Consider the following 239,438-nt stretch of genomic DNA (forward strand, 5'->3'; position numbering starts at 1 on the left):
CACCCAGAAGTATTCCAAAAATCAATGGAAAATGATTTTCCATTTCCATTTTCCACAAATGGAAAATGACCTTCCAACCCAAACAATAGGTGTTGCTCAGCTTTCCATTTTACTTTATTTTTTAAAGATTTTATTTATTTATTAATGAGAGACACAGAGAGAGAGGCAGGCACGTTGAGGGAAGCCTGATGTGGGACTCTATCCCAGGACCCTGGAATCAGGACCTGAGCTAAAGGTAGACGCTCAACCACTGAGCCACTCAGGTGCCCCTCAGCTTTCCTTTTTTTTTTTTTTTTTTTTTTTTTAAGATTTTATTTATTTATTCATGAGAGACAGAGAGAGAGAGAGAGAGAGAGAGAGAGACAGGCAGAGGTAGAAGCAGGCTCCCTACGGGGAGCCCTATGTGGGACTCAATCCTGGGTCTCCAGGATCAGGCCCTGGGCTGAAGGCAGCACTAAACCACTGAGCCACCCAGGCTGCCCATCCGCTTTCCATTTTAAAAGCCAGAGACATACTAAGGAGGTGCTAGCAGGGAGATCTGTTCTTCCTCTTCTCATTCCTGGATGCCACCAATGTTGATACCACTTAATTGCTCCCCCAACCATGGCAACTCTTCTTTGTCTTCTTCATAATACCTTCTCCCATCTCCTTGCGGGTTGAATCTCTTTCATCTCAGAGAAATGCCACCAATATATTGGTCAGGGGTCCAGCAGGAAGGATATGGCTCATTCAAATAGCATAATTGCAAAGAGTTTAATAAAGAGACTGTTTTAAAAAGTGTGGACAGGGTTAAAGGAAGCCAACAAAGGATAGTGGGACAGCTCAGATCTAGCAACAACAGGTATTTACGATTTCCCTTAAGTCTAGGTGGCAATTTAGGGAACAGTTACAGAAGCCAGACAAGAGCTGTAGCTGTAGAAGCATTGTCTGATTAAGAGTTATCGGCTTTAATAGAAAACCGAGGAACTACTGCAAACTGGAAAAAAAATTAAAAAATAAAAAAATAATGAATTTCTCTTTAGGATTTATAAAAGACCACCATTTAGGCCCATCCTATTAAGAATAAGCCAGATACACTACAAATTCATAGTTAAAAAAATCAACAACAACAACATGGGGAATCTAGGGGGCTTAATCAGTTAAGCAACTGCTTTCAGCTCATGTAAGTCATGATCCCAGGGTCCTGGGATTGTGCCGCACATTGGGATCCCTGCTCAGCAGTCTTCCTCTCCCTCTGCCCCTCCTCCCAGCTTGTGTTCACACACTTTCTCTCTCTCTCTCAAATAAATAAAATCTTAAAAAAAAAAAAAATCAGAGAACTGAAGACCCAAAAATACCTAAAAGAACAAAAATCCAGGAAGAAATAAGACATTCTTAGGAAGAAAAGTTCACAATTGCTTTTATCTCACATGGATTGGCTGTAGAAAGAAGACTGTGTGGAGTGAGAGACAAAGAGAAAATAGTTGACCATTTAACCATCTTTTAATGCCCACGTGTGAACTAGTGTGACAGTTTCAGGTTGCCTCAGCCCTAGAGAGAGTCTACAACTATTTGCCAGCTTTAACCCATGAGGGTGTTCCACATTTTAAAGTCTGTCTGGGCAGCCTGGGTGGCTCAACGATTTAGCACTGCCTTCAGCCCAGGACATGATCCTGGAGACCCGGGTTTGAGTCCCACATCGGGCTCCCTGCATAGAGCCTGCTTCTCCCTCTGCCTGTGTCTCTGCCTCTCTGTATCTCTCATGAATAAATAAATAAAATCTTTTAAAAAAATAAAGTCTGTGTCAGAGAAGAGTGCTCTTTCCACACCTCTCTCAAGGTTCACAGATCTTACCCAAATAAATAAATGTCGTTAACAGCTGAGGTCAGGACAAGAAAGATGAGAAAGACCCCTACAGCATAACCTGAGTTTTTAATGCAGGGCATTGGCTGCTGAAGACTAAGGGAGTAGCAGAAGAAAAAATTTCCTCTATGATATACTGTAACAGCCCTCCAAATCTAAGAGCATCACGATAAGGAGAGATCTCACAAGGACATGACTGAAGAACAAAGACCACTCCTCAGCAAACAAAATGGTAACAGCTAGATTGTAAACCACAGGATACCTTCCAAGGCTCAGAAAACTGGTGATGGGGCATAAAGTACAAAGGCCTCCTTCCTATAGAAAAAATAGTCCCCAACATGCCCTCAAAAATATTTGAAGCCAATGCTGATTGAATCTAATTAAACCTGTAACAAATTCTGACCCAGCTCAACTATAGTTTAGACTGCGTTAGGCACGAGAGTAGCAGCCTGATAGATTAAGGCATGTACCATTTTCTGGGGGTAAATACTATTTAATTCACTCTCAGCAGTTCTTTTATATATACTATGACACAAAATAAAAAAATTATGAAGGGGGGATGCCTCGGTGGCTCAGCAGTTGAACATCTGCCTTTGGTTCAAGGTGTGATCCCAGAGTCCCAGGATCGAGCCCCACAACGGGCTCCCTGCATGGAAACTGCTTCTCCCTCTGCCTCTCTCTCTCTCTCTCTCTCTCTCTCTGTTTCTCATGAATAAATAAATAAAATATTTTTAAAATTATGAAGGGTGTGGATGATCAAAAAATTTTGGCTTAAAAGAAGAAATGGTCAATAGAATCAGACCCAGAGATGATCCTGATGTTGGGATGATCAGACAGCTCCTGAAAACTCAAAGATAAACTAATGAATTTTACGTGTAATTTCTAGGTCCTTGAATAAGTCTTTATTTAAGATTTTTACTTATTTATTTATTTGAGAGAGAGAATGAGAGAGAGAGCATGAGAAGGAGGAGGATCAGAGGGAGAAGCAGACTCCTCAGTGAGCAGAGAGCCTCCTGGGACCCTGGGATCATGACCTGAGCTAAAGGCAGACACTTAACTGACAGCCACCCAGGCAACCCCTTGAATAATTCTTTAATATGAAAAGAATTTTTAACAATTCAGGAGATTGGTGCACTCCATTCTCCTTCTCCTATGTTGTTGTTGTTTTAAATCAAGGAAACAGCATTCTTATGCATTAATCCAGATACTCCGAGAAGACACCAAGACTGGAAAGATGTACAAGAGATTTATTGGAAGAGACATACGTGAGCTTTCCTAGGAGCTACAGGAAGTTGTGAGTGCTAAAAGAACATAATGGAGGTCTGACTTCCATGAAGTAGAAAAGGAAGGAAAGAAGGGACAAAAGGAGGGAGAGAGGGAGCCAAAGGGGAAGAAGAAAAAAGAAGGAGAGATAGAAGAAGACGTTGTTAGACTTCAGGGTAGTTATAAGATTTGGCAAGGCCAGAAGAGGGTCTTTGAGCCAAGGTCAGATGTCCAAAAAATTTAGCATGCTTCCCTGTAATGCAGCTGCCTCAGTATCCCTGCCTCAGTCAATCAGTGGATGAAAACACCAGCACAAATGCAATGATGAATATCAGAGTATAACATTGGGACTAGCTTCAATTATGTTCTCCACAATTGACATGAGAGGTGGATTTTCTTAAAAAATAACTCTAACTACATTTTCCCCTTATGTCCTAAAAATATTTCTGTAATCACATTTCAAATCATCTTTCAATTTTTCAGTCCTCATCATTTTATCAGGGAAGAAAATTCTTTAACTTCATCTGGGTAATCGATTTCAAGTTTTAACAAACATTTAAAAACACTTCATGGGGTGCACTGTCAGTAGAGCATGTGACTCTTGATCTTGGGGTCATGAGTTCAAGCCCCATGTTGGGTGTAAAGTTTACTTAAGGAGAAAAAATAAGAGTCTGTTTTTAAAAAATGTTTTAATAAAAAATTAAAACACCTTCGTGGTTTAGATTTAGCTTGACATGTCTTAATTTTTTATTATTTTTTTTTGCCATTCAAGTTTAAGGTCAACTTTTTTTTTTTTTAATAATTCAATACAAGGACTTCATTGTGTTCCATAAATCTTTTTTTTTTTTTTTTTAAGATTTTATTTACTTACTCATGAGAGACACAAAGAGAGAGAGGCAGAGACAGAGGCAGAGGGAAGAGCAGGCTCCACGCAAAGAGCCTGATGCAGGACTCAATCCCAGATCCTAGGATCACACCCAGGGCCGAAGGCAAGCACTAAACTGCTGAGCCACCCAGACGTCCCTGTGTTCCATAAATCTTAAGCAAAATGACTCCCAAATTTTTGTACAGCATTAACTGCTCTACCAAAAGACTTCCTGGACTTCTCAGAAATATGAACATGAAATTAGATAAACATGAAATTGTTCACATGCATCTTATAGTCACATGAAATATCAGTGATATAGCAAATTTTAAATCACTTCAACTAAGTTGCTATAGCTAAACCCCAGTATATTTCCTGAAATATTATTAAATAAACCAAATGCCAATTCTTAAAATGTCTGTCAAGGATTTTAATGAAAATTGATCCAGGTAAATGATTTCTAGTGACAACTAGATTTTTTTAAACACATTTTTTTGGCCCATTATTCCTCTGATATTCTGTCTCCAGGACAAATAAAGGAAAGAACTGTAGAATCTTTCCTTTGAAATGATTTGTAATCTTTTGAATTCAGTGAAGCATAAGAAGGGAGTTTCTTGGCCAAGAATAAGACAAAAGAAGCTGATCAATAGCTGCTTCGCTCCTTCCAGGTCTATCTCTCCCGCTATTTTCCCTGGTATCCTTTTTGATGTTTTGCCAGACTTTAGCAAATGAATGCGACATATTCTTCTGTCCTACAACAATATTGTCTCCCTTTTGCTATGTAGGATGTTTGACTACTTTTTTTATAAATTTTATTTTTTATTCATAGAGACAGAGAGAGAGGCAGAGACACAGGCAGAGGGAGAAGCAGGCATCATACAGAGAGCCTGACGTGGGATTCGATCCAGGGTCACCAGGATCACACCCTAGGCTGCGGGCGGTGCTAAACCGCTGCGCCACAGGGGCTGCCCTGGGATGTTTCACTATTAATGCCAAAGGATTTCAAATAATAATTCATTTTCAGAAAATTTCTTCCAACTACAAATTAAACTTGAAGTTTTTTTTATTTTTTCTTCTTTTTTAAAAAAATATTTTATTTATTTATTCATCAGAGACAGAGACAGACACAGGCAGATAGAGAAGCAGGCTCCCCACGGGAAGCCCAATCCGGGACTGGATCCCAGGACCTCAGGATCGCCACTGAGCCAAAGGCAGATGCCCAACCACTGAGCCACCCAGGTGCCCGTTTTTGTTTGTTTGTTTGTTTGTTTGTTTGTTTTTTACAAACCTTTTTTTCTTTCCACATAATGTCAATGGGACTAAAATGTATGCATATATAGGACTATCTTGTCATATACTATGGCACTAAAATCTCAATTCTGAACTTCTGCGACTATTTTTAGTGGCATATTCAGCTATTTTACAATTCTGGGGTCTAATGGGCAAAACCAGCTTGATAGCCAGACAAATCCAACCAGACCACTGATCAGCTGGCTATAATGAGGGGGGACAATCAGTTTTAAGGATGGGATAATCTGCTTACTCTTTGCCTCTGTTTTCTCCACATCCTCCCTTCCAGTTTTTTTTTTTTCATGTGATATCTTAATGATGTACCAAAGAGAGTACAATTTGAAATGAATTGACATTTTCAAGATTCCATCATACCTAAAAGAACTTTCTAGAAATCTACCCTATTGATTTGAAGGCCTGAATCTGTTTCCATTTTGAGTCTTGTAAAGCAGCATGTATTATATTTATTTAGTCTGATGGCTATGTCAGTAAATAATTTTTTATATCTGAAAACTAATAATAGTGCCTTAGCTAATACACGTATATCAGAGAAAAACAGGTAAAAATGAATAAGAAAAGGTGCAATTAAAGGGGTCAACTGAATTTATTTAAATAAACTGTCATTATGTTTGAGAAAATGGAAGGAAACCTGACATTTATAAGGGTGATCAAATGTATTTAATTCTTTTTAAAATTATCTTTCTGCCTCTTACCTATAAACAGTTTATGAATTCTAAAAGGAAGATTGATGTAGTATAATGTAGTTCCTGGCACACTAGAAATCATTCAGACTGGAAACAACTCAGATCCATCTATACTGGAAATGGATAATGAAATCATGCTACAATCACATAATGGAAACCTATCTCCAAACTGAAAGAGAACAGGATGCAGCTACCTCAACAATATGGATATGTCTTGCAAATACTGAGTTAAAAGAAAACAGAAGTACAAGAATGTATATTGTATGATTCCATTCATATAAAATTCAAGAATGTCTATTTTAATGCAGTATTTAGAGATGAATGCTGAAGAGCAAGACTGGAAATAAAAGCAGGGGATTGATAACAATAAGGTCAGGTGAGTCATGCATTTGAGGAAGTATGTGTGGAAACAGTGAGTGGAAAAAGGTAATGGGGGACTCCTGGGGTGTCAATCATGGTCCTAGAGTATCTCTTTGTGATTATACTGTGAAGAGTGGCGGAGTGGAGAAAAACTTACAGCATGAAGTAATCTCAGATTTTATATTATATAAATAATGTTATTGTTCTTCTAGAACAAAATAGTAAAACCACCTATGTATTTTCAAAATTGGTTTCTTGCACAAATTTTCCATTTGAACGGTAACTTTTTTAGGGAATGGAGCTAATAAGTTGATCTTTGTCACTTCACATCAGAGGGTTTTGTATATTAGCCGTTACTGCCATAAAGTGCCAATTGTGTCTTCATGATATTTTTGGCAAAGCCTACCAGGTACAATTTAGGGCAAAGAGACCTAGTTTTTGGAATTAAAAATGTGCCGAGTTAAGTCATATCCTGTTTACACAAGTTTAAATATACTGGCACAAGTTGTTAAAACTTTCCTGAAATAGGGAGCATGGTAAATTTTTTGAGACCATAAGAGTGGTCAGAAAATGTTTTCATTCTTTGTCATTTTATTAATGGATCCTAGTATATTGAATTCCAGGTTGAAATTTGTTTCTTCTTATAAGTTGAAAGGTCTTTCTATAATAAATTTTATATTATGGTGCTCTTGAAAATTCCACAGTCTTTCTAATTCCTGATACTTTGAAGATTTTTATTTATTTAAGAGAGAAGGAGAGAGAGTACAAGCATATGGAGGAACAGAGAGAGAGAATCTCAAGCAGGCTCTTCACTGAGCATGGAGCCTGAGCAAAGCTTGATCCTATGACCCTGAGATCATGAACTAAGCCAAAATCAATCAATAATTGGACACTCAGCTGATTGAGCCACAGAGGTGTCCCACCTGATACTTTGCTTATGACAATTTGTATTTTTTATGCTCTTTGGAAGCTTGTAAAATCTTCCCTTTGACCTCAGTTTTCTGAAAAGTTGGAGGAGCTCTTGAAGAAAAAGGATACCAAGGTACAAAATAGAATGAACCTAGGTACAAAACACAATTGTCTAAAATGGAAAAAAAAAAAAAACACAACAAATTTTTAGATTTTAGATTTTTAAAATAAGTACTACAAAATGCCCCCCAAAATCATATTGTTTGTATTAATTAACCATCTTATACAATTCTATAATACATTTCCCCTGCATTTTGTCTTCTTACTTTCTGATCTCTCCTTTATATTATAGTCATTTTGTAGTATTTTCCACAAAAAGGATAGAAACCTAATTCAGTCTTTCTGCTAGCATGGTTGATCGAAATCTATTTATTATCAATAAGTTAGATTAACATTTTCTACTTTACAACTTACAGTCACAATTTATTATTGGTAATGCTATATATATTTGGGGAAAACCCCTAATCATTATCTATTTCTATATAACACATTACCCTTGAATTTAATAGCTTAAAACAATAACCATTTTATTATATCTCACAATTGTATAGGTCAAGTATTTGAGCGGGGCTTGGCTGGCCAGTTCTTTTGCTCTATACAGTATTAACAGGGCCATTTGGTGATATTCATGTAGCAGCCACACTGGTCTGGAGGGTCCATCTTCACATGCTGGGGTTCACCTGGAACATTCTCCATGTCATCTCAAGAGCTTTCCATGCAATCTTTGTGAATTTACAACCTAAGAGCAAGGGGGACACTAACAATCCTCTTAAAGATGGGACTCAGAATTGGCCCAGTATCACCTCCACTGTACTTATCAAGCAGAGCAGTCATGGGCCAGGCCAAATTCAAGGGGAGAGAAAAATAGACTCAAACTCTTGATAGGAGTGTGGCAAGGATTTTTGTGGCTGTCTTTTTTTTTTTTTTTTAAGATTTTATTTATTTATTCATGAAAGACACAGAGGAGAGAGAGAGGCAGAGACGACAGGCAGAGAGAGAAGCAGGCTCCATGCAGGGAGCCTGGAGTGGGGCTCAATCCCAGGACTCCAGGATCATGGCCCTGGGCCAAAGGCAGGCACTAATCCATTGAGCCATCCAGGGATTCCCTGTGGCTGTCTTTAATCATAACACAGTGATTCTTGTTATTTATAAGCTACCTAACAAACCACCCCTAAAGCACAGAATCTTAAAACAATAATTTATTATCAGTTCTCATGGTTCTGTGTGTTTTGTATACTCAGCTTGGCATTTTCTCACTTGAGATTCCTCATTCTGTTGCTGTCATTAGGAGGCTAAAGTTAGAGTGATCTGGAGGCTCCAATTAGCCAAACATATATGATGGCTTCCTCACCACAGCCTCAGCTGGGATGGCTGAAGCAGGTGGGAATGCGGGGGGGGAGGGGGGAGGGGGGAATGCAGGCTCTTCAAGTGACTAGCATGAGGTTCGTCACACAATCTCAAAGTAACTGGACTTCTTACACAATATATAGCTGCTCCTGGAGTACATGTTCCAAGAGATCCAGGCAGAAGCTGCAAGAATTCTTAGAACTTAGCTTCAAAGGTCACCTAATCACCTCTATTCATACTTTATTGGTCAAACCCCTGATACGGGGGAGGAGACTCAGCCCTTATATAAGGGCAACCCCCCAGGAGGCCCTGGTGGCTATCTTTGATGCTAGTTGTCATTCCTTAACAAATTTATTTCATTTCAAGGCATTTCATAATTGTTTAATACTCTTGAATTGACAATACTCCATGAATTTGCATTGATGTCTGTGTGTAGTGAAATATGATGAATTCCATGTAATTCTATCTGATATGAGAAAACTTCCATTTTGATGAGGTGTGGTTGAGACAGTAGCTTCCATTTACAATTTTACATATCTGATAACTGAAAAAAATTTTCTACAGATTTCTAACCCTATAAATCACAAACCTTCTTTCTTTTCCATGTCTTTTTGTGCTGGGTTCCATAGGAAAAATCCATAACACATTATGACTTCTGGCACTGCACCTTCATGTTTCATGGGGTGAGTTGACATAGTGTCAGTATGAATTCTCCTAGAAGCCATCCCTACATGGGAATAGCTAAACTATATGTGAAATATATATGGACTAACTAACTACATATGGAAATGGCTGCAGGCTACAAAACTATTCACACTAAGCCCAAACTAAATATATCCCCAACTCAGCTTCCCCTAACTGAATCCAAATATGCTGACAGCCTCTACAAAGCCATTCAACAGGAAGAAGATTAGCAGAGGGGAAGTTGGAGTAGAGAGTCAGCTGATTAGGGTTAAAATATCTTATGTTTGTAAATTTTACAAAAACATTAATCTATTTGAACACATTGCTAGAATCCCTCCCAAAGCCTGTGAAAAAGATTTATTTCTATTTTTCTCCTCCCCACTCCCACCCTTCATCCCTAGTCTCCCCATAAATCCAGTATAGCTTTCCTGGAGCCTTGCTTTGCCAGCCTCTATAACTAGCTCCCTCACCTCAAATTTTGACCTGCTTCAGTCTATTCTCTGTCCTGCAACAAGAGTAATCATCCTAAAACATAAATGTGACCTGATTATCATGTCAGCTTGAAATTTTCAATGGCTCTTTGTCATTTGTCCAATTCCTTAACACGGTTTACAAGGCTTTGGACCTTACCTACCTAGCTCTGGACCATACCTACCTCTCATCCTAGTATTTCTCACTGCCCTTCAAGCACTTTTTAATCCAATCACACTGAATTATTTTAATTCCCTGATATTTTTTTACTCTGGGTCTTCCTAACTCCTAGGTCTAGGTTGGGTATCCCAGTAGTCAAGTACAGTATACCAAGCTGCAATAAAAGTTTGACCATTGAATTTCATAATCCTAACAATACAGACATTTATTCTTCATACATGCAAAATTCAAAGTCAGAACAAATGTCCTCCATGCAGAGACCCAAGAGCCTGGAGAACACACACCTGCTATTAAAGCCTCCACTCAAAAGGGATTCATGAAACTTCTGCTCACTGTCCCTTGACTAGAATGAATTGAATAACTGAATAATTGGTGAACACCACTAACCTGGTCACATTATTCATCTAAGCAACCCCCATCACAGCCTCTACCAGCCCATCACCATCTTTATCACAACACTCCCAGGTCTTTTCACTTATCTCTCTACCCTTTATTAAGGGTATCATATGTTTATTATTAACATATGATGAATTCTGTGAGTGAAGGAAGCATGTTAGTATAGTTTAACATTTTGTTCTCTCCTAGTCTCAGCAAATTCTAGGCATTCAGTTTGTGCTTACTGAATGAATAAATAAATGCACAAAATATCGACACGATCACATTTATTACAAGGTTTCTAGCCCCTACTCTCCATAATCACCTGAATAAAGTATAAATTATAAAACTTATTTATATCTATTCTTTCACTTGTTTTTTATTATACTTCATGAGATCATGAAGTATGCTTTTTTATGCTATTTATTCCATTTTAAAGATCACAAAGTTGAGTTTTTAGGGATCATGAGGGATCCATTATTGGTCATAGGGCAGAGTTGCTTTGTCCTAATCCCAGGTCCCATTCTATATCTAGGGACCAAAGCATTCACTATTTTGTGCAGGCCTGAGTCACTCAACCTGCATTTCAAAGAAAAGCCAGTCTTGAGGACTGCCCTAGACCAGTTCCTGGGAGATGGCCTGAGCCCTTGGAGTAGTTTACCTATGTGTGTTTGTATGCCTGAAGCCTCGGGCTATGTGTTTTTATAGTAAATGTCTGTTTTGTTCTGGCAGGGGATGGGAGCCGGGGGGAACTGGAGTCTGAGTTGTGGTTAGTCACTCTGTGCTGCACATTTATACGATTGATTCCCAATAAAAAATCCAGGTCATTGAAGCTTATGTGAGCTTCCATGGTTTGTAACACTTTGCATGTGTCATCACACATCATTGCTGGGAGAATTAAGTGTGTCCCTGTGAGACCCCACCTGGGAGGGAGCTCCTGAAAACTTGTACCTGGTTATTCCTGGGCCTCTCCCTACGTACCTTTTTCCTTTGCTGATTTCAATCCATATCCTTTCACTGTAATAAACCACAAGCATGCATATATTAACCTTTCTGGATCCTTCCAGTGACTCATGGAACTTGAGGGTGGACTCAGGGACCCCCAGCACAATATCTAATACACTATGCAGCTACCTTGCCGGTTCTAAAGTATGTTCATCATAAACTTAGGTCTTCAGTTGCAAAATAAGTACTTTTTATAACAAACATTTTATAATAAAATGTTACAATGCTAATTTTTAGAAATAAATAGTTTTAGATTTGAAGTTTACTTACTAAATGGCACAAATAAGAGAGTTCTTCAATCATTCTTGTTGCAAGCATAAACTTCCCCTTCTAACCAATTAGCTTAAGGCAAAATGCAGTAAATTAGTTTATGTTGCTAAAAGTAAGACTAATTATTGCCTCATCTTTTTAGAAAATCTTAGGAATGTGACTATTATATTTGTTTAGAGAAGTGGTTTTGACATGTGGCATGATATAAATACCATTGATTTAGGGTCTAATCTTGGATTAGACCTTGGTTAAGTCTGACCTTCAGTTTACTCATCTATAACCTGCAATTACACTCTTCTTGTAATACCTTATTAATCACAGTGAAAAGAAAAGAGGATAAAAGATACAGAAAATTGTGTATATTCTCAACTTAGTGGCAACAAAATATTTTCAGTGTAGCAGATCTGTGCTCTTAAGTGTACTTTCTTATAGTGGTAACTTTAATCCTTAAGCATGAAACTTAAAAGCTTAAGAATTTTAGTAATAAAAATAACATATACTTTCGTAGTTAAACTATAGACCCATTGGCAAGGCTGGGTAGAGAAAGGCATATTTTATATACTAATTTATAGCCCTAAAAGAGACAAAGATTGAACCATAAGAGAAAATATTTCAATGAACCAGCAGTTGACTCCCAGCAATATAAATATTATTTTATAAATATGAGATAAAAACACTTGAAAGTTATAATAATGCTCAGATAATCACATATACAATATAATAATAATGTAATATCTAATCAAGATAAGCAGGTTGTGATGTGGTAATATTAACCTGGAAATCTCATGGATTAACAAAACTGAAGTTTCTGTTTTTCTTTTTTTTTAAGATTTTATTTATTTATTTATTCATGAAAGACACAGAGAGAGAGGCAGAGACACAAGCAGAGGGAGAAGCAGGCTCCATGCAGGGAGCCTGACAGTGGGACTCTATCCCAGGACCCCAGGATCACGCCCTGGGCTGAAGGTGGTGCTAAACCGCTGAGCCACTGGGCTGCCCTGAAGTTTATTTCTTGTTTATGCAGTCCCATCAGAGACTGCAGAGCCTTCTGCTCTGTATTGTCACCCGATTTGGGTTCATGGAGGCTCTATCACCTAGCAATGTGAGTATCCCAACATGAGGTTTCTAAGGTTCTCATGACACAGGAAGAGGAAGCGCGGCAAATTTATACCAGTTCTTAAATGCCCCAGCCACTCTGTATAGCTCATTTTCTTAAGTAACTACTACAAGAGACTATGAAGTTGCCCAGAAAACCAAATGTAGTCAGTACTATTCCTATCATGCACATGCATGTCACATCATTATGACTCATTGCTAGTATGATAATACTGGTATGGGAATATACACAAAGCAGACATACCCTGAGTCTTCTCAAGAACATAGTAGAACACACTTATGGATTCCTTAGTAGATGTAGATTGTACAGACATATGTTGACCTATACTATGCATTATGGGCTGAGTACCTCCCCAGTGTCCATTTACTTCAGCTACCTTCTCCCTTGATAAAAGTATACACTAATTTCCCAAGCAGTACATGTAACACAGAGGAAGGTCATCTCACTCTATCTACAAGGATGGGTCTTCAGTGGTTTATTAGGCTTCTCTTGGCCAGGAGCTCTGATTCAGAGGTAGACATGTGAAAAACGGTGGTCTGATTAAGGAGAATCTCAGTAATCTTACATGAAACAGTTGGGCAAAAGTTTCCTGTCATAGTAGGAAGTTGTAAAGCATAGAAAATGCCATGAGAAGCCTGAGGATGATAACACAAAGAAGTTACAACCAATAGACTAAAGACAAAATGGAGTCTGAGTCACTGGATTCAGTCAGTCATGAAGCCCTGTCCTACCTCTAAACTGGCAGATAGAGGAGCTAACATAAGTCTTCATAAGGCCATTGAGTCACATATTCTCTGTGCAACCAAAGATGTTTTAACTGATTAAACACCTAAATTCTGAAAATACCTGTAGGCCTACAACATAAGTTGTATAAGTAGTATAGTAGTATACTTATATAGTAGTATAAGTTCCAATATATGCAGTGAGATGACCAATGAAACTTCATTCAAAGGCCTGGATAAAACTAAGTTTACATAGGAGCACATGTGTTTGTGATCTTAATTGAGTTAAAATTGGTAATTCTATAGGAACGTTGTAATGAGTCTCATTGTATTAGTCCAAGTTATCCAGAAAAAACAAACAAACAACAATAGGACAGAGAGGGAGAGAGAAGGAGATTCATTTATAGGAATTGGCTTATACAATTATGGAGGCCAAAAAATCCCATGATTTGCCATCTGAAATCTGGAAAAACCCTTGTGTAATTCAGATTGAGTCTCAAGGCCTGAGAACCAAGGAGTCCAATGGTATGTCTGAGTCTAAAACCCCCAAAATTAGAGAGGGGCCAATGGTTTAAATCCAGATCTGAGTCTGAAAACTGGAGAACCAGAAGCACTGATGTTCAAGGGCTGGATGTCCAACCTCCAACAAAAGGAGTGAATTTGAACTTCCTCTGCCATTTGGTTCTGTTCTGACCCTCAAACAATTGGATGACCCTCACCTGTATTGGTGAGGAAGATATTCTTTACTCATTCTACCAATTTATATACTAATTTCCTGTGAAAACACACTTAGGGAACCACCAGGATATAAGATTTTACCAGCTCTCTGGGTATCCCATAGTCCAGTCAGGTTGACACATAAAATTAATCATCACGCCCATTAAATACTCTCTCAGACTAGCTCAGCCCTGATCCTTTTCTTTTCTCTCTTCACCTTTTGTTATTGACTTTTATTTTTTCTTTCTTTTTACTCAAATATCATCCCTTACCCACTCCATCCTAGCAGTCTCCGACTTATGCAGCAATATTTAAGAGGTACACATATTGCTTTTACAAGTGGCATCTACCAATTACCCATACTTTATGAAAGAAGTTAATTTACCATTAACTGAAATTTATCTTTATTTTATTTTATTTTTTATTTTTATTTTTTGAAATTTATCTTTAGCAAGCAAAACTTTTGGTAGAAAGGAGTTAAAACTGGCTGAACATTCTCTTTATTTATTTATTTATTTATTTTAGAGTAGGTTTCACATCCAGTATGGAGCCCAATGTACGGCTTGAACTCACAACTCTGAGACCAAGACTGGAGCTGGTACCAAGATCAGAGCGTGATCCTGGAGTCCCAGGCTAGAGTCCCACATCAGGCTCCCTGCAGGGAGCCTGCTTCTCCCTCTGCCTGTGTTTCTCTGTGTCTCTAGTGAATAAATAAATAAAATCTTTAAGAAAAAAAAAAAGAATTAGATGCTTAACCAATTGAGCCATTCAGGCACCCCTGACATTATCTTTAAAATGTGGCTACTGTTTCATGGTATAAATTGTTGGGGAAATAGAATTAAAAATAAAATCTTCTTTCAACCCAGAAATACTCTCCACAAAGGAAGTAGAGAAACACTTATCTTTTTAACCAGATTAGCATTAAACCAGGATGATATGAAACTTGTCATAGGCAAACCCTCTAAGTGACTGCAAGGTCAGAAAGGACTCACATTCCTTTATGTAACTAAGCAGATACAACCCATCACATACATGTTTGCAAGAAAAGTAATAACTAGTCTTCAACTAAGAAGATGTGACAACACCATTTGCCACACATAGTTCATTCTTACTTGGTGATTGGTGACTGTCTATGTTAGCTAATTGGCTTTAACAAGAAGAAAAATAGGGTCCTAGGTGGCTCAGTCAGGGTCTGCCTTTGGCTGGGGTCATGATCTTGGGATCCTGGGATGAAGCTCCACATTGGGCTCCCTGCTCAGCCAGGAGTGTGTTTCACCCTCTGCCCTTCCCCTCACTCATTCTCATGCTTTCTCTCTCTCTCTCTCTCTCTCAGATAAATAAATACATTTTTAAAATCTTTTTTAAAAGAAAAAGAAAAACACTTATGACAGAAAGTAGCTTTGCAACTTGGAACAAAGTACCCACTTAAGTTAGGCTACCATCATCCCGGGGAACCTGGAAGTGAGGGATCCTACCTCCATTGATGTTCACATTTCAAAGATGACTCCCAGGTCCTTGAAAAACACATTAACACATTCTCTGTCATACCACCGACCAAGTGCCAATCTAGTCTTCAAAAGGATTCATGTACACTTCAAAGAAAGGAGAGAGTACTTCCAATTATAACTTTCCTGGAAAAAGAAAGGGAGGAAAATCTCTTATTTTCAACAGATAGAATCAAGCCTCTTATTTTTAATTTATATTTATCCTTACATGATACTAAATATTAAAATGCTAAAATATTTTATTTTAGTGTTAAAGAAAATAAAGCAGATGAAATTCCATTCAACACATATTTCTAAGAATGCCGACTATGGGCAGGCATGTGCTGGGGAAATCTAAAGACTTTTATCCTTATTCTAAAATTTAAAAGGCTCTGAAAGTTATAAAATCTTTCTAAGTCCGGTGCAGAGATTCTTTGTGCAGCAAAACTTGACCTAAAAGGACATAAGACTAAGTATAGTATTTTTTTTATTCTACTTGATGTGAATAATTTTAACATTTTCCTGAGAATTATTAATGTGCTTGAATACCAGATGATATCCCAGACTCTACTCAGTTAGCCTCAGTGATTGTTTTATTTTAATTTTTGAAGGAAAAAAAAAGCATTAAAACATGGCACAGTGAAAGGGAGATTAGATTCAATACACATAAATTGCATTTCTAAAGAATTTAATTCCACATTACAGCCAGTTAATGGAGATGTAAGAAGTTAAACAACAGAAGTTCAACTGAGCATATTTTAAAGATCTAATTGGCTTTATTAATTGATTCATGAATCAGGCAGCATCCGAGCTAGTAAGCAGAGGGCAGCTTCCAAGGACTACAGAAAAGGAAAGGTTTTTGAAGGTAGAGAGGGTGTGAGAAAAAGGAAATTATTAGCAAAGAATCCATTGTTGTTTGATTTTATTTATTTATTCAGGAGAAACACAGAGGGCAGAGACATAGGCAGGGAGCCCAATGGGGGACTCGATCCCCACACCTCAGGATCATGCCCTAAGCCAAAGGCAGAGGTTCAACCACTGAGCCACCCAGGCATCTGGCAAAGAATCCATTGTTTCAGGCAAGGTGGCCTTCCTAAGGGAGACAGAAGGAAACTATCAGTACATTTCCTAGTGCTGGCCAGGAAATTCCCATATTTGCTGGTTAAAGGTTACATTTCTAGGGGGTTGAAATTACAGCTAAGTTATGTGTGAAATCTTGGTTTACTGACTTGAGGCCTCGACCTTAAGGTCTCCATTCCAGGCCTATGGTTTTCTTTTTAACAGAATAGAAAGAAAAGGTAGACAGACCGAAGGAAAGGGAAAATGCAAACATTATATATTATTATATATATATAATATATCATGGGTAAGGCTCATGTTTCTTTTCTTTTTTGTAAAATATCCAGAATTTAGCACAGAACAATTTAGCCTAAAACAAGGTAGAAACTCAATAAATATGTGTATCATGAAAGGTACAGGAAGAGGACAGCTGGACAAGAACAGAAAATAGAAAAAGACATTCATAGAAAAACCACAGAGGGAAAAGGAATGAATAAGCAAGCACATTTCTTACACTGGCAGGGGGGTGCCACCCTGTAAGCCACAGGACAACTATGAAGAGGGAGGAAGGAAGGAAGGAGACAGCAGTGTCTCAACTATTAGCCTGGTGACAGCTCTATAGAGCTGAGAGAGACTTCAAGGTCTATTATCTTTGATCTTTGAAATGCTAATTCACTGATTAAAGACTTTCTGACACTTGTTATTTATACTTGAATTTTCAAGCCACAGCAGCTCACCAGGCAGGAAATTAATCTTTTAGGAGCACTGACAGTGACTCAAGAGCCGAGTGATGGGGTGAAGTCCTGCCAGGGTCTGAGGCTGTCCACCTTTTCTTTAGAATGAGTAACCGATACCCCAGTATCTGAGACATTTGCATTTGAAAAGAGATGTTACACAGCCTGGCAATAGCATTGTTCCTTTCCCCCGTGATTCTTTGTGTTTGGTACTGTCATCCACAGGCATTCATTCTCTGAAGAGACCTCTGAATAGTCATTATTCAGAAGATCCTTAAAAAAAAAAAAAAAGAAGATCCTTAAACCTTCAAATTGTTCAATGGATGGTGCCCCTGATTTTGATTTTTTCCATTGTATGTGGTTGTTCTTGTTAGACCCCAGGAGATTTAGTCCAGGCAATAGGGACTAACAGAGATAACAGAGACAAAAGAAACCGTCTGTGAGGAAATGAAGTTATCATCAGTTAGGTGATGTTAGCACTAAGATGCACAAGAATATGAGAAAATTTGAACATAAGGTGAAAACCAACTTAATTTTAGCTTTTCCCTCATCTCAGCCAGTAATTCTTAATTTGGGTGGCTTACTAGGATCACCTAAGGAAGCTTTTATTTTTTATTTTTTTAAAGATTTTACTTATTTATTTGAGAGAGGTAGAGAGAGCACAAGCAGGAGGAGGGGTACAAGAGGAGGAAGAAGCAGGCACCCCCCAGGGCGGGACACTGAGATCATGACTTGAGCCAAGGGCAGATGCTTAACTGATGAGCCACCAGGTGCCCCAAAGCTTTTAAACATACTTGTTTCTTGGCTTCACTTCAACATATTTTGGGCCAATTGCTTCAGACTACATCTTGAACATCCATATTAAACACACACACACATACACACACACACACATTCCTCCAGGTGATTTTAATGAAAATTGAGAATTGAATACCTCTGCCCTAGGCAATCAGCTAATCTCCTGTTATACTGAGTACTATCTACACCACCACAGTTCTCTTCTAATTTACACACTTGTAACTACATGTGTTGTTTTACTAAAACTTAATTCTCGATTTTTACACCTTCTCCCAAAATTCAACTTCATTCTTCTTATGTCTGCCCTCTCCAAGGTATCTTTCTCCCTGCAAAAAACATCATCACCACTGACTCATGGGATAAAGCTCCTGACATCTTACTGTACCTCACACTACCCCCATATAAGTCATCAAGTCCTGCTGATTTTACTTTTGGGAAATCGGTCTTCCCTGGGTCTCTTTTGTATTCATAGAACTCCAGTGCCCCCTCATACGCACCTGGGTTAGTAGGATGGTCTCTGGACTACTTCTCTTCTTCTACTCTTGGTTTCCTACAATTCATCCTCCACATAAATTTGGTTAGGACTCACTCTTGCTCAGGAGCTTTCAAGATCTTTCTTAGACTTGATGGTTACCAGGGTTGGGACGGAGGAATTGGAGAAGTATTAGCCAAAGGGCACCAACTTACAGTTATAATATTAACAAGTTTGGGGATCTTTGGGCAGCATGGTGATTATAGCTAATAAAACTGTATTATATACTTAAAAGTTGCTACAAGAGTAGACCTTAGATATTCTTACAACAAAAATGGAATGGTAATAATGTGATAGGAAGGAGGTGTTCACTAATGCTATGGTGGTAATCATTTTGCAATATAAAAATGTATCATGTCAACATGTTATACATTTTAAGCCTACACAATGTTATATGCCAATTATATCTCAATAAAACTGGAAAAAAGATATTTGCTTTTGCTCTAAGAATAAAATCCAAATTGTTTAACTTTACCTTCTAGGCCCAGTTCATTTTTACAGGCTCATTTCCCAACCTCCTCCCCTAACTCTCCCTGCTCTGTGTCTTCACAGACCTTTATTCTTTTTGTATTATTAAGCCACATCAAATCTGGTCTCCTGTGTGGCCTCCATGCAGGATCATTGTTCATTCGGCCTGAATCAAGCATCCTCCCATCTTTTCTCTCCCAACCCCATACTCCTGTTTCCTGTACCAATTCCCTATCATGTTAGCCTGACTAAATTCGGTGTACCCTTTGCTTTTCAAGTTAAATGTTACCTTCATTCTAAATTAGGTCCATTTAATAAATGCTCGAATACCCTCTATTCTTCCTTCAAAGCATTTTCAATAATTGCAATTAAGTAATTATTTTTGTATTTACATATTTTTCTTTCCCAGTAAAACCTGAGTTCCACGAAGTCGCAGACTAGGTCTATCTCATTAGTGCTGAGTCCCCACCATGGATCACAGTTCTGGTCCTTGAACACTAGATATTTGTTAAACAAATGATTAAAATTGGAACTTCCTCTTTTCATGGTATCAGTATCCATGAGATTCTCTTGACTGGAAGATTGATAAGTACTTATGATTCCCAGTTTGGCTCTCATGGGGAGATGCTGAGGATGAGCTCAAGATTTTAAGAAACTTTATTATTATTATTTTTTTAAGATTTTAAGAAACTTTAGACATGATCCTCACTGGATAGGTATAGCAGTGAGGTTTCCTAGTAATCTGGGCCCTTTTAACCAGCCTATTTTTGATAGATAATCTTCCTCCATAAAAGCATGTGCTTGTTTGCCTAAAGGGTCCTAGTGGATTACTGTTGAGTATTATTCTAAAGCAGAAATCTGTCATGCGAGATGGGATGTAGCTCATGGAACATGAGCTGAGGGGGAGGAATGATAGCTAAGAATACCACTTGAGTCACCTGCTGACACCAGGGGAACAAGAGATTTCCCATCACTAACATACTTCGATGACTCCCTTCACTGGTCCAGCAACATCAATACATCTCTTCTTGAGGAGCTATACAATCTAGAATTATCCTTACCTTCCACCACATGGACATTACTAAAGTTCCTCCAGTATAATATTAGCTATTTAACTACAGTTTCTACTCAATGAGAATAGTTGAATCATTTCTGCTTCACAGGCTACTTACAGAAATATAAAATGCTTCTGCCAGTTTTATTCTGACCCAAAGATATTAAAACAATCAAAAAGAAATCCATTCTTTTTGGCAATCATCTAATAATCTAATCATTGATTAAAAAAGAAAAAAAAACAAGCTACTTTTTTTTTTTTTTCATGGCAAATAGTAAGTGTAAAAAAAAAGGTAAGATCGTGGTACCTAGAACTATGTAGGAAGACAGTGTAGGCATGATTTCTAACCTATCCAGCTTCAGCAACTTGGCACTGACCAGTTAACTAGGCTCTAGAACTCACCAAGGAAACTGCTGGGGAAAGCATAACCCAGCAGAAGAAAGGATAACCTTCATCCTTCCAGGCATCTGAAATCATGAACTCATTCATCTGCATGAGGAGCTGCACATTTCAATATATTGACCACCTCCAGACAGCAAATAATGCACAGGAAGCAATCTTGGGGCAGTCAACCAAGAGAGTCATCCACAACTTGGAGACCTATTTTCTGGTCTCAGGGGAGCCCTGGAAAATGAGACACATCATGAAACACCTGTAGACACCAAGCACAACAGCAGTCTAAGCTCCCATGAGCAAGCTGGGTCTCTGCTTAACTTTCTGGGTTATCCCTATTGATAAAGAGGTAAAAGTACAAAGGTGTACAGGTATAAAGAAAAAAAATATATATTTTTAAAAATATTGAGCATAGGCCAAAGATTTATTTCCCTTTTTTTACCATTATTTTATTAACTATTATCAGTGTGTACATAATGACCCACTATTATAAGACAAATGTCTCTATCCATTATTAAAAGAATCTTGTTGCTATTATTAACAACTAATATGCAGTCAGTGCTGTGTGCCTGACAGTGTACTAAGCATATTATATGCATTTACTCATCTAATTGTGACTACAAGTTTGTAACAGGTTAAGTAATTTGCATAACTTTATATGAGTTATTGTACTATGAAATAATTTTCATCTCATTCAGTTGTGACCCTGTGAGAAGCTAATAAACTTTTGTAATAGGGACTATAATAACATTAATAAGGGGAAGCTTGGGAGACATTTGTGAGAAAGCGAAGTCAAGTCAAAGAAAGTAAAGTCAGATTTCCATGATTTGTTTTCTGTAAGAATTTAGATGAGTAACTTAGCTTTGCTTAGTTCATCAGCAGCAAAGTCAGATTAATAATAGCTCTACCCTACAGTGTTGCTTTGAAATTAAAAGATAACAATTATTTGGCCTTAGGAAGTGAAGCCTCATTACCAAAACGAAAATTCTATTTGCTTAGACACATTTATAGAAACCTTATTATAGGTTTTAATTTAGCAAATATTTAAATTAGCTCTGCATGACAAAATTCCCAATTTTAAAGAGTTTTAGAAAATGGTCTTTGCTGCATATTTAATAGTATTTGTTATATTCATCTGTTTCCAGAAGAAATTTCTGATCAATTTTAGGATGCTTGAAAATTGGACATTTAATCATAATCATACCCAGTACCTTAAAAGAAATTTTTATTTAAACTTGGTTTCAGACAGCCAGCAGAGCTGTTGGTGCTTCATCCAGAATTCCACCTGGATTACCTAATATATTAGTTGGTGTCTTAGCTCAGGCTGCTGTAACAAACTCCCATAGACTGGGTGGCTTACATAACAAGCCTTGATTTCTTACAGATTTGAGGTTGAGAAGTCCAAGATCAGGGTGCCAGCATGGTTGGATTGTGGCAAGAGCTCTCTCACCTTGTCACTGTCTTCACAGCGTAGAGAGACAGACACTGCAAGCTTTCTGATGTCTTTTTATAAGACCACTAATCCAGTTATGGGGGCCTCACCATCAAGATCTCATCTAAACTTAATTACCACCCAAAGGCCTCAATTCTAAATACCATCACATTGGGAGATAGGACTTCAACATATGAATTTTGAGGGACACAAACATTCAGTCCGTAACCTTTGGCTAGGGCTGCCATGACACAGTACCACAAACTGGGCAGCATCGACTGTAGAAATTTATTGTCTTCCAGGTATAGACTCTGGGAGTCTGAAATTGATATATCATTAGGGTTGGTTCCTGCTCAGAGCTATGCAGAAGAACCTGTTCCGTGCCACTCTCTCAGCTGTTGGTGGTTTGCTGGCAATCTTTATCATTGGTTGGCTTCTGCTGGATCACTCTGATCTCTGCCCTCATCTTCACACTGTGTTCTCTGGGTCTGTGTTCAATTTTCCCTATGCAAGAATGATCTCATCTTAACTAATTACATCTGCAGTTATCCTACTTCTGGATAAGGTCACATTCTAAGATAGTAGGGTTTAGGACACCAATATTTGAGTGGGGGCACAGTGCAATTCATAACACCTAGTTACCTTTAATATCTATAGCACTTAAAGTATGAACCAGTATCTAGTTCAAGTACTTATAGGCTATATTATTTTTTCACATTAATATAAAATATTATTTAACATATTTTGAAGTCTAGGTTTTCTCCCTTGATATCTTCTCTTCTGTAACAAGTACAGGCAATTGAAATAAAATTCTGACCTTTGTGAAAGAAAGGCAACACTCATTTACAGAAAGAAATTGAATCCTAATGTCATCCGAGAACACTTTACCAAATCAAATTAGTAATTTGTTGAGTTTCCTGGTATGATACCTCCAGTGTTTAAAAGTGATTTCTAAGTTAGCTATTAAAAAACATTTAATTTTGCATAAAGCAGCTTTCACTACAGAGTCTTAATTAAAAGTCACTATTCAATTATTTATGTACCACTCAGGGTATTCAAATGATTTAGAAGGAACTAGTAAGTCACATCTTAGAGATTTGGGCCCGCTGACACATGACAACCCATGGCAAATTCAAAATACTGTTATGGCTTTCCTTCTTTGTGTGTGTATTCATTAGCCTTTAGACAAAGCTGCCAGAGAGTGCAATCTCTAGCAAGATCAAAGCCAAAAAATGCTGGAAGTATTCTGAATACTCAAAAGTGTAGAACAATTTGGATCTCCAAAGTTTTACCAGCTTGCAGGAGGACAGTAACATTGATAATACAAACTTTTTTTTTTTTTTTTGAGTAGGGCTCCATGCCCATGATGGAGCTTGAACTGGAGACCTCGAGATCAAGTTGCATACTCCATCAACTGAGCCAGCCAGGTGCTCCAATACAAACACAATTTTAAGAGCTAAGTAATAATCACACCGACACAAAGAAGACTCTCTTATTTAATGCAACAGGGCATCTTCAGCTTCTCGGTAACCAGGCAGGCTCTGGGGCTGGCAGAGGCCCCAGTCCAGTAGAGCCTCCAGCCTGGGTCAGTCACCTTAGGGGGTCCTGAAGAGAGAAGAGTTTAAGGGCATCCAAGGTCTCCCAAAACAAGAAGCAAAATGAATGACATGGGTATTCACCACCTGCCTTGATATCTTGATGGCTGTCCGAGAGGTGTTCTGCTACCTGGACACCTACTGCAGTGGAAAGCTACAGAGGGTATGCTGCCCACCACGGAAAAGTAGCTGGGGCAGGAGCTGTAGGTATTATATTCCAGGTGGAAGCAAGTCAAGTAGTTCCAGGTGTGGCTGTTGGGGCGTGTGAAGCCCAGAGGTGCAGTGGGGGCTCTCACCAGGTACAGCTTCAAAGGGCAAACCTGAATATCTCTTTTTATATACACTGTATCCCAAAAGTCTTAGTTCAGTTTTAAGTTTTAGTATCTTCAGTAGTATGGATATACAAACTTACAGAATTAGTATCACTTGGGAGACTGAATAACTCTATAATTAGTTTTGAAATATTTGAAAAATCAATGGTTAAATATGTTTTAGTCCCTCTAAAAATGGTAGACATGGAATAAAACCAATGATTACATTAAAATATATTCTTTGGCCAAGAAGCATATGAAAATCTGCTCAACATAATTAATCATTAGGAAGAGGCAAATCAGAACCACAAAGACATATATTACCTCACACCCATTAGAATGGCTACTATAAAAACCAGCACAAAAAAGAAAAACAAAAAATAACAAGTGTGGACAAGGACATGGAGAAATTACAACTCTTAAGTTTAGTTTATTTTTTAAAAATATTTTTATTGATTTATTTGACACACACAGAGAGGGAGAGAGAGAGAGACAGCAAGCTGGAGGAGCAGCAGGTAGAGGTAGGGGAGAAGCAGACTTTCTGGTGAGCAAGGAGCCTGACTTAGGTCTGGATCCCAGGACTCTGGGATGAAGACTTGAGCTGAAGGCAGATGTTTAACTGAGCCACCAAGGCGCCCTCCCCCCCGCCGCCCCGCTTTTTCTTAAGTATTGAGAAAATAGAACTCTTGTTCACAGCTGGTGGGAATGCAAAATGATCCCACGCTATGGAAAGCAGAATGGCAGTTCTTCAAAAAAATTGAATATGAAATCTCACTTCTGGATATGTATCTAAAAGAATTGAAAGAATTGAAAGCTGGGTCTTGACGAGATACTTGCATACCCATATTCCTGGCAGCATGATTCACGATAGCCAGGAGGTGGAAGCAACGCAAATGCTCAACCCAATAAATGAAGGAACAAAATGTGAAACATATACAGTGGATTTTGTTCCACCTTAAAAAGGAAGGAAGTTTTGACACATGCTACAATGTGGATGAACTTCAAAGACACTATGCTAAGTGAAATAAGCCAGTCACAATATGGTTCCACTACTTTGAGGTATCTACAGGATCAAATTCATAGAAATAGAAAGTAGAAGGGTGATTGCCAGGGGTTGGGGAAAGGGAAAAATGGGGAGTTGTTTATTAGGTATGGCATTTTAGTTTTGCAAGATGAAAATGTGCCAGTGATTGGTTGCACAATGTGAGTATATTTAATGCTACTTAACTACACATTAAGAAACAGTGAAGATGGTAAACTTTTTGAGTTTTTTACAACAAAAAAAATTTATCTTTCAAACTTTCTCAACTGTGTGAAAGTATAATAAATGTAAATGAGTTCCTTTTTCAAATGGTTGGGTTTTTTTTTTTTTTTTAGATTTTGAGACATTTATACTTTTCAGATTATCAAAACTTAAAATGTCACTGACTTTTGAGCTATCCTATGTTTTGGAGCTTCCCTCTATTTGTGGTTGATGGTGTGCAGTATTAGGTTCAGGCTAGCTGATGTGCTGCTGCTTTAAAATCCATGTGGTAAATAAAAGCTTTAATGTTATTTTGAAATACTTGATATTTTAGAAGTTTATGTGGATTTGAAATCCACTTGCATTATCACAGAACTTTCAAAATTACATTTGTAATTACTTCCCAATAGATTCTAAAATAAAATTTTAAGTGTATATTTTAGAATAGTTGTAAGAATAATTTAATTTTTTTCACTTTGAATTATGAAAAACTTCAAATGCCTAAAAAAGGAAGAGAGATACTGGGACAACCGGATATCCATATTTAAGATTCACTTACACGCTACTGAGAGTTGATGGATCAAAAGACTCATAAAAATACTGTGCTACTGAGGAATAAAGGATTTTGTTATGTTTTGAAAACAATTGTTCTTAAAATCAACAAAGTGTTTACTTGCAAAATTAAATTTTACCAATAAGAAGGCTATAATAGGACTCATTTAATGATTAAACTTTTATTTTTTCTATTGGCTGAGTTACTTCCAACAGGATAGGTTAAATTACAGTAATTATGAGTGCTGGTGAATAAATTCAACCTCCTACGACAAACATTGTTTATGCTTTAAGTGAACAAACACAATTCTCCAAAACAAATATTTTCACAAACACTGCTTTTCATAAAAGAAAATAGTTCTAAGGTCAACAGTGCTTAGAGCATATTTAATTTAAAAAAAAATTAAATATAGGGACAACTGGGTGGCTCACAGTTGAGCATCTGCCTTAGGCTTAGGGCGTGATCCTGCTCCGGGAATCAAGTCCCACATTGGCCTCCCTGCATGGAGCCTGCTTCTCCCTCTGCCTATGTCTTTGCCTCTCTCTGTGTGTCTCATAAATAAATAAATAAAATCTTTAAGAAAATCAAATATAAATACATAAAAACAAATAAAAAATTTAAATATTAGGGGAAGGTTTCCTTCTTTCAGTAAACAGACTAAGATACTCACTTTAGGATGATAAGGAATAGACTAAATGTTGATTTAACTTACTTTTTATGGCTAATAAGGGCTAAATATTCTCTGTTCTTTATCTTCCTTATCTCTCTAAACATATAATAATGACCTGGTGCTTTGAGTTCTTGGAGTTAATTTGTTTCAGTACTAGTTTATTATTCCTCTCATGTTTCACTTCAGGAATCATTATCTACAGTGGCTTTTTCCCTTTAACTTAATCAAGGCTGAATTAAAGTACCTTGGGCTAATCATTTCTTTTTCCTCTTAAAATGGTTCATTGTGAATGAGCATATAACCAAGCTTCTTTATATTCTATTGGCATTTTGACAGTTGTATATTGAATAATACTCCACATACTATACCCCCTACCCTCCCCCAAAGATACCCATGTCCTAATCTCCAGAGCCTGTGAATATGTTTCTTTATAGGGCAAAGGAGCTTTGCAGATGTGATTAAGGATTTTGAGATGGGAGATTGTCCTGGATTATTCAGGTGTCATGGAATCACCATGGAATCACGAGTGTCCTGCAAGAGGGAGAGTAGGATGCACAGAAGGAGAGGCTATGCTGCTAACTTTGAAGAGGGAGGAAGAGACCACAGGCCAAGAAAGCAGGCAGCTTCTAGAAGCTGTTAAAGGCAGGGCCCTGGACTCTTTTCTAGAGCCCACACAAGGAACACAGTTCTGGTGACCCATTTTATACTACTTTTATACTTCTCACACAGAAGGGTGAGATAGGAAATCTGTATGGTTGTAAACCATGACATTTGTGGTGATTTGTTACAGTGCCAGTAGGAAATTAATATCAGAATGGTCTGGAAGAAGCTTTCACTCATCTCCTTTGTGGGATCCAAATATGTTGCCTATGCTGTTGCTTTTAGGTGTGTGAGGCCAGTGCTGCTCACACAAGTGCCTCCAGTTAGTGGCCTAAAAGGTGGTTGAAACATGAGGGCAATGGTGCCACCTAAGCTGCTTTCTAAAAATAGCTGGGTTTCTAAAAACATCCCACGTGTGACGGCTTCAGATATAGACTAGAAAGCTGTTCACTATAATGAAAAACACTAACAAATTAACTTTAAATAAGACAGACATCATAGAGGACAATTGAAGGAAATGACAATACCTAAATGCAATTAGTGACGCTAATCAGTAAGTTTCATGTGTTCTTCATCACTGCTTAATGTCATTTGAGTTTCCCGTAAATTTGAGTAGAATATACTCATCTTGAACCTTTATTATCTCAAGATAAGTATGGAACAATCAGTCCAAAATGATATGAAAAATGTTACCCGACTGCAATACTTTTATTCTCCTTAATTAAATATCGATCTTTGAGGTTTTCTCTGATTATCCTCTTTCCCATTTGGTTCAGAGCCCAGATTGTCTATGGCTTACTTGGGCTTCCATGTAGAATTAGGAATATTATTCTGTTTCCTGTTATTCTTCTGAGCTGGATTCTCTGATTGCTTTTTCATTTCATCTCTCATCTGCCTTCCAAGATAACAAACTCAGGACTGATTGTGTATGTGTGTACATGTGTGTCCATGTCCTCCAGTATTTTCTGCTGAAATTCTGCTGAGAGATGGCCTGTAGGAGAAGAGATTTTAACAAGGCAAGAAGTTATATTTAGTTCACTCTGGGTTTTACTATTCTAGATGTTAGCACCACCTCCAAACATCCCAATCAAGTTTCAAAAATTAGATCTTTCGCACTGTGTTTTAATTTTAAAATTTTATTCAGTGTTAATAAGGCAAAGAGAAAAAATCACCTCAATTTATCCCAAACAGACACTAGTCTATACAGCCTTGGTTAATGGTGAGCAGAGCTGCTTTAAAAGAGGAGACTCATAAGCCATATTCCTTAGTTTGTTACTGTTTTGAACAATTCAAGTTTATTACGAGTTTTAATATTTATTTTTTATTTACTTATTTATTTATTTATTTATTTATTTATTTATTTCAGATTTTATTTATTTATTCATGGCAGACAGACAGAGAGAGAGAGAGAGAGAGAGGAAGAGACACAGGCAGAGGGAGAAGCATGCCCGGAGCCCTATGTGGGACTCGATCCCAGGTCTCCAGGATCACACCCTGGGCTGAAGGCAGCGCTAAACCACTGGGCCACCAGGGCTGCCCTACCTGAGTTTTTAAAGTAAAAAATGTACAGTGAGTTACATAAACTACTTCATATTTCTTAGAAAATGGCCCACGACTTTTTCTGAAACAGTACCTTGTCATGTTCTCAGGCCATCTCCTAACAGAGATGGACAAAGAGTAAGTGAGTCACTAGAGCAGGTGCTTCGTTCCATCAGGTCTGGGCCTTCCTTTGCTTGTCCCTTCACTTCTCCATACCTTGAGATCCCTTTGCTCTTCATTTTTTCCCTTATGAGAATACATCAGAAAGACAAATAGCACCAGGACAAAAATGTGAGGAGAGTGGGGGAGTCGATGATGCAAACATATTTCATCTGGGAGTTAGGCTGTCCAGCTGTAACTCTGCCAGGAGTTAACTTGATACCACTATTGGGCAAACCCTAGCCAGCTGGCTGCTATTTTTTTTATTTTTGAATCCACATATTCTTGCATGAGTTCTATGTACTTTTCCTGAATGCACACATTTCTAACATATTTTGCAGTTCAATCTTCAGAGGCATCTACTGTATTCATTTAGTTATTTGCAAATTTCTCACTATTAGAATTGTTCTTTATTTTCAGCATGAGTTGAAGGACCAGAATATTTTCCCCACATCTAAAACAATGCACCAATCATACAAACCTCTGGGGAATTAGTTTGTTTGAAACGTAGATGGTCATTGTATATGGAAACTGTTTTTTCTTTTATACACAAGGGGAGGAAACAAACCTTTGGACGTTATCTAAAACAACTTCAGGAATTAACATTTGACTCAAATATTTTTAACCACAAGATAGTGGAGGAACTGGCCAGTGGCTTTGATGAATTTTATGGAGCATTTTTAAAAATTGTGATTTGCGGCCTTAGTAAGTCTTTAAATCTTTTTATTCTAATATTCTTTTATGGTATCCTGAGAGCATAGGGATAGGGTTCAAAGACGTCAGAGTTCTGGAATATCTCCAAATTTCAGGTCTTACTTACGCTTGAAATTATGGAATCACGCACTTAGAAAGATATGTACTCTTAGAGTTCATCATAATTAACTACCTGATTTTGCAAGAGAAGTAACTCAAGTCAAGAGAAGGTAAGAATGAACAACAGGGAGGATATGGCCTCTTTTTTTAATTAAAAAAATTTGGGAGGAGATTGTAGTCTCTTGAATCCCATGTGATGCACTTGTCCCAAAAATGACGTTACTTCAGACTCTGAACCTAAACAAACATAGTCTTCCAAAGCTATTATAAGAGTAAATCAGTGATTATCTATCTATCTATCTATCTATCTATCTATCTATCTATCTATCTATCATCTATCTATCTATCATCTATCTATCTATCTATCTATCATCTATCATCTATCTATCTATCTATCTATCATCTATCTATCTATCTATCTATCTATCTATCTATCATCTTCTAGTGGTTTTATTTCTCTGGTAGAATTCTGACCAACACAGATTTTGGTATCCTTTATTTTAATATAATTTTAGAATAAAAACAATCATTGAATAAGTTCTGTAATATAATGACCTCATGGTCTATTTTTAAAGTTATCAGTTTTCCGGGTAAAACTATGAGGAAATCTGGTTTTATTTATAATTTTGTGTTTTTCCTATCAACTAGAGCATAACAAGATATAATAGCTTTTAAAGGTGCCTATCAGGATATAAAAAACAATCAGAGGCCTGACAACTACCCCCATATCCTATGGTGTGATATTGATGCTCATTCACTGTTTGTTATTAATTTTATTATATGAATTATAACCTAAAGGCATTCTCTCTTTTCCACAGTAGCCTAAATTCCCAGTTCCTGATTTTTTTTTTTAAATAGTGGTAAGCATAGCTGCCTTCCTGTTTAAGTTTTAATAGAGATTTTTGTCCTATGGAACTTAAAAATGATATAAAAAGAGGATTTCTAGAACCAGAGCCTTCTCCTTGGATCTGTGAACAATCAAGCTGAACATAAGGGACTTTCATAATTATTTCTGAGTAGGATATAGGCTTGGAATAGAATGTGAATTATTGTTTGAGTTTAGGAAAGTCAGGTGCCAAGTTCACAGCAGACATAGGTTCTTGTTATCTCTTAGGTCTTTCTTGACTTTTGCGATGAGCTGAACCCCACTTTAATCCCTTAACAAGAACCTGATAAATTGTTTCTAACATTAGTTCTCCAGATGTGGAAATTATAGTTTTTTTCCCCCCGGGTTTTTTAATGAGACAAATGTAACAAAGTTGAAAAAAGCTTACATGTAATAAATATATACATGAACGAGGATAGGTGTGGGTGTTGTATGTATATAGCTGTAAGTTGGAATGATGAGCTGGTCAATAAGATTCCCAAAATAATTCATTGTTAAAGTTCCTGCTTCTGGTAAGTGCCAAGTAGTGTCTATACGACCAAACTCCTCATAGGAACCAACTCCAAACTCCAAACAAAGTAAGAAAAACAGGGACACTTGAGTGACTCAGTGGTCGAGTGTCTGCCTTCAGCTCAGGTTGTGATCCTGGAGTTCCGGGATTGAGACCCGAATCCGGCTTTCCGTGGAAATCCTGCTTCTCCCTCTGCCTGTGTCTCTGCCCCTCTCTCTCTGTCTCTCTCATGAATAAATAAATAAAATCTTAAAAGAAAAAAACAAAGTAAGAAAAATAATTATTTGGAGGTACTGGAGAATGACAAAACAATAAGGCAGATACTGGTGGGCGGCACACATTGTGGGGGAGTTGATACTTAGAGGAAGAGAAGAACACTGGATGAGTGTGTCTCTTCCAAACTTTTAAACATGTACATGCCTCTGTGTGTGTGTGTGTATGTGTGTGTGTGTGTGTGTGCGTGCACATGTGTATGCGTATGTAAAAGCTTTGAGTGTGGGGGCAGTTCCAGCACATTGATCTGAATCTCCCCCTACCTCTGATCAGAAAAAATGGAGGCCAGAATACAGTGAAACAAGCTCTTTAAAGTGCTGAAGGATAAAAATTGCAGTCCCAGAACACCAGATCCGGTGAAAATATTCTTTAATAATCCAAGCAAAATAAAGACTTATCAAGTAAAAGATAACTAAGATAATTTGTCAGCGGGTCTATACTTGTAGAAATTCTCAAAATAGGGCTTTTGGGTTTTAGTTTTGCTTTCTCATTAAGAGAAATGATACAAGGTTTAAAAACTCAGATCTTTGGGAAAGAAGAGAAGCCAGCAAAATGGTACATAAATGGATAGGTATACAAGTTTTTTTTTTTAATTAAAAAAATACATAGAACTGTTTTTTTAAATTTTATTTATTTATTCATGACAGACACATAGAGAGAGACAGAGGGAGAAAGAGAGAGAGAGAGAGGCAGAGACACAAGCAGAGGGAGAAGCAGGCTCCATGCAGGGAGCCTAACGTGGGACTCGATCCCCGGTCTCCAGGATCACGCCCTGGGCCAATGGCAGGCACTAAACCGCTGAGCCACTCAGGGATCCCCCAAAATACATAGAACTGTTAAAACAAAAGGTAATGGTATTGTCTTCTGGAGTGTTTACTGTTTATAGATGCAGTATATATGACAACTGTTACAAGAAAGGATGGGAGAGAGGGTAAATAGACCTGTATAGTTATATTTTATGTAAAGTATTACAATATTAACTCTAACTAGACTGAAAATTTGTGTGTGTTCATTGTAATCCCTAGGCAATCTCTAAAAAGATAACAAAAAGGCATAGCTAGAAGGCAACAAATTAAAATGGAATTCTAAGAAAGTTCAATTAATTATAGAAGTAGGTAGGAAAGAAGGACAAGACTAAAAACTAGAGGGTAGAAGTAGGAAAAAAAATCGTAAAATTGTATACTTAAATCTAACTGTATTAGTAATGGACCAAACATGCCATTTAGGAAGGCAGAGGTTATCAAGATGAATTTTTTTTTTTAAACAAGATTCAGGGGGCACCTGGATCACTCAGTCTATGAAGCATCTGCCTTCAGTTCAAGTCATGATCCCAGAGTCCTGGGATTGAGCCCCACATCTGGCTTTTTGCTCAGCGGGAAGCCTGCTTCTCCCTCTCCCTCTGCCTGGTTGTTCCCCCTGCTTGTACTCTCTCTTACGCTCTCTCTGTCAAATAAATAAATAAAATCTTAAAAAAAGAAAAAAAGAAAGAAAGCAAGACTCAGTTGTATATTGTGTACAAGAGTCAACCTTTAAATACAAAGACATAAAGAGCATGGATGAAAAAAGATATGCCATACAAATTGTATGCCTAAAAAGGGTGGAGTATCTGCTATACTAACAGATAAAGTGGACTTCAAGGTAAAGATTGTTGCAAGAGGTAAAGAAGGACATTTCATAATGAAAAGCTGTCCAATTCATGAGAAAGACATAACAATCATAAATGTATATGCATCTAATAACAGAGCTTCCAGGTATATGAAGCAAAATTGGTCACTTTAAACAGAGCATGGACAGTGTACAATTAAGGTTGATTTTAGTGCCCCTTTATCAGCAATTAATATAATTACTGGACAAATAAATCATTGAAGAAAGAATCTCTGAACCACTCCATCAACCACCTTGATCTCATATATATTTATAGAACATCTCATCCAACAACTGCAGATTAAACATTATTTTTGAGTGAACATAGGACATTCACCAAGACAGACCACATGCTGGGCTGTAAAACAAACCTTCTTAATACACACAAAAGCTCTGAAATCGTAATGTGTATGTTCTCTGACCATAATGAAATTATGGCAGAAAGCAATAACATGTTATTTATTTATTTTTAAAGATTTTATTTTTAAGCAATCTCTGTACCCAAAGTGGGGCTCGAACTCATAACCCTGAGCCACACACTCCGAGTCAGCTAGGCACTCCAACATCTGGAAATGTTAAAATGCACTTGCAAACAGTCACTGGGCCATTGCCATTGTTCATGATATTTCAGAAGCCACTGAGTAGTCTCATGCTATGACGTGAAACATGTTTTGATGTGAACAAAAGACTAGAGACCATATGGGCAAAGTAAACAGCTTTTCTAAGCTCCATGGCAAAGCTTTAAGGTTTGGCCAAAAGAAGATCAGTGATCAGATAGTCCATCTGTTATTTATCCCCAGCATTAATGAGGTATCAGAACTTAACAATCCTTTTTTTTTTTTTTAAGGTTTATTTATTTTAGAGAGAGAAGGGAAAGAGTGAGCAAGCAAACAGGGGGATGGGCAGAGGATGAAAGAGAGGGATAATCCTCCAGCAGACTGCCCACTGAACATGGAGCCCAATTTGGGAATCAGTTCCAGGACTCTGAAACCATGACCTGAGCCAAAACACTCAACCAACTCAGCAACCCAGTCGCCCCTTAACAATCTTTTGTTACAAGCTACTTAGCCTAAATGTAATTCTCCTATGTATGCATGTACATGCAGAATTCCTCTTTCACTACTCCATTGCCCCTATGTTCCACTTTATTACTCAGAAGTCTATTTTGAGATATATTTGGGAATACTTATCTTCTAGATTCCATTGCATTTGAAAAAGCTGCTGCTTGTTACTACAGAACCTGCTGTTGTGCTTGTTGATGAGCATATTGGAAAGGAGAAAAAAATGAAATATATTTTCATTTCATTGCTCAATAAGAAGATAAAAAGAAAAAAAATCAGTTTTCAGAAGAACTATTTCTTTTCAGAAGGCATTCCCACACACTTGGGAATAAGTTCTTATTAGCTGCCAGCTCCTCCATGGCTTGATCAATGCCATATAGCTACAGGGCAGGGACATCTTCTATCCCCTTCCCTTATATCACTGAAGCATGCCAGGTCATCTTCCCTCCAGGGATAGCTTTCAGTCTCCGATCAGCCTTCAAAAAAAAAAAAAAAAAAAAAAAAATGATATCACCTGACCACCTCTTACCTTGTACCAAAGCCTGTCCTGCTTCAGTTTTAATTGTCTTCCTACCCTGTGTCTTTAGGGATGTGTGCCACGGTGGTCTGCCACTTGAAGTTCAGGTCCAGCTAGTCGATCTTAAAACTAAGCCTGCATCAGAAACACCAGAGTGCTTGTTAAGATAGATTGGAGGGTCTATCCTCCAAATTCCTGATTTAGTAGATCTGGAGTGGATTCTGACAACAGCCATTTCTAACTCCCAGATGATGCTGATGCTGTTGGTTCTGGGGGTTCCACACATAGAAAACCACAGGATTTTCCTGTTCAAAGGGAAAGAGAATGCTAAGAAATGGTCCAGTATTTACTCAACTGATTTTCTCTGGTAAGAAGTCAAAGCTATCTGGATTGAGATGTGTCAAATCCTTTCACACCTCTTAGGATATTTTAGAATTTCAGAGGAGATAGGAGTTTGAGAGAGCTAGGGAAGAAATTATAGAAATTCAAAAACTTTCCAGCTCGTCTAATTTAAGGTTCCATTCGATGGGATTGGGTTGCTTCAACATCCCAGTTACTAAGGGATCAGAAGCCATCTATCCCAGTGGTTCTTAATGTATGGTCACTGGACCAGCAGCAGGAGCAGCAGGACCTGGGGCTTGATAGAAATGCAAATCCTCAGGCCTCACCCCAGGTGTATGAGTCAGAAGCTTTGGGGCTGTTGTCCACAATCAGTAATTAACATGCCCTCCATGTTTGGATGCACACAAAAGTCTGAAAGCTAATGATCCTACCTTTTGCCTTTCTTAGATCTGTTCTAGGATGGGAACATAGACTAAGGAGCTCACAGTTGTTCAATACGGTGTTGTCAACACTCAGAATGCACTCTCACAGAGTCTGGCTAGAAAATGCAAGACTATATTTTTGCTTCTTTTGGAAACAGATAAGGGATAGTGTTTTTTTTTTTAATTTAATTTTTTAAAATTTCTTTTTTTAATTTTTAAAATTTTTTTTATTTTTAAAATTTCTTTTTATTGGAATTCAATTTGCCAACATATAGCATAACACCCAGTGCTCATCTCATCAAGTGCCCCCCCTCAGTGCCCATCACCCAGTCACCCCAACCCCCCACCCACCTCCCCTTTCACCACCCCTTGTTCATTTCCCAGAGTTAGGAGTCTCTCATGTTCTGTCTCCCTCTCTGATATTTCCTACTCATTTTCTCTCCTTTCGATAAGGGATAGTGTTAGGATCATTTTGTAAGTTATGGGCCTATATTTTATTGGATCTGTTTTAGAAAATGACACAATCAATAATGATGCATTTCTGTAAAGTGCAATAATCCAAATTCTTACTGAGTAGCAGTCAGGCTGCGGTCCCAATGCTGAACTTTTAAAAGAAGATATAGGAAAACACTAGATGGAATTTATGATCAACCCTTTCAAAAGGAATTCTTAAGGCACATTTGCGGGTTTATTTATTCAAACATTTACTGACACCAACTTCTTGCCAAGCTATGCGTTGTGCTGTATGGCAATCAAAGATACACAGTTGAGCAAAATACAACCCATCCCCACCGTTGAAGACAGCATAGACTGCAGGAATCAGCACGGAAATGGACCTTAGTAACCATCGACCCTGGTGGTTCTCAGTAATATCCTGATACCGGGATGATCAGTTATCACCCCAAACTTGTGTGCAGACCTCGCCCAGGTGACCTACTGAGTCAGAAACTCCCTGTACTGGGGTTCAGGGAGTTGCGGCCAGCAATCCAGGTGATCCCTTTGAGTGATCTGGATGCATACTGAGCTTTGAGAACCATCAACCTACCCTAATTATAGTTTACCTTTCTTAGGTCACAGACCACTCAGAATCTGCTGCCAGCAGAGTCTTGCATATAACTTTGGGTAGTGTGAGCTGTGAAGTCCTAGTTTAAGGAATGATCTTATCCAGACCCTTATTTTACAATTAAGCAAAGTAAATACCAAGAATTAAGTGACTCGCTAATTAGTTAAACAGCTAATTAATGGCAGAATGCTGCCTCCAAGCTCAAGCCAGACAATCCCAAATTCATCTCTGTACTCCTCTGCCTACACACCAGCAAAAGCAAAATGTGGGAGGCAGAACATGTAATTGAAGCCACAGTAATCTCTGATTTAATTTTTGAAGAATTGATCTTGCCCACATAAAATGCGACTACTGCTTCAGAGAAGGCAGGCATGATTTTCTTTTTGTAATAGCTACCATGAGGAAATGTGTGCGTTCCAAAACTATCTCTGAAAAACAGATATTCTCTGTACCAAAATAACAGATATTCTCTGTACCAAAATAAAATAGTGCAACATTTTGGCTCATTAGAAAAAGAATGTTCTTGGGGCACCTGGGTGGCTCAGTTGGTTAAGGGTCTGACTCTTGATTTTGGCTCAGGTCATGATCTCAGGGTCATGAGTTTGAGCCCTGCATCAGGTTCTAAGGTGGACATGGAGTCTGCTTGAGATTCTCTCTCTCCCTTTGCCCCTCCCCACTCCCTCTCAAAAAAAAAAAAAAAAAGTTCTCGTGTTTCACATGTTCTTGCTGAAAGAGCTGGGTATTATTGTTGGTAGAAAGATTGTATTTACTTAATTACATATCAGAAAGGAACTAAACAAAGGACAACAACAAAATTGGTAAAGCAAAGTTGAATGAAAGAAGGTTATAAACAAAATAACACTGTCTGCAACCACTTCGAAGACAGGCAAAATGCCTCTATGCTGTCAGAATGCAAGGTAATGATTTATGTTGAGGAAGTGAAGGTGGAGATTGGGAAAGGCACGGGGCTGGGAGGGGGGGAGGTGCTTCTGAGACTCTGCTAATGTTCTCTGTCTCATTTGATGGCTGATTACATTCAAGATGTGCTGTTTCTATTCAAGACATAGACTATGCATTTTTATTTATTGATCGATAAATAATTGAAAGACACAAAACCAAGATGTAGAGATTTTAGATGTGCAAAGACTAGTTCTTAAAAGGTGTTTTTCTTTTCTTTTTTTTTTTTTTTTTAAAGGTGTTTTTCATGCAAGAATTGTTTTACTCACATTCATTTTACAAGAAGAGGGCCACGGCAGTGTAGAAAGCATCTATTCGGAAGGCCTTTGAAGCCCATCATCTTTCAAAAATAGAGTGGAGAGAGGTAATTGCCATTCGCTGGGAGAAAGTGAGGTCAGAGATGTTGAATCACCTCAGGTGAGGACACCACGTTGGCTCAAATCAGATGATTCTATAGCCAGACAAGACCTGAGGTGTTTCCAGACTGCTGGTTTCCTTGGTTTGTAAATGAAATATTTTACTTTTTCCTACTCCTACAGTTTTATAAATCAGATCTGCTGAATTTCAGAAGTTTAAACTTTTTTTTTTTTTAGAAGTTTAAACTTTCATATCTTTAAAGGCTAACAGAGAGTTTTAAAATGTTAAAATTTTTAACTAAAATGATACTGCCTTGAACTATGCCCAATATGGGAGTAAATGCATTCAGATGTATAAATGCAAATTCAGAAAGTAAGACCACATTGTGTTAAGAATACTCAAATTATTTAATCCTAAATTCCATTTCTATTTTTCTTAATAATCATAAACAGATTTAAGTAAAAATATTTTGAATGGTTACGCTTTTAAATATTTTTCAAATATTTTTGAATGCTTTTTAAAAGCAGAGTTATAAAATGTCTCATATTGAACCATGGCTATAAATACGGCCCATCCATAATAAGAACAATTACATATATTGTAAAATCACGTTTTTGAAGAGTTATTGATGTGGTAAAAATGTTACAGAATAGTATTTAATGAAGGGTGAGACATAAAATTGATGTAGAATGGACCCATTATTTAAAGAATTAAGCAAAACTAGTATTTGTAAGAATATAAAAACATTGGAAGTATTCATCTCTGTAGCAGAAAACTATGTCATCGTTTCTTTTTAAAAGATTTTATTTATTCATGAGAGACACACAAAGAGGGAGGCAGAGACACAGGCAGAGGGAGAAGCAGGCTCCTTGCAAGGAGGCTGATGCTGGACTCGATTCTGGATCCCAGGATTACACCCTGAGCCAAAGGCAGATGCTCAACGGCTGAGCCACCCAGGCATCCCTTCCATGTTCTTTCTAAAGAAATTCAAGTATACAGAATAAAAAGGGAAAAATTCTTTTTCTTCCAGCTCTGCCCAAGACTAATACAGAAATAATTAGAAAATATCATTCCCTTTCTATGTATTTATAAAGGTATATTATATAGACACAGCTCTTCTTAATGGTGAAAATATTCTTAACCTACATTTTCTTTTAATCATATATTATGAGCAACTTTTTGAGTCTACCTCATTCCCTCATATGGCTTTATCATAATTTATTCCACTAGACAATTTAAAAATCTGTCCATTCCAGTTTCATTATTAACAGAATGATCACTGCACATGTCTGTGGGCACACCTATAGAGTGGGTTCCAGAATGGAAGTGCTGAGTCAAAGAATATGAGATTTTTAAAGTGTTAATATTTATTGTAAGTTTTAGCTCTAAAGGTCGTGATTTATTTGCACATGCTTTGATTGAGCATCTTTCCATATTGTCTGCCCATTTTAATGGACTTTTCAGTCATTTTGGATTTTTTTTCACTTTTTCATTATTTATAGATGCTCTTTATGTTGATTATTTTTATCAAAAATATTTTCATCTAATCTGTTGAAACTCTGATCCCACATATATTTGGTATTTATTACTCATGTATGAATGCTTCAATATGAAAAAACGTGTTGACATTTTATAATCAGATTTTGGGTTTTTTTTTTTTTGTTACGCTTTTCCCATGCCTGTTATGTAGGTATTTCCTACATTTTCTTTCAGTGTTTTCATTATTTTAACATTAAATCAAGACTTGTGACTATCCAGAAACTTTTATTTATTTTGTTAGTTTTAAAAATACTTAAGATGCTTTTTTCTTTTTATTTGAATATAGTTGACAAACAATATTACATTAGTTTCAGGTATACAGCATAGTGATTCAACTCAATACATTATGCCAAGCTTACAAGCGTAGCTACCATCTATCACCATACGCTATTACAATACAATTGACTGTATTCCCTATGTTGTACCTTTTATTCCGATGACTTACTCATTCCATAATTGGAAGCCTTTATCTCCCACTCCTCTCACCCATTTTGCCCATCTCCCACCCCTTGGCAACCATTTATTCTTTGTATTTATAGGTCTGTTTCTTGTTTTTGTTCATTTGTTTTGTTTTTTAGATTGCACGTATTAGTGAAATCATATGGTATTTGCCTTTGTCTGACTTATTTTATTTAGCATAATACCCTTCAACTCCATCCATGTTGTCACAAATGGCAAATATCTATATCTATGCCATATTGTCTTTATCTATTGATACAGTCCTTGCTATTTGAACATTTTCCCCCTCCATGCTTGCTTACCTTAAAATCACTATCTTAAATTGTTTGGAAAAAAATATTCTGTGCTAGAAAATGTTAAGTATTGAGTATCTTATCAGTGCTACTTTTTATAATTTAGAAAAGTGATTTTCTGGAGTCTCTAGATGTTTATTCATCTAGAAAAAGTGCTATTTAAAAAAAACACTTGCTTGAATTGTAGAGACATATTTTCATTATAATTTGACAGAAGAACATAGAGGAGAAAGAGTATTAGGTGTGGGACTCAGAAGATGGGACTTTTAGTTCTATCTTGGTCACTAACTTTAAGGCTTTGGACAACTCTGTGCCTTTCTAGCTCTGTGTGCTCACCTTTGATATAGTGAAAACAAAGTCAGGTATCCTCCAACACACTTTTTGTTGTTTCCCCAAGTTGAAGGGGAAAGTCTTTTACACATTGACATATAAAATTAAACATGATATATATGAAATAAGACATAAAAATTGACATAAAATTTTTATTACAAATTGCATGTCATTTTCAAAATTTTTACCTTTAATAAATCTATTTTTGTCAAAATATCAGATACAGATTTAACTTATTCCACTTCTGAAATATGCCATGTATCTTAATTGGCAGTCAGCACTTATCAAGTTAGATGGCCAAATTTATGTTCCAACTAAAATTTTCCATTTTTCTCAATTTAAACAAACACACTTGCATGTATTCTAGGATGTAACTACCATTTCATACTACTAATTTTTAGGTAGGGGGAAGAGGGGTAGCTAGATAATGGAGGCTTGTCATGAATTGATAGCCTGGAAGGTATCAGACCCCTCTCCCTTCAGGTTTTTGCATTTCTTTCAAACGTCTATCCTAGAAGAATAACACATTCTAGAATTGTCCCAGTACCAGCTGGTGTTCATCTCCAGGGCAGTGTACCATAATTAGATGAGGCATTAATACTTTCTTTTATAATACAGGGAAATTGTGAACAAGCAGACTACAAAAGAAATCTAGTTCGGAAGAGGGGCATCGCTCAGCAGAATTTCAAGGATAGACATACGTACAACCAGGGGTATTCTAATCACTTCAAGGTGCTGTAAAGCTCTTTCTTCCTGGCTTAGTTATTCAGTCATTATTCCTGTGTAATGAAAATGACATTCTCACATACAGAGGATTTTTTTCAAAAGGATCTATTCAAATTAATATTTCCCTATCCATTGTTGGGACAGAGAACTTGACAGTGCTCTAATGGGGAGAAAGGAATCAATCAAAGGCTGAGTGTTTAAAATACAGGAGGAAACCATCATGTTCAGATTTAGGTGTGTAGTTGTCATATGGAAAAGATTTCCTTTTCTTCCTGAGGACAAATAGATTGACTAGAAACCTGTCTTTTGATACAGGATGGTGACATGACAATGATAAAGTTCTTTATACACTTAATTTGCTGAATGTTGTTTGGCATGTATCCTCCTTGTTTCAACTCTTATACTTAGATAAAATGTCTTGGAGATAACCATTGATTGCCCCAATAGCAACAGGTGCATTCCTTAAGTTTTTCAAGAGTTAAGAAAGAACCCTGTAACAAAACTATGAGCTTTCCCAAACAGTAAGATGTTTCCACATTGTTACTATTGAGGACAAGATAATTTAAAGACAAAACTCACCTAGTTATAAATATAAACAAAGATCTGTTTACATATGTATATCAATTACCCCTCCAAACAGGGAGGAAATAGTACTGAGAAAACATGAGAAGTGTGGAACTATATATTTACATACCTAATAATTATAAAATACTATCGCTTCATGGTATTAGTGCTAATGTGCATGTATTTTGGGTTGATTTCGCCCATCTAAGTACTAATCTGGCCCGACCTTGCTTAGCTTTTGAGATCAGACAAAATTGAGTGTGTTCAGGATGGTGTATGGCTGTGGACTTTTGGGTCAATTTCTATTGCAGTATGAAGAAGAATGAAATGTACTACTTATGATGGTGAAAGAAACAGAGTTGTTTCTATAGATGACAAATGTAACCATTCACAATTTTGGTTGGAGGGAAAAAGCATAATGATGAAAGGTCATCTGTGTAAAAAGTCATGTGCACTAAAGAAAGCTCTGAGAATAGAAGCCCAGATTTTTAAAAAGCCATTTATTTTAAAAAACTGGTTTGTCAAATCACATATACGAGCAGATACACAACTACCAAAGTGGCCCTGTAATAGACACCAGTGGGGCGTTCACCACACAGTACCTGAAAAATACAGCTAAAAAAGAGGAGTCTGTTGAGTATTTAATTTCAGATACCTACTTGACTCCTTGTTGAATGGCTTTAAGTTAGCATATAGTGAGTGAGAGGTAGAGTCCCAAGTATAATAGCTGATGCCTCAGGGCTCCATTTAAAAACAAAACAAAAACAAAAACCATTTCCCCCTCGGCATGAGGGAAACCTATCCTATTTTTTTTTTTTCCTTTGTGAAAACAGAAGCCAAGTTTCTCTTCTCAAATGGTTCAGCATTCCCAGTAAAAGTGTTGTGTGGTAGCCTAGGTATTGTGCTTCTTGAGCCATCTAATTTTCTTCACCTTCCGATTCAGATTCTGGGGAGAGAAGAGAGAGAAAAGTCAGGTTTTTTATTAAGAGATTCCTTAAAAAAATAAGATAAAGATTTACTTATTTATTTTTAGAGAGAGAGAGAGCAAGCACGGGGGTGGGGGAGAGAGACTCATCAAGTCGACTCCCTGCTGGGCGCAGATCCTGACCAGGGCTCCATCTCACAACCCATGAGATCATGCCCCAAGCCAAAACTAAGAGCCAGAAGCCTAACTGATTGAGCCACCCAGGCACCTGTCCTTTTAAAAAAATTTTTATTAAGTAGTGCTCGCTTAGGCATCATATATACTAAAAAAAAAAAAAAAAAATTAAATAAATTGTAGGCCAAACACGGGACTCCAACTCATGACCCTGAGTCAAATGCTCTGCCAAGTAAACCACCCAGATGCCCCCAGAGATTCCTTTAAATAAAGTCATGGAAGAGTTTCTAATCTGTCTCACACCCCAACCCCAACCTCCCAAAGAAATTTTCTTGCTACAGGCATGCATTTACTAGGGAAGAGAGTCACACGAGGGCAGTAGCAAACTGTTTTTTGCTTTTCAATGAACTTTGCCTTTCTAAAAATGTACCATACTCATACATATTATTCTTTCACTGAGTACTCCCATTGTAAGTACTAGTGAACTGGTTAAGGGGTTATAAAAACCTACATAATCCCATAATCAGTAAGGTAGCCAATTTTTCCCCCTTTCACAAAAGCCTGATGATTTATTCCATTGTCCCCCATTAGGATGGACAATTTAACAGGTTATCTTTTTTTTTAAACCATGTAGGACATTTCATTGCTTTCATTTCAGAAAGGAAGGCTAAGTTTGTAGGCAAGATGTTCGATATGGAAAATACCCTAAGGACTTTAGTTTTAGGAGAGCCAGAAAAACCTGTGGGAGAGGTAGATACCTTTAATTATAATGAGAAAGTGTCTGCTAAAATGGTTGTTAAATGGCATCATACCTTCTTCTGCGTTTTGTAGCCACTCAACGAATTTCTTCATCTGGTCAAGAAAGACACTTTTGCCTTTGGCAACGTGAGCCTCCTTGTACCATTTCAGTATTGCTTCTTCACTCAGTACATCAGCTGCAATTTCAAACCAAAGATTTCAAAGTTACTACATAAATGTCATTTTTTTAAAAATGTCATGTTTTAAAGCAATTTTTGTCTTATAATTTAATAGAAACCAATCACTTTAAAATACTAAAAGCTCTCTTATAAAACAAACCCATATCTGAAATGTATCAAGATGAAAAGGAATCAAGCTCATTTCCATATAGCAAGCACAGTGCTGTATTTTGGGAGTTAGTTTAGCAAATACTTAAGTGATGATGATGATGATGATGATGATGATATATCCCATCAGGCATGATATATTGCAGGCTCATCTGTGAGTCACTACTGGGACTTGGAAATCTTTCCCAGTGCTAATTTGCTGGTAGGAAAGTGGGTTATTTTGTAATTTTGCAAATGAATCAGCAATTCCAGCAATTCAGAACACTCTGTGTTCTGCCAACTTCAAACACGTCTTGATTAAGCAGTAACCTCAAATGACTGGTCTTTTAAGAGGATTTACTCTCTTAGGAGAGAAAAAAAAAAGGCAAATAAAAACACATAAGTAGAATATAATAGTGCTATTAACAAACAAGTATGAAGATGAGCTATCTGGGTGTATCATAGGACCAATATACATGTTACTCAAAATTCTACATTTATTCTATCACAAAGTCATGAATTTCTTATAATATCCTAAATCACAAGAGCAATGTTTTCTTTGTACTCCATTAAGAGAAAAACAGGGACATTAGGTAGACTCTTATAGGTTTCTAGCAAAAAGCATTATCTATTAACTACTCTACCTTAAATTCTAAATCCCACAGATGTGCCATGAAACCCTCAAGTTACCACTAATTTAGACTACTTAATGTTAAGAACAGGAAGGAGAATATGAAAATAATGGTCTATGTATTTTGCCAACATTCCAATGGGTTGTCTTTTGGGATTTCAGGGTAAGAAATGAGATGGGAAGCAGATAAAAAGAATTTATTATTGTCCCCAACACCCACCCAATCCATTAGAAATGCTGATAAATCACACTAATGAGGTTTTGCAGTTAAAATATAATTTTAACTTAAAAAAACAAGCAAAATAATTTGATATTGTTTTCTTTGAAAACATCACTAATGTTTTCATAACCCAAACTGGAAGTCCTTTTCAAAATTAATTGGTTTGAATTCAGTGGAAGAGAGTGAATGGACTAAAAATGCACACAACTGATTGTAGAAAATATCAAGTTTGTTTTCCTTATTTTCATCATTAAATACACTACATTTTGCAAGGGAAGAAGAAAGTCTGGATTTACTCATTCATAAAAGCTGGGTGTAAAAATCATAATCAAGAGTCCTATAGAATTACTCTTAGCATCTCATCTTTTCGCTCCCATTCCCAGCTCCTACTCTTCTCTCACAATGATAAAAAGACTTTGGCCATTTGCCATCAAAGCCCAGTGTTTGCAGAGGTGAGGAGCAGACAGTTCATACATAGCCCAAGGACATGACTTGTTCTTGTGCAAGGCTGCTTTGCAGATTTTTCAAGAACACTTATTGACTCAAACATGGATTTTTTAGTCCTTTTTAGAGAATTTGTTTTTATGACATTTTTTAAGAGGCTTATGATTTAGATCACTCAATTTCCAAACTGTTTTGGTCATGCTTTCCTATCAGATCACTTAGCATGTAAATCTAACATATGTATTTTTTTTTTTTACAGGCAAGCACTACAGAACTATTATTATAAAATAAACAGATTTTAAAATGTAACAAACACATAGAGAAATGCTATTTTATCTCCTTACTTTAATGAACTATGTGTGATGCAATGCTCATGTTGGAAAGCTGATGGAGACTGCACTTTTTCCCTCAGGTTTTCCTTCTGAAGATTAAGAGCTCCTCCGTGCATTTTATTGCCCCACAGAGGCTGCAAGAGGCCATGTCACTATTAAAATGCTGGTCAAACAGACACTGAATCACTAGGTAAAACTTATCAGAAGCACTGTCCACAGAAAGTGAGACAAACTGCAAAGTTGAGTTCCTAGAAGAGCCTAATTTAGTAATGAATACTTGCTGCAAGACCAAATTTCTAGTACCAGGGAAGAAATAATAAAGAGGGGGCAAAAACAACTACACAGGACAGCTTAGGAAGCAAAAGCACAGACATCAAAAAGTTGAAGAAACTCAACGTTTGTTTAGTGAAAGGCCTAATCTAAAGAGGAAAGAACTTCCTGAGGTACAAAGAGATAACTTCCTCCCCTACTAAGGAAAAGTGGGGAGAGGAGTTCATTAACGCTGAAGAACAACAGTGTTTGTCGGGATCTCCCAGAAATGCCTGCTAGGAATAGAATATCAGTAAAAGTACAGTAAGAAAAACATTCTACAAGTGCATGTAGAATTCTCTCAGATTACAAAATATCTTCTTCCATTCTATCTGGCTTAATACTATGTGCCTCTAACATCCTATCTCACTTCTCATCCTCCTCTGTGTGAGTCTTATTTTAGAAATGAAATGGTGACTTTAATTCTTGGTTTTCTTCTACACTCTAAAATTTAGCATCTATTCTGTTCATCGTCTCATTCCCAGCATTTAATGGAAGATCTGCCATCTACTACGCATTCAATAAATGTATGATGCACAAATCCAACTTGATGAGAAAAACTACATATTTCTCAATTTGCAGAGTTATAATTTAAATGCTGGGTTTTCACTAGGATCAAAGAGAGAAGACTGTACAAGTGGTCTGAGAATGGCAAAGCTGTAAGAAAGATTACTTAGATATTTACGTTAAATCTCATGTCACTTGCGGGGGTGCCTGGGTGGCTCAGTGGGTTAAGTGTCCCACTCTTGGTTTTGGCTCAGGTCAGGATTTCAGGGTTGTGGGATTGAGCCCTTTGTCAGGCTCCCTGCTCAGCATGGAGTCGGCTTAAGATTCTTTCTCCCTCTCTCTCTGCCCCTCCTCCCCACTTGTGAACTCTTGTATGTGCTCTCTCCCTAAAATAAATAAATAAAATCTGGGGATCCCTGGGTGGCTCAGCGGTTTCGCGCCTGCCTTTGGCCCAGGGCGCGATCCTGGAGTCCCGGGATCGAGTCCCGCGTCGGGCTCCCGGAAGGAGCCTGTTTCTCCCTCTGCCTGTGTCTCTGCCTCTCTCTCTCTCTCTCTCATAAATAAATAAAAATAAATCTTAAAAAAAATAATAAAATAAATAAATAAATAAATAAAATCTTAAAAAATATATATTAAAAACAGAAACCCAAAACGATGTCACTTAAAACTTATGAAGTTCATTATTTTAGGGATGTCACATAGACATACAAGTCAAAAATAATTTACCTTAAGAATGCTATGGTGAGAAGGCCACTCACCTTTTTTTAGGATGAGAAAAGAAAGTTTCTTTCACAAAAATGTGCATGAGGGACAGAACTTAACCTCAGAAATATCTGCAAACCACACAATCCATGATAGAGGTACTAACAGGGTTTGAGAAGGGAGTTTTATATTTTTCAGATCTACATGCTGAGAATATGGGTACGTAGCTTTGGGACAAAAGGAAGAGAAATTATTTTAAGAGGTGACTAATGTCTGAAAATTAGTGATGGGCTTACTATCTTACTATTTTTCTTACTGCATAGAAATGTAAAAATCTAGATTTTAATACTGAAAGTGAATCTTAACTTAATGACCAATCCCTACTTTTTCTTTCATTCCAGAAGAGCACTATTATTTATAGTTTATTCACTTTCACTCCCTTGTTATTTACATGTTTGAAAAAAAAATCTTTCAATTTGGCATTCATTTAAAAATAATTAAGTTTGTCAAGGAGACAGGGCAAATCATACCCCCAAGTGTCTGTTATCCTCACATTCTAGAAACATTCTAGAAATAAAGGGAAGGTATGTGTGTATATTAACAGAGAGAGATTAAAAGTGACAGGAGAAATTATTTATTTCTATTACATTTTTAAAAACCTGCTTTAAAGCAAAATATTCCTTACAATAAATAAAGGGAATCCACATTACTACATAAAAGAAGCAAAAGAGATACTATTTGGTATTTGTTGAATGTGTGTGTGTACATGGAATTAAACAGAAGTATAATCTTGGAGCATGCATGTTCTTATAGTTCATAGAATTTGTCAGTTCTGGCATTTTGTAACTCTTTAGACCACTGGTCCTGACCAACAGTCACAGCATCACCTGGAAATGTGTTAAAATGCAAATTTGTTGGGCCTGAACTTGGACCTTCTGAACCAGAATCTCTGGGGAATCTGTTTTAATAAGCTCTCTAGGTGATTCATATGCACAGTAGCACTGGGGAAGAGAGTGCTTTAATACATACACACTATTCCTGAAGCATTTCGAGGCATATGAAATACAGAATAAGAATATCCAAGTCCTCGTAAAACAAAAAATGTACATTTCCTGGTGCACAGATGTTTGTTGGATAAAATTAGGTCGAATAAAAAACCACTATCCAAAAAAAGGTAAGAAGGTAAACACTAACTCTTAATAGTAGGGTGGAAAGATCATTCCTCGGGGATTCCATGTTTCCAAGAGGAAAAAAAAAAATCTAATTATTTCATCCAGTATAATAGCCTATCTGTATAATTTTGTGGGAAATTATGAAACTACCTAGGAAATAACACTTAGTTTTCATTCCTCAGTGATGTATTTTCGGTTTCCATTTTATGGTTTCCTGATTTCATTCACGAAAATAACTAAGCCATAATAAAACTGACGTTGACACCTTCCTGTGTTCCCTTGGGTTCGCTCATACTTTCCACAGACCTGACTTTTAACTACTTAAAACCTGACCACCTAGTTAATTAATGGCCTTAGGAAGAGCTATTGCTTTTTTTTTTTTTCTTCTTGGTATCCACTTCTCTGTTAATTTTGTAATTCCAGGTCTCTGTTTTTTTGCATGTGGAGATGAAGAATAAGAAATCACTCAAAGCATCCAGTTTTGTTGTCAATAGATGTTATAAGGAGTACAGTGGGAAAGAATGTTGACATTAATGGTTAAAATGAGAAATCTGAAAAAGAATTTTAATAGATGCCATTACTGACAGAGTAGTACGTGTATATGTGTGTGTGTGTGTGTGTGTGTGTGTGTGTGTGTGAAAATCAAGTTCATTAATAAAATGAAGTGCTCCTGCAGATAAGGCTCAAACAGTATGTCTCTGTTACAAAAAGATTTGGTTAGTTGGGTTAGCTTTTTTTTTAAATATAAATTCATTTTTTATTGGTGTTCAATTTGCCAACACCCAGAATAACACCCAGTGCTCATCCCGTCAAGTGCCCACCTCAGTGCCCATCACCCAGTCACCCCCACCACCCCCCGCCCACCTCCCCTTCCACCACCCCCAGTTCGCTTCAGTTGGGTTAGCTCTTAAGTGACAAGAAAGTAAACTGTGTGCTTAGGCTAGTAGTTTACAAACAGTTTGCTTTTCTGTAGGGGATAATCCTGGCCACTCACAAAGCAAATGTGAAACCTGTCTCAGAGGTCTCTCTCTACCAGCTTACAGTGAAGTGAGCAATGGTTAGTGTGGACAGAGTGGCCACGGGCTGGGTGTGCACGGTTTCTCTTTCTTGGCTACTGGGTACCGCAGGTGGGTAGCCATATGACCCTCAGGTTGGGTTCTGATGGGTCACCTTGGGCATCCTCTAAGCCCTAGTTTTAGGACGTCAATATCTCCTGACACCATGTCCAAGAGGACCTAATTCAGATCTGGCCAGAGAAACACACCAAGTACTGAACTTCAAATGGGACGTGTAAGCACATACTCCTACTGATATAAAAATTGTGCTGAATACCCTCATGCTGAGAAAGTAAAATATTACCCAAACACTTGTAGCCAAGATATGTGCATCGAAGAATCTGGATAATTAGAACTCTGTGAAATGCTATTTTAAAAATAGCTATTAATCAATAATATAAAATTCTTACACTCCACATGTCCAAATTATCATTCAAAATAGACAAATTTAAAAACGCATAGAAAGGAAAAGAAACATTTAGGTGATGTTAATCATTTTATAATGTTCAAAATGTATCATTTCTTAAGTGCTCCTTCTTCCCCCCATAAAACTATGTGAACTCAGACCAAAGAATAGCCCAGGATCATTTTTTGTATACTACAGGTATAGAAAATGAGATCAGTTAACATTCTAATAGTGTTCACTTATTAAAGGCAGTGCTAGTTGTCATGACAACCTAATCCTTCCAAATACAATGAAAAGACAGTAAAGTGTAAATTCTAAAAATAATCATTTCCATGAAGAACAGGAGAATGGCTGGACCAGATAATTAAAATACAAAGTAAAAAGCTAATTATTTCAGTAATTTTAGTCAGCTTTTTAGCATCTGAGCAGGTCTGAATATACTACAGGCAGCCCTCAGTAGTCACTGTTATTAGAGCTAATCCTTAAAATTCAAAAGCAGACCTCATTACTTTTTGTTAGTACAGTCTTTTTCACCATCCCTCCCCACCCAAAATAATAACCAGTTTATCATCAGCCTTCTGGCAATGGGCCCAGGGGCCTAATCATGCCTATATGGCATTTGCACTTTCTCTTTTCACATAATATGGTTGCCTCACTAAAACTTGCAAAAATTAGCATGAACCCCATTTCCCCCTTTGCCTCCCCCAACCCTGTGCTGGGCCTCAAAGAGCTTCAACAAAACATGGAAACGTTGTAGAGTAACATGGACAGATACCTTTATAAAAGAGAACCACGATCTTCTGAAAAGCTTTCATGAAATGGATGTTGTCGTAACAGTATTCTTGAACCTTCTGGAGGAGGATCAGTTCTGACTGGCCCTGGGAACTAAACACAGCCAGCAGTGGAGCATATTGCTGGAACAGAAGTGGGGAATAAGACCAACCATTAATTTTCATGGGAAGTACAGGGCCAACAATACTTGAATCACAGCTGGAATCTGGGGGATTTGCTTAGAAAGCATTTATTTTTAGGATTATAACAGTGTCCAATCAGAATTTATCTTTTATCTTAGCGTCATATCAGATTTCTTCACAGCACCCACTAAAAGAAGAAGAGATCAAATATGAAATTCTGACTTTATTAAAGGCCATGTACTACATCATCTACTGGGCACTATAAAAAGAAAATAGAGTGAGGTCTTGGAGTGGCCACATTCGGTATTGGTGGAGTGTGGAGTTTTCTTTTCCATACATCCCGGACCCCCCTCACAGGTCATCTTTGTGGTTTTGTTCATTTTGTTCATATTGCTCCCTTTGTCCCAATTGTCCCTGGTTTCCGGTCCCTGATGTATAGCCACCGTTTTTTCTTAAGACCTAACTAACCCCATTCACAAATTTCCTTCAAGGAGCCCTCCCGGATCAAGTTAACCTGCAGATTTTACTCACTGCTCTGTTCTAAACCCTGAGAGTTCTTTAATTTACATTCTACCTAATTTCTACTAGGTAGTTTTTGACTTACTAGTTCAAATGTAAACTCTGAAGGAAGGATCTAAGTCTTTCACTCATCTTAATATAGCTTTATAGGGAGTAAACAAGCAAAAACATGTATCCATGAAAAAAACATGCAATTTACACAATGAATTGACTTCCGACCAATCAGACACTTCTCAAATTCTAATGCCAATCAGTAGTCTACTTAAAATTACCAAGAATTTTTGTCATGTAGAAAGAAAAAAAACAAAAACAAAAACAAAACAATAGGCCATATTTTTCTTTAAATACTGAATATGATTTTTCTGTGAATTTTCTGACATTGTGTTTATTTTTTTTAAGGTTATTTATTTATTTATTTGAGAGCAAGAGAGCATAAGCAGGAGGAGGGGCAGAGGGAGAGGAAGAAGGAAACTCCCCACTAAACAGGAAGCCCGACACGGAGCTTGATCCCAGGACTCTGGGATCATGACCTGAGCCAAAGGCAGACGCTTAACTAACGGAGCCACCAAGGTGCCCCCGACATGGTGTTTAGTAAGAATTTACTCTTTGATATTTCATAGGCCCTTACCTCTGAGACATTTTAGATAATGGCAAATTTGAAATCAAAACAAAACAAAATAAACCCACAACAACAACAAAATCAAAGAAAAAAAATGGACATCTATCTTTGGCCTAAACCTGGGTGAAGTGCAGTTAGAACCCATGTGTCAAATGTAGAGTTGACAGCTGCCATAGGTCTGCAGCCACGACTGTGCCCTCTTGAGTCTGTACCTTCAGGTGCTTAAGGGCCTGCTCCGCAACCAGTTCTTCCTTCTTGTTCCATTCAACAGCATTCATTATACAGGTCCACAGAAGTCCAATCACTGCTGTCTCTGGAAGATCATTCCTCTTCATTTCTTCTTTGACGTAGAGCACCACCTACATTTCAGGGAGGAAGGGGTCAAAGAGGAACAGGCAGATAGGAGGCTCCCTCTCACTGTGCCTGGTCAGTAAAAGGTTTTGGGAGGATAAATATTCTGCTCAGTCCCTCTTTTCCTGGGACATATTCTCAGAGGACAAGAGGGAGGAAAAACACAATGATGTGTTCTCGAAGCAGATTTATTTTTAGTCCAAAAATTAATAGGCTCAGCTCTGGCCAGGAGTTGCTGGGTAGTAAGAAATAAGAGGGAATCTTTGTTCCTTAGGAGTTAATTCTTTTACATGCAGCAACCCCCCTTGGGTCCGGCAGAGCAGATTACATGGGCCAATTTGATTCTCTCATGGGGTTTCAAACAAGGGGATGGAGCCGGGACTCTTTTCCTCCGATCCTCAACTCTCAACTTTAAACCCGTTGATGAATGATGTCTTGGGTTTGTGCAAGTCCATTCACTATAATTTATTCCTTAATGATTATTTCTGATGACCCTGATTCCCCATGTGAATAAACTGTAAAGTGCAGAGGCAATTTTTTTAATATGATACATATTAATCCAACAACAACAGACAGGTTATTTTCTCCCTTAGAATCATGTTTAAATATGCAAATTTATCCTCCAATCAGATGGCCTGGAATAAAAGGTCTGCCTAGCTTAATCAAACTTGTTTAGAAAAGTCTTTTCCCTTTTGAAATATAATCATAAAGACAGTGATGAAACACCATAATCTCTATCAAGTATACTACTGCTTTGTGAATAGCACAACTCTCGCCTGGTCCCCACTTATCAGTGAATATCATAGTTTTCTTTCCTCCTGGCTGGTGTCATAAACGGGTTAAGTGGCCTTAGAGAAGAGAGGGGACTGGGAGGTCCCAGTGCCTGAGCTGGCTGGAGGAAGCTGCCAAGATAGGTGACATCCTTGCATCCAGAAGCATCACAGTGTTATGATGTTGGTTTTGCTTTTTTTTCCTCCATCGAAAAGTCATGTTCAAGTTCTTACTTGGAGAAATGTTCCTGAATACATTACTGACCTTACTGCCGTGAGACTTAGAAATATTTTTGTCACAACACCTCCATCTGCTGGATAGCATTGGTCCAGAATTCTCCAGCCACATAAGGTACCGGGTGGGGCTTAGAGCACAGAGCGCTAAGCATTTGGGACTTGGAAGTGAATGGCAAAAGGAAAGGACTTGATTTAATTTTGGATTATCATGTAAAAACTGTTAAAGTTCAAATAGGAGGTTTTCTGCAGATGGGAGTTTTTTTTTTTTTTTTTTTTTTAAGATTTTATTTATTTATTCACGAGAGACACACACACAGAGAGGCAGAGACACAGGCAAAGGGAGAAGCAGGCTCCATGCAGGGACTCGATCTCGGGATCATGCCCTGAGTCAAAGGTAGAGGCTCAACCGTTGAGCCACCCAGGTGTCCCAGATGGTAAATTTTTTAAAAATTAAAAATATATAGTCACAGTTATACAAACTACCATTATAAAAAAAGGTAGTATTTACATTTACAGGGATACACAGCTATTGCGAGTATGATCAAATAAGCCACTGGCCCAACTGCTCTTTTCCCAAGATATAAATTAAAAAACCATCAAAATTTTTTGTCTTAAAATAAAAAAAAACCCTACATATTCATACCCAGTGATCCCTGAAATACCCAGTGTTGATTTCAATTTTTTTAAAAATTTTTTAAAAATTTATTTATGATAGTCACACAGAGAGAGAGAGAGAGAGAGAGAGAGAGGCAGAGACACAGGCAGAGGGAGAAGCAGGCTCCATGCACCGGGAGCCCGATGTGGGATTCGATCCCGGGTCTCCAGGATCGCGCCCTGGGCCAAAGGCAGGCGCCAAACCACTGCGCCACCCAGGGATCCCCCAGTGTTGATTTCAAATACTAACCATATACTTAGCCATATTATAATATCTGCGATAAAATGGAAAACCCACTCTATAATGGTGTATATGGAGTGGATGGCAACTCTATTTAACAGATGAACTATTCGGCTAATCACAGTAGCCTGATAAAATAAATCACTTGCGTGGAAATGACCATCAATTTCTGGAACATGCTAGAGGATTCTGAATCAAAACTTTGCAATTATGCTAGTTTAAATGGTATAAACAAATACATAAAATTCACAGAAGTAAAAAAGGAAGTCTCCTTCAGGAAGGTCAAGTCTGTGCCACATGATGTTACTGCTCCCATTCATGTGTTTTGCAGTGATACAAGCCGATGGTTTCCTACCTCCTTGATTGGGCATTCCTGAGAAAGACGCTCCTGGAGCTCCTTCTGCAGCTCCTTCCTGGTGCCCAGGGACTGCTGGACTCGGAGGAAGTCGGAAAGCTCCTTTAGGCCTGCGTCAGTGAAGTATTTAGCAAAATGATCCACGCTCTGCCTATTAACTGGAAAGAGTTCCTGAAAGACAAAAGGACAAAGACTATTAAACAAAAAACTATTCATATTTCAGTAAGCATAAAGGACAACATTTTCATATTAAAATAGCACTCAGGCCATCTCATATTTGGAAGACCAGAACAAAGGATGATTGTCAAAAGAACAAATCTTGGGTATATTTCTTGAGCATTCACTAAGCACCTTTTAAAATTAGGCAGTTTTATAGAAAAAGAGAAAAAAATGCTAACCAACTTATATAAACTGGCTTCACTCATTGTGAACCAATATTTACTATCTCTTTCACTTTAATCAAAGTGTAGCATGTATGAATACAGAAGTAAACTTGCTAAATTAAATGCAAATAATATGATAACTTAGGAGTCAAAAGGCAAAAGCCAGTTTTAATACTGCTGAGATGTCTTGAGATAACATTAGAAAAACAACATTGACTATTATCTCAAGAACCTCTATTCACATTCTGAGAAAATGCTGCTATTATTCTAATACTAGCTTGGAGCGAAAGAAAATTTTTGTCTATTAATGATGGTGGCTCTAAATTAAGTCACAGCAAGATCTAATCTAAACCAACCCTATCAACTCTTCAGTTCATTACATAATTCTGTTGGAAATTTTTAAAGAGAGCAGTATACCATGGCTGCTTGCATATTTTTACCTCATTTCCATTTTACCTTACACAGCTTGGCAGAGTCTCAGTAACACTTAGTCATGTTCTAATCCTGTGTGACTTTAACACCCAACTAAGATATTAAGACAGTTTTTAAAACTCTCACATTTTTCAGACTGCTGCAGTCTAAAAAAATAGATCCAAACTTTCATGGTGGTTAGATTTGCATATGTATGGTCAACGGGCTATATTGCTCCAGTAAAAATCTCGGTGGAAAAATCTGTAACAGGTTTGCCACCAGGTAGAGGGACAGAGCCAAAGCCTTCTATGACATGACTCAAATTTCAATATTCTCTATATCATCATCCCCAAACTTGTCTTGTTGAGTTCCGAGTTTCAAAATGTCAGAAGAGTTGATGGGAGCAGCTATTAAACACATATTCAGAGCAGCCCCGGTGGCTCAGTGGTTTAGCGCCTGCCTTCAGCCCAGGGTGTGATCCTGAAGACCGGGGATCAAGTCCCACATCAGGTTCCCCACAGGGAGCCTGCTTCTCCCTCTGCCTGTGTCTCTGCCTCTCTCTCTGTCTCTCATGAATAAATAAATAAAATCTTTAAAATAAATAAACAAACAAACAAACACACACATATTCATGTTAAAGCAAACATTTCATATCAGACTGAAATTCTGGCACATTTGTTCTGTCATTCAAGAGGTCTTCCAAATCTGAGATGCTGGGAACTAATCTGAGCTTCTTCTATGAATCAAAATGTGATGGGCATATTCCTCATAATTATGTAAAGTAAAAATTTTTATAGAGGATGACTGAAGTCTCAACAAGGCTAAGGAGCTTGACTGAAATTATGTGGCCAGCTATATTTAAGGTCACAGCTGAGGACACCCAATTATTCTGTTACTCCACACAAGTATTCAATATTCAATTTAGTAAGAATGGGACTGCAAATTATGTTCAGAGCAATATATCATCAAACATATTACTGGTGGCTTATTTATGAACTATATCCATAGCCCTTATAAATGACACATAATACACTGAAGATTATTATTCAAATTAAACCGAAGTAAAGTTGGTCTAAATCCTATCACGACATTTATTGGCTTGGAATATGGTTTGTATTTGTTAGAAAAACCCTATCTAGGTACAAATGTCCATCAGATTAAAGTCTCCCCGCTTCTGCGTCTATTCCCAAAAGCAAAGCCAGAGTGATCCCGTTTAGACCCTAAACACAATTATACACAATCCTGCTGAGAATTTCCCAAAAGTTTTCCATCAGAATAAAAAACAAAGTTACTAGATGTTATCGACCTGCTACATCTCTGAGCTGATCTTTCACTCTTACCAACCACTCTCCCCCTTACTGCCCCCAACATGCTATGCCCCAAAACCTTTGTATTCTGTTCCTTTGCCTGAGAACTCTTCCTAGAGATACCTAGATTGCTCACTCCTTACCTCCTTCAAGTCTACACAAATGTTACCTTGTCAGAGACCTTCTCTTACCACTGAAAATCGCATCCTACTCTGACACTCCTTAGAGCTTCCCTAGCTCATTTTTTCCTCATAGCACTTTTAATTTCTTATTGAACTACATTCTTTTTTAAAGAGTTTATTTATTCATGAGAGACACACAGAGAGAGGCAGAGACATAGGGAGAGGGAGAAGCACGCTCCGTGCAGGGATCCTGATGTAGGACTTGATCCCAGGACCCCAGGATTCACAACCTGAGCAGTCGCTCAACCACTTAGCTACCCACGTGCTCCTGAACTACATATTTTAATGGTTGATTTAGTCTGTTGCCTTCCATCCCCTCTTTTCAGAGTTGCTATAATTTTTTTTTGTGCTTCCATATTACAGAAGTGGGTAACTATTGAACTTTGAGATATGCTTTTTTTCCTAAAATGTACTAGTACAGTCAGAGAGAATTTTGTTGTGTTAAGGAAACAAAAAATTTCCTCTTTGATGGTGAAACTGACCCTTTAGTTTCCCCTTCATTTACTGAGTTAGCAAATAGCAAGCGGCACGGTCCACAGAGAAATACTCTGTTCTTGTCAAGCTTACAGTGATTCTTGTAGAAATGTCTACCTGTGCTTTTCATATCCAAAACATATGCGGACATGGAAACCTCATAGGAACAGTTAAATAATATACTTTTCAAAAAGGAAAGACATTAAAAAAAATTAAGTGACTTAATAAAGTTAACCAAGCTCTGCCTATTGGCATCTTTAAGGAATCATGGCTTAAGAAATAACTGAGTCTTTTGTGGCAAGTTATAATAGACTGTATATTTGTTCCCAATCATTTGCCCTCTCTCCTTTAAATAAGTATTAAGAAAGCCCCTCCTTGCTGTGTCTGTGTGCAGAGGTGGAACAGTAGGTTACGACAGAATGAACTTTCCCACACACCCCACTTCTAGGCTTCACGAGGACTTCTTTCGGCCAGTAAGAGCTGAGCTTTTACTACACTGGAGTGATTCACTTCTATCTCCTGTGCTCCTGGTCCTTTGCCATGAGGACAGAATGGCCCACCTGGGAGGTGCAGCTGCAGGCTAGGTCTCAGAATGAAAAGGTATATGGATCACAGTGGGACGTGGCCCAGATATAGCCTATCCACAGACCTAGGAACAAGAATATATTGTCTTCCCATGAACTTCCATTCAGCTTTGACACCTATCACTTATGTTTTCTCCTTCTGTTTATAGGATCTACTTGAAGTCCTTGAGAAAGTAGGTTCTTAAAGGCAAGGAACTTTTCTATCCTGTTCTCTCCTGGCTCCTCAGCTTCTAGGACCATGCCTGGCACAGAACAGGCACTCAAATATAGGCTGAATAAAACTTATTATTAGGGACACCTGGGTGGCTCAGCAATCTGCCTTTGGCTTAGGGCGTGATCCCAGAGTTCTAGGATAGAGTCCCTGTCAGGAGCCTGCTTCTTTCTCCCTCTGCCTCTCTCTGTGTCTCTCATGAATTAATAATAAATAAAACCTTTAAAACACACACACACACACACACACACACACACACACACACAACTTATTATTAGCTCCAGAAATTAGCTAGATTCTGTATCTTTAAAATTTTCTTCTTAATCATATTAAGACTTTAAAGACCCAAAAGGGCTATTTTAAGGGAAGCTTTAAGAGATAAGAAATTTTAAGTGATTGAAAATAAAAGCATTGGGGGACCCAGGTGGTTCAGTGGTTGAGTGCCTGCCTTCAACTCCAGTCGTGATCCCGGGGTCCTGCTGGGAGCCTGCTTCTCCCTCTATGTTTTTGCCTCTCTGTGTGTCTCTCATGAACAAATAAATAAAATCTTAAAAAAAAAAAAAAAGGACAGTGAAAGCATTTATAGTTAAAATTATCCTTGGGTTTTCTGAGGGGAAGAGCTCACTTTTAGAATTACCCTACAGACAGGCAGATACCCTTGCGCACTGGAACACTTCAGAAGTGAAAAACAGGAAAGACCAGGTGAAGAGAAGATGATAAAGGTGTCTTTCAATTTTAGACTTTGTCCTAGATTTCAAAAGCAATGTCACTTGGAGAAATTTCTGTCATTTGCACATCTGTTGCTTCTAGCAGAAAGAAATTATAGTGAGCAGATAGAAATATAAGAACAAAATTTTTCTCTTGATTCTTTTTTAAATACAAAGAGAAATAAAAATATAATCAAGTAATTGTGATCACAGAAACTTAGAATCAACCACAATAAACTTATTTGCAGTTTATTGCAAATACCCAAGTATTTCCAAGGTATCTTGGTATAAACAAGGAATCCTGTTTAAACTGTTATTTTGTTAAATTAACAATCATGTGAGATCAGTGTCATCCATCTCTAACCTAACACATAAATGTTTAATTAGGTGGGACTGATGGGACTTTATAATATTACAACTTAAAATTGGACTCCTTAATTTTATCATTCCATTTATTTATAAAGATTAAGTTGGAATTAGTTTTGATCTGCCAAATATACAGAAATAAAAGGAACCACGCTCCAATTTAACAAAGACCCAAGCATTTCAGTCATGGATTGACAAACCCACAACTGACACATCAAGCATACAATCCCTTGTCTAGACAACACTTACAAGCAGCCTCTTGTCTAAGTTGGCTTTTCTCAAAGAAGAGGTAACAGAGTTGGCATCTTTTTCTGCCATCCATGCTTTAAAAAGCTTGACAGCAAATGAGGCTGCAATACCTGTTTAAAAAAAAAAAAAAAGAAAAAGAAAAAGAAAAAAAGTGAGAGTTTCATTCCTTTCATAAGCAAAACCACTTGTGATGATGGACAAGGCCACCCGGCCCTAGGTTTCCTGAAATGAGTAAACTGCTCAAATACTTGAATTGGTTGAGTAAAGCATAGCTCTCTAGGTGCAGTTCTCTTCATTAGGCACAGTTCTATTTTCATTACTCAAGAGAGTATTTTTTATAAGAGGGAAAAAGTTAAAATAGTTTTCAAAGTGGGACTCCCTAATTCCAACCTGGTATAATTGTAAATTTATTTATTTATTTTTACCTTGGTTTCAAACAGATTAAAAACCCAGTACTTTCTAGTGCTTTTGCCTCCATTTCACTATGTGGCTCACCAATATTTTATGTGTGTAATAGTAATCCTGAGGTATAGCAAACAAAAAAATGAAATGGCAACATGTCAACTATTTTGCTGATAAATAATACCAGTCAAAAACCATTGTTGGTGATGGCTATAAATACAGCTATGCAAGACAGTACATTATTTACTTTACAATTTTACTTTTTATAAAAAGCATTTGAAATACTCATGAGCTAAACTATAAAAGCATTGAGGCTGTTTCAAATTGAACTTTTTTCGGGATATTTTTAAAGAGATGACTAAAAGAGCCACAGTAATCAGAAAACCACTCGATTACATATCCATACTAACATTAAGATTTATTTCCAAATATAAGTAATTAGATAACGAGTAGACAGTTCTCCTGTGAACACTTCAAATTTCCAAGTTAATGTTACATTTACTTAAGAGTTAAAATGTAGTTGAAATATTAAATTGATTTTTCTCAATTGAAGCTTCACTATTATTGGTCTAAGCAGCTCTATTCCCCTTTTCTTTTCCTAACAGTATTTTAACTTTGCTTAGGCCAGGTGACTTCTAGTCTAAGTCCTGGTACCACCTCCTTCTGCAATGATTAGAGACCTCATGGGTAGCTAATCTGCCCAGGGCATCTCCCTGGCAACTGCTACTGAGCCAAAACAAATCATGTGGCCTATGACAGCCAATTAGGTGAAAGCAAGATGAATTAATTATCCTATGTTGAGAATTACTCTTTCACTGAATCTGAACAAGAAAGCATGTGCCAGCAGACATCTTACAATGACAAGGGAAATCATACTTGGAATGATGCTATTAAATGGTAGTGAGAAATAATGGGAGAAAATATCTGAGACCTGGATGACATTATTGTTCACCCTGAAGTCGAGGCGACTTCTATACTTTTTGTTACATACAAAATGTTCTTATATGTCAACAAATGTTCTTATATAGCAATTTGAGTCTTGTATTCGAAGTTAGTTGCATGTAAAAGCATCCAATTGATATATAAATTAGGCAAACGCCAACTTTATCCAGTTTTCTTCACTTGAATAAGCAGAGGAACTAGTCAAAAAAGAAAAAAAATTGAAAACTATGGCTAGGACAATAGAACAGGTGCTATATACTAGGGAATTTTATATTTGTTGACATGAATTTTTAATACTCTCAGTTCACCAAGTCAATGTAAAATTTAGTATATATTTATGTCATTAAATCAAAAATTAAGATGCAGTATAATCTGTATTTCATTAAAAATAATGTTTTAAACCAGGAATGTAAATCTTGGCTTAAACCTATCACTTTGCATTAACAGTGGTTCCTATTGGAAAATCTGGGAAATTTCTCTATACTCAAGATTCTTCTGAGTGGAATAATCCTTTCTCCTTAGCTATTGTGTGCAGTTGGGAAAAAGGTGTAATTTATCAATATACTCCTATCGAAGAAGGGAAAGTTTAAGCCTTTAGCTTCTAAAGATGGTGGAGTGTCAGAAAAAATTATATGACACAAACACTGTCATTCCGTAGCAAATGTATTTTTCTTTCCCCCCTCTTTCTTAAATTTCAATATAAAATTTTCAAATATAAAGAAAAACTGAATAAATTGACTATAAACACTCATATACCCACTACCTAAATTTTATACCTGTTAGAATTTTATTTGCTCCATCACTGTCCATCAGGCTAATAATTTTTGATACATTTCAAAGGAAGTTGTAGGTATCACTTAGAATTTTACTACAACTAGAAAGAAAAGTATTTTTTTATGAAGCCTAGGATAATCTAATATAATTGGCATTTACTGTTTACATTTTACCTTGTTTTATTTAAGTGTAAAATGGCTCACAACATAAATAAGATGTGAAGTATCACAAATTCTCTTTAGGAAAACACTTTAAAATGTCATATTAACAACACACTAATAATCACAGAATCTGAACTGTCACAAATCTAAGCTATGTTAAGTCAAAAACTATAGAAAATCTCTAAGATCACTTGATTCTAAATTTACTAATCTTCTTTCAGCTACAAGGAAACTAGAATCCATTTTACTGTAAGCATGAACGAGGCTGGGACTTCAAAATTTGTAGGAGAAAAACTACGTTCTAAGAAGCAGATGTTTTCACAAAAGCTCTTTTATTTTTAAGAAAAAAATAACTCTTTGTTTTGTGTTGCATTATAACTCGAATATCATTATCCTCCTCTAAGAGCCCACTTTTGTTTTATTCTATAACCAAGTGATTGTATATATGCTTATCAAACTCTTAATGCCTTAAAATTAAAGCAAGACTTTGAGGCAACCATCTGGACGTTCTTTCTAAAACTGAGATAATGAATATCTTAAAATGTGATAAAATGAACATCTGAGCACAAGGTTTTGGGAAGTAATGGTTTAGAAGAATGGTCCTAACCAGGGAAATAACATCCTGGTGGGGCGTGGGGAGGAGTGAGCATTTGGGAAAATGAAGGGGCCTTTTTTTCATTATACTAGAGGTGGGTGCTACATGCTGGTATTTTGTGCCTAAGGTCAAAAAGGTTAAATTCCCACAAAGCACAATGAAGCATTTTCCCAGCAAAATATGCCGGTAGCAACTAAATGGAGAGAAGTGGCTTAGAGTACATCAACTTCAGGGTTATCTGACCTAGACATTAAAGTCCTACAGCCCAAATTTCAGGTTATTATTAGTTTTTATTTGTCTTTGTAGGAGTGGGCATCTTCTGTCTTCCAGTTCCCTACAATAAGCACATACAATTCTTATTGTTTAAAGATAAACAGAAATTCTCTTACATGAAGGATGGCTGGGTAGCAGAACACAATAAGAAGAGGTACTGGTATTTTTCTAACCATCCGTGGCATTACTTTTTATATCTGCCAGGTAAGAAAGCACGAGAGTAATTACCTTCTTTGACTAAGCTGTCGGTGAACAGACTGGTGAGGATGGTGGCAGGAAGGGTGCCATTGCCCAGCAGGATCCCCGACAGCATTGCCAACTTTGTCTGCTCTGTTTCGGAAAAGGCTTTAAGGAAGAGGAGAAGCTGTGGGTCAAACAAAAGAAATTATGTCTATAAAGCCAAGGACTAAAGTAGGAAAATAACAAATGGAATGTGCACGCATGGCTAGATGGCAAACAGCTAGCTGGTCATATGCAGAGCATAGTTATTATTCATTAGAAACACACACATATGCTCACTCGTAAACTGGAGGCTAAGGAAAGTGATTTTCTCAGGCATGGTTCCTTTCTTCCAAGTTTACTTACTTACACATAGCTATAGATAACATTCACGGAAACAAAAAGAGACATTTGAACAGTGTAAATAGGCTACATAAAAAATTTACATTTGACTTTGTAGAGGACAGATGGTACATTTTACATAATGAGCACAGCATTTACTGACGTATATTATTGTCCTTCACATTTTTCATTTTTGTGGGTATCCTGTGCCCCCACTAGATCTACCCATTTTATTTCGGTTTGTTAAGGCACAATGAACAAAAAACAGGAAAAAGTCAATAAGCTCTGACATCATCACAGACTTTTCTGAATTCAGAGCATATAATGTTCTTCAAAGCAAGAATGTTGAGTGAGAAAGGGGTTTCTTAAGTTCTTGATGCTCTTGTAAAAATAACAAGACTCAAACTTGGTATTTCTCGGATCATGCAGTTTTACCAGCCCTGGTGATGAGGTAACGGAGGATCTGACACAAGTTCTTAATGGAGAAAAGACCTCTGATGTGTTAGAAAGAACAGTTTTGGAGGGGTAATTGAAAAAGTAGCAACCCCAGAACGGCTAATGGAAAACCTAAGCAAAAGCGATTATACCTCACTTCCCATTTTTAATTCTAAGAGTATATTCAGTCATGTGCAACATCCCCCTCTTTCCCCACCTAGTGCTTTGACTCTATTCCATGACTATCATAGTCCTTGGGCATGTTACCAAGATCCCCAGGGCTCAACATCACAACTGGGGCATTGCTGACTTTTTCATTACTTTGTACCAATGAAATTCCATTAACTCTGTGCAGCACGTAGAGCAATATTAATTTACCATCCCTGACAGTTATAGGATTATTACATTACAGAGAAGTTATGTGATTCTAAATGTTTATATTATGAGTAAGTGGCAGAACTGGAATCAAACTTGTCCATTTCACTCCCAGGTTATGCCTATTAAAGTTGCAAAGAATTGAAAAAAAAGTCACCTTCAAAGTTTGTAAGAAAACAATGAGGGAATGAGAGCATCAATGGATACAGCTCCAGGGAGCACCAGGAATGAGGCAGAGTAAAAAGGCTGACAAAATCATACACACCTCACATTAATCTGGCCTTTTCCTCTGATTGTAAAGATGATTAAGGTTCAAGTGGATAATGAAAGATAGTTTCCAAAATAAACTTTTAAACAGTACTTTTTAAGCACATCAATACACTCGCACTCATTAAAAATACTCATTTTAACAAAATAGTACAAAAGTTAGATCTTTTATAAAAGTAATATTCACATCGATCAATTATATTAATCAATGTTAAAATCAGATGCTGTGTGTATTCCAGAATGTTCCTTAAAAAATGGATATACCATGAAAAATGAATCATTTTTGAAAGTATATTCATTATATGAATGAAATAACTAAGAGAGCTTTCAAGATGCCAATGAGCTAATAGAAGTAAAAACATGACAGGTAATACATTAGACAAAAGTAGTAAAGTGCTTATTTAAATGCTTTACATCATTTCCCTCCATTATTTCCATTCTTTTATTTATTTTTTTAAAAAGATTTTTATTTACTTATTCATGAAAGAGAGAGAGAGGCAGACACAGGCAGAGGGAGAAGCAGGCTCCATGCAAGGAGCCTGATGTGGGACTCAAACCCAAGAATCCGGGATCACTCCCTGAGCCAAAAGCAGGCACTCAACCGCTGAGCCACTCAGGCGTCCCCCATTTTTTAAATTTAATCAAGCATTGTTATTTTTCTAGGCACCTAGCAATGTAATGGACTTTTTTTTTTTTCCATTTAAGTTTTTTCCTATTTAATAAAGCAAGCAAGCAAGCTTTAATACATGCAAGTAAGAATAAAATCTATCACCTCAGAATAATATAGAAATGTGATCTCTCTAGTCCGGCTTCCTTAGAATTAACATTATTAATTGTTTGATAGGTATCCTTCCAGATTTTTAAATGCACTTATATAGGTCTAATATATTATAAATAATTATATATATAAAAATGTAGTGTTTCTACTGAATTATACGTTTGTAACAGCTAAAACTTGCCAAGGGTACCAGCTACTTTTCTGAGTACTTTGTGTGTTACTACTTATAAAAGCCTGGATCCTCATTTCACAGAAAAGTAAACTGAGGCACATAGAAACTGAGTGATTTGCTGAGGTTAAGCTACCAAAAGGTTGCTCTGCACCCTGTAGAATTTATCATGGATATTCTCCTTAATCAATTCAAGTGGCTACCCTTCATTGTCTGAAGAAAGATTTTACTGTCAAAATCTTCCATCATGTATGGATCCACTTTTTTTTTTTTTTTGGTATGGATCCACTTTGAATAGGGGGAAGTAAGTAAGTAGCAAAATAGATGTTATGGTTCCTTTATTCTCTTGGTTTATAATTCTGCAGTTATCTAAAACTGGAAACAATGAGAAAGCAACATGCACATCTGTAACAGGTTAATGTAGTGAGTGCTAGATATAAATACACAAGATTTAGAAATTGGAAGAGGGAACATGTTGCAATTACTGAACAGAGCTCTTCCTTAATGAGGTACTATTTATTTCCATATGTACTAGAGGCTACTTACTCTATTAAACTACCTTATGTGTTATCTCATTTCTTACAGCAACCATGAGGTATGTCATCTTATTGCAGCTATTTTACAGTTGAGAAACCTCAGTGAGATTGCCACTCATATATTATCTCCAAAGACATGCTTTTATCCCTTTGCTAAACTGTACTTTTGGAAATTAAAAGAATTTTTCTGGGTATTAGCTGTCCATATATTCTCTCATACGCTGTAATGATTAAATCACCGTATCTAGACTCTTCCCTTGATATAATCATTTTTCTCGCATATTTGGAATCTCCAGTTTTTATTTTAAGCCCATATAGGTCAGGGATCAGATGCTATAAAATCATTTCTTGGAGCAAAGCATGCTATCTGACAGTAAACATGAATGAACAAAGTCTAAGTTAATCATGTATTTTTTCCTATAGTTATTAGCTAGTGATCTGTCATACTCATTCATTCAACGTTTATTAAAAACTTTACTATGTCCCTGGTACTTCTGCACTGTTGCTGTAGATGCAAAATTTCCATCCCCTCCATTTAGTTACTTTAAGCAGATAAGGCATTACATTTTAATTTTACCTTTTTCATTTCATCCTCAAATGCTTTTTCCAAATACTTATATCTCCTGATGAGTTTATTGAAGACCTAAACATAAAAGAGAACCATTTAATATTAGGTAAATAATTTAAAAAGGCAATAGGTATAGAAACTCACAATAACCACAACATGGACCTCTAATAATAAGAAAAATTGTAGTTAAATTCAACCGTGTAGAATAAAAGAAATTCAGTCAAGAGTAAAATAGGTAAGAAATCAAACACGACTTTGATGAAAATACAATAATGTTAAAACTGTGGGATGCAGAGATTGAAAACAACTGAAATGAATGGGGTTGCAGACAGAATCATATAAATCAAGGATATGATGGAGAGGAGAGCAGACCTCAGAGAAATTTGACTCTTGGCTGACACAAACATGTTTTTTGGCAGACAAGTGAAAATTGGTATAACTTAATAGTTATAAAAGATTACTGGCCCCCACAGTCTTGAGAACACTCATGCAGGGTTTGCAACTGTGTCAGTGGATTTCTGGGCTACTTTTTAAAGTGGAATGACGTTTGCTACGGACTGAATGTTTGTGTTCCTACTAAATAAACATGTTGAAGCCCTAGCCTCCAATGTGACTGTATTTGTAAGTAGGGACGTTAGGAGGTAGTTAAATGAGACCATAAGGGTGGGGCCCTAATCTCATAGGGCTGATGGCCTTGTAAGAACAAGAGAGACTGTACCAGGAACTAAATTGGGTGGCACCTTGATCATGCCTCCCCAGCCTTTTGAACTGGAAATAATAAAATTCTACTGTTTAAGCCCTCCAGTTTTTTGTTATGGTAGCTTGAAGAAAATAATATAATGTTCTTATTTAAATAGAGATTTTATCAATATAATATTTTTCTAACTGAAAATGATTTCTGATTCTAATTCCTTTCTCTTACATCCATATAATATACTCCCATCTAAAACAGTATATTTATTCCTTAATGTGATCAAGATGGAGTCCAAGAGTAAAAATGGCAGTGCGGTGTTGCCCTTTATGAAGAAAGGACAATGACCCAGGCAGGAAACTAATATGCAATAAAGAAAAACAAATGGCATTAAAATCCAACAAATCGGATTGGATTGGCACTGAGAGTAACAATGACTGTTAAAGAGTCAGTACAGAACAGGAACACACCAATCCTAGATTGGCTGTGTTCGATGCATGTATGTTCAGCTTTACAAGATCACATTTATCAGGCTGTTCGATTTTATAATCCCACCACTTCCTGACATTATTATTATTATTATTATTTTTCTACCAATGTAACAAATGCAAAAAAGATAGTGCATGATTTTATTTGAAGTTTCACTAATTACTAATAAGTTTGAACATGTCTTCATCTGTTTTGGGGGAGACCTGTGTTTCTTCTCCTCTGAAATGCCCATACATCTTTTCCTAATAAGGATGCTTATCCTTTTCTTACTGACTTGCAATTCTTTAGTTTAATATGGATATGAATCCTTTACAGACTCTCTATATATCACAAATACCTTCCTTCTCTTTCTTTTTAATAGCTACATAATAATCTATTAATATGAATTAGAAAGTTTTAACGAGTACTCTACTGGTAAGACTTCCATGCTGTTTCCACCCCATGATGCTAGTACAAGCATCACTGATTACTCCCACTGTCTGTGTCATTCTACACACATGCAAACATATCTGTAGGATGCAGTCCTAGAAATGGAACTGCTGGGTCAAAGACAGTGTGTGATTTTAGTTTTAAAAGATAGTACACCAAATTGCTCTCCCTAAAGGTTGTGCCAATTTATAATCCCATGAGAATTTATGCAAGCATCTAATTCTCTGTCTGTATACGTGAGAGGTAAGAAAACAAGTCTACCTTTGCGAAGTTATAATGCCCACTGCCTTATTATGAATGCAGTTATCTTTTCATATGTTTAAGAGCTAACATTCCTATTTAAAAAGTAGCCTATAGAATTTCTGAACCTAATGTTTCCCTAATTCCTGCTCAAATGTGTCCCTTCTTATACAACAATCTCTCAATGATGGACTCTACCTGAGCATAATTTCGGATGGTTTCATGATCTTCATTTGCTGAAAACACACAGTGGTTGGTCATCTTGGTCTTGTCACCATCATCTATGCGTGTTCCTCCGGGGGCTGAAAAGGGAAAGGTGATTACTATGACAACTGTGAAATGACAGGAGCATATGCATCCTGCATACCAAGAATAATAAAAGTAGGGATCCCTGGGTGGCGCAGCGGTTTAGCGCCTGCCTTTGGCCCAGGGCGCAATCCTGGAGACCCGGGATCGAATCCCACGTCGGGCTCCCGGTGCATGGAGCCTGCTTCTCCCTCTGCCTATGTCTCTGCCCCCCCACCCCTCTGTGACTATCATAAAAAAAAAAAACAAAAAAAAAAAACCACAATAAAAGTAGATGTACAAATCTAGAAGCACAGAAAAATTCATAGGATGGGGTGTCTGTGTAGATGCATATGTTGTTACATATTTGTGTATGTTTCTAATACAATGTAAACTGGTTGTTCCATTTTCTACTACTGCCATAGTGTGTGAGATTATTATTCTACCAGGATACTATCACTAGAAGTCCGGACTCAGTTATTTTCAATGTAGTTCCTGATGTGTCTGACATCAGGATATGGTTCACTTTTTCAGGCTTGATAACATTTTGCTGGACTCCAGGTCACCAACAGCGAGGTTGGCCAGACTTGGCTCTTGTAGCAGACCTTATGACTTCCTACTTGAATAGACTTGGAACGGTTCCCTTCTTTAACAAGGCAGTTATCCACACAGGGTTGAACAGTATACACTTTGACTCCTTGTTATTTGTATTTGATCACTGGGTAGCTATGCTGGCTAGGAAAGGGTATATTTTATTCTCTCTCATCTTTCTTCCTTATTGCCTACACAATGTCATGGAATAAGCAGACTAGAACAAAATAATGTCTTTTTCTATGACTCAACTTTGCACATTCAAAGGCTTCTCCTGTAAATTTCAATGATGGCCATTACAAACACTGGTCAACGCTAGATATTTTCATTTTCTGATTTTTTTTAAAAAAAGATTTTTATTTGACAGAAAACGAGAGAGCAGAAGCAGGGGGAACAGTAGAGGGAAGGAGAAAGAGAAGCAGGTTCCCCATGAGCAGGGAGCCCTACACCAGGCTCAATCCCTGGACTCCGGGACCATGCCCCCAGCCGAAGGCAGCTGCCCAACCAACTAAGCCACCCAGGTGCTCCTTGTTTTCTGATTCTACATTGTAATTAGGGCAGGAAGTTTGAATAAGCCAAGTTAGACTAATGCCTTTTATACACTCAACAAATATTTGAAGAATATATATCAGCTACTTCTTTTATTTATTTATATAACTGCCTTGATTTAACTTGTGATTTTAGATCTTTGGATGAGAAGTGCTATACCTAGCCAACCTTTTTCATACTCCTGCATACAGTTTTTTTTTTAATTTTTATTTTTTTAAAGATTTTATTTATTTATTCATGACACACACACACACACACACACACGCACAGAGGCAGAGACACAGGCAGAGGGAGAAGCGGGCTCCATGCAGGGAGCCCGATGTGAGACTTGATCCTGCACCCAGGCTGCCCTTGCATACAGTTTTATAAGCAAATTACTTTTTAGAAAAGTCAGCTTGTTCAGAAATCTATTTTCATGCAATTAATTTATGCATGATTTAATTAGCCCTATGTAATGAATACAACCACCTGGAACAAAATTTTATTAAGATGATAATCTAAAAACTCTGGGCTAATGACTCCTGTCTGACAGAAGTTACATAACTGAAAAGTCTGATTTTGAAACTAGTCTTTTTCCTTAAGAGGAAGTTTTGCTTTCTAAAAAAAATTTTAAAAAGATTTTATCTACTTATCTATTTGACAGAGAGAGCACAAGCAGGGGGAGTGGTAGGCAGGGGGAGAAGGAGAAGCAGGCTCCCCACCGAGCAGAGTACCTGATGTGGGGCTCAATCCCACGACCCTAGGATCATGACCTGAGCAGAAGGCAGATGCTTACCAACTGAGCCATCCAGGTCCCGTAAAAGACAAGTTTTAAAAACTGCATTATTTTACAAAACATGTTACACATTAATAATACTGCTATAGCTTGCATTAAGTTTTTCACTCTGATGCTAGAACCAAATATTATTTGCTTTTTCTAAAATTTTGGTGGGCCTGCTGTTTTTCTCAAAATAGAAGTGAAAGAAAAAATATTTCTTGTATCTACTCTTCAAAGAATACAACTGAAAAACCATGAGGACTATTGTTTTAAGAACAATGCACGAAGGTAAATTTTTTGTGTAGGTGTGAGGACAATTCCCATACTCAATAAGTAAACAAAGTGTTTATATAAAAAGACTATTCCTGGCTGGCTTTCTCCATTACATCATAGGCCTCAACCTGGTAGGTGTCCAGGGGTTGGACCTGCTGTGCTTTTAAGTCTTACCACATAGTTTACCCTACCTTCTTGGATATATGCATGTAGAGTGAAGAAGCAAAATTGAGGCCACAGTTATCAATTTGCTGACCATCATTATACAGATGGTTAATGAAGCTTTGAGATTATCAATGTGAAGTATACAGGTCATGTAAGGGAAAAAAGTAAACTTTTCCAGCACGACAGAAGGTCAGCACTAAGAACTGAAAATGGTCTACAGGATTGACTAATAGTCATGAGTGACTTTGGCAAATCAAAACTTGCCAAAGACCATTATTTTTTTAAAGCATTTTTTATTATTTTTTTAAAGATTTTATTTATTTATTCACGAGAGACACACAGAGAGAGAGAGAGAGGGGCAGAGACACAGGCAGAGGGAGAAGCAGACTCCATGCAGGGAGCTGGACATGGGACTCGATCCAAGGTCTCCAGGATCACGCCCTGGGCTGAAGGTGGCGCTAAACCGCTGAGCCACCGGGGCTGCAGAAGACCATTCTTGTAGAGAATTTACCAGTACATCAACCAAAGTATATCATAATTAATGAAATACAAAGCGAACCATCTCATCAGAAAATGTTCAGCTTCACCATTGATTTAAAATTTTTGAATGAAAATATCACTTACTTAATTGGCAAAAATTTTAAAACTGACAAGCTTGAGAGTACCTAATATTGCTAAAGGTATAGGTAAATTGTAGGAACACGATTTTTGATAAAATGTTAATTAGAATATTGCTTTTGAGGGCTGGTCTTCTCTCTCAGATAGGTAGACAAAGACAGAGATATCCTTCAATTCATTAATCCTTGCTAAATATATAAAGATATAATAAGAAAATATAAAGCTACGTGTATACAGATACTGATTATATTGTTGTTTACAATAAAGACAACTAGGAACAAATTAAATATGTTTCAAAATTAGTATGGTTTTGGTTCTTCTTGGAATCATCTAAAGTAACACGCATGGACATGAAAGGCAATAATATATTGTTGAATAAACAAAAAACAGCCATGCAGAGTATCACTTCTATAATACCATCCCATTCTCAAAAATTAGCATAGGTAAAGAGATTTCAAGAAGGGAATTAATCAAGATATTAACAACTGTTATCTCTGGGTCATGGGATTTGAACACATTACATATAGATCTTATACTTGGACTTGAATTATCCAGTGGAAAGGTGAGATCTTTACTATGAATCACAGCAACAAAACTAACGTGGTATGTAGTGAAAACCAGCTATACAGATCAAAAGGGGACCTGGGAGTAGTGGAGGCATGTACCAAAATGGAGAGATTTTTCAGAGGGAAGAGTTAAGGTATGGCTCTACTTCAAAATGGATGAAAGTATATATCTTGTCCTAAAGTAGGCTGGCTTAAACAGTGTTTCTCAGTGAAAGGTGCTGATATCGCATAGGACAGGGCAATTTTTCATTATATTGAATATCCCTTGCATGGGAAAGTAAGTGGCATACCTACTTCCACCATCAAGTCTTTTCAGCAACCAAAACATTTCTACGCATTTGCAAATATCCTCTAGGCAGTTGAAAAATCACTGGCCTAGCAGATTTGACCACTTCTCGTGATTTATGATTACCACAGAAACTACTTATAAAAACTAAGTTCTAAGGAATAAATATGAGATGAATGGGTCATTATGATATCTAATCAACATTTAGGTCAACATACCAGGTCACTCAAATAGTATTCTAAAGCCTTCTTCTCTAATGCCTCTGCTTTATAAGATTATTTTGCTTTTAATCCATCTCTAATAATTTTTAAAACTTTTATCTTTATTCCTTTTAACTATATATTCACAACTGTACATTTTTTAAAAACCAGATTTAAACCATATTTCCAATATTTTATTATTTATGGATTAAATGGCATTTAATGAAAAACAGAGGATTACTTGTAAATTTGTTGACACAGTTACATTTCACTACAAGAAAAAAGGATGGCTTCAAAAAAAAGGTACTAGGTATTCGGGGGTTAAATAAATATATTGGAAGGAACTAGCAGACATACACCAAGTTATACTCTACTACAGCAATTACTCTTCCTATATCTGCTCCAGATCATTTAAGAATTAGAGATGCATGGGAACCTGGCCTTTCACTATACAACAAAGTGGCCGTGTTGTGACATCAACAAAAATAGTCATTTCTATGCCTTTCTTAACCAATAACAATTTCTACAGACAAACTACTATCACCCCAAACTGTAAATTAGGTAAAAATTGTAGAGACTCCCATTTCTATTTTTTATTAACTCTCACTAATGTAAATTTATAAAGATTCTATCTTGTAAGGAAACATTTCAATGGAATTTAAAGTACTACAAGAAGAATCTATAACGCCCGGCTTACCAAGCATACTGCCAGCCACCAGGATATCGAAGAGTGTGTCTGCATAGCGACGATAATCTAATCTTGAGCCTGTGGAATCCAGAAACTTGGCTACAGCTTCAAGGTCATCACCAGCTTCATTAAGCCCCTGGACAAGTGTATCCCTGAAGACTGTGGGTTCGAATTTCTCTTTTTCATCTAAAATAAATAAGTTACAAAATTATTCTTTTTATTTACAATCCTATTCCCAAATGCAACCATACATTTCCTTTGTTCACTGGATAGTTTGATATTATATTTGACGGTTTGATTATTTAAAACTTGGAAGACAACTAAGCTTTTCTGCTAGATTTACAGGTTTTGAAACCCCTTGATTAAATATTTATTTGATCAAATAATTTATTTTTCTATTTAAAAGGACCAGAAGAGTATATTAACTCTAATATACAATAAAATTGATAATTGATCATTTCTTTCATACATAGGATTGGCCAATGTAATCTATTAACCCTAACTATCTGAGAAAAAATAAGGTGTAACGATCAAAACTTAAAATTTTGTTTCATTTAGGATAGAAGAAAATGACTCAGGAAGAAGTGCCTCAGAATAAAGGAGAATAAACAAATGAACAAAATAAAGATTAGGAGAGGAAATAAAGAGGGACATCTCTTTTTTATTTTATTATTTGTTATTATTATTATTATTACGGACATACATTAGTTTCAATTATCAGTATATCAATTATAATCAACATATCAGTTTCAGATGTGCAGCATGATTCAGTATTTGTCTATTTTGCAAAATGATTACCACAGTAAGTCTAGTTAACATCCACCACCATACATAGTTAGAATTATTTTTTCTTGTGATGAGCACTTTTAAGATCTTCCCTCTCAACAACTTTCTATTGTACCATACAGTATCATTAACTTTAGTCATCATGCTGTACATCACATCCCTGGAACTTATTTATTTCACAACTGGAAATTTGTTCCTTTTGACTACCTTCACCCATTTTGCCTGCCCCTCACTCCCTGCCTCTGGCAACCACCTGTCAGTTCTATGAGTTTAGGTTTTTTGTTTTGAAAGATTCCACACATAAGTAAGATTATATGGTATTTGTCTCTGACTTATTTCATTTATCATAATGCCCTCAAGGACTGTTCAGGTTGTCCCAAGACTTCCTTATCTTTATGGCTCAATAATATTCTATTATATATATGTATATATCGTATTTTCTTTATCAATTCAACCATTGATGGATAGAAGGTATGGCTGTTTCCATACCTTGGCTACTGTAAATAATGCTGCAATGAACATGGGGGTGACTATATCTTTTCAAAATTACTGTTTTCATTTTCTTCAGATAAATACCCAGGAGTGGAATTACTGGATTATATGGTAGTTCTATTTTATTTTTTTAAAGATTTATTTATTATGAGAGAGAGTGTGTGTGTACATGAGAGGGGAGGGAAGGGGAAGAAAGAGGAAGAGAAAATCCTCTAGCAGATTCTCTGCAGAGCAGAGTCCAATGCGGGGCTGGATCCCAGGACCCTGAGATCATGACCTGAGCTGAAATCAAGAGTTGGGCACTTAACCAACTCAGCCACCCAGGAGCCCCTTTAAATTTTTTTGAGGAACTTTAATTCTGTTTTCCATACTGGCTATGCCACTCTACACTCTCATCAACATTTCATGAAGATTTCCTTTTCTCCACATGTAATGAACACTTATTTCTTTTTATAAGATAAGTTATTCCAGGACACTTAAATATTTAATATATACCATGAGCTATATATAGCTATATATATATAGCTATATATATATATATATATATATATATATATATATATATATTTATTGCTTCAGAGCAGATGTTCTCAATCTTTTTGTTCTCATGACCCCTTGCCACCGTTAAAAAAATACTGAGGATTCCAAAGAGCTTTTTTCTGTAAGGAGGTTATTTTTATGGATACTTACTCTATAGAAATTAAAACAAAATTTTAAAATATTTATCAAATTAAAATAGTGTGAAGACAGGCTTTGTTTAATCTCTTTAATGCTTGGCTTAATAGCAGACAGATGGATTCCCATATCCACGGAGTGCAATCTGTTGTGATATCACACATCATGTAGCCTCTGGGAAACCACCATAAACCATGAGTGAATATGTGAAAGAGGCAAAAGGTATCTCACTATTATAATGAAAATAATTCTGAATTTGTAGAATCCCAGAAAAGGCTTCAGAGGATTTAGGGATATAGATACATGGAGCTTCCTACCCTCAGCAGACTCAAAGACTTCTTGTGGAAGGTTAATTTGGAGTCAGATCTTATTTTTTATTTATATTTTCATTAATTCTTGTGCCCAATGTGGGGTTCTATCTCTTGACCCTGAGATCAAGAGTCCCATGCACTACCAACTGAACCAAGCAGGGGCTCCTGGAGCCAGATCCTAAACAAAGCAAGGATCACATACTGTTGAAAACAAGTGAACATGACAAATCAGAGGTCAGAAGAGGCAGAAAAAAAATTACTAAATTAAAGGTAAAGGTAGGATTCAATTCAAAGGACTTCACTTTCACTCCCCTTTCAGAAAATGATTTTAGATGTGGAAAGGAGGGGCAAATGATGAACCAGAAACTTCACAAAAATCCTATCATAAATACCTTTAGAGAGATAAGTGGACACTGCAACTGTTAAGAAGGAGGAAGAGGAAAGGAAGAATAAAATGTCAAAGAACGAAGAATCCTTTCATGAATAAAGAAGTTCTGGGAAATGGAAAGTATGATAGAAAAAGTTAAAAACTAAATACAAGAGCTGAAAGAGAAAGCTGAGAATATCTTTTAGAAACTAGAATAAAAGTCAAGAAAAAAAGACCTATTAAATAGGAGCAAAAAAGATAAGAAAAAGGGCAGACCAGTCAAATGTTCAAATAATAATGACATTATTTTTAAGATTTTTTTTTTTTTTTTTTAGTAATCTCTACACCCAATGTGGGGTTTGAACTCACAGCCCCCAAGATCAAGAGTCGCATGCTCTGCCAACTGAACCAATTAGGAACTCTGAGAATTTTTTTTTTTAAAGGAAAGAAATGATTTAAAAATTCCAAGAAGGTTTAAACAGTTGAAGGACATGAGTTTCTCAGTAAACAGCTGTAGGACACCCAGCACAAAGATTCAAAGAGGACACTCGATAAGACTCCTATCTTATCATGTAATCTCAATGCTGGGAACAAAGCAGCTATTGGAAGTTTAAGGGGCAAAACCCCAAAGCAAATACAAACTATCAAAAAACAGAATGACATTAAATTGCTCAATAGAAATACCAGAAACCAGAAGAAATTTCTTCAAATTTCTATGGGAAAATGATTTCCAAACTCTTAAGTCTGAGATTCAGTCAAGCTATCAACCAAATGTAAAGGCAGAATAAATGGATTTTGAGACATTCATGGCCTTGAAAATGATGTTTCTCATACACTCCTTTCTAAAAAGCTATTGAAGCAGACACTCTACCAAAATGAGAATCATTCATGATCTCATGATCTTACTAAGTCATGAGATCCCAGGAAAAAGAAAAAAAAATATGAGCCAGGCAACAGGACTCTCTTGGAGAGTGGTAAAAAGACATTTCCAACATTTCATACTGCCAGCTGTACTGCTGACCTGGAAGGCAAACCGCCCGGGAGGGTATTTCCCTCTGATAGTATAATGATATATGATGAGAATTCCTAAAGTTTTTGTATTCAAAGATTTTTACGCAATGAAGGGAAATGTCAGTACTGAGTGTTAAGATACGGCCAATGACGACTGACAAAAAAGGATAAATTAGGAAATGTTAACTCCAAAGACAAAATGAAGTTCAGAAAAAGAGGAATAATCAAGGAATAGCTGAACTGTGACTAGCATGCACAAAGTCACAGTAATACAAACCGGAAACAGTGGTCTGACTAAAACCAACCCATAGTAAAGAGAAACAAAGAGACATCTGCAGGTGGGTAGGGCTGTGTAGAGAGCTAAATCCTTATCTTCCATAGTATCAAGTGCAGATATAATACCCTCCCCCCCCACAGCAAAGTCAGGAAATAACCATGTAAGAATGTTACATGGTCACATGAATGTAAAAATTTTAAAAAGCATATAAAGAGTGGAAGGCATTCCTCTGGGGAGACGATCTGCTGTTGCTGTAACATGCTTTGCAGGATGGTTTGAACATTTAAACCAGGTGACTCTGATACATTTCAAAACTCCTTGAAAACCAGACAGTGCCTGTCTGGTCTGTACAGACTGACTCCTTAGACCGGTCAAGTAGAAAGGGTGAGTTGTAAGGGGTTAAACACCACAGCATCAGAGAAGCCAGAGAAGAATGGCATTCCCAGTACCAGAGTCACACTGTGTAAGATGCCATAAAGACAGATGTAACTTGAACATTATTTTTCATGAACAAGAGATAAAAGTCCTTTTGATGCCCTAAGCAAAACATTATGCAGCCAAGAACATGCAAATGTTGACGGTGGAAAAAAAATATAATTAAGGGCTTGTTTTGTAGAAGGGGAGGAAAAGAATGGGAACTCCAGAGGAACAGATGACGAGAAGCCAGAGGAGGAAATGGTGACTGCACAGAAGGAACTCACTGGCAAGCATGGGACACTACCCCCTAACACTTGGGGTCCAGCCAAAAGATAATTCTCCTTCCCCCTTGACAGAAAAAGTTTTCTTTCTGTTGATGAGAACAGGAGAAGCCAAAATGCCACAAGTTGTTTAGTGTCCCGTAACTGGCTTTCAAAACCAACTGAGGCCATTCCCGGGATGGCTCTACAACGTCCTTGAATGCTGCCCCGGTGGAGAAGCAGACTTTGATGGTTTGAAAATGATGAATGTGAGGCATTGGAAAATGAAAGTTAGTAACCAGGTAAAAATCTAGGCTATGCTAAGAATTCATGCAGAGCATTCGGTTTTGAATCGGAGAGACAACATAAAAAAACTTGTGTTTGTACAAAGCCCTTCGTTTCAGTTCTGTTTTCCCAAGAGATTTGCCAAGGAAGAGGAAAGTAAGAGAAGGAAGACAGTATGTCATGGCCGAAGATACTTCAACAGTGAGCAATCATGCATCAGATCAAGATAATCCTGTGCAGTTTGGGAATCTTACAAAGTAGTGATGGCATGCGAGGATTAATCATTCTTTTGTAGGTTGAAAAGGACCTGATAAAATGTCCATCCAGAGGAATACAAAATTCCCCAACAAGAAAATGGCAAGAACACTGATTAAAGTTTGGGGAAACAGGACATTTTACTCCCAAGTTCCTTTTTTATCTGAAACATTATACGTACTTTGTATTTCACTTGAGGACAGTCTAGCAAAAAATACTAATAAAATCCTAGTGAAAATATGCTATAACTTCCTTGAGTTTCCGTTTGGCAGGTCAAACCTCCCTTGAAGCGGGAACTATATAATTAGGGTCTAAAATTTACACTGTGTTGGTGAATCACAAGCGTGACACTACAGAGTTAGTCATGCTGGCCCTTATACTGACAGAGAAACAGGCTTACTTCTGATGCTCAAATATGCCTGCAAGTTACCTAACCATATTTCTTTCTCTGGAAACCTCCGTAACTGGTTAATAGAACATTTTCCCTACTGTTAATTAAGTGATGAAAACAAAATCTACATCCTTTTTTGTTTTGTTTTACATCCTTTTTTGAATGTCACTTAAGTGTAGTAAATGAAGAACAATCATGGGTTTTCTAACTATTCACATACCTGTATAATTTACATATTTATATTTACATACAAACATATATATTTCAACATTTGAAGGTATACTAGATTAGTTGCTAACACTTATTATAAATCCAAGAGTGACTCAAAACTGCCAAGACAGATGAAAAATCTCAGGGAGAACCCAGGGTATATGCTCACTCTGGATGCCTGCAGTTGTTCATTTTTTTCTCTCCTATTTTCACTAATTTTAATCCAATTTCTCTACAAAATTTATAGGGAGGCTAGTTCTGTTATTAAATATTTCATTTAGCTAAACATAATAATGGCTCAGGGGAGAAATTTCCATTGTTTCAAATTCCCACAAGCCACACTAGAAAACATAATTTCTTTGAAGTCGTATCATAAACAAGATGTGTATATTTCATAAAGAAAGAGTCTGAATGGATTTCTAAATGTGTCCTATCATAATGTTTAATTTTGATGTTAAGCAATAGAAAATACATTTTTTTTTACTAGCTTGGCACGGAAGAGCATTAGCAGCTTTGCTAGCAAACAGATTTAAACTGAAGACAGAACCTCAGAAGACAGCCTATGAAAATGACCTTGAAATATCCTCACTAGATTTTTTTTTTTTGCCTCAGCTCTACAAAATTGCCAACCATTTATCTGAAGTCAGATTTATCATAATAGCAAAAGAAAAGCCAAAACATGATAAATCATCAGGAGGCAATTCACCATTGTGAAGTGTAGAAAATGAGGTTGACTCCATTTTTTTTTTTTCCAGCCAGCAGTTTGGCACAAAATAGCTCAAGTGCCACTTAAATCCCCAACAGACTTGAGTTATATAAATCCAGATCAACTGACAAATAATATATATTTCTGGGTAGCTCTCTCAGAGTATTCCAGCACAGCAAGACACAGGCACAATCTTGCCCACCAAATGACAAACCATCTCAGAATCAGAGAAAACCTTTCCAGTTCAAAACTAAAGACTGACTCTAAGGCCAGTTTACTTGTTGAATCAAGTCTGCTGTTGTGCAATCCTTGGGCCCTCTCTTGGCTTTTAAGCTCAGTTACCGTGAATCAGCGTCGCACGAATAAAGCTGCTCTAAAGCTGTTCGAGCTGGAGATCCAGGTCTGAGATTAACACGTTCCCCCAGTGGGCAGGCAAAGGCGAACCTTTCTGCACCTCACAGTTGGGCATATGTTAGATATTATCACATTACCAGGCTCAACAATACCCTAACTATAATTAGCTTTCTGAACTACATCATTCCTTGCTGATGAAGTCCTTTTGAAATATCCATATCATTTTTTTCCCCATGACAGCTTTAAACAGTGAGATAATAAAGGCGCGTTGACTGTAATGCCTTGTATTGATACCAGCATCTGGATTTCAACCGGGAAATGTGGTGGGGACACAGTTTGTAAGACCAAGATGAGGAATTAGCAGAGGGAGATGGTTCAGACCATCATGTGTATTACCTTATAGGGATGAGACAGGAATGAAAAAAAAAGGAAAAGGGGAAATCACAAGACATACTGTGCCAAATGACCACCTTTTGGCTACTTCACGGTTTTTTAATGTTCATTTTTTAGTAGGAATGTGAATTCCCAGCAAGCAGCACTTAAGAGTTAAATGTAGCCTCCACTGCTATCCAGTGACTCTCTGGTGAACTCCTCTACTCCAAATGACTGATTGCATTGAGACTTCCTTACCTTTTGCCAGGTTAGACTTGCTACTTATGCAGACATAGTATTTACGCAAGAGAGCATAAGCTGCAGGGGCTACCTCAATGTTGGAAATGCCAAAGTCATATAACATGGGTTATCGATTCAACAATTTAGCACTTGCTGTCCATTATATGCGGTTATGCTTCATAATCAGCAATGAGGCCTACAGAGGGATATCCAATCATCATTCATCTTTCTATATGATACTTTCTTAAATGTTTCAGTTATTGTCCTCAGTGTTAGTCAACATAATAATTTCATATTACGTTTCCCTTTAAAAAAAAGTTTCCTTATTAAGTTATGGCTCAACTATTTTTTTCTAAGCCCAAAAGGACTTCTATATAATTATGCAAAACTGATGAAAAATGTAAAACTATTCTTTACACAGAGAGGATGGTAAGATGAACATAACAGAAAAAGAAACCACTCATACAAATAGAAATGTTACTGGTCACCAAACGGGGCCTCTTACTACTTTTCCCACAATAAAAGACACTTGAAAATATCCTGAGTTTTAAAGATATTTAGGTAGTCAATTTAATTTGACTTCTTAAGTCCTTAAGAGTAAAAACTCATCAATATCTCCTTCCTGCATTTACTTTTCTCCTAAGCTTTACCATCTTTGTTCTCAACATTTTCTTAAGAGCAACAGAGACAGCAAAACTCAGATACAAATGCTGAGATCAAAAATGAGTAGATTTTATTATCTATTATCTTCATAGCTTCATAGGAGAGTGAGGAAACCTGACCAGATAGAATCATCCTCCTTTAGTAGATAGACACCAAGTTCAGACAAGTTAAATGACCTGTCCAAAATCAAACACAAATAACTGGCTGTTCAGAGGCTTGAACACAGAATTTCAGATTCTACATCCAGAGCTCAAAAGAAGGTAAGTAGGGAGGTTCAGTGGAAACAAGGATAATTCTAATCCTTCCCCAATCTCATAACTTGGTCAGAACTTAACTCACTCTCAAAAAGCCCCATACACACGCAAATACACAGCACAACCTACCCCTTTTCCGAGTTTTGAACCGCTGGCCTGTTAGCACTGGCTTCTGATGCTTATTCATAAAATTTCTAAAAAAAAAAAAAAAAAACAACAAAGAAAATAAAGATTATGTATTTCAAATAAGCAGTTCACATAAAAATTGTATGGATAATAAGCATACATTCAACCTCAGCTATCCTGAATACACTTTTTTAAAGCAAGGTGTGATTGTTAACTGTTGAACTAGCCAAACTTTTAAAATTGAATAACATCTAGTGTTGACAAGAGTCAGAGGGAAAGCAACCACAGACATAAAATTTGGCATAGGGAATAAACTCCATGCTGTACTTGGGGGAAAGCATTTGGCAAATGTAAACATTTACATGTACATAACCTGAGTTCAGCAATTCTTTTACAAGAAGTTTACTATTTCACCCACACAGATATGCGTATTTATGCCCATTTGCACTCGTGTGTAAAGGGATTTAGTTGCAGGATTATTGAATAAAAATGTGCAAAGCTAAATGCCCATAAACAGTGGTTTGGTTAAATAAGTTGTAAGAAGCCATCAAATGGAAAGTTATGAAGCTTTACAGAGGAATGAGTTAGGGTCTAAATGCAATGCTACATTTCTTGCCCTGGTTGTCTCTCTGATCATGTTTCAGACATCTGTGTCTCTCCTACCACTCACTGTGCTCCAGCCATCCTGCTGTCTTCTTCAGTTTGCCAGACAAGGCTGCCTCTCCTCTGGGCCTTCCCCAGCCATTCCCATGGCTCACTATCTGCCCTCATTTGAGTGCTTCCTTTTTCAGAGGTCTTCCCTGGTCCCTCCACTACTGGTGCCCCTTGTCAAACACTCTCTCTCTCCTTATCTAGCTTTATTTATCTTCACAGCCCTTAGTAGCATTTCACTGTGCTACTGCCATTCACTATGAGCTGTTTGCCTATGGTCCATTTCTCCCACTAGAGTGTAACCTCCATCTGAGCAGGGACTTTGTAGGTTTTACTCAAAACAGTATGTTTGGCACCTAAAACAACACCAAGTGAAGAGTTCACATTTGGCAAATAATTGTCAAATAAGCTGTTGCACAGACATAGAAAGATGTTCAAGGCATACTGTCAATGGAAAAAAGCAAGCTGAATAAAAGTGTGGAGTGTAATTTTTTGGTTAAAGAGGGAATATACATAATATTTGCTTTTCTCTACAAGGAAAATTCAAGGATGACTAACTTATCTTCAAAAAAAAGTTTAAACAAACAAACAAAAATCCTGCCCCATAAGACCTCTTACAAATTAAGAATAACCTTGTGACCTTAATATTATAATTTGAAAATATATCCAGATTGCCAAAATTATGAAGACGATGTAATTAAGAAAATGTCAAGCAAATTATTTAATTGCCTTTCAAAGTTCTTTTTAAATTGTGATTTGAAAATGTCTAGATTTTTTAATTAAGTCACTATTAAACAATCAAGAAAATGTACTGTGTTTAAGCAAACTAATTATGTCTCAAAGTTTAAAAAGATCCTTAAGAACATGTAAAAATTATTCAATTTATATGCCAAAACTTTTCTACACCATGAAAGAAAATCTATCCTCATACAGAAAGTAATCTGTTTATCACTTGAACTTTAATCATAATTTTAAAAGCGAAATTGTTTAAAAAATAAAGTAACAAACACAAAAAGTAATTTCTTTTATGGTTTAAGGAAAGAGAAGTTTTATTAATCCTATAGTGAACTTAATATATCATGCTATGAGACATAAAGATGCTGACTAAGCCCAAATCCATGCCCTCAATGTGCACAGGGTCTGGCAGAGACAAAATCCACAAACATTTACAATAGAATAGCATTACAGATCTAGAACAAAGAGTAGAGAAAGTGATCCTCTGGGGGGGAGGCAGCACAGCGGGGTGGGGTGGTGTAGCAGCTACATACTGAAATAGTTATAAACGCAATAAATGTCATCAATGAAATCTCATTTTATTTGCTGGAGGTTGGAAATACAGCTGCATTATTTACATTCACTACAATACACAGAAATTTCCTTGTTGGCATTTTTAGTAGATTCATTTTAGATTAGCAAAGATTTCATTGGGGTACTTATAATGAATGTGTGTGTTTCTTGTTTCTACACCTCCCAAACACTACAAATATCATAAAATATTTTCTTGGGCTAGCAAAGAAAAAATATCTATTAAAGAGTTTAGATCTCATACTGCGATATAACAAAAATATACTCCAAGTAGCCTGAAGCTTTTCTAGCAAGTGAACATGCTGCAAAGTTACTGTTTGCTAAAGATGTCTCTACTTTGGAACAAAAAAAAAAAAAAAAAAGAACTGCGAGCCTTTTCTAAAAGTTTTATTTACAGTCCAGAATATAAACTCACAGAATTCTCTAACTCTACCTTGGCATTTTGTTGCTGTTTTTCTGATGAAGAATTACCACAAAACAGCCTATGACAGAATTACTCTGTTTCAAAAATCTTTAGCTCCATTTACACTTTCTTCAGTTCTAAATACAAGTTTGTTTCTTCATGGTTTAGTTTTGTGACCTTATTTCTCACAGCCTCCTATACTACATGTGGAAAACAAAATAATAACGTGTAAACAAAAAAGCATACAAAGATTTTGACGTGTACAGCAGTACAATTTAAAACAAACACAAACAGAAACTCACCTACTGGTATTGAAAGATTAAATGAAGATATTCTGTTCACCAAAAGTCTGTATTGCTCAGCTGTTACTATTTAGAGCAGAAGCTTGGCTTGTCTCTAAATTTAGCAGTTCGTGCTACATTATAATCTGCTTCAGTGAGGGTCAGGCTTTATAAGGCACTCACTGAAGCTCTGGTGGAAGAGAAGCAGGGGCACTCTGAATAAGAAACTGTGCTAGCTTAAACCTGGGAAAGTAACGAAGAATAACAAAGACAGTTCTATGAGGCCAAAAGCTTATTTTTATTAGGTCACATTATAATTTACAACTTGAAAACAACTAACTAAAAATACATATACACATACGTATATATGCACTATTTTATTCATTTATTATTTATTTATTAATAAAGATTTTATTTATTCATGAGAGGCACAGAGAGAGAGGGAGAGACAGAGACACAGGCAGAGGGAGAAGCAGGCTCCATGCAGGGAGCCTGATGTGGGACTCGATCCCGGGTCTCCAGGATTAGGCCCTGAGCCAAAGGCGGCGCTAAACTGCTGAGCCACCCGGGCTGCCCTACCAATATGCACTTTTTAAATCAGAGTTTAACAGAATCCTCAGAGGCAAAATTTATTTGGCGTACAACATATGTGTATATATACACACACATTCAAAAACTATAAGCCAAACATACAAACAAAAGTTCATGTCCTCCCCAAATGGAAAAGCTCCATTTGGGGGGGACATGGTTTAAAATAGTATTACAAGAAAACTGTATGTAAAATGGTTAAAAGATGAATGGATTTAAATATTTCATGTTACCTAAGAGACTAAATTTCTTGGATACTCCACAAAAGATGATAAAATATTAAAAAGATTCAATCCTTCAAAAATTCAAAATTAAGTACCTTATTAATAAGCATTTTTTTAATAAACTCCTAAATTGAAAGGCCCAATTGAAAGATTTTTTAAAGTTTAACATATTAGAAAATAAATTTTCACCCATCTCCCCTCTGTTAATATCCTAGCTGCCCTGGGTCCTTTGTAGATTCTATATCCCTTACTCCCAAACTGACTCTGGGCCCATGTGCGACAATGGACCAGCAGCTCAAATGGATTGGCCTCTTTGGCAACTGTGTACTAATTCTGCAGTTGCCCAGCGCACTTTGAGTAGATTGACATTGTGTGTTGCCTTGCCTGGTATTTTTCTTCTTTAATTCCCTTCGTTTTGGAAAGAATCTGATCTACCAGAGAAGGACTAACTTTCTTGTTTCTAGAAGGAGATGACTGTTCTTTGGGTCTGGATCATCTTTGAACTATGATAATCTGCCTTATATCATATGTTATACTGCTAATATATACATATAACTATGTGATTCAAAGAACTTCAACATTATGAATATGATATGCTACATAAAGTGAGGTAGCAATCTTCTTCTATAAGGGAGAAAAGAGAATAGTTTAGGTCCTGTGAGCCGCATGGTGTGGCTCTGCTATTAGAGCCTGGAAGCAGCCATAGACAACATGTAAACCAGTTATTCCAATAAAACTTTATTTACAAAATAAGTGGTGGATCAGACTGGTCTTTCAGGTTGTGGTCTGCCATACCTGCTTTCTAAAGCAGTGTATCCAACAGAATTGTCTGTGATGGTGGAAATGTTCTGTATCTATATTGTCTAAAATGGAAGTTACTAGATGCATATAGTCCTTGAGCCCTGAAATGTGGCTAGTGTATCTGAGGAATTTAAATTTATTTAATTTTCATTAATTAAAATGAAAATAGCCAATACGACTAGTGGTTATGTTGGTCAATCCAGTTTTTAAGAATTCATTATGGGCCAACACACTTCAATTCTATAACAGAGGTGAAAGTATAAAGAACAGAAAGATTTTCATTAATTAAAAAAAAAAATTAAGTAGTTCTGAGGAACATTTTGCTCAAATTTCAAAACCAGGTGGCTATCGTGAGAAAGAAAAAAATAAACTTCAAAGTGAAAGTCTCTGTGTGTAGTAAATAACCATGGGAGGAGGAGGGGGAGGAGGAAGAGGAGGAGGAGGAGGAAGAAGAAGAAGAAGAAGAAGAAGAAGAAGAAGAAGAAGACGACGACGACGACAACAGCGGAGGCGGCAGCGGAGGAGGAGACGACGACTTTCAATTCTAAGATAATAAAAGTTATAGGGCAACAATATCATCTCCAAAATATAAGGTGTTTCACAAAGATAGTAATACTAGCACACAAAACTAGTAATATAACTGAGCCACTTCACTGCAACATTCTCAGGAAGTACTTTGTGTTTAGGAACACAAAACCATCTTTTATTCTATATTCCAAATGAGCAAAATAATGTAGCATTTAATAAAAAGAACTAAAAATTGCCCATAGTTATAAACTATTCTCTTTTCCATTAAAGCTAAAACACTAAGAACATACATCAAATCCTTCACAGAAACAAAGTTGTAATGTCCAGGAGTCATTTGGGTTGGTAACAATGATCTCAAGAGAAGCAAAAATAATTAAGTTGCACTCAGAAAGTGTAAATTATAATATTCTAAAGCAATAGACCAGATAAATGCTTACAATAACACTGCACTTTGTTGCCTAGAATAACACTATCTTGTATAATGTCCTTATCATGATTCTGTACCAAACAGCCTCTCTATAATCAAAATCACCTAGCCTCTACAAAATGCTTCTTTGTATCTCCAAGCAAATTCTATGTGGGTTTTAGTTCTTATGATAATTGGAAAAAAAATAACAACAATGAAATTTAAAATAGTAGCCTACCTATAAAAGAAAAATGTTTCTAAATAAAATCAGATATTCTCTTTTTTAGTACAAAAATACTACTGTTATATTCATATCCCCTTTACTCTCATCTTTTTTTTTTTTTTTTAAAGATTTTATTTATTTATTCATGAGAGACACACAGAGAGGCAGAGACACAGGCAGAGGGAGAAGCAGGCTCCAAGCAGGGTGCCCGATGTGGGACTCGATCCGGGGACTCCAGGATCACATCCTGGGCCAAAGGCAGGTGTCAAACCACTGAGCCACCCAGGGATCCCTCTCTTATCCTTTTTTTTTTTAATTAAAGATTTTTTATTTATTTATTCATAGAGACAGAGAGAGAGAGAGAGAGAGAGAGAGAGGCAGAGACATAGGCAGAGGGAGAAGCAGGCTCCATACTGGGAGCCCGATGTGGGACTCAATCCAGGGTCTCCAGGATCACGCCCTAGGCTGCAGGCAGCGCTAAACCGCTGCGCCACCGGGGCTGCCCTCCATTTAAAAAAAAAAAAAAAAAAAAAGATTTTTTTACTCATGAGACACAGAGAGAGAGAGGCAGAGAGATAGGCAGAGAGAGCTCTCTGTGAAGAGCTTGATATGGGACTGGATCCCAGGACCCCAAGATCACAACCTGAGTGAGCCAAAGGTAGATGCTCAACCACTGAGCCATACCCAGGTATCCTTTTATTCTCTTATCCTTAATGGTATAAAAGAAGAAAAATAATCTTTCTTAAAGAGTATCACATTTAATAGTTCACTCCTCAAAAATTTACAACTATGTATTTCCAGAGGGACATAAATGGTGGAAACTAGACTGTGCTAAGCAACCACCTTACAAGGAAAGAATGGCCAATGCCCAAAGGAATCATGTTGTGAAAAAAAGAGAACTAAGAGCTGTTTATCTAAATCTTTTAAGATATAAAGGCATCATGGTCAAATTTTCATTATCACATTTCACAATTTTATACCTTAAATTTATTAGTATACCTACCTTATTTCTGAATGCTGATATTTTGCTTTCCTTTTAGCAAAAACAGAAATATTCTAAAAATTGCATTTGAAGCATAACATATAACCTTTTCATTGAAATAAATTAAGATAATGTGTAAGCTCATTTATTTTTTTCTAGTGAAGTTAATTTAGAATACTTTCAAGAATTGGAAATAAAATCCTAAAATACTTTCATCCTATCAATCCATGCCCTCTGCTTACTTTGACTTTTAAAAAGTATCCTGGGGGGCATGCAAATTCCCTTTTCTGGGCTTCCACTTGCCCTAGATGCAATCTCTCCTAGGTCCTTCCCTTCTCTTAATAACTGACCAAGCATCTCCATTCGGCTTTACAGATGGGCTAATCTTGCTGATGTGATTATTAAGTCTCTCAAATCCTGTTAAGGTGGAAACAGGCAAACACACACACCAGACATTGCAGCACATTTTGGCTTTTAGAAAACCCACCCCTCAAGTAAAATGTTTCAAAGTATTTTAGCAGCAAAATGCCCTCAAGCCTCTGTTCTTGGTAAGTGAAGACACTTGGAACTTTTGTCTACCAGATAACAGCATTGTGATGACTGTATACCTACAAGATTTCAAACCATAAATTCTGAGAGCTTAGAGGAAATAGTGGTATAAAACCAGGAAATGCCCAAAAATTGGGCAGTTGTGGTTTAAATATGTATTAATTTGTATTTTGGGGTGCTTATGTGTTAAGCATTGTTCTAGGGCAGGGGTCTCATCCTGGGGTAATTCTATCCCCTCAAGGAACAGGTGGCAATGTGTGTAGGCATTTATTTTGTCATGCTGGGGATGTAGGGATGCTACTGATGTCTCCTAGGTAGATGCTATGGATGCTGTTAAGTAATGGACAATGCACAGGAGAGTTCCCCCAAAACAAAGGGTTCTCTGGTCCAAAATTTTAATTGTGCTAAGGTTAAAAAATCCTACACTAAAAAGGAAAAATACTATTTGCAAAACCAGAGATTTGTTCACACTATTTAAAAACTATCCACATATATCGAAACATACCAGAGCAACAACCAGGCGGATATTTCCTCGAATCACTTATTTGTTTGCCAAACAGTGATGTTAATTTTAGAGAAAACACATTTATCACTGAGTAGCTTGTCATAGCTAAAATCAAAAGTGCAATTAGTATACAAAATAAATTATTCCCACAGTCTTTAATACTAATAGCTGTCTTTCCACATGGATAATTTTATATCCTCTGATGATCAGGGGAAAGATGGAGTATAAATAACAATATGGGATTGAAGAGGGAGGCAGAAAAGGAGGAGGCCAAGTAAATAAATGTTTCCTACTTTTGGATATCACAGTAATGAGAATAGAAAGACAACGAAGATTGAAAACTACAATTGTTTAATTTTTCAAACTTGGAGAAAACGATACGTTAGGTAAAAACAGCAAGAATACCCTGAAAAACAGTCAAACAAAAAACAGAAACAAAACAAAAACAATGCAACAAATTCTCTCTCTCTCTCTCTATATATATATAATTTATTATGTGATCTAAGCTACATAAAACACACTAGCACTCAATAGTGGTCAACATGAGCACTAAGTTTAAAGGGCATTTTATTCCTGTTACATTAATTGTCTATATTTTCTATAATATAAGGATATATATTTTTTTAATTTAAAAAGTTATATATGTTTAAACAGAAACTCTTTAACCTCTTTTGAAATTTAAACCAATCCCTAAAGGGTCACAAGTAATAATATTATCTGTGCATAAAAAGAAATATGACACAAGATCCAAGTATCATTTCCTACTAAAAGAAGTAAAGATCTTTTGGATAAATGGCTGATTCCAAGGCTAGAGATGTCTTATATCAAAAAAACAGTGAATTGCTTTTAACAAAAAAAGATAAATGGCTGATTCCAAGGCTAGAGATGTCTTATATCAAAAAAACAGTGAATTGCTTTTAACAAAAAAAGATAAAAACAGATCAAACTACATAGAAATCATCCTGAGGATAATTGAGATAATGTGGCCATCAAAATAATGGAAAACGGCCTGGACAATAATTCAGTGAATAAAGGAAGAATCTATATGTCTATACTCATTTATTTTATTTTTTTAAAGATTTTACTTATTTATTCATGATATATGTGTATATATATATATATATATATATATATATATAGAGAGAGAGAGAGAGAGAGAGAGAGGGAGAGAGAAAGAGAGGCAGAGACACAGGCAGAGGGAGAAGCAGGTTCCATGCAGGGAGCCTGACATGGGACTCGATCCCAGGACTCTAGGATCATGCCCTGGGCCAAAGGCAGGCACTGAACCGCTGAGCCACCCAGGGATCCCCTATACTCATTTATTTCAGAGAAAGAAAAATACATCAGGGCACAAGGGAAAGGAGGGTAAATGGGCAGAAATGAAAGTTTCTTTTCAGTAGAATGCCAACTGATACAGAGAGAAGGAAACACGGAGTAGAAAATCATCATTTTGCAATCATTGTACCAAAAATGGATCCTTGCTAGAATCATCCATGTATACTAAAAGTGCCCTGACATGTGTGCAGGCATGCTTGATGATCAACAGGATATTCAGAGAGCCTCCAGTATCTTTGCATAAATTACAGAAAGAAAAATGGTAACTCCACAGTGGAGAAACAAGATAACACCTTAACCAAGAGACAACAGACATCACGTGGCTCTGGATGTTTGCAGTTAGAACAGAATATTATTTATGTTGCATTCCAAACAAAAATGAATGAATGATCTGAATCTAATGATGAGAAAACAAATGCATATCTATGGACATTCTTCAAAACAACTGTGTTCTTAAAAAATGTCAGTGTCTTAAAAAAACAAAAACAAAATAAAAATCAAAGAACTGTAGCAAATAAAAGGAGAATGAAAAGGACGTTACTAAATGCAGCATACAATCCTTGAGTGTATGTGCTGTGAGGTAATCATACATGTTACATATATACAATTTTCATATTTTTATGACATTACTAGGACAATTGATGGAGTATAGACTATGGTGATAAGTATGATATCTATGTTAAATTCACAGGATTTTATTATTGCACTGTGGCTCTATCAAAAGTATGCTCTAATAATAGGGGGCAAAGGGCATGCAACCCACTCTCAAATGGTTCAGAAAAAAAGTGAACATATACATACAGAACCAAGGAGCAAAGGCAAACATCCATTTGAAGTCCTATGTACTTTCTGAATGAGGATGGGCAAGGAGAACAATTCAGGGGGCTGAAAAAGCCAGGAACTTAAATAACATGAGGATTTTCTATTTTCTGGGACTGATTAGAAATAAAGCTTGCCATAACGAGACTTACTATATCTCCCCAGATACTTCAGAATATGGTCAGCTGTGAAGTAAGAATTAAATAACCCTGCTGTACTGATTGCACAGTTTAGAAAAAAAAAAAAAAAAAAAAAAAGGCAAGCAAAGCAAAAGTCAAATCTTGATTTGAAGATGCCTATAATATACTACTCTGGTTAGCATATTTCCTTGTATTTGACTATCTGAAGATACAAGAAAACACTCCCCTCAAATATCCTTACTGTAACATCAGAATGGGGATTCTTTATACTGTTGTATACACAGACTACACAAGATCCTTGGCATAAGCAAGCCATGACCTGTTTAACCATGTCCTGAACTACATGTATTATTCCTGCCATGGAAATCATCTTCTATACTACAGTCTTGACTGAGAGATTGAGAATTATATAAAATGAAAGAGTATTATTAAAGATTACCATCATAGAAAGAATAAAGGCAACAGTGGAAAAAAAAAAGTGTGTATGTATGAATGTATGCAAATTAAGAGGTAAGGTTGTTAAAAGTAAGAAGTTCTAACTTTTACTGATTCAAACAAATACCTAAAGGCAAAGTTACAGTTCCTGAACGGAAAAGGCTTTTAAAAATTTTAAATAAAACAGTCCATTTTTGTTTCTGTATATACATAAAAAAATACTTATCAAAGCAAAAAACATGCAAGTACAAAATGTTATACAATAACTGATTTAAAAAGATTACATCCCAAAATTTACCTGTCAAATTATTTCCCTCCTTCAATATAGGATAACTATTCATTAAACTAATTATGCTGCCACTAATCAAAATTTCTTTTAATTAATATTTTAAAAATTTCCTCCTTTGTATAATGTTCAAAGGCAATGAATATATTTTTTCTAAAAAAAATTTACTTATGTATTTACTTGAGAGAGAGAGAGAGAGAGAGAGAGAGAATTCCAAGTGGATGCAGTGCTGAGCATGTGGATCTCATGATCATGAGATCACAACCTGAGCCAAAGCCAAGAGCCAGACAGACAACCAACTGAGGCACCCTGGGGCCCCTGAATACACTTTTCAAAAAAGTAATTTAAAACATTTATTGAGGGAGCCTGGGTGGTTCAGTGGTTGAGCATCTGCCTTTGGCTCAGGTTGTAATCCCAGGGTCCTTCCTGGGGTTGAGTCCCGCATTGGGCTCCCCACAGGGAGTCTGCTTCTCCCTCTGTATGTCTCTGCCTCCCTCTGTGTGTCTCTCATGAATAAATAAAATCTTTAAAAAAATAAAACATTTATTGATGAGGTGTCTGCCTAGCTCAGTTTGTAGAACATGTGATTCTTGATCTCAGGGTTGCAAATCAAGTCATAGATTAGGTGTAGAGATTATCTAAAATAAATAAATAAATGTAACACATTTTTGATCAACTGAATTATCAACAGGGTAAATGTAAAATCTCACAAGGTGATGATCTAGGAGGGCAATATCTACCAAGATATGCCTTTTATTTTACCCATTATTTATCTCATTAATATATGGTCATATATTTTATAGATTATAATGCATGCCATTTGATTACTTGAATAAGGTATAAAAATACCTTTTTTTAATTAAAGATTTTATTTATTCATGAGAGACACACAGAGAGAGGCAGAGACATAGGCAAAGGGAGCAGAAGGCTCCCTGCAGGGAGCCCAACGTGGGACTCGATCCCGGGTCTCCAGGATCAGGCCCTGGGCTGAAGGCGGCACTAAACCCGAGCCACCTGGGCTGCCCCTATAGGTCTCTTTTAATCTGTAAAGTATTATTAATACACTGATGGCAAAAAAACCTACTACAGTATAAAAGGGCATAACAGTAAAAAAATAAAGAACACTTTCCAACTTTCACTCATGATATATGTCCATAAAGTGGAATCCCACTCATAGAAACAGTTAACAAATAATTTGACATTTTCTTATGTATCCTTTCAGAAAATGTCTATGCATTTATGTCAACAAATACACATACATGGTTGTATAGAAAATACATTGAGGGGTGCCTGGGTGGCAAGGTGGTTGAGTGGCTGACTCTTGATTTTCATTCATGTTGTTATCTTGGGTCTGGAGATAGAGCCTGGCGCCAGATGCACGAGACTTCTTTAGACTTTCTTTCCCTCTCCTCTGCCCCTCCCCCACCCCCTCAAATAAATAATCTTAAAAAAAAAAAAAGAAAGAAAATGGGTGGAAGATTTATAATGGGAACTCAAGATATGCCAGACCATGTGCTATCAAATGATCCATAAACTCATCAGTTGTACCAAATGTACTACTCTGGAAGGGGATGATAATAATGGCAAAGACTATGTATGTGTGGAGCAGAAGGTATATAGTAATTTCTGCACTTTCCTCTTGATTTTGCTATGAACTAAAACTGCTCTAAAAAAGTAGTCTTTAAGGGATGCCTGGGTGGCTCAGCATTTGAGCACCTGCCTTTGGCCCAGGGTGTGATCCTGGAGTCCTGGGATCGAATTCCACATCTGGCTCCCTGTGTGGAGCCTGTTTCTCTCTCTGCCTAGGTCTCTGTGCCTCTGTGTGTGTACCTCTCATGGATAAATAAAACCTTTAAAAAAAGAAAGTAGTCTTAAAAAAAAAAAAAAAAGACAGAATCAGCAGGGAGTGATGCCAAATGCCAGAGAGCAACTCAGTTTTTTGAAGCTGATTTTCTGTCAGATGAAAAACTTATAAGAGTGTGTATGACTACTAGTTTAAGTGGGAAGTTAGAAGATGTAACTATGGCAAACGGGATTGAAGTATATTCCATTCTTCTCAGCATTTTAATAAAGGGGAGGAAAATAGAATCTTCTAGAAAAAAGCAAACAAACAAACAAACCACCCTGACTAGTAACCAATGGGAGAATTTTGCTTTGGAGCATTCAATTAAAAAACATGATACTGGACCTTCAGGAAACTCAAAAGTGGTAGTGGGCAGGCATCCAAATATCCGCATTTATGAGTTCTCTCAACCAAGCCACTCCTGCCACCAAACCTCCCAGGGGGGGACCTGCCCAAGCCTGTTTAGCAGATGAAGCCTTATTTGAAGGGTTGCACAACAAAAACACTTACCATACATGAGTATTTCACAATGGGCAGAGCATGTACTCTACAGAAATGCCAAAGCCAAGCCTAGGACTTAATGACACACAGCACACTGATGATATGGGACTGTCTTCCCTGACATAATTTTATAGCAGTGGACTACACAAACTCAAAATTGAAAATACAAAAAAAAAAAGCCCCCCAAAACCCAAAATGAAACAAACAAACAAAACAAACCAGCAATGACCTATAGATTCTCTCAAGTACATTTTTTAAAGGCTCAAACGTAACAACAGGAATTCAACAGGGGCCAATCAGACAAGTTGCATGGTTCTTACTTTCTAGCAGGTGGAGATTGTACTCAAGCACTGCACAAAGCCTGGCAAGTATGAGTTCACAAGAAGTAATGGTTTTCAAGATGTTAAAGTGATCATACAATCCATTGGAGCTGCAGTTGTGTTTATGAGGGTTTTAATAATTAAATACATTTTTTTAATGTTTTAACTTATAATTGATATCCATGAAGCATGCAACACTTTGAAAACCAAGGACTTAAAACCAGATCTTCATCTAACAATCCAATAAGGCTCTGGGGTACCATACCATTTGCCTGAGGTCACGCATTCCATCCTAACATTGGTGATAAGAGAGAAAAGCAAAAAAAAAAAAAAAAAAAAATATTCCTGTGTATCAGGAGCTTACATACAAGGAACAGTCAGGGCCAGAATCTGATCAACCCAGACTCCACTTAGTGCACTTTCCTAAAAGTCAACCAAAATTGCTGCCGTGTCTTGGGCAATTATTTCTATGATACTCAAAGGCAGCCTTTTTCATTATTTGCCTCATAGATTTTATGGTTTAGAATTAGATAAAGCATAAATATTAATTTTCAAGTCTAGTTCAGCACTTGGATAAACTGAATTGGCATTCATCATCTCCTAAATGCCAAACAGTTTTCCAGAGTTCTATTAAGAAAAAAAAAAAAAAAAAATCCTTAGTGAGAGGATTTAACAAAAGCTCTGCCTCCGAGGGACATGTAAACAATAGGAAATTTATGGCACCATGGTTTCTAGTATTATAGAAGCTGATTATCATATTGTTTCCTGTAGAGGCTCACCTCTACCAAAAACAATCTTCCCACTCCTGAATAATAACACCACATCCCTTCCCCTAGCCAGCGGTTTCCTCTGTCCCAGCAATGTGGGGTTCTCCTTCTTGTTTATAATAATCCAGTTCTATTACCTTGTATACTGAGGAAAACACACATCTTTTATTTTTTTCCCCCTTAGAAATGATGACATGGGACTTCATCAAGATAAAAAGCTTCTGCACAGCCAAGGAAACAATCAACAAAATTAAAAGACAACCTACTGAATGGGAGGAGAAATTTGCAAATGACATGTCAGATAAAGGGCCAGTATCTAAAATCTATAAGGAACTTATCAAAACTCAACATACAAAAAAGGAAAAAATCCAGCCAGGACATGGACAGAAGATACGGACAGACATTTCTCCAAAGAAGACATACACATGGCCAACACACATGAAAAGATGGTCAACATCACTCAGCAACAGGGAAATACAAATCAAAATCACACTAAGATACCAACTCACAGGAATCAGAATGGCTAAGATAAACAACTCAGGAAATAACAGATGTCAGGGAAGATGTGGAGAAAGGGGAACCCTCTTATATTGTTGGTGGAAATGCAAACTGGGGCAGCCACTCTGGAAAAACAGTATGGAGGGTTAAAAAAGTTAAAAATAGAACTACCCTACCATCCAGCAATTGCACTACTTGGTATTTATCCAAAGGATACAAAAATAGTGATTTGAATGGGTACATGTGGAAAGAGCCCAAATGTCCAATAACAGATGAAGGGATAAAGAAGATGTGGTATATATATTTATATACATAAAAAACTTATAATTGATATATATATGTGCACACACACAATGGAATACTACTCAGCCATCAAAAAGAATGAAACCTTGCCATTTGCAGTGACAGGGATGAAACGAGAGAGTATTGCGCTATGCAAAGTCAATCAGAGAAAGACAAATACCATGTGATCTCACTCATTTGTGGAAGTTAAGACAACAGATGAACTTAGGGAAAGGGAAGGAAAAATAAATAAGATAAAAAAACAGAGAGGGAGGCAAACTATTAGATAGTCTTAACTATAGGGAACAAAATGAGGATTGCCAGAAGGGAGGAGGGTGGGTATAGGGGTAACTGGGTGAGGAGCCTTAAGGAGGGCACTTGTTGGAATAAGCACTGGGTGTTGCATGTAACTGATGAATCACTAAATTCTACCCCTAAGGCTAAAGATACACTATATGTTAACTAACTTGAATTTAAAGAAAATCTAAAAAAGAAAAAAAGAAAAAAGCAGAAAAAAGAAATCACAAACCCAGGAAACTGTTGTAGTTAAGTTTGAAAAGCAGTAAGGTCCTCTGCATGAATGTATAAGAACAGGATAATAGTAGAATATTCTAAAACTGCTCACCCCACAGTGGCTTATGATATATTCCCTGCAGTGTTTAAGGGTTGGTATTCCTTCTTATTACTCACCTCTGCCCAGTAGTTTTCTTGTGATTTATTTAGAAATCCTCAAATATAACAGCACATCTAACAACTGCATTTCTCTGTCTGTCTATCCATCCATCCATCTAATTTATTTATGAGAAAGAGGGAGGGAGAGAGAGAATGCACATGTAAATGGGAGGAGGTGCAAAGGGTTAGAATCCTCAAGCTGACTTCTGGCTGAGCCTGGAGCTGTAGGTGGGGCTTGATCCCACAACCCATGAGATCACGTCCTGAGCTAAAACCAAAAGTCCCACGCTCAGCTGACTGAGCCACCCAGGTGACTATAACAACTGTTTTTTGAAAGTCCTCATCTAACATAAAAATAACTTGAAATATGAATAGACTAAATATAATTCTACATCTTTCACAGATGTAAGTTACTGTTTTCCTACTAAAATGTTATTTGCACAATTAAGAGAACTAAAGGTAGCCCCAAATGACTCTTTCTTTCAGATCCCCATGTATTTATTTGAGATAGAATGTGTGTGCATGAATGGGGGTGTGCAGAGAGAGAGGGACAAGTGGGCTACCAGCTTAGTGTGAGGCTGGATCCTAGGACCCTGAGATCGGGACCTGAGCCAAAGTCAGATGCCTAACTGACTGAGCCCACCCACCCAGGTGCCCTAAGACACTATCTTTACTATTAATGTGGGCCATTATGCTTTCTTAAATGTTATCATTACATTATTTTTTGTTTCTTTTGCATAAAAAAGATACACCTGATATTAAAAAATCAAGGAAGAATAACAAAAGCACTGTCTCTTTTGCATTTGCCAAAAGAATAGCTCATTCAGTGAGTTACTTAAACCTTTATTTTCGAAGTAGATAGTTTACAAATATGACCCTCAGAACATTTTTTTGGCACTCTTTGGTCAATGCATGTCAAATTCAGAATAAGCCCAATCATTCCATTTGGCATTTAACTATCCAAAAAACATTTTCTAAAGAGACTCACGGCATCAATATCAACATTAGAGTGCGCTAAGAATGAAAAGTATTCTTGTGTATATTCTGCTAATATTAGTACAATTTTCTATTAAAAACCCAGAAATTATTCTAAATCATCAAATATTTTATTCCCTAATAGACACCATGGGAAAATGCTGCAGAAACTCCTAATGACAACCACAATCTTGCATTAAAGTGATTCACATTAGTCTGATTATTAAATCCCTGTCATATCTCTCAGGTTTAACTGTTTCAGCAAGGCCTTATTCCATTGAGTAAAAGTGTTAAAAAAAAAAAAATCAACATCAAAATCAGAATAGTCCAAACGGAAAAAAAAGTCACATTGAGACAGTAAAAAGTCCTAAAATTCCTTTAAGGTATAGATTTTTAAAATTCCATGGATCAGATATTCATATAATTTATCTAAAAAGTAAGCTTCACAAAGAATTTCCTACTTATTTTCTAGCTGTTTATTCTAGTCGTTTTGGATAACTTCAAATCATTGTGTAATCAAGGGCAAAAAATTCTAATAGGTATATGATTTTCTTTTCCATTGTATTCTCATGCCTAGTATCAACTTTCTGCTATCACCAATGCTGAACGCGGTGGTTTGTAATTTTGATTTAGTCTTAACATGTGACGTCACGCTTTATAAAGTACTTGAGAGTAAGAACATCATCAATGTATGCTTTAAAACATAATCTACTACTTTTATGATCTTAAAAAGTTGACATTGAGAAAAACATGTCTTTGAGTGAAATCATTGCTTGTTCCTGTATGGATGACCCTAAAACTGCAGCCCATATTTATCTTGGAAATATTTTAATGTTATATTTTTTATAATTGGTTTTCTAGGGGGTTGTTCTCCCTGGAATGCTGTCCATTTTCTGGCTTGCCAAATTTACCAGTCCTTTCTAGACTTCGTTCAAAATCCCACTTTGTCCAGGAATTAGCCCTCCCACTGAGCTCCACTCCTTCTGGAATTCACACTCCTGTTTGTACTGCTCTGGCTGGGGATTGGAGAAGGCTGTGGGGAGGAGGGATCATTTGAGCTGAGAAGGATTTGAATAAATTTGATACAGAAATGGGTGGAGGTGGGCATTCCAGGATCAGGAAGCCTGATGGGTAGAGGAGTAAAAACATTGCTCCAATTAGAACTGAAAGGCAGGTAGGTATCAGAGACGCCACTTGAACAAGCAAAGGGTTCTCAAAGGTATCTAACCTATGGACTGATATAAGCAGGACAAAGCTTTAGGATGATTACTTCATTCAGTTCCTATTGGTTCAGGGGTTGGCCTATCTCCTGAAAGATATCATACCATCCTCCTGGAGGAAAAAATGTCTTATTCTTTGGGACTCATTGGTCATAACAGATGAACACCAAGATTTTTCTTAATAACATATCAATTCTGAGATTTAATTATTAGAATTGTATCTCTTGTGACTGTCTCCTTAAAAATAATTTTTATGTTGGGGTGCCTGAGTGGCTCAGTCAGTTAGCATCTACCTGGGCTCAGGTCATGATCTCACGGGCCTGAGATCAAGCCATGCATCATCGTCTGGCTCCCTGCTCAGGGGGAAGTCTGCTTCTCCCTTTCCCTCTCCCTGTGCACCTCCCTACTGCTTGTACTAGGTCTCTCTGTCTCTTTCAAATAAACAAATAAATAAATAATAAATAAATTTAAAAAATAAATAAATAAATAAATAAAGTTTTCTCCCTCCAATTCCCAGAGCTCTGGTTGTGCTTGGCTGTCTCCCAGAGACCATCCATAATCATTTCCTACCAGATCAGAAGAGGCTACTTAGTGGGCCTGCTTTACTCCACGATCAACAGACCAGGAAGAAATTCTACTCAGAGGGTGATCAATGTAGTTTAAAGAGCTGCTTTGTCTTCTAGGCTTAACACAATCCCACAATAGACAATCAAATGACAAGAGACAAAACCATCAATTTTCTAGCCTAATATTGGGAAGAGGGTACTAACTTTTTTCTTCTGATACAGAAATAGCTTTCTATTTTTAATTATTGGAGCAGTTCTGTTACACACAGATAAGAGGCACCAGCATAGTTTTAAATTGCACAGTGATATAGGTAATGTAAATATGAGATGAAGCTAGAGATATACTAATGTGTACTTCAGCAATATCTGGCAGTGATATTGGATTGGCTACATTGTCCTTAGACATTGTGAAGACTTCACCTTGAAGCTTAATTAAATCTTTAAAAATCCGTCAAAGTCTGGGAAGACATGTTAAAAATGATATAAAAAATCTCCATGTCAGCCTTGGGAATCATTAACATTTAAAAAGTCCAAGACATAATAAAAGAAACCTAAATACCAGGATATATTAAATTATAAAGTTGTAAGAATCCAGGAAGTAAGTGTGAAAATAAGCATTTAGTTAAGCAAACCCTGAGTAAGAATCTTGCAGGCACAAGTTCTGAGTCTTATATTCCTACATTAATATACTTGTCCTAAAAATGCTGATATTGCTCACAACAGTTTTGGTACTTCTTTTTCGGAAATGGTTTATAAGGAATAGAAGAAAATCGGTATCTCCACTTCATTCACATCTTGCTTTTTTCCTTTAAATTCAATATATTTACACCCCTTATTCAGACTCGTCTGCAAATTACTTTGTCATTTTCCAAAAAAGATGAAAATTAGCTTCCAGTGAGATATTCATAAGCCTGTGACACAAGCACTGAGCAATGCCACCTACCTCTTAGTTTTGTGGAGAAGCTAAAATGTGATGTGAACAGTTTATGGAAATGCATTGTTCACAAGATCATCCTTTGCAGATTTAGGTATAACTGTTTTAACATTAAATGAATAATTGCATAAGCTAAATTCCAAGTATAGAGAAAGAACATTTGCATTCATATTATTTCTTCTGCTTTGTTAAACAACAACAACAATTTTTAGAGGCTGTAATACTTCCAAATCCTCCTCTTAAAAACTTCATTATGGAAAATTTCAAACATACCCAAGAGTAGAACAGTTTAACGAAATCAATGTACTCATCACCCAGCTTCAAGTGTTAACACAAGTCAATTTCTTCATTAATACTCTTACTCGGTGTCTGTCTCCTATGGTCACAGAATTATAGTGAAGCCAATCTCAGATGCCATATAATTCTCTCAAATAATTCAGAGTATATCTCTAAAAGACAAGGGATCTTTTAAAAATATAGCTACAATAATTCTTTCAAACCTAAAATAAAATAAAATTCCTTTTTAAAAAAAGATTATTTATTTATTTATTCATGAGAGAGAGAGAGAGAGAGAGAGAGGCAGGCAGAGACACAGGCAGAGGGAGAAGCAGGCTCCATGCCAGGAGCCCAACGTGGGACTCGATCCTGGGACTCTAGGATCGCACCCCTGGGGGCCAAAGGCAGGCGCCAAACCTCTGAGCCACCCAGGGATCCCCTAAAATGAAATTCCTTAAAAGTGTCAAATATTCTCTCAAAAAAAAAAAAAAATGTACCTAAGAAAAGAAAATCGAACGTCAAGGAAACATTATCCTGAAAGATGCAACGCTCAAAAACAAGCTATTCCCCTGCAACAAAAAGGAAACAGCATTCTCTAAAAGCAGAGAGTTGGAGGTCTGGGGCTATAATGGGGGAAATCCAGGAATGGCATGCAAAATGTGTAACATGTGCATATTAACATTTTTTTATTCCTTGGTTGACAGCATTCATCAATCAGAATGTCAAGAAGCCTGAGAATGAAACATTTAAAGACCTTCTGCCCTTGGTTATGGCTGTGTGCGCTCCGTGCCACATCACCTCATATTGCCAGGAAGGATTAGTCAAGTAGGGAAACAAATCCACCTAAAATAACTCAGAGATCAAACTAAATTCAACTCAGCAACCAGTGAGTATACACTGGGTGCCAGACACTAGGTTACGATTTTGAGAAACAAGAGTAAATTAGTCCTAGTTAATTCATAGTTGAGAAGGAGGAGGGGTCAAACAGATAAATAAGAACTATCATAGAATGTCACGAAAAAGGTACTTGCTTCAGGTATTTTCATGGGGAGCCAGATGAAGAAGCAATGATTAGAGTAGAGACTTTGAGCTTTTTAGTTACCCCCCCTTCAAACCTATGAAGTAATGTGTTTTCTAGCACCTGTGATGCCCTCACTGAATGAGATGGGAGAGGTGATCATGAAAGCTGGAGAGAAGAGTTTACATGAAGTGGTATTTTGAAAGTTAAGCAGTCCATCAGATCTGAGGAGACAGAGAGCCCTGTGGTGAGGGAAGGGAGGGCATTCCAGGAAGAGAAAAGCAGGAACAAAGAGGTGGAAATTACTGGCATGTGAGGGAACCAGAAGTGTGGTGACCTTAGTGTGTGGGAGGGGCTGGCTGACTGGAAATGCCGGCTGGGACCAGAAGTTGGAGCCTTCCAAGCAAGAACTGAACCTCTGTTCTGTGGCCAGTGGAAAGCTATTGACATGTTTTAAGTGAATCAATTCCGTCTTTACAGAGTTATGTCTCATCATGCTTGGGTGGATGATGGGTGGGTGTTCAAGGTTTACGGAACTGGTGGCATCTTGAATTAGCTGGGTGAGGAGAGTTGAGAGAGAAGCAGGCTTCTTAGGAACCCGCTGGAACAGGCCAGGAGAGAGGTCTAGGGTGGCAGTAATAGAAAAGAGACACAACAATTTCAGACATTTCAGAAAATATTATTTTTTAAAAGGTGACAAAAGAGAGACCAAAGCAAATTTTTAATGCAGTGTGGAAAAGTGTGTTTGTATGCTCCAGTTTCTTTCAAAAAGTGGGAATATACATATAAGCTATAAACATATAAACTATGTTTATATGAAACTTCTCAGGAAGGATCTGAGAGAAACAGATACCAATGGTTGCTGGGCATGGAGAAAAGACTGGGAAAAGAGGTAGGGAGGAGGCTGTTGTACCTGTGGCATGCTGAACCACACAGATGTGTTCTCTCCTGACTACTTGAAGATTACAGAATTTCCCCTTTACTGCCATCCACGTAGGCAGAAAATAGCAGAAAGAGAAAGGTTTTGCAGGCACATCTGGATTCCAATTCTGGCCCTGATACTTCCTAACTGTGGGGCTGTGGGCAAACTTACTAAGTTCTTTTAGTTTCTGTCCTCTTTCTCTGCTGAAATAGAGGTAACATTGACTAACTCAGGTCACTATAACAATGGTAAAAGTAGATTCTATACAATAAAGCATCTGCTAGAATATCTGGCACAAACCAAAAACTCTGTAAGTGGGTGGTAGCTATTTTATTACCAATAAAACTTCTTTGACATGAATACGTTCATAGTACAAGAAAAGTTCCTTGATCAAGTTTAAGGTATGCTCATTAGCTAACCTTATTCCTACATTAAATATTTGCCCTGTACAAAATGATTAATGTAATCCATCAGATGAATGCTATCCATTACGCACCGGTTTCTAGGAATTTAAACATAGTATTTATCTGCATTTCTGGGTAGGTGTTAAGTTTTTTAAATGGCATTGACTAAATTCACTGAAGTCATGTATTCAGAGGACTAAATGCCACCCAGATGCCATAAAGCAACAAGAAAATAGGCAATAAGTTGCTATCCTTGAGGAACTGACAACCTCAGTGAGACAAACAGGTGTGACCTTCAAGCAACCATGGCCCCAATTTGGCACAAGAGATGGAAATACTGGCAATGAAGTACCCAGTTCTAGAGAGGGATCCGCCGAAAATGTTACATCACATGTTAGAGGAGGTTACTCTGCAAGCATTTGTGGGTTTCTTCTGCATGCTACTTATGTTTTAAATCAGTTGTAACTGTAGCAGGAACAGCATTCTGAGCGTTACAAAAGATTGGTCACTCTCAAAAGCCTTACTACTTGGTCGTTTGAACAGGGACATCATTATTAAAGCATCATCACACAACAGTTTCTTTGTTATACACTGAGATGAATAATTACAAAGTATTTTCATGTGAGATGTTCTGGCTCGGATCTGCCTCAGCCTGTAAAGATGAAGCCTTAAAAAGAAAACAGCTGGAGTTTAGAAAAGATTCTGCTAAATGCAGGAAATAATGATGAACATCTTCCAGGATTTCAGAAGCTTTCGTGAATGCTTAAAAAAAAAAAAAAAAAAAGGAAAGAAAGAAAGAAAAAGAAATAGATTATAAGGCCAGATGAAAATGCATTTCATTTCATATGTGGCACTGTGGGGAGAAAGAGTGGTTGGTGGGGATGCTTAGCAAAAAAAAAAAAAAGTCTCCATAATTATTCAAATATTTCTCTTTGAAGTAGATGCGTCTAGGAAGAAAAATCAATACAAGTCGGCAGAGAAAACCACAGTAACACTTGCACGTTAATTTCTAAGGAAGCTTTCATTGATGCCGTAAATATGCTGCGGAGGCGCGCCCTGGAGCAACGACAGACTCCGTCTTAGCTACTAAGTCTCGCTTCTGAGCCGCAGGAGGGTTCACACTTGTACTTACCCCCTAGCTACTACCTACGGGGGAAACTGCACGCTCGCTCGAGGCAACCTCCAACGGTTGAATGAAGGTTGGATTAGGAGGCTAATCTACGGCTATATATAGACAGCAACACCAATGTAATCTCCGCCCTCTTCCCCCTCCCCTCCCTATTTCCATAAATCTCAAGATCTGAGTTACAAAGAGACCGGGAACTCCAGCGGAGCGGAGGCCCTTCCTTCCCCCTTCCCCCCGGGCCATCGCTCCTAAACCAAGTATTAGTTTAAGTGTGAATTGCTTCCAAACATCCTCAACAGGCACCACAGGGCGCTCAGATCCGGTTTTCCTCCGCGGCGTCCACAGGGGCCGGAGGAGATGACAAGCAGAGTGTGTGTGCTTTGGCCGGAGGGGGGTGGGGTGGGGAGGGGAGGGGGGGAGGCGGTCGAGGCTGGCCGAAGGAGAACTACCCCCTCTGGAGAGCCCTCCCGCGCCGCGTTCAGCTCGCCCGCACTCCCCCATCGCGCCCCTGGCCCGAGGCCCCAGCCCCGGCCTCCGGGGGGCCGCATCTGGCGGTCCACGCCCCCGCCGCTCTGCACCCACCGCGTCCCGCCGCGTGGCCCGCCCCCGCCGCCTCGCGGTCCCGGGTCTCCCCGCGGCGGCCGGACGTGGCGAGCGGCGGGTCCTCAGCCTGGGGCGCGGCGCGCGGCATCTGCGACGGCCGCGGGGGAGGCGGGCAGGCTCCCCCACCCCGGGGCCGGGAAGCGCCCCAGCGGGCACATGCTTCCTGCCGCCCGCTCCGGCCCGGAGGGGAGCCCCCGGCGGGGCGGGGCGGCGGCCGCGCTCCCCGCAGCCTCCCACGCGCCCCCCGCACCGCCCGAGTCGCTCCTCACCTGTCCGAGGAGGTAGCGGCGACGCGCGAGGCTGCAGGCTGCGGCGATCCCGGCAGCGGCGGTGGCACCCGCGGCAGTGGCGGCGGCAGACAATGGAGGAGTGAAGGACAGACACATTGACACCGACCCACGGAGCCCGGCGCAGCCCCGCCTCCCGCGCCGCCCCGCCCCCCGGGCCGCCCCCCGCTCGGGCCGCGCCACTCCCGGGGGAACCCGCGGCCTCGTCGCCGCAGCCGGGGGCCTCGGCGCCCCGAGCAGCCAGGCCCGGGCCCAGAACTTCAGGAGAGGGAGCCTGAAGGCTGCGTGCGCCTAGACCTCTGAGCGGAGCGGCAGGGCGCGGCGGGGAAGGCGGAAGACGACTTCCATCCCCCCCCCTGGTTTTCTCCGTTGGGTTCTTCCCGGCCGGGCTGCGCCAATGGGAGTCTCCGGCTGCCGCCTCCTGTGGCTCCGCCCCCCGGCCTGGCCAATGACGGGCGGGCGGGCGGCGGCGGCCGCGGGGCCGGCCCAAGGACCTCCCGGCTCGCCGGAGCTCGCCAGCTGCTCGCCAGCCCGCGGGAGGGGGCCAAGCCTCCGGGCGCTTCCGCGGTTGGCTGCTCAGCGCCCCGGCCTCGAGTTGCCCCGCTGCGCTCGGCGTTCCTAACACGCGCGCACACACTGCTTCTTTTTCTAATACCTCCAAGGAAATAGAACCGTCTTCAAGCTGGCGGGAGCAATGGTGCACATAACGAAAGGCGAGCTGACCCGGGAAGAAAAGGAGCTGCTAGAAGTCATCGCGAAAGGTATGGGCGCTGCTGGGCTGCGGCGGGGCGCTCGCAGGCCTGGTCTTGGAGGCGTGGCGGAGCCTGGAGGCGGCCCTGGCCGGGCGGACCCTCCGCCGCGGGTCCGGCGACGTTGGTGGCCTCGCACCGGGAAAGCAGCGTGTCTCCCGGCCTGGCCCGGGACCGGCTGCGGGGGTGGCGAGGAGGGGAGCCAGCAGCACTGCTGCGACAGGAGCTGGAGGCCGCGGCGGTTCGTCTTCCGAATCCGATTTTTGGAAAGAAACACATTTCCAGGCCCCGGCTCAGATCGTTAACGAGCGGCCCCTGGGTGTGGGTCCCATGGTGCGCCTTCTGCAAAACTCTCCAGGTGATTTTGACCCTCGCCGGGCTTGGCGACAGGGGGAGGCCTCGGGTTCTTGGAAGGGTGTCTGTCTAAAGGGCCGTTTCGACTTCCGGAGGCCGAAGAATCTGGATGCCTCGGCCGTCCCCGCCCCCGCCCCCGCCTGGGGGGGAGGTGGTGGGGTGGGAGGGAAATCCTCTAGAGAAGGGTTCTTTCTAAGGGCACAGAACTAGGTCTGTCCTTTGCTACCTGGAGGGGTCTGCGTCCCGGCCTCCGCGGCCTCCTTGCAACCCGCGGGGAAGCCAGGAGGTTGGCCGGGCGCCCGCAGCCCTCGGCGCCCTCGCCCAGCTCCGCTCCCCGCCGCGTGCTCGTCAGCGCCTGCCCTGGCGCTCTCCCGGCGCCTGTCCCACCTCCGCAGCTTCGGGTGCCGGGCCGCGGGGACCGGCCGGGGGCCCTGTTTCCCCTCTGCCCCCGAGTGGACGTCCCGGAGGAGTCCCCTGCCGAGTCCCGTTACCTGGCAGGTGACAGCAGCGTGACTACGTGGCTTCTCCTGCACAGGCACCGCGGACACAGTTTACGCTCCAGGATGGAGGCAGGCACATCTGCACATCTGTCCATGCAGGCTCCCCACTTTCCAGCCCTCTTCCTGTCGGGCAGCCTGGCTCAAATCTGGACCCTCGGAGAGTAAGGCAGATTTATTCTTAATACTGACAAGGGGAAGCCTAGACGGAAAAGAGAAAAAAAAAAAAAATCGGATTTGAACCCCACTGGTGCAGATGAGCCCAAGGCCACCTCGTCTGATCTCAACAGTTTTAAACCAGTCACAGCTACATTTATCCTAAGTGATCTTTGCCCAGGACTGTAGGACATGGAGTTGGTGCTTTTATCGTTTGTGCTGCACGGTTCTGGCCCCTTTTTTGTGTTTTGTTTGTTTGTTTGTTTGTTTTGTTTTTTTGTTTTTTTTGGTACTGCATGCTTTGTGTCCTGCGGTTACTTTCTCCCTTCCCCGGGTTGGCTCTGGGATTCAGTTCTAACACGTGAGCGCCAGCTGTGAGCCAGGTACTGTGCTGGGCAGAAGGAAACAGGATCCGCTCAGAATCCACCAGAGATGCACGTTCTGCTTTTAAACAGTACAGAGCTATCGGTTTGTCAAAGTATGAACAAGTGAGCAGTTTTATAAAGTGGAAAGGGAAGCCTTGGATGCTTTTGTGGTTTTTTTTTGGGGGGGGGGGGTGTACACCAGTCTTTATTTTGAAGATGGTATAAACGAGAATTAATGTAAAGTTTAGTCTGGTTACTGCTGCTGTTTCTGGATCCACAGTGTACATCACGTTGCATTTGTGCACAGACACAGTATGGTTCACCGATTTCATTGGCCCAAGCCATGAAGAAATGAGACTGGACTTAGTCGGTGATACATTCTTTTCAGGTGAAGGTCCATGGGACATCACTGTACTCTCAAAGAAAAATAATGGGAGATATGAGAAAATAACAATTATAATCTACCTTTATTGAATATTGAATATGAGCCAGACATAATACATAGCACTTTACATCATAATACTTAGCACTTTACATCTCTTGATATATTTGATTTTGATGCCCTAGGAATTATTTTTAAGCAACAGCATGCTGAGACCACATGGGGTGGTGGTTCACCATGCAGATCTGATTTGGAATCCTATCTCAATCATTTGCTGGTCACGTGGCCTTGGGCAACTTACTCTTACTGAGCTTCCGTTTCTCCATGGTACCTACCTCACACTCTTGTTGGGAGGATCAAATGAGTTAGTGCCTGTAAAGCATTTAAAATGCTGTTTGTGTTATCTGTTTTTATGGTATGTACAGTGATCTCCACTTTATAGTCATAGAAACGGAGGAACTGAAAAGTTAGATAATTTGTCCGGTGTCACACTGAAAATAAGTGGCAAAGCAGAGATATCATTTGGCCTGTGGTCCTAGAAATGCACTGGACTTGAAAACAAACTAAACTAAAACTGAAACCAGAACCATAGCAGCCCATTCCATATTCACTTCTAGAGGCAATTTAATTTCAGCAACGCAGTATCATCTGTATTAATTAATCTAACTTATTATTTTTTTTAACTTATTATTTAAAATAAAATATTTTAAAATAATTTAAAATTAACTAGTTTTTAAATTAATTTAATTTTAACTGTTACTGATTTTATAGTTTTGTGTGCGTTTAATTTGTAAATTTTTTTGCAGTTGAATGAAGATCATAAGCAAAGCTTGTATTAATACGCATAAGAAACTTTTTAAAGTGGGTGGGTAGAAGTTTTTAATTCTTTTTTTTTTCCCTTGGTTACATTCTTAACTTTGAGAAGTGCTAGATTAGTCAGCACTAGTAGTTGGAACTAACAATAAATTTTCAGCCAAGTGTGACCTGTCATTTTGGCCAATCCAAAATAAACTCAGCAAATTATTGAGTATCTCTTTTCTGCCAGTTACTGCCCTTCAGAAGTTAAGCTGACTGTGAGTGAGACTTACAATCCAGAGAATACAGCACATTGCTTCTAGACACTTTCAGAACACTTTCTTCTTCAAATCAAATGCTAGGTAGTTTATAGATTATCTATTTGTTGGAATGCCAAGAAGTTCCAGATAAAACAGAAGCTCTTTCATATATACCATTCATATCATAGTTAATGATGGCATCCATTTTACATTTAAGAAGAGAAAATTAGGATCACTGAAGCACAGCTGATGAGTTTATGTTATGTGTACATTGACCCATTCTTCTAAATTCTGATATAGTTTTTGTTAAGCACTGAAGAAGCACTATTTCAAAATACATTAAACTTTCCTTAAGGGCATAAATCAGAAAATCTTCCATTACTTGTTTAGTACCTGAAATCTCTGAGATTGTTGACTAAATGAGAAAATAAATTTACTACTTTTTTTCATTATTTACATAAAAGGATTTATGAAGTAGACTTGGACAATAAGGTTTATTTCACCAACTATGTTTAGGTATAATTAAAGTATGATAGATGGTGCATATTAGTGTATTTAGACCTATAGTTTTCTACCAAAGTCATTATATTAGGAAAATAAAATTAGAATTCATTACACATTTTCCTCATTTGCTCATCTGTTTTCCAAAATCTGGAAGCCCAAACAGTTGGAGAAAAAAAACTCCATCCTGGTCCCTGCATTTCAAAAGGCTAACTGGTATTCAGTGGTATATGTATACACGCCTCATCTTTACTTATTTATTTTAAATTACTCCCTAACAAGACAGATTTAACTTAGATTGTTGGCCATTGGGATAAACATTTCATAGAATCATTGACCTGTTCTCTCACGTGAGCCAAATGTTTATAATCGGAATCCCTATCCTCCCCCTAACATGTGGCATGCTTTGACATGCTCACAGTCCCTATAGTATTGTCCCTTTACTGAGTGAACACCTGACTAGGTGGAAAAATAACTTCAATTATTTCTCACTGAATAATGGATATCAGCCAAAGTATCTTCCTGAAGTGAAATTGGGGCGCTGGAGTTTTTGTTCTGTTATAATTCCTTTCTAAAGGTGGAGGAGAAAGTCTCTGATGAGAAGGCCAGGTGTGGATAATGTTCCATAGAGAACTTGCTTACATGCTTGAGGGCTTTACTCACTTACTCTGTAGCCCTTCAGAGCTATAGCCAGTGATATTACCTGCCCTCAGATGGAGTACACTGTCAGAAAAATGCACTATTTACAAGATAGCTGCTGTCATGACCCAGGGACTTGTAAATCATTCACTTGACACATTTTCCCAGCAGAGCTATTTCTCTGTCAATCTGGGAGACATTTCTCTGTCTTTTCCCTCTTGGTATGAGGCAACCAGATGCCTAAGGAGCAGGTCAGGGAGAGAGAAGCATGCTAATCTTTATTCTGCATTCCACATTTAACTCTGGGCAACTAGCAGAATTTAGCACATTCTGCAACTGTAATTTTCAGTTTATAGAGAGAAATAACTCCTAGTTGTGGGATGCTCCTTTTCTTTTATGTCCTTTTGGAGGAGAGGCTTATCTCATCCTTTCTTTCTGAGAACATTCAATTTCATTGTTCCCTTCCCTGTCAAACCAGAAATTTTTTGGCAGAATGAGTGGGCTGACTGTTATTAATGATAATAGCAACATTCTCTCTTTAACTACTTGCTTATGTCAGTATGCCTTACAGAAGACTGGAAAAACCTGACAGGTGCAGCCCAATTACAGTGTATTTCCAAATTTACAAAGGACTAACCTTCAGGTTTATGTTAGAGGACGTTCAGTATGACAGTCTGAGTGCTGACCATAAGGCACTTTTATATGGAAGCAGGCTTTAAAGAAATGTTTACCTAAGCATTTCTAAACCAAGAATTCTATTATAAGAATGCTCTTATCAATTCACAGGGCCTCGTGATGACAGGGCATATAAATACTGACTACATTTTGAACTCCAGTTATTACATTGACTGGAATTTAAGCTTCAGATGGTGGGTTGGACTACATGCTCTTTAAGATTTCAGTATTAGGAGTCTTATTTATGCTTTGTGGTTATTGTATCACTGCCAAAGGGAAAATATGGCCAATTTAATATACTTTAAGGTCATTGGAAGTAAAAACAAGATGGAGCTATTTTGGCTTCTGTAAATCAATTCTTCTGGATAATTACATTGTGGAAAAAATACTACATGTTGATGCTTTATTTCCTAACAAGCTAACCAGACTAGTTTTAGTTTTACATATAACCCTTTAAAATTTGTTTCCATGATGTTAGTTTTTTTTCTGTTGTAATGATAAATAACTAATTTTGTATTTCTTTCTTTTCTTCCTTTTTTTTTCCTTTTCTTTCTTTTTTAAAGGTACTGTCCAAGAAGCTGGAACATTATTAGCCAGCAAGAATGTTCGTGTCAACTGTTTGGATGAGGTAAAATTTAAAAAGCTGAATAAAATGCTTATTTTTATAAGAATTGATAATATATAAAATGCAATGGTAAGAGTTGTTTTCTAGCATTTGTGCTCAAGTTATACTCATCTCTAAACGAAATGTAAGCAGTTTACAAAAGACAAAAAAGTATGTAAGAACATGTTTAATTTTATTAATCAAATAAGAACAAATTAAACTAAATCATCATTTCTGTAAAGTGTGGGAAATATTGGACTTCTATATACTAATGGATTAGGTGTAGATTGGCATCACATTTTGGAGAAAATTTTGGAATTGTGTCATTTTTAAATGTGCATACTTTTGATAAAGTGATTCTACTTCTAGGGAAAGCTAACCAAACCTAAACCCAACTTTCTAGAACAACTGCTCTTCAAAATAACTTTCTGTGATGATGGTGATGTCTTTTCTGAGCTGTCCAATATCAGCCATTAGCCATGTGTAACTAGTAGCTACTTTATGATACAGTGTGGCTCTAGTACTAGAAAGTTAACTGAATGTCAGTTGCTCGTGCAGAAAGAGGAAGGAGTTTTATTGACCTTTTACCCAAAAATGAGTACCAAAATTAATGTCAGACAAAATAAAGTTTAAAGCAAAAAATTTTAAAAATTTTTTAAAAAGATAAAATGCCTTTCTCCTAGATTAATTTAATAATCAGTAACCCACCAAGAATATAGTAGGTGTAAACCTTCACTTATAAGTTCATAAGCTTTGAGATTCATAAAGAAAAAGAATTCAAACAAGAAATTTGTAAGGCCACAATAACACCTTTGAGAAACCACCAGATTAAGTAACAAAAAAGTAATATAAGAAGCAGAAAATTTGGATAGCTAATTGATAGTCAATGCACTGTATGTAAGATGGAAAAAAAATAGTACATTTTCTTTTACATGGAACATTGATAAAAATTAGTCTATGTATTATTTACTGTTTTATAAAGGAAACTAGCTAATTTCAAAGTTCGACTAATACAGAATACATTGAAAATAAACAAAAATATGATCCAAATAATAAAACAACCTGAAAGTTTTATTTTAATTCTAGATAATTCTTGTGTAAAAGAAGGAATAGAAGTAGAAATTGTCTACTATTTAACACTGAAAATACAACATTCATCAAAATCTAGTATTTATCAAAAGCTGTGCTATGTGGCCAGAGTGATATTCAGAGGAAATTTTTCAGCATTTATTATTGTACTTTCAATCTATGTGTTCTCAGCTTTTACCTTGGAATTTTAAAAAAGAATTAGGCTATACTCGAAGAATAGAGAAAGTGAACCAGTGAACTAAAATAGAAATAAACAGTTTAAAAAGCCATCAGGCACAAGCAACAAAAGAATAAAATAAAATAAAAATTTTTGTGCTTCAAGGTATATCATTAAAAAAGTGAAAAGATAACCCATAGAATGGTTTCATAAATCATTTCTGATAAAGGACTTATAACTATAGGTTATAAATTATTACAAACTTCTGCAACTCAATAAAAAGAGACAAATAATCCTATTAAAGAATGGGCAAGGGATCTGAATAGATATTGCTCCAAAAAGATACTCAGATAACCAATGGGCACATGAAAAAATGCTTAATATTAGCTGCCAAGGAACTGCAGTGAGATACCAGTTCACACCCTTTGTGATGGCTATAATAAAAATGCAAATGAAAAAAATGCTCAGTATTAGCTGCTATCAAAACTGCAGTGAGATACCATCAATTCACACCCACTGAGGTAACTATAATAAAAAAGATAATAACAAGTACTGGTGAAGAGGTGGAGAAATTGGAGCCCTCATTAATTGTTGGGGGGTGAATGGTGCAGCCACTCCGGAAACAGGTGGCAATTCCTCCACTGATTAAATATAGAGTTTCTATATGACCGAGCAATCCTAGGGATATACTTAGGAAAAATAAAGCATATGTCAACACAAAAGCTTGCTTATAAATGTTTATAGCGGCATTATCCTTAATAGCCAAAGCTGGAAACAACCCAAATGTCCCTTAACTGACCAGTGGATAAACAAAATGTCATATATCCATACAATGGAATATTTATTCATAAAAAGGAATGAAGTCCTGGTAAGTGCCATAACATGGACAAACCTTGAGAACATTTGCCGAGTGAAAGAAGCCAGTCACTAAAGACTAAATATTATATGATTCCATTTATAGGAGATGTCCAAAATAGGCAAGTCTATAGGTACAGAAATTAGACTAGTGTTTTGCCTAGGACTGGGATAGAGGGCAGGGGCTTGGGGTGGGGGTGTGGTACATAAGAATGACTGATAATGGTATGTGGTTTCTTGTGGGGTTAATAAAAATATTCTAAAATTGATTGTGATGATACTTGTATAACTTCTGCAAATATATTGAGAACCATTTAATTGTATGTATTAAATGGGTGAATTGTATGGTATGTGAGTTATATAGCTCAATAAACCTGTTTAAAAAGAAAAGAAAAAACAAAGTTATCAACCTAAAGACCAAAATATTAGACACAGTTTGGAAAGTCTAAGAAAGAAAATAGTGAAATAAACACCAAGAAACTAAGATCATGACTGTAGTTATAAAGGAAATTTTTGTAAGTTTTTTGTTTAAGCCAGGACATATGAAAACTCGTATAAAAGTGGCTTCATAGAAAAATAAAAATGAATATATTCACCTCATATAGAAGCAGAAAAACTGGAATAACTAAGGAAAATTTGTATAAATGTATTTAAATGCTAACCACTTTCTAAAGCTGCAAACCTGAGTTAGCTCTACAAAACCTTCAAGGACTTCTCATTTTACACAAAGTGTACTGTTAGGTCATAAAAAGAAGTTACCCAACTCATTTAATAAAAGTAGCACAACACTAATGCTAAAATAGGAAAAAGCTGGAGAAAACCCCCAATTCAGTTTATAACTCAGTCATAAAAATACTAAGATACTACCAAATTGATCCAGTAGGTGTGAAAAGAATAATTACCAAAAAACTTTACCACAAAAAAAAAAAAGAAGAATTAGATATAATAACCAAGTAAGGTTTCTTCAGAAATGATAGGATGGTTCAGTTTTAGAAAATCTTTCAATGTAATCCATTATATTACAGAATAAAAGAGAAGCAAATATGATCATCTCAACAGATGATAAAATTTAACATCCATTGATGGTAAAAGCACTTAACAGATTAGGATTGAATAGGTGTGTGTGTGTGTGTGTGTGTGTGTGTGTGTGTGTGTTTATAACTTGATAAAAGATAAAGGTTTGTGGAAACCTTCCACAAACAATAGCATACTTAATGTTAAAACATTAGACACACTCTATATTGAATGTTAAAACCTTAGAAGAATGAGGATCAAGACAAGGAGATTCCTGGAGATGCTTTGAGTAAACTGGGGACAGATTTAGCCTCCTTGATGTTTCTCAAAGGCAGTACTCCTCTCCCCGAGAGTCTCCTACCTGTATTCTGTTTACCTGGGGCATTCTTCCACTAGTGATTTAAATCCTCTGTGTCTTTGCTCCTTTCGGGAAAGGATTTGTTCAAATGCCACCTGCCCAGAGAGACATTTCTTAACTGTCATTTTAAAAATGATAATCTCCTTTTACTCTCTGGCATTCTATTTTCCTTTTACTCGACTTTCTTTCTCTATAGCACTTGTATTACTGCCTGCCTTGTAACTTCAATGGAAATTTAAATGTCAGGGACTTAGACTGGAGGGGCATGGAATCAGTTCATTGCTACCCACCAATGTCTGACTTATATTAGGCACTCAATAAATGTTTACTGAATGAATGCTTTAGGTAACGATAGAGAATTGTAACGTAATTGGCTAATATTGATAAATTCTTTGATACAAGAATTATAGGAGAGAAGCTTCAATTCTTTTTAGGGTCATTAATATCAAAGGAATTGTAACTGCTTGCTTTTCATATAGTTCAGTGAAGCAGACTTCTTCCAAAGTTGCCTTTGGGAAATGACAAGGAAGCGAGGATTTTTAGTCTTGGTGTTTCATTGAATCTAAGATGCCATAGGTTTTAAGACTCATCCAGATTTCAGAGATATTAAAAAGTGAAGGGGGTGGAGATTGGTGATAATATGTAAGATTCCAGTGTTTATAAAGTACAACTCAATTTCAGATATTAAAGATATTAAATAATAAGATATTAAAATATGAAAATAAAACCCTTATAACTGATGAATTATATATAACACTATGATAATATCTTATGAAACATTTTCTTTCTGCCTTCCTAATTTGAACAGGGATGGACATTAGGTATTTTATTTTTCTAACTGATACTAACTTAGTCTGTTTTTATAACTAGAATATGACATTTTCAATTTAATTTCTTTTAAACATGGGAATATTCTATGTCTAATAGATTGACAGCTTTTTAAATTATGCAGTTCCTTCTCTTGGTATATTTATACTGGAAAAATATAAAAATACTAGAAAGACTAGATAATTTATAGGATGGTAGCTTTATATCTGTGTAGAACATCAAAATTTGTTAATGTTACTTCCTTTTTTCTTTGCCCATTGAAATGCTTCCACAAATAACAAACAGTATTATAAGTAAGATAGTGCATAGTAATCATTGAATTCAAAATGTGTAATTTTTTTTGTTCTTATAACCTATTAAACTAAGAAATAGGAAAGTATATGTGATACCCACTTACTTGAAAAGTTTATATACATTTTATAATATATACAAATATCAAATCATTATGTTGTATACCTGAAACTAATACAATGTTGTATGTATTTGTACCTCAGTAAAGAAAAGAAAAGCTTAGTGTAAACTATCACTTAACACATGTTTGGCTTCTATTACCCAGGATCAACCAACTCAGCACTGAAATTTGATATGAGAAAACATACACTGTGTTATAGACATGACCGAAATAACCAGTTCGGAGATTATACAAATGATTTGATTGGGTTTACTCATTGCCTCTTTAAAAATCTCTCATGGATTGGCTCTAAAAATCAATCCCTGTTAAGATTGCTGGTAAATAAGAAAGAAAAAGAGAAAGAAAGAAAGAAAATTAAGAAAAAAAAAAGAGGAAACAGTATCAGGAAGCAGGGAGGCAGACAGGTAAATGGACAGAAGCGATCAATACAGAGGACAGTTAAAACACAAGCAGACATAAATAAATGAGGACACTTTGCAATGTAACATCCAAAAATTTTGCACATCTTAATTCTTAAGCATCTTTTCACATTGTGTTGAAAGCTGCTTTAGATTTATATGTGTGTGTGTGTATGTATATATATATATATATATACACACACATACATACATACAGACACACACACACACACACACATATGGCAGTACTACAGTGTCAGGCTATTCACTCAGAACTAGATAACCTTTCCTTGTAGGATGAAATTGCTGTGTGATTAACTGCCCACCTGCCTGTACCGTGTCCTTCCTTCCCACTCCCCCCACCCATGCTGCATGCTAGCTTCTAACATTCAGATTATCGCATCCTTCAGGGGCTACCACCCTAGTCCTGTTCTGAATACATTTTTGCCTTATTCAAAAGGTAATAACCATAGAGTTCATTCCCACTTCCTCAAAGCTGCCTCTGTAGTAAGATCCTGATTACCTATATCCACCCAAGCCACTCTTAACCTTGAAATACCTCATCCTTGTATATACTTGTGTAAAGGGAGTCTTAACATTATAATCTTATTAATGTTTTATTACTCTTAAGAAACATTGACTACTACTGAGATATCTCCTGGAGAGCCACTTGAAAGGTTCCAGCCTTTCTATAATTCTCACATTAGTAGTCCTTCAAGAATATTGATGGCTTATGTTCATAATAATAGTGTGGAATCATAAAGAATAATTCAAAGTATTTTAACATTCAGAGACTTACTACAGCAAGAGATTCTATGTTTTGGAGTGTGTTTTTTTTTTTTTTTAATGAAAAACAGCTTTGAGATTGTAGCATTTATATAGTTTATCCTGGTTTACTTTGGAAATTCACTTATAGAGAACAGCTTGTTCATTTATCTACCAAATAGTGTCAGATACCCAGAACAAATAAGGTTGGATGTTACACTGTATATGCACAAAACATATGAAGACTAAACAAGGTAGTGTAAATACCACCATTTCTCATATTTATATAATCACATGTATGACCAAATCATATATATAATTAAAATATATATGTGGTTTGGGGATCATTGTTTTAATTTAATTTAATGTACATTAATTTAATATACATTTCCTGCGTCTTGTTTTTCTCATTGGCAATAGTAATTTATGGAAATTTTCCCAGTTCAATAGAGACAGATGCATTCAGTCAATAGCTTCACAGTATTCCATGTTGTGGATATAACATGCTTCATTCAACTTTCTCTTTGATAGGCATTCTAATTGTTTTGAGGGTTTTTAAAAAAAAAAATTATGTATTTGTATCTGTTGGTTCATCTGTTTTCCCAGGAACTAAATATATGTGATAGAGATGAGAGCCCTGATGATCTAGATTTGGTGCCTGCCTGGCCATTTTACTGGTTATGTGAGGTTGAGCAAGTCTCTAAATCTGTTTGCTAACCCATGAAAAAAAATCAGTAACAAAACCATTGATTTTCCTCAGCAGTTTATGGAAGATCCAAGTGAGGAATCAATATAAAAGTACTTAACAGATTATAAAGATGAATTTATTAATTCATATTCTTTTTATGTTTTTAATTTAATTGCAGGAGCTGTTTATAGGGGAAGAGGTGAATAAGTAAAATTAATACTTTTTTTCCTTTCTGTTAAAGAATGGAATGACCCCTCTAATGCATGCTGCATATAAAGGAAAACTTGATATGTGCAAATTACTTTTACGACATGGAGCTGATGTAAATTGTCATCAACACGAACATGGATACACAGCCCTCATGTTTGCTGCACTTTCTGGTGAAGTTTTAACATTTATTCTGATATATTAATTTTAGTCACCCATTCTAATTTGTTTTAAGTACATGAATACTTTTAAAGTAAATGTTTATTTAGTAATTTTAAGATCAGTTCTTATAGAAAAGGTAGGAATTGGTTTTTGAAAAGTTATAATGTGTGAAATATGTTATATAGTTAATTTGGTGTTATATTTCTTTATGTATTTAAATTACCTGATTGTATTGACAATTTATTTTGTGTAGAGTTAAGGAGTTGGATCATTATTCTTTCAGGTTAGTTATATCGATGCTCTGTATCTTTGTATTTTGAAGTAATTTGAAAACTTCTTTGTTGTTCTCTTAAGAAAATAGCTGCTATGATAGACCTCTTTGCTTCACTTAGATTTATGTACTAAATTATGCTGATCTAATCAGAAACTCACTCTTGTTGCTTATGATTTTGAATAAAGACAACTGGGAAATATTTAAAATTAAGTGGAGTTAATCTGTAATTGTACATTTTTTAAAGAAAATTAAGATGTAATAGAATATTCTCACACTTTAAAAACAGTAATGTGTATTTTTATAAGCCTGGAACAGGAAAGCATTTCTGAGTATGATATATAAATATATAATTCAAAAAGGACAAAATTGAGTGCCTCGGTGGCTCAGTCTGTTAAGCATCTGCCTTCGGCTCAGGTCATGATCCCTGGGGTCCTGTGATCTAGTTCCACATTAAGCTCCTTCCTCAGCGAGGAGTCTGCTTCTCCCTCTGCCCTTCCTCCTGCTTGTGCTCTCTCTCATGCTCTCTTAAATAAATAAATACAAATCTTTAAAAAAAAAAAAAAAAGAACAACATTGACCAATTTGATTATATATAATTTTAACATTTCCAAATATAGAATATGCCATATATAGAGTAAAATACAAGTGAAAAACTAAGGAAAATATTTATTTCATGTCTTACGGGGTTATATCAGTATATATTAGGAGTTCTCATAAATCATATAGAAACAAGTCCTGCAATAGAAAATTGGACCAAAAGTTGAGTAGAGAGCAAAAGAAATACAACTGGCTAATAAGCATATAAGACATTTTCACTAATAAGCAAAGTAATGCAAATTAGAAGAATAAATGGTCGTTTGTCACTTACTGTATTGGCAGAGATTAAGAAAGAGTGATAATATCCAGCACTGGCATAGGGACTTCTCTGTACCATTTTGGGATATGCACATTTGCCCAACCTTACTGGAAGTCAGCCTAGCAAAATGCATTTAAAATATGCATAACTTTGATTCTGCAGTGTTTTCTAGGAACTGTTCCTAAGGAAATCATAGTTTGAACTTGCAAGAATTAATGGAAAATGCTGGCCACTGAGTATAGTTTATAATAGCAAAATATCTGTAATGATTACATTAGTAATAGAATGCAAATAGAATAAAGGCAAATGGATGTTTAGAGATAAAAGAATATAGAAAAATAGACCATCACCTGTTAAATCATTATTCCAGGGCCTGTGGGTATGAGGGTTGGGATGGGTTAGTAGATACTAAGTTGAGACTTCATTTTATCTCTCTTTATTGTTGATACTTTTTGTTTTGACTTTACACTAAGCATTATATTTAAGAAACATATATATTTTTTTGTTAACAGAAAGTGATAATTCTATCCTATTTTTGTATTGCCTGAAGAGGCTTTATAAAAAATTAGGTTAATTTTTATGAGAATTTTTATATTATTTTCCTCTATTGTAGTTATGATGTTTTAAAAAATGAAAATATTCACAAGATAGAAACCTAAAACTAAATGGAGAAAAAGGTACAGGTAAATTAGAAGAGGGTATTTGAATTATCCATTCCTTAATATTAACTGATATGTTCCTTTTTAACGTCAGGTAACAAAGACATCACGTGGGTAATGTTGGAAGCTGGTGCTGAGACAGATGTTGTAAACTCTGTAGGAAGAACAGCAGCTCAGATGGCAGCCTTTGTGGGTGAGTTTTTATGGCAATTTTAAGTTGTATCCAAAGTGTCCTCCATGAAAAAATATCATTTTGCTTCTCAAAGTGCAAATGCTGTCATGTTTGTTTGTTTGTTTGTTTGTTTATTTATTTATTTATTTCACGAGAGACAGAGACAGATAGAGGCAGAGACACAGGCAGAGACACAGGCAGAGAGAGAAGCAGGCTCCATGCCCAGAGCCCTATGTGGGACTCGATCCCAGGTCTCCAGGATCACACCCTGGGCTGAAGGTGGCGCTAAACCACTGAGCCACCAGGGCTGCCCTGTTTATTTTTTAAAAAGAAAAATGTTTACAGTTTACTAGGGTTTATCTAACTTAGTAAACTATCCAGTGACACTTTGGAGAAAATGAGAAAGCTATTTTGAATTTCTACTTCATGAAATACAAAGAATAATGGGACCATTTTAGTTGTAGTTAAATGCTTTGAATGAGTATCTTTTATTTCTTTTATTTCTTTTATTTCTTTAAGGGAAGTAGTTTAATCTAAAGTCAAGAACATGAACTGTGAAGTCAATAATCCTCAATTGAAATTCCAGTTATGTCACTCAGTAGCAGGTTACTTAATTATTCTAAACTTAACTTTCCTCATCGTATCTTGGTTCATGGTTATTGAAAAGATTAAATGAGATGCTGACCTAAGGAGCTTTACCGGTACCACTGAATGGATGCCATCAATTACTGTTCCTAATAAAAATTTCAACAGTACAATTTTTTTCATAGGAAGGAACATTAACAATAATATATAGCCACTTCATTATCATCCTCATCAAGCGCAAACACTTATTGTGTGTGCCTAGTATTTCTTGGTATATTAATCCTTTTACTGGGCATAATATGAGAGGTTTAAAGAAAGTGGCATGAATATCTGATCATTGTTATTTTGGTCCCATTGAGTTGGCAGTTAAGGACGATGGCCCATAAATGGAGAAGCAGATATATAAATATCTGATTTGTTGAGAATGCAGCAAGTGGGCTTTTGTGAGACTAATAAATTGTTAAACAAATACTTAATGTTCATAGTCTACACACCAAGCATCACTTTAGGTACTTTGGTTACAGTGGTGTTCATAGCAGTTAGAGGCTAACAGCAGTGACAAGCATTGTAGAAATATACTTCAAGGGAAAACTTAAGAGTTTCATAGAAATAGACCAAAGAGAGGGATCTTTTATCCTATTCCAAGGGGGTTTCGAGAGAAATTACATTTAAGTTGAGATCTAGTGGGAATTAGTCTGATATAGGAAGCATTAACCAAATATTTTGTTTAATTTTGTTATTAAATTATTTGAAAACTACTAGATGGTAGCTAATGGTAGCTACCAGTGTATAAGTCAGATAGTCACTGAGTCACTGTATGACACCTCTGTCAGAGCAAATATTATTTTATCTCAATTTTAGGAGGATTTGAGAAGAGTATAGTTTTTCAGTACAAACTTCAGAGGAATAATATTTATTTGCCACAATTAAGGGTGCTCTGGTTGTCCCTAACTCACCTCCAAGCTAATTTTGAGGGTGTCAGTACAAGAGGAAAATAAGACTAATCTGGGAATCTTGATTCTCATATTTTAGTTCATGTCTGCTGCTAAATCATTACAAGATCATAGGCAAATCCATTCCCCTCCAGAGACCTCCATTTTCTGACCTGTGCCATGATGCTCAACAATTAGATCAAAGAAAGTTCTACCTAACTCTGTAAGTTTTCATTATTTCACAATGTAGCAAAACAGAGCTCAGACAGAGATTTGCTGACTATCCTCAGATCACAGGGCTAGAAATGGAGGAGCCTATTTTTCCAAAATAAATCCAATGCTCTTTTCCTTTTATTTTTCTTAACACTACTATATCCATAAAAATCTAAGGTAGAAATTGGCCACAATCCCATCTTAAAATGAAAGAACTAAGAATGATGTTTTCATTCCATTTTAATCTGTATAGATTAATTTCATGGACAAAAATTAAACTCTTTGATTGACATATTTTCCATTATGGTTACTCTTTTTAAAAAGTCATTGTCCCCTTTTATTGCCCTCCAGCAGAAAGGTTTACATAAATATGTGCACACATGTGCAGGATTTTTATCTTTTAAAAAATTTTATCTTTTAAAGATTTATCATACAAATATATTCCCTGTAACTTGTTTCCTTCACTGACCAGTATGCCTTGAAAGTCCCTCTCATCATCTCTGTAGCTCTCAATTCAGTGATGCCAGCAGCTACATAATATTCTCTGATACAGGTGCCCAGAGTTCATTTAGCTCTCCCCTATCGCTAAATTTTACAGGTTATTTTTTTAAGATTATATTTATTTATTTAAGAGAGAGAGAAAGCATGTGTGAGTGGGGAGTAGAGGAAGAGGGACAGGCAGACTTGCCACTGAGCACAGAGCTGGACGGAAGGCTCAATCCCATGACCCCAAGACCACAACCTAAGCCGAAATCAAGAGCCAGATGCCCAGCTGACAATTTTTTAAAAATCACTTCACAATGAATAAAGTAATAATGATCCTTGATCTTCCATTTTTACATGGTGATGCTTTAATATGTGCAACACATTGTCGGAAGTACATGCAACACATTCTCAGAAGTACAATGACTCAAACACAGGGTCTGAATATATTTAATTTTAGTATAAGTCTTTATTGCTTTCCAAGAGGACATAGCAATTCACATTCCTATTAATGTCTTCATCAGAACTGGGTGTTTTCACTCTTTCATTTTTGCCAATCTAATAGCTGCAAAGATGCTACATTGTGAATGTACTTTCCCCTTATTATTCATGAAATTCAGCTGCTTTTGTTGTTGGTCATCTGTACTTTTCTGTGGGTGGCTGCTCATACTCATTACTTATTTTTTCTTTGGGTTGTCTTTTTTCGTATTGCTTTGAGGAGCTTTATGTGTATTATGGATGCTTTCTTTTTTTTAATATTTTATTTATTTATTCATGAGAGACAGAGAGAGGCAGAGACATAAGCAGAGGGAGGAGAAGCAGGCTCCATGCAGGAGCCCAATGCGGAACTCGATCCCAGAACTCTTGGATCATGTCCTAAGCTGAAGGCAGATGCTCAACTGCCGAGCCAGCCAGGGATCCCTGGATGCTAACTTCTTATCAAATGTGTTTCAAATAGTTCATTTTTATAGCTTCCATGTTTCTTGTCTTGACAAAAGAGTTTTTGAGTATGGGTTAGATAAGTATTCTCCTAAATATCCTTCAGATTATGTGTATGTGTGTTTTCAAGATTTAATTTTTTAAAGTTCATTTCCCCCTGGATATTTAGTTGATTGTGAAGTACCACTTACGAAACCACTCAACATTTTCCCACTGAAAATGAAATACCACTTTTGTGGTTCGTTAAATTCTCTTATATGTGGTATCTATTTCTGGATCCCATATTCTCTTCCATGGGGCTGCTTGTCATTTTCTATATTAATACCACGTTGTCTGATCACATTGACTTTATTTTTTTTAATTTTTATTTTTTAAAGATTTTATTTATTTATTCACGATAGCCATGAGAGAGAGGCAGAGACACAGGCAGAGGGAGAAGCAGGCTCCATGCAGGGAGCCTGATGCGGGACTCGATCCCGGGACTTCAGGATCGCACCCTGGGCCAAAGGCAGGCACTAAACCGCTGAGCCACCCAGGGATCCCCCTTGATCACATTGACTTTAAAATGTTCCCTTCAGTTATTTCTCTTTGAATACTTTCCTCCTTCATTGTTTCCCCTGTTTTTTTGTTTTTGTTGTTTGTTCTTATTGGACTTTCATTAAATGGTTATGTAATTATTGGCAGAGAATTGACAACTCTATGATAAGATATCCTATTCAATTGCATGGTATACCTATACATATATTTTGTTTGTTTGTTTCTTTTACTTGTTTTTGGTCCTTTGGTCATATTCATCAGATTCCCTTCACATATGTTCTTTCTTTTAAATAAAACTACATTCTTTTAAAGTTTATTTCTAAATAGCTGATAGTTATTGCTCATGTTGTAAGGAGAATTCCCCCCACTACTTCCACACTGTCATTTCTAGCTGGTTACAGGTAATAAGGAGAAAGCTATGGATTTCTGTTTTTTTCTTGTCATTTTTATTAGAATCTCAATTTCTTTTTTTTGTTGTTTATATATTTTTTAATTGGAGTTTATTTCTATTTGAATTAGCTCCAGGCTTCCAAGTAAGAAGAAATAATAGTGAAAATTGGCATATCTGGTTTTTTCTCCTATTTTTAATAGAAGTATTTTTAGCTCTTTATTTTTTATGATATTGCTATTGTTTTTAGATTGCTGAATGCCACTCTTTGTCTTGTTTTAGTTTTTATTTCTACTTTTTCTGATAGACTGTTCTTTTCTCTCTCTCTTTTTTAGATTTTGTTTAAATTCACGATAACATGTAGTGTATTACTTGCTTTAGGGATAGAATTTAGCAATTCATCAATTGCAAATAACATCCATCAAGTGCTCATCACCCAAATTACCCTGCCCGCTCACCCATTCCAGAGTGGCTGCACCAATTTACATGTTGTAGCCATTCTTGATTCCTTTTTGAGTTTTTGCATTTATCAATAATCTCTTTGCCCATCTCTTTATTTTCAATCTTTATTATTTCATTTTAGTAGGGTAACTACTGCTATACTCCTATGTTTATAAACCCGTGTAGGTGTGCTCTGTTCTCTAACCCAAAATGATAGTCTCTGGTTTTTAACAGATATTTAGCTTATGTGTATATAGGATTACTGATAAACTTGATTGCATTCCTCCTCTTTTACCTTATTTTTTTTTGCTTGTGCTTGCGTGTAGTGTGTGTGTGTGTTTCCTTAACATGGCTGGCCTGGTCATATCAGAGTACATCTTTTTCTTCTTTTATTAATTTGAAAGGTCAAGAATGCTTTCCCATTCCACTAATGCTTATCTCCTATTCACAGTACTCCTAATTAAACCCGTATTTGTCACTTCCTTGAAAGCAAGAACAAAACTATCCCCATGGCCCACCCCCAAGGCACTGCATTTGCCTATTTAGCAGTTCTAACATGAGAAAATCCTCCTAAGTCATGTATTTCTCCACAATTTCTGTTTTTGCCTTGTCAGACAACACGCCTTTCCTTTCTTCTTCCACCACTGCTACCAGCTGTGGACTTTGCTGAGAGAGTTTAGTATTTTTAGTATCAAAATGTTATTAGACTGTCATTCGCCATGAGTTACTTCTCTTTCACTAATCCTCACGATCAACACAATAATTTCTGAGTCGTGTTGCTGCCACCCATTATTCGGGTTAACCATCTCTGCTGCTAACGGCTGGTGTGCTCCATTCCCCCACCATCTTCAGCTCTCTGTTCCCATTTAGGTTTGGGTTACAGGACCTTCTCAGATTGAATATGGTTGGAATATGGTTTGGAACCTATCATAACCGAAATTACTTTTCTCTCTGGAATGGGAGCTGTACCAGGGCTAGTTTCATGGTCCTTGTATCTGTTCTGTTCCTCAGTCATATATAGAAGTTACTTCATGCTTTTGTAAATGTTTGGAAATGAGAATTTATTTTCCTTTGTAAACTTTCCATTTCTCATTCTGGAAGGGTGTTTCAATTTCAGTTTATCCTAAAAAATAAAAAAATTTTTACTAAGATGTGTTTAGTTGTGTGTGTGCGTGTTCTCATTAATCCTGCCCAGGACCAACTCAGTGAGCCCATTCAGTCAGGAAGACTCAAGTCTAGAGAAGGTAATACTGGCCCCAGATGATACACTGACCGCCCACCGTCCTGCCCAGCATTTATTTTCTGTAATAATAGTACTATTTTATTTGTATTTATTCAGAATTAAGTAATTTAATTTAACACCAGTAAAACTAAATATTTAATTGTTTCAATTATAAACACAAATGTAAATTAAGTTAAAGTTTATGAACTTTAAATATATATCACTCTAATAACATTAATTGTTAGCAGATTAGTTAAAATAAAATATTAAGATAATCTAAGCATTATCTAAAATGTAAAAAAGATTAACCCTGAAGTTAAGTAAAAATAAAGTAATATTATGTTGTCCTTCTTACAAAAGAGACTTCTAGTCCAATGATAGTGTCATTGTTATATAGCCAGTATTTTTACGTACAAATATTGCCAACTGTTCATGGGGATTTTCCTGACTATATTAGTGGAGAGATTGACAAGAAAATATAGCAACAAGCTTAATCCATATTTCCCCCCATTTCCTTTACTTTCAGCTCTTTCTCTATTGATTTTGATTTTTTGTAGGAGCTATTTTATTTTTTTAATTGAATTTAATTTTATTTAAATTCAAGTAACATATAGTATATTATTAGTTTCAGAGGTAGAGTTCAGTGATTCATCAGTTATATGTAACACCCGGTGCTCGTTACATACATGCCCTCCTTAATGCCCATCATCCAGTTACCCCATCCCTTCACTCCCTTTTTAGTAGTGATTTTAGAACGCTTTTTAAAATTATTATTATTAAATAGCATCACACATCTGCTAATGGAAGCTGGATATAGGTTGTGTTTTAAGAAAACAATGTAGTCTGTCTTCATCTCTCGTTCCTTCCTGTACAGTTACAAATTCCCACACACAGGGACCTGTGTTAATTTTGATGCTGTCATGTTCATTTCCTGCTTATAGTAGGGGATTTGCTTGATTCTAAGTGTCTTTCCCTTTATGAACATTATGGAGGTGGAGATGATTGTTTGCCTAACAGAGCATCTCATATTTTTAACGTATGCTATTACTGTTTGACTTCTCAAGATACATATGTTGGAGCTTTCTGATCAATTTAAAAAAAGGAAAGGCAAAAAGGAAGAACAAACAAACCAACCTGGTGTTTCGGTACTTAAGAACAGCATTGAATACCAAAAACGAGATTGTGATCACCACTAAAATTTCCCTTCACATGAGGGACATATTTTTCTATCATTTGTTTAATTATTAATTCCCTATCCATTTCTCTTTTTCTCTCAGGGATTTCTATTATTTTTCACCTTTACATTTCCTGGATCCTCCCTACAGCTCTCATCTCTTCCATAATAATTTATTTCCATTTCCTCATTTTTCTCTGTTTTGAGATATTACATCTACTCCATCTTCAACATTACTATTCTAGTCTTCAGTAGTAACCTGGATTACCTCTTTCAGTTTGTCTGTTAATTTTATTTTAATTTTTTTTTGTCTATTTTAAATTTTCGAATCTTTCTGTAGTCCACAAAACTTTACATTTTGTAATTGGTCTACTTAATTTCAGTGTTCTAATTTGGTGATACGGCTGTGGTTCGGTTGTGGTTGTGGTCCATGTTGTAAGTATACTTCCCACCACAGAAGCCATCTGTTGGAGGCAATGCATAGTCTTCTGTGATGCTGGATCCCCTTGGGTACTTTGCTCTATATCTTCTAGGCAGCCAGGTAGAGCTGACATAATTATGGAGTAGTGAAGGGAAGGGCCACTGTCTCTACACCTGTGGGCCCAGGGTCAGCAAATCAGTAGATATTTTGCCCTCACTGAGACACAAGTGGGAAACTGCTGTACTCTATGAAATCCCAGGCAAGCAGGGCTCTCTACCAGCCTCAAGTACCCCAGTCCACCCTGTCTGCAGTGCATCCCCCTGCAGATCACCTTTGTCAGCTGGATCAAGCAGACACTCCTAAGACTATGCACAAGTGGTTAGGGACCACACAGGCCACCCAACTCTCTGGGAGCCCCAGTGCCTGAACCTACTTCCCAGGACTCTCTGCTGCTGGGAGGCAGGTTCCTTTGCCTTCTGCAGGCAGAAAAGAGGAAGAAGTCTCTCCTCCAAAGATCCCAAAAGCCTGCACCTGTGAAAGTGCCTTGCAGGTTCGGCCTGCTTGTCCTAGAGTGGCCACTTCCTTGCCCCAGAGAGTTAGTGGTGAGGGAGCTGGAGATGGGGAAGTGACAGGAATACACATTCAGGCCACCAGCTTTTCCATAGACAGTTTTGCTTTCATAGAACCAGTTTTACCTCTAGAGATGGCTTAGACAAGTGGCATAGGGATCTTTAAGAAGCCATACTGTGAATTCCAAGCTTATGCCAGCAAAACTTTTTCTCTAATTCATTTTATATATATATTTTTTTTAATTTATGATAGAGAGAGAGACAGAGAGGCAGAGACACAGGCAGAGGGAGAAGCAGGCTCCATGCACCGGGAGCCTGACGTGGGATTCGATCCAGGGTCTCCCGGATCGCGCCCTGGGCCAAAGGCAGGCGCCAAACCGCTGCGCCACCCAGGGATCCCTCTAATTCATTTTACAAAGAGACCAAGCTTTTCTCAAATTTGGGGAGATGAGTATATTGTTGTTATTATTATTATTATTAACTTTTTATAGAATAAATTTATATTTTGTGTAAAGAAAGCTAGATGTGATTAGGAAAGAATGACCATTTCTGTAAGGGTGTAAGAAGATACATTTAAATTTAATTGAAAACAAGCAACTTATATCAAATACTTAGGGTCAATTATAAATTGAAATCCATTTTTTTTGTATCCACATAATCTTCATATGTACTATAGATTCTGTGTCTTTAAAAGGGAATTATGTTTTGGACTTCACAAAGCATGCTTATAAATGTTCCTCAAAACATTTTGCCCCTCCTTCTCCTCTTCTACTCTCTTTTCTTGAAAATTAAAGACGTTGATGCATGTTTACTTCATGAGAATACAGCAACATAAATAATAAAAAAATGGAAAATGTCACATTTTGAATAATAAAATAACAAATTTCCTGTTTTTCTATTAAAAGGTCAACATGATTGTGTGACTATAATCAACAATTTCTTTCCTCGAGAGAGATTGGATTATTACACTAAACCCCAGGGACTGGATAAAGAGCCAAAACTGCCTCCAAAGTTGGCAGGCCCACTGCACAAAATTATTACTACAACAAACCTTCATCCTGTCAAGGTAGTGTTTGCTTTTTATTTAAATATTGCTTCAGAGTTTAAACTGCTCTTAATTATATAAGATCATCGTCGTCTTGGTTGGATCTTGCCGATGTGGAGCTTGAAATGGGGCCTGTTGTTCAGTTGTTACAGTGAAGGGGTGGGTGCTCTCAGTTGAAACCTGAAAGAGAGTGAGGGACACAGACTGGACCAGGAGGAAAAGCTAGGCAAAGAGGTGGATTCAGCTGAAGCCTACCTTCCACCTCATCTCACTGGGAGCTCTGAGCTGTTAGGGCTCCAGAGAGGCAAGGGAGCAGGCTTTTGTATCACTCAGTTGCCATTAACTGAGGCCTGTCCCCTGAAGGAGAGGACATGCTCCCAGGTACTGCCAACCAAGAAGGCAACTACCGATGGATAAAGGCAGGTTTCTGGAGCAGGAGGCAGCTCTGAGCCCATAGCAGCCAATACTCGCAGAAGCTGGAACCTGGTACACAGACTGGTGTGGGGATTTTGGAAGGGTAGGATATAACAATTATCCTATCAGCAAATGTTCTGAAATCATGAGCACGTATTTTAATGCAAGTAGCTATTTGATGCCCTTAAGTAATATAGCTCTTCCAGTATTAGTCAAATCACACAGATGATCCAACTTTTTAGACCAACCTGGAAGTTCATTTGGCTTAACAGAGACACTTCAAGAGCCATTCTGAACTATTTTCAGTGCTCTTTTCTTCATAGTTTACATACAGCCTTTTTTTGTTTACAAAAAATTTTTTTAACTTTATTTTTTATAAATCAATCCAAATGAGTATAGTTTTCTCAAGGAACTGTTACAGAAAACTCTGTGTGTGCTACCCATAGAATTCTTTTTCAAAAAAAAAAAAGAATTCTTTTTCAAATTTCAATTATTCATATCTTTGTTCATAATATATGTAGATTTGAAAGTAATTCAGAACTATCTGGTGAGCAAGATGGTAAATTGGATCAAAGATTGAGGTTTTCCCTTAATACAAAATGTTACTCTAAATGCAATGAAATAGATTTCCCTTAAAGTCTATTATAGTGAATCTGTGGAACATCCGGAACACCATTAAAATAAGTGGACAGTTCTCATAAAGTGACTCTTTTGAAGACTGACACTCATTTTGAAGGTATAAGTTCCAAATTATATGTCCGGTTATTACTTTATTGATGTTTCACTTTGCATACAGACTTTGAAGCTTAAGAAACAAACCAACAAAATATACCTGTCATATGGCATTCCACCCAAATGAGTTTTCTTGGCCAGCAAGAAGGATGACAAACTAGCAGATCCTCTTCCAAAAGATAGACTAGTGGAGTCTATTCTGTTTTTTATTTCAAAACTCAAATGTTTTACTACACATCCTGAAAGAACCCCAGGAGGTAACACTTGTTGTGAACCTAAGTGGGGAAAAAAAGAAATTCAGCCATGAACTGAATGTTTATATTTATGATGGAGATTACATGGAACTTAGAATTTAACCTTTAAAAAATATTTAGCTTCAGTATCAATAGTTTGTTTGTTTTTTTTCCCCCAGCATATAAAGGTGAAGAGAGAACCTCTATATAGGAACTAACTCCTTGTCCATGGCATTCTTTTTTTAGAGGTGGGACAGGCTGGGGTGGGAAGACAAGAATTTTCCTAGGGATATAGTATTTCTCGATGTAGAAAATATGTGTGGTTTTACAAGGCCCTTGTGGTCCTTCCAGCCTGAGCATTATAGGATCTTCTAGTTTAGACTAAAGAAATTCTCTGTTTTTCTGATTCACTGTCTTTTATATCTATGTTTCTACCCCCTTGAGCTTGCAATAATCTCAATAATTGTGATAATTGAGCCTTTGGAGTATTTTTTTTATTTTACATGGAACCTAGACTCTCAAGTTAAATGGCTTAAGAATTATTGTATCTCTAATTATTTTTAAAAGCACATGTTTGAATAAATTAAAATAAGGGTATATTTATGAAGGCAATAAATGGTAAAGATATAGAAACTGAAATAGCCTACGTTTTGTTTTTTTAGCACACTTGGTCTTATAAGAGACATTATTCTATGATTATAGTTCCTTTCTTCACATCAGACCTTGCTTTTTGTAGGTATAAATGATCTATTCACTTGAAAACCTTTTTTCTCCCACACTTTGGATAAAAGTTGTACAGTGCTTTTGTGGTGCCTTATTTTCAATGCTTTACCCCTTTCCAAGCCAGCCACGGTCTTCCTGGGGTATATTATAAAAAAGTAACTAACAGCCATTCTATAAAGTCCCAGACCTTTTAAAAAGCAGCACAGAAATCTTCCTCGATACACAATTCACCTTTTCACTACAGTGCACTTAACACAGCTGTATTTGCGTCAAGGGTAAATGGCTCTTGTAGCATTAAGGATGTTTGTTTTCAACAGGGACTCTGGGAATTGTGCTGATGCCTGGAATACAGAGGTTATAGGGGAAAAAAAAAAAAAAACAGAATCACAGAAAAAAATTACAACAGAATTGAGCAGGGTCCCTAAGTAGTCAGGAGACAGATGTACCCAAGTGATCCTGTCTTTGATTATTAACTTTTTAAGCCCAGAATCGTTGGTTTGATAATTTTTTCTTAAAGGTATTTAAAAAATAAAAATAATTCAAAATGCCACTGTATAAAAAAAAAAATGCCACTGTATGAATATATTCTAACGTTCTTTGGGAGATGAGTGGTATCAGGCTTTTATGCTTAATGGAATATGTTTATTTCTCTTCACTAATTAATAATGAGATTTTCTTTATAATGGATGGCTTTATAATGCTACAGAGATTAAAGGAAGGAAACTAGTTCAAATATTATTCTTTTGTGTGTATCTATGAAATGTTTCAGTAAGCTCATAGTAAAGCTGTAGTTGTATATCATTTTTCTTTAGGTATAGTGGTGCATATTATGAAATAAATAAAGCCTACTGTCATAACAAAGAAAAAATCATTAGTCTGGGTTCTGAGATTTTTTTTTAAGTTTTTACTTTTAAGTTTAACATCCTATGGTTTGATAATAAATGCTTTACACAAAAATATTGAATAGTTTCAAATGGTGGCAGTTGACAGTAGAAATATAAACATGTAATTAATGAGCCTTCCCTGCCAAAAGTTAATTTTTGATAAGTCATCGGCAAATTTATCAACAAGGCTTTTCATTATGCTTATTTCTTGACCCCTCATTTATTTTTGAGTGCTATACTTTAAGTAAAATATTAGATTATATATTAATCTAGTAGTATCAAAAATAAGTACAAATAATATTTTGATTTCACAAGAATACTTAATCTATGTTAAATTTCCAGGTGGGAGACTAGGCATGGGATTTACATAAGTTAACAAATGGTCTTTCTTCATGTCTGAAGAAAAGTATCTAATTCATGAAATCTGCTATCTGTAATTCCCTGACATTTACATTACCCAGGATAGGTAGTTAGCTGTAACACATAGGTTAACAAACACTGACTTCTCTGTGAATACAATTGTGCCCATGTTATGCATGTGTTTACATTACTGTTATGTCATACCCTGTGCAGACCTTCAGGTAGGTAATTATCCGATTACAAAGCCAGTAAAAAATACTCCTTACACTGATTTTGTACTTAATCTGTGCATATATAAGATGTGTGGGACTCATAATGCATCATATTTGATAACTCTCTAATATTCCTCTTTTTAAGGCTATTTTTGCTTTCCTCTTTGACCTATTCTCATCACCATAGAAGATTAGAAGCATATCATAAAAATTTCCACAGAGAAATATAGTTAATTGGAAAGTAATACACTTTTTATTTTTAGACTTAGTTCCTTTAAAATTTCATTTCCTTAGAATTAATAAGAATTAATGAGAATTATAGTACTCCTAGCTGTGAAATTCTAGTAATGTTAGCTATAAGTAGTGATTGCTTGAATTGATTCTGTATATAAAGCATATGTAAATATGCTGTGTTTAGCTTTAGTAAAAGTGCTTTTAACAGAGAATCTAAAGCCATAACTCTCAGTGGAATACTAACACCTGGTTCAGCCTGATGACAGATCATGGGACAGCTTATATATACAGATTTCAAGAAATCTCATGATGCCAGGGTCCTTCTATATTAGTTTTTTCACTTTGATCATTGGCAATTTGCATTCTAATTTGAATTAACCTAGTAAATGTATAACCCTAAGAAAGATTTTATTTGGTTATCTGTTGAAATCAACCAAAACTAAAAATCTAATTTGTACAATGAAAAGCCTCTCATGGAATTTCTAAGGTCATTGGAATTTCTTCTAGATCGTGATGCTTATAAATGAGAATCCTCTGCTGGCAGAAGAAACCGCTCTAAATAAATGCTACAAAGTGATGGATTTAATTTGTGAGAAATGTATGAAGCAAAGAGACATGAATGAAGTATTGGCTATGAAAATGCATTACATCAGCTGTATCTTTCAGAAATGCATTAACTTCTTAAAAGATGGAGAGAATAAACTGGACACTCTGATCAAAAGGTACTGTTTCTCCCATGTCATGTGTAAAACATACCCAAATGGATAATGTTTTGTTATATGAAGACTCATTATAGATTAAAATATTAAGCATTTTAGCAGCAGTTGTTATTGTTGGGTTCATAGTCTGTAGGAAATAAGAGGCAATGCTATATTTAGATTGAGTGATTTTTCAGTACTTTACTTTTTCAATGATGTTTTTGTTATCCCCAGTTTACAGGTGAGGAATCTGAAGTTTGGAGAAGTTAAGTAGATGTGTAAAAGGTAGAAAGTAACCCAAGTCCAACTTTGAGGATGGGTATGCCATGCCGTAGGTTGTGGCTCTGGATTCATAATGGTGCTCAGCTTATCTCCATTACTGAACCTGGGAGAGCTGCATGTTATCCTTGTTCTCTGACCACCAAGGGTCAAATTCCTCCATAGTTTTACTGAGAAAAGTGAACTATGTCAGAAGGGTGTAACTTAATGAGAGTTTTCACACTTTGTACAAATAACTGGCATGGTAATAAGTAACTAGCTAATCCGGTAACGGTGGTTAGTGTGTTTTATGGCAGGGCCTGTAAACCTGATATGGGCTAGCCTAACATGCAGGTAGAACAGCAGTTTGAATTAGTCTATCCTCATGATTTGAAGAGACCATGAAAATCTTAAGTAGCAAAGAAACTAAAAGTTCATGGGTTCAGTTGGGAGGAAATGCTTCGAGATTCAACTTCAGTTACTTTATAAAAAATATCTTTCAGCTTGTTAAAAGGCCGAGCTTCTGATGGCTTTCCCGTATATCAAGAAAAGATCATAAGAGAAAGTATCAGAAAATTTCCTTACTGTGAAGCCACACTCCTCCAGCAGCTGGTGCGAAGCATTGCTCCTGTTGAAATTGTAAGGCTCCTCATAACTAAGTTAACTCTACCAGTAAGACCTAATTACCCTATTTTGTACAATCACAGGCAAGTTCTCTTTAGCATTAGTTTATTAATAATTTATTTACTTAACAGAAAAATAATTATTTGTTATTTTGGACAGTTTTCAGGAATAGACATGGCAATGGATATACCTTTAACCCTGTTTCTGTTCATCTGTTTCCCACTCTTGATCCCCTTCTTTCATTTTTATATATATAGCTCATGGTTTAATAAATAGTATTTTCCTATGTTGGAATGTAGATGGTTACATGGAAAATTACATTTTAAAGACCTCTGTGAAATCTATAAAGGTGGGTACACTTGCTATGTAATACAGATACACACATGTACACTTGTAACTCATGAAAAACCAGTACAAAGTCCCACACTGGATGAAGGTAGGAAATGATTATTGATGGTGTCTGCTTGGTTGGAGATATGAAGGGATGAGTCATGGGGAGGCTCATTGTATGTCCTCATACAGTCTCAAGGTATGTCTCAGCTTCTTATATTCTACCTTAAGGCCTCTGATAAAATTTTCCATACTTCTCAAAATTACATTCATACTTCCCAGCTATAGGAAGTAAATGTCAACTTATTATCTGTTCTTTGAATTATTTATTGCCCTTTTTCCATATATTTAAGTAGTATTTCCTAAGATACTCCCTGTTTGAACACATTTCTGTTCACTGTAGCTACACCAGTCATGCTTTAATATATTTCAATCAAAACCTTTATCACCTTTTTCTATTGGGTAAGAAATTGATCCTGACACTAGTCCCATCCATGGCTTCCTCCTGCCCTCAGGCAGTGTGGGTTCTTCTCTGCCTCCTCTAGGCTGTCCCATCCTTCTCACTGAGAAAAATAAGGACAAGTGGATTCTAGATGTTTCTTCCTACATTAAGAATCTATTCAGAACCATGAAATAAGAAAGACCTCAAGAGACTGGATGGTTTCATGAAGTTCATGCACTGATTTGTCCCTGAGAGTTCTCCATGATTTCATATAGAGATTTTTTTTTACCCTTACTTTTTAATATAGTTGGCTATTTGGTATTTGGGCATTTAGAAGATTAAATTTAGCAGCTTATGAGGGTGGTTTGTCAATTATGAATGTGTTTTGGTACACCTATCAAACTTTAGCTAACCACAAATTAAATCAGTAGGGTTTATTATTTCCCATATACTCAGAAGTGTAAAAGTAGGTAGGCAAGATCTGTCACAGTGGCTCAAGAATCGATTCCCATTTTTTCACCCAATATTCTTTAGCTGTAAAGAAGATTATACACATGCTTATGACCTCATGGTTGCAATGCATCGGATGCTCTTCCTCCAAGCTCACATTTTTATCTCAGGCAGGCAAGAAAAAAGAAAGGGGTCTATCGTGGCAAACACAAGCTCTCTCAGAAACCTGTGCAATGTGACTATTCTTAGCTTCACAGGTTGTCTGGGGGGCAATGAGCACTTTCGGCTGGCCTAAACCATGTTATGCTGAATGAAATTATGCTTCTCTTAGTGAAGTGGTTGTGGGAACAGATGCCGAGAAGCAGCTAGCACTGCCTCCAGGGGGTGTTTCCAACACTAACAAGAGGTAGCTGACATTCCACCTTCCAAGGGGAAAACAGTAAAACTAAAAATAGCCCAGATATACTTTAAAAAAAGTCAAAGCAGACCATTGTGGGGTTGAACAATTCATTGTAGCTCTGTATCATGGAATGATTATCATTCAAGTTTATGCAGTGTAATTGTTAGTTTATCTTAGTGATATGAGTCATTGAGAAAAGGTTTATGAATAGAGATGAGATGGTATATCATGCATTTTAGAAAACTTTCTCTCCTTAAAATTTTTGTTCTTTAAGAGTTACATATTCTCTCTTGAAAACTTTATTTATCTGGAACACTTGTGGTTGTGAATGTCCCAGTTAGCCAGTCTTTACTTTCTAATGCGTTTTGTTCAACTCACGAGTTCACAAGCCTCTGAAGCAGTATTATTTCCTGTGGCCTGGTAATTCTCAGGGTTGGCTGCTGTGCCATGAGGATCCCCTGTGGCACTTTCTCGCACCGTGGATGCCTGGGCCCTCCTGCAGAGCTTTTGGACCTGTCTGCCTGCGGTGGGTCTCTGGCCTCTCCCTGTCACAAAGCTCAGCAGGACGTGTGGGGCATGGCTGCATTTAAGAAGTGTTGCATCAGCATTGTAACAGAGAATTCTATTAAAGATGTTTTGCTTTATCAACTGACAGCATATATTTTAACTTCTGAAAGACTAGCTAATGTCTCTGATTTTATAGGGTATGTTGAGTAAAGCATCCTGTTCATTTTTAAGTTGAATATCTTTCCATGGGAAGAGCTCTGGTAACCTAAACAAATTCTTACTTAAGGTAGAGGATGAGACTTTATGTAAGAAAGAGTTCGGGATCCTTGGGTGGCTCAGCGATTGGGCGTCTGCCTTTGGCCCAGGGCCTGATCCTGGGGACCCGGGATCGAGTCCCACATCGGGCTCCCTGCATGGAGCCTGCTTCTCCCTCTGCCTATGTCTCTGCCTCTCTCTCTCTCTCTGTGTGTGTGTCTCTCATGAATAAATAAATAAAATCTTTAGAAAAAAAAAAAAAGAAGAAAGAGTTCTTGCCACCTAACAGTGACAAGATGCCATGTCGTTATTCAGCCATACCATCAATTCGTTTCTGAAGCAGTAGTTCACACAAACGGCCATGCTTTTATAAGGTAATGCAGATAAAGTCTGTGTCATTGCTAGCCATATAGATATTGTCTCTGTGTGCCTGCTTCTAGACAACATTGTTTATGAAGTGTCATCTCTATAGTCTTTCCATGGTGATTTTCAAGTGTGTTTTTCTCTTCTTCGTACCTATTCTAGGGTTCTGATCCTACTGCATTCTCTGTACTTACCCAAGCCATCACTGGTCAGGTGGGTTTTGTGGATGTTGAATTTTGCACTACCTGTGGCGAAAAGGGAGCAAGTAAAAGATGTTCCGTATGCAAGATGGTAAGAGTGAAGTTCTTTGAAGTTCATTGATCTGGCTTAGATTTCATATCCAACTTGAAGTTTTAATATTCTCTAAATAGAATGGTTTAAAAAAACATATAATGGTTGACATTAGTTTTCTAATACATTTTAATATAGTGTAAATGCTAATTCAATGCATCTACTACTTAAAAATAATTTTGGAAGAGAAGTATGGGATAAATGTAGGTCTGTGCCCTGTCTTCTGTCAGTCTTGTAGGCTGCCCCAGCTTCTGCACAGACCACTTCTAGGAGAGAAAGAATATGAGTAAATGAAGGAATGAAGGAGGGAAAGATTCTCTGTAAGGGATTGAGACAGGTGCTGATATAAGGACCTAGAATAGGACAGTTCATAAATATGCAATCTTAAATCTTCTGATGGTGACTTGAACTGTAATCTCTTCATCATCTCTCCCTTGTAAAACTACAACTCCCTTCCTACTGCCACCAATCTTTAAGCTCTCTGAACTATACTCCCCACTTCTGGCAGCATTATCTTTGGAATGCATGTATCTTCTCACACACACTATCACAAGGATTCTCTGTACATTCAGTGTACCCTATAAATTATGTTAATTAATTAATTGAATTATATTAATTTCCTATTGTTTGTAAAGTTAGCATTCTTAAGCATCTTCATCATACCCATTACATTTTGATTTAACTAATTAGTCCTCCAGCTTCATCTCCTTTAATTACTTCTTTGAACCTCAATTTCCTTGTATGTGAAATGGGGTTGTTGTGAGAATTCATTGAGACCATCTACATTGGTTAACTGTCGCTGCATATAAAACACTTAAAACAATCATTTGCTAATTTCCCATGTTGGCAGTTGGCTGGGGTTAGCTGGGGCACTTTTTCTCCACATATCGCTTATCCTCTTTGGACCAGCAGACCAGGCTGAGCCGGCTCTAATTATGATGGCAGAGGTAAAAGTGAACAAGTAGAAACACATGAGATCCCTTGGAAGTCTAGTCTTGAAATTGTCATGCTCTGACATTCCTTTGGCCAAAACACACCACATAGCCAAGTTTAAAGTGAATTCTCCTTCCCTTCAGTGAAAAGAACTTTGAAGTCACATGGGAAAGTGTATACATGAAGGGAAAAATAAGAGTCAGGACCAATGAAACAATCTACAGTATATGTTCTTTTTATATAAAGGGCTTAGCATGGTGTTTGGCATATAATCTTGCAAAATTCTAAACTCCATTTACACAAACTTTTTGCTGTCCTTCAACATATAATTCACTTTCCTAATTGCATTTTTGTGTAAGATAATCTCTCTGCTTGGAATGCTTCTTTCCCATTTCTCTGTTGACTGACTCCCTTCATTTAGAGTGAGTCACTGCTTCCTCTGTGCTCCTATCACTGTTATGACCTATACTAGGATGTAAATCATGTTGTTGAGTATCTGCCTCTCTCAATGCTGCTCCATCCAGCTTTTTCTCAACCCTAGTTTCCTCTGAGACAACTATCTTCCTTGTCATTGTATAATTCTGACACATAGTAGGCTCTTCATAAATCATTTGTTAGTCTTTGGTAGACCACTTATTATATATGCATTGTTATAAAGTGTAAGCTAAAAATTAAAAATATAAATTAGTGTGCATCATGGTTTTAACAGAAAGCTTGGGGCTACCTGGGGGGTGTAGTTGGTTGAATGTCCAACTCTTGGTTTCGGCTCAGGTCTTGATCTCAGGGTCGTAGGATCAAGCCCTGTGTTGGGCTCCACACTCAGCATGGACTGCTTGGGACTCTCTCTTCCTCTGCTCAACCTCCTTCTCCCTGCTCTGGCATGCTCACTCTCTATCAAAATAAATACATCTTTAAAAAAATAAAAATAAAGGAAAGCACGGGAAACCACATTTTTTTACAGTATAGTTCTTGGTTTAATGACGTAGTTGGAATATCATGCAATCACAGCTCTTGAAGTGAAATAAACTTACAACTGTTTTCAGGTAATATATTGTGATCAAACCTGCCAGAAAACACACTGGTTTGCACATAAGAAAATCTGTAAGAATCTAAAGGACATTTATGAAAAACAACAATTGGAAGCTGCCAAAGAAAAGAGTGAAGAGGAAAACAGTAAGTATATAAAAAGCGATATATATACTGCTCCTCATTGGGAAGAATGATATTATTAATGATATTAACACAGGCACCAAGGAACCAAGTCTTCTTTGGGGTGGGGGGGACCAAGGAGACTTGGAGATGACCAATAGAAGAATGACATTTAAATGTGTACTTATTTAGGGTTGTTGGGATAATGTATAGAATATGGTTAGCCTAGAAGTCACTGGAAGACAGAGAGGTATAGAATTCTAAGGAATAGTTTATTCTGTATTCTACATTCTGACTCATGAGAATGCTCTGCAGCAATGGGACTCTAGATAAGTATTTACTTATATTTGCTCACAAAGGATGTTAAGGTCTTTGACTAAGGAAATAATTAAATTTCCCCTCATGGCTACCCAAGGATTTCAAGGTTGGGAACATTTATTTATCTATTTATTTTAATTAAAGTACAAAGGTTTGGTGAAATTATAGAGTAAATTTATAAATTACAGATTACATTGCAGATCAAATGTACAGATTAAGTTTCTATAAGTGTCTGGGCATTGAGTTCCATATTATTTTTTCTCTCCCTCCCTTATGAGGTGTATGACTCATTTTTACCAGAAAGTGAATTGCTTCAGCAATGATTCACAGACTATAGTGGAAAACCACCTCCACTCCTGTGCCTCACCCCTGAGAATATATCATAGGTTCTGCAGAGTGCATCTAGTTTGAAAAAGTTGCCCAGTTGACTCTGATACAAAGTACTTCCACATCCCCCCTCAGAAGACCGCATTGCCTTTACGACCTGCTTGAAAAATGCTATTAGTAGAATTGAATGATTTGCACAAAATTAAACTTAATTTGTACAAATAAATTGTTAACAGAATAGTCAGGCCTTCTGACTGCTGTGCTTTCTTCTGTTTTCTGGACCAAGGAAACAACCCTGCACAGGCAATAACCTACCCAAAGACTTCAAGCTAATTCATGGCAAAGCTGGATTTGAATGCACATTTTGTCAGACCCAGACAAGCATTTCGATTTAAGGCCTGGCTGTGGAGCCAGAGGCCTGAGTCCAAATCCTGCTGCTGCTGCTGTACTGGCTGTGAAATTCTGAGCAAGTTGCCAAACCCTTCTCTCTCGTTTTCCCCATTTGTTAAAAATCATGATAATAATGATAGCAGAAATCATTTACCTCACATGGCTGTTGTGAGGATTAAATAGTTTAATACAAGTAAAGCATTTAGAAGAGAGACTGATACCTGGTAGGAATAACAAAATGACCTTTTTTTCCCCCTTTTTATCAGATGGCAAACTTGATGTCAATTCTAATTGTGTTAATGAAGAGCAGCCAGAAGCTGAAGCAGGAATCTCCCAAGAGGATTGTAACCCTAAGGATTCTGTGGAAGGGGAGAAAGAACACCCTCAGAATGCAGCTGGGTTGGATGGCTTACAGGATGCTCCTGCAGGTCCACAGGAATCTGAGGAGTGAAAGCCAGAGCAGGTGCCATCATGGACGGTTCATACCCTGGCAGGTAGCTGGAAAGCTCATGTGACTGTGTCCTCACTGCCTCGTGACACCGCATGGCACCATGGCAGGATTCCATGTTTCCTAGAATAGATGCCTTCAAGCAAAGCTCTGTCTACCATGCCCTGATTTCCTAATGATTGCTGTACTGTAATTGGACAGATACTCCAAGGGAAAATTTTTATTTCAAAGTATCAAAGAAACATTTTTATTCCCTTTCTGAGGCCAGCTTCCCAGCCATTGTTCTCAAAGCCAAAGAAATCCCTTTAAAGAAGAAATATAGGCTCTGGGGAACAAAGGGACAAGCAAAACAGGTGTAGGAGAGAGATCTTCAGAAAGGATTTTCTAGCCACTGAGATGGGTAAATGAATCATAACTTATATGTGAATAAGATGCATATAAATAGCATTTACAATAGTGAAGTCTTATTTAGATGCAATGACATGAAGCAAAAAGTTGTATGTTACAGGATCTGTCACAGTTCAGCTCACTGTAGATTTATATAGAAACAATCCTGAGCAGTCTAAACTTTATATGGTTCTTGCAGTCACGTTTTATCTTTAGTATTTGTACCTTCAGAAATGTCAGAACTAAGGCCTAGCCACGATTATCTCAGCATGTGCATTAAAAAGGATGTTTCATGAAATTTCAGATTAAATAATGGCTAAACATAGTGTGTCCCCAGTTATAACACCAATTCATGTGCCATATTCTACTTGAAAGACTTTTATCTTCCTGTAAGCTTTTCATTGGGCTCTTCCTGCCCAGAGACTGATTTATAACTGTCACTTTTAGAATGTGCTGGCACCAGTTTTTAGCATATGCAGTACAGAAGCAGAGCTAGGGCCTGATCGCCGAAGATAGCACTGCGTTTCAGAGTTTCTTGTGATGATTGTCAAATAAATCGTGCCTACTGATATAACCAGCTCCACATCTTGTTTCCTGGCTCATTGCTATCGAGGGATGGCAGATATTAGAGAAATATTAAGAGAACTTACATTTTGGGAAATTCAGCCAATACTAGAAAACAGAGTAATGAGTATTTCCATGTGTACAATTGTAAATCAAAATGACTGCATTTCCCACCTCACTGCACTGGTCATATTCTTCTGAGTTGCTGGCTCTCTTCTTCCTTCCTCTCAGTGACTTCTTCCAGCCCCAGCACCACACCTTCTGCACGCCCTCTAGCACGCTGCTCCAGAAAGACATTAGGTGAGCGAATTCAGTGTGAAGGGTTAACTGGGTAGGAATTCAGCAGGCAGATTGCACCTAAACTTGTCAGTTGTGACAAGCCTCACCAATCTTTTTTATGTGCATTATCTGGTTTTTAATTGTTTTTGTGTGTGTGTGTTTGTGTTACCGCCATTTTGTGTTAACATGATGCCTGTCTTCGGATACTATGGGGGGTTATGAAAAAGCAGGAAGAAATAGGAAAAGCAAGAGGTGTGGCAATGTAGAGGTACTTTTTCCCTTCATCGAAGTGAATGCTGACATGAATCAGAACTCTAACACCGCTGTAACTGCCAGTGGACGAAGGGGACTTCAGGTATAAGTCATGTCAACATTAAAATTTTCTACAGATATATTTCAGGGAAGAGGTGGTCTGAAAATGGAGTTTAAGAGACAATGATTCTGATTATACTCCCTTCCTTTATTATACATAATCTCAAATAGATGTTTCCATTATAATACCGTCAAAATAGGTGGTCATCAATTCATTTTTTTTTAAAACCATGTTGAGTTATTTTCAATAAGCTATCAAGAAATTTTTCTTGGAGCACCTGGGTGGCTCAGTTGGTTAAGTGTCTGCCTTCAGCTCAGGTCATGATCCCTGGTCCTGGGATGCTGCCCCCCACATGGGGCTCCCTGCTTACTGGGGAGTCTGCTTCTCCCTCTTGCTCTGCCCCTCCCCCCTGCTGCATGCTCGCTCTCTCTCTCTCAAATAAATAAATCTTTAAAATAATCCAAACACTTTTGCTTCTGGGAAGCAGAATAGACATACTTTCTTCTATTTCTTCTACTAAGTAAAACTAAAATCCTGGATATTATATATCAAACAAACATAAGACTGTAAGATAGAGAAATGAGGCAGACTGGCTGGGGACCTCAGGATCCAAGCAATGACATTTTGTTTTTTCTCTGAGGCTTTTGTTTTGTTTTGTTTTTTGCCTCATATATCCAGTAATGATGCTGAAGAAGCTGACAAGATGGACGTACCAATAGTACAGATCAAAATAAGTCCCAATAAAGGACTGCCAGATTTCAGACTCAAAACTGCAACATCAACTCATTCTTAAATTTCTGGCCTGTCTTGGCCTGCCCTGCAAATTCTGTATTTGCCAGCCCCCAAAATGTCATGAACCAATTCCTTAAATCACTCTCTCTCTTTCTATGCATATACCCTATTAATTCAGTTTCTCTGGAGAACCCTGACTAGGACACCAGGTGTCTTACTTTGGGTGCTACAAAACAAATTACCATAAATTGGGGTGGCTTAAATAATAAACATGTATTTTGCATAGTTGTGGATGCTAGAAGACATCACAGTGGTCAAGCTTTTGGTGAATACCCTCTTCCTGTCTACAGAAGGCCATTTTCTTGCTCTGTTCTCACATAGTGGAAGGAGGGTAGCCAGCTTTCTGGCCTCTTAAAAAGGCATAATCCCCTTCATGAGGGCTCTACTCTCATGACCTAACTACCACCCAAGGGCCCTGCCTCCAGATACCATCATGTTGAGGGTTAGATTTCAGTATACAGATTTTTTTTGGTGTAAGGACACAAGCATTCAGTCTATGACATCAGGTATAATTCCTAAAGGACACAACTGCTCTTGGGAAAAGAATGAGAGTATTGGCTGACATATACCAAGCACTGACTGAGAAAGTCACTCTACCTAAGACTTTATGTCCGTTGTCTAACTTAATCCTTGAAATTTTATGAATTAACTGTTCTTACCATTAAGAGGAAATGAAAGCTTAGAGAAGTTAGCTAACTTGTCCAAGTAACAACTAGTAAGCAGAAGAACTCAGCTGGGTCTGATTCTAGAGCCCCAACCATTAGCCGCTACCCTGTATATGGATCTGTAAGTTGATATTTTCTGTTTCCTGGTCATGAGAGCTGATGGATCCTGAAATAGTCAACTGAAAACTTCAATCAGCTTGAATGGTTCTCTGTTGCTTAAAACAAAGAACTTAGAGCACCATCTTAATTGTGTGTTGCATTTTGTAGAGTTTTAGGTTACTTAAGTCAGGATCGTGTCTTCTCTTTTGTGTTTGTCCCTACATGGTATTTATTACAATATCTTCAAATCACAGCCACTCTGCAGCCCTTCATTACTGAATATGAAATATGAGTGCATTTTAAGGAAATCTTTTTCTTCATATAAAGGAGACGTTCTCCCATTAGTTCTTTTACAAGGAGATTAAAATTTGCTAGCCCTATTTTTGTAATTGGAATAATTTTTTCATCCTTTTCAGCAATTGCAGGTTTAAAAATAAAATATCAAGCTACACACTTTCACAATTCTTTTAGTTGTTAACCTGGAGATTATAATATCCAACATACTGCAATCTAATTCAAAATGAATATTGCTTATGCAACTTATGGGCCAGCTTGAATCTAATTCCAAATATACCACCATTTCCATCATGAAATAAGTTGCTTCTCTGGCCACCCACCATCTATTGCTTGGTGGGTCTGATAGTACTCAGCTCATGATTAGTAGCTTTGGTCAAAGTTACCTGATGTTCATTGGTCAGGCTTTTAGTATTAGGGCAGATGCAGTAATTTGCCTAAAACTGCTCTTCGAACAATGACTAGTTCTCTGCTGAAGGTAGTATGGCCTTACTCAAGAACCTTTTGAGACTTTTGAGACTGCACCGTGACTTTCTTAGAGTTTGCCAGGCTTCACCAAACATCCTTACCTACCACAAATACTTCTAGCACCATGGGTTATACTGAGTTATTCTATTAGTTACCTATTGCTGTGTAAGAAATTACCCCTGAACTTATCAAGCTTGAAGCATCAATAAGCATTATCTCATGTAGTTTCTGCAGGCCAGAAATACAGGAACAGCTTAACTGAGTGATTCTGACTGGGCATTTCTCAGGAGGGTGCAATACAGCTTTCAGCCAGGAGTGCAGTCATCTGAAGATTTACTTAGATCCAGAGGAGCTGCTTGCAAAATGGCTCACTCATATGGTTGTGGCAACAGGATTTATTTTTTATTTTTTTTTTTAATTTTTATTTATTTATGATAGTCACACAGAGAGAGAGAGAGAGAGAGAGAGAGAGAGAGAGGCAGAGACACAGGCAGAGGGAGAAGCAGGCTCCATGCACTGGGAGCCCGACGTGGGATTCGATCCCGGGTCTCCAGGATCGCGCCCTGGGCCAAAGGCAGGCGCCAAACCGCTGCGCCACCCAGGGATCCCGGCAACAGGATTTAGTCCCTCACATGGCCTCAGTTCCTCACCGATGAAGCTCTCCAGAGGACTGCATAAATGTCCTCACAACATGGTAGCTGGCTTCTTACAGAATAAGTGATCCAGAGGAGAGAACAAGAGAACATTTCAATCCTTTCTCTGATCAAATCTTGGGATCCACATACTATATCACTTTTATCTTGAGCCGCTCACCCATACCAATGACCAAAACAAATCTCTTTTCCTTCCCCCAGGTACAACACTCTGTCAGGGGCCATTCCTGAATTTTCTGGTTTTGTATAGAATCCTAAGTGCCACAGGTGAAAGGTTACAGAGTCTCAGGGACAGTGCACCGTTCCCCCCTAGGGCTTCCATCCCCTGCCTGCTTGGTTTCAGCCTCACTTCTACGGTGTGTTTCTATTCTGTGTGTGTTACATTGTGGTGATGTCTAAGCACCATCAGATAGGAGGAAATGTTACTCTGCTTTTTATAAGCTTTTGGTCTAGCTTTTTAGCTTAGCTGGGGAAAACCAGCTGTGCATTTTGTCTCTTCGCACCATGCAAATGCTAAAAGCTTTTCTGGTCTCTCTCCTAGCAGCAGGCTTCCAGCTAGGCCAACGTCACATCATTAGCCCACACCCAGAACTGGCACATGCCTTTAAAGGTGACATAAAAAGACAATAGACTGGATAAATAAATTGTGGTGTAATCATACAATGGAATACCATGCAGCAATGAGAATGATAAAGCTATTGTCTCTAGCAACAACATGGGTGAATTTTATAGTATTGAGTAAGAGAAACCAGAAAGATTTAAATGAAATCATTCAAAGACAGACACAATTAATTTACAGCTTAGAAATCATAACAGTGATTCCTACTAATAGGTAATAGGACTGGTAACAGGAATGAAGAAGCACTTCATGTGCTGGTAATAGTCTATTTCTTGATCTAGGACTGCTGTTACATGAACATGTTCATTTTTTGAAAATTTTGTTGAGCTGAACACTTGATTTGTGTACATTTCTGTATATACATTTTACTTTAACAAAAACATAAAATGTATAGGGACTATATTAGTGGTGTTGCTGTTTACATTCACATGTTATAATAGAATAAATATATAATATGCCTAATCACAGAGAAGTTTAATAACAGAAAACCACTAGGATTTCTAGAAATATCAGAGGTTATCTCAGAGTAACTGTAAGCATTTGAGGCTCTGTGCCTTTCTCATCAAGGTATTTTTCCTCTCGTGTTGGAACCGTGTCCCAGTTCAGGGAGGTAGTAGCCATAGCTGATCTCTTCATGGACCTTATGAACACAGCATCTTCTGGGTCATCAAACACAGTTCTGCAAAAATGGCAATATGTCAAAAAAAAAAAAATCCATTAAGCTACAGAGAAATTTTAATTTAAACAAATAAATGCCATATTTTTCTATGCTCTTTGGAGCATCGTACCACTAACAACTTTGGGCTTCTACTGACAAATGACTTTCAGAACTATGAATGTTATTTTTCCTATATATATTGTTTATTTTTAAAAATTCAGTCTTTGAACATATTTGGGATCAGCTATTTCAGTTTAGATCTCACACATTAATGTGTTTATGATTTGAAATCAGTGTTAGATGATTAAAATATTTCTAGATGCCATATGCATATTAGTATCTTAAATATATTTTGTTAGATATTATTTCTCTGTTATGTATTATTTTAAAAACGTGTTTGGGGATATATTTTTCAACCCTGAAACCAAAGAAAAACCTAAGTGCAAAATTGAAAAAAGAATGATGATTTTAAAATTCATCAATATGCATGAGTTTGAAAAGTTTTCCATAGTTTAATGAAGCATTTGCTTTTGAAAATGTAAATTCCGGGCAGCCCCAGTGGCTCAGCAGTTTAGCGCCGCCTGCGGCCCAGGGCGTGATCCTGGAGACTCGGAATCAAGTCCCACGTCAGGCTCCCTGCATGGAGCCTGCTTCTCCCTCTGCCTGTGTCTCTCTCTCTCTCTCTGTGTCTCTATGAATAAATAAATAAAAATCTTTAAAAAAAAAAAAAAGAAAATGTAAATTCCGGTGAATATAAAATGTTTATCTATATAACTGCTCTCACTGAACATATTTAGAGGAACATTATACATTTATAATTTGCTAGTAAGTCTTAGGTTTTATATTTTATGCATTGAATCAGACTTTAATTTATTCCTGGTTAAAATAATAATATCCAAAACCTAAATATGTCAAATATGAGTAAATAGCTTGTGCTTATTTGTCATAGAAAGACAGTAATTTTTCCCATCCATCAGTTAGTCATTCTTTAACTAAATGTAAATTTAACTAACCAAAATGTATTTTAGGAAATGAAGGTAATTTAAAGTACATACAATTATGAAATAATTTGATAATAAAAGTAAAGTTTAAAAAATCACTTACTTGTCTACATTATTCGCAAATGCAAAGTCTAAAAAAAATACATTTCTGTTAGTATTTTTCAAACATTTATTCAGCATTTAAAAACAATGGAACAGTGCTATAAAGGAAAAGTCTAGAGCACAACTTTCTGGTTTTTGAATGGTCATTTTTTAAAATTTAAATTCAATTTGCCAATATATAGTATAACACCCAGTGCTCATCACCTCATGTGCCCTCCTTAATGCCTGTGACCTTGAATGGTCATTTAGATGAATAGTTCAATCCTTCAAAAATGCCTTGATACTACCTAAACTCAAACTGGACCTTTCTTAGATATAGTGCCTTGGATTAGCTTAAATTCTGAGGCAAATTCTTTAATTCAATACAGATCTCAAAACTCTGGGAACAGGAGGCTTAATCAATTAAGTTTCCAGTGGAATCCAACTGGGGATTTTTGTAATTAGGATATGGAGTCTCATACAGAAACCAATCCTCTTTTTTCAGATAGACACATGTATCTATAAATGAACTAACAGACCAAATGAGGAGAAATATTTAGGGCAGTTTAAACCATTTGGATTCTTGGCATTAACTTCAAAGAAATAGAATAAACAAATCCTAGATCACAAGAATCTCCATCTTCCCTAGCTTTGGGAGCTCAAAGGCTGTCCTCAAAGCTGGGATTTCTTATGGTATCTTCCAGAGACAGTCATTGCTTTGTTCATTCCTCTCCAAAGGCCTAGTGCCAGGCTAGACATGGAATGTACCAGCACCTGTTGGGCCACTGAAGTCCACAATATGAGTCTTGCCAATCTGCAAGCAGCAGGGAGCAAACAGCCTCTGCCTTAGAAGAGCTCATGGCATCATTCCCTTCACAAATGATGCTTCCTTACTGGTTTAGGGATCACACTTTGAGAACCCCTGCTCTATGCTACACTTCTGCATCCTGAACATGTCCTACAGACATTTTTTTTTTCTTTCTCTTCTCTGGGACATGTAATGGATAAAGGAACAAGTTCAATGACATCTTGTGAAAACAAGCATAGAGAATGATGGATTCTACAGTATAACTGGCCTGGTCCCTGAAAAAGTCATGGAAACAAATTTAGAAATCTACGAAGTTTAAAAAGAGTAAAGGTCCGTAACAACCAAATATAATTATGAACCTCTGACTGGATTGCTTTGAAAAAGCAGCTATAGCAGCCATATTGGAAATACCGGGAAACTTTAAATATATATTATTATATATTATGTAATATGAGTACACAAATTATTTTTTTAGGTATGATATGGGAATTTGGGATATATAGGAGAGTGTCCTAGTGGTGTAACAGCCACCTTGTAACCAAAAAATACCCAAAGAGTAGGACAAAAGAGATATATTCTTGAACACTGATGATTACTGCTGACTTTTGCACTAATACCCTACCTTTGTATTCTTTGCTTTGTGAGAAAAATCGCTATTTCCTTAAGTCATTGATGTTGGATTTCTGTTGCATGTAAGAACTTAAATTCCAACAGATGAAACATCACTGAAGATATTCAAGTTATATTTGTATATAATGACTGTGTATATGAATCCAACCCAAACATTAATGGTGGTTATTTCTGGGTGAAGAAATTGTAAATGATCTTTATTTCTTAACGCTTTTTTCCATGTTATCAAAAACTTATAGCTTTAATTGGTGAAACTGGTGATCGTGGTAATAGTAAGCATAGCTTATTAACTGAGTATTTCATACTACACTAGATACTGAAGTGAGAACTTCAAGGTAATATCTCATTGTTACCACATTACTTCACTTAATATATGCAAATGCAGATAAAATTGCATATTGCTTTAATTTGACTAATAACATTGGGAATATTTATTTCACTAGGTGCTTAGCTTATTGTAAATTTCAGTTGTTACTATTATAATTAGATCAGCCAAAAGTTGGAGGAATTTTAATTTCATCTTTTTTTTTTTTTTTTCCAAATACCTGGAGGTACTCTCTGGGATGGTTTTTGCTTAAATGGTGCTCTAGGATTCCATGAGGCATCTACTCTTCTTTGGAATGCTATTGATTGAACAATATGAGTCCTTCTATGGTTAAAAATGGTAATCATTGATCTTCTTTCTTTTTCTGTAACTTCTGACAAATGCAAAAAGTAATGTTATTGCATAGCATTGTAGAGATGCAGAGTGATTCAGAATACAGTTGAACACTTTCAATAATGCGTTTATCTAAAGTATGTTATATGTGAACATCCTGCCAAAACTGTGAAGGGCAATCACAATTATTTCCATAATCTTATAAATGCTTAATAAACAAATGCCACTCATGTTGTAAGGCACAGATATTCCCAGTGTACCCCAAGCACTTTCTAACACATCACCATGGATGGTTGAAATCACATATATGATACATTCGTTCAGCTCCTCAGGGCTGTGAGGAATAACAGGAATAATAAACATTAGGTTTTATATTTCCTCATTAGGAAGTTAGTAATTAATTATTAAGAATGTTCAAACCTATAGAGATGGAAGATAAGTAGAGAGATGGGCAATATACATTTGGAGGTAAAAGAAGCTCCACCCAAATGTAAAGGGTGATGCAGTGAGGTTGATTATCTTTGTGACTTGTATAAATCAGACATACTAGTTTATCTACAGTGTTTAAACTGTATTCATAAAGAAATCATTGAGATAACAAAGAATACTATTTTTAGAATTTAAATAAGCCTTAAGAGATTTAGTCCAATTCTCTCATTTTTGAAATAAAACACTAAAATGCCAGGAATAGATGATTTGGCATTCAACACATTCATGTCAAACTCAGGAACAGAAGACCTTTCCTCACACTTAGATGGCCTTTTCAACATAGTGATCAAGAGAAATGAAATCCTAAACTAGGGCATATTTTACAGGTCAAAAACTTCAAAACTAAATAATTGAAAAACTTTCCTTTACAAAGATGATTATTTTCAAAGACCTTCTGCATTTTTAAACTAGTGATTTATAAGGCTGCCTTTCAAATATTTCTCTGAAAGATGTATGCTTACGATTTTGGTCAAGAAATTCTATTCCTGGAAGGTGGTTGATTATATATAAACGGTACAGGTTATATTGGCACAAAGGGTTTTGGTAGAGACCTGCAAAGAAAGAATCCAAATTAAGATGTCATATTTCAAAACCAGTTTCTTTTATCATTTGATAAAATATAGGAAATTGCAGAATTAATATGAAACCTAAGTACATGTAAAGCTTTTGCTTCATAGACCAAACCAATGGCCTAACCAAATGCATTTATTCAGAGCAGCACTTATTTCCCATTTGTTAAATTCATTCATTCAACAAATATTTTCTGAGTGCTTACTATATACCAAGAACTATGTGAGGTGCTGGGGACATAGTGTTGACCCAGATCTACCACAAATGAGGAAAATTTTAACATGTCCTTAAGTTAATTAGTAAAGGAAGGACAAGATATCAGCTCTGTAGAGGTCTTTTTTTTTTTTTTTTTTTTAAGATTTTATTTATTTGAAAGAGAATAAGCTGGGAGAGGGGTAAGGGAAGAGGGGGAAGCTGACTCCCCACTGAGCAGGGAGCCTCATGCAGCACTGGAGCCCAGGACTCTGGGATCATGACTAGAGCTGAAGGCAGCTGCTCAACTGAGGGAGCCACCCGTCACCTCTGTGGAGGTCTTGATGCTGTTCTTCATTAAAGAATTTTGTTCACTTGCTTCTCTTCTTCCAGTCTCAAAGGTCACAAGGGTGCCCTGTGGAGATGGGCAGAGGTGCAGTACACTGATCTGATACAGTTTTCTTTCTCCACTTAAAACCATTGCACATGGTTCAGAGCATGTAAATACCCCTAGCAGCTTCAGATCTCAGCAGGAGCAGAGCTGAGCAGGTGCTGATCTTGCATCTTGTCTACCTCTGGCCAGACGCACATGCCTCTAACCTCCTTTGCTCAGGTGCCAAGATACCTAATGAGTCACGCTATCACAGTGGCTGGAGGTGGGAGGCAAGCCCATGTAGCAGAGCTCCTGTCGTTTCTGACGTCACATTCTTTTTTTTTTTGACCTCACATTCTTTAGGCATCTGTATGCAGGTATATTTTTTTTAAATCTTCAACTAGAAGTTGTGAGGGTTTTACTTTTATGGAAAAAGCAAAGAATTTTCTCTATCCCCCCATAGATGTATTAAACAGGGTTACTTTAGTACAATGTGAAATAAAACTTTTATGATTTCCACGTGGGTGTCTTTAGCTATTGGATTCTGTCTACATGCAACTTCTAGAAAACACTTTTGGAAAATACATTCGGTGAGGAGAACCACTAGGTGGCAGTAGTACAAAGAGTTCCAGCCATTGTACAACTGCATTACTCTCACAAAATGGGGCTCATTTACTGTACATGTTAAATTTCGGAGTAGTGCTGTAGCATTTGACTATAAAATAGAGAGAGGCTTGATAAAAGCATGAAAATATTAGGCATTAGAAGCCCAGGAAAAGACAGTTGGCAAGATAAAGAAGATGGGGGTATGCTTAAAAACAACAAACTATTTTGCCAAAACTTGAAAAAGTTTTAGCAAAATCATCTAGATGTTTTTCCTGTAGGTTACATAACATTTTGATTTTACCATATAAACACAAATTTTTCTGGCTAATAAAATCATTACATATAACTATTCCCCGTGGAAAACTTGAGCTTTAGAGGGACTTAAAGCAGGCATCGTCGGAAGACATCTGGTGCTTAATAAACAAAAACTATCAGAATTAGGCATTAAAGAAAAGGTAAAGCCAGGAGCAACAAAGAATTTAAAAGATAGGAAATATGTATGCAGTGGGGGAAGTGAGAGGAAAAGTGAAATGGAAACTTTTCAAAATTTCTCGGCTGACAAAAAGGGTTTAAATTTTAATCTAAAAGGGAAGGAATTCACAGTGGTAATGAATAATTATAACTACTGGACAAGGAGTAGAATGGGTGGATGTATATTAAGCCAGTAATATGGACAGATTTTAAAACGGGGATCATGCATTGTGGTTTAAGCCAGAAAGAGAAAAGCACCTCTTTCAAGGATGTAAAAGCAAAACACAATTGTTGTTAATGAGAGTTTTGGAGGAAGAAAGCATTACACATGCTTCAGTGCAGAAGTCTGCTCTGTGGTTACTGTGTTGGAGAATCACATCTGGCACCTCATAACCCCATCAGACATTCAAGCAGCCAGGAGTAGAGTCTGCTCTTGCCTATGATGTGAATAGGAAATGTACCAATAACATTTACTCTTTGCACCCTCCTTCATATTCTCTTTTCCTTCTCAGAATGTTCCTATTTCATTTATTTTCTTGGCTTCTCCTCCTGGTCTTTAGATAAGTCACTTCTATATGTAAATTGAAAACCTGCTGGCTTCAGCTAAACAAAACATCAAATTTGGATTTACTACTCTTACATGACTTATTAAGAATGCATCTCAAGACTGAAAACTTGATGTGTTTATTGTAGCTCACCATCTACCTCATCCTGATGTAAAATCTAAAGGACAGCAAGTCAGAACACTGGGCTGTTAGGCCAGCCCCTGCTTAAATTAACTTTAAAAAAAATAGAATTAAAAAAAAAATAGAATTAAATAATTTGAGAGGCGTTTCATCTTTATGATTTTTCACTTTTTTCCTTGCTCTTAAGTTTTAGAAAGAAGCAATCTTATTTTCAACTCTTTTTCCCCCCCTTCTATACTATAAACATTTATCATTTTGGATTTATGAGTTTTGGATTGATGCTATAAAATTACCATAAATTAAGTTTCTAAGATATGAAATTGGTTTCCTGTGTCTGAAAGTTCTGAAAGCCTTCCGTGATGTATGGGTACATTCCTTTAGAAACTATGAAGTGAAATTGCTTACACTTTCACTTTCAATAGGTTAATACTATTTAATCCACTTTCCCTCTAGGCTACTTATAGAGCACACCTCGGTGGCGCCAGCACTGTCTTGCTTATCTTAATTTGGGATTCCGAGTCTAAGCAATTTACATGTATCCAATAATATATCAAAATGTCTCTACTACCTTACTGCACAAGCTTGAATTACATGAGTCACATGTGTGATGCTACTTATTATTGAAACGGAGGAGAAAAAAGTTACCTAAGTAATTGGCTTCAGTCAATTTTCAAAAACTTTTAAAGCTAAATTAGAAACCATCATTAAAGTGAACATTAGTTTTTAAGACCACCTTTGAAAAAAGTTGATGTGATTAATGATATACCAAACACCCATTGTTTTAAAAGATTTATTTATTTACTTGAGAGAGAGGGAGAGAGCATGGGAAGGAGCAGAGGGAGAGAGAGAGAGAATCTCAAGCAGACTGTGTACTAAGGGTGAAGCCCAACATGGGGCTTGATTCAAGGACTCTGAGATCATGACCTGAGCTGAAATCAAGAGTTGGGTGCCTAACCAACCAAGCCATCCATGTGCCCCAAAACATCCATTTTAATAGATGGGGAAAATGATAGGTAAGTTTAAAGCAGTTATGTTCTATATCTATACAGAATAGCCTGTGGAAGTGAGCTTAGCTGTCAATGGTCAGACACTATGATTTTGAGGTTCTGGCTCAAGGTTACTTAGTAGAGTCAGCATCTCCATTGTTTCCACCATCTTGCTTTGAAAGCTGTGGGCCACTGAACATCACATGTTTGTACTGAATATGGAAATCATCCCCGACTTTTAAAAGATGAACTTGGACTAACACAGGGATTAAAGAGAGTTGGAGGGGTCAGAATATCCTCTTCTTTGACACAAACAGCAAAGATCCACTTGGCTCTTTTTTATTGGGTGATTCTTCTGCTTTGTTGTTTGGGAGGGATGGTCCCACCTTGAAGGGCATTTCAGGTAGAAGCTCAAATGAAGGGACCATTGAGATCATAGTCCTATCCTGATTTCGGTGTCCCTCTTCAGCTCCTGGCTATTTGCCCTCAGCAGTGGACTGGGGCCAAGTATAGGAGGAAAGAAAACATTTAAGAACAGAACCTGAAAAAAATGGAGGCCCTCTCCTGAGAGGGGCACTCTATCGCTCCTGTTGAGTCCTTAAAGCACTGCTAGGAAGCAACTCTTAAAGATGATGGAATGCAGGTGTCCAAGTGTCCTTCCCAACAGTGGAGCTTAATGAAACAAAGCAAATTTGAGAGAAATGAGGAGAGCAAAACTTGAGGAACAGGAGAATGTAAGTATTTTGTGGCTCCTGCTGGTGGTGGTGTTTTGCCCACGTGCTGGGAAAGAAGCAGAGAGATGGAAGATCAGGGAAAGTCATCTCAGCCAAGAAGTAGGATTTGGACACACATTAGATCCTGAATTAGAACCACTTTGCTGAAAGGCAGGGAAGAGGAAGCAGGAGCTGGGGAGGGAGGGTATGGAAAGGCAGACCTCCTGGAGAGAAGAGGTGGGGCCCTCCTGACTCAGCCTGGAAGTCTGGAAGTCAGGAATTCCAGGTTCCAGGACCTCACACTTGGCTGCTGGGTTAGGCCTCCCTGAAGCTCCCGGCCCTGTGTCTCCTGGGCCATCTCTTGGCAAACCTCCTCACAGACGCCAGTGGAGGGGGAAATGCCAAAATGGATTAGAGGTTTCCCCTCCAGGCTATTTTCTCACCCTCTGAAGACCTTGTAATTGGAGTGGAATAATAACAACGCTTTAGCATTTTATGCGGGTTTTATGGCTTGAAAAGGCAAAAATGTTAACGCTTGAAAGTGCATGAATCTCTCATTTTAATTAATGAACTGAATCTAATCTGTGATTGCAAATGAACCTCAGAGAAACTTAATCTGGGCACATTACTGCCCCAATACAATGAGTAGTTCATTACCTAGGAACTTTTTCCCATAGAGTGTCTTTAACCAAAATGAGGCAAGTAAAGTGTTCACAATGTGCGTATTTGCTACCAAGACTTCTCTCAAAATGCTTCTTTGGGGGAAATTGGACATAGCATTCTCTCCATTTCAAAAAAATAATCTCACTACAAAGATTCTCAGTTGGAACCACTGTAGTTATGTAACTTGAATTATAATCACTATGATTTTAAGGAAAGGTCACTCAAACTGTTGTGACAGATAATGATAAGGACTTGAAATTAAACTACCAGGCTCAGAGAACTAGGAAAGGCACTCCTGTACTCCAGATCAGGGCTGACACAGTTCTGTGCTCATGCATACACAGTGAACAAGAGAGGCATGGGCTGGATTTCAGACTACCCACTCCCTGGCCAGGCACCTTCATTCAGGGCATAATCCTGTTGACTACGATAGGACAAACTTGAGTGCTAGCTTCCGAGTCTTGTTTTGTAAAATTGCTTAAATTATTGAGTTCTTACATTTAGCAATCTGATTAGTTTCATATCAAGCTCCTTCAGCTCTCTAAGAAATATTTAGGTCAAAAGACATAAAACCATAAACCATGGGACTGTTGTGTCCCCTTGTATTGGGGTGTCATGTAGTGAATGCATGATAAATATTTACTGAATGAATGAATAAATGATAAATATTTATTAAGCAAGTGAGTGAATAAATGTGAAACAAAGAAATAAGGCATGAGTTTAAGTTTTGGCATTTCTTAGTAGTTTGGTTAAAGCTCAAACACTTGCATTCCCACCATTCAAGAGGAAATCATTCTAATCACATCATAGGATTGCTGTGAAGATTTAAATGAGACTATAATAAGCATTTTCTCAACGGGAAAGACATTCAAATATGTTGTTATAATGATGATTATTTCAAATGTCAGTTATGTTGTTAAAATCTATTTACTACTTAGCAGACTTTCTAGACTGTGAGCACATTAATTCATCGTCTAATTTACATAATCTACAGTAAAACCATTTTTGAGTTTGTTACTGCTTCCAAATAACATTAATGTCAAGAAATGCTCTTTAAAAACATGTCTTACAGAGGTAGCTTAATATTTAAGGTGATCCAGAGAGCTAGTTCGTTTCCTATTATATGGAAAAATGAAGATAAATGAGAGTTCCAGATCTAGCATAGACAGTCTTTTCATCACCAAAGCATTTGTTCAACACACAAGGGCCAGATAATTCCAGTACACAGGCAGGCCAGTCCTGGGTCTTTCACAGACCTTATCATGTTTCAAAAATAAGCATGGGATTATTTGGCATCTAAGGGGACAAGGCAGCCATGTTGCCAGATCCACGGGACACCATTCAGGGTGTAGTCAATAGAAACGTGCCCCTTGGACCCGTGAACTGAGAAGAATAAGATGGGAATAACCAGAGATAATGAAAACCTATTTAAATGGGGGAAGAGGAGAAGAAAGGGTGGTGATAGATACATCATAACTAGTGAATGGGTAAGGATGGTAAGTGGGGGTGAATGGTCTTGACCAACTGCCCAGTTTCTGGCCTGAGTAGATTTGCTGAAGGGAGGCGTGGGATATGGGAATCAACTCAGATTACTGTATGTTTGTGAACATCTGTCTCCAACTTCTTTCCAAAGGGAAAATCAACATGATCTTAGATTAACAACAAAAAACCCCATGGAATTCTCATGAACTTGGCATAATTTTAATATTTGGCTTTGAATAATCTACGTATAAGCACATGAGTCATTTCTCCTCAATACAGTAGATGTTACTGATTAGCACTGAAAGCAAATGAAAACTATAATTACTCTATGTATTGATCTGATCAGAACCTCCACCATCAACACCATTTGGCACATATTCAAAACATTGTTTCAGGCAATTCTGAGAAATGAACAGAAAATGAAGAGGAAAGAAAACCACATCTATTTCATGACATTATATAAACAAGTCTCCCAACTCTAAAGTTTGGAAACCCACTCATTGGTCTGAGCGTCTTTTCCCTTGGTACACCCAGAACCATTTATTCTCTGTTGCAATCATGCACGGGTTATTCACCCTTCAAGATTATAAATTTATTGAGCAAGAACTGTGTATTATTTATTTTTCCAACCCATTTCCACTTTCTTCCACTACGTAGGTCACTTCTTTGCTGGGTGTGATTCAATATACATGAATAAAATTTTCTGTTCATCCACTTAGAAAGCTTTAAAAAAAACTTCATTTTTTTTCTTTTGGTGTCAGCTTTATTAATATAATTCATATACCACATGACTCACCCATTGTAAGTATACAATTCATGTTTTTTAGTATATTCAAAGAGTTGTGCAATCTTCACCACAGTCAATTTTAAAATATTTCCATTACCCCTGGAGGAACCCCCAAACTTCTTATTCTTTAGCTGTGGTTCCCCAGACCCCTCTGTCCCCCAGCCCTAGACAAACAGGAATCTATTTAAAAATAATCACCTCTCAGTGTTGTTATCTCCTCAGATGTGTCTATTCTGGACATGCCATGTAAATGGAATCATAGAATGTGTGCCAGAACTTAGTTCTGAGATAAAACCAAACATACAGCTTTAAACATGTAAACCTTTTGGCGCTTTTGTCACTTCCCTTTGGCATGCCATGTCATTTCTCAAAATTTTTTTCTACCTCTTATTTTTTCAAAAGCAAGTTTTAAAAGAGAGTAAGATTAAATCTTATTTTCAGGAATATTTAAGTATTTAGTTATAAGCATTGATCAATATTAACCTTAAAAAATGAAACCTGTCCCATGTTATTACTATTTTAGCTTATGGCCTTATAAACAGACAAACTGATACTTAGGATCTTCAGATTTGGCATCCCCTTTAACTCTTTCACTGTGGCATCAATGTTTGTCAGCTCATTGTGGTGTAGCAAGAGTATGTGCAATGAAGGCAAAGAGTGCAGGCCTGAAAGAGATTTTGTTTTTTACGAGATTTTAAACATTTGTAATGCTAATTAAACATCCTAATGAAACAAAAACAAAGAATACATTTCAGCTGGTAAAAGGAGTCATTATTAATAATAATCTGACTTATCATTAAGAATAATACAACAAAGCATAAGAATTTGAATAATTGAGTGTGATGTGGGCCTGTGGAGCCAACTTCTTTCCACTGTTATTATTTTATGTTTTTTTTTTTTAATTTCCTGTAGCAATAATTTTTAAATTTGATTTCAGAAGGCTTATTTTCTTTACTCTTCTTTTGGTTGTGTTTTGTTTTGTTGATGTTACTTAGATTCATGATGCCAGTCAAGGGAGTAATTACACATTTAATTCAATACCTTCCCCAAAATTGCTCAGGTAAATATTTTCTTTACACCACAGGAAGCCACATATTAATATCATTTTTGTTGATTCTAAATTTCACATTTTCCCACATTTTTAACATAAATTAAAATGAGTTGTGTCTTTACAGTAGCTGGCTGCATCATAGGTGAATTGGCAAGATTTTCTTTCTTAATGGTACATGGAATCATGATGATTCTTTTGGCTCTATGATATGTGATATTTTAAAAAATGTGTGCTGAACCTCTTTGTATTTCATGATCCTAGTAGATCAGGTACTTTCATCATCAACTGAAATTGTCAACTTGACTTGAAATTGTCAATTTAGAGATAGTTACACATGTAAAATTAAAAATTTAACATGTAAAATGAAAAGAGGAATTTGGCTGACAAAAATTATAGCCCCTAAAAACATGAAAACCATTTATAAAGTTGTTATATTTATTAATGCTCCCAAATATTGTTAAAATTTGTTTCCATAATACCCAGTTTGTGCCCAACTATACAGGAGAATGGCAAAATTTCTATTTAAAACAAGTTTCTTTTATATTTTGAATAAGGCACATGACAATATTACATTAAAATTGTAATCTAAAGCACATTTCTCAAAATGAAATATACATAAGGACATTTTAAAAAATAGATTTCCTCACATATTTCAACAGAAACGTTAAAAACAGATTTTTGTATGCCATTAGTGATAGGATAGTTATCAGTTATTACTTAATTGAAAATCTATTCAATTAGCTGAAAAAAAATTAAGACATACCTTTTATCTCAAAGATGGCATTGTTGTTTAGATACAGTTCTGTCAGACAAGAGTTTCTAGTTAGAAAGGTTATTCCTTGGAGCTGAAAATGAGAATTAGAGAATAATATACTTTCTACAGTAATTATATAGAGATATAAATAAATGTGTGCATATATGTGTGCGTGTACATAGACATATTTATAAAATTATAATAAGGTTATAAAGTTTGATGTTTGTTATTATTTCTGACCATTTGGTCTGGGCTATGAATTTCCTTCTGGATTGTCTTTGAGGGCATTGTGATGAAAAGGATGTTTTTCGGTAATTGAAGACAAACCTCTCATCCTGTCTCTTGCAAACTTCTTGCATAGTTTTCCATGCCTCGGTAATCTGGCCTAGCCCCTTTGCTCTGACTGTGCTCCTCACACTTCCGCACCCTGCAGTTTCATTGGATCTGGCCCCACATACCCACCAGGTGATGATCGCACATAATTTAGTGACTAGTATATGCCAAGGCCTCTCTCCTCAATGCTGAAGCCATTTCTGCATCTGTGCATGAGTCATGCCTTCTCTTTTGCCTGCATGACTTTTCTCCCTGGTACATTTCTGATAGTTCCTGAGGCTCACCCTTGTCCAACAGGGCAATACCAACCAATACCAATACTACTCGAGGGGTGCCTGGGGGCTCAGTCGGTTCAGTGCCAGACTCTTGATTTCGGCTCAGGTCATGACCTCAGGATCATGAGACTAAGCTTGGGTCTCACACTCAGAGAGAAGTCGGCTTAAGAGTCTCCCTCTTCCTTTGCCCCTCCCCCATTCACGTGCATGTGCTCTCTCTCAAATAAACAAAATCTTTAAACAACAACAACAACAAAACCACAACAACCAAAAACCCTCCATGCTTGAGTGAGCTTCCACAGGAGGTTTCCATTGCTCCAGAGATTTGTTGAAACAGTTCTTTGGTCTCCTTGCATCTCACTACTGTCTTCTCATCCTGTTTTGACTCACTTTTTGTTTCTCTCAACTTGCTCCTGCGTCAGCACTTTGAGTCTATGAATCGTCTCCTCTTCTCCAGTTTGCTATCCTTTTGTAAACAGATCTCCACCATTTGGCAGAGGACTCCGTCACCTGAATACGCACAGGAAGTCAGGTGCAGTGCTAAAAGCCCCACCAGCCACAAGCCCCCTGTGGCTTCACAGCTCCTCTTTTTCAACAAGGCCTGTCTTGACCAGCCTCCACACCCATGAACCTCCCCATTTTCTCGACCACTCCAATACTTCATTTGACTTGTACAATGAATCAACTTGCCTGCTAGTTTTATGTCTTCATTAAGGAAAAGAACCATATTTCTTTTTAAAAAAAATTTTATTTATTCATGAAAGACACACAGAGAGAAGCAGACATAGGCTGAGGGAGAAGCAGACTCCTTGCAGTGAACCTGATGCAGCATTCATTCCAGAACCCCTGGATACCTGAGCCAAAGGCAGATGCTCAACCACTGAGTCACCTAGGTGCCCCCAAAACCATATTTCTTCAGTATCTTATCCCTTCCCTTCCACCCCCCATTTTCCTGGCAGTATGGTAAAGTCCCATCTTTTTCCATTTTTAAAGATTTTATTTATTTGAGAGATTGAGTGCGCAAGAGAGAGTGCGCAAGAGAAAGAGAGAGCAAGCACGAGTAGGAGAGGAGGGGCAGAGGGAGAAGGAAAAGGAGAATCCTTGCTGAGCAGGGAACCTTGATGTGGGGCTCTTGATCCCAGAACTCCAGGATCATGACCAAACCAGAAGTCAGAGACCTGACTGACCAAACCACTCAGACACCCCCTCACATCTTACTTGTAAGATTAGATTGGGAATTTAGTTCTATTAGCTGCAAATAGTCAAAAGCAGTCTTGAAAAATTCCTCGAATGAACTATTATCTATAAAGGAAATGGGATAGTCAACTCTAGACTGAGGGTCAGACGTCACTCTGTTACTCTGCAAAGAGAACTCCATTTTTTAAAAAAATATTGACTCTATAACTCTGATAAATTTTATTTTTTTAGATTTTATTTATTTATTCATGAGAGGCACAGAGAGACAGAGACAGAGACATAAGCAGAGGGAGAAGCAGGTCCTTGCAGGGAGCTTGGTGCGGGATTCCATCCCAGGACCCCAGGATCACGACCTGAGCCAAAGGCAGACACACGCTCAGCCACTGAGCCTCCCAGGTGCCCTAACCTTGATAAAATTTAGCAATTTGCTTGAGTTATAAGGATGGTAGAGCCATAGAGGTGGGGCAGGTATCTTCTAAAAGCAGCAAGTAAGTTAAATAGAAGGCTATCTTTCCACTTAATACAGGATCTATTAGGGAGAATATTCCTATTAAATAGTTATTGACCAAGTGTTTGGTACTTTCTATATAGAATTTTCTATACTAAAATATACACTCATGATTATGAATTAGTTTTAAGTGTTTATTAAAGCTAACCATAATGATTACTGTTATCTGTTAAATAGAACTGTTTTGACCTTCGATGGGCTGATGCAGAGAGATGCCAACTCATATGATTTATTGCAAAATTTAGTTATGAGACATAGCTCAGAAAAGCTATTTTAGATTTGTATCCAAAGTTTCAAAATGGATTTCTCGAATGAATTTTCTTTGTTATGTTTGCAACATTCACAAATTATGAAGCCATAAAAGGCACGTGTGCCACTCATCTCATTTCACAGATTCATCTGCACCAAATTATGCCAGCATCCATGCAAGAGGACCACCAATTATTTCCCCATAGCTTTTATTAAGTCATGCAAGGAATTATGTTCCTCCCAGGTAGGCCATACAATGCAATAAGGGATGGGTCCCAGTTGGCTTCCTATCCCTTTCTCCTTTTCCTACTGACTTCCTGACAGCAACTCATTGTCTTCTGTCCTTCCTCTCACCATTCCCTGATCTAATGATAGCCACACGTGACACAAGTATAAGAAAACAAACCCCAGTGGAAACCATGAGTTCCTTCTTCTCTTTTTTTCCAGTTGTCTGCCCGACCACACATCAACAGAACATTTCTAATTACTCAAGACTTTAAGTTCTCTTGCATTACTTATTAACACAAGAAGAATGCTAATAAACTCAATAGTTTAATCTTGATTATAGAATCATGATTTTCCTAAGAGCATTAACATCCTTTGGACCATGATTACTGGGATTTTAAGACTACACTGTTTGCTGGGGGGAGATGAGTAGGGAAATGGAGTGGAAAGAGATAAAGCCAGTTCATGAGGATCCAGGAAGCTATTACAAGATTTTGCTCAGAGGACTGTTACTGTCCAATTTTATTTTAGAAAGAAAATAGCAGGGAAGAACCTGCTTTAGAAGGGACAGTAAGTATAATGGCAGGAGTTAAATGAGAAGGGTGTTACACTAATTCAGAAGATTATGTGGTGGCCCAGAGTAGAGTAATGACAGCGGGAGAAGAAAAGTAGAGGGAATTGAGAGACAGTTCCAAGGTAGAATTCACAGGACTGAACGGATATTGCAATGTAGCAAGTTGTTGAAATCAAGATCTAGGAATGAGAAATGGAAGACATGCCACTGTTCTGACACTCAAGCCATTGTTAAAGTAAACGTTACATATTATATATATATGTGTGTGTGTGTGTATATATATATATATATATATATATAGTGTTATAATTATCCATTTATTAGAGAAGTCTACACTATTAATTTGAAGGATCACCATAGGATTTATGTTGAATGTGACATTTTACAAATCATTTACTTTAGTTCAGGGTTTAGCACATAACAAGTGATCAATAAACAATAGCTATTATTATTTTAACCATTATTTTTTATATAGAGAGAGTTGAGAGTACTTACATTTAATGTAAAGCACTTACAGGTACCCACTGAGGTACTACTGGAGAAAAAATATGCCAGCATGAATTTAAAATAAAGGAGGAGGGACTTCTGGGTGGCGCAGTGGTTAAGCGTGTCTGTCTTTGGCTCAGGGCATGATCCTGGAGTCCTGGGATCGAGTCCCACATTGGGTTCCCTGCATGGGGCCTGCTTCTCTTTCTGCCTGTGTCTCTGCCTCTCTCTCTCTCTCTCACTCTGTGTCTCAAATGAATAAATAAATAAAATCTTTAAAAAATAATAGAATTAAATTAAAGAGGCATTCTTTAGAATAGGGCTTCTCAACTTCCATAACTATTGATATTCCATAACTATTGATATCATATCAATTTCAAAAAAACCAGATTATTCTTTGTTGAGGTTGAGAGCATTGTCTTGTGCATTGTAGTATGTTTAACAGCAAATCTAGTCTCTACCCACTAGATGCCAGTAGCATACACACACTCCACTTGGGACAATCAAACGAGAAAGATTGCCATAAGTCCTCTGTAAGGGAGAGATGGTGTGTGTGTGTGTGCGTGTGTGCAAAGTCACTCCTGGCTGGGAACTGCTGATTTAGAGTCAAGGGAATAGAGGAGAGTCATGTCAATGAACAATTGCTAGTTATCAGTTGGCCCCTGTGCTAGATGGTTTCACAGGCATTATCTAATATGATGCTTTACGGTAGCCCTGTGTTATTTGTTTTATTCCTTAGGAGGGAACTGGGCTCAGCAAAGTTAAACAACATTCTCAAGGTAACAGAGCAAGGATTCAAATCCAAGACTGTCTGATTCTCAAATTAAAAATTGGCATATAGTACATGATAATTAGGTTCATTAAAATAGAGGAACCTCCATATAAAGTAACCAGAAGACATTAATTTAAACATACTTTGAAGTAATGGAAAATTCCATATAATTTGGGCTCTTACATGTTTCTGTTGCCTTTATAATAATGTAAAATATTCTATAAATTATTTTCTCTACTATTTCAGAAATGTTCTTCAAAAATCATGTTTAAAACACACCCCAGGGATCCTTGGGTGGCGCGGCGGTTTGGCGCCTGCCTTTGGCCCAGGGCGCGATCCTAGAGATCCGGGATCGAATCCCACGTCAGGCTCCCGGTGCATGGAGCCTGCTTCTCCCTCTGCCTATGTCTCTGCCTCTCTCTCTCTCTGTGTGACTATCATAAATAAATAAAAATTTAAAAAATAAATAAATAAAATAAAATAAAATAAAATAAAATAAAATAAAACACACCCCAAAATATTTGGCATGAAATGGAAAAAAAATAGAAAATAGAGTCTTTAACATGTATGTCTAGAAAAGTACTATATATATATGCATATATATGCATATATATATATATATATATATATTCAACCAACTAAAATTCCATGATGTATATTGTAGAGCTATTTGAAAAAAAAAGTTGTAATTCAAAAATTCTTCATAAATTTTTAAAATAGAGCATTAAAAAAGTAAAAAAACATTAAAAATTATCATTTAATTTTTCAAATGCTCTAAGTCATTTCTAGAACAAGGTATATTAGGTATAAATGAATAAATAAATATATATGTACCCAAACCTTATTGAAGAAACCAACTAAAACTATATATATAGGCATATGGAATATTTTCCAATACTCAATCTAAAATTTCTATTGCTCAAACTAATATTTTCTATTACTTCAAAATATTTTTGAATTAATATCTTCTCAGTGGTATACATATTATATATATATATACTTATTTAATCTTCACAACAAACTCATGAAGGAGGAGCACTATGACTACCTTATTTTAAGCAATGAAACTAATGTACAGAGCTGCTGAATAACTTGTTCATGATCACACAGCTAGTATGTGGTAGCACTGAAGTTTGATCTAGGCTCCAGAGTCCTTGCTGGGAACCACTACACTTTATTGCCATCCAAAGTAGGAAGCTAAGCTATCAGTCATGCTCATTTCCAGACTCAGCTTGAGTCACTAGCTTGACTTACCCCATTCACTTGATCTAATGTTGATCTCTTAAGTGATCTGGGTTTCTCTCATTTGCTCCAAACTTGGATGACCTACAACCTACCAAGATTGAAAAAACCAGGGGCAAAGACCCAATGAAAAGTGATTATAAAACAGCATGGCAGCGTCTGGGTGGCTCAGTCTGTTGAGTGTCTGATTTTTAATTTCCACTCAGGTCATGATTTCAGGGTCATACGATTGAGCCTAGTGTTGGGCTCCCAGGTCAGAGTGGAGTCTGCTTGGGATTCTCTCTCCCTCTCCCTATGCCTTTTCCACCACTTGTGAGTGCTCTCTCTTGATAAATAAATAAATAAATAAATAAATAAATAAATAAATAAATAAATAAAATCTTAAAAAACATGAAATTCTATGATTATGAGTTATTTAAAAGGATTTCTTTTGAATATTGAAATCACAGTATCTCTTAAATGTACATAAAAGTCTAAGTATTAGTTGGGTAGAGTTTTAATAATATATACTGACTTATGTAGGAGAAGAAAAGAAAAAACTCTATAGTTCCAGGATTCCTTTGTCTTCTTTAAAAAACTTCATTTTTGTGGTGTTATTGCCCAATAAATGAAAACATTACATTCATTTGTATCTTAGCTTAAACTATGTACAATACTTGAAAATATAATCTACACTTTAAAAATATTCGGGAGTCACTGTATTTATCCAATACAAAGACTTCTATTCTCATGTTTCCTCTCCTTATTCTATGTTATTGAAATTTTTGTATATGCCTTTGTCCAAAAATAGGTTACATTTCTTGGTTAAATCATTTTAAATGATAATGAGATATATAGTGTAGATATCTATGAATTTCACAATCATGCAGTGAAGCCTTATTTAGGTTATTTATGTTGGTTTACTTTTTTTGAAGAGGTTTTAAATATTTGGCAAAATATAATTCTTTCAACAAAGTTGACATAAAGGATAGAATTAATGTTACCCTAAGGCAACAGAAACATGTAAGAGCCCAAATTATATGGAATGCATGTGAGTACATTTTATTCTCTAACAGCTCTTGTACTCTACTATGGGATTTGTGCTGCTCTAAATCGTTTTTTAGAACAAAGTATATTGTGTATAAATGAATAAATAAATATGTATATACCTAAACTTATTGAAGGAACCAACTAAAATTCCATGATATATGTTATAAAGCTACTTGAAAAAAAGTAGTAATTCAAATAATTCTTTACAAATATTTAAAATAGCATATTAAAGATAATTATTTCAATTTTTAAATTGTGACTTGCTAATTTTTTATATCAATGTTCCTTCTTAAAATATACAAATGTGTGCTATTTACCAAATTCTCAATATGTGCTGAATACTTAGGAGATAGGAAACAATAACATATCTTAAAGGCATAGAAGAACAAATCCAAGATAATTCTTGAAGTGATTTTGCTTATTTTAATCAGAACATTCTCTGGCCAATTGGTATGGAATATGTTATTATAAATAAGTTTTTCAATTATTTTTTAAATGATGAAGCTTATAAACGATGACTTTGTCAGAAAGAGGTGTTTTTATTTAAGATTACTTTGTAAAATTGGACACCTATTTGGTCTTTGCTACATGGCAGAAACTCAGATTGCATTTTGGATAGTTGCTTGGCTGTCCAGAACATTCTACAGGTTTCTCATCAAGTGCTTCTTCCAATCTGAGCCAAATGAAACATACCAAAATATTGCTAGTTCTTCCAGAAATGAAAGGCTACCAGCATGTGGCACTAATACTATGAGTTCATTTTGATATCTGTAAAGGGAAATTTTTGAGGTGATGAGTCAAAACACAAATAGATCAAAGGTGTAGACCATTTTAAATTATAGTATTAAAGGCAAGTCCTTCAACTTCCCATGGAAGGTAGGAAAGGATTGACCATGCACCTAAAACTCCCTTGGTCGGGCTTGCTGGAAGATGAGACAAGGAAGGGCGTCTTTTTTTTTTTTTTTTTTTTAATTCATGAAAGACACACACACAGAGAGGGAGAGACACAGGCAGAGGGAGGAGCAGGCTCCATGCAGGGAGCCTGGGATCACGACCTGAGCTAAAGGCAGATGCTCAACCACAGAGTCACTCAGGCATCCCAAGGAAGGGAGTCTTTAGGAGGCCTCAGTCAATATGCATTTAAGAGCAGCTGCCTCAGGCTAATTGCATGAGGGGAGCTGAGCAAAAGGTCAACCAGAAATGGAGGTGATGCAGAACTAGTGACCGACTATGCAGAGTGCATCATGAAGGAACCAGAATTGCCTGAGCAAACCTAGGAAATCTGGGACATTGGAAGCACCTCTACCTATTTAATCTTATTACCATATTTGGGTTATGTGCCCATTCACTGACTAGCACTCACAAGGGTGATGGGATTATCCTGAATGACTTAGACAGTTCAGGATCCACTCCCTGAAACTAGGGACAGGGTCACCTAACTCAGTAAAAAGGAGACATATATACCAAAACCTTAATCCAGATTCTGCTGGATAGGTAAAAGAAGAAAATGGATATTGAACGGACAACAATAATATCTAGTACATACACCTCAACAAAATTACTGATTGAATAAACAAATAAACAACAAGGATGGGTTCATTTGACTACATTGTGCCTTCGTTTTTCCCAAATAGAGGGTAGTTTAAGATATTCATTAACATAGGAACAATGCTGATCACAAATTCAGACTACTGTTAACAAAATGGTGTAATTCTAAATATTTACATTCTTATGTCAACATTGATGTTTTTCACCACATCACTCCACACCATTTCTATGATGATAAATGACCTCTTAGTGGTGACTGTGGTGCTATCTAGATTTTCACAAAAAAAAAGTAATAATCAAAATTTTACATATGAATTTTAGTGAAGTACTATCATAGCTAATGTGCTCATCAGAGTCGGGATCTTGAATAAGACTTCAATTTTTCATGGAGCATGAGTATTCAGGCAACTTAGCAACTGGTTAATTACTGACCAATAGGAAACCTCATATGAGCTTATTCACTTATCCAGTTAATGCTTAAAACTTATTTTGTAGGGGTACCTGGGTGGCTCAGGTGGTTAGGCATTTGCCTTCAGCTTGGGTCATGATCCCAGGGTCCCGTGATTGGGCCCCTGCTTGGTGGGGAGTCTGCTTCTCCCTCTTCCTTTGCCCTTCCTCCTGCTCATTCTCTCTCTCACGCTCTCATAAATAAATAAATAAATAAAATCTTTTAAACAAACTTATTTTGGATAAGATCGCCTTTCCACATTTTATGCCCTAAATAAGTCTATTATTATAAAGAACAACAACAAAAAAAGAACAAAATTAAGTGGTGATGATTTTGGAAATAATATAGTTAGCTTGTCAAACAAGTGGCCAAGCACAAAAAGAGAATTCAGCCTCCTGATGCATTCCTTCCCCACTCACTGCCCTTCAGAAACAAAAGAAAGTGAAATAGTTGACGGCATATACAACCCCTTCCTATGTACACAGTGTATCTGTAAGTCAACTGTGTGAAAATTCAATGACTGGAGATGGGAGAGCATTCACATTACCAAAAGCCAAAACGTATTTTTAAAAATGCCTAATTATATCTCTCCCTTTAGACCTACTGCTGACATTTGTACATGTTCTTCAGAACTGAACACCGCAAGAGGCACACATGAAAAAGAAAGATTAGTCATTTATGCCACGCTTTTGAGGATTTCCATCTTTTTCTGATCGGAGGTCGCACACTGTGACCCAGGATAATTTTTGGCAGAGTGTTTAAAAGAGTTTTAAGCTTGTGTGCCTCAAAGTGGTGCATGCACTTTCCATTTCAGTTGCTAGTCGCCTGGATCTTAAAGGTAATCGTGTTTGTTCTCCTAAAATGACTTCAAGCTTATGAGACTTATGCTTACTTACACTTAATATGGGAAGCACTTTCATTTTCCATTTCCCACTTAGTCGATTAAAACAAAAGAAGACCGAAAATGCCATGTGATATTGAAATGCTTTTATAAACATGGCTGCTTAGGGATGCAGCATTGTGCGTCGGGATGACTGTTTTGACAAGTGGACTACTGTTGAAACGGAAATTATTTCTTTTCAATCAGCTGGTATTTGAAAGTCTAAATTCAAAATGTTCAGATTGGATCGTCAATTCCTAACGAACAAAATACAATCAGTTGGGAAGTCGAATTCTTGAAAGTTGAGAATAACCAACTGACTTGCTAACTCTAATGATTGTTTGGTTTTGCATTTTAGTTCAGCCCTGCTCTTGGACATGGAGGGCACTTGGAGCCCAGTCAGACACCCACTGTAGGGGGGCAGTGGGAGGGCATTGCCTCCTGAACCCTGGTCTCTAAAAGAAGCTTTAAGGGCCATACTCAGTGACCTTGACGAGAGCTCCCTGCACTTGGGGACATGTTGGCTTAGTGTCTGGTACTTCCTGAGAAAACTAGATCTGCTTGGGTAGCAGCTGGGAGATACCGCCCCCCTGCCCTTGGCTTCTGACAGCTGGACAGAGGTATGGGAGTGCTGGCAACTGCATGCCAAGCCACTGAAGGCATACTGATCTGGGGTACTTTACCAGGAATCCCACCCAAGACAGTAGTCTGCTCCAGCCCGAGGGCTGTCAGTGGTAGGTACCACTGGGATCAAAGGGGAGGGGAAGACAGGAGTGGCCAGCGAAGAGGAATTAGAGTCAGAGGAAGCTCCTCTTGAATAATCCATGAAGAGAAAAGAAGTTGACTTTGAACATCTGTTAGTGCCAGAAGGTACAGATGAGATGAGAAGAACTTTGGTTCTCTCTTGCCCTTCCTCTACACCTCCCCACTCCGTAACAACCCTGGATAGGGCTGGAGAAGGGAAAGGAAAGGAGAATAGCCAGCTACACCTTCCTAGCTCATACAAAAGGCAAGTGGCCAACTGCAGTCAGCCCTAGCTGGATAAGCAAGAGAATGTAGGGAGATGTCTCATTTACAAATAAAGATTGAAAGTGGGTTACTATACTCTCCTGGACATTCTCCTTTTTTTTTTTTAAGATTTATTTTAGAGAATGAGCAGGCATGCTAGCATGCAAGTGGAGGAGGGGCAGACAGAGAGAGAAGTTTCAAGCTGACTTCCCCTGCGAAGCCCTACTTGGGGCTCGATCTCACCACCCCTGAGATCCTCATGGAGGCAAAACCAAGACTCTGACGCTTAACCGACTGAGCCACTCAGGTGCCCTGACATTCTCATTTCTGAACTTGAACCATGACTAGGACTCCAATGGACTGTTAAGATTTTGAATTATGTAAGAGAGACAAGAAAAGTCACTAACACTGCTGAAGTTTTCTTCCAGGAATCCAGGAAGAAATAGCCTATGCTGGCCAGTTGTGACAGGACATGAGAGACAAAGTAGAGATTAAAATAGTGACTTAATAACAGAGCTATTTAAAGATAAAATATGCCACTACCTTGTTGTGCTGTAGCCATAGGTATTTTAATTTTTTAAACCTAGATAGATCGATGACCTCTGTCAGATCCCTGGAGAGAAAATAAAAAGTGAACATTAGCAACAATTAATTTATTCAAGGGTAAGTGGGGTTATATAGTAGGACTCTGGAATAACTGGAAGGGCCTCTCTCTTCAGTCTTTCAAAATTGTTGGCACACCTACCTACTAATTTCCAAAATACCATCATTAAAACTTCGTTCATTTGGATTAAGATTTTTGTCAGTTAAAGGAAATATTGAAGGAAAACACTTTATCACATTAATAGAATTTATACCCCGTTATGATTACATTTATTGGGACATCAATTTGAAAAAAAAAATAAGATTTTACTGAGGACAGAGCAGAGGGGAAACAGTAAGTGTGGAAGACATTGGATTTGTGCCTAATTGTGGGAAACACTATTGGCTCCCACTTGGAGCAAGGTTCTTACTTTGGGTGTGTCCAGATCTTGGCCATATTGTATTTAAGATGTGGAAATGGCTGTATACCAAGAGACAGAGATGAGGTGAAGTGTTTTATTCTTCCTTTGATGTTTATTTAATATGGGGTCAAAATATTACCATCGTTCTTGAACTGTGTGGGGAGCCCAGAAGCTTGTTGCTGATGCCGCTCTCTCAGCAAAAGGACAGGCGTGGGGTGGGGAGGGGGAGTGACCAGCAAAGTGGGCAAAGCCCTGAGGACAGTTGGTCCTTGATGGCTGTGGGCTGGGATATTCAGATCTCTTTTATTTCTCAGGGCAGAAAATGTGTGCCCAGGTCAGATATGCATACGTATATGTCTCTGCATCAAACAGTACACACACTTTTCTAAGCCCTTAAACCATGCTGAAGGTATACTAATGTTACATATATTAACTCATTTGTGGCAACATCCTTTCACAAGTTTTTGGGTTTTTTTAAACTTTGGGACACTGAAGAACTAATCTTTATTTGAAATAGTTTAATGAAAATTTTATGACATTTTTATGAAAACAATTTTTTTAAAAATCAGCACACAATTTTTCTAAACAAAAGGAACCTTTCTCACCAACTTTTTTTAGATTGAAAGATCTCAGAATTAAGAAAAGTTGAAGGAATATTACAATAAAAGGTTGCATAGCCCTTATAATTTTTAATATTTTGCCACATTTATGCTCATTCTCTCTTATCTACATAAAATATATACTTATAATTTTCTTGCTGAATCATTTGAAAATAAATTGCACACCTATCATTGTTAGAGCTCTCACTCCTAAATACTTCAGCATGCATATCCCTCACACAGGGACATCCTCCTGAATAGCCACAATAACATTATCACACCTAAACATTAAATTGAATTCATTTATCTAACATTCTTTTCAGATTCAAGTTGTCCCTGTTGCCCCTATATTTCTTTTATAGTTTGCTTTTTTTAAAATCCAGAATCCCATCAAAATTCATGCATTGCATTTTCAGTTGGTATAATCCCTTAGTATTCTTAAATTTAGAATATTTTCCTTTTATATTACCTTATCATTGAATTTTGAAGAGTCCAGGACAATTTTCAGATTGAATGTCTCACATTTCTGATTTGTCTGATTGCTTCCTCATGATTGACTTCAAGGTAGACCATTTTTCAACAACAAAGGTGGTGATCACTACACCACAGAAGGAGGCAAGTGATGCCACTTTGTCCCACTCTTAGTGAAGAAACTTCAGTCACTTGGTTCAGGCCATGTCTGCCAAGTCTCACCATTGTAAAAGCACAAATGCTGTCACTGAGAAGTAAGATGTGGGGCAAAACTCTGATAACTACATGTATGTCTCATCACCCCAAAACTTACTCAATAGCTTTAGCTTCAGCTGATGATGCTTACTGAATCAAAAGATTTGGGATTATAAAAATGCTGACTTTTCTCATGCTCTCATTCTTTTTACACTTATTAGCTGATATTCTGTTAAATAGGTGGTGGGTATTAAGGAGGGTACTTGTAATGAGCACTGGATGTTTTATATAAGTGATGAGTCTCTAAATTCTGCACCTGAAACTAGTATTACACTGTAGATTAAGTAACTGCAATTTAAATAAAAACTTGGCAAGACCATCCACCCCTTCCCTTTATTTCCTTCAATCATTCTCTTTTCCACCTTACTTGTATTTGAAGTTTTTTTTAAATCCTTTTCCATTTTTAAAAAATTCTCAAATTATCCCAAGCAAAGGACTTCAAGCAGACTACATGTCCTTTGGACATGCACTATTAGTCTTTGAGCTCTCCTCTGGCACAACAAAATATTCCAGACTCTTCAAAAGCAATGTCTAATAGAAGTTATACACATGATGCACTCCCCCCTCTATCACTGTAGATATGTATCCTATTTCTGGGAAGAAGCATTTGTATCCTAGTATGGCAAAATTATTGCATTGGGAAAAAAAAAACACATTAGCTTCATCTGTTCCCGTGAAAAATAAAACAATCATTATGTGGTAGCAGAGAAACTCAAGCCCCGCTTAGAGGATTTCCCCAAGGATTTTCCAGAAAAGTTATTTTAATACATTAATACTTTGAAATATCACCTGTGTCAAATTAATGTCCTTAATTTCCTTGCACTAGTGATATTGAGGCTGAATTTGCAGCTATTACATAATGTAATAAAGTGATTCCCTTTTAAAGCGATTTTAACTCAAGTCAGTAGAGTTAGTTCTACACATAAACCTGTTTGAAATCAATATGGGCTGTTGCATTACAAGGTGACACCAATGGAAGGCAAAGAGGAGAAATCCTACTGACAGCAATGACTTGTGCTGACAGTAGGATGTCAGCACTGTTGTATGTGTTCTCCATGATTACTCAAGGAGACATTGATAAGATTCCTTTCCTCCCACCACTTCCCACTGCCACCCCACCCCCCAAACCCCCACCACCAAGGGCAGCAGAGACAAATAATAGGCAAATAACCTAGTTTACTCAGTTTATTGGTCTCTGGACCGAGAAAACTTTCAAAAATTTTTTTTGTATCCAGATGGATTAAATGTTAACTTAGTTTTCTTAGGATATAAAATGTATTGTCCTTCAGTAGAGAAGACCACTAATTGCCCACTGTCAGAGGATCAATATTTCTAACTTTTTTTCTAGTGTGGTAAAGCTTTTCTTATTGTTTTCTACTTAGCCTTGCAGTGTACTGTTGTTAAAATCATGAAAGGCTTAGAGTAGCAATCTTTTGACCACATAAAATGTATATTGTTATTGTAAAACTAACTGATCTATAGGAAGAGTCACAGCATGACTTTAAGTGTGTCGGAATTATCTACCATATTTGTTCCTTTCTAAAATATATATTTTAAAAAATCTTACATTGGCCACCTGTTTTTCCCCTTACTACCAAGATATTCAGGACCATTACCAAGATAAATATTTTTCTCTGCACGTATAATCTAAAAAAATTTTACATAAAAAAGAAATCTGTTTATTAATAAAGGATTTCCTCAAATCACCAGAGATAAAGTGATTAACTTCAATGATAATGTGGGACATTTTCTCTAAAAAATAGCTGAGTTCCAAAAACAACCACCAAAAAGAGTAGCTGAGTTCCAAAGATTACATATGAGTAGAAGTATGTCAAGCTTATTTTAAAATCATACATAGAATTCACAGAAATAAAAGCATGAAGCAGGGAAAAGAAGAGTAGGAATAGGATCATTGTTATTAAATGCAAAGTATAGTTGCACAGATGTCACTTGTTGGCAAGTAAAAACTGTGGTGTCAGACTCCCATCCAACCCATAACATCCTCTTCCTCTTACACATGAATTCTATCTCAGGCACTGTGACTGTTTTGTAGATGCACCTACTTTGCTGACTGCCACCCTGGGAAATTGGAGGGGAATGAAAGGGGGTTGATGAGGAAGAAGGTTTCCTACTTACCAGTAAAATTAGTATAGGGTAGGGGTTGTTGGCTAGGTGTATGGCATAATAGCGTTATTATTATAGTATAGGGATATAATGAGCCATTATTCTCTAATAATAGTAATAATATTAACTGTATCAATGCTTTTTGAGTGCTTCCTTTGTACCAGGTCTGCCTCTACCTTCTACTAACTCACTTCATCTTCCCCTCACAACTCTGTGAAGAAGATAGCATTGTTCTACTTGGAGGCAGGAAGTTTGTCAGATAAAATACAAGCCCCATTTACATGTGAATTTTAGAGAAACCCAAGGAAGTGTGAGACAAATTTAATATTAAGGAAAAGTTATATTCCTTTCTTTGAAATTCACATGTAACCGGACTTTCTGTATTTTTAATTGCTAACTCTGATAGCCCTAACAGGGAGGTTGATGGCATGCCCAAGATCACCCAGCTGGAAGAGACAGGGCTAGGCTTCAGACTCAGCCTGGCTCTGTAATCTTTGTTTTTACCCACTTCAGTCTTGCCTCTCTAACAGAGACTGTGGATGCCAACAAATGGTAAAGTAATTAGAGGGTGGTATTTGCCTATCTAGTCTTTGGGAAAAACAATGAAAAAGAACATTTGAATCTGTGAAACATTATAATATGATGCTCTTCTATTTCTTATATCAAGAAGACTTACTTTTGAGAAAGGAACAGCTCATAGACATCAGCATCCCTCTTGCGGCCACATATCTTTAGCTGATCTTCAACTGCCTGATAACATATAATTAATCTGTCAAGCCACATTCCACTGAGCAAAAATACAGAGACATTTGCAGTCAATAACAATAATGTCTACAAGAAGATCAAAAGAAAGGTGAATACGGAGGCAACCACTCTAAACTGATAAATTCCAACACTACAATTATATATTATTTAATCATTTTTGTGGTTGAATTTCATTATCCTTAATCCTGGGCACAGATGTATAAATAATTTTTAATCAAAGAGAAAAAAATGCGTATGTATATATGCACCAAAACCAAGTTTTTGATTCTCTATGGATCAGAGTGACTTGGTCTTTAAATATTCTTTTTTTTTTTTTTTTTTGGTCTTTAAATATTCTTAAGTGTACTTTTGAACATGAAGAATTCATATTTATGGAAGATATTTACTATCCTGATTGCAGGTAGAGTAGGATACAATGCACATTATTGTACAGGTGCTTGACATTGTAAATTTTCAATAAATGTCAGATGAATATATGAGTGAATAAATGTCATTTCCCTTTCTTTGCAAAGGTACAGTATCTTCATTTTTCACTGGTTACTAACATACTTGCACCGTGGGAATTTTTGCTGAAGAATAAGTAATTTTTATTCCCATAGGCTTTGTTTTGAAAATACAAATCCAACAACAGCAATTTAAGAGCTTTGCTTTTTCTTAAGAGCCTTTGCTAAATTACAAAATAACATTTACAAGCCACATGACCTAAGATAATATGGAAAAATTAAAGCCCATCTATAATTTGTCATGAAGGAGTAAAGCTAACAAGACACAACAAAAGTGGAAAGTATAATTGTTGCACTACTGGAATCTGACAAACATTGTAATTATCAGAGTCAAAACAATGACCAAATTTCAGTTGGGATTTGCTGTGGGTGGTGAGGTTGTGATGTCAGTAATTGATTTATGAAATTTGACAATAGTTTTGTTAATTAGTAGAAGACTTTAAGAAAAGTAAGATTGAAATTAGGGATTGAGTGTCACTGCTAATTTATATCTCAAACTTCTTTGGTATCTTGTCACACAAGCTGAGTCTTGGGGCTTAGAGAATTCATTGGCTCAGGTGGAAGCATTTCCATCAGCATATTTAATGACTCCATAAAGAACAATCTGAATTTAGGGGTTGAAAAAAACCCATTGGATCAGGCTTAGGCTTCTGGGTCTAGATATTTTAACTTAAACATCTAAACTATTAGCTTCTACCATATACAGTCAATCACAACTGTGTCAAAGTTTTGAGATGTTAAAGACCACTCAAAGTGAACTAAAACTTTGCAGCTCGGGGATCCCTGGGTGGCTCAGTGGTTTGGCGCTGGCCTTCAGCCCAGGGCCTGATCCTGGAGTCCCGGGATCGAGTCCCGCGTTGGGCTCCCTGCATGGAGCCTGCTTCTCTTTCTGCCTGTGTCTCTGCCTCTCTCCCTCTCTCTCCCTCCCTCCCTCTTTCTCTCTCTCTCATGAATAAATAAATCTTTTAAAAAAAACTTTGCAGATCTTTATTAAATTATAAATGTGCTTTTGCCTTGATCCCACCATTCTACATCTAGTGCTGACAAATACAGCAGTATGTGTGTGTCTGCACACACACGATTTGATTTTCATTGTTTATCTTAGCATATATTACCTACATTTGTGAGATATGCCCCATTAATGGGGATATAGGTTAAATTGATATGTAACTTCACAATAGGATACTGTGTAGAACTTAAAATTATAGAGATAGATATCTAGATATCCAAAGTAAAAATGCCATTGGCATTGTCTAACACTATTTTTGTTACCAATGACCTTTATTATTTATTTATTTTAGAGAAAAGAGGGAAAGAGAGAAAGCACAAGTGGGAGGGGTCAAGGAAGTGGGAGAGAGAAACTAAGGCAGACTCTGTGCTGATCATGGAGCCTGATGTGGGGCCCAATGTGGGGCTCAGTCTCACCACCCTGAGATCACGACCTGAGCTGGTGGCTTAACCAATTGTGCCCGCCAGGTGCCCCACCAATGACATTTATATGCATTGAAATGCGTACACTTCAAACTGTTAACAAAATTATTACTTGAGATCACGTGGGACTTTCATTTTCTGAGCATTTAAATATTATTTGCCAAAAATAAGACAAGAATAAAAACAATATTTGGACATTTAAAAATAAGCATGTATTAATTTAGCAATGGGAAATTAATACAAATTTTGAAAACGTTAGCCATGGAATAAATACTTAAGGATTGAAGTCAAATTTCAAAAATTAAGAGATGAAAAAGGAAATTGAAGCTATCAGCATACTACGTAGATCACTGGTGTAATTAATTATTTATTTATGGAGCTTTTTATCATGGAATGCTTCTTCCCCACCAAAAATTTCATATGAATCTAGTAACAAGTATTAGTGTCAAAGTGCCAAAGAACACGAAAATGTGCCAAGAAGTTTTGAGTTTTAGTGAAGCCATGGTGGACCAATTCCAGTTCCCAATCAACACACAACTTCACGAGCAGCCTATTCCTTTCATCTAACGGAGCACAACAAGCATTCCTTCCCTCAGCTATTTTATTTATTGTGGTAAAATATATATAATACAGAATTTACTATTTCAACTGTACAGTTCTGTGAAATTAAGTACATTTACACTGTTGTGCAACCATGGCCACCATCCTTTTCCAGAAGTTTTCATCTTCCCCAAATGAAACTGTACGCATCACACACTAACTTCCCATTTCCCCTCCCCCCACCAGCCCCTGGCAAACACCCTTTTATTTTCTGAATCTATGAATTTGACTACTCCGGGTACCTCATCTAAGTGGAACCAGACAGTATTTGTCCTTTTGTGATTGGCTTATTTCACAAAGCATAACATCTTCAGATTCATCATGTTGTGGTGTCAGAATTTCCTTCTTTCTTAAGGCTGAATCATATTCGATTGTAGGTAGTATATACTCCATTTTCTTTTTCCATTTTTCTGTCTAGGGGCACTTGGGCCACATCCAGCTTTTGACAGAGCAAGGCCTCAGGAAAGTGAGTCTAGGAGCAGCAAATGTATGATGGGTCGGGGGGCAAAGGAACTGCAGACAGGAAGCAAGACTGCCTCTGGAGGATCAAGGCAAGGTGCCGGGATAGTGGGCAAGTTTGAGGGAGCATGAGCAGACGTGACATAGGGCATGCAGAGAGAATTGATGGAAACTGGCAAACAATAAGGCAGAGTAAGGGTGAGCAAAATCCCAAATGGTGATGGTAATGTGATGATGGGATGAGGAGAAGAAGACCTGGAAGGGAAAATAAATTCAGCTGGAAACACTGAAACTGTGGCACCAGTGGGACACCCGTGTCAAGGTGCACACCAGAAAGCTGCAGGTAGAAGAGTGGACCTTGCCTGGGTGTGTGCAGCCTGGCAAGTCAGGTCAGTGCATAGGAGAGAATGGTACCCACTTAGACTGTTGGGAAGTACCCACATTTAGAGAAAGGAGGAGGAAATCAAGCTGGGAAGACAGAAGGAAGGTTTGGAGCGATGGTTACAAAGTGAGGAGAAACAAGAGCACAGAGGGAGGCCAGAAAGCAGATTTCAAGAAGGTGGGATTTCAACCTGCAGCATTGTGGAGGGTAGTGAAGGATATTACTCTAAAGAGGTGTTGAATTTGGACAACAATTTCAGTCGTCTCTTGGAGGGGGGGAGTGCAGTCAGATTTCAAATTAACTCATTGACCAAACAGGGCAATAAAAACAATCCAACATGGAATTGGGGTGTGGGCAGTTCTGGCACAGGACAGGAGCAGCTTCCTGGTCCACCACCCCATGCCTTAGCATCTACATAAAATAGGGGGGAAAAAAAAAGTTTGAAAATTGTTGGATTGTTAAATCCTGGAAGAATGAAGTCTCTATTAGAGTTTATAGAAGAAAACATTCTCTTTGGTGATTTACCTTCTGTAACGATAAGTTTCCAGAGCTACACACAACACACAGGCACCACAGCTTGGTTAGGACTTAGTGTGAGTAGCTTTCAAATCTTTATAGAACCCCCAGCCTTGATTTACGTGGCAGCCCCAAGCCTCTTCAGATGGGTCCTAGAACTCTTCAACACTTGGGTAGCTCCCATGTCCAACAATTCTGACCCACCCCCCACCCCCAAGCATTCTTGAAGTTTTATCTTAACTGGCCTCAACTCTGAAACTTTCCTTGTCAGGGTGTCCCTTTGCACATTGGGGAATGGCATTTCTGGGTTACACGTATCTTTTGGAGAGTCAAGACTCCAAATTTATGGCTTTAGAACCTAATCTCTGACCTGCTGTTGTTATACATGTGGCGGAGGGTCAGCCGGGAAAGGTTCCTCCTGCAAGTCCGCTAGTGGGGCTCAGAGGCATCCCCACGCCCGACCCCGGAGGTTACGGGCCTCCAGCCCCGGGGAGCGCCCGGGGCTCCCCACGTTCCACCCCCTCCGGCCCACCCCAGGCTCCGGCATGGACCCGAGGGGCTCGCAGCCTGCAGAAGAGGGGGGCCGCTTACCCTACGGCTGACCTCCAGGGCAGCTTCCCGAGTCCTGATTAACCGTCGGGAGGCACCCCCGGGCAGATGGTTCGGGTCCCAAGCCATCAGGGCAGCGGGGAAGGCAGCGGCATCTAGCATCCACCCAAGCCAGCCCACAGCTCATTGTTCTGTTACCAAGAGTTACACCATCGCGGCATCTCAAAGCCAATCCAAACTAGTGAAGATGTGAAGCCAATCCCTGACTTCTGTGACGTTTTCACGTGAGGCCCTGCGTCGCCCACCACGTCGGACCTTGGACAAACTCGTGCTTCTCCAGTGTGCGCTGAAGCTGGCTGTGGATGCCAGAGATCAGGTGATGACCCCAATGGCAATCAGCCAACTAATAATAATTTCATTGATTTGAGTTCTAAATATCAGAAAATTTAGCCTTCTGAGGATTAGATGTACCACTGGCCACATGTGGGGGTGAGGGTGAATGAATGCCCTGCAGAATCCTAGTGGAGCTTGAACCAAAAAAGAAAAAATTCAGGACTGTTAACCCTGCCTTTATTTACATTTTGACATTCTACTCATTATAAATGCTGTTGCATTAATTTTGAATTTCTAAAACAATATATATATTGCAAAGGACATTTGTTTTGATTGCTGAGTTTGAATGCCTTATATTTTTGTACTAAGGCCGGTGTCTTACTTGCCTCATCCTAGACCCAGTTCCAGGATGGAGGTGGAGGTGGCAGCATCCAGGAGCCCAAGATTCCAGGAGCACAGAACAATGGAACTCTTGGCTGATCTTACTGTAAAGAGTAAGTGCATGTTGGTTCAGTACCTGAAAAGTCTTCCCACTGGCAGGAAATGGGTAAGCTGAACCATTATTTGGCAAGTTTTTTCCAATCTTTAAGTTGTTATTGTTAATTGATGGCTCCCCTAGTCTAATCTCTTGCATAGACTATCTTATGATCTTCTTTATGTGAGTTTTGTTCCCCTCTAGCTTGGGATACTCTGGAGGCAGGAGTCTGTCTATGCCATCACTATTTTCTGCTAGGGCCTACTAATATACTGCATTCAGTAAATGTTGATTCAATTGAATTAGTTGGTTTTTTGGGTCTACATTTGAACTTGAAGTCTAGAATTAAATGTAGCTTTTAGAAACGAGTCAGGTTACTTGCATTAAAAAAAATGCTGGAGGGATGCCTGGGTGGCTCAGCGGTTGAGCATCTGCCTTCGGCTCAGGGCATGATCCCATGGTCCCGGGATTGAGTCCCACATTGGGCTTCCTACATGGAGTCTGCTTCTCTCTCTGCCTATGTCTCTGCCTGCCTCTCTCTCTCTGTGTCTCTCATGAATAAATAAATAAAATCTTTTTTTAAAAAAAAATGCTGGAGTTGGAATAGAGTATTTAAAAATGACTCAAAGAAATCAAACACACACTCTTTTAATACTTCTGAAAATGTATTTGGGTCTGGTGGAGGTGGGTGGGTAAAAGTCTTCCGAGTTATCACAGAAGGAGTGATCATCTGAGAACGACTGTCGAAGTGGTTTTATATCCCAGAAATAAAAATCAGTTGAGTGGAATGATCCACTGAGAAAATGTATACAATAATTTACTGGCCTCTTGCCTCTCATTTTTGCTATTAATATGGATTACAGAATTTCAGATATCATTCATGTATATAATACATGAAAAAATGGAAATGCATACTATTTGTTCAACTCCGTACATGACACAAATGTGAGTTTTAGAATCATATGCAAAATACTTTTACAGAGCATCTTACATAAGTAAACTACTAACCAGTTAATTTCTACTAAAATCACATTTAAAAGTAGTATCCTTTATTCTTTCATTTTACTCAATATTAAGAAGAGAAAAAAGAATTTTAAAAAACAGCTCTATTCTTCGTAAAGGAACTCAGAAACTCATTTATTATGAGGTCTTAATGTGTTCTCTCCTTGAGAAAAATTCACAATTTAACTGATCCTGAGGACTAAAATAATGCAAGTTTAATTATAGAAGGTCAAAGATGGAAGTTAGTGAAGTACTTTTTTGGTAAAAGGAACTTCCTAGAAATCCTCACATTGGTGGCATTAAATTTTTACAAAAGAGGTATCCCTACCAGAGTGAGCAGAGAGATTTTTTACCTCTATGAGATGGGATTATAGCCTCAGGAATTCAGCTTCAAGGATTTAAAAAATCCATGTAAAATGCACATTCTGCTTTACAATCAATCTTGTTTTAAAATAAAAATAAAGTGGCTCCCCTAATTCCCCTCAAATCTTTGAGTAATATTTACATTGAAGCAAGACACCCTGTGTTTATCCTGTGGCTTTACCTCCCTGGCATACTGCCATTGCCTGCAGGGGTATGCATACCCCAATTTGAAAGCTCTATCATATCATGTATGTGGCTTTGGATAAGAAGAAAGAGGCTGTGCTCCAAGTCAGGGCATGTGGGGTTTGGTCTCAGCTCTGACATTAACCAGTTGCTGGCCATTTTCAAGTCACTTAATGTCTGTGGGATTCAGTTTCTTCAATATAAAATGAAGAAGTTGAAAGTTCAGCTCAAAAATCTATTGTTTAATTATACTCCTCTAGACAAGTAGTATGTATTATTCAGAGAGTAAAAGGTTCATGTTGAGATGTTGACATGCAATTGTTTTCTTAAAGAAGAATTTTCCAGTGGAAAATGTGTGAGAAAAAAATTTGTGTATGTGATGGTTATTATTAAAGCTAAATAATAAAAAAAATCTCTCTAATTTTGCCTTGAGTAATTCTAGTAATCAGTCTGGATGCTATTCTTTCCAAGCAAATGAAAAATATTTATTACATGAAATAATCATTATCAGCCATTTTCTACTCTGTAGAATGTGCATAAAATGAGCAACACATCAACCACAATCAAAACATATTCTTATGTATAAAAATATATCTTTTATGGTATTTCTTAAGTACAGTATCAACATTCTCATTGTTATAAGTTTAGGTAAAATATTATTTTAGTTGACAAGTACAATTTTTTGTTTGTTCGTTTACACAAAATGAGAATGAAATGGAACATTGAGAATTCATGGAATTCTCCATGAGCTTTTCATGTTACTGCAAGTTTTATAGGAAGAGACACTGACTGCCTTTGTTCAGGACCATATTTAAAATTTTTGTAATGAACACCCTTGGAAGATATAGTGTTTACCTCCTGAGCAAAGAGTGAGTGTTTTTTGATTTTTTTTGTTTTTTTTTTCTTCACTAAGCAGCATTATAAAAGTAATGTCTCCTTCCCTTATAATAGTATATGTGCTGCCGAAGCAAGCACTCCTTCTCTTTTAAAAGGTTGAGATCAGGAAGGCTTTTACTGCCCAGTATAAAATATTTGGGTTTTCTAAACTCAGTGTTCCTGTCCTCTAACACAACCCACTGTATGTGACCACATCACTTGGCCTGCTTCTCATTGACCTTTGGAAATTGTGGCTGGAGGCATTGGTGCAAATACTGATACTCAGGTTGTGCTGTTACTGTGAGTAATAAACTGCCCTTAATCTCTGACCCAGAAGTCTTGTATCTTCTGCTAGCACCTATGAGACTGTGGCTTGCTAACTAAATTCTGCCTGTGTAGGTTTTGGGGGGGGGGGGGTTTGGTTTGTTTTTTAAATGGAATGGGTCCATATCATTTGTTCTTCAGCTTTCATATGTCTCCTTACCACCCCGTGAACTTCCATCTTATAAACTCAAACTACTGAGTTGAATTGTTGCGTTATGTTCCCTTGTAACATTTCTTATGGTTTATTTATTCATTACCCTATTGATGACATTTATGTTGTCCAGCTTTCTTTTCTCTTTGCTATGATAATCAATGTTGTAATAGTGTTTTTGTGCTCCTGAGTATTCCATCAGGTGAAATTCCTTGATGGTATTAATGAGTCATGTATGGGTGTCTCTTTCTCCATAGGATATTTTGTTCAATCTTGCCAATCTAATTGGAGAAAAATTTTATCTTGATGTTTTAATTTATACTTATTGAGTGAAGTTGAGTGTCTTTCAAATACTTATTGGCCCTTTGTAGTTTTTTTTCTGTGAATTGTCATTTCATGTCAGTTGCTTAACTTTGAACATGCAGATGAAAATGACTGAAGCCCTACAAGCTAGATCTATGGAGGTTCCCAGTCATTACTTGAAGTCATCCAATGACTCAAGTCATCTTGTAGCATCTTATGCAACTGTTTTCCCTTGTGCTCCTCTGCCTGGCTAATGCCTGCCACCCCTTCAGACTGCTGAGATAAACTTTATTTCTCTGTCCCTAAATTACTCTCACTGATCTCTAGAATCCATGCCTAGGATGCCATCATCTGATGTTTTAAGGGTTACGGTTGTTTAAATTATCAGTGATGGTGGGTTCTGAGCTAATAGGGAAGCATCAATCTCTTCTCAACCCTGCGACACATTTTGTCATCGTGGCTCTGGAAGAACATTGCCCGTATATATTATTTCTTGAATTCTCATGGGAAAATAGTCATTTCTGGTTCTTCCTTATCTACTTTATTTCCTCTCATAATTCACACACAATCCTCCAAATAGCTACCTGGATGGAACAGAAAGTGGTTCTAATTTAGAAACATTTCTACACTGTCTGGAAAAGTTAGAAACCTGTAGATAGAACTGCGGCTTCACCAAATAATAAAATTTTCAATTCTAAACCTTTGCTGGTTTTGGTGTGATTTTACATTTTCTCTGAGATCAATGGGTCCCATGTCTAACCTCTATCCATGCCCTCACATAGTTGCCCTTTGACTATTCCATGTACCTTGAGGAGCACATGCCCATCAGGGTTCTAGGTATAGAGCATGAAAAAGATGATTGGGCAAGAACTCCAGGTGGGCTCATCCTCTTGTCCCTTAGGGTGGATTAGGGGGTGTTGAGTCCAGAGGAACATCTGAGCAGAGGTTTTTAAATCATGGAGCCTAGGACAGAAAACCTCTTGCCTGAAATGAGAAATAGTAATTGGGTGGAAATGCCATTCAATTCTTTAAAATTAATTTCCATTATAGGATTTCATTTTGTCATATCATTAAAATTACTAACCTTTTCATCACTTTGTTCAATTTAGACTTCATGAGTTATTGATAGGGAAAAATTTACCCTAAATTGGCAGAGAAGTCTTGTTAATACTAGCAGGAATGCTGTATTTTGTCACACATATGCTATAACAATTGGGCATTTGAAGCATAAATTCTCTTTTTATACTAATGTGTGGGGATATGTGTGTATATGCACACATACATGAACGTGTGGGTGCATGCACAGATGCATATGTATATACATACACATTCCGACACTTATGCACGTGTGTGCACGAGCACACACACACACAACAGACAACCTCTGCAATACTCCCAGTGATCCCTACATCCTGGTTTTCACATCCTTCTGTAACTCCCTTCCCTTGCATGTGGGACAGATTCATGGGCTTCTGATAAATAGAATATGGCAGGAGGATGGGATATCACATCTGAGATTAGATTACAAAAGGACTGTGGTTTCTGTCTTGGGCACCTTTTCACTTGTTCTCTGGCCTGGTCTCAGGTAAACTTGTTATCATGTTGTGAGCAGACCTAGAGAAAGGCCCACATGACAAGGTATTGTTGTCTCTGGCCAAAAGCCAGAGAGGACCTGAAGCCTGCCAATAGCCACTGGAGTCAGCTTGGGAGTGGATCCCCCACTGAAGTCTTCAGATAACTATACCTGTGGTCTGACTTGTAGCCTTGTGGGAGACTCTGACCCAGAGGTACCCAGTTGAGCCACACTCAGATTCCTGACATGCAAAATGGAGATAATAAATGTTTGTTGTTTTAAGCTTATACATTTTGAAATAATTTGTTCTGTAGCAATATATAACTAATTATACATTTATATGTGTATTATTGTACTACATGCATATGAAATATGTACATATGAATTTAAGTTGTAAGTTCAAGGAGAGCTGAAAAGCTCTATTTCTGTAGTCTACTTGGTTCTTCTCAAAAGAATTCTTGTCCCTCTTACCATATGTAGTAAAAATTTGACAAAATTTCTCATCCTGACAATTTCCAGATTAATATTTAAATCTGGAAAGCCAAATTTAATTTTGGAATGTTAGCTACATGCAACCACATGTTTAGATGTAAAAATAAATCCAATTCTTTTATCATAATAGTTGGTAATTTAGTTGAAGGATAATTTTAAAAGTATTTTTTATTAAACTACAACTTAATCTAAGTTACGTTGACTTAAAAATCATTGCCTGAATAAATACTATTAGCAAATCAATAAATATCTTTTTCATCTCTTTATGAAAATTTTTTCAAATGTGATCTATACTTTAAAAGACAATGGGACAATATAAAGTACTATTATTTTGTCAAATTTGGGGTGTTATTTTGGGGCTCAGTTTCAACTCTCCGCATAACAGGTTTCTCTGAGACTCTTAACCATCTGAAACTGATTTTCTTCTCCATACTTCCATAACTTTTAAAGTATAGTTCAGAATGAAGACTGAGATAAGTCATTTTCCTTTATGGCCTGAATTAGTTTTGCATAATAAGATCACTGGTAGCAGTGGCATCCAAAATTCTCAGGGACAGATTATTTGTTGTTCTTATTTACACATACTACTGTGACAGAGAGACTCTCAAACTAGCTCCAGCAAGTTACCATGTGTGGCCAGACTTGGACCATCAAGCCACTTAAAGAGCTCTTCTTTCTGCATGCAGAAGCTATTTTAGATGACCCGAAGTCCTTCATTTATGTGTTCATTCATTCAGTTAGGCATTGAAATGGACTGAATCCCTACCATAAATCACATACTCTGCCAAGTAATGGAGAATGTGAATAAGACACTCCAAAGAAAGGGAGTTACGAAGCAAATAGTATTAGCACCCATAGCTCTAAACACACTTTAATAATTTTTGGTTCTGCTTGATATTGGCTGGCATTCAAATGGATCATTAAAGATGTTACTATTATTTGCTTAGAGCCTAAAGTGTTTCAATTACCCTTGTACAGAATTCCAGAGTGTCTTATTGACTGTAATAACTGTGTGCTGCTTATTGCCTTTATTCAGTTGTAAGGTTTTTATTAATGATGCTTTCATTACCAACTTTTCACACAAAGCAAATAGGAGACAAAGATTCAATAATCATTTTAATTATAGACACTGCATTTTGGAAAGTAGTTCAGAAGAAATCTTTTTCAGAACTACAAAAACATGGAGAGACTTTTTGCATTGCAAATTTAATGCTTCTAAAGTCTTAGAAAATTTTTTGTTTGTTTCATGAATTCATTTTAGGTCATAACAAAGAAAGAAAATGTGGTTCCACATTTGGGGTACAGTTTCCAAGAAGTTTGGCAGTTTTCCTTAAATTTGGGTAGAAAAGATAGACAAACAGCTCATTTAGGCTTTGCCCAATTCTTTACCTTTTACCTAGTCATCTGGATTGTGCTGTAAGAAGCAGAAATCAAGCTCAAGTCCTACTTTTTGTAGAGGTGATGGTTGTGAGTGGGTTTTGCAAGCATGGACTATTAAAAACAGGAGGGGGAATAAGGGAAAGGGAGAGAAAGACTAGAACAAAGGAGAAGGAAGAGAGAAAGCAAAAGAGAAGAAAAACAGAAAGGAAGGGGGTGGAGAGAAAAGAGGAGATGGTGGGTGAAGACAAGAAAAAAAAGAAGAAAACAAATGTAAAGAAACAGGTAAGAGAGAAAGGGAACTGAGTATGAAAGGAAGGGACATAATTGTGATTTGGAATTATATTATTGCCTTTTGATCACCTTCTTCTTTTAAAAAGAGATGTCCTTCTTTGGGGGCACTGCTTTGTCCCTGATTGTATGGCCCAAGGGAGGCTGATAATTATAGCTCTCAAAGCTCTTGGCATCAAAGGTGGGGCAAATAAACCAAGATTGGCTAAGCAGAATAATTACTCCTAGATTTTTCAAGTTAGAACTAAAGGGAAAAAGAAGGGGTCTGTTCCTGGTGGTGAAGCTATGTGGTGGAAGATCTAAAGTTAATATTACATGTTGTCTTCAGTAATCACTAATTTGCTCACTATCTTTAAGGATTTACTTGAACTGGATATTTAATATAAATGGAATAATATAAGTCTAGCTTCTTTCACTCAGAAGGATGTTTTGGAAGTTCATACATGTTTTAACATGTATCAGCAATTCCTTCTTTTTAAGGATAAATAATATTCCTTTGTATTGATATACCACAGTTCATTTATTCATTCACCTATTGATGGACCCTTGGGTTGTTTCTATCTTTTGGCTATTGTGACTAGTGCTGCTATGTAGATTTAATTGTAAATCTTTGTTTGAGCTCTTGTTTTCAATTCTTTTAGGTGTATGCCTAAGAATGGATTTACTGGGTTGTATAGAAATTCTGTTCAATTTCTTGAGGAGCTATCAAAAAGCCTCTCTACAGTGGCTGCACCATTTTACTTCCAGCAGCAGTGTATGCGGTTTGAAGTCCTCTGTTGCTTGCCAACATTTGTGGTTTGCATTTTCCTAATGACTAAAGATGTGTCTTTTCAGGTGCTTGTTGGCCATTTGTGTAACTTCCTTATTAGAAAAATGTTTATTCAAGATTTTTGCCTATGCCCATTTTTAAATTGTTTCATTTGACTTTTTTTCTTTTGCTTTTTCAGCGGTAAGAATTCTTTATATATTCTTTTTTTTTTCTTTATATATTCTGAATGCTAGACTCTTGTCAGCTATAAAACTTGCAAATATCTTCTCCCATTGTCTAGGTTGTTATTATAACCCAACGATTTTCTGCAGACTGTTTCTACCCCTTCTTTAATACCAATTAGAACTTATCCTATGTGTATTATTATTGAGTATTCTTTTTTATACTTTATCCTTATAATGAGAAGTTTGGTTAAAGTACAAATGAATTAGAATAGGCATTACATGACCCTACCTCCCTGGCTAGTTTTTGGTCTAAATGTGGGAACCTAAATATAACTGGACTTCATAACCTGGCCACAACTATTGGTCAGCTACAGAAGCCAGTACAATCAGAGTTCCTGCCTAGAATTTTTTCATTGTGCTATTAGTGTATGAGCCTAGAAGCTATTAGCCATGTTTCTACATAGAAAGTGGATTTATAGTAGAAGAGCATGAAACTAACATACACAGCAAGAGAAGGTTAAGTTTAACAGTCCCTGTTAGTCCCTCCTTTTAGCTAGCTCCACACTTGCTTCTGGTTCACTGCAGTTTGGTTATGCAAGTCAATATACTTTCATTTTGGTTTAAGGTAGTTTGCATTAGATTTCTGTACTTTAAATCAAGAGTCCAACCAAGTTAGTTGAGTTAGTTGATGTAGTAATAATCTTAAGGATGTACCTCATAAAATCCTGGCATTTTCACATATATTGTCATTTCTTGGATCTAGATCTGGCCACACTGACCCTAATTTTTACCGTAACATTTGCTTAGAACTTGTAACCTCTCTGCCCCTGCCCTCCACTAATAACTAATAGGAAAATGTGAAATTATTTTTGGTAGCATTGTATCTTTCTCTTTCTCTCTAAAAATCTACACTACAGTAATTGGATAGCTGCCAAGATGTTGAAGTACAGCTACATTTTTAAATTAATTATCATAATCCCGTTTGCAGTTTCTATCAGTAACTGGAATGAAGGTTATAGAAAGAGCATTGACAAAAAGGAATGTGTTGTGTAATTTAATGTATCCTAAATGTAGGTGGTCTAAAAACTATTTTACCGCATTCCTACTTTTACCCTAAACTTTAAAAATTCTGTCACTAAAGTGTGAATACCTTTCAACAAAAGAAGTCAACTAAACCCTTTATATAACATTATTTTAAATAATCTTTTCTATATTTCGAAGTCAGATTGTATAGTTAATCCATCTACCTATTGTAATATTAGGTGGTGAAAAATGTCTTGCATCCTGTCTCTATACATTCTTTTTCCATTTCCTTTTGTTGACTTTAGTTATATTTTATATCATAGCTTTAGTAACTAGGATTTCTTTGGGTGAAGAAAATCCCTTATTTCCGATCTTTGTCATTTACAAATTAGTGACTCAAAGTATTACATGTGCACTCCCATAATTGTTTATCTTGGTGTGGCCCATGCTGAATATTATTGCTGCTATCAAAATTATTTTGTTCTTTGACATGATCTCTTGGTAGTTTTTGGTTATGTTTTCTCTAAACGTTCAGGAATTGCTTGTCGGAAATCCCTTGACAAGAAAATTTACCAAGAACGTTACTGGATTGATAAGCTTGACAGTTTCTTTGCTAAAAAATTCTAGCTTCCAGAACTTAACTTCTTCTTACCCTACAGCTATTTTTTTCTTATGTCATTGTCTCCATATACTATTCTTATTTGAATAAGCTATTTTTTATTAATTTCATTTTATTACTTTGATATGAATCAAACCTAAACTGTATAGCTATGGTAACATAACAAGTTTACACTTTGTATTAAGATAATTTAAGAAAATTTATTTAACTGGTGAAATGACGATGAGGCTCTCATCTAACTACCTAGGAGAGACCCATTGGAAAATCACAAAGTCTGGCTATAGCTTTTTCCTATGGCAGCTTCTATACCCTGGATCCTATACTGTTTATCTATAAATGATCTTGATTGTTGCTTCTAATAACTTTAAGTATAAGTCCCTCTGATTCATCCTGTACAGAATCACTAGCAGACTTATTGTCAGGGACAGGTGCTAATTTTGGATAAAGGGAATGTCATCAGTTACGATGTTTTTCATTATAATATCAGGGAAGTTTTACATGCTTAGATAGCAAGGAAATATCTTGCATTTATTAACAAGAAGTCCAAAGGGAGGTCAGTTCAAGGTTCTATAAAGTCAGGGCCAGAGCTCCAGATCTCTGCTAGATTTAAATCTTACATTCTTCTAAGTTGGCTTTCTTTTCAGGTTTTCAGTTAGCCTTTCCCCTCACAAGATGGTAGTAGCAGTTCTGGGTTTTACATTCTGATATGCCACTATGGAGAGGAAGAAGATGGTTTACTTTATATTCACCTCATGAGAGGGGCAACATTTCCCTGAATGCTTCTCGCCCATGTATCCTAGGCCAGAATGGAGTCACCTGTCCACCTATTTTATTTTATTTTTTTAAATTTTTTAAAAAATTTATGATAGTCACACAGAGAGAGAGGCAGAGACATAGGCAGAGGGAGAAGCAGGCTCCATGCACCGGGAGCCCGACGTGGGATTCGATCCCGGGTCTCCAGGATCACGGCCTGGGCCAAAGGCAGGCGCTAAACCGCTGCGCCACCCAGGGATCCCACCTGTCCACCTAAAATCAGTCATCAGCAAAAGGAGTGGTATCGCTAGGATTGGGTGGATAATCAAGATCCATTCTGATGTGTTATCAGGTTGCCCTGCCAGGTGGACTCATCCCTCACTTAGCTTGGAAGTGGGTAGTTCACACCCATCTGCCTGGTGTGAACTCTTGGTGTGAACATCTCCCACATACATGCCCTCCCTCTCCTGCTAGAGCTTCTACACCACACACTGGGCTGCTCTTCTTCCACAGGACATGATCCTCATGTGGCTTGAACTCTGACACTGCACCCACTTGTCTTCTCTTTTACCCTCGCCTAACCCTTGAGGCTGCTCTGGCAATGTGCTGAGGCTCTGACCTCCATGTATGGGCCCAGTGTATGCATAGACACCTTCTTTCCCCACTTGGGCTCTGACACCTGTGACCTCCTTCATACCACTGAGACTGACTGCTTGCTCAGCAGTATTCTATTCTAGAAAGAGTTAAACTTTGCTCAATGCAATTTTATAGCAGTCTATTTAAAGAATAATAAATAGCTATCTATTTAAAGAATGGCAAATAGCTATGTACAAAGTAAAAAAAAAAAAAATGAGATTTTCCACTCACAGAAAAAAAACAAAGGATGTGTCAGAATAGAAAGCTGTGATAGTACATGCATACTGTTGCTATAGTACATGCAGCTAATAAATGTGGTTTTCAAAAATTAAGAAAGCGTTATTTCCTCAACCCATCAGAAGGATCTCAAGTCACAGAAAGAGAATAGCAATTTCGAATGTCATTTTAACTTTTAAAACTGTGTAATGATCCTTGTCAATTGGGAATATAAGAATAAGAACGTGGCCCTGTTTTTCCCAAAAATGAATTTAAAATAAAATAGTTATTTTGAAGCGTTCATGTCATGGTACTTCTGGTCAGTCCCCAGCATAACTGCATTCCAAGAAGGCGACTTTGAGTGACAACAGGCCTTTTAGGTTGCTTTCTTACCTGCAAGATTTCCACAACAGGCTCATCTTACAGATGAGAAGCCTGAGGCACAGAGGGTGAAGTACCCGGTCCAGGGTCACACAATGGGTAAGCGGAACAAGCAGGACCCACCCCAAGCAGCCTGGCTCCTTTGCCCTTCTTCTCTATAGAGTGTGCTGATCTGTGGGGAAAGTACTGCGGTATTAGCTTTAATAGGAGAAAGCTGGAAGTAAAAGCATTAATGAATCATCCATTCTCTGGAAATGAAACAGCTGTTAAAGAATGATGCAATCGAGTCACATTTATTGACGGGGAAGATGTTTAGTTTATCACACAATGTTTGCTGTAAAAACTGAGGACCATCTACAGATTATAAAGCAAGTATTTGTATAAACCTGTAAATGCCCGAAGCAGGGTAGAAAGGTTCCAGCCAGATTGTCCACAGGGTCAGTCTGGTGAGGAGATCAGAATTTGGAATATGAAAGGAGGAATGATAGGGGTTGGAGGTATACCAACAAGGCACAGAAAGGAAAGTTGAAACAGGTCAGCTGAGGAAGCGGACTTCTCAGGAGGTCTGAATATTCAGAGGATCAGTGGTGAATCCCACAGGCTGGAAGCTAAGACTCTTATCTCAGTTTCATGTGGGGAGATCAGGTGCCCCGACCAGCTCCAGGGTGATGTCAGGCATATGTAGGCCAGGTGTGCTCACCTGGGTCCCTCATCTTTTCAGGGTTAACAGGAACCCTGTGCCTACAAGCCCATTTCAGGTAAATGCTGCACAGAGCTTAAGTCCTTGGAGGGTCCTTCACTAGGTGGAAAAGCTCAAATGGATCCATGAGACTCAGGTGTCCCTTTTGGAGCTTCTGTTGGGGATTGACCAGCCCTCACTCATGAATGGTCTACTTAGAATATTCTGGCTTGGCTTCAGGAGAAGTTCAGGAATCTCCATCATATTCTGGGAAGGCGGCTGTTGTGGGGGGCTGCACACAGCATGGAGACTCAGTTCTTGGCCTGGGGAGCTGAGTGGCCAGGGTTAATTTTCCAGTCTGTTGACTTTGAACTTTGTGCCATTACATTGGAGAGATCATATTTTCTTTTTGCCAGTAAGGGCCAACTTCTAGAATTCTAGGTCAATGGGTGGGGCAGGAGACTTAGAGCTTGTCTGTCATAGTAGCTTCTTCTGTTTTCATACCAGTTATCATAGTGTTACTTGTCAACATATAAGTAACATTGGGTCTCTCTGCTGGAGTTAAACTGCACAGTGGCAGATCCTGTCCCCTGCAGCCCAGATCCTGAGCCCAGGATCAGGAGGGAAGACTCAGCCTGACCCCTCTAAGTGGCTTCCTCTAACTGAATCTCAATGTCCATAGGGTAGTTGGGAGAGTCCTGGTGCTGGTAAAGGGGGGAGGTCCCCATACTTGAAGTCTCCATTGCTACACTCTGAAGGTGGCCCCAGCATGGGAGACAATAGAGTTCCAAGTCTTCTTCCAAGATGGCAAGGTGGTTATCCTCATACGGTTTCATTTGTTAGCAAATTTGTTCTCAGTTTCAGGGGTTTTGAGGATTTTTCGAAATCAATCTGCATGTTTAGCAAAATTAGATGACCTATGGAAGTTAGGAAGTTGATGAAATTAAAATGGAAATAATTTTATGGAGAAAAAAGTCCAATTAGGATTGTGTTAAATTTATAGATTAATTTATGGAAAATACAGATCAATATTAATTATTTTTTAGAAGATTCTATTTATTTCAGACAGCAAGAGTACACGAGATCATGAGTGGGGGCTGGGGCAGAGGGAGCAGCAGACTCCCCACTGAGCAGGGAGCCTGAAGATGTGGGGCTCAGTCCCATGACCCGGAGATCATGACCTGAGCCGAAGGCAGATGCTTAACCGACTGAGCCACCCAGGTGCTCCTCCATATAAATTATTAAGATTTCCTATCCAGGTGCAGAAGCATGAAATCTTACTTGGTTTGAAATTGATTTCTCAGAGGGTAAGATCATTTTCTTTGCTTCTCCTCCCACCTTTTTAAAATTTTAAGGCTGACTCGGCTATTTGTGGTTAAAAATGTGATATTGGGATCCCTGGGTGGCGCAGCGGTTTGGCGCCTGCCTTTGGCCCAGGGCGTGATCCTGGAGACCCGGGATCGAATCCCACGTCGGGCTCCCGGCATGGAGCCTGCTTCTCCCTCTGCCTGTGTCTCTGCCTCTCTCTCTCTGTGTGACTATCATAAATAAATAAAAATTTAAAAAAATGTGATATTGAGCATAGTACATGACAGAATTTGTATTTGATCTTAAATGGGGTAAGCCTTCTGGAGCAATGTGAGGAAATGGTGATACCATTATTCCATCTTCGGTGAATCACTTGACTCTGGAAGTTTCTTACATGGCGATTTTTGAAATAATAAATAGCAAGTTAGTCATAGTGATTCTGTTAAATAAACATTACTATTTGTTGTCTTCTGTCTATTCTTACTTCTCACAAGGATTTTATTTACCCAAAAGTATCTGCTTAAACTCTCCTATATTACAAGCACTATTTTAAGCCCTAGGGACTTCAATAAAAAATAAAACCAAAAATTTTTGCCCTCATTAAGATGACATTTTAGTGAATACAACTCAGCTATACAACATGATGTATCTTTGTTCATAGATGTGTCCATGGAAAAGAGGAAGAAGTTGACTCCTTTTCAATAAAGGTGTAGTACCATTTGAGCTGTGTGTCGTATTTCTGGCCCTCCCCACTTCTCAGCACATGGTTAAATTGCACTTCTTTGATCTCTTCTGATTGAATGGGGCCAGATGACTAATTATTGCTGATGAGTTGTAAATAGGAATAATGTGGGTTACTTCTGGGTGGGAACATTTAAATGCCAGTATAAGATTGTCCAGGACCTTCTTTTGTTGACATGAGGGTGGGCAACATTTGAGATGGTGGCTGCTTCATTAGTCTGGGATCCTGAATGACTATTATACAAAGAGACCACTTCTCCTTACCTACTCCCATTGGACAAGAGTATGGCTGAGACATTTTGCCATACTGATCCTCTGAGATTTTATTTGTGGAGACATTGTTTGTTACTGCAGGATAGCTCAGCCGATGCCCACATGTTTAAAGGAAAATGAAGTGAATCATTTTATATTAGGGCCTGGATGCAGTCAGGTGTGGAATTATACTTGTACAGCACAAACAGGCAGACATGGATCAGGCTTTGTACAATATTCCTTCCACTAGAATTAATTGGAATCATCTAGTAACTGTCTCTTGTTTTTTCCATTTTCCTGTTCCTGGTCACTCTTCCCACATTTCATGCTCACAGCTCTGGTTCCTTCCCTATTTAATACCTGACACCTTCTCCTCATACATCCTATAACACTGTTGAATTGGATCTGGCTTTGACCTTCTATTGTGAATACCACACATTTCTGGTTTCAGTCTTTCCATGCTCTATACTGTGCAAGTGCAACATGAGCATTGTTTTTTTTTTTGCAGCCGAAATAGGTCATTCAATCTAGATGGTGTATTAATTTATTTGAGTGGGCTAAGGTAATGCTACACTGTTCCAATGCATGTTGATACACTTAGGCCGACTATCATTTTCAGCATTATTACTTTATTAGTAAAGGATACTTTAGTTATCTATGTCTAATCTGCTTTCCTCCCCAATTTAAATGAATGGAGGACCTACTCCGGCAACTAGAACTCTGGGATATGTTTTGAGGGCAGTATTTTTCAGTACTGGTTGTGTGATAATATTAGGAGATCAAAGAGATCCCAGAGCCCAGGCAGCATCCTGACCAATTGCAATGGAATCACAGAGGCCAGGACTTTGTCATCAGTACTTGTTAAAGCCTTCCCCTTTTCCCCCAGTTGACTCCCATGTGCAGTTGAAGTTGAGAATCCCTCTTTTAGACATTAGTGCTGGGTCAGATGAAGGCAAGTGACCTCGGGAAATAGCAGGAGAAGGACAGAGAGGCAAACAAGGCCTAGGAGGTAAAATCTTGTCGGGCCTTCCAACAAAGACTGACCTGTAAGTGTTGTTCCTGACATGCATCAAAGTTGGGCATAGACACACTTGAAGACTGCCAAGATTTTGTCATTTGTGCTGGCTTCTCCTCTTCTCTTCTGCTGCAGCCAGAGCCTGAAACGCTATTAGCAAATATTTAAAAGTCAAAACTAGGTGAATAAAATCATACTGCAAAGTCCAATGAGAGAGAGGCAAAGCCTAAAGTATGAGAAATCAGGAAGACACTGGAATGGAGTAAGGGTGTTGAGCAAAGTTGAGAGGGAAGGATGGAATCCAAGCAGCCTTCACTGTACCTGGCACGTCTGTGGTTTCCATGGTTGCCTCTGCCCATCTGACAGGACCTGAGGAGAAGGTGAGCAGAGAGGTGGGCGAGGTCTAAACATTTACCACCCAGTGTTTTCACATCCAATGGTCCAACTAGGCTAGAGAGAGCCGGTTCTATCATTAGGGCAGCCAGCTTCAAAGAGCATGGTGAGCCTGGGCAAGGAGGAATTAGCAGATGGCATGCGGCATATTTTGAAATAGAAACCAATCCTTAGGGACACCTGGGTGGCTCAGCAGTTGAGCGTCTGCCTTTGGCTTAGGGTGTGATCCTGGAGTCCTGGGATGGAGTCCCACATCAGGCTCCCTGCATAGAGCCTGCTTCTCCCTCTGCCTGTGTCTCTGCCTCTCTGTATGTCTCATGAATAAATAAATAAAATCTTTTAAAAAAAGAAAGAAACCAATCCTTAATAAGTAATAAAAACAGCCTTGTAGCAAAATTGCTTCTGTATTTATTCTCCTTGATAATACAATTGGGCTATAGGCAAATAATATTGTTCATTTATGAGAAGAAAACCTCAATCAGTCGACTGTCTCACAAAAATGACACATCTTAGGGAGAAAGTAAGCTGAGTCCACCTAGATATTGTACTTCAATATAATTCTACTAGGGGGGATGAGTATGTTAGGGGGGCAAGTGTTTGATACTTTAAAGATGTGTGTTGACCAACAGTACATTAAGAAAATTATTCACCATGACCAAGTAGGATTTATCCCTGGGACACAAGGCTGGTTCAACACCCGTAAAACAATCAATGTGATTCATCATATCAGCAAGAGAAAAACCAAGAACCATATGATCCTCTCATTGGATGCAGAGAAAGCATTTGACAAAATACAGCATCCATTCCTGATCAAAACTCTTCAGAGTGTAGGGATAGAGGGAACATTCCTCGACATCTTAAAAGCCATCTATGAAAAGCCCACAGCAAATATCATTCTCAATGGGGAAGCACTAGGAGCCTTTCCCCTAAGATCAGGAACAAGACAGGGATGTCCACTCTCACCACTGCTGTTCAACATAGTACTGGAAGTCCTAGCCTCAGCAATCAGACAACAAAAAGACATTAAAGGCATTCAAATTGGCAAAGAAGAAGTCAAACTCTCCCTCTTCGCCGATGACATGATACTCTACATAGAAAACCCAAAAGTCTCCACCCCAAGATTGCTAGAACTCATACAGCAATTCGGTAGCGTGGCAGGATACAAAATCAATGCCCAGAAGTCAGTGGCATTTCTATACACTAACAATGAGACTGAAGAAAGAGAAATTAAGGAGTCAATCCCATTTACAATTGCACCCAAAAGCATAAGATACCTAGGAATAAACCTAACCAAAGATGTAAAGGATCTATACCCTCAAAACTATAGAACACTTCTGAAAGAAATTGAGGAAGACACAAAGAGATGGAAAAATATTCCATGCTCATGGATTGGCAGAATTAATATTGTGAAAATGTCAATGTTACCGAGGGCAATATACACGTTTAATGCAATCCCTATCAAAATACCATGGACTTTCTTCAGAGAGTTAGAACAAATTATTTTAAGATTTGTGTGGAATCAGAAAAGACCCCGAATAGCCAGGGGAATTTTAAAAAAGAAAACCATATCTGGGGGCATCACAATGCCAGATTTCAGGTTGTACTACAAAGCTGTGGTCATCAAGACAGTGTGGTACTGGCACAAAAACAGACACATAGATCAGTGGAACAGAATAGAGAATCCAGAAGTGGACCCTGAACTTTATGGGCAACTAATATTTGATAAAGGAGGAAAGACTATCCATTGGAAGAAAGACAGTCTCTTCAATAAATGGTGCTGGGAAAATTGGACATCCACATGCAGAAGAATGAAACTAGACCACTCTCTTTCACCATACACAAAGATAAACTCAAAATGGATGAAAGATCTAAATGTGAGACAAGATTCCATCAAAATCCTAGAGAAGAACACAGGCAACACCCTTTTTGAACTCGGCCATAGTAACTTCTTGCAAGATACATCCACGAAGGCAAAAGAAACAAAAGCAAAAATGAACTATTGGGACTTCATCAAGATAAGAAGCTTTTGCACAGCAAAGGATACAGTCAACAAAACTCAAAGACAACCTACAGAATGGGAGAAGATATTTGCAAATGACATATCAGATAAAGGGCTAGTTTCCAAGATCTATAAAGAACTTCTTAAACTCCACACCAAAGAAACAAACAATCCAATCATGAAATGGGCAAAAGACATGAACAGAAATCTCACAGAGGAAGACATAGACATGGCCAACATGCATATGAGAAAATGTTCTGCATCACTTGCCATCAGGGAAATACAAATCAAAACTACAATGAGATACCACCTCACACCGGTGAGAATGGGGAAAATTAACAAGGCAGGAAACCACAAATGTTGGAGAGGATGCGGAGAAAAGGGAACCCTCTTACACTGTTGGTGGGAATGTGAACTGGTGCAGCCACTCTGGAAAACTGTGTGGAGGTTCCTCAAACAGTTGAAAATATACCTGCCCTATGACCCAGCAATTGCACTGTTGGGGATTTACCCCAAAGATACAAATGCAATGAAACGCCGGGACACCTGCACCCCGATGTTTATAGCAGCAATGGCCACGATAGCCAAACTGTGGAAGGAGCCTCGGTGTCCAACGAAAGATGAATGGATAAAGAAGATGTGGTTTATGTATACAATGGAATATTACTCAGCTATCAGAAATGACAAATACCCACCATTTGCTTCAACGTGGATGGAACTGGAGGGTATTATGCTGAGTGAAGTAAGTCAGTCGGAGAAGGACAAACATTATATGTTCTCATTCATTTGGGGAATATAAATAATAGTGAAAGGGAATATAAGGGAATGGAGAAGAAATGTGTGGGAAATATCAGAAAGGGAGACAGAACGTAAAGACTGCTAACTCTGGGAAACGAACTAGGGGTGGTAGAAGGGGAGGAGGGCGGGGGGTGGGAGTGAATGGGTGACGGGCACTGGGTGTTATTCTGTATGTTAGTAAATTGAACACCAATAAAAAATAAATTAAAAAAAAAAAAAAAAAAAAAAAAAAAGATGTGTGTTGATACTCTGTAGGCTGGTTCAACCTACATTTCCATGCTTACATGCTTTTCCTGTCTTCTCCCTAACATCCCTTTAATTCCCTAACATTTTCTCTCTTTTCATCTTTTTCTAGCCTTCTGAGTTTTTTTTTTAGGACCCCTGCCTGCCACGGAGACTCTACCCACCAGATCAGCACATTGGGCAGCTCTTACCTTAATTTCCATTTATTTTTTTCCCGTTCATCGGTACCATCGTTTCTTACCACTGGAGTCGTTCTCTAATCTCACATTCTTGCTTCTGTCAGAAGGCTTTGCCTAAACAATGTGACCCCATTTCTCTACTGTTTCCACAGACCCCTGAGAAGCCTGGAGCTGTAGCCACATCTCTCCAGGACTCCTTGCAGTGACTTACCCAGTGAAGCTTTGATGGCATTCCCAAGAAATGAGTCACTTGAGCCCTTCATGTTTAGGGAAAGCTCTTGCTCACCTAAGGAAGCTGATTGATGGAGTGGCTGCATGCTCCCTGAGCCTGAAGCCTGCAATCCCCACTTGAGAGTGTCGTTATTTCCTCTCCTTGATCTTCTTCCTTTGGATCTAGTAAATTATTTCCTTGTTCTGTGTGTTCTACCTACAGGCAGACTCTGCCAGAAATCTGTCTGGGCCTGATTCCCTTGATGCTTTGTCTCTGTATCTTGTAGGGAGAAAAATGGTGAGGTTTCAGGTGGAGGACATTAGTGGTAGCCCCCACATGTATTCTTCCTTTGTGTCTCATTCTTTGATGCCCTGAGACCTCTTCCTTCTCTGCTGTGTGTCTGCTATCTCCCCACCTCTGCCATTAAATGAAGATTCTGAATTTGGTGATCAGGGGAAGGTGGGGTGAGAGGGAGAGAATACAGAACATCTCAGAATCCATGAAGGTGAGGAATCATTTAAAAACTTTTCACTAGGGACACCTGGGTGGCTCAGTGGTTGAACATCTGCTTTTGGCTCAGGTTTTGATCCCCGGGTCCTAGGCTCGAGTCCTGCATTGGGCTTCCTGTGGGAAGCCTGCTTCTCCCTCTGCCTATTCTCTGCCTCTCTCTCTGTGTCTCTCATGAATAAATAAATAAAATCTTAAAAACAAAAACTGTTCACTATTGTAAGATTATTGTATTTATTTTTATTTTTTATTTTTTTTAGATTATTGTATATTTTTAAATAAAGAGTCTTGCTTTTTAAAAAAAAAAAAAAAAGTTATGCTCCAATGACTTTATATTGGCTAACTGCAAAAAAATTTTAAGGGAATCTTATTTTTCTCAAAATAGGGTCAATTTTGTTACTAGTTAGAGTAAAATTCCTCACTTGGTTCACATTTGTTATAAAATACATCATTAAATTCTTGATGGAATATTAAAGGACCTACATCTCACATACACAATATGCCCTTAAGAGAATTTTTCAGCATATTCCTGTGTGCTAATTTTGTAAGTATAATATATATTTTTAAACCAATGAACCCTGGTTCTAGTCTTTCTCCCTCATGGCCTTCCTTTATCATCACTACTGATGGCATTTTTCCCCCATACTTTCTTAACTTTTATTTTTATTATTTTTTTAAAAGGCTTATTTATTTTAGAGAGGAAGAGAGCAGGAGCAAGCAGGAGGGAGCAGGAGAGGGAGAGAATCCTGAAGCAGACTAGGTGCTGAGCATGGAGCTGATGTGAGGCTCCATCCCAGAACCCTGAAATCATGACCTGAGACGAAACCCAGAGTCAGCCTCTTAACTGACTGCACCACCCTGGTGCCCGTCTCAACTTTTTCTGACAAAACATTTCAAACATATGTGTAGAGAGAATATCTTGCTAATCTTGTTCTATCTATCTCTCCATATTTTTAAAGAGTATTTTCAAATATATTGTTTTACCTTTAGTACATCATTGTAAGACATAAGTAAGGACTTTTAAAAATTTAAAAATAGGGGCAAATGTGATTAAAGCAACTAAATAAAGATTCTTGCTTAATATCACCTAATATTCGTTTCATGTTCAAATTTCCTCAAGTATCTCAGAAATGTCCTTTTATGTTTGTTTTGCTTCAATCAGAATCCAAGCGAGGTCCACAATTAGAATTTGGCTGATGTGTTTTTTAGATCTCTTCCAGCTACTTTCACCTACCACCCTGCCCACTTTAATATCATGTAGATGTTGAATAAGCCAACTCATTGGTTCTGTATAATGTCTTCTGTACTTGTTTGCTTACTAAATGACACTATTTATTTTGTACTTTTGCCAGCTATTTTTTCCTATAAACTGAAAACCAGGTTTTCAGAGGATTGACTAAAACTCTGGTGCTTTCTTTGGTAGGGGGTAGAGACAAATACTTTATAGGTGGCATTTTGTATGTCTTGTTACATTATTCAGGGGACCCACAATGTCTTCTGATCTGTTTTTGGTGATCCTAGGGAGAGATCTGCAGATTCAGGGGTTGGAGCCAGATGATCCCATGGTAACACTCAACCACCTTTTCCCTAAAGGTTTAGCACCTGTGATAGTGCCTAATTTCTTTTTTCCATCAGGGGTTGCAAAATGGTGGCTTTTCTTGTAGTCTCTCAGTATTTGTTGGCTGCAATTCTCTATAAATAACTTTCTCTTGTCAATGATTTGTTACCCAGAAATAGTTTGGCCTGACACAACAGAGTAAGTGCTCTGTGTTTTTCAATTTATCAGTTCACTTTTGGAATGGTGGATTGGAATAGTAGAAACCTCCAAGGATGAATTTTTGTTAAAGTTTTTTTATTTTTAATTTTTTTTATTTTTGTATCTTTTTTATTGGAGTTTGATTTGCCAACATATAGCATAACACCCAGTGCCCATCCCGTCAAGTGCCCCCCTCAGTGCCCATCACCCAGTCACCCCATCCCTCTGCCCACCTCCCCTTCCACTACTCCTTGTTCATTTCCCAGAGTTAGGAGTCTCTCATGTTCTGTCTCTCTCTCTGATATTTCCCACTCATTTCTCTCCTTTCCCCTTTATTCCCTTTCACTATTTTTTATATTCCCCAAATGAATGAGAACATATAATGCTTGTCCTTCTCCAATTGACTTATTTCACTCAGCATAATACCCTCCTGTTCCATCCACGTCGAAGCAAATGGTGTGTATTTGTCGTTTCTAATGGCTAATATTCCATTGTATACATAGACCACATCTTCTTGATCCATTCATCTTTCTTTTTTTTTTTTTTTATGACAGTCACACAGAGAGAGAGAGAAAGAGAGAGAGGCAGAGACATAGGCAGAGGGAGAAGCAGGCTCCATGCACCGGGAGCCCGACGTGGGATTCGATCCCGGGTCTCCAGGATTGCGCCCTGGGCCAAAGGCAGGCGCCAAACCACTGCGCCACCCAGGGATCCCGATCCATTCATCTTTCGATGGACACTGAGGCTCCTTCCACAGTTTGGCTATTGTGGACATTGCTGCTATAAACATCGGGGTGCAGGTGTCCTGGCGTTTCACTGCATCTGTATCTTTGGGGTAAATCCCCAGCAGTGCAATTGCTGGGTCGTAGGGCAGGTCTATTTTTACCTCTTTGAGGAACCTCCACACAGTTTTCCAGAGTGGCTGCACCAGTTCACATTCCCACCCAACAGTGCAGGAGGGTTCCCCTTTCTCCACATCCTCTCCAACATTTGTTGTTTCCTGTCTTGTTAACTTTCACCATTCTCACTGGTGTGAAGTGATATCTCATTGTGGTTTTGATTTGTATTTCCCTGATGGCAAGTGATGCAGAGCATTTTCTCGTGTGCTTGTTGGCCATGAATATGTCTTCTTTGGTGAAATTTCTGTTCATGCCCATTTCATGATTGGATTGTTTGTTTCTTTGCTGTTGAGTTTCATAAGTTCTTTATAGATCTTGGATACTAGCCCTTTATCTGATATGTCATTTGCAAATATCTTCTCCCATTCTGTAGGTTGTCTTTTAGTTTTGTTGACTCTTTCTTTTGCTGTGCAAAAGCTTTTTATCCTGATTAAGTCCCAATAATCCAGTTTTGCTTGTTTCCCTTGCCTTCATAGATGTATCTTGTAAGAAGTTACTGTGGCCAAGTTCAAAAAGGGCGTGGCCTGTGTTCTCCTCTAGGATTTTGATGGATTCTTGTCTCATGTTTAGATCTTTCCTCCATTTTGAGTTTATCTTTGTGTATGGTCCAAGAGAATGGTCCAGTTTCATTCTTCTGCATGTGGCTGTCCAGTTTTCCCAGCAGCATTTATTGAAGAGACTGTCCTTTTTCCAGTGGATAGTCTTTCTTGCTTTGTCAAATATTAGTTGACCATAGAGTTGAGGGCCCATTTCTGCATTCTCTATTCTGTTAAATTGATCTATGTGTCTGTTTTTGTGCCAGTGCCATACTGTCTTGATGATCATAGCTTTGTAGTACCACTTGAAATCTGGCAGTCATTGCAGGAGCTGACTCTAGAGTTGGTTAAGTTTTAGTATGAATTCATGGATTGTCGTAAGTTTCAGTCCACTTTTGTCACTGTTATATTTTAGTCTACTGTCATTACAGTTCAAATAACAGAATATTAAGCTTTTCCAAATTTTCTTGTCTAGTGCAGATGACATAGCAGAAATGGTTAAGGTGACCTGCGTGTTGGACTGTGATAAGTAGGTATTGATAGTTGTTTTATATTTATAAAATGGGCCTGGGTTTGGTAAAAGACTAATGATAAAGTTATGATAAAAGGTAATGGACATATGGGTATTCACCATAAAATTATTTCAGCCTTGCTTAAGTTTGAAGTTTCATAATTTAAAAAAAATTAAAAACTTGGATATTAAGTTAATACTCTGAATTAAATAAGTGGTCTACATCTAACTAAAAAGCTTCTACATAGCAAAGGAAACCACCAACAAAATGAAAAGGTATCTTACAAAATGGGAGAAAATGATTGCAACTCATATATCTGATATGGGGCCCATATGAAAAAATTTTAAAAACTCACACAATTCAACTTGCTTTTTTGCTAAAAGCCAAACAATCCAATTTAAAGATGAGCAGAGGAACTGAATAGACACGTTTCCAAAGAAGACATACAGATGGCCAATAGGTACATTGAAAGGTGCTCAACAGCACATAACCATGAGGGAAATGCCAATTTTGAAACCACAGTGAAATTTCACCTCACATGTGTTAGAATAGCTATCATCAAAAAGATAAGAGGTCTCATGTTGGTGAGGATATGGAAAAAAGACAACTCTTGTACACTGTTGGTAGGAATGTAAATTGGTGCAACCACTATGAAAATAGTACGGAAGTTCCTCAAATTAAAAATAGAGCTAATGCACGATCCAGCAATCCCACTTCTGAGTATATATCTAAAGGAAATGAAACAAGATTTCAGTGGGATACCTACACTCCCATGTTCATTGCAGCATTATTCATAATAGCCAATATATATAAACAACCTGAGGGTCTGTCAACAGATAAATGGACAAACAAGATGTATATATTGTATATATATATTGGAATATTATCCAGCCACAAGGAAGAAGGACATCCTGCTGTTTGCAACAATATTATTGTTGGAAACAATGTATGTATTGGTCCCATATCAGATATATGAGTTGCAAACATTTTCTCCCATTTTGTAAGATATCTTTTCATTTTTGTTGGTGGTTTCCTTTGCTATGTAGAAGCTTTTTAGTTAGATGTAGACCAACAATGGATGGACCTTGAGGAAATAAGCCAGACAGAGAAAGAAAAATGCTTCATGGAATTGTTTTTATGCAGAATTTCATAACAAAGAGTAGAAAAGTAGTTACTAGGGGCTGGGAGGTAAGGAAAGTAAGGAGAGGTTGATAAAAGGGTACAAACTTTCAGCTATTAGATGAATAAAGTCTGAAGATCTAATGTATAATATGGTAACTATAGTTGATAATGCTCTATTGTATAATTGAAATTTCCTAAAAGAGTAGAACTTAGATGCTCTTTGCCCTTCCACCACTGCAAATGTGTGAGGTGATGGCTGTATTTATTAACTTGAGGAGAATCCATTTAAAAATATATGTCACCTCGTTATGATATGCACTTTTAATATCTTACAATCGTATTTATCAATTATGCCTCAGTAGAGCTGGAAGGAAAAGCCTCATTGAGTGAACATATTGAAAGTTGTAAGAGAAAAGGAATTAAAGAGTTTTTAGATTTTGAGTATAAAAGGAGATGTGTAGTGTATCTTCGCATTACTACATGGAAATTTTTAACAGTGGCACTCAGACATCTACAATGTCTGTTGACCTCTGATATGTGAAATTTTTCTCAAATTAAATCAAGACTATTTAGCTATGTAGGGATAAAAGAATCTTGATTTGTTTGAGAAACACATTTTGAAAAGTTATGATGAAGTTTAATGGGAAACATACTTGTATAGAAGCCTGGGCATAAGGTTGAAATTGATCATCACATTGTTTGTTTAGAAAAGAAAACATAACATTCAAAGGATATGTTGGAAGCATTGGATTTCTTCACATGAGAACACACACATTGAAAATGATGAGGCTTGGATAAGGCATAAATTACAGCTCTTTTTTTCTTTACTTAGAAGTGTTGAGCTTTAAAAAACATGCATATATTATTGGGTACACTAAAATCAGAATATTTTTGCATAGGAAATATTTTTTGGGGGGAAAAAAGTTATAAAATAATAGAAACATTTTGTTAATAATACTAATTGCCAGACTCTGACAATTGTTTTACAAATGGAAGAATAAGATGACAGGCAATTTACAGCAAGCAAAATACATAGATTTTAGGCAGTAGCCTATCATTGCTTGCCTGGGTGGTCTCCCATTTCCCAGAAGAGACAATCATTGAGCTTCATGGTAGTCATGACGTACTCTGCACCTAAGGGGCCTCTGTGTGTGGGGAGGGCAAGCAAGGGGGGGGTGGAATTACTTTTTAAAATGTCAGAGAAAGGGGTCAAAAAGAAGCATAGAAGAAACTTGGTGAGTTATATAAACCAACCCATTTACCCCTAAGAAAAACCACACCTAAATTCTTCCAGACAGATTAAAATCTTTCTTATTTCTAAAGACCTCCTGAGAAGGAGTTTTCCATTTCCTTAGTATTTAACAGGCTTCACTCTCAAGAATACTGCTCTCTTGCCTATGTTAAATCTTTCATGATACTGCTAAGATTTTATTTGTTCTTATAATTTCCCTGCGTGGAAGGAAGATAGCCGAGTGAGCTTCCTTCAGGAACTTTCTCCCTCTGTCCCCTTGTCTCCCTGCCCCCCCCCCCCCCGCCGCCCCACCCTCTCAGCTTTCTCTACGTGTGTAATTTCCATCTTTTAAGGCAGGGATTGCTATCAATGCCTTTAGGGGTCAGGCGGATAATATCTAACTTAAAGGATTTAAGATTGTAGGGAGTGGTGGCAGAGTGGAGAACCAGTGCTCCTTTGAAGGCACTTAATTGCATAGTCATTACATGCACATTCTGTGACTTTCCGGTGAATTCTGCTTGTGAGCTACCCACTTACATCCTTGCTTTAGACCCTCCTAAAAGGGTAGAACATAATAATAAGATTGCATTTGCCTGTGTATACAAGTAGAAAACCGAGTCTTAATTTAACTCTGGTGCAAGATGTTGTCTGTGTATTCTTTAGTACAATGAGCACTCATTAAAATATCATTTCTTCTGGACACAAATATTCTGCAGGAGATTTTAATGGACATGTTAGCCCTACGATGGCCCTCGGTGATCCTTGTCTCCTGAAATTCATACCCTTGTGTGTTAGATGTGTGTGAGCAGTAGGATATGATATGGTGGAAATGAGGTTGTGTGCCTTCCAAGGCTAAGCCATGTTAAGTCATGTGCAGCTTTCCCTTCATCTCTTAAATCACTTGCTCTGGAGGAAGCTAGAGCTGTACCATGAGGAACCGTCAACAACCCTGTGCAGAGAACCTGAGGCCCCCAGCCAACCACCTGGCCTAACTTGCCAGTGTAATGACTGAGCCATCTTGAAAATGCATCCTCCAGTCCCAGCCTAGCCTTCAAAGCGGGCAGGACCAGATGACAGCTGACTACCACTGAATGAAAGACTCTGAGTGAGAACTGTCCACAAGAGCCCTGAGTTCTTGACCAATGGAAACTCGAGATGTAATAAATGCTTATTATTGTTTTAAACCATTAAGTTTTAGAGGAGATGTGTTGGGCAGCAATTGATGACACGGCAAGTAGAGTTGGTGGATTTAGAGCCATAAATCCACAACTGCAGCATCTATTACTTAAAAGGAGTAGAACAATCAATTCTGGTGACCCATTCCTCTCAGTTTCCCTTTTAAAGAATATTTTCCTAGCTTTATTGACATGTAATTGATGAATAATACTGTGTAAGATGGAGGTGTACAGCATGATGATTTTATATATGCATATATTATGAATTATCACAATGAGATAGTTAACATATCTGTCACCTCACCTCATATATCTTCCCAGTTTCTTTGGCAATGGGAAGAGAGATGTTTTGTTCTCTCTCAGGGAAGAGGAGCTAGAGATAATGTAGAGAGCATGGTGATCTTACCTGGATTGGTTCACAGCTTTTCCATGCCACACTGGCTTTTAATGATCATTCTTTAACGGCGTGTTTAATTGAACTTTTATTGCATGGCAGCACTATGCTAAGAGCTCTACCTCAATTATCTTCATATAATCCTCCCAATAACCATTATTATTATGATTTTTCAGTTTACTGCAAGACAACTCTGAGCTGATGAAATAAGCCGATGTCTGAGTAGCTGTGATTTAAAAAAAAAAATTATATAATTTCTCTATCCCAAAATATCTCTACAAAGCAGAAAGGACAGTTACTTCATTTTCCTAAGTATGAGCCTTAAGTGTTTTTCAAAATTATCTCTACACAGGGTAGTCAGTTAATGAATATATTTTGGCAAGTGTGTTTTATACCCTTTCTGGTGAAAGCTAATGTGTCACCCCATCTGTGGAAGAGAGCCTTATGTGCTTGCAGTCTCAGGAGCCCCACTGGGCCAGGGCACCAACTTGGTGCTCCTCCGTCCAACCCTGTCTGCATGGAGGTCATATTTCTCAGGAGCCGTTCCTGGTCAGTGACTGAGTTGACAGGGTCCATCCTGTACAGCTCCATCCTGCAGGGTGCAAGACCCCTCTGTAGGATGACTTTGTGAAACCCTGCCGAAATTTCCTACAGCTACACCAAAGCCCAAGCCTCTCCTTCCCATCATTTTTCTTCACCTGTCTCATTCATTTTAGGTGGGACAAGCATTTGGGACTAACTAGCATTTCCCTCCCCCTCTCCATATTCACCTCACAGGTGTTGCTGCCTCACATATATCTGTTGCATGTTTAGTTCTGTCTTGGCATCTACTTCTTGGGAGCCATGGACTAGCTCACATGGTAGCACATGGAGCATCTGGGATGACTGCATGACAAGCAGATGTTATGAGCAAGTCTCAAAGGACCTGAGGAGGATTCAAAAGATAAGTAACCAGGTGGTATAATTTTGGCTAACCAAAACTGATGCTGTGCCTAGGAACAAATCAAAGATTATTTACGAGGTGGTTAAGAGGAGCTCTATTAGCAATGGAAGTATTGATCTAAGATATGAAGATACATAAGGATGGGATATGTGGTGCTTTGTCTGGTAAGTGAGGTAGATTTACTTATCATCTAAAATAAAGAATACTCATGTAGCAGCTGCTTTGGTGCCCTGCTTCATCTTGCCCTCGGCCCATCTCTGATTTTAATTGTGGCAAGGGTGGACAGTTCTGGGCAAGCTCAACCTTGTGACGATAGCATCCCTCAAGCATGGTCTGGGAGATAGCACCTGGACTCAAGCAAGCATGCTCTGGGAGAAGAGTTGCCAGATTTTAAAAATGAAGAAGAAGGAGAGGTTTGCCTGGGTAAATTTGAATTTCAGAAAAAAATGAATAATTTTTAGTGTAAATATGTCTCAGGTAATACATATAATGAAAAAGTATTTACTATTTACCTGAAGTCCTAATTTAACTGGGCATCTTGTATTTTATTGGCACCCTTAGCCAAGAAGGTCTCCACTTTTCTGTCGTGGAGGTTTTTTTGAAGCCACAGGAGCTTTCTCATCCTCCACCTCAGCAGCCTAGGCTTGAAAAGGTTTTAATGTCTGAGCACTACCCCTCAACTAATGGAGAATTGCAGCTAGGGGATCAACACTCAGCACATGTCCTTCTAACAGAGAAGGGAGCCTTCTGTCTGTTTCTGAGGTCCCTGCAATATCTAGTCTCTATGTTCTGTATCAGCAGTCTCAGGAACACAAGCCTGTACTGGCCTCTTCTCGTCTTCTCTCTCTTCCTGTTTCTTCTGCTTCCTGTGATTGCCCTTCAAATAAATCTAAGTCCTTGTCTTAGGATCCACATTTGGAAGAATCTAAATTAAGACAATGCAATTATGGATAAAGGCGAGTATATGCAATCTCTTCTCCCCAATGATTTCAAACACCCATAAATTTGAAAAATAAGTTTGCCGAAATAGATGGTTACCTAATTATATGAGGATGTAATTTTAGATTCTAGTAAATAAAAAATTAGGCAATTTACATTTCAGGAAGGGACATTTTCCTTTTTCGACTGTAAATAAACCACATATTAACTTACGGTCAAAAAATATTCTTATGAAAACATTAACCCACCAGTATGTAAAAAGTAAGCAACTAAAACTATAAGCAAATCTATTTTCTAGTATATGCATTTTATTTATTTATTTTTAAAGATTTTATTTATTTATTCATGAGAAACAGAGAGAGAGAGAGAGAGAGAGAGGGAGAAGTAGGCTCCAAGCAGGGAGCCTGACACGGGACTCGATCCCGGGTCTCCAGGATCAAGCCCTGGGCTGAAGGCGGCGCTAAACCGCTGAGCCACCCAGGCTGCCCTAGTATATGCATTTTAAAGGCAAGACCAGTTTTGTTTAAAGAAGTGATGGAATGCGTTTGTATGGTTATCTGTAGTGCGTCTGGGAAGTTTGTGATCATGAGCTCTCAAGTACTTCTGGTCATCAGTATAAATATTGTGATACTTTTGAAGAGTTACGTTCACTTTTGGCACTGTTTTGCATTTCATCACAATTTTCCAGTACCTTTAGACCGCACGAGGTTGTGCATAAAACAATCAATCATCCCCTTTAGGCTGTTTGGCAGAGACAGCCAATGACTTGTTCTGTCATGAACTGAATTCATATATATTCATGAGGCCCAGAGAAGCACTTCATTGTTTCAGATTGTTTTGTTATTTTAGAATAAATCATAAAGACACCATCCCACCCATAGCTGGTAAAGAAATATTTGTCCTATGATCCTCACCTTTGTGGTTTGTAGTGTTTTAACTTGCACAGTTTAGCCCACATTACATGTTTTTTTTTTTTTTACAGTAAGTTGCATACCTTTTTAAAAAGCACCATGCCTGTGCTCCCTTGTATCAGCAAAAATGAGAAACATCTAAAGACTGAAATGACATGTGTCCTAAGAGTGATTTAATTTTCACGAACTGAGGGACTCACGGCAGAATGGTAAACTCCCTACAGGTAGATATTGTGTGAGCTTCCAAATTCCAACAATCACATCCTTTTTTGTCCTTCATTTATTTGTGCAGGACCTTCCAAGAATCGGTTGTGATTATGTAATTTTGTGTCTTGCCAGGATGTCTGCATGAACTTCAGTAAGAACCACAATAGCACTGGCAGCATTAAAACAATTGCTGAGAAAGCTATTTGAACACCTCTGATTAACAGGAGAAGAGGTGGGTAGTTATATTTAAAGCCCTCCAAAGCCTCACATTGTCTGTCTTTCCCAATCAGTTATCACATGCTGGTAAAAATCTTGTAAAATCAAGGGAAATAAAATCCAGAGACAGTGAATCCCAAAGACATAAAAGCCATTGAACACTCTTAATCACCACCAACGTGGTTCTCAGAAAAGACAGTTTATTGGATCGTCTCTTTGAATTATGAGTGCGGCAATAAGACTTGATTCAAACATTTACTGTCTTGGCTTCTAACAATGGCTATTTGTTTAGGTGGCACAGTGCCTATTTAAGACTTAGTCAAATTCTTGCCATGGGGATCAACAATGTTTAAAAGGACAAATGGTAATATAACTGTGGCTCCACACAGGGCTGGAATCTGACGACTTGGGTTGAAATCCTGGCCTGGATGGATTAGCTCGTGAAACTCAGACAACGTATTTGATTTTTAACCCTGGGTGTTCTCATCTCTATAACATAGGTAATAGTGCTTATCTTATTATGTGAATATGTGCTGGCCATAAAGTAAGAATCTGCATTTTGCTATTGTTTTTATTTTTACCAGTCGATGTGCTTAGCTGCAAAAAAACTGAACCCACTTTGGCTAGATTAAACAGAAGAAGAATTGATGAAAGGAGACCAGGCGGCTCAAACATTTTGGAGGTACAGAGAATCAGACTTGGAAGTGACATAAAAAAGACAATGTCTGAGTCATACTGTAGAGCTGCCAAGGGACACCACATATACGAGGGCTCACACAGGAGTTACATAAATTGTAGAGCACAGTGCAAATATGAGGCCACTTGTTCACAAAGTCGGAAAATTTCCATTACAGACACTAAAACAAAGAGCTCTCTCCCTTTTTTTTCCAGCTCTCTGACAACCCGTCATAGTGCTTTTTATTTGCTATTTCATCTTGTTCTGAGCAAAGAAAAGCTAAATTTAAAAAAATTTTAGTATGAATTTTATTCATCTTCATATTGTACCTTGTCAGTCTTAAATACGGATACATGAGCATTTACCTTATATGCAGAATGACCGAAAATACAATCCCTATATTATAACCTGTTCATGCTTATGTATTTTGTTCTTACCAGAGGAGTAAAAACACTGCCCCAAATTAACTCAACTTTCATTTCACTTCTTGATATGTGAGCATCCTACCAAAGCTCTCTACCTGTGACATACTGATGAGCAAGAAGAACTGATAAGGAAAGGAGACAGGGGATGCCCTATTGTCCCTTTTCTTCTGTATCAGCCTTTTCAATGTCAGAGTTGGTGACAGCAGAGGAATAACATGAGTGAGAAAAGCTATGAGAAGGTTCCTTGGTTGTTTGTGTTTCTTGGAATGACATTACCTTTTTTTCTGCTTTGGAAGCAAGATCTCATTCAAATGGGGAAAGTGTGGCCTCTCAGGGCTGTCAGCACTTCCCAGTCTCACACCTATCACTCTGTAGTAGATGTGAACACATTTACTTTGTCCTTGCTTTGAACCTTGCCGGACTTCTACACATCATGGGTCTATGGAATGCTGTGCTTACTGGGCCAATAAATGCAATATGCAGATGGGCGGGAAGGAATTGGGGCAGCCGTGCATATTGTGCAAATTATTACATGTAGCATAATCTGGTTGGAGTATTCCTTGTAAGATTTTATTTTTAACCCAGAAAGGCATATGCTTTACTGTCTGAATGTTCTTTTCCAAGAAAGTAAATGCTAGTGTTAGGAAATGCATCTGCTTAAAGAAACTCCCATCAGGCTGCATGAGACAAAGCAGAAGAAACGTGTGTATGAATTCATCATTGTTCTGTTAGGTGCAAAGAGCCTCTGTCATCTGACAGAGTGTGTTGCTTATGATCCAGAACTATTGGAAAAATTGGCAGGAGCTTACACTATCTTTGTTATCCCACAAAGTCAATTCCCATGGATTTTCTCTTGTGATCTATCACAAATATATACCCACAATATATGCTGATGAGCTGAACTCATATAAAAAAATGCTTCCCCTCTAATAACTGGGCTTGAATGTATAAAGTCATCATCATGATAACTGTCCTGAGTTCTTGAAATTCATTTTCAAACTCATTTTTCGTTCTATTTTAGTCTCATATTATTCTTTCAAGTGGATTTTGTTCTTTAACTTTTAAGGCACATTAATTTTAGTGTGTAACATTTCGCTCTATGTGATGCATTATTCAAATAAACTATGTGAAGAATTTCTTGGCTATAAAATTCTTGGAATATTCATCTTCCTTTCTGTTTTATTTCACTATTGTAAAGACCTTACAATCTGCATGCTCTAACAAAATGTTAAGTCAGAAATACACAATCCTTTTTTTCATAATTGAAATACTGTAGATAAACTGGCTTCTATTTCTTTACTAATATTTATCAATTTAGGTGATTTGGATGAAATTATATAATACAGATATATACACACACGGCACACTTTGTTTCTGGTGTGTTTTTAGAACTGACATAGGAACTTAATGCTTGATAAATATTTGCTAGGACAGATGCCTCTGTGAGTAACTTATGAGCCTTCTAATGTAGATATTAATCCACCTCATAATAGATAATGTCTTAGGTAAAGAATTTCACAAAACTAGATTTCTCATTTTGGGTTACTAGCATTTTAAATTACATTTTAAGACATTTTTAAAAAAGAGATTAGATCAAGAATTTAAAGAAAAAAGTAAGAGACTTCTCTGGAAAAGTGGTCACATGGGTGTTTTTCTAAACTGAATCATTAAGTTATTGAGCACAGCCTTAACAGTCTACTAGTTCTACCCTTAATCCTCAGGGGAAACAAAAATTAGCTGGGCTCATGATGGCCCATATTAAATTTTCCAGACACTTGAAGCTAGGTGTGGCCATGTGACTGGATTTTAAGACCAATGAGATATAAGCAGAGGGGATGTAGGCTATTCAGATTATGTTATTGAGGGTAGAAGAATAAAAATCAATCTTATGCAAATGCCTGTGATTTTGGATCTACAGTACACACAGCCACATTTTTGTTTGGAATGATGCAATACCCAAGAAAGAATGTTTTGGGGGACAAAAATACGGTAAGAACTCATTAATTTTCCTGTGAACCAAATTGACATAAGATAGGAATAGTTGACCTACACATATAATACATATATGTGTGTATGTATCTGTTAGTTATAATAATTAAAGGTTTATCTTCAAAATAATTTTCCTCAATTCTCTGCTGGGTTTTGGAGCTCCAGTTTTTATCAAACACTTGCCTAGGCTGTAAGATGGTTCTGAAGAGCTTAGAATATAAAGTTGATTTCCTATGTGACACAGAAAGACCTAAAGACATTGCTAAGAAAAGCGAGTTATGAAATAAGGTATCAAGTATAAATTCAGTTGAATAACAAGTATAAAAAATACATTTGTATATAGGTTGGTATGCATATATGCAAATTAACACACGCATGTGTGTATGTGTGACCATGTTAATGTATAAATAGAAAATGTTTTTAAGGATATATGGAAAATTGTTCATAGTAGTGACCTCAGAGAGGGCAAGCATTTGGAAGGGAGGACGGTGAAGGTGAAATTTAATTTTTCAGTCCAAATGCTTCTTTTTGTTGAAATGTTTTATAAAGAATATGCATTCAGAAATTACTCATGGAGTTTATATATATGTGTGTATAGTGAAATTGAAATATACATATTATCAAAATTAAATATATATTATGTATACTTATTAAATACTTATATATTTATATGTGACAAAAGTAAAGGCAAACTCGGGAAGGCTTCATTTAGTTATGTTGTCTGGGAAATGAGACTTCAGATTTTTTTACTTTATGGTAGAATCATCCCTGGTTTTATTCCTGGTTCGATAGCTTGCTGGCAACAGCTAATGGGTGAATAACATGCATTATTTGAGAAGCATAGGTTACAACATAGCCTTATAGGGTGGCTGTTAGAATTGTACATAATATCACCAGATCATTCATGCCCCATTGCCTGATACATTAGAGGCACTCAATGGATGCTATTATTATTTTTTTAAAAGATTTTATGTATTTATTCATGAAAGACACAGAGAGAGAGAGAGAGAGAGAGAGGCAGAGACACAGGCTAAGGGAGAAGGAGGCTCCCTGCAAGGATCCGGATGTGGGACTCGATCCCAGATCCCAGGATCACGCCCTGGGCCAAAGGCAGATGCTCAACTGCTGAGCCACCCAGGCATCCCACATGCTACTATTATTGAGATTATTCTTAAATGTGGAAAACTGGAATGAAGTCTTTTTGATATGACATAGTTATAATTTCATTAAGCCAGGTAAAAGTTAATGATAAAAAAAGAGGAAGCTTGACAGGAAAAATGTAGGCAATGTTTTATTTATTTATTTACTTACTTACTTATTTATTTTAAAGATTTTATTTATTTATTCATGACAGACACAGAGAGAGAGAGAGAGAGGCAGAGACACAGGCAGAGGGAGAAGCAGGCTCCATGCAGGGAGCCTGATGCAGGACTCAATCCCGGGTCTCCAGGATCATACCCCGGGGACTAAGGCGGCGCCAAACAGCCGGCCATCGAGGCTGCCCTAGGCAATGTTTTAAATGAGTATACTTTGCAAGTGAATTCAGTAAAGTTACAATTGAAGATATATTATAACATATATAATGTTATTTATAAATTAATTTATAATGTTATGGATCACAGAGAAAATAAAATGAAGTTCTATTTATAATAAAGAAATCAATAATAGCAATAAACACAAGAGAACCAGGAAAGACTTTAAAAAGAAATCTGTCAACTCTATATAAAGATCAAATAAAAAGTAATGTTTAATTTTCTTAGGTTGTATATATGGGATATATATAATTTAAGTAATTCATAAATTATATAAAATTCATAAAAATCTGATCTAGTATAATGTTATCAGTCATAATTTAAAAATGAGTGTCATAAAAATATTTGTCAATTGTATCATTTGTGTGTGTGTAAACTCTCACCTTAGCCATGGCTAAGGCTAATAGCCATGGCTATTTGTAAGTCTTTGGCCATTTACAACTATTGTTTTATTCTGATGCTTTTGCAAACGTGCTCCTGATAAAATGCTTCATCTTTGAAGAGATTCATGGGAAGAGCCTGACAAATACTATAAAATACAGGATTCTGATAACTTTAAGATCGTAACCCTGAATTGGGTAAGAATTTCTAAAACTCCAATGGAAAACTGATGCATAAAGTTGTTAACTCAAGATGAAGCAAAACAAGAATTAACTGCATAAGATAAATGAACTGATGAAAATGTTACAATTTTTATGACTTCCTTGAAAACATTACTGGTTCTTAAATGTTTTCTTTCCAGATTTAAAGTACTGCTTTTTTCTATTCTTTTTTAAGCTATCTGTAACTTACTCTAATTTGGTAAAGTATCTTTGCAACAAAAGTTAAAGTATTTACCTTTTTGCTACCTGGTCCTCCCAGAATTTAGAAGCTCTTATTGAATATTCCTATTTTTCATAACAATATATGTATTTGTATAAATTCGATAAGAATTTGTTTTCCTCGTAACAAGACGCAGTTGGACAAGTCCTTGGCTTGGCTTCCTAGCCTAAAGAGGCTTTTGAAAGTCCCACGTGAGATTCCTTATGAAAAGTTCCAGCAACACAGATTTAAAAGAACCTACAGGATCAATCACTATTCTTGTAGTATTTGTGTAAATACTCAGGCCAAGTTTATTGAAACTAGACTTAATTTGCAAACAAATCAGTGTTACTTTGGTTATCTTTGATAGAAATGGGGATGATTATAAAGAGAAGAAAACTTATATTTCAGTAATACTACTTTGTGGATGTCATATTCTAGGGCTGTTGTCTTTGAGGTTGTGTTTTCTACCTGTAAACTGAAGTGAATCCTAAATTCTTCTGATTTCCTCCAATATTTGCCTAGAACTCTCCAAACTAACATTTACAGTTTTTTCTTACTTTTTTGACTTGGAGTCACGATAAAACTAAAACTGTCATTTTCCTGAAGCCATGCAAAGGAAAGCTAGACAGCTTGATATAAAACTTGAGAGAGATTACCACAGCCACTTATGTGTGGACAGTCTTCATGCCTGTTGCTATATGGCCACTTAGTAAGATTGCCAGAGACATTTACACTACAAAGTAGGGAAATCTGTCTGATTATCATTGTCTGCCCTCATGCCTTCTGAAGATGCTTTGAAATTTTCTGACATCTAGAAGTTTTCTCAACTGGCTGCTGTCCAAGCTCAGAAACTGAACTTACAATTTGTTCAAACTATTAACTTTTGTTTTTCTTTTGTTTCCACAGAAATGAGTCTCGTTAAAGTACTTGATTGCTCACATCCTATAGAGGCCTAGTCTAGGTGGAAGCTTATCTGCAACACCACCCCTTGAAATAAAATATCCTCATATTCGTTCTGTCCTAAGTAATCATGGAGATATATGATTGCTAATAACTAATATTGTGCCAATGTAAATAACCTTTAAAAATTATAATTCATTTGAGTTATTTAATTGTTTCAATCTTGGCTCCTGGGAACCTCTGCTCTTTTTCAATCTTTGGCTGTTCTTATAGTCATCATATTAACCTCTCTGGTGTGTTGTATGCTCTAGAGGGCTTTCAATGCCTTTCAGCGGCCACTCACACTCTAAATGGTACCCATCAGGATTGAACAACTGGATGAAATCAACAATTACCACATAAATGATGAAGATGGTGACTACATGGCCCTCCAGCGTGATGACTCAACTAATGGCAACAGCAAATATGTGACTCTGCAGCCTGGTTACATCAATGATGCTAACCGAGAATAACGATTAATGCTATTCTGGTTGGTCATATTCTCAGCCTGCCAAAAGAGGAGAATTGTTAAAATAAAAACAAACAGAGACCAACCTTGAAAATTCCATGAGCAGACAAAACCAGTTTAGTCTCACAAACAAAGCTTAATTTAGCATATTTTGCAAGACTGTCTTGACCTGGGCTATTTCTTGCTTATGCCTCTGGAAATCAAAAGCAAAACTTAAACTGCTTCTCAAGGCTGATATGAGGTAAGCCCTGACCAATTCCCTATCGTTTAAGGAAATTCTAATTATTATAACCAATCACCATGAAGAATAAAGTCACTGTTTTCTCATTTATATATAAGCTGCTTTATAATAAAATAACCCCAAACCTCATTCCACATTTTTGTTTTCGTGCTCCTCCTTTGCAAACTGCCCTTTTGATGTGTGCACAATAAAATTTCACTAATTATGATTTCAGTGCTTCATTGGTTTCACTTTGGCTATTTCTGAACTTTTGACAATTAGCACTTCTCCCTAACCAGAGAATGGAAGGTTGCCTTTGGGAGGATGAGACCCCAGAGGAGCTACCAGCTGGAAGGTGTCTATGCAGTCCTCACAGATGGGCAACAAGCTTGCCCTTGAAAGAGCATTCAGGGGGTGCTTCTCCATGTCTGCCACATTTTGAGGGGAACTTGACAAAGTAATTTTAAAGCTCAACTGAAAGAATAAGCAAACAAGAAGAGCTAATAAATTTTGGGAAAAGGAGAATAACAAGAAGGGATTTGCTCTGTCAGTTATGAAAACATATTTTAAAAGCCTTAATAATCCCTGGTAGTAATCTCAGGAGTAGACTGAATGGCCAGTGACACAGATTTGAAGGCCAAAACAACCTCCAGCTCACCTAAATATTTAGTGCACAATTGTGCGGCAGCAGTTTGTTTTTTGTTTGTGTGTTTGAAGTACTCAGAAGATTAAGGCAATGATGTAATTTGTGAATATTAGGGTACTGTCCATTTCCTATAGCCCCCCTCTGTGTGACAATGGCCTTGCTGATAATCAGGTTTCTGGGGGGAAAAAAAGGAAAGAGAGAAAAGAAAGAAAGAAGAAAGAAAGGAAAGAAAGAAAGAAAGAAAGAAAGAAAGAAAGAAAGAAAGAAAGAAAGAAAGAAAAGAAAGAAAGGAAAGAAAAGAAAGAAAGAAAGAAAGAAAGAAAAAGAAAGAAAGAAAGAAGAAAGAAAGAAAGGAAGAAAGGAAAAGAAAGAAGAAAGAAAGAAAGAAAGAAAGAAAGAAAGAAAGAAAGAAAGAAAGAAAGAAGAAAGAAAAGAAAGGAAAGAAAGAAAGAAGAAAGAAAGAAAGAAAGAAAGAAAGAAAGAAAGAAAGAAAGAAAGAAAGAAAAAGAAAACCTGGATAATTTCATGCTTTTAAAAATGTCCATAAATGGAAGCAATTAGTTTGTTGATGTAAGATCTTCTGGGATGAGGATATAAACCCCAAATATTTAAGACTCATAGCAAAGCTGGAGGTCAGCTGTTTGCTCTGCTCTGACAAGCCTCTGTGTGGCGGGTCACCAGCAGCTGTGAGTCCAATGTGGAAACCAGGAAAAAACACCTAGGTATAGTGCATCTGCTCCTATTTTGTGGATCTTTGCATCTATGTATATTTGGCTAATTAAGTCATAATTATAGTATGTGTGAAGAAGAGTAGGAATACAAGGCTTAGTCTCTTCTTGTTAATCTGTAATTCTCCTGAAACTCTGAAATGTTAAGGGACAGAACCAGTGGGAAAGGTTTAGATGTTCAGTAGACTTTATTTAAAAATTATTGTTTTTTTGAGAGGTACCTGGGTGACTCAGTCAGTTGGGCATCCAACTCTTGGTTTCAGCTCAGGTCATAATCTCAGGGTCCTAGGACTGAACCCTGATTCAGGCTCCATACTGGTGGGGAGTCTGCTTGAGATTCTCTCTCTCCATCTCCTTCTGCCCCTCCCCTTTCCTGCATACACTCTCTCTCTGAAGTAAATAAATCTTTAAAAAAATTTTTTTGAGGGGAGAAACAACAAAAAAAAATTGCTACCTGCACTCTATCTCAAATAAACTTTATATTGATAAAGTCTGTGAATCACAGAGAAATAAAATATACATAGATGTTTATCTGACCCTGGTGCTAGGGGAAGCCTTTATAAGCTTGAAGATCTAAAATAAATGAATTATATATGTGATCAAACATACCTAAGCCCACATACAGACATGGATTAAATCTTATATGTATAAGTCATATACAATTTAGCCTCTAAGCAGAGTCTAAGACAAAGATCCATGTGTGGGCAGTTTATTTGGAAATGTGACCCCAGATGGCATAAGAAGGAATATAGGTCAGTAGAAAAAGTCAATTCAAGGATACCTAATCCAGTTTGCTACCCTCTGTGTGTTGGATTACTCTGTTCCCAGAGATGTTCTGAGAAGACCCCAAATATCCACTTGAAGGTAAGAGGAAAAAGTTCCACTGCCACCAGACCTCCTTTGTCAAAGGTGGCAGTAACCAGAGAGTATTGATTCCTCACATTTCGTGTTGCAGAAATGAGTACCAGTGTGTTCCCCAGGGTTAGGCTACTATGAGGTCAGAGAGAGCCCAAAGCAGGAAGTAAGAGGTTTGAGACAAGGGTTTCAGGTGAACGTTCTCAGGCTGCATCCAAGGGAGGCTGAGTGTAGCCAGCAGGACACTGGCCTCCACAAAAGAAGCTGGAATAGGAGATGAGGCTGGAGACGGAGGTGGTGCACAGAAGTGTGCAATATAAGGAATGAGGAAAGCCATCAGCTATCATTAAATGGCAAGCCAGATTGAAAAAATACTTTCTATTCCTGATGAAGCATGAATAACTTCCTAATCTCTTAAAATACGTAGAAAGAATAAAGTAGGTACAATGTAAAGATGAAGTGGCAAGTTATAAAGGAAGGAAAAATCTGATGCCAAATAAGCAAAATGGCCTCATGCATGAACAATTTTAGAGATGAAATTGTAATATTTAAGATATACGATTTTCACCTATTGGCAATTATTCTTCATTCTTCTCAGTTTTAAGGTGTATTGGAAGAAATGGGCACTTTCATATACGACTGATAATTCTCCAATAGAATATTTTTGAAGAGCGACTTGGCATTATTCACAAATGTGCTAAAATGAGCACATACAGCGGTAATCAAGGAATCATTTTTTTATTATACTTTCAGAACTTAAGCTAAATAAACATATGGATTAATTTGCAGAATAATAAAAAATGGCGAATTAATAAATGAAAAAAGAACCAAACGTAATAATGAGCAAATAAATGAAAACATGCAATATTTCTTTCCCATTAAATTTAAAAATATTATTTATCAATTAAATTGCTGGGATTTTAAAAACTGGCAATGCTAAGTGCTTATAAAGATAAGGTGACTTATCCGCACTGCAGATAAGTTTGTATGTGAAGCTCTGGAAACAATTGGGCATTAGGTACCAAACATCATGGACTCCATTTTAAGGAAATGGTGAGAAATACAAATATTTATGCACAAAAATGTTTGCTTCAGTTTATTTAAATTATCAAATAATCAGAGACGACTAAAAGTGTCTGTTTGAAATACAATTACACACATGAATGTGAAGGATGAAACACTAGAGTTTTCAAGTTAGCAGAAGCATTGTAAGATTTCCCATCATCACTGCTGTAAATTAACATTGGTTGAAAATTTTAGCCCAGAAGAATAAATACCGAAGTAATATAAAATATCAAAAAGACAGGAACAGAGTTATCATGATTGTCAGATGACGTGATCACCGGGGAAATACTGAGAGAGTCTACTAAAGAAGTGTTAAACAGTAAGAGTCCTATGGTCAGTTACAGATCAATGATCAAATTCTGTAGCTTTTCAGTGAACATTTAGAATATATGATGTAAAAAAACTTTCATTTCAACAGCATTCCAAAACATAAGATAGGATTATCACTAAATTTACAAAGCAGATTAAAAAAACCCACAAAATCTGACAAGAGGACAGAAATAAACAGAATATATGGGCAAAAACTTAAAATATGAAGGAGGTAGGAGGAAAGTTTGGGAGGTGATAAGTTTTTGGCCTTGATTGTGGTGCTGGTTTCATGGGTGTGTATTTCAAATTGTCAAGTTGTATATGTTACCTCTGTATATCTTCTTTTTTTTTAATGTCAATCATACCTCAATAAAGTGGTTTTTGTTTTAAAGAAAATAATTTGTGTCTTTTTGAAGAAAAAGAACACTGTTGAAATATCTGGACTCTACCCTCCCTTCCCCTCTTCATCCGCAAGAGGAGAGAGATGATTAACGCAGCAAGTGTTTCTTCCAAATCACCTCCACTGCCCTCTCCCCATCTTGTTCTCCTTTTCTCTCTCCAGTTCTCTGCTCCCCTTATTTTCCCCCTTTACCTGTCCTTTTCCGTTTTTCCTCTTTAGTTTTTCCTTCTTTATGATAGTCCTGAGGTTCAACCCTCAGCTTTTCTCCAGCCCTGTTTCCAAGCCCAGCTTCTCCCCTCCATCCTCCAGTTGATTTGAGATATGCTTACCCTATGCTCAATATTTCTGAATTTAAATTTCTTCTACAATCCCTCAGAGTTATCTGAAACCCCAAGCCAGTCGTGTCACTTCTTTGATCACAGTTCTTCTAGGAGTCCACACTGACTTTAGGATAATATTCAAACCCCCTAGGCTGACAAAATATGGTTATTCATACTCTTGCAATGCTTCTTGCTCCTGCCTCTTTTCTAACTACTCCATGGGAGGCATTTCAAGGCAAGCAAGACAGGTTTCGTTTCTAAAATGTGCTGTACTTTCTTGCCTTGCCAGAGCTTCATGGACATACTCTTTCTTCTGCCTACAGAACTGCAATTCACTTGCTTTTTAACTTGCCTGCTTTCTATCCTCCATGCTTTGCTCAGAATTCACCTCCACTGGGAATCTTCCTGGTCCTCACCAGCGGCTTTGAGGTCTACTTCTAATTCTTTGATTCTCTCCTCCCCTGACTTAGCTCGGTATTGTAATTATCTGTTTGACTGTCTTTATCTTGTGCAGTGACTTTAGGGGAGGTAGCTTAGTTCTATCACTGCGGGGCAAGCCACAATATCTCGTACATAATAAGCACTCAGTATGTGTTAGCTACAGTGGTAAATGAAGGGGAACAAAGAAAGCATATCATAAATCCCACAGGGGGAAAAAAACTCATCCCTTTGGCGTTGATAAGGAAAAATCAGTTTTTGGGTCGAACACGGGGAGGTTGGGCAATGAAGATGAGGATTTAAGATGTGAATTCTTGAAAGGCTGTAGGCCTTGTTTTGAATCATGTGATAATTTCACTGGATCAAAGAGTGGTTTGGCAAGCAGTTGTTAAGGAACACTGAAACTGTGCCAACATTTCTGAGCTGATCTACTCCAGAGTGAATAAATTTTAAGGAACTGTAATTATCATGTGCATTAGCCACCTTTATAATTGGAAAGGTAAAATAGCACAGAAACAGTCCTGTAAATGACAACATTTATGTGCTTAAGGGTTGTCTTTAAAGGCTCAATCTTATGAAGATTTGATCTGCAGGGATGCAAGCCTTTCAAGTGTCTCAGCCTCCAACTTGCATGGTATTCGGAGACAGTCACCCTAGGGCGTGGCTGTGCACAGTTGTATTTTGTTTTGCTCAACTTGAGGCTAGCCAGATTCCTGGGGACTACCAAGTATGGCAACAAAACCAGCAGAACATTTAGATGGTCACTAAACAGCTCACAGTGTCCTGGCAGGAGTGGACTTTCCCCAGTCTGTTTTAAGTTCTTCTTTGGCTTTTTGTCAGAGGAGCCTTGTCTTTCCAAGCACCGTCAGGCCAACAGCCCCCAACTGCTATATAAACAGGCTGTAGAATTAGGCCTGAAGGCAATCTAAACTGTTAGTTGACATAATAAAATTCTAAGCCATAAGACATTTTAAGGATCCTCTCTGTCTTTCCTTGTTGAAAGCAATTTTAATCAATGCTTCTTAATCAGAGAATAATGGTTAAATTGTTTCCATGAGATTTTTAATGGACTTAATCTTTTGCCAACCTTAAACCAGGCTAAAGCCTTCAATGAAGATTGCAAAAGTACCAATTAAAGGTAAAAGCAATGGCAAACAAAAAATTAATGGTCATAATGCAGGCATGGCTTTTCCATAAAGAAATTATTTTTTTCTCTTCAAAATAAACAATTAAATCTTTTCTTTTCATATTATACCTTCCAAACTATACTTGATGTCCGTGTGAAATCAAAGTGATATACTAAATCCTTAAAGTGGTAGAGGTATGGTTTATTTTTGTTGGTACTGTATTTTAAGAGACCAAATGGATATCACAAAATTCCACATGTAACTACATCAAGATAAAAAGACAGTATTTCAAATGGGAATTTTCTCTTTGATTGATGAAAAGGACAAAAGGTGTCTAGAATTAAAATGCAACTTGAAAAATATTAAAAAATATAAAATAATTTCATATTTTGGAAATTGCAAATGTTTATGAAGATGGTATGAATTTCAGTATAGAAGGTTCGATGTGTGAAAAATATACATTGGCAGATATGTATATATATATATGTATGTTTCTTTATATTTTAAAATCTATTTAATTTAGAACTCTGGGCCTCATTTTCCTTTCTCTACTTCCCTTGCAGCTCATCAAGAGCTTTGCAGTTTTTCCTCCATAAGGCCAAGGCACTGGAGAGGTTCCTCTAGGCACTGGTCATTACCAGTCATTCCTCACTGGTTACTGCCGAGTTATCCATGTCCAGGCTACATGTTCCCATCAGGTCCGGAGGCTCTGGAATTACATATCCTACTGGAATCTCTAATGAAGCTTGTTATTGTGCTTTCTGAAGACTAACCACTTGTCTTGTACACTGTCAGAGAGTAGGGCTTGGCTTCTGGTCTTTCATGAAGCACACATACCCAACCCTACTCCCTCACCCTAAATCAATTCTATTCCCTCCTCAACTGCCTAGATGAAAGAAAAAGGGAAAATGGGGGCTAAATACTTGTTCAGAATAAATATCCTGCCACATATATAAAGGGGACCATCTAAAAACAACCTAAATATTTCATCAGTAGAGAATTAATAGTTTATGTCACATCCATATAGTTCATCCAATGCTAGGATTAAAAAGAATGGGGCAAATCTGTATGTTCCAATATAAGAAGATGTCCAAGATAGGTCATTAAATGTACAATGTAACTTGAGAAGTATATAGCACGATCCAGTCTTCATGACAAGTTATAAATGTATATGTATATATGTATACACATACATGTATACATATACATAAATGTGCTTGTAAATGCAGAAAATGTTGGAAAACATTACAAGAAACTTTTTTTTTTAGAAGTATTTTTTTTTAATTTTTTATTTATTTATGATAGTCACAGAGAGAGAGAGAGAAAGGCAAAGACACAGGCAGAGGGAGGAGCAGGCCCCATGCACTGGGAGCCCAATATGGGATTCGATCCCGGGTCTCCAGGATCACGCCCTGGGCCAAAGGCAGGCGCCAAACCACTGCGCCACCCAGGGATCCCTACAAGAAACTTTTAACTGTGATTATTTCTGGACAGTGGGATTGGAGGAGAAATGGAAAGAGGTGGATTTTATTCTACTTAATGAACTACTGACATTTTTTACAAGCGTGTGGTTTTTTTCAGAATTTTATACCTCAGTTTTTAAAAAGGTAGAAATCTGATGATGTGACTCTTTTCCATAATACAATAATTTTTTTTATTTGTTCAATACATCTTTTAATAAACCTAAATATTATGAAGTAATTGGGTTAGCTTTTTTGTTAATGGCATGAGAACATTAAGAAGGATACTTATTCAGAAACTTTAAAGATGTAAAGCAGTATTCTCTTTCAAGTTTCATAAATTAAATAATATTCTGTGCTGAAATCTGCATATATTCTTTCTCTGTTTTAATATTTTCTTATGCTTTAAATAATTTTACTGACTTTAAATGCATTGTGCTATATATTAGGGTCGGAAATGTGAATCACATAATTTTACTGTGATTAAAATAAATGTCTTTATATTGTTTTAAATTGTAATACATAATTCTCAGAGACCCAAATCCCACATGTTCAGAAAAGCTTCCTTTTCTCCCAATCGTCCTTTCCTTTGTTTCTCATTATTTGTTATTTTGGTCTATATATTCAAGAAAGTCTTCCAAGAACAGAATTTTGAATAGTGGAAAGAATATTTGCAGGAATGAAAGGCATAAAGGCATTAAATCAAATGGGGAACATGAGAAACTACCATAGAAATATAAAATGTGGGGTACCTGGGTGGGTCAATTGGCTAAGCATTGACTTCTGCTCAGGTTATGATCCCAGGGTCCTGGGGTCGAACTCCACGTTGGGCTCCCTGCTCAGTGGGGAACTTGCTACTCCCTCTTCCTCTACCCTTCCACTCTGCTCAAATAAATAATTTTTTAAAAAGCATAAGACATAAGAAAGGAATGGCAAAAAAGGAGAGTAGCTGGTTCCTGAAGGTGTTTGTTCTCAAAGATTAATATTTTGATTTTATCATTTATTTATTTGAGAGAAATTAAGAAAGCATAAGCAGGGAGGGGGAGGGGCTGATGGAGAAAGAGAAGCAAGCTCCCCACTGAGCAGCACCCCCCACCCCCACGACATGGGGCTCCATCCCAGGACCCCAGAATCATGACCAGAGCCAACAGCAGACCTCTAACTGACTGAGTTACCAGGAGCCCCATTGATTAACATTTTTAAATAAGATGTTCAGATATGCATTTTTAAAAGATCCTGCTGGATCTTATTGTGGAGAGTGCATTTTAAGGTGATAAGAATGGAAAGTGAGAGATCAGTGAAGAAGTTAGTGACAGTAGCCTTGACAAATAATAATGAAAGCTTGAACTAAGCCAGTGACTGGGTAATAAAAAACCAGGATGTTGAGAGATGTTTATTATTTATGGTTTCACATAAAAACACAAGACATACATTTTATAAACTTGTAGAAATATATTACACAGTAGTTCCATACTACTTTGGAATCACTGAAAGTAGGGAACTAGATTTTAAAAAATCTAGGGGTAGGATTAGATGATGATGGATATGTAAATGAAAGTCTTAGTGTTACTTGACAAAAGTGACAAACCAAGTTCTATCATTATACTGTAAAAAAGTATCCTACTGAATTTATTGTCAGTCAGTTGTGGGACAGATTTCTTGAGCTCTGATTCTAATTGTCTCTTAGATGATTTCTCTAGATTCCTGCCAGCACCCTAATCTCATCCTAACCCAGTCTAAACTCATTATTAACCTCTAACCTCTTTCAACCCTAGTTCCCCTGCCATCTCAGTGTTCTTGGTCACCAGCTTTAAAACTTTGTTTTCACCTTTGCCTTCATTACCAACCATCTACGAATCTACCTCCTCGGTGTTTCTAACCTCTGTCCCAGCCTTCCCACTCTTCTTCAAGTTCAGGATTTTATACTTTTTCACTTGAGTTCTTGAAATAACATGCTCCCCTCTTGCATTCTAACCTCACTTCACCTAACACATCTCCTATACTGCAGCTGGATTCAGTGTCCTGAAATAGTGTTGGTCTTGGCCTTCCCCTTCTTAACATCTGTCAGGGCTAGCAGACATTTCATTTAATGAGATTACTGGGGAAAACTCTGTTATTATCTACCAAACTTGAATATATACATCCTCTATCTCGTCCACTTCAAGACCAGATTTATATCTAACAAAAACGTGTATCTACAGATGCATCAAAAGAGAGGTACAAGAATGTTTATAGCAGCCTTATTCTTAATAGCCAAGCTAGAATCCATCCAGTCTGGACTGGATACATAAATTGTGGATGTCTATGCGATGCAATAGTATACAGCGATGACAAAAGTCGTTTTTATATCAAATTCTGAAACAGACAAGATTAATAACTAGTGTCAGAAATAGAATAGTCATTTATTGTAGCAAGGAGGAAGGAAGTGGTTACTAGGAAAGGGGACAAGAGGGGGACTTCTGGATACCAGAAGTGTAAATCATATGGTGTTTTGTTTTTACTTTGTGAAAATAAAAGTAAACACACACATACACATACACATCCTTCGATGGCTCTCCATTGTCTACTGAATCGTATTCAAACTTCCAAACCTGCAAAGTAGGATTGTAGTCAATGATCTGCTCCAATCTACCTTTTCAATCAATGTAGTCACACTTATTTTCCATGTTCCCTACCACATACCCTTCATACCAGCTACATGGTAGCTGGGGAACCCCTGAAGCACAGCTTCCATCTGTACAGAACTTAGAAGCAAATTACTTCATTAAAAATATCAGAATTGAAATTAGAGATTTCTGCAGCACCTTTATTTCCCAGAAAAATCTGTAGTGGTGTTGGGCCAATTTCTCTACTCATTCTTTTTGTTCTCCAGTTTTCTGACACAGCAGTGAACTACAAACTATTAAGTCTCTACTAGTGATGTAAGGTCCTAACAGATTTAGGCTTGGGCAGGGAACCTGCTGGTACCTGAGTAAGAGATTCCCCAGGAAAGAGGATGCAAGACTGCATGCTGCCAGGGCAAGGAGTCTGACATGGCTGTGGAATGCTCCTGAGGTTGGTGGACAATAATCAAAACCACAATGATCAAAGTATTTTGCCTAAATCTGGGTCAACATTAATATCTGTGAGAATCAGATGTGGCTGCTGAAATTTCTAGGGAGCAATGACTGTAAGTAGTAGTTGCCATGTGCATCTCTGTAGAACAAAGCATTAAGGAGTCACTTGAAGTCACCGAGAGTACCCAGGCCCTAGGGAGAAATAATGAGGGAAAAGCAAATGGGTTCAGGTTTTGGCCAACTGAGCTAAGCTTTAGGGCGGGGCTTCCCTCTGACTGTGCAACCTGGGAGAATCTGGAGCAGAGTCCTAGTTACACAGATTAGGCACCTGTAATGGAGGCTACAGGGATAGAGCACAGCTATATTCTGGAACAGTGCATTTCCAACTTTAGCATGTATAACAATGACTAGGAGAGTTTGTTCGAGCACAGGTTCCCGGGTTCTCTGCCGCCGGGGGATTCTGACTCAGTGTCTGAGGTTGGGCCCGGAATTTGCATATCTAACAAGGTCCCAGGTAAAATGTGGGTTTAGAAAAACTATCAGTCTTGTGGAACAAAACTGATTCTAGTCCCCACTATTGGGGACAGGATAGTCAATATGCTACCAACATTGGTCACACTTACTTCAGGGACTTGGCTGAGCTGAATGCACAGTGAGGACATTGGTTCCTACTGTACAAGGCAGCAAATGCCAGTGAAGAGGACAACTTACGACTCTCCCTAGTTTGTGCAATCGTGTAAGCCCTGCCCTGACTGTCTTCATCTGCTTCCCAGAGCTTGCATGTGAGGTTTTCCTTACTAATAGCTTGCTGGCATTTTTAGGAGGTTTCCTGGAGAATTTTCCTAGACCAGGATTATGTTGCAGACCAGGGATACATTTAGCAATGTCTGAAGATACTTTTGTGGTCCACAGCTAGGTGAGGGAGGTGCGATTGGAGCAAGGTGGATAAAGCTCAAGGAGGCTGCTAAACACCCTACAATATACAGGATGGCTCCCATAACAAACAATTATCTGGCCCAGAATGTTAATAGTGCCAAGATTGAGATCTTCATCTAGAAGTATATCCACTGGATTTAGAATTCCCACTTGGGTTTTATTTCGGGTTACACTTGTATTATGTACATAAATGTTATCCAGCTTATAATAGCAACAAAAACACATTTGTTCTATAAATAAAACCAAAAAGCATTTAAACAAAAGAAAAATACAGAGACAACTAATAAAGGTGATGAAGGAGGGAGAAAACTGTACAGAAGGATCAGGTTAAGGGGAATTCCTTTAGTGGATTTCTAAATAGGAGCTTTTGCAAAAGAGAAGACAGCAAATTCCGTATTTCATTCAGCTTTGCAGAACCTGGCCTACAACGTCTTTGAAAAACACTGGGCTCAACACATTATGATATGAAATGAATAAAAGATGTCAGTCCATCCTCTTTTTTAAGGATTTTTATGCATGAAGATCCTATGCTAGTTTTCTTTTTCCTCTAAACTAATGATGGTCAATTACTTTGCCAGCTAGCAAGCTCTATCTTATTAACTGGAACTCTCTGAACATGGTTAAATCCACAGAGGACCAGATATAGCTCATTGCTGCATTCAATAAGTTTATTTTGTTTATAGTTATTCTAGTTCTTCTCTTGTCAGAGATTAAAAAAAAAAGTTGGTCAGGCTAATTATTTTTAAGCAAAGAACATTTACACATTCTTTAGTATTTACTTAATCAAGCTAAACAGTCTTCCTTTTAACTTTTGTTCTCCACCTTAAATTGAGTAATTGTATTTGTTGGAGACTTCTCTAATCTTTCCAAACTCCTTTTTAAATTCAGACTCTAATGAGAAACAGTACTCTTAAACTCATATTCAATGACTATTTTTTCCACATTTCTTCTGGGCCAGGTTTTGTGCTAGACACTTTCACATTTTTTATTCCTCAGTGAGGTGGGTAAGTTTGGTCATGTTTTACACCTGAAGCCACTAACTTAGTTTCAGGAAACATAACCATGTTCATACAGATTCTAAAGAGCAGCCATAAGATTAGAATTCAGATTTTCTGATTCCAGTGCTAGGAGTCACATGATCAACAATACTGTTTAGAACATTAAAATTACTTTCCAGCTTTTGCACATCAGACCAATGGTAGTAATTCTGCATTGCTATTTGCTAATTAATAATAGAACAACATTAATAACTCATCTGAGGACCAGAAAATAGGTCTCAAAGCCCTGAGAACAGGAGATGCCCAGTCACCATATTGAATGATTTCACATCTAAAGCTTCCAAGGCTATAATGTTATTCACCAAATTAATAGCTTAATTACCCCATCCTCATTTTTAAACTGGTAATATCATATTATCTATGGATATGTAACAAATTACCCCCAAACTTAGTTAAAACAAGATTTATTATCTCATAGTTTCTGTGAATGCCTCTGGCTTAAAGTCTTTCCTGAGGTCACAGGATGTAAGCCAGGGCTGCAGCCCCACCTGAAATATTGTGAGATTTAGTTTCAAACTCATCCATGTGGTTGTTGATAGAATTCAGGTCCTCACAATTTGTTTGGATGAAGGCTTCATTCCCTTGTTGGTAAGAAACATCCATTCCTTGCCACTTGTGCCAACTCTCCATAGGAAAGCTTACATCATGATAGCTGGTTTCTAGCAAAGCAAGTGAGAGAGCTAAAGCAGGTAATGAAGACTGAAGTCAGTCCTTTGGCAACCTAATCATAGAATTCACATCTATATTATTTTCATTAGAAGTTAGTCACTAGGTCCAATGCACACTCAAGGGGAGCAGGTTGCCTCAGGGGTGTAAATACCACAAATAGAAGATTATTAGGGGCCATCTTTATGATTGTCTACCACAAATAACCAGTTTTTGAGTATGTGAAAAAATAGTTTTTTCTGTATTAAATAACTAATTTATCTACTTATTCAACACTATTCATAAGTTAAATACCATTCTTATTATCACAAGGCTTTCAAAGCCATCAGACAGCTAGCCACTCTGGTACAATGGATGAGGTGCTGACTCTAGACTTGAGGAGGTAGAGAACAAGGGAGTTTCCTTGGTCCTAGTTCTATCTAAAGTGAGACTTGAAGGAAAGATATGTAGTAGCCAACACAAAGGGGAATGAGGAAAGTGTTAGAGGAAGATTTTCCAAGCAGAAGGAGAAACATGTACATACAAAGTTTTGGAGATGAAAAAGAACATAGCTTGTTCAGGGGAATACGTTCTTAAACAATTATATCAAGTATTTCTAACAATAACCTTGGAGTTTGTTGTTATTCCTAATGAAGAAGTTTTAAACTGATCAGAAGAATTGTTAAATATCAAGTTTATGATTATTTCTAGTTTATCAAAGTAGTTTTCTAATTTGGTCCTCAAGGATGTATGGGACCTAAGAGCTCATAATTTTTCCTGTCCACATGCACCAACTATATTACCCTCATCCTTAATTTGCTTCTGCTTGAGGTATTATTATCCAGAATACTAGATGCAGAACAGATTTAATAATTATAAATTCAGTCAATCTGATTAACCCACCATAATAAACTGCAAAGTAAGGTATTTTCTCCCTCTCCCTTTCTCGCTCTCTGTGTCTCTGTCTCTGTCTCTCTCTCTCTCTCTCTCACACACACACACACACACACACAAATATCTAATGGGGGAAGAGATTAGATTACTTTGACCCTCTTACTTAGGTCTACTGGTCAAAAGTTAATATTAATATATTTTATGTAATTAATATAAAGTACCCTGATAAGTAGCATAAAAACTTCTTCAGTTAGTATTTTAGAAGGATACCTATTGTATGATCTCCATGTGCATACAATAAACTGATGTAGTATTTTTCAGAAAGGATGTCAGAATAAACATCTACATACAACCTTAGGATAGGGATCTGATTGTTATTAAACCATACACATTAAATTGAATTTTTTACTTTAGTTTTTAAATTTTTGATTATGTAGAAGTTTGAATATATACAAGAGTAAACAGAATAGAATATCCACCATCGAGTCCTAACAACCATTAACCCATGACCAATCTTGCCTCATCCATACCTCTAGCTAACCCGCTCTCAAATTATTTTTGAAGTTTATTCCAGACATCATATGGTTTGATCTAAGAATATTCCAGTATATACCTCTAAAACAGAAGTAATTGTTACTTTTAAAAAACAAAACCATAATAGTGCTTTTGTTCTAAAAAAAAAAACCCTAATAATTTCTTAGTATTATTGAATAGTTCTTTATTTTTAATTTCACTTTATTTTATAGTGACTTAGATAGATGTATAGATAATTGGTAGTTCTCCACTAGGGTGATTTTGGCCTGCAGGGGATATTTGGCAAAGTCTAGAGACTTTTTTTTTTTTTTATAATGGGGGGTGTATATTACTGGCATCTAGTGGGTAGAAGCCAGGTATGCTGCTAAACACACAGATCAGTACCTCATAATAAAGAATTATCTATTTATCTATTCTCAATTGTATATAGTTCCACTTGGCAACATAGATAGATAGATAGATAGATAGATAGATAGATAGATAGACAGATAGATAAGTGGATAGATATGAATAGCTGGTAAAAGTTTATAAAGGAGAGAGATACAAAATATTCACACTATAAGGTCATTTTAGTAATCACACAAAGGGCAAAATAGATCTAAAATTGAAAAGACAATTCAGAGTATGTAATTATTCCAATCAAAATGTTCCTTAAATCTGATGAAATTTTGTGATTTTTTTAAAAGAATGGAGAATAGTAGTATCAATGGAACATCTGTTGCAGATGTGGATAAAGAAGTTCAGGAAAGTACTAATTTCTTACATGGGCAGCAGAGTCAAAGGAAGCAATGAACAAAATGCTTAGTAAATACAGGTAGAATATATATTGTGCAGCACCTGAAAAACCTGGCAAAAATTATTTTGAATGTGCTAAACAATGATTTGTCAGAAATGGCTTTTTTCATGCAAAATCATGCTACAAATGTTCATGATTGTGACATATTTTTAAGATGAAAATTGATAGTAGTTACTTTAATGCAGAGAGAGCTATGCTCATTATTCTCCACACAGAACCCCTGGCAATAATTTACCTAGCAGAGCAGCAGTTCACACAGATCAAAGCTGCATTATTTAAGTGTGTCCAGGGGGCAGATTTTAGCTCCGTATGCCTTTACTTTAAAGGAAAAAAAAATATTGGTTTTCTTCTTGAGAAACTAAAAATGTTTAATAGGTAGCTTCATGCAAGTCCCACAAAACTCACATGAATTCCTCCTATTATCTGGGACAAAACCACTCCCTACCCTAAATACTCTAAAATCTGAGGGGGAGTACAGAACAACTGTGGGAATGTAGATCTCTTTAAATGAACAGCAGTGTATTTTCATTTAAATTAAACCCGAATGTGAACTAGATTCAGGAAAGGAAATGGCAGAGAGGGAGATAGTCTGGAGTTGCTATATAGAATGTGCCTGGCTGCTTTAGCTCCCAGACAACTGATGAAGCACAACTCTGAAATTTCAGGCAATTTGTATACCAAGCTCCTCCTTTTCTGTAGTCTTCTCTTCCATTGGTAAAATTCTTTTTGCAGGGTCATGTAGGGATCCCACCCCTTCTCTGTGTTTTCACTCTGAAGCTCTATACAACTTTACACCTGAATGAACGCCAAACCTCCCTGGATATATAAAGGGAAGCTTGAGGAGGAATTTCACAGTTACAGTGCAGAAGCAGAAGGAAAGGAATTAACCAGCTCTCCAGCCAAGCAAATCCTCTCTTCACCATGCTTCCTCCTGCCATTCATTTCTATCTCATTCCCCTTGCATGCATCCTAATGAAAAGCTGTTTGGCTTTTAAAAATGATGCCACAGAAATCCTTTATTCACATGTGGTTAAACCTGTTCCAGCACACCCCAGCAGCAACAGCACGATGAATCAAGCCAGAAATGGAGGCAGGCATTTCAGTAACACTGGACTGGATCGGAACAGTAAGTGTGTTTTACTTGCCTGGATTTTGTTTTTTTCTTTTTTGGTAGCATTAGCTCACATTCCTATAGAATTGTTTCACTGCTAACTAACCTGAACCATGTATATTTTGCTGAACAATCTGGGAGTAATCTGCTGCATGTGTAGATTGGCATTCTTCCCTACAAAGTTAATGTAACTAAAACAGTGATTTGATAATGCAAGCATGGACGTAAGTTCTATCAAACACCCCAGAAAGAAAATGTTTCTAGGAATTAAACTGTTGCTTTTTTAAAATCGTGCAAAATGAGAATTTTTAAAAAAAGTGTTGTTCTAAATAGTTTAAATTCAGGTTGTTGTCTGTATTTCAGGGCATGTACAATTGTGGTAAAATGTATAAACATAACTAACCAAAGTACATATAGAAAATCACAAGCTTTCTGAGGGAAAAAATGGCTCACACAGATTTCTAAAATATGTCTAGTGAAATAGTTGAGAGTTTTGATGATGATCGATGTACAAGAGAGATATAACTAAAAATACTGGAGAATCATATTTATCTGAGATAATTACTTATTGATCAGATTGAAATTTGGGTCACTGTATATTTCTGTGAAAGACTGGGGAAACTTTTATAACGTTAGAGACTTAATAACAATACAATAATATTTTGTACAGGGAGTATTTGTTTTCTTTTCTGTTTCCTCAACTGACACACTAATGGACCACTAGTTAGAAGGATTCAAATTTCTTCTAACTTTTGCTTCACTTCCTTTCTTCAAGAAAAGTTCACATGCTAACAATCAGGTTTTAAGAGAGACACAGAAGCAGTGGACAGGAAATCTTACACACATCTTTTGCTCTACCTCAACTCCATTCAACTGTTAAAAGTAGCTTTGACCCTTAAAAAGTCACATCAAATATGACTATTAATGTCTTTCTAAGAAAACCAAGGTGTTTTCACTTTCATGGAGATAGTTGTTTTTATGTACACAGGAAGTATCTGATTATTGTTAGATTACTGAGCGATGTGGTGGGTATTCATTGTCAGTGAGCTGTCACTGCAAAAATGCCGAATCTCCACGTATATGGGAACAAAAAGCTAGGCAGTCAAAATCATCTCTGGGTGTTTCCAGGTGCATTCCTCGGGCAGATGCAGGAAGGTAAGCTGGGATCAGAGTCAGAGAAGCAGAGCATATTGATCAGCCACCTAGTTTACTCTTTCATTTTACTCTTGCACTATATACGGATGTATGTGTACCTACAAAAATTGTTTTACAACTACTACATCCCTTTAGGCTATACCTCTCACCTCGGGAGTACTGAGACAGAGAGAAAGTACAACTCCTAATTCAGTATTTACCTCAAATTAGCTTTTGGTGTTATTCCACTTCAGTGCAAGCCTACTTCAGTGTTCCTTATGATTTTTATCTTTTGAATTTCAGCAGTCTGTACTTATAAACATTTTTTTCCCTGGTTAACAAGCTTTGATTTCTTTTCAAGTTTGTTATAGGCAATTCTCCTCGAGTTTAGATAACAAAGCAATGGAAAAGAAAACTCAAATATTTCAAGATTAATTTTTGCTTAAATTACATAAGGCACGTAACAAGAAACAGCCAATTAGAGAACATACTTACCAAATTCAAATAACTAAACAAAAAGTTTGCCATGACCAATGTTCAGGAAACGAACACCATGGTTCCTTTTGCAGTTGTAAATCAGACATGTTAGGCATTTTTCTGCCATTAAATTCATGGAAATGTAGCCAAGTTGTTATGGCAACCATACGTTCCTGATTTGGGGGCTTTTATATTCTTCAAATTTTGAGTTGTAGTGACATTTTGCATTTCAAACATTTTAATATTTGTTTTTAAAAGATAGCTTGGGAATTTATGTTTAAAATGTAGTTATTAAGTTTGATATGCAAAATGTCAGACTTTGTACACATATGTAAGTATGACTCTCTGCAGCTGAATTTTTAATTGAAACAAAATATCACAGAGAGCATATGCATCGTACACAATATTTAAATACTTTCCACATTTTCCCAGTAGATTTTTTTTTAAAAAAACCTAATTAAAAGCACTTGCAGATACTGACATGACCTGTAAGAAAAAGAACATTAAAGTATACTCTTGTTTAGCTTACTGAAGAATGAATATTTTACACAAATGTAACAGCTTCTTAATCCTTATTGGGGAGAAAGTCTAAAAAAATGGGATTTTTAAATACTTTAGGAAGTACTTAGCTAATGTTACCCATGAAAACAAAAACCAGGCCTAGTTTATCTTGTTTCAAAAACTGTATAACCATGTAAACTGTTAATTTTTATAAAAGTATCTCTATAACCATCCAGGCAGATTTTTGCATTGTGAAAATAAAATAGGTATTCACTTTCTGTTTACCAGTTGGCTATCATTTGGATACAATTTTTGTCACTGCAAATTACTTTTTATTTTTATTTTTATTTTTTTTTGCTTCTTGTCTTTAATGAACATTCTCTTCTGTTTCCTGCAGCTCGAGTTCAAGTGGGTTGCCGGGAACTGCGTTCCACCAAGTACATCTCTGATGGCCAGTGCACCAGCATCAGCCCTCTGAAAGAGCTGGTGTGTGCTGGCGAGTGCTTGCCCCTGCCGGTGCTCCCCAACTGGATTGGAGGAGGCTATGGAACAAAGTACTGGAGCCGGAGGAGCTCCCAGGAATGGAGGTGTGTCAATGACAAAACACGTACCCAGAGAATCCAGCTGCAGTGCCAAGACGGCAGCACGCGCACCTACAAAATCACAGTGGTCACTGCCTGCAAGTGCAAGAGGTACACTCGCCAGCACAACGAGTCCAGTCATAACTTTGAGAGCATGTCGCCTGCCAAGCCAGCCCAGCATCCCAGAGAGCGGAAAAGAGCCAGCAAATCCAGCAAGCACAGCCTGAGTTAGAACCCAGACTCTCAAAACCAGACTGACTAGTAACCATCTGCTTTACAGATTTGATTGCTTGGAAGACTCGAGCCTGCCATTGCTATTTTGTTACTTGAAAATATATGCTTTCTGCTTTGATCAAACCCACCAAGCTGTCCTAAGTATCAGGACCTTCTTTGGGAAAGTTTTTCCTTTTTAAGGTTTTCAAGATGTATGCATATCCATGAGTGCAATTTGCATTTAAATTCCATGCAACCTATACTTTTAATTCCCCACGGTTCTCCAAAGACTGGTGATACTATATACATCACTGAATCCTTACTTTTTAAAACAGAAAAAGGCTTCTTGGTTACCCTCCACTCCCCAGCCCATCCCCTACTCCCATCTCCAACAGAACTCTTCAAAATTAAAAAGTCAAAAAAAAAAAAAATAGTTGCCATGAATCTTCACAGTAACACTTCAGAAAGGTGCTTTACTTTATTTTATTTTATTTTATTTGTAATCTTCGTGGGAACAGTTCAACAGCCATGAGTGATTTCCTTTGAAAGAGGGCGAGATATTGTGACATTTCACTTCAAAAATAAGCCCTGTAGCTTTTTACAGTCTCATAGTATGAAATTATACCCTGCATGCTGACCCTTGCTTAGAGTGGAATGCCAGAAATGCATGGCAGCAACTAATAAGTAAAACTGATGAACTATTTATTTGTCAATGTTATTATTTAATGAGCTTTCACATGTGATTTTTTTCAAACTGTTAATTTTTTTACGTTTTGAAGCTTTTCCATGTACCTAAATATTTTCCTGTATAATTTGTGGTTGATCTAGAAATATGAGAATACATGTTGTAGATATGTAAAATAAATATTTTAGTCTCCTTATTGCATATATGTTTCATCATGAACTTTATAGTATGGATCTTTTAAAATCAATAAGATGCTTTGTAAAGGTGAAATATGTAATACTTTTTTGTTTCATCTGTGCAATCAGAAGGTGATTTAACCTTCAAATCCATCAGTTTCTTTTAACGAAAATAAACACTGCTAAAAGTTATTGTCCTTGCCTTTAACATGTATGGAAAAGGTACGTGTTTACAAAAATTAGAATGTATGGTGCAGGGTAATTGATTTTTCTTGATGAGGCGCATTTAAGTTTTGACAGAAAGTTCTGCAGTAAGAGAGGAGAGAGAGGAAGAGGACAATCTTTTCAGTAAAGGGATGATTTAAAAAGTTAGGTGGCAGGGATCTCTGGGTGGCTCAGTGGGTTTGGCGCCTGCCTTTGGCACAGGGCGCGATCCTGGAGTCCCGGGATCAAGTCCCGCGTCGGGGTCCGGCGTGGAGCCTGCTTCTCCCTCTGCCTGTGTCTCTGCCTCTCTCTCTTTCTCTCTATATATGTCTATCATGAATAAATAAATAAATCTTAAAAAAAAAGTTAGGTGGCCACCCAGCAGTGAGTTGGACTATCATATTTATATACACCCAGATGCCAAGTCCACTGCCCCTTACAATCATCTAGAGGAGATAGTATAAGACCTAATGTCCAAATTACATCAGAATTTCTGATGATGACAGAAATCAGGTATCAGCAGTTTTTAAGGTTTTCTGGGTGATTCCAACATACAGCTATATTTGAGAAAGGAATTGTGAAAAAGTCACTACCTTATGTTGGGGGAATTTTGAATACTATTGCATGGACCCTAAAACAACAAATAAAACAAAATAAAAACAACAAAAAGCAAAAATAATTTTTCAGTGTTTTCAAGTCTGACATGTTATAATATTAAG

General features: G+C 37.4%; 4 protein-coding genes and 2 long non-coding RNA genes across 28 annotated transcripts; 2 read left to right on the forward strand and 4 right to left on the reverse strand.

Annotated features, from left to right (window-relative positions):
* Nucleotides 1-42,045: 42,045 nt before the first annotated feature.
* BZW2 (basic leucine zipper and W2 domains 2) lies at nucleotides 42,046-104,966 on the reverse strand. Of its 3 annotated transcripts, none has more exons than XM_072783901.1 (12): nucleotides 104,810-104,966; nucleotides 81,156-81,220; nucleotides 72,710-72,886; nucleotides 67,921-68,024; nucleotides 65,883-65,948; nucleotides 62,413-62,548; nucleotides 59,038-59,147; nucleotides 54,164-54,334; nucleotides 51,768-51,914; nucleotides 50,279-50,417; nucleotides 43,474-43,596; nucleotides 42,046-42,508 (listed from the first exon to the last, which is right to left on the reverse strand). In XM_072783901.1, exons 2-12 carry the CDS (start codon nucleotides 81,211-81,213, stop codon nucleotides 42,480-42,482), a joined length of 1,260 nt encoding a protein of 419 aa, XP_072640002.1. In that variant the 5' UTR covers nucleotides 81,214-81,220; nucleotides 104,810-104,966; the 3' UTR covers nucleotides 42,046-42,479. The 3 variants fall into 3 exon arrangements, with proteins under 3 accessions (XP_072640002.1, XP_072640001.1, XP_072640003.1); XM_072783900.1 differs by lacking the exon at nucleotides 104,810-104,966 and adding an exon at nucleotides 83,814-83,906; XM_072783902.1 differs by lacking the exon at nucleotides 81,156-81,220 and having other exon boundaries at nucleotides 104,810-104,943.
* Nucleotides 104,967-105,279: 313 nt separating this feature from the next.
* Nucleotides 105,280-141,592, forward strand: ANKMY2 (ankyrin repeat and MYND domain containing 2). 3 transcript variants are annotated; one of them, XM_072783897.1, is made up of 10 exons: nucleotides 105,280-105,588; nucleotides 110,764-110,828; nucleotides 117,610-117,748; nucleotides 119,621-119,719; nucleotides 128,508-128,668; nucleotides 132,947-133,161; nucleotides 133,899-134,034; nucleotides 136,929-137,057; nucleotides 139,034-139,163; nucleotides 140,441-141,592. In XM_072783897.1, exons 1-10 carry the CDS (start codon nucleotides 105,522-105,524, stop codon nucleotides 140,623-140,625), a joined length of 1,326 nt encoding a protein of 441 aa, XP_072639998.1. In that variant the 5' UTR covers nucleotides 105,280-105,521; the 3' UTR covers nucleotides 140,626-141,592. The 3 variants fall into 3 exon arrangements, with proteins under 3 accessions (XP_072639998.1, XP_072639999.1, XP_072640000.1); XM_072783898.1 differs by lacking the exon at nucleotides 105,280-105,588 and adding an exon at nucleotides 108,127-108,195; XM_072783899.1 differs by lacking the exon at nucleotides 105,280-105,588 and adding an exon at nucleotides 110,351-110,394.
* Nucleotides 128,497-133,733, reverse strand: LOC140608937 (uncharacterized). The gene is made up of 3 exons (XR_012010930.1): nucleotides 130,937-133,733; nucleotides 129,894-130,068; nucleotides 128,497-128,827 (listed from the first exon to the last, which is right to left on the reverse strand). It is a non-coding gene; the product is annotated as an uncharacterized lncRNA (long non-coding RNA).
* LOC140608938 (uncharacterized) lies at nucleotides 136,713-144,875 on the reverse strand. The gene is made up of 3 exons (XR_012010931.1): nucleotides 141,748-144,875; nucleotides 138,715-138,881; nucleotides 136,713-137,129 (listed from the first exon to the last, which is right to left on the reverse strand). It is a non-coding gene; the product is annotated as an uncharacterized lncRNA (long non-coding RNA).
* A 1,333-nt stretch (nucleotides 144,876-146,208) lies between these two features.
* Nucleotides 146,209-180,097, reverse strand: LRRC72 (leucine rich repeat containing 72). Of its 5 annotated transcripts, none has more exons than XM_072783904.1 (9): nucleotides 179,901-180,096; nucleotides 175,318-175,391; nucleotides 170,732-170,801; nucleotides 159,424-159,505; nucleotides 158,164-158,274; nucleotides 150,542-150,631; nucleotides 149,479-149,631; nucleotides 147,518-147,545; nucleotides 146,209-146,434 (listed from the first exon to the last, which is right to left on the reverse strand). In XM_072783904.1, exons 1-9 carry the CDS (start codon nucleotides 180,006-180,008, stop codon nucleotides 146,272-146,274), a joined length of 879 nt encoding a protein of 292 aa, XP_072640005.1. In that variant the 5' UTR covers nucleotides 180,009-180,096; the 3' UTR covers nucleotides 146,209-146,271. The 5 variants fall into 5 exon arrangements, with proteins under 5 accessions (XP_072640005.1, XP_072640004.1, XP_072640006.1 ...); XM_072783903.1 differs by having other exon boundaries at nucleotides 179,889-180,096; XM_072783905.1 differs by having other exon boundaries at nucleotides 175,318-175,428; nucleotides 179,889-180,095.
* SOSTDC1 (sclerostin domain containing 1) lies at nucleotides 180,062-238,707 on the forward strand. Of its 15 annotated transcripts, XM_072783913.1 has the most exons (11): nucleotides 180,062-180,222; nucleotides 180,576-180,726; nucleotides 208,878-209,055; nucleotides 210,965-211,117; nucleotides 211,233-211,332; nucleotides 211,706-211,816; nucleotides 211,901-211,998; nucleotides 214,336-214,406; nucleotides 224,822-224,956; nucleotides 234,683-234,763; nucleotides 237,258-238,707. In XM_072783913.1, exons 7-11 carry the CDS (start codon nucleotides 211,964-211,966, stop codon nucleotides 237,671-237,673), a joined length of 738 nt encoding a protein of 245 aa, XP_072640014.1. In that variant the 5' UTR covers nucleotides 180,062-180,222; nucleotides 180,576-180,726; nucleotides 208,878-209,055; nucleotides 210,965-211,117; nucleotides 211,233-211,332; nucleotides 211,706-211,816; nucleotides 211,901-211,963; the 3' UTR covers nucleotides 237,674-238,707. The 15 variants fall into 15 exon arrangements, with proteins under 15 accessions (XP_072640014.1, XP_072640009.1, XP_072640010.1 ...); XM_072783908.1 differs by having other exon boundaries at nucleotides 180,576-180,673; nucleotides 208,878-211,117; XM_072783909.1 differs by having other exon boundaries at nucleotides 180,576-180,673; nucleotides 208,914-211,117.
* The last annotated feature ends 731 nt before the right edge of the window (nucleotides 238,708-239,438 follow it).

This window comes from Canis lupus, chromosome 18, assembly GCF_048164855.1.
Source record: "Canis lupus baileyi chromosome 18, mCanLup2.hap1, whole genome shotgun sequence".
Classification (NCBI taxonomy): Eukaryota; Metazoa; Chordata; class Mammalia; order Carnivora; family Canidae; genus Canis; species Canis lupus.

Bases quoted from the DNA above. Each gene is read 5' to 3' on its own strand.
- SOSTDC1 (XM_072783913.1), top strand. From the start codon at position 211,964: ATGAAAGGAGACCAGGCGGCTCAAACATTTTGGAG. The intron at 211,999-214,335 runs GTACAGAGAATC...TTGGATCTACAG, and splicing joins GCGGCTCAAACATTTTGGAG to TACACACAGCCACATTTTTG. The intron at 224,957-234,682 runs GTCCGGAGGCTC...AACCTGTTCCAG, and splicing joins AGGCTACATGTTCCCATCAG to CACACCCCAGCAGCAACAGC.
- BZW2 (XM_072783901.1), bottom strand. From the start codon at position 81,213: ATGAATAAGCATCAGAAGCCAGTGCTAACAGGCCAGCGGTTCAAAACT. The intron at 62,549-65,882 runs GTAAAATTAAAA...TTTGACCCACAG, and splicing joins TTGAGGATGAAATGAAAAAG to CTTCTCCTCTTCCTTAAAGC. The intron at 43,597-50,278 runs GTATCTGTCCAT...TTGAAATTGCAG, and splicing joins CGTGGTTCTCTTTTATAAAG to CTGATGTACTGAGTGAAGAA.
- ANKMY2 (XM_072783897.1), top strand. From the start codon at position 105,522: ATGGTGCACATAACGAAAGGCGAGCTGACCCGGGAAGAAAAGGAGCTG. The intron at 110,829-117,609 runs GTAAAATTTAAA...TTTCTGTTAAAG, and splicing joins GTGTCAACTGTTTGGATGAG to AATGGAATGACCCCTCTAAT. The intron at 133,162-133,898 runs GTACTGTTTCTC...AATATCTTTCAG, and splicing joins CTGGACACTCTGATCAAAAG to CTTGTTAAAAGGCCGAGCTT.
- LRRC72 (XM_072783903.1), bottom strand. From the start codon at position 180,008: ATGCTAGATGCCGCTGCCTTCCCCGCTGCCCTGATGGCTTGGGACCCG. The intron at 170,802-175,317 runs GTAAGTCTTCTT...TTTTCTCTCCAG, and splicing joins GAGCTGTTCCTTTCTCAAAA to GGATCTGACAGAGGTCATCG. The intron at 149,632-150,541 runs GTAAGCATACAT...TGCATTTGTCAG, and splicing joins AGAATTTCTTGACCAAAATC to AAGTTACAGAAAAAGAAAGA.